The following is a 288358-nucleotide window of genomic DNA, read 5'->3' on the forward strand; positions in this document are numbered from 1 at the left end:
CTTGGTTTTTTAATGAGCTACATAAAGAAGAAAATACCTGCCCTGGCCGGTTTAGCTCAGCAGCTAGAGCATTGGCCCATGGACCCAAGAGTCCCGGGTTCTGTTCTCACTAAGAGCACATACCTCGGTTGCAGTTTGTCCCCGGCCCCAGTTGGAGTCCTGTGGGTGGCAACCAGTCGATGTGTCTCTCTCACATTGATGTTTCTCTCTCTCTCTCTCTCTCTCTCTCTTCCTCCCTCTCTCCCTCTGGCTCTATCTGAAGATAAATGCAAAAATGTCCTCAGGTGAGGATAAAAAAAAAAAAAGAAGAAGAAAGTACCTAACAAAGAGATACTTAGGCATTAGTAGTTTTTCATTCTGATAGTGGGTATACAAGTGTTCATCCTATTTTCTAAACTTACCTTTATTTAGAATTTTGTGTCAAATTAAAAAGAAATCAGTGATTATCTAAATACTATGTCTGCTGCTTCTGACATGAATCTCCTTGTGAATTTTGATCTCTCGATCATCCTCAATATAGTACCCATTGCATAGTTCTCTTAGTTTTGTCTATACATCTCCCCCCAAAAAATCATTTACCCAACTATCATCCTTAAAGTTTATAGCTCATTCTTTAAAAATCTCCTCCGGATCTTGTCTTCGTAGGTTTTATGGAAAGAAATGATTGATGCTTCTCACTCACCTTTAACATACAAACTACTAATACTTAAATTCTGAAGTCCCAGACTTCCATAATCAGACAGGCTGAGTCCCAAGCCTGTCTCTTGAGAGTGGAGGCCTATGTCAGTTCACAGCAAACAGCCCATGTGTGCCTCTTGATAAAAACAGGAACTACGGCAGTTGACATTGCTTGACTGGGCAGCCACCAACACTGTCACACAAGATTGACTTGTTTTAAAAGATTTCAGTCAGCGGTTCTAAATGTGTGGGCCATAAAAAGTCTCTAAATCATACATCGGCAGCTATTTCAGCAGCCAAAAATGTATGTTCTAGTCAAATGTATGTAGGTGATTTTGTGAATAAGAAGTATCATTAAGTGAATAGTCGCTTTGTCGTTATGGATTTTCCCGATCTCTGAGTAGTGAAAATAGAAAGGCAGTTATATGGGATTCTGCTATAGATGAACATGAATCTGGAAAGATGTATATAAACACTGAATAGTAATAATATCCAGCTGATTGAAACCAAGACTAATCTTTATTGTCCTCTTTATAGTTTTATGATGATGACATGCTGCTTCTGTAACTCCCAGACACCAAAAAACAGACACTTATGTGCACAGTGTGTATATATACACATGCATACATTATATATGTAAACTATTTTCAGGAAGCAAATGTGCATCGTGACCTGACACAGAAAACCTTGCAAACCCCCCGACGGACTTGAGAACACAGTATGAGGGCTCAGTCTCCCCATGTGTGCCAAGGATTTGAGCTTTGGTATTTGTGTGAATTTCAGACACTGTAAACATATGTGACTTAATTTTAAGACTTCTAAAACCTACTGTGTAACAGCTAGTAATTGGCTTTTGGGAGGAACAGAATGCAACGAGGCTCATGTAAATGTTTTATAACAAAACAGCACATTGAAAGCTTTGCAATATGACCACCAAGGGCTCGCTCCACAGCAGCCAAATGACATCCACAATTCCCATCAACTTCCAGAACTGCTCTTCAACTCTCAGAAACAGCGAACTCTCCCGAGAAAGACAGCTGCTTCCAGAGAGCAAGCTGTTAAATCCCCCTTAAGAAATACCACTTCTCTTTTGGATGCTCACAGTCCCATAAACTGAACCCCCGCAACATTCTCAAATATGTATCTCATCATTGCTCCAAAGGAACAAAAAGCAAATCAGTGAAGCCAGCGTATCATTTTATGAGCACTTGCCACATCACTGTTCCCTGAAAGTCTCTTACAGGCAGTCCCAGCTCTCTCCCGGGGCTGTGACCTGCTGCAGCCGTCACCAAGGCTGTGGCACTACCTGCTGTAGATTGAGTCCCAGCAGCTTTGCTCTGGAGACTCCCGCTGGGAACGTGTTCTGTGGCGTGTGCCCTGGAAGGCCAGCATATCCTTCCTTCCTTTCACCACAGAAATAACAAGCATAGCCCTCTCCCAGTTGGCAGAAGCAAAGTGTTTCATTAACCACGGAAAGTGCCTCTGCTCAGAAATTTGAAATGTTCTTACAGAAGAAGTGTTTCTTACCAAAAAGAAAAAAAATCTGTTTAAGTAATTCATTTGCTAGGACATGGAGACCCTTGGAATTCATCTGCTCATTTGGTTGAAAAATAACGAATGTCCCAGGAATAAAGTGTAGGTTGGATCCCTGGCCGGTTTGGCTCAGGGGTTAGAACGTGGGCCTGTGGTCCGGAGAGACCCGGGTTCGGTTCCTGCTAAGGGCATGTACCTTGGTTGCAGTTTGTCCCCGGCCCTGGTTGAGTCGTGCAGGTGGCAGCCACTTGATGTGTCCCTTTCACATCGATGTTTCCCTCTCTCTCTCTTCCTCTCTCTCCCTCCCACTCTATCTGAACTGAAAAAAAATGTCCTCAGGTGAGGATAAAAAAAAAAAAAAAAAAAGGTGGGATGTATTTAAATCATTTTGCATTTATGAAAGATAAAGAAAAGAAAATGTTGATTAGAAAAATCAATCGAGAAGTTATTCAAGTATGGGAAATAGGTTAAAAGTTGAACACTATTTTTAAAGTGTTCTGTTCTGTTTTATATTTGTTATCTGAGAAAAATTGGAAGACTATTATTTGTGTTTTATAACTCACTAGTTCCTTAAACAAATACAGTTTTTGGAAAATCCACTACGAGCAAGGGACCAGGACGAGCCGAAACAAAAGAAAGCACATTCCCCCCTTTCGAGCGGACAGTGTGTGGTCTATTTTCTTGAATCTAAGATTCTTATTGTTTCCCTGTTTGAATAGGTCTCAAATCAGGACCAGTCTTTTAGCTAATGTACACATTAGGGGGAAAAATGTTTTTAGTCATTTTTGCATCTAACATTTGATTCCATCGTTTTTACTGTACCCGATGGTCTAGAAGCAGGCATCAGAAGCCAGTATGTCACTTAATGCCACAGAAATGTTCCAAAGCTCATCAGGGATGAAAGAATGCACAGACAAGGGGTGAAGATAATTCTGTCCAAACCAGATTATTTGGTGTCTCTACCCAAAGAGAATCTGACATGTGTCCTTATGACTCCACCTGGTTATAGAGAAAGCCATCATTAATTTCACTGGCAAAGAAAGAAAGCTTTGAGGATGCTGTATCTGCCAGTTTATTTTTACTGAAGCATTGTTTTGCTTACATCATTTCCCTACTCAAAAATATTAAATAGCCCCTCATTCGAAGGCCCTAACATTTTACTACAGGCTCAGCTTCGACTGGACTGCTGTTGACTCCACTTGTCTCCAGCATCTGGTCTAGGGCTGTGCCATCTAACACTGCTGAGCACTTGGTATGTGGCTGGTGTGGCTGGGGACTCACTTTTTAATTGTATTTCACTGTAGTGAACTTCAGTTTAAACTCAAAAATGATATGATACAATTTTCTATGTTGATCACACATTGAAATGGTAGTATTTCTATATACTGAGCTAAAGAAAACACTTTGTTAAAATTTATTTCATCTGTTTCTCTTTAATGTAGGAATTAGAAGATTTTCAGTGATGTGTGAGGCTTGTATTATATTTCTATTGAACAGTGCTGGTCTAGGGACAATAAGGAACAATGCTCTTCTTGATATTCCACACTTCAAATCCAACCTGCCTCCTCTCCAGATTTTCCTTCCTGATATAAAAGACCCTTTTGTTTGCAAAGTGTCCGAAACCTAAGAATGTATTGGCACAATAAATGAAAAGAGCAGAGATAAGGAGTCAGAGACTGTAATGCTATCAAAATTTAGTCTTACAGATAAGTAATCCCAACAAAAGCAAAGCTTAAAATTTGCTTAGAAAAGGTCTCACTGGCTGGCTTGAATCATGTGCCCCTTTTGGACTGATCACTGTGGCCAAACGAAAGGGTTAAATTTATTGAGCAGACATTGGTCTCATGCTTACACCAACGTTAGGGTCTGGGGAAAATCAGACATGGGCTGATACCAAGGATAGGCTTGGTTTGTTCCTCAAAGAAAAATCATGAAACTTGGTACCAAGAAAAACAGTAATGGGTAAGAAAAAGAACAGATAGCCAGTTGCCCCAGAGACCTGATTGCTCACCTGAATGTATTTTTTCACTTCTTCAGGCGTCATATTTCAAGACACCATTTCTTAGCATACCCTTCGTTATCCTCTCTGGCTCCACCTGCTCCTTCAACACCCCTTCCCTAACCTTCCCAAATAGCACACCTCGTGCAAGTCCGCTAATAGGATGCTCTTTCTTCAACTTCCATGTATTTTCCAGTCCCTTCCCCTTCTAAATATCAAGTACTACTCACCCCTCGAGTCTCAGTTCCTCATCACTTCCTCTGAGTGGTGATCTTTGATTGCCCCAGCCTAAGACATGTCCTGTAATTTTCCACTTTGTGTTTCCTCTGAACAGTACACCTCCTCATATGTCACCTTCAAAGGAACATGCATAATTTGATTGCATAACAGGACTATTGTAGATGTTGAGAGTGAGGTCTTTCCCCAGCTGGTGCATTGAAAAGGATTCATTTCAGAAAATGGAATGAAGGGTTATTGAGAAGTGTTGGAATGGTTCGGAGTCAACCAGGTATAGTAAAAACCCCAAGTTGATCATGGTAAAACTGTTACCACCCCTAGACCTGAAAGGCAAGAAAGAACCATGTCATTGAACTTGGTCAGTTATGGCTGAGGAAGAGGAGCAGCCACTTCCCAAAGCTCGCCTGGCAGGATGGGGGGATGCAAATACACACCCAGGTCTCCCCCCTCTCTCTCGTGCTGATGCACCCATTGGCTAACGTTAACCAGAAGGAGGAGGGGAAGGGAGTCTGGGATGTGGTGAGTAGAGATCAGCTTCTAGGCAAAAGAGCAGAGCGGGGAGGGTGAGACAGGCGGAGAGTAACCAACGCAGCCCTGTTATTCTTTCTGTGTGTGTTCCCAGCTCCTGGCGCAACTCCTTACATATAGCAGCTAATAAACACTGAATGGTGACTGAATGCGTGACTCTCCACAAATCTCTTCATTCCTGGTCCTTTTGATTCATTTTTTTTCTTAACAAACATAATAAAAACAATGTTTTCAAATAAAGTTATAAATTAGAAGAAAAGTTTTTGTCCAATTGTGTGTTCTCAAAATTTGGGAATTATGAACATCATACTTATCAGAAACTTATTCTGCTTGGTGTTTTACTTATAACATCTAATTAACCCTCACAGAACCCTAATAAATTGGGTATACTCATTCCCTTTTACAGGTGGGAACAGAGGATCAAAACACTTGAGAATGATTAGACGATGCTTTCCTCTTAACTCTCCAACTGCGTAAAATCAAAACAGGAAACACATATGAATGCTTAACTAGTAAAGCCATTTCTTTAACAGTTTAAAAAATAAATCAGTGAAACAGAAGTACTTCTCTTACCACTGAGCTATGCAGATAGTAACTGAATTATTGCTACTTCAAGTAGTCTTTAAAGTGGTCATGAAATATGTCTGGGGGAAATGGTGGTTAAAACCATGAATATCTTTATTTTATTTTAATGAACAATGTTTTCAGGGACATATGCACAGATGCTTGCTTACTTTTGACTAAGTGCATAACAGCAAAAAAATGAAGGAAACAGAAACAGAGTCATACTGCTATACATAGATGAAATCTATGAAGGCTGTGTAATATTTTTCTAATCTAATGAATTTTGGAAATTCTGTAAAAGAGTATTTTAAAATTTTTAAATGCAAGACATGACAATGACTATGTTATTGCCTTTCTTTATCAAAGCATCCTTTCACAAGAAAATAGTGCCCAATTTTAATATATTTTCTTTCATAGGTATATTATTCTTGTAATATTTTTAATGCAAAATACAATATAACCTTAATGCACATTATGAGCTCCAAATACATGCTTACATATACCTTGCAACTATCTACTGCTTGGTGTAGATATAGAAAGAACTAACATTTTATTGACTAACTGCTAAGTTTATTCCAGTAGCAAGAGCGTCACTAAAATCTAAACTGTGGTCTCAAAACACCCTGTCCCACTAAAAGGAATCCGCATCCTTTAGAGAAATGGGTAGAGGCAGGTCTTGGGCAGGAAATATGCAAAATGAGACTGGACCATCTTGTTGTGTCAAAAAGCAAGGACATTGTCGAAGACTTTTAGAAAGATATAAAAAGGTTACAGTAGCCAATTACGAGAGCAAGGATGAAAAAGAAGAGACAGCCGGGAGACCGCGTGCCCGCAGTGAAAGCATTGCTGTGGCATCTTCAGGGGTCATGTTTCAGGCACCATTCCTTCCCCTCTGGCTTCCTGTTATGCTCCTTCTCCACCCACTTTCCTTTAAGAGGAAGAATGATGACAACACATGGAAACAAAAGGGAAATTTAACCCTGCAGATCAATAAGACGTTGACAATTATCCAATAAACAAATATCTGAAATAAATGAACAGGCAATTTAAAAACAAGTAATAGAAAGAGGGACACAAGCATTAAAATATGTTATCCAGAGTAATTAGGGAAATACAAATTTAAAATACTAAGACACCATGCATGTTCTTGCCCGTCGGATTGGCAAATCTTTAACACTTTGATTATATGAAATAGTGGCAAGGAATTGAAAAAATGAAAATGTTGGCAGTTCAAACTGGATAAAGCTTTATTTGAGTGGGCAACTAGGCAGTAACAATTAACATTTTAAAGGTATATAGCATTTGGCCCAACAAATCTACTTTCCTGTATTTACCTTCCAACAACTCTACTTTTCTGTATTTACCTTAAAGAAATGCTTGTACATTACTTTTAAAGGGTCATTTATAATACTGTAGACTGGCTACACTGGTTTTTTTTGTTTTGTTTTGTTTTTTAATCCTCACCTGAGGACATTTTTCCATTTTTTGTTCAGATAGAGTGGGAGGGAGAGAGAGAGAGAAACATCGATGTGAAAGGGACACATCGAGTGGCTGCCACCCGCACAACCCAACCAGGCCGGGGACAAACTGCAACTGAGGTACTTGCCCTTAGCAGGAACCGAACCTGGGTCTCTCTGGACCACAGGCCGATGCTCTAACCACTGAGCCAAACAGGCCAGGGCACTACACTATTTTTAATTGTGGAAAACTAATACAAATTTCATTAGTGAGGGATTTGGATATATCTGAATGAGCTAAGAAGAATATTTAGGGGTATCTTCAAGCTAAATTGTTAAATTTTTTAAAAGTCACAGTGAAAAACATGTTATGTAAATTTAAAAATCGACAAAATTACTTAATTTCATATGTGTCATATATGTATGTATGTATTTGCATAGGAAATAGGTCTGCAAAGATACACATCAAACTGATAGCACTGGTTAACTCTGAGGAGGAGAATCATTAGGAGGAAATAGAATAAGCTTTTGTTTTATCTGTATTTTTATACTATAATCAGAATAAAGTATTTCCATATCCTTTATTTCATAATTTTTGAATGTTGACAAAATAATCTTCCAATAAACCTCTAAGGCAGATGTTAAGGCCCCATTTCATAGATGAGGAAACAGGACTCAGAAACAATGGCTGACCTGCCTAAGGTCAAACAGTAGTAGAGGTGACAATTTATTCAGGATGATCTTAGAGACTCTACACAGACTCTTCCCTCTTGATCACATGTAAAAATCATATTTTGCACTGGTCCAAACTTCTCTAAGGAAATATCTGGGTTGGAGACAGGGATCAGGAATAAGAAGTATTCGCCCATAGAAACCATGGGAGGGTACTGAGGAGACGTGGGTAAGGGAGGAGCTGGCCCCGAGCAGAATCCTGAGAAATGGCAACCTTGCTCGGTGCACACGGTGAAGAAACCTGATGGGGAAGCCAGAGACGTGCTCCCTAATCAGGGAAGGTGAGTCAAGGACTCACTGGGGGGGAGGGAGTGGTCCACAGAGGTGTGTCTGTGCTGCCAGGAGGTCGAGTGAGTGGGCTCGGAGGTGTCATTTGAATTTGATAACAGGGCCATTTGGTGACTTTGGCAAGAGAATCTTGGTGAACAGAAGAGCCAGAAACCAGAATGCCAAGGGATGGACCATGTGGGAGATAAAAGGATTTAACAGTATGGAAGGTTTTATCAAATTGAAACATAGAAGTTCTGTGGTTTAGCTCTTCCCTTCCCCCCACCCCCTCTTCTGAGGGTTGTCAGTCTGTACCCTACATCCACGTCTCTGGGTCTACCCTGTTCCTCAGACGCTTATGTTCATTATATTCCACAAATAAGTGAGATCATGTGGTATTTGTCTTTCTCTGCTTGGCTTGTTTCACTTAAGATAATACTCTCCAGATCCCTCCTGTCATCTCAAAGGATAAGAGATGGTTCTTTCTTACAGCTGCATAGTACTCCATTGTGTATATGTACCACAGCTTTTGGGGGGGATGGGGAGAAGGGTGTCAATGTGGAAAAAAGGAGAAATATCTGTAACAAAAATAAATTAATAAAAAAATAAAGTAAAAAAAAAAAAAAAAACAATTTAAACATAGAATTACCATGAGATCCAGCAATTTTATTTCATTGAAAGCAGAAACACAGATATCTACACATGTTCATTCATAGCGGTGCTATTCACAATAGCCAAGAGGTGGGAAAACCCATCTGTTCATCAAAGATGAACAGATAAACAAGATGTGATACATACATATAGTGGAAAATTATTCAGCCTTAAAAAGGCAGAAAATGTTGACATATGCTACAACCTGGTTGAACCTAACTGAAACGTCAACCACAAAAGGATGACTATTCTATGATTTCACTTACATGAAGTCCCTAGAGTAGTCAAATCCATAGAGAAAGAATGTAGAATGATGGTTGCCAGGCACTGGGTAAGCGGCAAGGGGTGTGGAGTTACTGTTTAACAGGTAAAGAGTTTCCGTTTGGAAGAATGAAAACTGCCTGGAAATGAAGAGTGGTGACTTGTACAACCATGTGCATGTACGTAACACCTCTGAATGATACACTTTAAAATGGTTTAAAAAATGTTCAAGCCCTGGCCGGTTTGGCTCAGTGGTTAGAGCGTCGGCCTGCGGTCCAGAGAGACCGGGGTTCGGTTCCCGCTAAGGGCATGTACCTCGGTTGTGGTTTGTCCCCGGCCCTGGTTGGGTCATGCGGGAGGCAGCCACTCATGTGTCCCTTTCATGTCAATGTTTCTCTCTCTCTTCCTCTATTTCTCTCCCACTCTATCTGAACAAAAAAATGGAAAAATGTCCTCGGGTGAGGATAAAAAAAGATTCAATTTTGTTTTATGTATATTCTAACACACACACACACACACACACACACACACACACAAGCTATGAAGACCCGAAGGAAGTCAATGTCGACAACTTTTTCAAAAAGGGAAGGATATTGGGCGGACCAGTCAAAGGAGCATTTGTTAAGATGTAGCAACCTTCAGCAGATTCCCCAGCCTGGAAGGGGTCATCCAGAGAACAGATGTATATCCACCAGTCCACTAAAGGGGTCACAGACACTGAGGAAGCCCATTCAAATCCAGGATATTGAGCACTGTGCTTCCAAAAGTGAGCCTGTGTCTCTGGGCAGAGGCAGATGGGCCTAGAGATCTATAATAATACTCAAATACATACAAGAATATTAAAACTTTCTCAACATACATAAAATCTAAGCAATGTTATTCTTATTCATAACTGTTCCTCGAGGATTCTCCTATGAGGATCTCACTAAAGAATTCAAATCAAATTTTATATTGATGGCATACTGGTGGGTTTTTTGTTTGGAGTTTTTTGTTTTGTGTGAGGGGACAGCTTTTCTTAGTATTGTTTGTTCATTTATTTTTACTTCCTGCAAATTCACATTAAGTATGAATTTAGGTGGCGTGGAAAATGTTTCTCTTTTTAATCATCCCTACATACACTTGATTGACCCTTTGAAAATAAGGTTAACTAAAAGGCAGAGAGTATAATAATATGATAGTTTCTCAAGTCCAGAAAGTGGTTCTTGCAATGTGTGGAAGTTTGCATAATTACTCAGTTTTCCTTGCAATCCACTTTCTTCCTCTTCCCCAACCAGCAAGGGAGGCAGGGGAGGGGAGGCCACATACCAATTGCAGCTACAGATCTGCTTTTTCATGCAGTAACCAGGGAGCAGCGCCTATAAGAGTATTTCCTCGTCTTTGAAGTCACAACAGCATTTGCTTTGATCAACTGTTTTATGCCCTTTTTGACCATTGTCCCTATTGTCCCATAAAAGTTCTTTTAATGCTCCAACCTGCTAGGAATTTAACCAGTTAAATGTTCAGCATTGAAGGAGGTGCACCTGTTTTTTGTTCTTGTGGCTGAAGTTGAGAGAGACCATAGCATATGGATAAGCAACAGTTTCAGTTTTGCAGGGGCTTTATCTGTATGTAACAGGCAACTACTCATGAGAAAGGAAGTGTAAGACTTGTAGGTACCAAACCACGACCCAGATTCCAGGAAAATGCCCGTTTACTGAAGTAAATTTTTTTTTTTTCTTTTTACAAGATGTCTTTAGTCAGCTTAGCCTTTAGGTCATACTCCAAAGACTTTAAGTTAATTAAACTATAAAAGCAATTTCATTTTTTGGTGTATCAGCTTGACAGTTTCCTTCCTGATAGAGCACTCTTTTCTGGTGTTCTGTGATAGCCATTCAACCACACAGGAGATATTTTCTTATGCAAATGAGCCTTACTTAATCAAGGATGGACTTCAATAACTTTTCTAAAATTTGTTTACATATCGAAATGTGTGTGTGTGTGTGTGTGTGTGTGTGTGTTATATATGTATACCCACACAAATTGTAGCCTGTTACCGGGTCCCAAGTGTAAGCTTTGTGAATAGCTTTCCATTTCCATAACCTTCAGAGAGCATAATGATCTGGTGTTTCACCACTTCCTCTTTTGATAGACTATCCTTTTGCAGAGGAAGACACAGCAGAGGAGAGAACAGCTCTTTGAGGAGCTGGTAGATTAACTCAACTTTTTAAGCAGCTTAACAAACAACTGTAAATAAAAAAGAGGTAAGAAAAAAACAGTTCCTTGCTATTTTTTATTTTATTATTTGGATTGCTATTGATAGAACAATAATTGCAATGCTGGCTAGATTATGAAGTAGATTACATAAATTGGACACCTCTCTCTAATGAGTAGTCAATATATTAAATGAAAAAGTTTAGAAAACTTATAGTTTCAGCTTCACATACAACTTTTTAAAAAGCTGAAGATGTTTAAAGTTCTTATTGATCTCAAGTTATTTTAATTGCAATGTGAAAACATACTCTTTTTCCCCCCTTAAGTTTACAAGTAACTTAATGCTGAAATAACTTTTGGATTAATGATAAATTTTAAGAATGTTTTTCTTCTCCTAGCTTAAATTTATTCCTAACATTAGTAAATTCTCTTACATATAGCCTTTTGTTAATTTTGTATTTTACTAGTTGGACTTTAACCAGAAAAAAGACAGTCTCACATTTATTTTTACCAACTGCCAAAATATATTGCATTATTTACAATGTGACATTTCAGTATTATTTTTTATATCATCACATTATGATGATATTTAAATAGCATAGAAAAGCAATTTGTAGTATAGACTGTATGATTTTAGAATCTAAATAAGACAAGTAAATTCAATTTTAAAAATTTATCTTTTTCTTAATAAAATTAATTCACAATTATAATGCTTAAAAATGGAGCAAGAACTAAAATAAAGACCGTTTAGATTCATAATTGGAGAGCCAATTAAGCAAAAACCAATCTCATTAGTGAAATGCTAAAATAATCTAAATACAGCAGAATGTTTCCCTTGATTGTGCCAATCTAGAGCAATGCTCATACATATTTATATTTACAAATATTTACAACTATTTAATATAATTGTATTTATTATTTAGCCATTTTAAATCTTCTTTCTAAACACAGTTGGTTTCTTTATACTTTGGTGTAAACATTACAATGTTTAATACATTTTTTAAAATGCAGTAAGTGAACTCTTTTCCTCAGACATATGGAAGTTTGCATAGTTTGCCGCTAGCTACTCACTTTGAGAAGCTGATGCACATCACATGTTTGCTGTGTGAGATCTGGTAAAAGATAAATATCCCGAGTAATATAATATCTGAATGCTTACTTGTTGTTTTTTTTAATTAGAATAATCTCTTGGCTTTTAAAAAGGAAAGTTTGCATTGTTCCATCAGATAATGGATTTAACTTTTATTAATTTTAGTAAACAGTGCTATCATACTAGTTCTATCACATCTCCGGGAAAATAGTTCTTTTGACGCAAGGGGCTAAAACAGAGAGATTATAGGGAGAAGGAAAGCGGATTGTTTGTATTCTACATTCAGGAAATGAACTGTCGATTCAAGTTTGACATCCTTAACTAGATCGATATTTTTAAATTAAGGTCATAGTTGTGAGAAGCCCATAAAAATTATGCATCCACTTCTTACATATCACATACTAATTAAACACAACTCATTCGGTGGGAACTTGATTATGTTATTTTCAACAATATCATGTTTAATGCCCTCTTTAAAAAAAAAAGAATGGAAATTTGTAAATGTCCAGAATGTTACGTATGAGGTATTTCTTTTTATCATGAACTATTGAGCGCTGTGAGTGTGTTACACGTAGTGGTGTGGTGTTACACTGAATAACTGATAACAACCAAGAGAAAACATAGCCCAAGGAGATTACAGTCTCAATTGATCACCACTGTAATTAAGAGCAGCAAATAAAGGGCAAAGCGGTAGAGAAAATGCCATCCTGCTGGCAAGACAGATGTGTTGGTGCTGCTGGTGCTGCTGCGAATTATTAAAGTTTCTGAATGGATAGCCTAGTTCTAGATTACGGGAAATAAGTTGAGAATGTGTTCTGTCTTTGAGAAAATTGTGTTTACAGAAGAAGATGAGTGCCTATCTGGCTGCATTTCCATGAGACAGACAGATTGGTGAAGGCGGCATTCTTGTCATTGTGAGGAGAACGGGCATGCATTACAGGTGCTTTTTATTTCACATACTGTTGTAAGAAAAAGCATGTACAGCCTGCTCCCAAATCCAGATTTTTAAAGTGAAATGAGGGGTACTGTTCAAATATAAATTTTGATCTTTGAACTATAGATACATATTTTACTGTGTTTCATGAAGGTTACATTCATGTGACACACTAAGACACACATTTCATTGTACCTCATAAAAGTTGAAACTGAATGACTGCTGTGGAGCATTATAACATTTTATATCAATCTTAATACGGCATGTCAGGTATGGCTCACTGTGACAGGTGGGTGATCTCGCTGGCAAACTTACTGTCCGGGCTGATGCAGATAAGCTCACGGTGTAGTGACGGCCACCTCCTTCACGGTCCGAGCTGCGTATGGTGGGCTCGGTCCCACCCAGCAGATACATTCCCTTTCAATAATAATTTCACTTGGAAACAACGATGCTCTTTGTTTTTGACATAAATGACCAAACTTCCAAAAGAACTTTTGAAAGGTTTGAACATGTGTTGGTTTGTTGGTTTGTTGTCTTTCCTCTATTGGTCATTTTCTTCTTGAGAAAAATAAAGACAAGAAAATCTGTTGTCTGAAAGAAAGATTATGGTTTGGTGCAGGCTGGGAGGGATGGGACCCAGAAACAAAAATCCTCTACCTCTAGATAATGTGGGCCTTCCTGCTTTAAAAGCAAACGTGTGTCCTACATTTGTTGAACGATTTAGTTTTACTTGCTGTGAGTTTCAAATGAATGTCACATGTAGCATATTCATCTTTGTTATATTAATTAAAATGTATGTTAAATAAGTGGAAAATTATTGTTTTCACAAAAAATATGCACTGTGGCAGTCCATGTGCTCTGTAAGATAGATTGTGTAGCTCATCAGTACACGAAATAATTTCTGCCAATATAAAGGACAGATACAAGTACTTTTACATTTCTGCAGATTTCCATGTAAAGGATACATTAAATGCAGTCAATTTATACATCTGTACTTAGAAAATAAAAGTTACTTTTTAAATCTTTGAAATGTAAATTACTTGTTGTTTGAGCATTATTGTTATATTGCCAACACTCACCTGACATCATTGATATTTTTATTTTACATGAACTAAAACCAGGCACATGAATTTCCAAATTCCTTCCAGCTTTATTTTGCCATCACTCTCTACATGTGCAAGAAATAGGTTTTAATTTTTCAGTACTATTAAGGAAAATACTAAATTTGTATTTTTAAATCTAATTTTTAAAAATGGCATTAAAACCATTCATTGCTATTGGAACCATGAACAGTAGATCAGAAATTAAGTTAGCCTACTGCCATCACTCCATGAACTGGTATAAAATGGCACGCCTCATTATTTTCCTGTTTTATAGCTATTTCATCGTAAATGTTTAGTGTGCTTTACCGGTTATCACATTCTAGAAGTCTTCTTATTTGGAAACAATATAAGTAGTAATATGATCTTGAAAAACACCAGTTTGTTCTTAGTGTGCAGAAATAAATTAGTAAAATTTTTCTTTGCATATGCCTTAGTTAAATTTATTTTCACTTTCCATAAGAAAATAATTAAGCAGGTGCTTTTACTCTTTTGCTGTGTTGGTGAACAAATCTGAATTAGAACAGAGCAAAAACATTCTCCATGACATTAAGTTGTTTTCTGAGTAAAATAAAACATATCTGATGGCATTGAATTTTTTTAAGTGCTCACTAGAAACACTTGTCATACTTCATTTTAATTTCTTGACATTTAGAAATAATTTCAAGCTCAAAAATGTTGTAAAATAAAAATAACAGAATGAACTCCCATATACCTTACCAACATTTGCCTAATCTTAATATTTTCCCCCGTTTATTTTATAATTTGCTCTTATTCCTTACATCTTTCACCTCCATAATTTCTTTTCTGAACTACTTCAGGGTATATTATAAACAACATTGGTCTTTACTTCTGTATCTTACCACTAAAAATAGAGGTAACCTCTCACACTGTGGTTACAGACAATTATCTACCTCATAGATTTTCATGGATACGATGCTTTTATATAATTTGTCCATATTCTAGTTCTGCTTCTTATCAAATAATACCCTTTAGGATATTTTCTGCTCCAGAAAGGATCCAGTCTAGAGTCAAGGATCACACTGAGCTGCGATGTGTCTTTACCCTTCCTTAACCTGGAACATGTCTACATAATTGCTTTTTTGATGAAACTGAACATTTTAATGAGTGCAGTCTATGCACCAGCTCCCTGTTCTTAACAGAATGTTTCTCATTTTTGCATTCATCTGACACTGCCCTGTGACTAGAGGGCGGTTATGCATTTTCTGCTGGGATCTGCTCGGGACGGAGTTTCCTCCCAGGCTATAGTATCTGGAGCGCACGATGTTCATCTGTCCCACGCTGGTGATGTTCATGTTGGTTGCCTAGTGAGGACGTGCCTGATTTCTCGATGTTATAACGATGGTTCCTCATGAGAAACTTCCCCTTGGGTTTAGTATTAATTGATGCTCTCATGTGATACAATCTTTCCTATCACAGTTACAAAATAATGATATTTTAACGCCAGGACTCCCTGCACATTGTGCCAGTCTGTTCCCTTCTACTGTCAGCAGAGAATTCCCTTCTCTCTCGTTTATTTAATTATTCATGTAGGTGTCGATCTGTTACTGAATTTCTGTCTTCTGGGTGGTTTATAAGTCACTACTGCCTTGATTATTTTGGTACTCTCTACATTTGACAAATGGGGCCCCGTCATTTGGCTTCTACGTCTCTGTGGCCTGCCCCCGTCCTATCAGTGAGCACTTGGCTACTTTTGGTGGCGTGAAAAGATGTTCTAGGATGCTCTCGCTCTGGTGCTGATCCTCTTCTACCTCTGGACTCTCCATTTCTCATTTCTTTTAGTGGGGAATGGTGTTGGAGGCTGAGACCCGGGAGTCCGGATACTCACTGCCCCTGGAGTATGTTTGCTTCGTGACCTTATTAATGCACACACACATCTAGAGACACAAATATGCAAATGTGTATACATAAATGCATATGCATGTATCCAGACATTTATATGTATATACATATACATGCATTTTTGACATGGTAAGTTCTTCTGGGACCTCCAATTCCAATTTGTCCCCACGGGGTTCTGGTTTGCCCTCCCCGGGGCCGTGTTTGAGTGTTTCCATTTCCACAGTGAGAGCCCCACATCCGCATGCTTGCTCATTTGCTCAATTCTATAGTAGATCTACAATAACTTCTGAAATGCTTCACCCAAACCACTACAATAACAAACCTACTGGAAAAGAATGCAGGGTTTGTGTGTAATTCTTCACCCCACACCCGACCCCTCCAAATACTGTGTGTGTGAGTTATTTGGATGAATTCTTCCTTCCTTTCTCTCTCTCTTCCTCCCTCCCTCCCTACCTCCCTCCCTCCCTCCCTGACTCCTGCCTGTCTCCCTCTGTCCCTCCCTCCTACCTTGTTCTTTCTTTTGTTGAGGCTTATCATCGTATTCATTAGACATACAACTGGGTTCATTTGTTTCTGCTTGTTTACAATTTTAGAATGGGTTTTTCCCTTTGCATTCTTATTGATTTAATTTTATTTTTTGAATTGGTTTACTTGAATCCTTTTTTTTTCCCACCTAAATCATGGAGATTACGTGCTTCTTGTCCCAGCCATTTTTATTTAACAAACTTCATATATCCTTATTCAACCATTATGGCTCTGGCCGGTTTGGCTCAGCGGTTAGAGCGTCAGCCCAAGGACCAAAGAGCTGCGGGTTCGATTCTGGTCAAGGGCACGTATCTTGATTGCAGTTTGGTCCCCAGCCCTGGTCGGGGTCATGTGGGAAGCAACCAATCAATGTGTCTCTCTCACATCAATGTTTTTTTCTCTCTCTCTCTGTCTCTCTGTCTCTCTCTCTCTCTCTCTGTCTCCCACTCTGAAGATAAATGGAAAAAAAGTATCCTTGGGTGAGGATTAAAAACAAACAAACTAATTCAACTGTTATGATACAATTCAGAAATAATGGCTTGGGTTATTAGATGAACTTCAGTCTTCATATTTCAATTCTGTTCAGTCTACATTTAGTCTGAAGTCGATTACCTTCTTGGGCATTCCAAAAACTGACAATTTCAGATAAGAAAGTAGATATCTGTAGTACTTGGTCCACCTTATAAGTTTATTATTCCAGAGGTTATTTTTTAAAGTGAAATGTGACTATATCATCACATAATTAGATGAGGAAAGCAAGGAAAGAAACAACCACGAATTCCTGTAGTCCCTAAGCACTGGAAAAGTTCTCACCCTTTCAGATGAGTGATTCTAGAATGTTTCTGCCCCCAGCACACCCCCAAAGTCTACTGTAGTACTCATAGCCCTGAGCACATGTAATATTTACAGCAGCAAGAGGAAGTGAGTCCGCGTCAAAGGGTTCACTTTCAATTTCCATTCTGTCTGCAGATCTTGGGTAAATTACTTCTCTTCTCTCTCCAGATATCTAGTCCCATAACTTAAAATTTTAAAAACTCCATATTTCATTAACTTTCTGCCAAGTTCTAGACTCACACTTCGATGGGATCATTAAATTTCTTCACTCAGATATTCACAAGCGTCTCAAAGTCAACGTGTCCACAGTAGAATCCCTCATTGCCTTCCCTGCTCAGCTCCATCCTCGGTGTTTTGGGGTCAGAAAATGGCATCGTCTTACACCCAGTTATCTAGGTCAAGACATCATTGGTTTCTTTCTTTCCCTCACCTATATCCTACTTATCAGTGAGTTTGTCAATATATTTTTCCAGAACATATTCCAAGGCTGAGCAGGCTCACCCCCTCACTATCTGGAGCGCATGTCCCTCTGTTCTGGTTGTAGCCTCCTCAGAAGTCTCCCTTTTTCCACCCTTGCCAGCATGCCTTTGAACGACAGTAACATCATGAGGCTCCCTTCTCAAATTCTTTTATGGCTTCCTATTTGAATTGGGGTAAAAACCCAAGTCCCTCGCTACATGTTGTATGTCCTGACCTCCACCTCCACCTCCTGTCTCACATCCTCTCGCATCCCTTTATTCACTAAGCTCTGAGTCCACTCCTCATTTTGCCCCTCAGATACCCTAACCTCATTTCTGATTCAAGGACTTTGCACATGCTCCTTCCTCTTTCCCAGCATGCTCTTCCCATGCACACCACTGTGATATAATTCTTCTTTGTTCAGATCTCCACTCAGATGTTCCTCCAAATGGATGTCTTCCACGACCAACTACAGATTGTAGTATAATGTCCCTAACCCAGCCACTCTCTGTCCTTTTACCCCATGTTCTTTGTCATTTTTATTTCTTTACTCAATTACTTATTATCTGTTTCTCCTGCTAGAATGTAAGTCCCACGATTGGATCTGTTTAGTTCATGCAACATCCTCAGTTCCTGGAATAATGCATGGAACACCATCGGTACTCAAATACACGATGCTTAAGTAAAAGGCCTCAACACTGTTGGGCCTCGCGTACAACGAAAATAGGCATAATGTCTCAACGTTGTCTGGAGGAGGCCATGGTCACGGTCGTGCTCTGAAATGCCCTGCCACTGACAGGTGGGGACACTTCTGTTAACACTGAGTGAAGGGAACTGAAACAAAAAGTGGTCCCCAGAGCCGATGAATAGACCAAGAAGTTCTCCTTTTCTCTGCGTAGGCTCTTTCCACCGAACTAAAAGGGGTGCGTGCACAGTGGCTGCTGCTCGCCTCCTGGAATCCGGGCTGCGCTCGCCCCGCGTTGCTGCCCCCCTGCCTTTGCCCTGGTCTGCCCGGCCCTCACCCCCCAGAACACATGTGCCCACCCTTCTTTGCCAGTTAGGGTTCACTGCTTTCCTCCGGCCAGAGGGAAGAGCGGGCCCCTTTCACAATCCTCCCCTGATCAGCCATCTGCCCCGGCTGGCCTCGCGGCTGAGCACAGCGCTCACACATTGTTTTGCAATTATTTCCTGCTTCTATTTCTGGTCTTGAAGTCGATTATAAAGCTACTCTAGGAAAACTGTTTCTTTTGTGCCAACCTAAGTTTAAGGTTAGAAACATGCCTTGGGCCATGAATAATAAAGATGATCATGATGATAATAATGACAATGTTAGTAATAATAGCTTTACTGTTATATTTCTTAGCCTCAGTTCTTTATTACATTGCATAACATGTTGTAGTTGTAGTTTTCAGTATCATTTTACAATATCATGTTATGTCAGGTCTTCCCATGGTAAACTGATTTAATACCCTCACCAACCCTGTGAAATAAATGCTATTATTCCTATTTTATAGATTAAAAAAAAAGTTTGATAAAGTACAGCCTGGAGAATATGGTCAGTAATATTGTAATAACTATGTAATGGTGCCAGGTGGGTACTAGACTAATTGGGGGGAACACTTAGTAAATTCTATAATTGACTAATAACTATGCTGTACACCTGAAAGTAATACAAAGTAACATTTAATGTCAACTGTAATTGAAAAAAAAAAATTTAAGGGAAAAAGTTCAGAGAGCGAAAGATAGCTTGTTCACGGTCACAGAACCGATACGGGTGTGCACGCCTCTGAGCTGGACCTTTAGCATGTTACTCTTCAGCCCCTACTACCTATTACTGAGCAGTGAGGCAGGCAAAGCTGAGCTTTAGGTACAGCTAAGAGTCTACGGATTATATGGTGCAGCCCCTGCCGCAGATGTCTGACACTCCAGTACAAAAATATCAGAAGAAGTGGATTTTCAGCCATAATATGAAAGATATAAAGTGTCACCTGAGACATGACAATAACTGAGGGCTACACTTCCAGGGCAGAGACGACACAGGCTCCCTGGGAAAGGCAGCTTTAAAGTTGACGCATCAACATTTTCAGGAGGTGGAAACGATTTGGGGTAATAATGTTCAGAGAATTCAGAAAAATGGCAGAGAACGGAGAAGACTCTTTCATACTACAGGAAATGAACACCGAGCCCCTTTTCCTCCCTAGGAGGTCTTCGTGGACCCTGACTTTGTGGTTCTTCTCAGGAAGGGGGTTGTGTGAGAAGAGAGTTTGAATTCTCGTGAGAAGGCGTTTGTTCATGTATTTATATGTGAGGTATTAGGCAGTTAGCACTGGGCGAGAAGCTGGGGAAACGGGGATGGACAAGACCAAGTTTCTACCCTCAAGGAGCTGAACTTCAGTCTGCAAGGGAGAGACAAGGAGTAAATCAGTAAACGAGTAAATGTTTAAAAAGGAAATTTCAGATGACGATAGCAGCATGAAGAGAATTCGGCGAAGTAAAAAGATAGACAGAGGAGGGAAACTACTTTTTTACCTAGCTGGCCTTCTGAGCGTCCTCGCTAAGCCAAGCCCTGAATGACGAGAAGGCTGGAGAGCCAGCGGAGGGCTCTGGGAACAGTGGTCCAGAAAGAGAGGTGGGCAGCACGGGGCAGGATGCAGCCTGGCATATTGGAGGAGCCGAAAGCAGGGGCCCAGTCACAGAGGGCAGTGAGGTGACAACGAACCAGGTCACCTGGGTTGTAGGCCAAGGAAAGGGGTGATGCATTGTATGCAAATATTTGCAAGTACACGCACATGTGTGGACATGGGAGAGGAACGCAGTGAATGAACCAACCATTCATTATCTGTGTTGAACACAGGCCAGGAAAAACTGTTGTTTGAAGAGATGCAGGAATTGCTACATAGGTCAAAACCTTTCTTAGAAGATAAAGTATTATATTTAGAGACATTTCAGATAAGCTGAGTTTAGCTTCAAAGTTTAACTACATTTTCTTGCCTTTTCATTTCCACAATAGCTGCAGGTTGGATAAAAGTGACAACGGCTCAAATATTGTTTAAATTTGCCAAATTAAAATGTTTTAGCTATTTTACTATGGACTGATTGACCCTAATTAGGGCCATTAAAATTAGGTACACTGATGGCCCTGGCCAGTTTGGCTCAGCTGTTGAGCATAGGCCTGCGGACCAGAGAGTCCCGAGTTCGGTTCCTGCTAGGGGCACGTTCCACAAAAAAAATAAATAAATAAATAAATAAATAAATAAATAAATAAATAAATAAATAGGTACACTGATGTCTGACGATGGGGTCCTAAGGAACTTGCATTTTTGCTTAGTTAGGAAGCAGAGAAGGCCAGAGAAAGGGGACAATAGATAGATAGTCTCTTGTCTCAGTCTCCAGAGACAATAGATAGATAGTCTCTTGTCTCAGTGCCAATGACAACAGAGACCCTTACAACGTTAACCTGCTTCTCTTTTAAGTAGTAATAACTTTGCATTTTCCACAGTAATTACAAATTTCCTCTGATTTATGTTTATTATCCCAACAGATCTAAATGAACAAATTATTACCTTTTAAATCCCAGAGTTAGTTGAACACACTTTTGTGGTGGTAGGTGGAGGGGAGAGTTAGTAGTTTGAGTGTGATTAAGGGAAGGAATATAGAATAGCTTACTGAAAAAGACATTGACATTATTATTATTGTTATTATTATCGAGTAAACAGTGACAACATCTATTAGTTAGGAATCACAAGAACAAATGGTTCCCCCCTGTACTTGAGAAGTTAATGACAAAGTGGTGAAGGGATTAAGAAGTACAAATTGAGCCCTGGCTGGTTTGGCTCAGCGGTTGGAGCATCAGCCTGCGGACCAGTTCCCGCTAGGGGCATGTACCAAACAAAAAAAGTTAAGTACAAATTGATAGTTACAGAATAGTCATAAGGATGTAAACTACAGCATAGAAAATATCAATAATATAGCGATAACTATATATGTGTTAGGTGGGTGATGAAAATATCTGGGGAACACTTTATAAAGTACATGGTTATCTAACCACTATGCTATATACCTGAAACTAATACAAAACATTACTGAATGTAATTGTAATTGAAAAATAAAATGTAAAGTTCTTTAAAAAATACAAAGAAAAATAAATGAATAATGTTTATAGAAGTGAAAACAAAAGTTAATGACCACTAGTACGGCTTCTATCTCTGGTTTGGTTAAGAGCTGATGACGAGGAAACTCCCGTGGCCTCGGACTGGTGTGCTAGAAGGATGACAATGGGAGGGGCTGAGAGGGACAGAATGGCAATTTCCCCAAGGCGGCAGACACGGTATTGTAGGAGCCGGGAGCCAATTTTTGAGTGCTCCTGACAACACCCAAGTGGGAAGCCATATGCTACTGGTACTGGGAAGTGTGGAGGGGTACAGATGACTTATGTGCTCTTTAGGAGACGCGTTGTATCCTATCAGTAAATATTGGGCAAGATCACTGCGTTATTGGATTATTACCAAGTGTGAGATGCTGTGTGGTTTCCAAGGGCATGTGTGTGAGAGATGAATGCATGAAAATCTGCAATGTGTGAACACTTTTAAAACATGAAGCCACTCTCTGACCCACTGTTTACCACAGGCAGGTAGAGTAACCAAGATAGATGAACCACAGAGCATATCTATTGAAAGTATGAGAGTAGCAGGTTTTCTGTCACAAATGTCCTACAATCCTCTGGAAAGGGCACACGGCCTTGGGACATGACTGTTGAGTTAACTTGATGGTCGCCCTCCAGAATTACATGCTAAGGATGCTTCCTCCAGGCCAGTCCGCCTCTCTTCCTGCCTTATTTGGCTTTGTTCCTCTGGTTGGAAAAGAATCTCTTTCACAAGTGTAAATGTTCCTCTTTCTGTGGGTGACGTCATCATTCCTGTGGCCCAAGCGTTTGTTACTAAATTGTACTTAGCAGCATATTATCATTCTTTTCTCTCAGAGTTCTGAGCCTGTTTGTTCTGATGAAGTTGAGAGACAGATTTTTCAGGGAGGTGAAAGTAAAAGCTGAAAAAAGGAAGCTAGGCTTGGAAGGGTCTCTTGACCTGTGTTACTTTAAAGAAACAAGTAGACAAGTAAATTTTTATCCTGTGGCAACAGTTCTTACTGAGTAAAAAAAAAATATATATATATATATATCTCACATATGGCTCTAAAGGAAGTGGTTTCCATGTGTATCATGTAGTCTTCTTTAAAGTGGTAGATGCTTTTGGCTTGGCTTGGCCTCCGCGTGTTTTGCCTTGTTGGGAAAGTTGGACAAAAGAAAGCTGTGTACTGGCCAATTAAGAGGGATGTTTCTGAAGTGCTTGTTTATCATTCCAGGGAACTTCGTGGATTCCCTTTTAATTACATCCTACCTCCCTATTAAAAAAATTGTTAAGAGGATCTGCTTCATCTCTTGCAAAAAACAGCTGTACATTTCTTAAAGTTGTAATTTGATTTTAATCTTTGTATTTAGAAGAGACCTGAATTTGACATGACGTTTTTTTTAAATAGTCTAGATTTTTAAATTCATAATTACTATTTGAAATAACAAAAATAGCTATCATTTCTCAAAGGCCTGACCTATGTTAATTTCATGATGTCATTCGTCATCACAGTTTTGTGTGGTAGACGTCGTAAGTTTGCAGGAAGCCGAGGCTTAGAGACTGTCCAGAATCCTGTGCCTAATAACAGACTCCAAAGACTTTCTTTCACAGGAATCAAGGCCATGGGCAAAACAGCAGCCTTTGGAATGTCACCCTCTTGTTTTTTTAACCAGATTCTTCTAAAAAGTGTGCTGCATACACAGGCCATAGCACTACGTTGGTGGGAGCAGGTGGGTATGTCCTGTTGCCAATAGCAACCCACCGCATGGAGACTGGCCTGAGTGTCATATTTGGCATGTGTATACCTGTTGTCTATAACTCCAAAGTAGACAGTGTTTTCCCTTAGTCGCCTAGTTATTTAGTCATGAATAAAAGAGATTCACTCGAGTTGGCTGCTTCTTTCATTATGGTAAGGAAAATATCCGAAGTTGTGCCCAATATCATCCATGAACTCCTTTTTGCTAATAATTGATGTGGCTGCCTCCTATACAGTGGATATTTAGTGCCAAATCTGCCCTTTGTCCAAGTTCAAGTCTAATCTAACAAAGTTAACACCTCCCAGGGCCCATGTAGAGTTCTTGGTATTTAGGGACCCTGACAAATTATTTACAGCTTTTCCCAAGACCAATCTACCAGACTGTGTAAGAATAAACAGACTTCAAAGTCTTCAGAAGGTAGAAAAACTGTTCTCTTAGTCTGTAATTTAGACTATCTTTGGAGAAGAATGGCTTCGTGAAAAGAGAGTCTCAGAGTGGCCAGCCTCTTTTATGCAGTTAACATTTTCTTTACTTAATTGTAGAGACAAAATGACAGGTAGAAAGTGCTTTTTCAGGAATGTGGGAGTCTTGAAGCTATAGAAAGAAGTTACGCTGTGCATGGGAGCGAGCCTGTGGGCAGGAGTTACAGACTGCAGCTCTGTTGCTAGCCTGGAGTACTCAGGCATAAAGATCTTCACAATGGCAACTGAGCACAACTGATAAACTATAAAGGCACTTGATACATTATTTCAGATAATCACATATTACCTTTTATATCTGGGAACTGGAAAAAAATTACATCCAGGAACAAAGATTTTTTTTAAAAGAGCCTTTAACTTTGACAAAACAAAAGATAACACCGATGTTTTTAAAAATGTTTTATTTATTGATTTGACAGAGAGAGAGAAATCAGTTTGTTGTTCCACTTATGCATTCATTGGTTGATTCTTGTATGTGCCCTACAAGGGATTGAACCTGCAGCCTTGGTGTATTGGGATGATGCTCTAACCAACTGAGCTACCCAGCCAGGGCCCATTGGATTTTCATATGTTAACTCAAAAGCCGACCTGCTATATTCTCTGAAAGTATGAGAGACAGAGAGAAGCTGGCTTGGTTTAGTCTTTAGCTGTCCTAGCCTTAAAAGATTAAACCCATGAAATGAATGAAAGTAAGCACGCACGCGCGCGCGCGCACACACACACACACACAGAGAGAGAGAGAGAGAGAGGGAGAGAGAGAGAGAGAGAGAGAAGGGCAGTAGTAATGATGAGCCACAGATTTCTTCAAACCTTGCCCTCCAGGGCTGTGTGGTAGACACCTTGCATCTCAACAGAAATAAAGTCACTATTTCACGTCCCTGGTGACAGCATTCTATCTTACAATTGAAGAGGAAGTCGGGCCGTGTAAGTAGTACTGTGATGCCTTTCACACACATAGCTGTATTCTAGACGTTTGACTTAAATGAACAATAGAATCATAAAAATGATGATAATTGTCTATCTTTTGAGTTTAGATTCATTTCTGGATACTCATTCTTCTCTTTCTCTACACTTCGCACATTTATATTATTTACCTAATTGATTGTAAGTATGTATTATTTCATATCTATTGTCGCTGCTGGGTGGTATGTTTCAAGAGGTTAAGGCCTAGTTGTACTCACTCTACAGCCTCAGATTCTAGGAAAGGGTGGAATTATGCCCTGTCTCGGGGACTCTTTGAGAACAGGACAGAAAGTTGATAGCAAAAAGGCTTAGAGTGAAAATCCAGCAGTTCGTGGTGACCAATGGCCAGAAAAGTTTGAAAAGGGGTACAAATGAGAAATGTCCTATTAATTTATTTGTATTGTGATTTAACTATATTTATGTGTTGAATGGATTTATAAAGTATGCTAAAATTTGCAAAAAAAAAGATTTTATCTTCAAAAACCCATATGTATTATATACACACATATGTACATATATTCTACAAGATCCATATATTCTATCGCCTAATATAAATCAATCCCAAAGGAAGTGGCCCGGGACAGTTGTGACTCTCAGTGGCCCTGATGTCATTCTCAAGGGGCACTCATGATCACAGTTTCTTGTGAAGAGACAGGGTAAGGAATTTTAAGCAAACAGCAACCTAAGCATGATAGAACATGTCGGATTATTCTCTGTGTGAGCTTGATGGCTTGTCCCGCTTGTTTGAGGCCCACAGGACACTAGTGCTTACCTGCTGTAAAGGGAAACATCTCGAGTGCCTAAGAAGCACTGTGTCCAACCAGGTGTCCCCTCAGCTTTGCTCTTCAACCTGACTCTGTTTAAGACAGTGTCCTGCAGAGAAGACCTTCTATAGAGCCGATTAAACTTTACCCGACAAAGGGAGAAAATCGAGCAGGTCGGTGGATTGCCACTGATTCTGGGTGATTTCATTTCCTTGACTCCAGCTCAGTGGTGGGAAATCTTAGCTGCACATTGGAATCATCTAAGGGACTGGGGGGAAAAAAAATGTGACTCCCAGAAATTCTGATTTCATTGATCCAACATGTAGTCAAAAACATCTGTCCCAGTTTAGGTCTCCTTGTTTGTAGATGGGCTGACATGTGCCATCTCATCTTGTGAGAGTTCAAAGAGAGAATGTGTGTGATCAGAGTCCCTAACGTTTCAGAATTCACCAGTTTGCCTTCCTAGAAAGGCAGGGAGGTGGGGGTGGGGAGTTTGGGAAGGTGAGGAGGAGGGATCCTGCCACAGCCAATTAGTGGCTCATTAGGGTTAACAAGCCATCCTTTGTCAAAGCAAACACCTTTAAAGGATTAAGCCTCATTCTCCCCTTAGTGTGAATGACTTCAATCAGATAATCTCCTATCACCTCTCCAGGATTTGTTATTGAAAGTGTGGGGAGGCAAGGCCAGCCTGGGACTCACTGAGGGCAGGGGCAGGGAATCCACAGTCTGGACGCCCCAGGGTCTGGGCATTGGACTTGACACCAAGGAGGAGGCTAAAGGCAGCCTGCAACATAAGAAAAACAAACTTTCTTCTCTGGTTGCTGGGGCAACAATTTGTTTAAAGCATTCATATGATCAAGTTGTTTGTCTAATGGCCCTTCACCACCTTCCCGGTTCATTCTCTCTGCCACGAAGCCTTAGCATGTGCCAGGTAATTTTACCGTCTGCCAGCTGCTCGTGGTGTGTGCCGGGCCCAGCCCAATCCCCCTTGCCATCTGCTTGGCACATGTGAGCACGCAGTTTGCTGAATTTGACGGAATTGTTTCATTGGCTACACTCTTTCCCAAATGCATGAGGCTCTTTTTCCCACATCTGTCCCCGCCACCAAGACCAGACTGTGCGCACCTTGAAGTCTGAACGCTTTCTGTATCGCCAGTGCCAAGCACAACTCCTGGCCCGCAGTCAATAAATATGTGCTCAATAAATATGTGTTAAGTGAATTAAGGAGCAATGGCTAGCGTACTGAAGCCGATATTAGGATCAATAGTGCTGCCACACTGCCGGGCAAGGCAAAGAGGGAAAAAGAGAGAAAAGACGTGTGTGAAACTCCCATTTGTTGATGTGGCATAAGCGGTTGTTATTCAGAAGTCCCTGTAGGGCATTGCTTGAGACATGATCTGAAGGTAATTTGGGGAAACAGAGGTAAGAAGGAATAAGAGGAGCCAACAAAAGATTTAGAGAGAGAGAGGGAGAAGGAGAGAGAGAGGTGGTGTGGGGAGGGGGAGAGGCAGCTCACACAACGGAATGAACAGAGAAAGGGATGTGGAATATTACAGAAAGGAATTTCAAAAATGAAATGAGTAGATAGATACAGTACACATTTGGGGGGGGGGAATCAACCTTTCTATTTTTTTTTTTTAATACATGTTTGCATTTAGAAACAAGTAAGGCAATGGCCATATATTTCAGTTGTTTTTATTCTACATGGAACGAAATTAATATGTAGAAATGCTTGGATTATAGTAAATAAAAGTTACACTATCATGCTAATACTATCAGTCCTGTTAGATACTAATTTTTAAAGATTACAGGGATTCCGGGCTAAGCCACAACATACAATTCTATGAGATGGTAGAAAGCATTTCACACTACTGCATGTGATTACATATTATAAACATGCATAAGTGATATGTCCACTTTGACCTTCTACCTGTTTCATATTTATTTGTGTAACTATTTTAGAGCACTATCACATATTTTCTTTTCCTTAATGACAGTCCATATTAGAAAGCATGTACATATCCCAGGTGGAGTGTTTAGAAATAGGTTACACATTAGCCACATTAATTCGGGATCTGAGACACAGACTCCGAGACGCTGCACTGCGGGGCGGGAGGCTCGGCCCCGTATTAGCTGTGAGGTTTGCTTGAAGGTCAGATCTCCACCCTCCATTACCTCATGAGATAAATGAAGGTTATATGAATGACATGGGGATGTCATTTGTTTCACAAAGTTGTTGTATGAGAGGAAATGGGGGGAAAGGACAGACCACACAACTGCCTAAGTAGTACAATATCAACTACGTACAAACGTGTTGAGTAATGCCTGGAAGGGCTATAATATTACCAGTAACTATCTCTAGGGATTGGAATCACCGCTGATTTTTATAAATATATTCTATCTTCAGTAGTTTTAAATTTTCTATACTGTATTGACTTTCAGGAAAAAAATAAATTTCACACCCCCACACACACCACATTTCATGTCCTTCGAGGCAGAGTTGGTCATCTTCTGGATTCATTGCAGCCCTGAGATGGAAGGTTCTGATGTTTACTCTGTCTCACTGCTAAGGACCTCCAACCCAATGCTTTCTTCTGCCAGGTGTCCGCCATTTGCTGCCCCCGCCCTCTGTCCGAGCCCCCCTTGGCGCCCCCCCCCCCCCAGCCCTTTCTGCATTCTGTTCTGAGATTAGACCCTCCCACTCCACACAGCAGTCCAGACTAACCTAGTTACCCCCGTGAAAAGCCGATCTGGATCCTGTACCACCCCCCACCTCTAAAACAAGAAACACTTTGGAGGTCCCCACTGACTAAAAGTATCATGACTGTGGCTTCACATTTTGAATGGGGTTGATTCGATTAAGATTGTTCCTCTCTGTTGACTGTAAGCTTCCTGAAGTATCCTACCAGCTTTTCTTCACCATTGGATTTCCAGTTGTAGCCCCAGCGCGGGATTCAAGGCTCAAGACCTGCGGTTCCCACTACTTAGAAAGGTCCTTCTGTAGATATTCCTCGTGTCCTGGAGGACTCTGCCCATCTCTGACCCCCTCAATTCTTCACCATCCTGTTTAACCACAAACTCCCCTCCCCACCCCTTCAACCTGCTCTCTGAAATAATCTCCGATGTTTACCTTTTTCTTTAGGTGTATTCTTTATTTGCTTAGGGCCTGTCGCACTCCCCCTAGCAGACTGTCAGCTCCGTGAGACACGTAATTGGGCTGTGCTCATTTCTGTAACCACAGTGACCAGAAAAGGACTTAGCGCAGCGGATGCTCAGTCAACATTTGTATAATGAATAGAGGCCTTGTATGAAAAGTGTTTATTGTATGAAAAGAAGGAAGGAGGGATAGAGAAATGGAAAGAATACAACAAGAAAAAAGGAAACAAGGAAGAAATAGAGGAAGAAAAAACTATCCTAGAAATCTAATGTGTCTCCTTCTCATATTAAAGTTGGGGAACCATTATGATTATATTAGAGTTTTTGTTGCCCCAGAGTCTTTATGAAAACAGTGAAAATAAATGGCCTAAGAGAGTCGGAAGACATGAATGTTAGTTCTGCCCCGGCACAGTTCCAAACTATGTGCACGGATGTCCTCCCATCTAACAACGGAACAGGGAGGGTTAGACGGCCTCCAATGTTCCATTCCCTACTAACGTTTTGTGGTTCCAAACTTAAAACTAATTTTTTTTCTTTATTAATTTTTTGAGGAGGAGGAAGGGAGAGGGAGAGAGAGATAGAAACATCGATGAGAGAGAACATCGATTGGCCGCCGCCTGCATGCCTCCCACTGGGGATCGGGCTCACAACCAGGGCATGTGCCCTGACCGGGAACTGAACCAATGGCCACTTGATGCATGGGTTGATGCTCAACACCTGAGCCACACCGGCAAGGCTAAACTTTCAATTCTAAAATGTATTTGCTTTCTAGTACTCTATTCAGATGCCAGAATAATTAGATTCAACTGTTAGACAAAATCACTTAATTGAGAAACGTATAATCAAATTAATGTTTTAATCTTTATAAGCACTTTAAGACCACTATGTTCATTTTTACATAGTATTTTCTCATTTATGTGATTTATATATCAAGTATAGATAGAGTACACATTTAGGGAGGAAAATCAACCTTTCTATTGGTTTTTTAAAAAAATGTGTTTGCATTTAGGAACAAGTAAGGCAATGGCCATATTTTTCAGTTGTTTTTTTTCTACATGGAATATATGTATAATATATTGTATTACATAATATACTATGTATACAATCAGTTGTGTGATATAATATATAGATGCTCCTTGACTTAAGATGGGGTTCTCTCCTGATAAACCCATAGTAAGTCGAAAATATTTTAAGTCGAAAATGCATTTAATTCGCCTAACCTACCAAACACTATATAGCTTAGCCTACTTTACTTTAAATGTGCTCAGAACACTGTGACTGCCCAGCATCACGACAGTATCATACTTCATATCACTAGCTCAGGAAAAGAGCAAAATTCAAAATTCAGTGTATGTTTTCCACTGAATGTCTATCACTTTTGACCACAGTAAAGTAAATCCAAAGTCAAACCATCATAAGTCGAGGACTGTCTGTACTATATATACACACAATATATAATAAAAATCACACCCCCCCCCCCACATACACAGGGTAGAATTTTAAAAACTTTTTTGGTGTGTAAAATATATAAATATATAAGGGTCCTTGAAAGTAAACTAAATTCATGTAATTCTTTCAAGTACATTTATTCTTGGAACACATTTGAATCCAGGCTACAAAAGAGTGTGCCTCCTCCCCTGCTGTGAAATTTAACAGAAATGCACTTATTGTATCTATTTAAAATGATTCTCCATACAAGAGTGTTTGCAACTCTTCATTGCCCTGCAACAGTGTCTTTTCCTAACCATCTATATTTAACCAAGGACTAGAAAGCAAGAAACCTGAATTTGGGTTTCAGTTTTGACACTGTTTTGCAGTGGATTATTTTTTTTCTGGTGTAATAAAAACAGCATTCCTAGATCAGTGATTTACGACCCTTTCACATTTCAACGTTTGAAAAGGATAACTTCCTGGGATATTTTCATTTATATTTTGGGGAGGCAGACAAGGCAAATTCTATTTGGGAGGCAGTGAGAGCTTATTGAGCTATAAATGTGGTATGTAGGACAAGAAAGACACAATTCAGAACACCTACACTCACACTTACACAGGTGTGACTGCCATTGGAGTAAAAAAGATAAATGCTACCATTTCCTTTATCTACATTATTGGTAAACCAGGGATTTGATTTTATCTCTACAAACAACATTTCTTAACTGCATTTCTATTGGGATTAATTGGTATACTTGAGACCTGAATGGCCTGAAATATTTCAGTAACCCGCAGTGAGCATGCTTTCTTTCATCTGAAAATGTAGTTTTATTTCATCTGAAATTGTTTTCTATAATTTTCCGCTCTACACATAAATGATCTTCTTTATATTTGTGGATACACTCACTCATCAACCTGAGGACCATAACTACACAGAGATAAGAGAAACCATAATTCTCTCCTGACACTCACAGAGTATCAATGGGTATTTCAAATGAGGAACTATTTATTTTTTATTACTATAATAACTTTATAGTAATTTCCACAATTTGGTTAGAATTCCTCTGGTAGTTAAAAGCTGGCAACACGATTTAATATTTTTAACATATGATTTGGTGTTTGCTACAGTGTTTCAAAATTTAAAATGTCATTATTCATGTTATAATATTACACATGATAAACTAAACGAGTGACAGTGAAGGTTCATATCACAATTTACTTTAACTCATGTTTGAGTCCTTGGCTGATGACTGTTTTCTACGAGCTTCTTGGCCATCATCCCCTTTTCTTCCTCAGATGTAAAATAACATTTTCTTTCCTCTTCTTTGTTATTTACTGGGATGTTTATTTTGTTTCTAACATTCAGGGGTCTTTCTTGTATTCCTTTGTATTCTGTTCGGTGGAGCAGAAAATTTGTCTCAGTTTCAATTTCTCTTTTGTTCCCAGAACTTCCCCCCTCCTCCAGTGCTGAAGTGGAAAAATAATTCCCCTCTCGCACCATGCACAGATTCAAAGTCCTATTTTTCACCATGTTGTTCCAAATAGCAAATTTTCTAACCCACAAGAAAAACGAAAACAAAACACCAAAGCACTAACTTGAAACTCCACAAGTGTCTGAGAACAATGGAAAATAATGTCCTACAAGAGGGATTAGCCCTTGACTGTTTATTGGACATTCTGAGGAGAGGCACGTGGAAACCAGGGAGGGCACCAACCTGGAGCAGAAGCAGAGGTAACCTGCTCAGAAGTCAGAGTCAAGGAGGATGGGAGGCAGACGGAAGACATTAAAAGGCAAGTAGCAAACAATTCAGTAGGCTAAACCAGGGACTTGGAAGTCTCCCAGGGCTCCTCCTTTCCCCATTCCCTGCGTGAGTCACTTTTCCAGTCTGTCCACATCCATCCAGCCCTCTTCCATCGGCCGCCACCCCACACTCCAGTCACCTTCAAGCTGTTGCCACAGGATCTTTCTGAACTACAAGTCCAAACTCCACACATCTCCTTGCTGTGTCAACTCTTCTAGTTCATCACAGTTTTCAGTGTAAAGTTGAGACTCCTTGGATAAATAGACCTCCTCTTAGCTACTCCCTGACTCTGATCCTACTCATACTTCTAATAGACAGGTAGGTGTGTTGTATTTGCCATGCTCTTTTCCCCACTTGACTCAGACTCAACTCCTTTTTCATTTTGCTAATTTCTGCACACCTTTCAAGGTACCTATTACAGTAACTCCTCCAGGAAGCCCTTTCTGACTCCCTTCAGGACTCTGTTGGGTTTGTCTCTTCCCCATTAGAGGTATTATCCTTGAGGGCAGGGACTCTCTTATCCACTCTTGCATCTTTAGCATAGCAGGCATTCTAGTTTTTGAACTAAATGCTGAATTAGAAGGAAGTCCTCATAGCTCTTACTTAGCAGGTAGGGAATGTCCCTCCACGTTCTCCGAGAAAGTGCCAAGGTCTTTTAATGTGCTTCAACTGCGTGTGCACTGGGTAGTTTCTAATAATTAACACTGAGAAGGGGCACCATTTAATTAATTAATTAGTTGCAGAAGGGAGCAATATGCAATATTAAGTCAGTGTTTTGTAGATCTAGCCAAGGGTCAAGAACTCAAGTTGTTACTAATGCCTCTGGACGTATTTCTGCACTTGGGCCTATTTCATGCTGTTTTTCCCTTCCCCTTCTTAAGTTGGCCCCACCCTCTTTAACGCAAGTGAACCAAATTGTAGGAAGAACATGGAACCACATCTACCATCTTGTTCCACATTGTGTCCAAACCTGGGACAAACGTTTTCAATCGGAATCACTGAACACGTTATCAACATTCCTTAAATTCAAAGAAAATTCTACCCCACCAGTCTCCAAAACTTGATCACACCACGTTAGTCCAGGATTCTTTCTTGTCAAAGTGAAGCCAAGTTACATCTCATGATACACTCAGTGAATTATGATTTGGGGCTGTGGTTTCTTTTGTGCCAACAACACTATGACGTTTTTGCCTTGGAATATTCCAGAATTTCAGAAAATATTTTATTTTTTAAGGGGGAGGGGCCTCTTCTTTGGATAACGCAGGGTGGGAAAGAGGGGTTTTACCTTCCGAATGTTATTTACAGACTAGACGGGAACTAGCCTGTGTGGGTGCTTGTGTGACCATCCGCTTGACTAAGGAATTCCAAAACTGTGGACACCGTGTCACTCGACACAGACACACACTGGCGGTCGGTCTTGCAGATGTTTTTCCCGCCTGTGAGCCATCCAGGTTCAAAAACCGTGTGGTGCATTTTTCGGGCGGCAGCCCCAGTAGATCCTGCTGTTTCATCCACATCCGAGTCTCCCCTTCAGGCTAAGCTTGTCGGCCTCCTTCCAAAGCCCCGTCCCCGGGCCTCACGTAGAAAACGAACCGGGTCGCCCGCCCAGCTGGTCGGAAGGAGCGGAGGTCGCAGGAGCGCGTCCCGCGGGCACCCCGGGAGGTTGCATGTAGAACGCGGGAGATGGACGATACCACCGGCCGGCGGCGGGGTGCACCTCGCCAGCGCCGGCTCGGCTGGCCTTCCGCTCCCCGCGCCCACCCGCGAGGGGCGCCCACCGCCCGCCGCGGCCTGCGCGGGGCGGAGGGCGGCCGGGCGGCCCCGGGGACGGCGCGCGGCGGAAAGTTTCCGCGCGCTGTTCCGGCGCCGCGCGCGTTCCGGAGCCGGGCGAGTCCGCCCCGGGCTTCCTGGTGGGGCTGGGCGCGCGGGGGAGGGGCCGCGCAGCAGCAGCGGAAACAGAGCTCGGCGATAAGAGGCTGCACCGCGACATGCAACAGCCTTTTCACTGCAGCTGAATGAGTTGTGGCGCTCACAATGCTCCCGTGACCGGGCACTGACAAGTTCAATTTTAAATCGCGGGCCTCTCGGAATCAGGACTCCCACAATGCCTTGGGCACTCGCTCGGCAGTCGGGCTGCCTCTGAAAAAAACATGTGAGAGGTAAGTTTCCACGTTCGCAGTTTGCCTGCGCTGCTCGGCTGCTCGGCATTGTCTGGACGCTCGGGGGGCCGGACGGGCTGGAGGAGGAAGTGCGAGGAGGCTCCGGGCTGCGGCTGGCGGCGGCGGGCACCGGCTCCCCGCGGCCGCCTCCCCGATCGCAGGGCTGGGGCAGCGGGAGGCTGCAGCTGCAGCCCGGCTTCAGCAGCCCGTCCCTGGGCGCTGCGGACACTGTCAGAGCGCAGCCAGCTTCCAACTTGGCAGCCTAGAAAGAGAGAGGTGGGGTGGGGTGGGGTGGGCGATAAACAGGTGCGTGCAAGAGTACTTGCAACTTAATGACCTTCGTCGGCGTAGGTGCGAGCCTATCCGACGGGAGCCACCGTTTCTCCCGAGAGATCCCACATCCCTGTCCCCGGGGCTGCCATCCAGCCCGGTTTGCATCTGGGCCAAATATGTGCACGCAAAGGTTAATTCCCTGCCTGCTACCCATAAATTACGCATGGCATGTTTAGCTGGGCTTCCTTATATGGAGAGTGCTGTATTTCAGTCCAGTTTGCCTTTTTGCCAAGTTTACAGGGCGGAAGACGCCCTGCATGAGAGGGCTCCCCCCCCCCCCCATCGTTTTGTAGTGCGTCACTCAGAGCTGTAAGAAAAGTAAGTATAGACCCGTTCTGGGTGGAGCCGCAGTTGGTCGGCTGAATTGCTTCCATGAAAGGTTGAAAGGAATGGAAAGTAGTTAGTACTTGGGTTCAGGCTTTTAGACAAAAGCAGGACAAATATGTACAGCGTTCCCCCCTCCCCCGTTTTTTTTTTTTTTTTTTTTTTCAAATGGAGCCGGAATCTGTTATTGGTAGTAATGTGTCATGTGAGAATACTTTGATTCCAGAGCCTGTAACACGAGCAGGTATATGGTGGAGCTTCTGCGTGGCCCTCACACAGCACTTTACAACTACAGGGGGGTTGCCAGAAGAGTAATTGTGTTCTCAAGTCTCTCCCGGGCCCGGAGAATATGCGGCTGCCGCGTTTCTGGGGTGTGTTTCCGTGGAGTGGGCTTCCCTAGGATTCGGGTTGAGTGAGAAGCTGCCTGGAGGGTTACTGCCACTGCCTTTACTCTGGGTGCCCACCAGCTCCAGGCACAGCGATAGCACATGGAAGGTAAACGCTGCCGTGGTCCGAGGAATTTCTTAAACAAATTAATACGCTGAGAGAGAAGTCATAATGAATGCCTTTGGATTTGCAGGCCCTCTGCAACGTGCTTTGAAATACTACACCGGTGGACACAGTGTTCCTCCCTCCTGGGCTTGAACACAGTGTCTGTTTATACACAGGGGGTATTTAACACATAACTATTCTAAACTAGCATAAGTGATCCACGCTCCCTGTTATCGCTGTGTGGGTTCCTGAGAGCGTTGGTGTGTCTTCTTGTCTTGTTGAGATAAAATATTATCACTGCGACAAGTTAAAATGAAAGTTGAACCACCATAAAATTCATCCTGAGAATATTTCGTTCAAAACTTAGAATGTTGTTATAACCAGAGACATTGAATAAAGTTACGTTGTAGTCCGAGAAAGCACGTTGTCCCTTGTAATCTCTGCTTTATGAAAGTTGGTGGCCAGTACAGCTCAGAACTGTGTTTTGGGAACCTCCAGTGTTCTGGTTTGCATCTGTATTATGTGTTTGCATGGGAGTGAACGTTTTTTTGATTAGTGTGTTGTTCGAAGTTCGCACAAGATGTAGACATAGTTTTTAGTTTAATTTGTTTAATGGGGGGGGGGGCTCCTCACTGACGACTACAAAAGTGGCCTTTTGTGCTCTAGGGAACAGGTTGGGTCAGCACCAGAAAACCTGTTCATCCATCCATCCGTCTGTAATTACAGTGTCATCTAAGACATAATAGTCAGGTCTTATTATTACTAAGAGACTCAGAAAACTTCACATGTGCCTAGTTTAATTTTTTCCTTGTGTATCTAAGAACCCAGTTGTGTGCAGATACACAATCAAGTGTGAGCCCCTCTGCAGCCAGGCCAAGAGAGAGTCCAAAATGCTTTATGGTTTGAGATATTATGGCGTGTGTTTACATTTTCACATTTGAGGCAAACTTAGACTCCAAGTTGAATTCATTAAATTTTGATTCCAACATTCTGTTCTTCCTCTGGGCACAGAATTCCTATGAAATGAAACACTGGGTTCTGTTCCAGAAAAAGAACAGAATATCCCAAGGTATCTCCTGGGAGGAGTAGGGGTGGGGACAAAGGGTAAAACTGTGCTTCTCATTGAGAAAGGGTGGGTACTGCATTATATAAAATTTCCTATCTTCATTGTAAGCAAAAAAAAAACCGCCCTTGCATTTATCATTGTCACCATACATTAGGCCAGTATTGGATGTATCTATTTACGGAAACAGAATAGCTTTGCTGTACCTTCTGTTTTCTGCTGTTAGAAGATGCTCAGGTGAGAGTACATCTTAGGTCTTGCTTGGAAGAAGCTGAGAAGAATAGGTAACTAGGGTTTCCTATACTTGAAGGAAAAGGCATCAGAGTGGGCAGTAGATACGTGGGTCCGGGAAGGGGAAGAAGGAAATGAAATGCATTTACTTAAATGTTTGGCTCAGTGTAAAACCCTAATAGCAATACCGATCATAGAAGATGTTTCACAGGAAGATTTTGAAGTGTGTGGCCTGTTGGGCCCCAAAGCTTCATATTATTGGAAATCTCGAATGTGCCGTCCAGTATAGTAGCCACCAGCCACATGTGGCTGTGAAGCACTTGACATTTGGCTGGTCCGGATTGAGATTTACTCTAAGTGTAAAATATATACTGGATTTTGAAAACTTTGTACGAAGGGAGGAATGTAAAACATCTGATTAATATTTTCATATGGGTTATAAATATGTTGCAGTGATAATATTTTGGATGTATTGGTTTCAATAGAATATATTATTAGATCATTTCACCTGTGGTTTTTTGGTTTGTTTGTTTGCTTGTTTACATTTTAAATGTGGCTATTAGAAAACTTAAAATGACTGTTGTGCCTTGCATTGCATTTCTGTTAGACAGGACTGTTCTAGAGTAAGGCCTGAAACAGTATTCGGGGAGAAAGCCTAAAGAGTTTGTTGGGCAAAACACAATAAAATAAACTTGTGTTTTTTCAAGCCATAGAAGTTTAATATATGTAGAAATTCCTCATTGTTCTTACCCATTGTAACCAAAATTTGAGAAACATCACCTAACATCTATTTTTATTTCCTTAAAACTACTATTTAGTTTAGAGATTTAATGGTGAGGTAGTAATAACACAGAAAAGGCTTATAATTAGGGGATGAGTGTTAACACCTCTCAGAGGCCAGAATAGAGTATGATTGCTACTTAGGAACATTTTAGAGACACTATAGTTATCATTGTCCCGAAGTTACCAAACATAAAGGAGGCACTAAAATTTATTTTAGAATAGAGCTTTCAGTAAATAACAATTACCTTCAAATGCTTAATATGTATTTTCCTTTGCTATGACTTTCCTTCCTTGGGAAATAAAAATACCAAATAAATCCAAACCAACTCCTGACCAAATGTTAATGAAAGATTAATGAATTCATGACGATGAACAATTTTCATCTGTAGGCAAGAGGACATTGCTTTGAATGTTGAAAAGGGAAAAATACGTTTCTGTGGTAATGTGATGGGCTTTGAAGAGTTCCTGTACACAGAGACGTTATCTTTAAAATTTGAACACATTCTTGAAAAATCATCTGACTGGTAAACAGCACAATGGCATAGGTCTTGGAAACATTCCTTTCAGATATTTTCATAACCGAAGTACATTTTGCCATGCACAGTGAGAGTTAGGCTGAAAAAACATGCAGTTCTTTTCTATCTATATAAAGTATGCTTACTTTTATTTCCCTGAAGGATGCCAAAGATATACGGGATGTAGTGTTTTCCTTTTTTGGGGGGGGAAGCAGATTTTATAGGGAACCTCAGAAGAGTTGCCTTTTGGCTGGTTGTCATCCTGACTCTGTCGCCCACTATCTGAGACATAGCTGCCATTAGTGTCAATTCATGTTTGGAGCACGAGGGAACCAGGATCCCCATGAACATTGTATATCATTTCTGATGAGTCATGGAGCACATTCACTAATGGTGGAGAAATATTGATTGCACAGCAGAGGCTTCAAAAAGAGCTGTTGACGTGATGTTACATGTCTCTAGACATTTTGTATTTTTAGATTTGAAGTAGTGAAATTGATTTGTGTTTGGTATTTTTCATATTATAAAAAAACACATTTTTGTAAGCATTACATCTGTATCCTTGCAGGAACATTTACCAAATACATGGTCACAGTTTCTATATATTATTCTTAGTTTTTTTTTGTTTTAATGATTCTAGTACATCTCTTTGATAGAATTATTCATGTTTAAAAAATTATATTTGACCCTTGATTTTCTCTACATGGAATAATGATATATCCCATTTTATTTGTTTCTGTCTTTTCTGATTATAAGAGAGCATTACCTTTACTGTGACCTTTCACCCCTCTATGGGGATAGATAACTCTCATCCTAGTATAAAGATAGTCTCGGGTGGGTGGTGGGAGTCAAGTTAAGTGACAGAAAAAATAGGAGGGCCTACGACCTGCTGTGGGGGAAAGGTTGTGGGGAAAAGCTGTGAGCCATGAGACTGAATCTGCCACATTGAGCGTTCTCCAACCAAAGACCCCCCATTGATATTTCTGTTCACCAAATTTTAGTTTCAAAATGCTTATGAATAGCTAATCAGTTCCTATAAATACTGTACTCAACTACATTTGTGTTGCAAGTCCAGTCTTTGTTGCAATACAGGAAGAACAAAAAAAGACCACATGGAGATAACAGGTTTTGAAAAGTGCAACACTTTGTAAATGTAGGAGGTGACATATAGATATTATTATCATTTAATTAGTGTATCTTTATATATTGCACTTTTGTCTATATGGTAAAAGGAGTAATGGACTTTGGTGGGGGAAGGGGCGCAGACAGCCTCACAACGTATACATTTTGTTTCACCACGCCAGATACAGCTAGACATGTGGCCTGTGAAAAACCATTTACTCTTTCTGTTCCTTCATTTCTACATCTCTGAAATTATAAACATATAAATAATAATAATAGAAGTTTCTACTTATTATACCTTTCGTTATAAAACAGCTCATCTAATCTTTTTAGAGCTGGAAAATAGGCCTTATGACTTTTATCTTAAAGATTAAGTAGCAGGACTAGACAATACTTTTTGTCGTTTGTAGAGCTGTGAATCATTTATTTTTTCTTTATTTCAATGTCCATATTTTAAACTTTTTTTTTTGTTTTGTCTCTAATGCTATATAAAGAATAATGAAGATGATAAGAACTATGGCAGTGATTTCTAACATTTTGAACTACTTTGTGTGTGCCAGATTAAGGTTTATGAATTAATTCCTGTGTTCTTCAGAACCACATGGGTACTATTAATATCTTGGTTTCACAGATGGGGAAACAGACACAGGCAAGTTCATTGCCCAGCATTACTTAACTAAAAGTAGCACCACACAGCCCCGAATCAAGGTAGTCCAGTTCTAGAACCCATGATGGTTCGTAAAAGAACAAAAACAGATGAAAAAGAAAATACTTGGGTAGGGTGCAGACAGGAGATTGAGACTCATCCGTGTTTTGGAATACTCTAGTCATGTTTTCCACAGCATTTGAGGAGACTGGAAGAATGGGTCAAAAGTAAGAGGATGGAGAGCAAGGGCATGTGCGGGTGTGGGGGGCGGTTCATAGGTAGGAAGGAATGAGGAATCAGGTGGGAAAGGGAGACTGCTGACTGCACTGGGGAGGGGACTGAAGGGCAGGTAGGAAGTTGGATGCACGATGGGGAAGCTCAGAAGACATTTCGCTAGGCAGGCAACCGTACAGGAGTGGTGTCTGAGTGCAGGTTCTGGAGGAAAACCAGGGCGCGTATGGAGTGAGGCAGAGACTGTAGATAGAGATGAGGGACTGAATGAGGGTAAGGATGGGAATGAAAAAGGATGTGTATGCTGGCGGGAAAGGGACAGGCTTAGGATCCGTAGGATGTAACAACGGATTAGATGAAAACATTAAAAGCGATGGGACGTATTAAAAATCATTTAAAAAATATAATAAGATTTGAAAAAAAACTTTTCATTAAAAATTTCTTACTTAAAACTTTAATATTATCCCTGTCTTTCATGTTGCTACTTGTGCAATCTTTTAGCTTAAAAGTACTATATTTTAGAATATTAGCAAGAGAAAACAAACACTTAAAATTATGTTGTATCAGGAACTGTGACCTAAGTAGATGATACATGTTAAATTCTTAAAACATTTCGTGTCAAGTTCTTTTAAAGCAGAGGAGCCGATGAACTATAGATCACCAAATTCTTTATCCCAAAGTAAGCATAGTTTCATCCTTAGGGGGAATATTGTTATTTGCTAGGAAACGCCTCACTGTGGGCCAGGCAGCCCTGGTCTTCCACTCAAGTTCATGCAGAACACCCGTGTGAGCAAGTCCCACGATGACCCAGGTGGCAGATGGATCCATGATAACACCGGTTTACAATGTGCTCAATGTGGCTGACGTTTATACCTCTCAGACCTTGCTATTTTAGGGTAGGTGTCAGTATAACCGGAGTATTCTTTTTCCTGGACATAAAATCCTTTTTCCTTAAGGTCTTCACATGCTTTTACAAGTAAACAGATTAATATAGTTTAAGTAGAAAGCAAAATAACAAAGATAGATTATGTTGTATTTAATATACACAGAGAAATTCCCATGAAATCAAGACAGCTTTCAAAAAAGAAAGATTTATAAATATTTACCACTTACTGTTAATTTAAATAGTCTATATCCACAGAAGATAATTAAAAAAAACTGCACTATTTATTGATCTTTAAATATAGTATGTTTACATGGAGCAAGAGAAAATAATATTAACAGTGCTTTATTTCACCTTGTATTTCTATGCCAGTTAGTATTATGTGAAAGCCATACTTAGTATGTCTTTTTCTTTTATTAGACATTCCCCCCCTTACCTGGATTTTGCCTTGTACTATGAGGGTATGATAAAAATCTGTTTTGCTATATTGTTACGATAATATTTAGAAACTGTTCATTTTTAGGTGACTAAGATTAAATAGTATTATAATTAGAAATTCTTCTTTGCCTTCTGTTCAATGGGCAAATTTTAACTAGAAGGACTTACTTCAGATCATTTTAAGACATTATTTGAATTTAATTGCTCAGACTTTTCAAAGAAAACTGCGTTTTCAACTTTGGTGGAATTCAGGTAAGGTCTTTGGTCTTAAATGCCCGCCCAGAGGGCCCAGAGGTGTGACGGGCACAGTGAAAGTGAGCAGCTGGGGATGCAGACAGGTTTTGACACAGCTGGAGTCCCTCTGAGGTATTGCATTACCTTCCCCAAAAGAATTTGAAATGTCCAGAACAATAATGGAAACTATTGGTAAAATATAGACAAATAGAATTCTGCATAATGCTCTCCGGGGGACCACATTTACCAAAAAATGCATGTGGGGAATGTCTTTCTCAGAGAAATACAGTTTTGAGGGTTGGATTTTTAAAGTAAGCATTGTTTTGGGAGCAATGAAGATAGGAAGAAATGGTGTCTGTTTCTCAGTGATGGAGTATAAAGTTTAAGTGCTGTGGCCTTTTCACTAATTTATTTTACGATGTTAACGATAAGGCGAGGCAAATCACTTCCTCCTTTGTGTTCTGCTAAATAATTCATTAACAGACATATTTTGAGCACCTATTAGAGTTAAGGGATTGTAATAGGTGAGGAGGTCCCAAAGGAGAATTACAGAGTTTAGATTCTTCCTTGACAGGTGGTTGGCTTATAATTGGGGAGACAGATGAGAAAGTGACACGTGCTTGACATGTATTTGGGGAGAAGGACAAGAAAAGTTAACAGTACAATTGAGCATTGCTGCTATACAGTTGGGTGCCAAAGGAGGAAATTCAAAGAAGGAAGGGACTTTAAAGAAGGAAGTGTTTGTGGAACTGAAAAGTCAGGGCACGCTGTGAGCTGGAGGTGACACTTGACATAGGCCTGGAGAGTGGACAGTCTTCAGAATCTGGAGCGAGAGTACGGACAGGTGGAAGTAATGAGGCTGGGTTCCATACTTACTGGAGTGTCTTCTGTACATGAGACATTGCTGGCCTCCGTTCTTGTGGGAGACACCATCTCGTAATGGTGCCAGACACTGAGGGAACAGACCTGTGTGGCAGGAACCATCATCCTCTTGAAAGAGGTAAGGAAACCGAGACTGAGAGAAGTTAACTTACTTGTCCAAATTCTCACAGCTGGTGAGCATTCCAGTTGAGTTGTAGCCAGGCCGTTTCTCACTTAAAAAAAGAGTGCATTCTTTATTTCCCCTTTAAGAATGTGCTAGGAATGAATGTGGTATAGTTGTGACTGAGTAATTTAAAAACTTCACCCATGTGACAACTGACGTTAAGTCAAGAAGGTATAAGTTTAATAGGCGGGCAGATAAACTTTTGTCTTTTTGCTTTAACGTTGGATTATAAATGGCATGTAGTGGGACAAATGCTTATAACCATTTCTTTGATTCATAAAAAGCAAAACACAACCAACTAGGCCTCAGCAGATAGGATAAGGGCTTGCAGTAGTGCGGCATTGCCTTTGGCCACTTGGGATCCTTTACAGAGGAAGCTTTGCAAAGTTCCAGAAGATAGTGAACTTTCACACCAATCATGGAATGCCAGAAACATTTCAGCAATACATGAGGGGTAACTTTGGAGAGCATGCTAAATTCATGTGTCATCCTCATGTGGTCATGTGATGCGTCTCTCTTGCATGGTTTTCATACACCGGTCTGTGCTCTCTGCCACGGTGCAGCGTAGCTTATGACCCGAAAAGATAATCTATTCGTTGGCAACTTGCTTTGTTGGACACACGTCATTTTGCTAACAAATTCCCCTCTTCGTAGTTATTTAGAACACATACCAAGTAAAATGATATATTGTTTAGAGAAGGACAGTGGAAGAATCTTATGCCATTGCTTTTGGCCTCAAAGGAAAGCACTCTTATGGATCGAATGTTTACTGCGTGCAGTTTTCCACGTGCCCCTAATCCTGCTGTGTCCTTCAGGGGGTGAAGAGGTGAGTAGGATGTGCCCCGTGTTCAAAGCCGGTTCCGGTGTAGTGATCGAAATATTCACAAGTCATGTACGAGCAAAACAAAGTGGGCACAGAGGAGCCAAGAATAGGCTGCCCGTGGGCAGAGTGTGGAATTTTCCTAAAACCATCCAGTAGACACATGAACTCTTTATAGATTTTGTATCTCAGAGGAAAGACAATGTCAACTGATAATTTATTAAAGTTTAGTATTTAAGACATTTATTTTTCTGTTTGAGTATTTGATAAATAAGCATGATTCAAACATAGCGTCATCCCAGACGAGACAGAAGAGAGATTCATTTATTTCTGCTGTTGGTACTTTTGGAGGAACGTGGGACATATAATTCATCTGATGCTCCTTCACGCTGGCTCTCTGATTAAGAGACTGAAACACACAGTCCTGGCTGTCAAGTGTCAGAGCCTGCAACGTTCATGTTAATAGAAAAGAAAAATCCATAAGCGAGAGGTGAGCTGCATTTAACTTCAATGACAAAGGGGTTCAAATGTGCACACGATGCTCTTTTCCCTCCAGCTTTCCAGTGTGTGCAGGAAATAAAGCTGTACTTTGTAGGCTAGCTTCCAAACTTCCAAATGCTAAAAGGACAACGCTGTGCGATCTGTAAGACCCCATTCCGCCGAGCAGGGTCTGTTCCTTGTGTCCGGATTTAACCTGCATTGTGGCTTAGAAAACTCAGAATTTTTATTTCATCGCTTCCCATGATTCATTTGAACTCATCAACCTTTACATAGACCCCACTGCATGAACAACTTCAGGATCATCCTTTGACTGAAATTTTCAAGAGAAATGAAGGTTGTCCTTCTGCTTTTCTGAAGTTTATGGCCTAAAGAAAAAGGTCCATCCGTGGTGAAATAACAAAAACAAAGCAAGAGCCACTGAAGACCAGGCCATTAGCAATCGTAATAATTATAAAAATAGCTACCTACATGGTAGGAACTTATTCTTTTATGGATGTGACCTTGCGTAGGTCATACACAGCCCTGTGAGGTTCATGTGTTGCTGCCCCTATCCAGTTCACAGGTGAGGAAATGGGGCCTCAGCAAGGTTAAGGTCAGTGAGCTTGCCCCACGGTCATGCAGAAGGTCTGTGAGTGCTGAGACCGCACCCCAGCAGCTTTGCTGTCCGCTTGCCTGTTTGTTGCCATCAGTACGGCACAGGTTAAGTACGCAAATACTCGTCGTCCTACCGATTTGAGGCCTAATCCAGGTGGGTGGGAGAAAGGTAAATGAAGGAGACGAGATGTGAAAGACAGGTTTGAAGCATTTGTGGGCATAGAAAAAGCCGAAGATGGAGCGGGCTTTGAGGAGTCGCTGGCTGGGAAAGAGGCGGTGTCAGATGGCCTGATCTGCCGCGTGGTTCAGGCACCTAATCCCTCTGTCCCGGCACTCGCCAAGATCAGCGGAATCTACTTTTAGACTCAAAATCATTACCACCTGTGAGGTTTCTGATGTCACTTGTGAATGACATAGCATTCTGCCAGTTGCGCAACTGAATGGCTTTGAGTTGTACATTGTAAGAAATAGCTTGAATCTAAAAAGTGTTGCAAATGCTCTTGTAATTGATTCAACTACATTATTGAAAGCGTTAGGGTAATGCAGTTCATTTCTGTCATCGTTGAAAAAGACGAATCTGTTGCCAACATTAAAATAAACATGTCACTGACAGTTGACATTTACTTGGAGATTTCTGATTATGTTTTTTCACTTTCTCCCCAAACCCTAGCGGAGTACTTAGAGCCTGCCTGTGTATGTCATGTGTGCATATATGTGTCTTACATATGTTGTACATGTATATTCCATGGAGGATCACGATGTAGTGCATACGTTATAGCTAAAAAATGGAACAGCGTACATGTATGAAGCTAAGGGATACAGTACCAACTAATGCGAGTTTGTAAATTTGCCTTGAAATACACTTAATATCATTTTGTAGTTCTCTGATTACAAGAAGGACTTGTGAAAATATTTATGCCATAGATGCTAAGTAGAAACAAAACAAGATATTCTGATATATATGTGTAAATTGAAATATATGGTGACTGTAAAAGTTATTAAGGCTTGAGATCACTTGATAGATAGTGTTATTAAGAACCTTAATCTGTGTCTTAATGAGTTGATTTTCATTACCGTCTTCTCCCATTGATTAAATTTCAGCCTATTCACACAGCAACAGTTTTGTTTTTGAATGACTTGACATTAATGGATTTAAGAAGATAGTTTTCTGTCATGTACCAAGAATTCTTCTGCATATATTTTTTTCTCCTGAATATTTTTTAAGAGCAATATTCCATGCTGATGTACTAATTTTGGGGGAAGAAAATTAAGCACCTATATTTCAGTTCACTAGTTCTATGATAAATGAAGTATAATTAAACATGCAGATTCTGCAGCATTCACTTAAGTATTAATTGGGGTACTTTTATATTCTATGCACTATGCTAGGCATTGATTATATAATAGTTAACACAAACAGATGCAATTATAAAAGTGCAATTATAAAATGTAGACATCTCTCACATTTTAAATTGACCATGGCAGCAATAATGACATTATTATAGTTCTTATTGCCACAAAATTTAAATAATCTTTTCAGTAATTAAAGAAATGTTATTTATAGATGTCAGTAAATGTTTATCCGAAAGCCTCTACCAACGTTAGGCTTCCTGTGTATGAGCAAAGTATTTTCATGCAGAAGTGTCACTTTATGCAGAGAATGACTGCTTTACAGTTTAGCAAAAGAAAGCGTATCACAATGTAACACAGAAAGAGAAGACTCAGTTTTGAGTGGCAGCACAATATTGTGAGTTGAAAAGGTCAGGCTAGTACAGGAGGCTCCAGTTTTGCCACTCAGTATCAAGCAGAATGCTGTGACAGCCAGGGCTGATACAGCTGAAAATATCTGCAGCCTTGGAAGCCTTGTGCATTTCAGAAGGTCATTTTGGCATTCTAGTAAGAACACTGATTCACAGGGAAGGTCGAACTGGACAGCCGGGCAAGAAGATAGGTGGCTGAACCCCACAGTTATACATTTTAGAGCAATTGTTAACTGCTGTGACTGGGTATCCTAATTCTATGGGGCCATCTTTCATGGAAATTTATAGAGGAGCGAGCTTTCCTTGGTGGATACATTCTAACTTTTCTTTTCTGAAACTTGCTGTTGCATCTACTATCTTACCTGGTACCAGGACAAATGTGGTTTGATTTTATGTATGTATGATGTATGCTACAGGCAAAAAGGACCCGAGTTGGCTTTCAACAAACAGTGAAGTGCACATAAAATAGGACTGTAAAAAAGAGACGTAACGAATCAATTAGAAGGAAAAGAGATGAAACAAGCACTTGAGATGAAATTGAGCACGAAATTTAACTCTCAGCTTTCTGGCAACCAAAATGAAAGCGTTAGGAAGTAGAAAAATCCTGAGTTTATTTAATAAGGTATCTTCATATCCCATACACAGTCTTATTCTTAGCCCTTAGCGTATTTGATTAAATATTCTGGCTCTGCCCTTGGGTGAAATCTTGGAATGGAGGAATTTCAGTTAATTGGGAAGTGAAGGCAGAATTCTTGCTGACTTGGGTCCAGCCCCACGTTCCAGCTGTATCTCCTGTCTTCCCAGTGCACGTGGTGCTCTAAACAGACCAGTTCCCCAGTGCACACGGTCTTTGCTTTTCCCTGTCCTGCCTTTGCTTTCTGTATTTCTGCAGTCTGGGTTGCCATTCCTTTTTGTCTGTGACCAAATGAGACTCATCCCTCTATGCCTACCTTAGATGTATTTTCTACCATGAAACTACCCCTGATACCTCTCTCTAATTTACCAAGCTTTATTGTTATCTCTGTTGTGTACTTCTCCCCTTTAAACATTTATTTTCTTTATTGATTTTTAGAGAGGAAGGGGGAGGGAGAGAGAGAGAGACGTTGGTGAGAGAGAACATCGATGGGCCACCTCCTGTATGCCCCCCACTGGGGATCGGGCCCAAAACCTGGGCATGTGCCCTGATCGGGAATACAGCTGGTGACCTCTTGGTGCATGGGTCATTGCTCAACCACTGAGCCATCTCAGCTAGGCTCTCCTTTTTTTTTTTTTTGTATGTGCCCCTCGCGGGAACCGAACCCGGGACTCTCTGGTCCGCAGGCCAATGCTCCAACTGCTGAGCCAAACTGGCCAGGGCTCTCCCTTTTTTTTATGTACAGTTATTTGTGGGTTGGTTTTATATCCCCGATTAAGCAGTAAATTCTTCAAAGCTGTATCCATGTTCCCCTCTGTGTCTGGGCTACAAAGAGGGTCATCAGTAAACCACTAATATAATCAATGCATATTTTATTTGTTTGTTTGTTTATTTTTTATCCTCACCCAAGGACATTTTTGCATTTATCTTCAGATAGAGCAGGAGAGAGAGAGGCGGGAAGAGAGAGAGAGAAACATCGATGTGAAAGGGACACATCGACTGGCTGCCACCCACATGACCCCAACCTGGCCGGGGACAAACTGCAACTGAGGTACATGCCCTTAGTGGGAACCGAACCCAGGACTCTCTGGTCTGCAGGCTGATGCTCTAACCGCTGAGCCAAACTGGCCAGGGCTATTTTATTTATTTTTAGTGAATATATTTATTCACTTAATAAGGTTATTGTCTGTGTTGGATGTATTTGGATTTAAAGAAAACCTTTCTTTTTCTAGGATAGTAGGGAAGAAAGAAAGATAACAAAAAAAACAAGAAGCACAATTAGAACAAAACCTGGAGTTCCCCCCCCCCCCAAGGAAATCTTTTGGGGCAATGGAGCTGGAATTGCAATTTTTAAAATTGTTTTGACTTTGGACTTTTATATTAGAAAGGAACTTAATATTTACTGTTTCTTGTGTCATAGGTAACTGGTATAAAAAGAACAGGTTTGGCACATGTAAAAGAAAGATTTCATTTATTCCATTTCAAACCCTCAGTGCTTTCTTTCTAATATACTTTTCTATGGTTTTAACAGCTGTCAAAAAAAGGAACTCTACATAGCTCAGAAATGTTTCAGATAGCTACTCCGTCTCATTTACTTCTTTTCAAATACCGATCTAGTGGCTGATATAGGTCAACCTTACTATATGTGTACTTGCTGAACATATCTTCAGTTTTATACTTTTATTTTTTTTTACTTTATATTTTATTTTATTTTATCCTCACCAGAGGACATTTTCCCCTATTTTGTTCAGATAGAGTGGGAGGATGAGAGAGAGAGAGAGAGAGAGAGAGAGAGAGAGAGAGAGAGAGAAAACGATGTGAAAGGGACACATCGAGTGGCTGCCTCCTGCACAACCGACCAGGGCCGGGGACAAACTGCAACCGAGGTACATGCCCTTAGCGGGAACCGAACCCGGGTCTCTCCGGACCGCAGGCCGACCCTCTAACCGCTGAGCCAAACCGGCCAGGGCACATTTTATACCTTTAGAGCAGACTTCCATTTTACTCACGTAGGTTTCTGCTGAGCCGGCTGGAGGCCCTCTAGGGAAAGCCCCGAAGCAAAGGTAGGCTCTTCTCGCTCCGAAGGCGGACACCACTAAATCATGCGCAGAGACCTCTTCTTCAACAGTTAATCTTTAAATTACTTACTGAGTAAGGAGAACCCTCTGTTACATTAATTACTAGATTAAAACTGACTAACATTCTTGACTAAGAAGAAGCTGATAGACGCAGTGTATAATTTTCACTTCTCTAAGTGTACATTATTAGTGTCCAGTGCACACTCCATAGACATACAAGGACAACAGCGTCCACTTCTCAGCTCTGCAAAGGGACCGTCTGTCTCCTGGAGAGTCTACATGCGAGGCTTGCTCCTTCCCTTACATCTCAGAGCAGACCGCAGTGATGCCATCCTGGCCCCCACTCCACCCCCGTCTCTGCTTTATGGTTTCTATTACATTTACAGTCGTTGTCATTTCCACAAAATTTGGCATTAAATTGTTAGCATGTGTCATGAATTACATTTCAGATTTGAATCAGAGGACCTGATTTTGGGTCCTAATTCTTCCAATTACCTTAGGGGCCTTGGGTGAGTCAGTCACTTAACTACACAAGCCTGACTTGACTTGTTCACGATGGGTAAGATGATACAGCCATTGCTTAGAGCTGTAACAACTGGCAAATTTTGATGAAGGAAATTGTATCGCAAACATACAATATTATATGCTAGTGTTGAACAATCACAGAATGGATGAGTTCTGGGGGGAAAATAAATTTTTTACTTGGCTGCTCCAGTAGAAACTTTTTGCTGAAGACCCAGAGGAACACCTTGCAGATTTTATACTTAAAGAGAAATGTAGCACAAGCCAACTTCTCAAAAGTTAATCTCTTCAAGGGTTACTACTTGATGAAAGACCGTCGTTTGCAGTTTTATCTAAAATAAAGTGGTTCTTATTGTAAGAAGATTAAAGCATTATTTAAGTCTTTTTTCCCCCCTATTAAGTTTAACACAGAGGTTTTATTTGAATTTAAATAAAGAGCTAGGTTTTAGTTATATATGAGAACATTATTTGACTAATTTCTATGTTAGGGTTTTTTCCTTATTCTGTTGGTAATACACGTACACACAAACATACTTATGTATCTACACACCTATACAAGCATTAATCCTTATTTCACATTATATCTATTCTGTTAACAATTGATTTTATCATATTGTAGTGATTGTGTAGCTGCTTAATTGATTTTTATCTTTTTGAAAAATAATTTTACTATGATAAATTATTATATATAAAATAAGGAAACTAAATATCACTATCTCTAAAGTATCATTTGTATGTGTGTTTATATATAAATGGTGCATTTGACATTTAAACCATAGGAATATAATAGAAAGGTTTTCTTTTAATTGATTTTAGAGGAAGGGGGAGGGAGAGAGAAACATTGATGTGAGAGAGAAACATTGATCGGCTGCCTCCTGTACATACCCTGATTAGGGATCGAACCCACAACCTGGGTGTGTACCCTGACTGGTAATCAAACTGGTGTCCTTTTGGTGCACAGGACAGTGATTAACCAACTGAGCCACATTGGCTAGGGCAGTAGAATGTTTTAAGATTGCTTCGTGATCACTCTTTGAATTTAACCAGTGTTTGCCTTCAGATATACTGGGGGGATTCTTTTTAAAAACAAGATGAATTTTGCCTGCAACCTTGGAGTGAACTGTTGAGCAGGACTATAACATAAGTGGTTTGAGGTACCATGAGTAGTATGATATGGTGAGTCGTATCTTAGAGTGATGTGGAGGGGCATGCATGGTGCCTGATTTAAAATAATATTTAAAAAGATGAGTGTAACAGAACTCTGGATAACATTTTGCAGGTATGTCATTTTTCTGTGTAGTTGATAGAAAACAATCAAAGTGCATGTTACCAAATCTCAAACCAGCCATCTTTTCAGGGCAGAAATTGGGTATTTAGGAAGTTACTGGGTAGAAATGCAATAAATAATTGCTGGTGGGAGTAATATTTTAGCTCTAGTGTATTATGATCACCATCATTTAATGAAATTAAGAATAACCTAGGGAGTTTGGTTAAAATGTAGGTTCTTGGTCTTTATCCTCAGTAGGTCTAGGGTAGGTCCCAGGAATACATATTTTTCAGTCACTCCCAGCAACTGATTCAGATAGTCTATACTTCTTTCTGGAGCATTAGTATCTCAGAACAAAAAGTGTTGCTGTTGATAAACTATTGACAGCTCTTTGTGTTTTTAGCCAGCTACCAATGCATTGTGATTTACTATGGAAAGCTGACCATTGATTTTTTTTTTTTATCTTTACCCGAGGACATTTTTTCATTTTTTGTTCAGATAGAGGGGAGAAAGAGAGAGAGAAACATCGATGTGAAAGGGACACATGAAGCGGCTGCCACCCGCATGACCCAGCCAGGGCCAGGGACAAACTGCAACCGAAGTCCGTGCCCTTAGCGGGAACCGAACCCGGGTCTCTCTGGACCGCAGGCCGATGCTCTAACCGCTGAGCCAAACTGGCCAGGGCTGGCCATTGCTTTTTAAGCTCATACCATACTGATGGAAACACATGTAACTTTAATCACTGTCTCCTTAGAAGCTGCAGTCAGCTCTTTGGATTCTGTCATGTGTTACAGCTTTCCCAGAATGCCCAGAACCTTATGGACAGTTAAAACAAGAAAGGTGTTTTGTTTTTTTCCTATTTGGCAAAGGAGGGGAACCTTAAGCCGCCGTGTTATTTTGTTCATTGTGTGTTCAGTATGTTTACTTTTTTGGTAAGTACAATATCCTAAGAATAAACTCTTTGATCTCATCTCCTGAGACGTGGGATTTTATTTATACTCTGACAACATGCTAAAATCACATTGACAAAAAGATAATAAAAGCATTGGAAATACCCACATTTTGCCAACCAAGCACCTTAAGTCTTTTGTGGGGGGAGGGGGGGAAGAAATCCAGTTTCAGCTACTACTTTATTCTGTGAACTGTTTTAATAATCACAAAAGAGCTGTTTGAGGAGGGCAGAGTGAGGGGAGAATATTTTATTTTCTAACAGGCATACGAGAGTATCTAGCTATCTTGATTATTTTCATTGGAAGTACATGCCCTTTCAGGAGAACACTCCACTCCAGGGTCAGAAATGACTGTGAGAGGAGCCCTAGCCCCAGGGGAAGTGACCGCAGGGGAAAGTGTGTTTGGGCCCACTGGTTTTATTGTGCCTTAGCTAGTTTGATAAAGCCTTGCATTATTTATGGCGGTTGTCAGAAACCATTTCCTTTAGTCAATTAGTATCTAAAAAAGGAGGGAGTGGAGCAGGGTGCTTTCTGACAGTAGTAGAAATAATGTGTAAAAAAAGCATTCCCTTAATCATAAGATATTGTGCTGTCAGAGATTTTCCAAATATAGCATGCCCCGAAGACTGTTAACTGCACATTTTGTTTTTATTAATAAGAATAGTAAGTTATATATTGTTTGTTTTGTTACTCTGTCACCCCAAACATTTATTCAAACTTTCAACCCCTGTTCTTTGGCAGATAATTAAAAAATATAAATATTGTAATTGTTTTAGCAACGAAGTGATTTATTTAGAAAGAACAGGAGTTGAAAAACTGATTTTACAAATGTTTCCATTGATTAGCTGCAATATCAGGACTAACAACTGAAAATATTTTGCAAAATGCAATGGCAAGGCTTTAGTTCCATTTTTTCGGAAAAAAGACATATATCTTTTGCCCATTCCTACAATAGAAATTTACAGTCTGGATTTAGGGCTACTGTGGTTTTAAGCTCTAACATAGATTTAACAAATATCAAAAAGCACGTTATTCATTGTTGGTAGAACTACATTTGGTAAACCTTTTTTTGGTAAGAAGTTTGTTGTTCTAGTTCAAAGTTAATATATATGCATATATTATATGTTCTAAGTATTTCTATTATTCAAACCACTCAAATGTAAGCATAGTTTGGTACACACAATTGTAACATTGCTTAAATTAATAAAATTGACTTAACTTAAGTGACCACTATTAAAGAAATGGACATTTGGTGGAGTAATATGTAGTTGTTAAAAAGTATTTTTGTTGATCTATTTCTAGGACTAAGAAAGGTCATTAACATGTACCTTGGAAAGCAAGCCTCAGAATAATATGCTTAGTATGTTTCCATCATTTCTGTAAAATGATAAACTCTGTGCAGATAAGTATGTAAGTGAATAAAGAAAGGACTAAACACATCATATTAATAATACTCATTACTGTTGGGATGAGAGGGGTCTGATTTGGCAGTAGAGGAAGGAGAAATTCAGTTGGATTTCCAGTAAAAACCCTTCTGTACAGTTTAGATTTATTGCAGTGAAAACACATTCATTTAGCAATGACTAAAACTAAACAAACAGACAAAAACCAAGAAAGGAAGGAAAAAGATGTGGCATCAATAAATTATTTGCTAGAGATTTCTGTCCATCATTTGACCTTGTATTTTACCGTCTTCCATTATTATTTAGTAGTATCTCCATGTAAGAAATAGCTTATAATTTATACCTTTACTCAATTTATATATATATATATATAGCAGCAAAACCCTAGTTAAGAGTGCCATTTGTTAATTGTTTTACTTTGAAATAATTCAGATTAAGGTGGTCACTGGAGGTGTGAAAGTCTAGGTATGGAGGGAGAAAATAGGCTCAACATTTATTTATTTATTTATTTATTTATTTATTTATTTAAATAGGCTCAACATTTATTTATTTATGTATTTATGCATGTATGCATATATGTATGTGTGTGCCCCTAGCGGGAACAAAACCTGCCACTCTGGTCCGCAGGCCAACGCTTCAACCGCTGAGCCAAACCAGCCACGGCTAGGCTCAACATTTAAATAGACAATGTGGGGTTGAAATTTTGATTTGCTTATGAGCCTTTACATTTCTAATGTGAGATCCTTTATTTTCACACTCTTAGTCACACCCATGGTTGTTTTTTATTTTGCATGTCTTGGCATTGTTTGTTTGCTTGTCCTATATGTTTGCAAAGTTACTGTGAATGAATGACTCAGAGATTCTAGTTTTGCATTGTTGTTCATTGCATTTTCAATGAGATTTCAGTTCTTAGGTCTGTTTGATAGTCAAGGAAACAGAGTTATGGCACCAAGTATGGTAAACAATTTATGTATAGACGTAAGTTTAGTTATCATGGAGACAAGTGATCTTTTTATCCAGTTAATCTTATGTTTTCAGACTTGTAGAGCCTCTCAGTGTGCTTTTCTTTTTTATAAGTTAAGCCTTATAAGAAATATTGAGGTAGGCAAAACCAAAATATGCCTTATTGTTACTACCCTTTTAAAGAACTGTGGAGCTGCCTTTTGAAATCTTATGCTTCTGCAAAATACAATCTGAAGCTTAGAGTTATTATATAGCTGTTGCAATAATATTAGCATAATTTGTTGTTTTTCAGCATCTCACACCTAGTTAAATCTGCAGAACTTTCCCAAAATGATACGTAAGCTACTTTGAAGTGAAAATAACAGTTGTCAACGCATGTCTTTGTAACATATCTTTCTCCTTTAAACCAGGGGAAAACCAGTCTCTATTTACTGTTAGTCTGGGAAAACAATTTTTATTTTATGTGAGGATATGTGAATTTGTGACCTTTTGTTTAAATTTTTTTTAAAGTTAAAGGTAAACTGACATTCTGACATTTTGTTATTAGAATAAATTCAGTTCACATTGATATGTTATTAAGAGTATGTTTGAGAATTGCTAAAAAGGTAATGTTTAAGAACAAATATATCAATCAATAAAAATATCCATCAGATTGTAATGTTAAACTGTGTAACACCTTTGTGGCTTGAGTATTTGTAAACTTTGCAATAAGAGCTACATATGTGAAACTATAGGGACTTTTACTGATTAAATGGAAAGGAGAAAATGTTTATGCATCATGTTGTGTTATGGGAAGTCTACTCATTCATTTAATTAGGATACATTCAAGTAATACCATACTGTATTCACAAATGGTTTCATTTATTATATTCTGAAGAATAATTATTTTAGGTCTCTTTATTTAACTATAACCAGACTTTTACATACATTTCTCATAATGACTAAATAATTAAGCAACGTATTTTGAGCGTTCTTTAGTAGAAATAAGCCAGTGAAAATTCCTAGATTGAAGTTACTATATTAGGTTTTTAATCAGACATCTGGAAATTCAAGATTTATCTATTAAGGCCAAGCTTTTGAGCTTATATACAGTTGATATTATTGAGGGCTATTGCTACACTAAACTTTTAGAAAGTATGGCAACTAAAATTATAGAGATATGCTTTATATTTTGGCCTGAATTTTAAAATTTCTTCATATGCTGACTGTATAATTTGTCTCAGTTGATCATGCTCAAATGGAAACCAAGCTGAGGTTAATTTTGGAGCTCTTGACGACCATTGGTGGTGAGAATGATTCCTGCTGGGAAGGAAAGCGGATGGGGGGCAGAGAGGCGCACACGCGGCCAGTTTCAGCAAGGTCCCGGGAACAGTTCCGCAGTTCTCTGACTCATCAGCCTCACGCTTGTTGTTGAGCTGTGCACTGTGGTTATTGGGGAAGCACAGATGAATTTGCTTCCATTTCTCAAGTAGTAAAGATCAAATTTATAACTGTTTTAGGCAGTGATACCACCGATCGCAGTAGAGAAGGTAGGAGATCTTGTTCAGAAGATAGAAAGGTTGAAAAATAAGACAAAGGTTTTGGCCCTTCGTTACTGTGCCAAATAAAATATAACTAATTTAAGTGGACGCTAGAATCCAAGTCCATAATTATGACATTGCTTTGGGAATAACAATATCACAATATATTGCATTTCATTTAACGTTCACAGTTTTGTCGTGCACATAATATTATGCCAAATACTAACAAGTGCTGCGAAGAAAAATAAAGCCAGGGAAGGGGCTAGCAAGTCTGGGCTGGTATTGAGAGGAACAGGAGGTTGCATAGATATATTTTAAGTTAAATTTACTGGGGTAACATTGGTCAAAAACATACAGTTTTTTAATATATCCTCTGTATACTGCATTGTGTCCCCACTACCAAAGTCTAGTCTACTTTTGTCACCATTTGACCCTCCCCCCTCCTTCGTCATCCCCTTAATCCCTTTCTCCTTTGGTAATGACCATACCATTGTCTGTGTCTGTGGGTTTGTTTTATTTGTTTGTTGCTTTTTGTTCTGTATCTCACATATGAGTAAATTATTATTCTTGTCCTTTTCTATCTGACTTATTTCATGTAGCGTGATACTCTCAAGATTCATCCATATTGTTGCAAAAGGAAACATTTCATTTTTTATGGCAAAGTAGTATTCCTTTGTGTGTGTGTGTGTGTGTGTGTGTGTGAAGAATAGCTCTATGAATTTTTTGAGGAGCCTCTGTACTGTTTTCTATAGCGGCTCCACCAATTTATATTCCCACCAGCAGTGTACAAGGGTTCCCTTTTCTCCACATCCCCTCTGTTATTACTTGTCTTATTGATAATAGCCATTCTAACAAGTGTGAGGAGATGTCTCATTGTGGTTTTGATTTTTGTTTCCCTTGAGCATCTTTTCATATATCTGTTGGCCATCTGTATGCCTTCTTGAGAGAAGTAGACACTTCTCTGTTCAGGTCCTCTGATTGAATACTTTTGAAAGTGAGCTGACAAAGCTTCTAAGATACCTTTGCAGTGGGGACCAGATTAAAGCTTATTTAGGTACAGAGCTAGTGATCTAGTATACAAAGTGCAGTGAACTGTTGTGATAAATGTATCTTCTAATGTTCTTAAAGCCTTTTAAATTTAAAAGTTTTGCCTGATAGAGGAATCAATTCAGTGTTAACTTTTTAATCATTGTCTGAATAGAGGCTTCATGTTTTATTTTGTGTTAAATATACATACTTAAGGGACAAAAATAATTTTCTAATGTGAGTGCAGTTTGGTTAGTTGCTTTTGTAATTCTGATCTTTGGGGATAGTGCGGAACCTAACCATTGCTCCCCCCTTTTCCCCCCAATAAGAGACCACTTAATGCTTAGGGAATCAAACCTATTAGAATTTGAAAGGAATGCTTTGACAGACCTTCGATTACTTATCTGAGCTGGTAAACACCACCTTTCTTTTCTGGGCAGCAGGTTGTCACCCATAACACCTTGCAGTGTGTTGACCAGCAGGCCACATTGACAGTTGCTCTGCCCTTCCAGACGATGTGTGGTTGAAAGTTATCTTATTTTCTTAGCAGTGTTTCTAAAACCAGTCATTTGCATATCTCCATGATTTTTGCCAATATTTTACTTAGTCTTATTTTTAAAATTCTTTTTATTTAACATTAGTCTCTTTCCTAAACTATATTACCTGTGTAATCACAGGCGTGATGGGTCGTTTTAGCATTATGATGCATCTGTTAAAATGAAGTTGTTTCTGTATCACTTAAAATTGCCATGGTGCTACCAGTAGTGTGCTTACCCCTGGCTGAGAAACACTGACCTCAGCTCTTTGTTACATGGAGTTGAATACTGCTGAAGACTGCATTGACTCATCCGGACTACAGTTTTCCCCATGTAATAAATAGCAGCTTTGTTACTTTATTTAGTAACACAGTGAGCAGAGAAATGGCTATACAGCCTTCAGAAATGCTTAGTTGGTTGTATACTGAAATCTGTTAATATTTGGGACAGACCCTGGGCAAAATTGTTCCAAGAACTAACTTAGTAAATTACTAATTTTCCAAAATAAACATACTGATTTATTATCTATCTATTTACTTACTGTATTAAATAAATTACTGAAGCAATGCATTACTAATTATGGACTTGTTGGCGCTGGTGAAGGGGGTGAGAAGTTATAGTTTGGGGCAAGGGGCTCCTTCCTGTTCTCTCCAAATGTATACGGTGAAGTTGGACATCTCTTTCAGTTGATTAAAATTGTCTTAGTAAATAAGAAAGCTCCCTCAAATAATCACTCAGTTAACTTCCTCAATATGTAACCTATTTCAGAAATTGAAAGCTATGAAAAAAAAGTCCCTAAAATTCCTAGCTAACCACTCTGGGATGTAATGGGACCAATCTGCCTATATTTTGGTTCAGAAGAACTGAAATGATTCATATATATATGTGACTAAGAAATTTAACCTTGCTTCAAGAAGACATTCTTTCTCCAAAATAGAATCTTAGTCTCATACCTTGTAAGTGTCCATTTATTCTCTATTGAAGTATGTATATAACCCTTAAGTAGATATTTATATGAAGATGTCCACTGTCAGTTTAATGCTAATATATATCAATTACTATGAGTAATTATCAGTAATTTTCCACAATTTTTAAAAACTTAATCCTTGAACCTTTTTGACTTCCTTTCCTCTATTTTTACATTTCCTGTTTTCCCTCTTTATGTTCCCCTTCATATCTAAAAGTGAAAAATATATGTGATTTCTGATATCACTCAAGGAGAAATTGGTTTTTGGTCCTTGTGGCAGAATATACTTGTTTGTAGAACAGGTCGCATAGTGTGAGGAGCTCTGTAGTTGAGTGTTTGGTATTCGATCTATAGACGGCTTGTTGTTAGGCAGGTTTTAAACAGTTTGATTGTCATTGCAAAACTATTAAATTCCCTAATCATTTTTCTGGTTGTTATTAAGGGAAGTTTATTTTAATACGTTGAAATATAGGTCAGAAATTTACCTTAGAAACAATTTGTCTACTAATAAATATCTTTTCAGTAGCAATATTTCCTTTAATAACTGTTTATAAACAATACATATTTCCAGGGCAGATGTGTTTGCAAGAATTCTCACAGTCTGGACATTACCCACATGTGTTTCAATATTGTTCTGTAGAACAAAAATCCATCACTAGTGGAAATAATGTTTTGGGAATGCAGAATTAATCCAGATCCTTAAAATCTTAATTTACCAAAATATACTCAGTTATGAAGATTTTCAGTTTCCCCTGAAATTCTTATTTAAGCAAATAGAAAGATAATCTGATATTGTTAATTTAGTCAAATCAGTATGGACCCCGAAGATCATGCTGATGTTTATTATAATCAGATTGAATAATATTTATCAAACATTTAAAAAATCTATTATGGTCTGGCTGGTGTGGCTCAATGGTTGAGCATCAACCCATGCACCAAGAGGTCATGGGTTCGATTCCAAGTCCGGGCACATGCCCAGGTTGTGGGCCTGATCCCCCCGGGGGGGGGGAGGGGAGGCCTGCAGGAAGCGGCCAATGGATGTCTCTCTCATTGATGTTTCTATCTCTCCCTCTCCCTTCCTTTCTCTCTAATATCAATAAACAGAAAATCTATTATGTTCTAGGTGCTTGGTAAAACATTGTGATAAACCCTGTTGTCAGGGATTTTATAATCTGGGTAGCAAAAAAAGCAAGAGATACAAAGTACTGAGACTATTCTGAGATGAAATAATGTTTTCCATAGCTGGGCCAGCCGTATGGGGAAGGTGGTGTTTGAATAGCAGTTTAAACAAGGAGAAGGGATTTGCCGAATTGAAGGGATGAGGAAGTATGTGTCAAATCAAGCAAAAGGTTAGCAGGTAACCAGTCCCAGGAGCCCCAGCAGCTGGCCTGTGCCGAGAATACTCCCAGCTCCTTACGCTCCTCCCTACGAGGGCGGGTGCAGCCCTGGGAGAAACCAGGATAGAATGTGTCAGTTCAAGACCAGGGGAAAGGTTCCAGAAAGGGGAAGTTATCAGATAGATGAGATTAAGAAGTAGAAGTTGGTAGTTACAGATTAGTCACGGGGATATACAGTACAGCATAGGGAATATAGTCAATAATACTGTAATGCCAGGTGGTACAGGTAGGCACTTGCAATATCAGGGGGACCACTTTGTAAAGTATATGATTGTCTAACCATTATGCTATATACATGAAACTAACACACAATAATACTGAATGTAAACTGTTAACTGAAAAATAAAATTTTACAAAATGAAAGAGGGAGTTGTAAATGGTATTAGAGGTCAAGTAAAGTCTTTGGTTTTAGCTTTTACAGGATCATTGAGGGCTGTGGCTGAGGGTCACGTAAGAGGTGTGAAGGTCACACTGATACAGATTCCCAAGTGAGCGGGAGAGGAAGCAGCAGGAATAGAGCATGTAGGAATACAGAAGTACATTTGTCTGCGAGTGGCAGAATAAGAGCCTTCGGGAGAGGAGCACACAGAGCCAGCAGGGTCCCCTTGCCCTGCCGGGCCACTGTCTCCATTCTGGAGTTTCTTCCTCCCTTTGAGGGCTAAGAAAGAACTGAGGGAAAGTTCATATATAGTGGGAGTAAAAGGGAGAGAAGTCTTGAGAAGGAGGGAGTCAAGGTAGAAGCTTAACTGTGGGCAGGGGAAGGGAGCACTCCTGGGGGACTGAGAAGACTGGAAAGTTGAGCAGTGGGTGGCAAGAGGGCGAGAGAGTGCATGCCCGAGAGCCACTATTTGATCATGAAATATTTGTGACCTGTAAGATCATCCACTGAATAGCGAGAGGCGCATGGAGGAGGACAAACTGGGGAGTGACGATGTTTTGGAAAAGCTGCTGTGTGGAGTGTGAGAGGGAGCTGTGTGAAGTCCTGGACAGTGGGTGGGCCTGAGACCTGGGTGGGAGGGTCACGCATAGACTCAGTGATGGATGTGTGTGCTCAAGTGTGTGATTGTATTCGCGCGTCGTGTTCATTTATATGTTTATATGGGTGTGTTCATAGGTGTGTTGGTGCATTTTTGTGCCCTAGAGATAATTCCAGTCCAGATACAGTGATCGATCATTTGATTTACCCACATTCATGGACATCCATCTATTTTTAATCACTATGCTAGGGTTTCTGAGATGAGTAAGATTATTTCTGCCGTTGGGACACGTAGTCTAGTGGATCCGACCTATAAGGAACTCAGACACTGTGTCGGGTACAGTGTTGTAGTTCAGAGGAGGCAGTGTTAATACATGGATGCAGATGGAGAAGTGGCATCTTGGAAGCTTCTTGGCGGAAGTGACCTCTTAGCTGGCTTTACAGGAAGGGAATGGTTGCAGGTGAGGCATTTCTAGACTAGAGGGAAGGACAGAAATGATTGTTGACTCAGGTGTGGTGCATGCTCAAGGCATGAAGTAGCTGAGAGATTCTGACTCAGGCAGAGATTCAGGAAGGTGGATGACTCTTAGCGTTTATGACTGACTTGGCTTTGTTGTGATGTAAGTCGGGATTAGGACCAAAAAACTTCTGAAAACAAAACTATTTCTTGAGCATTGGTATGACTTGTTTCTTTTTAATCTTTTCTTAAGAGTTGTAGTCAAGTATCTGGTAGGATTTTTAAAAATTAATGTTAAAAATGACAGTATTCATCCTAAAATAAAATTTAAAAAAATTTGCTAGGTATTCGTGCCAATATAAATGTATGTCCATATTCTATATTCTGATTAAATTACAATTTTGTATTATAGTCCATATTCTGATGTCCAAATTATAAATGTACCATATGCCAAAGATACCGTATCTTTGGCCCTTGAAGAAGTATAATCAAACACTATTTATTATACTGTATCATTGCCTCTTTGGAGTATGAAACTTTCAGAGTTATTAAAACCTTGTTTATTTTGTTGGTAACATTCATAAGGGGAAATGCATACTTTTGTTTCTGTAACTACTAAGCATTTTCTGAAAGTTTTTCCATTTGCCTGAGAGAGAAAGTAAGTTGCTGAAAGCAAAAATGCCTTGCTATAAGGAGCAGTCTTGCATGGCTAAGGTAATAGATCATTAGGCAATAGGGGATCCCCCACCCCCAACCTCCAGCTTCACCAGCACCCCTGAAGTGCATCGTGCTGCCCAAATCAAATTGCTCACTTAATATTTAATGTTTCTGCAATGGAATCACTTTCTCCCTCGAGGTTGACTTCAGATTTGCCAGACACACTGACAACACTGCACTCCTTATTTTCCCCACATGACCTCAGCTTCTGCTTAAAAAATGTACGAATAAAGGATGCTTTTGTTCATATCTCGCCTGCCTGTGATATATTGACAAAGTGTCTGCCGGCTGAATGGAATAGTTTTACAGTATGAGGCTGCTTTCAGTGGAGGGGCAGGACTTGGGCTTCAGAAGGAAGTGAATTGGATAGGTCAGGAGAACGTACCATTTGTAAACACCCCTTTCCTTTTTTATTCACGTGTCAGGACAGCAGGAGCAGGCTGTTCAGTGCCAGTCCCTGCACAGAGCCGGAGGGAAAGCAGCTTGGAAGTCAGCTGCGATTTTTTAAACCTTGCTTTTCTCCCCGGCCCCGGTCATGATCTTCAAGTGCTCGGACTTGTCTTAGAAGCTGTTTTGAAACTAACATGGTTTAGTCCACTAACTGCATGTTGGGTAAATTCAAAACCCACATGCTCGTCCTCTTGCAGTGGAATAAGTCACATCTGATGGACATTTTCTGTGCTTATAGCATAGTAATGAACGTCTGACAGGCGCGACCTTTCATAAGACAACCCACACTATTGGCTTTCTGCCCAGAATATTGCTGCAACACTATCTGTGATTGGTTATCTCTCTATCATGCATTGCTTCACAAGGGGAAACGGCCCCTTTTTTTAATAAATCTACGATGGCTGGCTGCAATATGCCTCACTGTAAGTATTGTGAGTGTGTGCGTGTGTGTGTGCGTGCACGTGAAAGAGAGAGTGCGAGAGCAGGCTGACATGAATATGACTTAGCCTGGTAGCACATGGCAAGGTTGTGAGACTGTAGGACATCTGTGAAGTGCTACTTAGTAAATCTTAACCTATCTCTTTTTTCTACAGGTTGGTACTAAGAAGTGCCTTTCCTGACGTCTCTGCTGCTTGGAACCGCTTCTAGAGCAGTCTCTGCTTTTGCCTTGCTTGCTGCCAGCTAGACTGTGACGACAGCACATCCGCCCTCCACCTCTAGCCCAGACACCCCCATTTCTACTTATAATCAAGAGAAAAGCTCTAAGTATCTGGCATTGCCCTAGGCTGCTTTAGTTTTAAAAGAAAAGTTTGCTGAAAAAACTAAGATATCTTCTGCCAGGAAATCAAGGAGGAAAAAAAAAAAATCATTTTCTCGATTTTGCTCTAAACTGCTGCATCTGTCTATGCCAAACTAATCAATACCGATTGCACCACCAAACTCCATTGCAAATTCAGCTGTGAGGAGATTCCCTTTCAGACAACTTTGCTGAAAGCAGCTTGGAAAATCGGTGTCCAGGGGTCTGCCACGTTTTCATGCTTGCATTTTGGGCTCAAAATTGGCACTGGGACGGGGTTCCTGAGAGCACAAGGCTGATTCGAGGCCCTACTTTTAAACATTCATCTACTTAAGATCCTAGTATTTCTCTAAAAACCAAAACCTCTTTGAATTAACAGTTTCATGCTGTGAATTTCTAGTGGGAGATCTTTTCCTTGATATCGACAACACAATTTCCCATGTACTTTTAAAGCAGGGAGTGGGGGAAAAGTATTTTGGAGGGGACATTTTCATCATCATTTTACAGTTTTGTCAGTTCAGCATTTTATTTTATTTTTTGGTAGTTGCTGTTTTTTTTTGTTGTTTTTTTTTTTTTTTCGGGGGGGTTGGGTTTGTTGGTTTCACTGAAAATTTTAACTACCTGTAAAATCTAAACATGGCTGTTAGTGTCGCACCAATTCGGGACACAAAATGGCTAACACTGGAAGTATGTAGAGAGTTCCAAAGGGGGACTTGCTCACGGCCAGACACGGAATGTAAATTTGCACATCCTTCGAAAAGCTGCCAAGTTGAAAATGGACGAGTAATCGCCTGCTTTGATTCATTGAAAGTGAGTAAATATTATATTATTTTAAGGATACGCAATAATTGAATGAAGGGGGTATGGACACAGAGTTCACTGAGTTTGGAATTATGGATTGCTTTGTTAATAGTTCAGTTCCACAGTGTGTTCTTATAGATGATGCTGGGGTTGGGGGACTTGAATGAGAACCAATAGAACCAAGACTGGTCAGACTTGTTTGTTATGAATAACTTGATCAGTCCTTTAATGCTACAATTTTTTTTTCCTAGAGCAAAAAGAGTCAGCTTGTTTTTTAGCGTAGTAATAAGTCAGTGTGTGTAATAACAGAGTCAGTGTCTACCTATAGAAATAGTAAATGTACATACGTTGAGTGTAGCATAGATTCTGTACAGGGCCATGGCAGGAGCTGAATGAAGATGATTTGATTTTGCTTGTTTCTAGACGCTGCGCTGCTGTAAAAGAATAGCAGATGTTAAGTCAGCTAAACTTGGGGAGACGTTTTATATTCATATTTTGACATTATGGATTGCCTTTCGATTGTAATAGCAAATTATTTTAAGGCCAGAAGCAATGCATTTTGTTGAAAATATAATTAGAAGTAAGGTTCTGAACTGCTGCCACAGCACCCTATCTGAGCCATAAACTTTGTTGAATGTGAGTTTTATAAATAAGTAGAAACTCTAAAGTACTATTATTAACTGGATATTTTTTAGCTTCTGAAATTTGAGTGTGAAGGCACATAGCAGTTTATTTTCTGTTAGATCCCGATTGTTATTATTTTACTTGTAACAGTCTCACCTGGAAATATTAGAAGTTAGCTTTTGTAGGCACCAGAATATTAAAAGATTCACTTTAGTATATCTAGACATTCAAAAATGTCATGGTATTGCAGGTATCAGGTTTGAAAGTGGTTCTTTTAAAAGACAACCTGCATGTCTTTATTTTGACATGCAAGGTCAAGTCTAGAAATGTGGAGATTCCTGGGTACTTTGTCTGTTTGGTTTAATTGAATTGCCTTTGAATACTAATGTGCCAATATAATTCCCTCTTTGAACCTTTGAGAAGGGAATCTGTCATTTCTATATGTATAAACAAGTAAAAGTCTCGTAGTTTTATCCTTTGTTTTGCCAAAAAAAAAAATAGTGCTATAATAATAATGCTTTGTCTAATAAGGGTGAATTATTAGAAATAGGGGTGAATTAACTGAAATAGTTAACTCATAAGTCAAGACACAATTCACCCCTTAACTTTAGAGTTAACTCTTTCAGTTAATTGCATTTGGTCCAGATTGGGGTGCTCACTTTGCTTAAGTTTTCTCCAAAGACTCAAGGATATCATCTTCATAGTAGAATTAAAAAAGAAGAGGTATTAACAGCAAAGATAATTTACAATGTTAGATCATTCTTAATGTCATAGCCCTAAAGATCATGAAGCAAAAGTTATCAATTGTCACTGGGCCCCTTTTAAGCCATTTTCTCTAAAGGCATCATTGAAGGGCACAGTGGCCATACCTCTGTGAATATGTATTCCTAAATTCATGCCGACTGAGTTTAGCTGTAATTAGAAACTGAGATCCATAAAATGAGGGGCAAAGGGCTAATTGCACTTGTCGGTAAACAGCTGTGTCCATAAGTAGCCCGATTTTGACCCAATTACTAGTAAATCCAATTTTTAATCCTACGGACAGTCGATGGTGCACTGGTAGCTGCAAAATGAAGGACATTTAACTTGGCTGTGACATTGAGTGGTTTCACAGAAGACTTGCCTCCACAGCATTGGGAAACATTGTGAAACATTAAAATTCAGTTGCTATTTTACCATCTCAAAATATTTTTTTTAGTCGCTGCTCACTTGCAGAACAGTCCCCCTTTGAGTCGAGCAGCAGAATTGCTTAAAGACGTGCTGTGTGGTTAACAAGAGTCAACTGCCACATCAAGGACTTTTTTTTTTTAAAAAAAAACAACAAATAATTTGGAGATTTTAAGTTTACTTATGAAATGAACTTATTATAGCAGCTGATCAAGGCAAACTTTGTCCTTATTTTTTGTCTTTCTAAGAGAAACCGAAATTTATAGTCTAAAACTTGAAAAAATGTCTTGATTTCATAAGAGAAAGAAAAACACAAATGCATTTGTATTGAAGCTTCATTCCCAGATCAATAGCCCCTTAAATGTGAGGGAAATAATTAAAAAAATTTTGAATATGAATTATTCATGCTTCAGAAATGATTTTTTAAAAAATATTTATATTTTTGTAACACAATATGATTCTTAATACAGTATTTGAAATCCTACCTTTTATATATTAATCTTCCTGTGTTCAATTTTGTGGCTAAAAGAGATCAAAAACATATTTTAAAACAGTTAAAGTAACTCTGTGACTCATGCTTGAAGTTCTGAAATTTGGGAGCATTATGAGATTTCCATGCCAGTAACTGCTAGATCATTTGTATTGTCTCAGAGAGTAAACGGAAGGAATTTAGAAAACTTGTAATATCCTGACTTCTTTAATAAAATGTGTTCTGTGTATTGCTGCAGTCCACAGTCCAGCCTTCTCTGAGTTCTTGAGGCATGAGATGGAGGTAGCCTGTGTAATCTACTATTTTTAGCAAGTTAGGAAAGCAAACCAAATACTCTCTGAGAGGACCCTGTGAAATGGCTGTACCCTTCAGCTGTGCTGCTTAGACTTTGGCCGGGCTCCCAGGTGACTTACGTTTATAGCAGACTTTTACTTAGAAGAGGAGAATTTGTTTCATTAAAAACAGAAGTCAGACAGTTCAGAAAAGTCGTTATGTAAAAGAAATCAATTGGCATATTACTAAAGGCAATAGGAAGAAAATTAGCTGAGAGTATTTCAGTTACATATTGATGATTTTAAAGTTTAAATAATGAATTTAGATTAAGTTTACTACGTGAAAACAGAATCCTGGATCACAATAAATGTGTTGCTAAGTAAAAATGAGGCTACATGATAATGAGGAATATATATGAAGTATATTAGAAGTGGAATGATAACATTAAGAAAGAGCTAAGGCTGTAATAATGTGCACTGGTTTATAAACTAAACAATATTTTAAGCACTTAATTTTTCTCACTTAATTTCTTTTAAACTTTCAGTTTTAATGTACAACACTCTAAAAGTATATTGAAATTCAGAATTAAACTGCTTCCAAACTATAGATTTGAGTGTTGCTACATCAGAAACCCTGAATATTTGAAACATTATTTTATGCTAGAGAGGGTTTTTTTTTCTTTCTTATGGCTTCTGAAATAGATAACAGAAAACAATTTAAAGCAAAATATCAACACTGCAAGCTGCCATTAGAACATTATATGTCAGATGATTATTTAGTTAATAGTTAATGGCAAGTTACCTACTTTTTCAGTAACAATCTCTCAACGGGTATTTACGTAGTTATGTAAAGGTGCCTATAGAACATATTTTAATGTGATGCCAAGTTATTTGTATTATACAAAAGCTCTCACCACATGATTAGCAGAAATAGACTATTGCTTATTGATTCTTCTTTTTTTTCAGATGCTGGGGGGTGGGGAGATAAAACCTTTATGTTTATTTTCTGTTTTCCAAAAATTTAGCAAACTCTTTTGTATTTGAAAACTATAGTCACTTGTTCTCTGATCACATGAGGCAATTTTAAGATAATTAAGCATTTATTTCACTGCTAGACACATTTATGCATATAGAGAGCACAGCTGATCGAAGTGATCAAGAACCTCAGAGATCAGATCCCACTGCAGAGTGTCATAAAATCCAGGGCACTGAGTGTGCATGTTTAAAGTGTAATTGAAGACCTCGAAGAGTATATGAAGTACAGAAATCAGCTGTTAGAAGACACAAACAAGTGAACATCCAGGTAAATGAATAACTAGAAAATCAAAGTCAGTGAGGCAGTTCAGGTCAATGCTCACCTAGGACTAGGCTGGCATAAAGACATTATGGAGTGATCCTGTAGGTCTTTAGAGTTAAAGACCCTCCATTGTCAGCACAGTGTATCTTCACCCATTGTTCTCTCTTTCTAAATCCGCAGCATAGACTTTCTGTCCTGTCTTTTCAGCTGGCTTAACTGATAATCCTGACAAAGTGATATCTGCAAGTTTCATCCACTTTTCAGTTACAGCTTGGACTGGGCAGGCTTCTCATTGGAGTGACATTTACCAGTAGTTTTGTTGCTGTTCTTGTTTGGATATTGTTTGCTGATGGCATCTCCTATGAGATATTAAAACTTGGACATATTCTTCTATATAGGTAGATGTTCAGTATGTCTTTCAGTGACAGGTTGACACAGGACTTCCTTCTTTTCCCGTAATGACTTCAGAGGGGAGCTAACTGCAAGACATCGCTTACGTAGTAGTGTGTATCATGTCCGGGTTCCAGTCATATTCTCTAAGCAGAAAGTTCATGACTTTGTAAAGAATACCCTGTGAATGCAGTGTGATGTCATCAACTTGGACATGGACTTTTCTTTAATTACATGTTCAATGGCTATAGCTGCTTTGGTAATAAAACTTTATTCATTTACCTATTTATATTCTTATAATTAGAATTTTTTAGAAACATTTTTTCAAATGAGTATAGATTTTTAATCTTTTGGACAGATTTTAAGCCAGGTTTTGAATCTTGCTACCTAAGGCACTAATTCTAAAACTAGTTCATTTGTTTCCTTCCATACAATTTTGGTATTCTATTTTTATGTTTCCTCGTGTAAACCTTGCTTCAGTTTGTATGTGTGACAGAGTAAAAACTACAATGTAAGCCTAAAGCAATGTGCACTTACAGTGGAGTTCAAACTTTAATTGTAAAGCCGACTTACGCAAATCTCTGATTCCACAAACAGCCTCAAAACAATAAAAGACTGTTACTGGCTTAAAAGAGTCCATGCAGCATGGGGTCAGTCTTCTAGTCAGGAAGTGTGTGACACACGCCCAGTTCACATGAGAGGTGAGAAATGGAATGTCCCTCAGACCCAGAGCAGACACCTTGGGACCTAGTTTGGGAAGCTTATCCTGTTCTGTTCCTTGCCAAGGCTAAGTAGAGGATTTCAGTTATCAGCATCACTAATCCGTTACCTTTCATGCTGGGCAGTGGCTCTGCCTTCCCACAGACAGACAAAGCTGCTTATTTTCTTACAAAGAGATCCTACGGAGGAAATTTTGTGTTTTGTGTTTTTTTTTTTTTTTAAACTTTGGCAGGAACACAGTCTATGCTTTTAGATAGGGGAGCGATGTTCTGTTAGCATGCCAAAAATTATGACAGCCAATGGAAGTGGATAGCTAAACTGATGGATTTTGATTTAGCACCAACAATAGTTATCAATTAAATGTAGAAACTTCAGTCAGAGCAACTGAAAACTAGGCAAACTTAGTTGTTTGACGTAATAATAGATTATTAGACTAGTGATTTCTCGGTGGATTGCACTGTAAACGAGAGTATTTCTAGTGAGTGCTTCTTATTCTAATATTTAGTTATAATGAACAGAGTTTTGAAATTTAGTACTATATTTTTTATACAAGTAAAAGCAAATGTATATCACCTACAGTATTATTCATATTCTCTGGAACATATGTAAAAGATTTTCACTTTGAGATAGTTTTATATGTTAGAGACAAAACTTTCTATATTATAAGGACTTGCGTTTTAAAAAATTCTGATAGTCTGTAACCCCCTTATACATTATAATTTGGTTGAAAGGCTGTCTCCTGGGTACCTTTTGGCCTTGATCATCTCTGATCTATAGTCTTCTTGTGTTTTATCTCTAAGTTCTTTCCAGTTTCCTCATTGTTCAGCTTCCTAACTGTTGGTTCTGACCCCCTCTTTATATTTTTCTCTGGAGTCACACAAAAATGATTTAGGCATGTTGTCTTTAAAGAATTCCATTCCACGTTGAGTAACAGAGACATCTCCTCCCAGCATGTGGCATAAACAGTTTAAGGTTTATATTTCAGACAGTCATCCAGGCCTGTGTGATGACTGCACAGTCATTAGAACATAGGTTTCTTTTTCTTCACCCTTAGTTCTTGGGGAGCATATGCTTTCAACCTTAGGATTATTTCAGAATTGCAAGACGACCACTTCAGTCCATTCTGGGAGGCAGGAAGAAGAGACCACAGCCCAGCTCATTTCAGCTCCTTGTGCTAACGGTCCTCTAAGCGTCACTCAGTGATTATTCCTGGTCTCTCATTGGCTGATTCTGGCAGCAAGGAAAGCTGGGAACTGTGGTCTTTACATTGTTGCTTGGATTAAAATCAAGGCTTTGGCCCTGCCAGTGTCGCTCAGTGGGCTGAGCATCGTCTCATGGACTCGGAGGTCCCCATGGTTCGATTCCTGGTCAGGGCACATGCCCAGGTTGTGGGCTCAATACCCAGTAGGGAGTGTGCAGGAGGCAGCCGATCCATGTTTCTATCGCTCTCTCTAAAAAAAATCAAGAGAAACATATTAAAAAATAAATTAAAATCAGACCTTTGGTAGATAAGGTTGAAGGGAAGAAGTGATTTTCAGGAGGGCAGTCACTGGGATGGGAGAGTTGGAGAGACCCCCCCACCCTCCCGAAAACCTCCAGAATCAAGTAACTTCCCCTGGGTATAGGGGGTTGTAGAGGGGAGATTGCTGTTGAAGAGAAACATTTATCTTCTTATCTTGGCAAACTTGCCCTCAGTTTTGGTTAACCAGAGTTGTCTTTTTCTTTTCTTTCAAATTAAGATACATTTGTTAACAAAACCTGGCATATCACAAATGGATTGGTTTTTACTTACACAGAAAAATAAAATTGCTTAATTTTTATTTTTTATTGTGAATGCATAGTTCTGTACACAGTTACATATTTATAACTGGACTGTAGCAGGAATGCATGTCGTAAAAAGAGGTCTCAAGTGATTTTATTTGACAGAAAGAATCTATAGTTATCCTGATGCCTATTTCTGCTTCTTCTACATATGTATTTTTTTTTTTTCCTCTGAAATAAAATAAAATGAGGTAATGTTTATTGAAGTTGCTGTATGCTGGTCAGTGTGTTCAGTGTTCTTAATTTTTTTTTATCCTCACCCGAGGACATTTTTTGATATTTTGTTCAGATAGAGTGGGAGGGGGAGAGAGAGGGAGAAACATCCACGTGAAAGGGACACATGAGTGGTTGCCACCCACATGACCGAACCAGGGCCAGGGACAAACTGCAACCGAGGTACGTGCCCTTAGCAGGAACCGAACCCGAGTCTCTCTGGACCGCAGGCCGACGTTCTAACCACTGAGAAAACCGGCCAGGGCTGTTCTTAATTTTTTTTAATAGTATTTAAGCCTCAGCAAAACTCTCTGAGAAAGCTGCCGTTTCACAGATGACCACACTGAAGCACAGAGAACTCCAGGCCTGTGAGCCTGACATCACAGCCTCTACTTTTAACTGCTTTCCTATAAAATACTGCTTCTCAATTTACACGTCTGCATCCTAAGGATTCAACAAACAAAACATCTGAACAGTAGTGCCTAAGACTAAAATTTAACGCTTAAGGCAGATTTATGGCATCGGCACTAAAACAGTAAACACTCAAAGTAATTATATGTGAGCTCAACAAATGAATCAGTGAGTGTACACAGGACAGCAACAGAAACGCTGCCCCCAAATTGGAAAGATTACATATCTGTTCTGAGTATATGGCCGTACAGAGAAAAGGTCGTAAATTAATCATCTTCAATAAGTAGTCACTGTGTAAACTATAGAGCTGCCTCCCAATGTATGAAAAAAAGGGCATAGTCCACAGTTTTAATGGTTTAGGAAGCTTTTTCCCACAGAAGCAATGTGGTTAAGTCATCAGGCCAACCCTGGGAAGCCAAAGTAATGCATAGGATGCTTGAGTTATGGTCCTGTACAAATAGTGCCCCAGAACCCTGGTGATGGATTAAGCCCAGGAGGCTCCACAGAAGCATTATGAGTACCATCTTATCATAAATCTCAAGTACTACCAGCATCATAGACCCCAACTGCTTTTGTCCAAATGTTCCTATGGAAAAGATGTTTTTCAAGTGTCAGTGCGGGGCTCCAAGAATTCACCTTGGCCTAGTGCAGAGGAAATGGCCTTTCCCGAACTCCTGGGACACTTTCCAACAGTCATTGCAAGAGTTCTTTATGGCTCCAAGTTTGGGTTGTTCCTTATCCCTGGTGCTGTTCCCTTTGCGCAGGACAGAGGCTCAGAATCAGCGGGGATTGAAGTCAGGTAGGGGTGAGGGGCTGCAGTCCAGAGCTTTCCCACGGTGGAAAGACTTCTCTGTCAGGATGTCTTCTAAGTAACCTTTCTTTTTATTTCCCAAAAAAGCCACTTCCTTTTCGAATGTACCGCTTGTTGATCCCGAGTCTGGTCCACCGTGACACTTAGCATTGATGACCAGCTTCTCTCTTTTCTCTTTCCTTTCTGAAATGTCTGCAAGTCTAGCCGTGGTTTTGATACTGTTGCTTTCTAGTTAGTAGTAGCAATGGGTAAATAGGTGACTAGTGAAAATATCTAACTAAAAAAAAAATTTTGTGGCCATTTTATCATAAACTAGAGTCAAGGGATCAGCAATAAAGAACCAACTGTGAGAAGAAGGACATTGAGGAGGTGGTGGGGGTGGGGATTTCGCAGTTCAAGGAGTATCACTTAAACAGTTCCTGTGTCAGACTTTGAGAAGGCAGATATTCAAATGCAGTCCTTGGGACCTACTTGCTCATAGGGAGACCAGTGCATTGGGTGGTGGAAGTGGAGTTTGGAGGGGAAACTTCTCAGCAACAATCAGAGAGTCGGTGGGAGAGAAACTTAAAGGGGAGAGAAATGTTTCTGGTGGTTTATCTTTCCTTTTTCCTCTCCCTCCCCTCTCACAACTACTAATTCTGAGACCACAAGCGGGAAGAGAAGAAGGAGAGGGGATCCTCAATATGAGGGTTCTCACAGCCACAGGCCGCCAGACTGGGGCAGAGATCTCTGGATCGCCATTGGTCAGTGGGAACCACCTCTGTTTGCTCCCTAGGTCACAGCTTTAGGCTTAGCAGCTTTCTTTTTCAGCGATCTTGATGTATTGCACAATATTTATGTGGAATTGTAGTCCTGGTCATGTTAGGTTGAGACTAGTGACTGAGACTCGACACCCTTGAGAACTTAGGACTTCATTTGATGCCAAGCATCTTAAGTGAGGCTATCGCTCTACACGAAATTCAGACGTTGTGCGTAGGGTTCTGGATTTAAAATCAGTTATACTTCAGTCCAGGCTGTTCACAAACAAGGCAGGAAGCATCTGTGTAAATTACACAAAGCAAAGCATGGAAAATTGAAGTTAGAAAAGCTGGGAAGCTTTCTATCATTTTCAATTTTCTGCACAAGCATGGACATAATCAGTGTTTAGGATCTGCTTGTGATGGATAAATTACATCTGTAATTCATTCTTTCCATGTTACTGCTTTCAGACGATAATTTGCTTTCAGATATCTTTGTTCATCTAATATTCTAAAATCGTTCTTAGACTGAAAATAAGTCTAGTAAACATCTCCTAATCCCGGGAAGCTTTTATAATTAAACAGTGTTGGTTTACCGAAGGGGCCAAATTAAAAAATAAAAGATTTAAAAGAAACACAGAGCCAAATGGATTATGCCCGAAATAGGATTCCTCTTTGGTAGATGACGTTGCTCCTCATAAAACAATTTCCCTTGAAGGGAGGCCACCGAGAAATGAACCATGAAGGAAGAAAGAACTAGAGAATTCATTATTTATATAAAGAATCCTAAAGAATCCTGTTAAGAAAGATCAGTATTCTGAATGACCCAACTTTCCTCACATTATCTCATATCTATCTGTTCATGGCTAAGTGGAAACTAATGAAATCTAAATCTAGCCACAAGAAGAGATTATCATCATGATTTTATTTATTGAACTTTTTTTCACTTTTATGAACTTTTACTCTCAGACATTGCCTCCCATGAATCACAGTGGAGTAATAAATTGAAAACAAATGTCCACATAAGAAAACCCAGTGTATAAAAAAAAAACCCAAAAAACACAAAAACCTTCAAACTCAGATGAACTTAAGAGCCATTATCCATATTGAAGGAGAGTGGTTTCCATGGCAGGGTTTTGCATAGTGGAATCAATTTAAGTTGCTCTCTCAAAGTCTTCAGACTATGATGAACATACAGTAGCTTAACATGTAACTTACGAATAACGGGTTAAGTATGTATAGTGAAAAATGCAGAATTATTTGATTTTTTTTTTTTAAAGAATCTTTATTAGGCTCTTTTGTATTTTACATTAAGGATGAATAATACCAAGGAGAGATTTTCACCAGAAACACGTATTTTTATACTGAAGATTTAGGAATTTAAAGAAATTGCAGATCAAAATATATGCCACTTCTGCATCTCAATGAAAGGAAAATCATTCATTCTTCCTTCCCTTTTCATCATTTATTACCTGTTATGTACCAGGTACTGTGATGGGTAATCTTGCTGCCAGGGTGGTTAATGCAGAGCCCCCTGCCTTTTGGGGTGTTGATAGACTAGTGGTTACTATAAGCATTCAAGCTTCTGAGAAGTACAATGAAGATTATAATGATCATAGAATAATAAAACATTGTTTTAACCCTTCTGTTCTTTAATTTTAAAATGTCCCAGTAGAGCACAAATTTGCCCATGTAAAACACAAATAGGCATGAAATGTTGTCATAAGTGTCTGAGAGATTTGTTTTGAAAACCTTTGGAATCCATTACATACTGTAGGAAGAGCAAATGAATTTCAGCTATAGTAATGTGTGCTGCCAGAGAAACTGTGTTTGTATTACTTAGAATGGGCTTACCGCTAATTTTGACATGGTAAGAGATTTATACCGGAGCCATTATCCTATTCCATAATTTAGGATAAACCTGAGTCACATTAATTAAAAAAAAATTCAATTACAGTTGATATTCAATATTACATTGGTTTCAGGTATATAGCGTAGTGGTTAGACATTTATTTAACTTACAAAGTAATCCCCCAGTAAGTCTTGCAGCCACCTGACCCCATACGTAGTTACTACAATGTTATAACCTCTATTCCCTGTGCTGCACTCTACATTCCCGTGACTATGTTGTGACTGCCAATTTGCACTTCTATATCCTTTCACCTTTTTTTCCCATCCCCCACCCCCCCTCCCACTGGGTAACCACCAGTTTGTTCTCTGTATCTATGAGTTTGTTTTATTTTGTTTTTTAGATTCCACATATAAGTGAAATCATATGGTGTTTGTCTTTCTCTGTGAGTCAGGATTGATTTTTAGGTAACACATGTAGAAGTGGTTAATTTTATTCCCCTGACTAATCAACATCTATTGATTATATAAAACGATGAGGCTTAAAATGATTAAATAATCTCTTCAAGGATGCACAGTGAGGAAGTAGTTGAACTGGGATTCAGCTCAGGCAGGAGCCTCTGTTTTTAACTTTGACTCTCATTTAAGTGGTTTGACGTGGCAGTTTCACGAAGCACTGCACAGTGATACTATGGTACAGAAATAGTGTTAATTGTTCATGTGACTACATAGCAGAGTGACGGACATACTTAGGCAAGGATTTGTTGAATCACTGTAATGGCCTGAATTGAAGACCACTATAATACTATAATTTTTAAAAAATGCTCACTTATACTTTAATTCTGAAAACCGTCCCTGAATAATTACTAATAATATATTTTTTTCATTTAATTTGGGAAATTTGCATTTCATTTTAAACTAGAAGTTTGATAATCTAGAGTCTAAAACTTAGGTCAAGAAAAATTCTAAAAGTCATGCCAGATTGGAAACAGTATAGCAAATGAGAATAATAGAGTATGAGAGAGAGAGAGAGAGAGAGAGAGAGAGAGAACGTTAGTTTCAGGGTTCCAAGGCAAAGCTTGGCAGTGAAGTGAAGAGCACCAGATAAGGAGGGTTTCATTGCAGAAATATCCTTATGATTTTTGTGTGTAAAGTAGAATACCCTCTGTAATTCAAGGAAGTAGTATAATTGATGTTCTTCCAATGGATAGTACCATGAGACATTATTTTGTAAGAGGCTGAGATTTTGTTCTTTTTATTTCATGAGTTTTACTGCGTATTAATAATAATATTGGAAACAAAGATGTACTTAAAGACATTCATAAGTTGTACTGTATGAAATTAAATCTGGATGAAATCAGTCACTTACCTCTTTGACAGTGATTCATATTATGTGTTCCTATCCTATGCCACACTATGTATTTATGACAAATTTTAGTATTACATTTTAAAAATTACTTAGGAATAGGCCCGGCCAGTGTGGCTCAGTGGATTGCGTGTCATCCCATAGACTGAGAGGTCTCAGTTCGATTCCAGGTCAGGGCACATATCAGGCTTGTGGGCTCGATCCCCAGTAGGGGGCATGCAGGGGGCAGCCAATGGTTGGTTCTCTCTGGCATCATTGTTCCTCTCTCTCTCCCTTCCTCTTTCTCTCAAAAAAAAATTCAATAAAAACATATTTAAAAAAATAAAAATAAGTACTTAGGAATAAAATTTTAGAAATTAGTTTTAAGTTTTTTAGTATATTTGCTTAGTGCTTACTGCATTAATAATGCTGAAATATCTAGATTTAGTAAGATGAAATTATTTCACATGACTACCTTAATTTTAATGAGGAATTTAAAAATAGTTCACATCATTTTTTTAAAGACCTTTGCATTATATGTTATTGAAATAAAAAACAATATTTAAAAATAAGAATTACTGATTGCATTTTGTTCGCAATAAGGCAAAAGGAACATGTTTGCTGTCAGAAAAATGTGAATTTAAGATTGTTAAATTCCTGGGCTTACCGGGTATTTAGTAAATATTAGTTTAAACTGTAATTCTGGATTGTTAAGAGATGTATCTCACACATTAGTGTTCATTACATGATTTCAAATGCTCTCTGAGAAGTATATAATTATTCTCAGAGCAGTTTGCTTGGATTCGTAATAACTTGGACAAGGGAAAGGGGGATCTTGCACATCAATAGCTAGTGTTACAGATACCTTTCCTTAACTGATTAGGATCTCAGTTCTTTTTGGCCGTTTTCTGGAATGTATCAGTTTGGTCAAACAGCCAAGCAGAAACGTTTTTAACAAAGTTGATTGTCTTTGATATATAAATTCAAACTTGCTTTATAAGTCAAACTTGCATGGTGTCCAAAGCCAAACCAACCACAGGGAAATGTAAGCAGTCTTTACTGTCCTTTGATTTCATTTCTTTGGACATTTCTTCATTATTTTGCTTTAGTTTTAGCTTTACATTTTTGGGGAGCGGGGGTTTCTGAGTGTCTAGATTTGCCTCTTTTCCTTGGGAAGACATTTACAGTTAATATTATTTCATACCAAATAAATATTGGTGCCAGGAATTATGAGAACGTGACCACTGGTGGTTTTTGCTTACTCCAAAGGCTTCCTTGGAATATTTAAGTGAAGTAGGATCTAGGTTCAATTCCCTGTCACTGCCTGGTAACTTTGTGCCAGCCACGTCCCTTCCCCGAGTCTCAATCTGCCCTGTACACACGAGACACATGCTGCTGGGAAGGTGTGTGAGCATTCCGCGCGGTCAGTTGTATAATATAGGTCACTTCCTGCTGTGTCTTGCTCTGTGTGAATAGTCCATACATGGTAGCTGTTAGTGTTCTTGTCTGAATGCTGGAATTCAGTCTAAGTATCTTTCCCCTTATGCCTATGTCAGAATAAATGTCATGTTAATTTGAATATTGTACTAGAGGTGTCTGTGTTACTTTATTAAAAATAATTAAAAATGACTTTGATCTAGAAGGTGTATAAATGTGTATATCATGTACTAGGTTTTTTTTTTTTTTTTTTTTTAATGTGGAGTTTATTTATTTATCCTCACCCGAGGACATTTTTTTCCATTTTTTGTTCAGATACAGTGGGAGGGAGAGAGAGGAAGAGAGAGAGACAGAGATAGAGAGAGAGAGAGAGAGAGAGAGAGAGAGAGAGAGAAACATCGACATGAAAGGGACACATCGAGTGGCTGCCACCTGCATGACCCAACCAGGGCCGGGGACAAACTGCAACTGAGGTACACGCCCTTAGTGGGAACTGAACCCAGGTCTCTCTGGACCACAGGCTGACGCTCTAACCGCTGAGCTAAACTGGCCAGGGCTGTACTAGCTTTTTTACTTACCTGTTACCAAGAGAAAAGTACCCCTTAACCTCTTGACGTGTGCACCAGTTCACATTAAGCTCACTGGGATAGGATTAATAAAATAATACGGTATTTATATCATTGTCTATGCCTGAAAACCCATGTCACAAACGCAGTTACCCATGAATGAAAAAGTGGTGGTAACCATATGTTCCAAGTTCAGTTTTGTTTAAAACTAATGCCCTAAGCTTCTCTAAAACAATTCACATTTGATATTTCAAACACTGTATTATTGCACAATAATATTACATATAAACTTATTATTTATGTAAATTTCTTTCTAAAGGACTCACCTAAGACTTTTTTCAAAAATAAAATTGACATTTATTCAGTAAAGTACCTGTACAGAGCAAAAAGTTAAATCTGAGCCAGCTAGTTTGGCTCAGAGGTTGGAACATTGGCCCTCAGATTGAAAAGTCTTGGGTTCGATTCCTGTCAAGGGCTCGTACCTTGGTTGTGACAAGTTCAACCCCCAGCCCTGGTTGGGGTCATGTGGGAGGCAATCAGTTGATGTGTCTCTCTCACATCAGTGTTTCTCTCTCTCTCTCTCTCTCTCCCCCGCTCCCTCCCTCCCTCCCTGCCACCCACTCTATCTGAAAATCAATGGAAAAGTATCCTCAGATGAGGATAAGAAAAAAGTTAAATCTCATTTTTTTTCAACATTAGCACTATCCCTACTTTGTTCTTTTATGTTAACTTACTTGGTAAAATATCTACCACTTACTCAAGATGGAAAGAAGCATCCAAGTGCATGACTCTCTATTGATCACATCCTCATTTTTTCCCTCCCGCTGACTCTTACTATTATTAATAGGGATCCAGTTCTAGCCCAGTAAAGTGGTCTCTTTTGCTTCAAGATATATAAAGGTGCTGGCCGAATCCACAAGTTTGAGACTTTTGACTTTGCTTAGAAATAGGCAGGAATGTGCTTTTTTCAGCAAGGGGCCGGGGGGGATCCTGTTGGTTCTTCAGGAGTACTATAGCCTAGTCATTTTTGTGGCCTGCTCTGGGTTCCCCTTTGCAGTCGTATGTAAATGTAGTTATTTTCTAATTCTGAACAGGAGTCGTGCACTTAAACTGTTTGATTTACTGCACCACACCCTGCCTTCGCCTTAGGACGATTGATTATTGCCCACTCTGTTTTGCTGTGTATTGATTTAGTAGGTAGCAATGAGTTCATTGTGCTACTTGATGTTGAGGGAGGATCAAATATGTGTTCAAAGGAGATGCTTGTAGTCTGTGTAATTGAATTGGCTGTTTAGGCCTTTAACATGTTGAGAAACAATTAGGAGAAAGTACAAGACAATTTCGGAGGGCAGGAAACATAAAATTTGTTGCAGCATTTTGTGCAGTAAAGCCTTCCTGGAACTAATGGTCAACTGATACTAGTTAGCAGATGTGGGAAGCCTACCCCTCCCTGCCCTCTTCCATATTTTTCTTTTAAAACATCAGGGTGGGTAGCACCTTTAGATTCATTTGATTAAGAAAAATTCACTTCTCTTTAAGCATGGTTTCCTATAGAAACTATCTATTACTGGACAACAATTGAAATAACAAGCAGGATGTATATGTGTCAGTCGGTGCTCACATATGGGGGGCATTGAAGAGGGAGAAAATTAAGCTAAATGATTAAGCTAGGAATTAAGGAGTTCTTTTTATCTACTACAGGTTTGTTTAATATTTCATAGTGAAAACTGATTTTCTGTGCAAATTATAACATTTAAAATAATATTTACCTATTTTTCTCTGACATTAATTGTTTGAATTCCCCAAACTTTAGACAATTCATACTTGATGTAAAAACATGAACCTTCAGAATGAGATCATGGTACTGTGATCCTCTGATGAATGTTACCTTTTGTTTTAGCAGCTCAGTTGGCTCTGAGCCATGGAAAAGTTTTTATTTCCCATCAGCTCCAAGGTGGGAGCCAAACCAAAGTTAAAGAAACATTTTCCAGCAGACATGTTTCTGCAGATAATATCAACAGTCCAAGAGCATGCGCGCAAGTGCTTCGCTCTCTCCTCCCCCCCCCTCCTCCACCTCCTCCCCCCCTCCTCCTCTCTCTCCTTATGGAACTGTTAGACCAGAAAAAAAATTATTGAAATACTGAGAATGAAAGTAACTCTCATCTTAATAAAGGAGCTCCGTATTAATCCTTCCCAGTCACATTATAGCCTCAATGTTTGCTTACTTTCTCAAAACATATCTGCTTCAGGATGATGGACGGAGGATCACCCTCTCCCTATGTTCATACCGTCCAGGGCTTTCTGCCACCTCTGGTTTGTTTGGCTAGCATATGATATCTGAAGAATGAGGGAACATAAACAATTATGATTGGCTTTTTTTTTGAAATGCCTATTAAAACCCTGGCTCAAAAGCCCTGCCAGTTGAGCAATTCAGCAGTAGAGATAGAGTGTAGAAGAGGTGGTGCCAGTTGGACCACTTTGCTGTGAATACCTGCTAGACCCAAACCTTTCCCTTGCCGAGTGATCAGCCCCACTAACAGTAGGATCCACTCCATGCCAGGTGAGTCAACAGCTTATGTGGCATGCCCACCGTGTGCCAAACAGCATCTCAGGTACTTTTCCAGGCTTCTTGCGCAGAGCGAAAGAGGCTTGGAAACGTGTATTTCTCCCACCACTTTCCCCGCTTCCCAAACCTGCTCTGTTCGAATCTCTAAACCAAGAGACATGCCAAGATGTATTTTGTCAAAGCTGTATGCTCTGGACACCAGCCTCTTGTTTAATACTGCTGAGAAATGTAAGGGAACCTAGTATTTTTGCCGTGACTTCTCCATCTATGTAGGGGACATATTTTTCTCCTAAGGACAACACCATCTGGAAATCTTCACATGATCCAGACTTTCATACGGAGCTGACTTTGCTTTCTGTAGCACTGTGGATTCCTTTCAAGACATTCTTTTAAAAGCAAAATAGCCTTCTCACCTACTTAGTATTTCTTATTCACAGTTAGAAGGTGGAGTCACTTTTTCATTAAAGCCCCCCTTAGGTTTCTGATTCAAAAATAATTATTTCCTCTGAATAATATTGCCTGTGACTTCTATTCTCTAAAAAAAATTAATCCTACTTGATGTGCATTGATAGTAATGAGCGGGTTTCCATTTATTATATGTCTTCCATTTTCTTTTATCTCCTCTATTAATTCTAATAAAATAGCCGGTTGGTAAAAGAATGAGTGTTATTTTTGAAAGATTCTTATAATGTGTAGCAACAGATGTAGAGTTGCAATGGTGATCTGGTTAACCTCATAATTATTTTATTTCTTGTGAAGAATTTTATATTTTTTATGTAATTTATTTTATTTTATGATCTCCAAATAATTCCACCTAGAGTACTCTCCAAATAACTCTAGTATCTGTCTTTGAATTTCTAATTGATCATTATTTGTAGCACTGAAGTTAGAAACCATGAGTCATAATGAAGGACCTTACTTTTGTTCATTTTTTTTATTTTTAAGTGTAATGAATTTAAATGTACAAAACTTTCCTTGCATGAGTGGTAGTCTTCAGGCATAGCAAATGAATAGACTAGCCTTTGTGGGTATAGTTTTATAAACTATCAATACATGAAAGTGGTCCTAAAACCCCAAATTCTCTTACTTTGGAACTTCATGTATAAATTGTATGTGTTGTTCTAGGAAACAGAGAAAATCAGTGGCCAGCCTTAGCCTGTAGTATATTTTGACAGCATGAATGAGTCAAGCAAGCAATTTTCCAGACTGTTTAATAGTACAAAGGAAAGGGCTTCTAAGGAAGTCATTCTTATGACTAGCTGAAAAATATTTTTCTTAGTAACTGTTACACAGAAAAACAGGTCACCATTGGAAGAAAAATGAAATCTCCAGTTACATGCATTCAAAGATGATTTGATCACTAAAATGTGTTTGTCTTATGACAAAACACTTAAAAGGATACTTCTCACTACATTTCCAAATACTTAAATAAATGTCTTCAAGCTCAACAAGGAACTGTGTAGCACCATTACACGTTTCAATTCAATCACCATGGTAGAACTTGGCCATCTTATTTTTTTGAACTGTGGTTTCTTGTTTTGTTTTGTTTTGACTCCCCCCAACCCCAACCCCATTTGCACAAATAAAACTACAGCACATAACCTTAAAGATAAAGTGCTTTAGGTTTAGAAAATTACTGCAAATTTATTCCACTGTGGTGCTAAACTACATTTGATCGATGGAAAATCATTTGCTTGTGGGTTTACAGATTCTATTCTAGGTGGTTTGTCCTGCAGCAACTCTTCACCCGGTGACATAATACTCACTGTGAGCTTGATAGATTCTAACCACTGGGTTTATTATTACTGCATAGATCTTTGTAAGGACAGGCTGCAAATCTCATTTCTAAACCATGACTAGCTATTATGTCAATTGGAAGAACAGAAATAAAATCAATACACATTAAAAAAAAAAGAAAAGGACACTTTCCAGTCATTCATAGATTGCAGCCGACTTTCAAATTGTAATATTCTGGCTCAGTGGTTCTCAACTGTGGGTCCGCGACCCCTTTGGGGATCGAACAACCCTTTCACAGGGGTTGACTAAGACATAACAGTACCAAAATTACAGTTATGAAGTAGCAATGAAAATAACTTTATGGTTGGGGGTCACCACAACATGAGGAACTGTATTAAAGGGTCATTGCATTAGGAAGGTTGAGAACCACTGTTCTGGCTAGTTAAGTACCCCTAATTATTATGATTTTTCAATATCAGGTTAATTTTTAAGTTAGGAATATAACCGACTAATCTTATTATTATTATTATTTTTGCACTATTGGAAGTGTCGCTAGCATTTTTGAAGTGACTTAAAAGAAAATTGAGATTCAGCTGTGGTTCCACTCGGGTTACATTTTTACCAGAGTCACAGTTACAGAGGCAAATCACCGAATAACCAAGTCTCCACTATAATTCAGGATTTTTAAGAATGAAAAATTAAGGCGCTGGGTTTTTCCATGAACAACCTGATTTTTTCCTTCTTGCCTTTGTTTACTTTGCACTTTATTTTTTATTAAAATTTTTTTTTTCTTTATTGACTTGAGAGAGAGAGGAAAGAAGAGGGATAGAGAGATAGAAACATCGATGAGAGAGAACATCCATTAGCCGCCTCCTGCATGCCCCCCACTGGGGATTGGGCCCACAACCTGGGCATGTACCCTGACCAGGAATTGAACGGCGACCTCCTGGTACATGGGTGGACGCTCAACCACTGAGCCACACTGGCTGGGCTGTTTACTTTGCTCTTTAAATGATGCTTCATGTAATGTTCAAGGGTTTTGCTTGATTTTTTACAGATAATTTTTTTCCTTTGTCACTTTCAACAATGAACTCCGGGGATCCATAGGTTCTTGGGATTGCAATTGGAAGAGTCTTTAGAAATAATGTCCTGAAACCCATTCATTTTTCACATTAGGATACCATGAGCCACTGGTGAAGTTGGGGCTCAGTCATATTTATGAAGATCCTGCGGTCACCAGGAACCTTTATGACTAGTTAGTTGTTCACAGCAAAAACTGGAATATGTTGTCTTCATTTCATGAAAATGGCATTACTGACACATTGCTATTAAGGTTGGGCGCTGCTGTTCTTGACTATTAAGGTGAATAACTTTCTTGACTATTCTGATGGGTTGGGTTGGGTTGATTACTGGCATTACTGACTTACAGTGCTTTGTTGTTTAAAGTAGCCCCCCCCCCCAAAAAAAAAGTATGCATGTATATACCTAAGTGTATTGTAAAACTTGCTAATACAAAGGATGCGTAGGACACAATGTAAAATGATGATAAAACATACAATATTTTGTATTTTAAATTTGGTATAGACATTGATTCTTACAGAATCCTTTTCTTTTTTTGCTAAACTTTTGCCTCTTTAGCCAAACTTTGACTGCTAGTGAGAGATGAGTGTAGTTCTGTCCCTGTGTCCCTTCCTTATCAGAGATTCTCCTTATGCCGTGGTCATCAAATAAGACAGACTTCATGAAATGAATAACTTATTTTCCCTGCATGTCCCTACCATTTTATATAGCACAGAATAAATCACATTATACTTGATTTTACAGTTCATTTGTGCCCGTTTCTTTTTCCGCATTAGTTTATAAGCTCCTTCGGAAAGGGAAGCTTACTCAGTCACCTCTGTATGCGTGGTGTTTGGAATATACTTGGCATTCATTGAGTGTGTCGTGAACTGCCAGCCATGTTTCTTCCTGACCATGACCAGTAATTGTGAACAGATTTCATGTGCTCTTCAATTTAACTTTAGAGATTTTTTTTTAACATAATGGGACATTTGGTGGGTAGCCACATAAAACTATTCATAAACTATTTCTTGAAGAAATCCAATACTCTTCATTTATGGTGGGACTCATCTAGTTACGTTGACCTGGTGTTATCATGCACTATTTCTGTTCTGTTGATGTACGTTTCTGGAGCAGGCTTTTATTTGGTCTCGTGCCATATTTTGCGTGTTATCTCGTGCAGGCAGCACACGGGGACCTGGGCAGTCTTCCTGTATGATGGCTGTATATACAGCCTGTCTCAGGGGAATGAGAAACTCACCGCCCAGTGGCACAGGGCACAGTTATTTTGACTACAGTGTGAACTCCTGTTAGTAAGAGTGCTTGGTTGGAAAAGTGTCCTGGTTTTGTAGAATATTTACCTTTCAAAGGTTGCCTAGGGAGAAGTGATACTACCAGGATAGCAATGTTATGGGTGCATTGTGGGAAGCACTTTCTGGGAACCAGACTGCAACTAGAATTATTGTTTTTTTTTTTTAAAGTTATAGAACTAATAGCAGTAACAAAGAATCATACTATTTATAGGGAGATCCATGGGTCTCTGGTACATTTAAATTTCTCTGCACCCTAATTTTAGAAACAAAGATGAGTTCTTTCCTCCCAGTGTGAACACTTGACAGTGTTGCAAGTCTTCAACCTGAAGCAGAAAAGAGAGTCCAAGCTTTAGAGGAAGTATTAAAACCCTGGGCCCCTGCCACTTGTTAATTTATTAATCCCCCCCCAACAATTATTTTAGGAGCTGTATGCTCTAAGCTATTTTAAAAAGAGCGGAAAATTCTAGAAAATCCAAAATGATTCAGATTATGTGTTGATGCCAGTCGTCCTAGCAATTAAGAAATTTGCACTTTGAAGAGGATCAGTCATCAGGAGGGATTAAGAATTTAGTACTTCAGGCTCATTAAGGGTTAGAGTGGAGTAATTATGTAGCTAGTAACAAATGCTACAGTCACCACTTGAACCTGAAGCCATGTTGCTCATTGAGACTCCTTGGCTCTCTTCAAGGAGCTGCACAATTGGTCAATGCCATCTACTCAGAGAATAAGTTCTGCTGATTCATTAGTTTAGATTCTGCATGTGTTTTCCAAACAGACTGTGTTTTCAGAGAAGGTAAGGCCTTGATAATAATTGCAAAATATACAGACTCCATCGAGTATCTCTGCTTGGCATGAAGCAGTAGTTACTGTCTCGAACAGCGGTTCTTCATAGAGCCCTCGGAAGAGGTGAGTGTAGAGAACACCTTCATACTACATGAGTTTTGTCTGTTGATAATTATGAGGTAGTCAGATTTTCTCAACTTGCAAGTTGGAAAATAATTCAAGTGTTCAAGAGATACCAGATTAAGCCCAGGTTGCTCTTCTTTGTTGTCAACATTTTAAGAAGTTTTGTTGTCAGTAACTCTGCATTTCTGCATTTCAGGTCTTGCTTCCTGTTTGTATAGGCACAGTGATGTATTAGTTTTAGAAGGCCATGTAATCAGATCTACTTTTACATTAACTAGGAAGAGATTGTGATTTAAAAAAGAAAATTTTTTTTTAGCTTGAGATTTTTTTGGGGGTTGTTTTAATCTGGATATATCTGTTATCACTTAAGACTACCTCGTAATGCCTAATCTAAAATGTATTAATTACTGTTTTAGATATGATTCTAATAAGGCAGGTCATGGTACCTTAGTACAGAAATACGAAAACACACACACTACTTACTAGGTTATTTTACTGCTACAGGAGAGAAACATTAGAACTCGGCCTTTTCCTAGTATAGACGATTGTTGTTAGGTTTTTACCTTCATGTCTCCTGTCTGGAAGCTTTGGGAAAGCAGAGACTGTGCCGTAGTTGTCCATGACTCTCTAATGTCTGCCCATAGGCCTGACACATGGTAAGCTTCCAACAAATATTGATGTACTCACATTGAATTTAAAATGTGATGAAATGTGGAATACCAGCAAGAATAGTAGCTCCTGGTCCATGCCATAACTTCCTTGCTCCCACACTCAAGATTAAAAAAAAACAAAAAACGATTGTCCTGGCCAGTTTGGCTCAGCGGTTGGCGCATTGGCCTGCGGACCAGAGAGCCTTGGGTTCGGTTCCCACTAGGGGCACGTACCAGAAAAACAAAAACCAAAACCGATTAAACTAATTATAGTCATTACAGTTGAATTAAACCATACATTTCATTAAAAATTGACACAGCCACCTCTTTGAAAGGCCTCTTTCATTCAAGAAAATGAAAACTAACATTGTGTATAGAACACTAAAATTATTTGACTTGAAGTTCTACTTCTCAGCTAATTGGCATATCACAGAAATAAAAACATACACTTATTTTCTCATCTCAGTCTGATAACTGGGCTGAAGAAAATGTCAATTTAGTTAAGTAACAAAATTGGTTGCTTGAGTTATTGTCTGTACTAGCAGCAGTATTGTTGATTAAAAAAAAAAATTTAATCATGTCTTCTGTGAATTTTTCTCCCTGAAGGCAGTGGACTGAAAAAGTGACATTTTTCTGCCATTTATAAACATTATGAGTAAAAATCAATGGTTAAATTGACCCAATAAAAGATGCCTGGGACATACTGCTGAGATAAGAACAGCAGAAAGCAACATATATGATGGACTCTAACAAGGCTCAAAGCGTCTTTTGCATTTGCTTTGCATGCGCATTATGTACCTTAATGGTGCTAACGAAGTACGTGTGCCCAGCAGAGTCCATTTAAGCCAGTGTTCTCTTAGCTAATAGGTAGGCTGCAGGTTTTTGAGAGCCAAATTCAGCCGCAATTCAGCAGTGGAACAGCCGCATGCCAAAAATCAGGACATACTGGTTTCAGGTTGCTAGACCTCTAATCAGTCGATATAGAATCTATCTTTTTTGCTATGCTGATTATCAGTTGCTTTCCTTTTAACATTACATTTGCATTCTATGTAAGCAACTGATTTTTTTTTTTTTTTATCCTCACCGAGGACATTTTTCCATTTTTTATTCAGACAGAGCAGGAAGGAGACAGAGGGAGAGAGAGAGAAACATCGACGTGAAAGGGTCACATCGACTGGCTGCCACCCACACGACCCAGCCAGGGCCGGGGACAAACTGCAACCAAAGTACATGCCCTTAGTGGGAACCGAACCCGGGTCTCTCTGGACCGCAGGCCGATGCTCTAACCGCTGAGCCAAACCGGCCAGGGCAGCAACTGATTTTATATTTAAAATTTATCTAGATATATTTATTCATTGGGCACTATTGTTAAATGATAAAGGAACTTTGAAAGGAATTAGGATCAATATATTAATGTTCATAATTCTAACTCCCTTTTGTACATATATAAAATTAATCGAACTATGATGATTCATTCAATGCTTGCTATATGAAGGACCTAAAGGAATGTTTTTAAAGCAAAAATGTAAATCAACTAAAAGTAGTAATTTGAATTCTCTTATATCTGTCTGTCCATCTATCTATCTATTCTTAACATACAGATAAGATATATATATCTAGTTCTAAGATTGGCTTTTTTGCCCTTTCCTTCTGATCAGTATCTTTCAACACCTTTTATATGACAGGTAGGTTGTACAGAACAGGGTATGCAAAAATAGCCTCCCTTCCCCTTTTGGTTGTAAAGTCTGTTGCTGACCCTAATCACATCGCTTTCTTCAACTTCTCTAGATGGAAATAAATCATTTTGTGTGTTCCCTGAGGGAGGAATAGTTTAGCAGGAAATCACTTACTAATCACAGTTCATTAATAACATTAGAAGAATTCTTTTTTTAATGTCAACTCAGTTATTCATAGAAAATGTATGTTTCCTTGAAGAATCTCAATGAATTACTTGTTTATCTTCATTTCTTTTTCACACATTACATTATACTCCTTAGGAGTTCATTAATTTCAAATACAAATGAACTGTGAGTTGCATTCAGAGTCCTATAAACAACAGAGTTAGCAGGTGCACGGTTTCTTTGATTTACATGTTATCCTCCTGGTCCTATAATTAGCCTGTTCATTTCACTCTACCTTATAACTTTTTGAAGGCTGCGGGCATTGATAGGCTGGAGCTGGCTCACTTAAGATCTTTTCCGAGCTCCATGTTCAGTGACCTGGTGTTGGCAGCTTGAAACTGACCATGGTGGGAGTATTAATACCATGGAAATTGACAAATGCTAAAACTCAGGGTCCTCCCCTCCCCAGAGAGCCTCTTATTAAACACTTAGTGGTGCCCTCTCTTGCTCTCATTTGAAAAATTATTTGACCATGTACAATAGCCATGTAGAATTTTATTTCCACATATTTTCTTTCCACATTGTTTGAAACACTCAAAACGTCCCTCAATATACCACTTACCAATGGAGTGACTGGGCATCTTACTTCCCCTTTCTGTCCCTCACTGTCCTTATCTGTAAGGTAGAGGTAATAATAGTACCTATCTCAAGATTGATGTGAGGTTGAAGAAGAAATACCTTTATCTCAGTGTACTACCAAAATGCCTGGTGCACAGTGTGTACTCAGATGGTGCCATGCCTAATCTCTTTGTATCTAAATGAATAGATATTTATTGATCTCTTACTAAGTGCTTAGCATTTTGCTGAATCCAAATGGGTCATTGATTGAGACCTAATGCCTGTAACAGGGAGTATTAGCCACAGTCCTTTTTTGCTGTTCCAACCTAACATCCTTTATTCTTTCTTTCTGCTTAGAACACTTTTTCCTCCCTTTATGAGTTTTGCAAACTTTTTATATATTTAGATTTAGTTTAGACATAATCACTTCCTCTGGGAAGCTTCTCCTCACCCCAGGCCTGGCCATTGCTCTTGTCCTGCCTCTTTGTTTCTGTGATATGTACCAAATTCATACCTTTATGACTGTCTGGGCACATGAATCACAGTTTTGCATCTCCCTCCCTCTCTGGATTTGAGAGCATGACCTTTATGTTCTTACCATTTAGTGAAAGATTTGACAGATATTAGACACACCAGAAATGAATGTTGAATGGTTGTTGGTTGAAGGAATTAGCTGGACTTTGCTCATAGAGGCCTAATACTTAGCCGAAGGGATAATACATACACATGTGACATGGAGGTGTCCCCCTCTACCCCGCTTCCTATCTTTAAAAAGTTTATAATTCATTTTCACATATACATGATGTTTTGGATTAGGTAAGGCTGGTATTTCCCTGTTACAGCCAGAGACATGTATATTCACACATGTAAATGAATCGAGTTCGGTCAGCCAATCAGATTTAAGCAGCAAAACCCAGATTGTCAACCAGGATTTGTGATCCTGGGTCAGAAATACAAAGCAAGTTTGGTTGTTCTTCTAGATATTTTTGTTTTCCTTTTTTTCTCTCTCTTTGGGTAGTTTTTAAAATTAGAGAAAACATTGTAACAACCTATATGTATATATGTCAATCAGCACATTTTATGCATCAGCCCATGCATATACATCAGTCAACATTTTGCCCATCTTGCTTCATTTATTACCATCAACATGTGTTTTAAAACAAATTCCTGGTGTATTTTTAAATAAGTCTCAGACATCTTATCATTCTACCTGTAAATTCTTTAACATGTATCTCTAACAGGTAAGAAGTAATACAACTCTATTTCCAAATCTATCAAAATTGACAATTTTATTATATAACTTAATACCCACTAATATTCAGTTTTTCACAATTGACACATCTATTATTTCTATGTTATATATTTTAAGGTTCTTTTAATCTATGATAATTTCTGCCCCTTTCCAATGTCTTTATTTGTTGAAAAATTCAGGTCATTGCCCTCGAGCAGGTCTGAGATTCGGATTTTAGCTACTTGCTCCCCTCATGTGTCATTTAACTTATTGCTCTGTCACTTTTATTTTCTGCGGACTAAAACTTAAAGCTAGAATTGAGTTCATTTAATGTTACTTGTTATTATTTGGTGAAAGTACTTGCTGGACGGTGCAGTGAGCTCCGGTGACATCATATCAGCAGGGCACATTTTCATCCATCCCCACTGCTGCTTGCTTGGTTTCTTTTAATGAAAATGTTTTATTTATTTATTTTGAACATTTTTACAATGTTTTTAAAATTTTTCATTCAATTTTTTACCGTGGCATTGGTTAATAAAATTATGTTAATGATGCTGAAATCTATCAATGAGTTCAGGTGAGCCTGGGCCATCTGCAATAAAGTTTTCCATCAGAATTGGACCCAGTGGTTTTACCCCTTTGTTGATTATTTCATAGTTCCAGGGTTTTTTAAAGGGATTTTAATTATGTCATTGTTGCTGCATTTATTACCTGGAATTTTTCTATAAAAAACTTTTTCGTAGTACCTAATCGGCAACTCTGCAATACAGTTTATATCAGAAAGGTGGAGAAAATCATGATTCTGTCAGTTTTCAGAACCAGACATTATCTTTCAGTATAAGATCCAAATATGATTATATGTATGTTCAAAGTATTCTAACAATTTTTACAGTTTTTCCTTGGGGAAATTCTTTGAATTCTTTCTCCAAACGTTGTTTTTAATTAATGCATTTTGATAACATTATTTCCCAGGGTGCCAAGAAGTCCCCTTTTCTTTTGCTTTTTTTGCTATAAATATAACTCTATGTGATAGAATTTATTCACTCAGAAGATATTTATTGAGCATCTTTTTCCTTGGCAAGCACTGTGGTACCTGCTGGGGATGTGGACATGTGATCTGTTTTTTTTTTTTTCTTTTTTTCATAGAATATATAGTTTGGGTTTGTTTGCTACTCATAATGTTATGTGATTTAAAAAAATATGTTTACAAATCTGTGTTGCTTACTATAATTTTAGTGTTGTTGATGTTTTTAGCTGCTTTTAGAGCCCCTGGCCCTCGAGACTTCTGTTTTAGGGAAGTGAGAGATTTTATAGATGTCTTGATCTCCTACAATTAAAGTGTCTTTTGTTAGGATTTTTAAAGGTGTTTTAGAACTTTAGAAAATGTAGTTTCTAAAGCTCTTGGAACATCTTGTATCGGCAGCCTGTATAACTGGGAATAGTAAGACACTCCTTTCTCTAAGGAATTCTGTGACTGTATTATGAGATAATGACCATGATGTAATATTGAATTCATAAAAAAAATGTACTATGTAAATCTGAGATTATGATTTATATTGTTTTGGTGGGCATGTGATATTATGTTGTAAATTTTAGATACTGTTATTTAAGTAACCATTATAATTCTAAGACTCTTCTTAGATGTCTTCCCTGGAATAGAAGCTACTCTTTTACTCATGTTCAGCTAATATTATGTAGCTGTTATGATTATTTGAGAATAGGGCAGAGGCAAATTTTTGGCCTATAATTAAAAGTAGTTTTTTGCAATTGAAAATCATAAGGGTGGAAAAACTTTCCATTCTGCTTGTAAGTCTATGCTGACATGTTTTACGATGCTATGGACAACTGCGGGAAGCCGGTGATTTTTAGAAGTGGTATTAGGTTTGCTCTGCTAGCACCTTGTTAAGAAATTGCAAAGAGATGAAAAGCATCACCCTTTCATTTGGTATCTGGTAACTCTGAGGATTAGACTGAATTTAGCTTTGAATCAACAAATGGATATTTATATTATGTCAGTTGAGAGACCGGCTGCATCTCTGACTTGAGGGGAAGACTTGATATGCTGGCACTAACGCCCCCAAAGCTCGCTAATGCCGAAATGTTGACAGTTTTAATTTGTTGAAAACAGAAGGCTAGCATCAAGGATATAGTAGTAAAACTCTGAAAATAGTTGGTGAAAAGTAAATGTTATGCAACGTGAAAAGAATATCAGGGGAAAAACTGACAGAGTAGAATAACAGGAAGATTAGTCATTTCTGGAAGGAAAAAAAAAGGTGGAGAGTGGGGGAGAAATGCCTGCAGCCGGAAGGCAGAGCTGGACCTGGACGAGCCAGAGGACAGACAGGGGCTGATTGGGAGCGGAACAGAACTTTCCAGAAGGGAGGAGTACTGGTCACATTTAATTGCAAAGTACAAAATTTGTATTAACAAACAGAAACGAAAATGGGCAACATTTCCTTTTGGGGATTAGGAGAACCCTGTGAAAATAAAAGAATGATGTTTGCTCCTTAGCTGAGGTGACTTACCTTAGGCCAGCCAGCAATGTCAAACGTGCACAAAGAAAATGTGTTTTAAAACAAACTCATGTTCCACTATATTCAAGTGTTCGATGAAATAAAAGTATCCGGGGGCATCTTAAAATATGTATGCTATTTGGCTTGAAATAATTGTCATTTATGCATTTACTTATCTGACAACTAAAGGTGTAGCAAACTCCAAATACTTTAAGATTTATCTTTATAAATTCTTTTTTTGTTGTTTTAATCCTCACCCGAGGATATTTTCCATTGATTTTTAGATTGAGTGGAAGGGAAGGAGGGAGGGGGGAGAGAGGGCATCTGTGTGTCACATTGGTTGATTGCCTCCCGCACGACTCTGACCAGGGCTGGGGTTCGAACCCACAACCCAAGTATGTGCCCTTGACTGGGAATCAAATCCACGACCCTTCGGTCCATGGGCCCACGCTCTAACCACTGAGCCAAACTGGCGAGGGCTACTTTGTAAAGTTCTTAAAAAATATAAGTTGTAACCCTCTATACGTCATATAAAAAATATATATATATATACACACACACACACACACATATATACATTTATATATAACAGTCCCTATAAGACAAAACAAAAAAGGAAACGCGTGTGTGCGTGTGTGTGCGTGTTGGTTGAATCCCGTTAATACCTGGTTTCTGCCCAAGGTATGTGGGCATTTGTGGAACAGATCTTGATGGACACATTTTTCACCATCTCCAAGTGTTCTCATCTGTCAAATGGGAATATAATATACCTGACTCTCTGTTGTGTAATGGGAATTTACTGAACTGGTAGATGTAGGGATATACCTGACATGAGAGTGGCATTTTATTCTTTAACTTTACATCCTGTGTCCAGATACGGAAGACAGGCTTGCTTGTATCATGCATTTCCAATTAACACATGGACTATGGACAATTTCATAGAAGCTCTTACTGATGCCTTGATACCTTAAAATGTCATTTGATAGGGTATGTATGTATCCATACTTGGCAAATACAAAGAAGTGTCTCTTTGGCCATTCTGTAGTAACTTCAGGAAACAATAAATCTTATAAGATACATTTAAGTAAAGTATCTCTAGGGTTATATAAGCACAGCCTCAGAACAAAATCTACTCATTTGAAGATATCAATAAAAATACATTATTATTATTTAATTGTAGAAAATGGCTTATGTATATTGAAATAAAGAGGTCAAATTTATCTAATTTAGAGAACCAAAACTTCTATATTTTATGTAACTATGTGGAATATATCATTCTGTATCACTGAATTCAGAGAAATGTGGTAAGCATTTCCTATTGATTTTATCATAAAATTACAACATTTTCATGGCTCATGTGCACATAACTTGCTGAGATGAAATCTAACTCCAGCACAAAGTATGCAATTTACATGATCACCAGATTACTGCTAAAATATGTCTCCCTTTCTCCCTCCCTTCTTTCTCCTTCCCTCTCTCCACCCTTACCCACAAAAACAGAGTCTTTCACTCTTTCTCCACACATGCGTGCACGCACACATACACACAGGCGGACACACACAGGTCTCCCAGGAACAACTGCATAGGAAATGTTTATTTTCCAAACTACAGAAAACAGACATTATCTCAAACACTGAAAGTTCTTCCTTTTCCTGGTTTGGAAACACTAAGTCATATTGAGTTGCTGGTAGATTTCTCTAGCCAGCATTTAGGTTTATTTAAAGCATAAAGTTGTAAGAACAGAATGACTCAGGAAATTATAATGCAGAATTTGGGTTTTCACTTTTAGATCACCAGTTTATATTTGGCGGACTTAGTATTAGTTAAGGATTGGTTATCATGGGTGTGTTGTTTGGTTTCTGGGAGAAGCTGGGGAGCTCACTGCAGCCTCACCTGTTTTAACCTAACTGCCACCTAGAGTTGATATTTATTAATATGTTTCTTTCAAGATAAAGCCAAGTTAAAGGAATTAAATAAAAGACCCAGTTAGAGTTGAAGAAAAGTATGTTTATTTATCTAACGTCTGTTGATTGATCTGTCTAAAAATAATGTGTGTTAAAATGATCAGAAACATATTTCTATGTTTTTGACTACACTGTCATTAACATCAGCAAGAAATAAGAATTGTAACTGCACTAGATAAGTTTAGCAGTCAGAAAAATAAATTCAAATAAATATATTTGTATGACTGCATAAATGAGCCATGACCTTCCCAGTGTATCACTTAGCATTGCCAAGGTCATAAAAAGCATTTGTTAGGTTCTGTCTTAGGTAAAAATCTATGGGGATCACTTTGTCCTGCTCATGCAAAATATGTTAAATGTGTTTAGAATTTTTGAGTAACTTTTGTATTAATTCAGTGTTAACATTGAAGACACACAAATCTTTTTGCCAGCCAAAGAGAAAGTCAGGTTATGTGGGTACAGTGTATAAAAACACTGCTCAAGAATTCTGCAGTGAAGATAGCTGTCTAGAAATAGGTGAAGAATTGACATCTTCCTTCTATGGGAACTTTTGATTGTAAAAATAATTGAGAGTAAACAGACTCTAATGTATTGCCTTAAGCTATGGCACAGGACACCTACATTTCTTCTTGCTCAATGCCACCAAATGGCTGCATTTCTTACAGCTGTGGCTGAATTCTAACGCAGGGTAACCGCCTTCACCATAACTGTATTGTCTTCCTGACGTTTTCATGGTTTCTTGTACTAATTTATATTTGGTTAAAGCCCCAAAAGCAGAAACTAACCAGAATTAGCCCAGAGAGGTGGGCTTGCTGTCCAATGAAAGAGAGAGATGGTTTCAGTATTCTTCACTTGGTTTTTTCAGTCTTACATTTGGGACCCTGGGTTCTTGATGTGGGCTGCCTGAGAAGACCCAGATGGCTTTGTGTCCTCAAGACTAAATTCAAGGAAGGTCATTTTAGCTGCTGAATGTTCAAGGAAGTCTCTTGGACCATGATTGGTTCAGCCCCTATCCCAAGGGAAGATCTTTGGATTTCTGGAGCTCCCTCTAAGCTCACAGTTGTTGTCTTGGCCCTGCACCTAATTACATTTCTTTGCCAATGATGGAATAAACTACTGTCTGACTGCCAGGAACGGTGATCCCCCCAAACAGAATGACCAACACTGGGATGATAATAAAGTTGCTGTTGAGTGCCTCTAAAGATATGATACACTTGAAAAGAGAGGTAAAAACTGAATTTGTCCTTGACTTTTTAAAAAATATCTGAGGATCACATAAAGCATTTGTTAATTCCTTAAATTAGTAAGCATCATTAAGAGAAATGGATGTACAATTGTGTATTATATAAACTTATGTACTTAATACATATTAAGCTTTTGAAAAGAGGGATAGCGGATCCTCCTCCCACCAGGATTCTGGCCAGACCCTACTTTCCTTATTCCCTTTCTTTAAGGGGCTAACTCACTATCAGCTTTCAAGACAGTAGAGAGTAGGCGTAGGCTTAAACCACAGCTCAGAACTGCATTCCAGGATCTGAGGCTTACATTTGCTACTCAGTAGTTGTTTCTTTGTAGTTGTTTGTCCTTTGGCAGCTTAGGTAACACTGTGTGCCCTTAGATGTGCCCCCTAAATGGCAGCTTATCTACCTCGCTGGGTGGTTGTGAATCTGAAATAAATTAATACATATAAAGGACTCATAGCATTTTGGGACACACATTAAATACCATACATACATTAGCTCTCCTGAAATCTTAAATTCATGCAAACATTTTCTTAATATCTATTTAGTAAAGGTAAGCATACAATACACAAAGAAATGAAAACCAGAACTCAGGTTGCAGTTTCAGTGAAATGGTTAAGAGCTTCAGTTTTTGAACAGCACAGCCTGGTTTCAGATCCGTGGCCAGCTCTGTGACCTTAAACATGTGATGCAACCTGACTGAGCCTCAGTTTCCTTATTTGCACAGTGTGGCAGTGATGTGTCTGATCGGGAGTTGCTGTGAAGATTAAGTGGGATACTGGGTGTAAAGCACAGAGAACACTGCCTGGCCCTTTATGACTATTAAGTGGGTTAGCTATTGTTCTTATCACTGCGGTAATGAAGTGAACATTAATACACGAGAAACATATTATCCCCAGAATCTGTGTATGTAGGGTTTCAATGTTGCTAATTAAAAGCGTTATTATCTACTGTGCAGAGAACACATATCTTGGAGTTTACAACTCTTCTCTTAAAGTGAATGAATACTTATTAGGAAAATAGTCTTTTTTCCCCATTCATCCTTCGTAGAGCTATTTACATTTTTTAAAAAAATCTCTAGACACGTTTTATATCTATAGGATTTTACTCTGAATAAATTGGTTAAGTAAAGCACATGTTTTGTTGATGACGTTACCTGCTTAACTCGTGGTCCAGACATTTCCATTCACTCATTACGCTGACCTCCACGGGAAAGAAGAGCAAACCCCGCAGTAACGTCAAAATGGGAGTAAAATACAGAAGCACCGAAGGCATGGCTCCTTCTGTAACATAAGGGTCACAGGATCTGATATTTCCCCATCTGTTGGCAGCGTTGTAAAGATTATGAAAACATCAGCTTTTGCAAAAAGTGATTCTATGCCAGGAAGGCAGATAGAATCTTGGGAAAGAAATGACCAGAATTGCATGCTGCAGTCTGTTTTATATGGTAACATCCTTTCTTTCATTAACAGGAAATTTTAGGGCGATCCACTTGCTTATCGGGAGTGGGAAGGGTGAATGAAAATTTAAGAAGGATTCCGCAAGCCTTCCTAATAATAAAGCAAACCTTTAAGAACAGGTTTTCCATGGAATGAAAACCCTAGAATTTCACAGTCACTGTCTATTTATCACCTAGTATGGGAGCCGATTTTCAGCATGATCACAGGAAAACACCTGTTTTGACACCGTCGGAAAGGTGTAAACATACAGGTAAACTCTGTGTAGGTGTAGAGTGAACAGAATGCTTGGCTAGCATCCTGCAAGGAGCTGGGACTACATGGTCTGCTCCAGCTTCTGCTGCTGCTGCTGCTGCTACTATTGCTGGGAAGGAGACGTGGCTGACCTGGCATATCCTTTACTCTTGGTGCTGCAGCAGTCACACAGGAAATGTTGTTTAAGGGGAACCTTCTGGATCCTTTCCATGGCACCATGGCGAGAAGAAGCCGTATCTTATCTATTGAAGATAAAGCATGGAGTTGGCTAATGGATGCTGGTGAGTGAATAAGGCACATGGGGAGCCAGTGGACTGATATCTTTGGGGTAGGCTTGTTCCCTTGAGCATTGACCCATGCACCAAGAGGTTGCCGGTTTGATTCCTGGTCAGGACACTGGTCTCTCAAGGACTGAGATGGCATCCATGGGAAAATGGCCTCTGAAAGTCTGAACATCAGAATGTGGTCTTAGAGAGGAACATAGTTCTAACACCAGTGACCTGGTCTGTGATCTTGGATGTGTCCCATAAGTAAAGTTTATGTGTTTTCCTAGCTTCACGACTTGAAGATGCCAACCCTGAAGTTTGTTGGATACCTCAGTGCATGGAGCATGGCTCCTCACAGAATTTCTGTCACTGTTTGATCTTTACTCTTTTTTTACTTAAGCCACAGTAATTTGCAAAGTGACTTTCTAGCAATAAAAGCAATTATTCCTTTTTTTGGTTCTAAATGAACACCTCGTTTTTGCATAACAGTGTAGAATTATAAATTAAGAAATTTTTAAAACATGCATCATTTAATTCTTGCCAGGAATATTATTTTCAATTCAAGATAGTTATGGAAGCAAATTTGTAAGATATTGGTCATATTAGTCAGATAGTTGCATAGGATGGATCTGGGACTTTAGCATTACAGTTTCTTTATTGCTAATGTATTTATAGGCCAATACAAGGTACTTTCCTTGAACAAGTTTCTTTACTGAGAGAGTGAGTATTTTGAATGAGTTATTTCAGTTTTTCTCATTCTGAAATTCTTAATCTAATTTTTTCTCCCGAAACAGAGGCCATTTTTGATCAAGCCAACTGTGATATTTGAAATACATATATATTTCTTCCACCTTAAAATTTTTAATGGGCATGAATATTTGCCAGTTAATAGTTTACCTATGTTTTCCCTTAAAAGATTGGAGGATATGGAAATACTAAGTTTGCCATAGAATTTTTCAGAATAATTAATCTATGATGTATGGGTATTTCATAAAAAAAAAGAGCAGAGTTTAAGAGTTTATAGTAGCATAGAAGAGGCTGTGACAAGTCATGTAGGAATTCATCTGTTTAACTTTATTTTAATTTTTAGGAAATTTACTTGACTATAACCCCTTCCATACCCCCACGCCCAAGACAAAATCTTTTGGATGAGCGTTTTCCCATGTGGTACCACCATTCAGCCAATAAGTATTTTATTGGGCATCTCCTATGTTGCCAGACCTAGGTATAGGGATGCAACTGAGCACATTTCTCAAAAATTGATCCTCTTGTGATGCTCACCAACAGGGAGACACTGGTTTAGATGATCTGATCTTATTGCTTTAGTAAGATAATTTAGTAGCAATATAATATTTATCTTTAAAAAGTTATTGCCAACTTTTCTATTTCCAGTGATAATAATCATGACATATTATCTAATTTGAAGAGCTTTATTTATTCACTTCCTTGTCTTCTCTTGCAATTTTAAAAAATGTTTATTGTTTTTATTGTTAAAACTGATTTTCATGAGTGGGACTGAGAACATGGGTCAGAAAAACGAACCAATTTATTTTTCATATTGAAAGTCAGATTATTACATTAAAAAAATATCCACTTCCATTTGGTTTTTACCATAGGGCTTCGCTAAATATTTTCTTATCCAAACCTATCATATAGAGAAGATATGTTTTAAAAACTTAAGTTTTAGTTTAAGTCGATGTCTAAACTTAGGCATTATTTATACAATGAAAGTGTTTTTAGAGGGATATTCAGTTTCCTTACCTTCTTATAAAAATCTCAGTTCTCTCAAATTTAAAATAATAGCTGCCTAGGCAAATGGACTATTTTGTAGAAATATGGGTTATTTTATAAAAAGGTCTGAATTAGCCCTGGCTGGTTTGGCTCAGCGGTTGGAGAGTCAGCCTGCGGACCAGAGAGACCTGGGTTCGGTTCCTGCTAGGGGCACATGCCAAAAAAAAAAAAAAAAAAATTAAATAAAAAAGAAAAAATAAAAAGGTCTGACTTAGTGACTTAATGGACATAAGTGAATTTGCCCAAGCAAGAACTGCTTTTATTGTACATGTAATAATAGCATTATATATTAGAACATAACTATATATATGAGGAGAGGGGTCGAAATCAGCCTTTTCCAACACAAGATTGTTTGAGCTATTTGATACCAACCTAAATAGATTATTCATTACTATTTTAGTTAACTTGGATTAAAAAAATATAATTAGCCCTGTCCGGTTTGGCTCAGCGGTTAGAGCGTCGGCCTGCGGTCTGGAGAGACCCGGGTTTGGTTCCTGCTAGGGACACGTACCTCAGTTGCAGTTTGTCCCCGGCCCTGATTGGGTCGTGTAGGTGGCGACCACTCGATGTGTCCCTTTCACATCGATGTTTCTCTCTCTCTCTTTCCCTCCCACTCTATCTGAACAAAATATCAAAAAATGTCCTCGGGTGAGGATAAAAAAAAAAAAAATATATATATATATATATATATATAATTAAATGACTGAGGTCAAGAAGTACAACACATAACTGCTATTAGGCAGTAGAGTTTCTTCTTATTTAATTACAAAACAAGTACACAGTACTGGTTAATTTGCTTCTGGTCTTGAAAAAGTGACAGTTCCTAAATGAGTCTAACTGTTTTTATGTTGATACATATTTGGGATTATTCAAGTTTTGTCAGAGTTTATATTTAGTGTCTGACTTGATTTTATCCAGCTTACTAAAGCAAACTTGTCTTAGGCTCTGTCTCTTGTAGCTGTTTAGTATTTAATATTCAGTGGACTCCTGAAGATGAGTTCCTGAGGGCTTTTGAGCAGTCGAAAAGTTGTAAATAGCGGTTAATAAGCTCTAAGCATCTCCATGGAAAATACAACATTATGAAGCCCAGATTCAGGAGAATCTTAGTTTATTTGACAATGCACTGAAACCTACTACGTTAATCACATTTTCCTTTCTTCCTCCTCTTTTCTTTTTTCCTTCTACCTCTCCTCTTTTCATCTCTGAACACTCTTGGTCCACTTGTTTCTTTTTCTTCATATTCTTCTTCTCTTATCTCATGGAATTCCTTCAGTTTTCCTCATCTCATCATAACTGAAAGTGATGAATTGAATGAAACATTGTACTTATTTGAAAAGCAACTTTAATTCCTTCTCAGTTTAACCTTCTGTCTGTCTTTTCATTTTCTCCTTTAATAACAGACAAGTTTGCCTTTTAATCATTGTTGCCTTGTAGATTGCACCCTGTGACATTTTATATCTGTAAGTGTCCTTATCATGATGTAAGTGGTATAATGGCAGGGTTTAGGAATTTTATGAAACGTATTCGATTTCTAACCTGAACTATAGTAGGCATACTATAATGTGTCTTCCTTACTTTTCTTTCTAGAACTAGAGCTCCGTTTCCCCTGCACTGTGTTTTGGCTGTCATATGGGATGCTAGAATGGCCTCTCTCCATGTATTTTGTTGCATTTCGCCATTGCTTCTTGTGTTCTGTCGGGGAATTTTGGTGATTCTTTTCAAGCGCTACCTGAGCTCTGTGCTAGTTGTTCCCCTGGCCCAGGGTCTCCTGCTGTGTGGCCCTGTCTCCACTTCCTTGGCCCTGTCCATCCATAGAGCCTTGGGTTCCCGATGGCTGCCTCTTACCCCTTGTGAGGGCCGGAATATTCCTCCCCCTGCTGCTACAATTGAGCCCAGTGCTGGGTACCACGTTGCCTTCTACACTTGCTTTCAGTTGTTAAGGCTTCCCAAGCTTTGGCTGTGGCTCAGTGATCCCGCTGCAGAACCCTGGAGCTTCCCCAGCCTCGACACTCAGTGGTAGCAGCAGGTGTTGGGATTTCTCCCAGCCCCAGTACCCTGGGACCAAGAGAATGGCCGTTTGACATAGACCTCAGGAATTTTCAAAGCACCGAGAAACCACTTCAGAAGATATGTGAAGGTAAGATTCTCATTTCTCTAGGAAGCTGTTTAGAAGCTAAAACAGGGGTTTAATGTAGACCAGATAACATTGGAATCTGAGTCACGTGTCCTTCACCATCTGCATTGTCTGTCTAGTAAAAGGGAAACCTGATTGAGAATTAAACAGTTAAAAATAAAATGGAAATGGTGTATGTTTCCAAAGCCTGTATTCTGTTCACCTCCTCATTAATGTTTAAAACCGAAAATATTGAACGATTACATCCTCAAATTCTTAAACTCAAATTCCTAAACCCATAATTAATTCAAACGAAGTGGGAAGAGTAGCTCGGATCTTGGCAGTGCTGGGTGTTTATTGTCCAAAATGGCTGTTTAGTAGTTTCTTCTCTTTTCTTTTAGGGCTTTACTTTCAGTTTACTTATTTTTTAATGGGGATTCCCCTGCTCCTATTTCTTTGGTTTTGGAAAAAGAAATTGCTTCACATGTGTGTAAATAACCCCGGTCAAGGATACATGTGGGGGGTTTGTGTGTGTAACGAGGGTGGAAGAGAGCAGAAGCATCTGAGAGTGAACAGGAAATCATTTCTTCCGCATGTTAGGTTTTGTGGCAGTGCTTATTTATTGATAACCTTTGCTTTTTTACCCCTCCTCCATTCATAGGCAGTGATCTGGGAAGTGATATGAAAACACCTCTGCTAATGGGAGATCTTTGGCAGCCTCATTATCAAATCCTGTCTTCTTTTTCCCCCATTGTTTTCTGTGGATTTAATCTCGCCATTGATTCCCTATAGTTGGAATCAAGGCTGAGCTACTGTCACAATGAAACTCTGTCACTTCAGTAACTAAAAATGTAACTGAGGTTTTAAAGACAGAAACGAAGAACGTTTACTCACAGCTTTACAAAGTAAAACATGAGATTTATCCTTGGTAGTGCTTATTTCAGATAATTATTTTTAAAATTAAAAGGTGTTCAGCAAAGTCTTTTATGTACACTTGAAAATACCTAAGTTTTATTCCCTCCACATTTAAAAGTATAAGTAAATGGAATGTTTCTAGACAGTAAATTGGGTAGTAGATTTCATATGTAAAAACAGAAAAGGGAAATAGTAATGCTTTGATTCTTAATATTGATAATAAATTTGCAGTTTTTTATTTTGTTTTGTTTTGTTTTCTATCCTCACCCGAGGACATTTTTGCATTTATCTTCAGATAGAGCAGGAGGGAAAGAGGGAAGAAGAGAGAGAGAGAAACATCGATGTGAAAGAGACATCAACTGGTTGCCACCCACACGACCTGAACCGGGGCCGGGGACAAACCGCAAGTGAGGTACGTGTCCTTAGCGGGAACCGAACCCGGGACTCGCTGGTCCACAGGCCGACACTCTGAGCCAAACCAGCCAGGGCAAATTTGCAGTTTTTGTATGGTACAGTGTTAAGGTAGTAGTTTGTGTTATTCTAAGTTGGCATATATAGTGCATTTTCCCATTTTTACACATCTAGAATTCTTACATACACACACATACACACACACATAATTTTAAATGATTTATTTAAACATTAAGATAAAATGATAGATTAAACTTATGGATATTTATAAAATTAACTTCAGAATATTTTTTAATGGAACATAGTGAGTTAGTGATATTTATTGTATTTCATATTATATCAGTAGGGTAACTCAAAAGCAGGACACAATAGAGTAATATTTAGAGTTTAGTGATTACTTATTGGGGAATGCAGAAAAGATATATAATTTCAAAAAATAGTGCTGCCATAAAGATCTTAGATTTGGGGGACCGGTAATCCACAATTTCTGAAGCCCAGGGCCAAGGCCAGAATCCAAGTCACTTAATTCGAATCCAGTGCCCTGGCCTCTGTGTGAGGCTGGTTATTGAAGCTGCAGTACATTTGAGGGGCCCCTTGGCCAGTGTCTGCAGAGCAGCGAGTGGATCCCAGAATTGAAGAGGTTTGCTTCTGTTTCAGGTGTGCCTAAGCGTGGCTGATGAACACGGGCTTGTTGTGCATTGTAGCCTGATTGAGGCCTTTAGAATTTCCTCTTTATTTCTGTCTCTTTTAGTGTCGCTTTTATTGTAGTCAGATTTTGCAAAGTATGTGCGGCAGAACCATTAAAATATTTTTGTTTGAAGGGAGTATAGAACTTCTGGCGTGCCATCTATTTCAGTTTATGATCCTGTAAATTGGGCAATTATGTGAACTATTAAATTCTTAGAAATGAAAAATTAGACCCATGTGCAAATATAGGCAGTTTATTTTCTGTTTCTCAGCAAACATTTTTAATTGACTTCCACTGTTTCCAAACTTGAAAACTTCCTTAGCTTGCATCTTTAAAGATAAGTCTGCGTATTTGTCATAGCCTAAAAGTGGAAAGTAGATTATCTGCATGAAATTATTTGACATATTTATTGATTAAGTGCTTTCTGGTCCCTGACTTAGAAATATTCTTAAAACTCAAGTTTTTGCTGACTTTACCGAGTACCTACCATCGTTAAATAGGACCGTGCTCAGGCTCCTTTGGTGTGATTCCTTGAGAGAGAGAATTCTAAGCCAGTTCCCTTGCGTGGTGTCCAGGGTGGACTCATGATCCAAGACGGACCTGAGAAAAAAACTGTGTGCAAAACCAGGAATGTGTTCTCCTTTTAGGAAGTTTAATTTGGAAAAAAAAATTACTTTGGAATACTTTTGGTACTGGAATTTATGACATTTATTTCAGAAAAAAATATGAAGCACTTTTTCATGGAAAATCTTACAAATCTTATGCTGGTTCTCAAAATAAGGTCTTAACCTGAATCGTTACATCCCTGAGCGTTCCTGCCATCACTCAACTCATAGGGCTCAGGCCTCTGAGCTCCCGTTTGTCCTTTGTTCCTTAGAGAGAGCAAGAGCGGTCTCGGCTGGTGGGCTGTGAGCCGAGTACTTACAACAGATATTGATAAATGTCAAATGTAAGGCTTTCGTGATGTATTTCCTTTGTTGCAACAAATACACCAGAGTTCCCAGCCTTGTTAGACATGTCCATGCAGGAAAAAAATCGGACCGAACAGCTAAAAGCGTGGACAGGTCGAGGGAGGAGCCCAGACCCTGACATTTCTGATACTTCAGAGGAGTTTTACACGTCAAAAATAAAAACATTCCTCTTTATTATTCATTTTGTTATATGGAAGTAAAAGCCTGCTGAATCAGAATTACTCAAAATTAAAGTATCTCTGTAGTTAATTATAATGGATCGATTACCTGCTACCTCCATTCCCATTATAATTTTTATCTCATTCTTCACAAAAACACCCTGAGCTATGTAGTGTTACAATTTTATGCTTACCAAACGAAGAAGCAAGGCCAAGAGAAGTTAGTCTGCCCAAGATATTACAGCTGGGCACAAGGATTCGAACTCAGAATGTGTGGCTCCAGTGTTCGTCCTGAGGGGTCCTTATCACTGGTAGCCACTGGCAGTGGGCACTAGTTCCCAAATTCAGCCCTAAACCTGTTATGGCAGAGGGCCAACGAGGTGCAGCTGCTTGAACCTCTTCCCAGCTCACTGGCTGTGTGACCTTGGAAAGGTTATTACTGAGTATCCTCTCTCCGTCATCGTCCTACACCCTCTAGAATAGGAATAATATCACTTGTCTGGGTTTTTATGAAGATTTAATTTAGCGCGACTTAGCACAGTGGCTAGCATAGAGAAAACAGCCAGTACATTGTTGATGTTCTTATGTAATTTTCGCAAGGTCATACAACTGGAAAGTGATCGAGTCGGAAATCAGACCCAAGTCTGTGTGACTGGAAGACTCGAGTGGAACAAGAACATGTATCCACATACACCCTCCCCAGCAGCAGCAGCAACGGACCCACAGAGCCAAAGCTGCTGTCTCTGACCTCTGACCCTGCCTCTCCTCCCCAGCCAGACCCTTGATGGAGAATAAAGCATGATGTCGTGTATGCTGACGAGACTGCATCATGCTTTAGTGGTGCAGGGAAAACTCTGGACGTGAGGCTTCCAAGGGTGGGAAGTTCAGCCCCATCACGTATAAACTGTGTGATATTAGGCAAGTTATGTAACCCCTCTAGGGCTCTTTCTCTATGTATGCACTTAATAATGGTACCAATTATATTGGATTATTGCAGGTAGTAAATGATATACATTAAATAGCTCCTCCAAGAAATGACTTATTAATATTAATAAAGATGTGTATATTCCTTTAAAAATACGGTATGCTCTCAAATAAAATGCATAGCTCATGGAAATCAGAAACCCATCGAGTTGTAGAGATCGATAGAATCTTGGTGATTTCAGGATCTTCCGTTCTCCAAGGCCGTGCATGCTTTCCCGTTAAAGCCACTTCAGCTCGGTGGCAGGTCAGCGGAGAAGGCGGGACAGGAAAGACCAGAGTTGACCGAAATGTGGGGGGCTCATGCCATCGGGAAGGTGGGTCAGCTTATCTCGATCTGGGCTGATGTCAATGACTGACATCACTGTCACCAGACGATGGTTAAGCTCTTTTAAGGCAGGCCCTACCAGCAGCTGGGGCTCACGTCCTGGAGAGCGAGCGAGCCAGGACTGCGTTGAGTTCAGGGGTTAGACTGGAATGCTAGTCAGAGCAGGGGCTTCTTGAATTCTTGCCGCTTCACTGTCTGGCCTCCTTACTAGAGTGTCAACCCCTTGACGTCAGGGATGTTTATTTATTTGCAAAGTCTGGGAAATAGCAGGCAGTGCATGTTGGATGATTAAATACAAGAATATAAGTTCCAGAGATGGGACAGAAGCGCTCATTTAGGGATATCATGGCCCCCAAAGGGACTGGCAGCCTTGCAGGAAGAACTGGATGCCCAGGGGTCTCACAGGGTCAGGGGAAGGGTTAAGGTTCATCCCGGGGTGAGCCAGGGACCTGAATGTGCAAAAAACTTGTAATGACTGGTTTTGGGACTGGAAGAATTGAAACAGTCAGTGTAGCCTAATTAATGAATGTAGGGATAAAGTATTTCAAGTTGTCTATAAAACTTTCAAGCAGAGAACATATTTCAAGAATCAAAGGCTATTGGAGTCCATTTACATTTGCTTTTTTATACAGTTACAAATGGTATGCAGGCATTAAAAACTCGATTTTGGTGCCAGAGACCTGAGAAAATGTATCTGTAAATATGCCATTGATGTATATACTTGTCTATAAAGAAGTGATCAAAATATGGTTTTAAATACGTAATATTTTAAAATTATAATTTGTAATATGTGAACATAAAATGAAGAGCTTATGTGGTTGATGTGGGAAGTCAGAGTATAATTCTTGAAACTGGAGTATCTGTGGGGGATGGTTGGTAGAACGTTGTTTTTTCATTGTAAATTTTACTCTTTTGATTATAGTCCCCCAGAAGACAAGATGAAAGTATCTTTTAATCAAAGTCTATATTAAAAACATGAACCATGCTAAAAAGAACAAAGAAAATGAACTATGCTTAGTTTTAAACCTAACTACATTGATACTCGAGTTGCTCTAAAGGTGTTTCGGGGTACTCTAATCAGGCATTCTGAGTACTTGGCATGGTGTATTCGGACCAGACACATCAGCTCCTCACACTCAGGCCACAGATACTGTGTGTTGACACCTGAGAGACGGTCGTTTAGAAAACTTCAGCTGAGAGGTAAAATCAAACCTAATGGTTACACAAACATTTGTGTCTCCTTAATTTGAAAAAGACCATATGTTGCGGCAGAGCTTCTATAATATTAGGACAGTGTGGAACTTTCCAGAGTATCTCAAGATCAAACTCATAAATCAAGTGCTAAGTTATTACACATTTTTAAAATTTGCCTTTGAAAAACACACATTGATGTGAAGGTAAACAAAAAATTGAGTCCAAAAGTGGAAAAATCGTCACTAACACATGCACCTTATTTTATAGAAAGGTAGGGTTCTTCCATGCTTTTATTTTCAAATGTGCCTGTAAACTCTTCCTCTCTTCCCACGCAGTCTGTATACAGAGGGACATATACATGCACACACACACACGGACCTACATGTGCACACGCACATGCACACACACACACACACACACACACGGGACAGGAATAGCAAGATATGAACTCTCTGTCTCTTACTTACTTTTATGGCTCTGCGTCCCTGAACTATGTGTGGATCTAGCATACTATCTGTGCTTGTGGGTGGAAACACCCTGGCTGTGCTTTTTTCTTCTGTTTTTTAATTTCCTAATGCCTGCTTTTAGTTTATTTTGGCAAACCTTCATGTGAGTTTTAATTAGGTACTAAGTTTGAGACATTATGGGAACAGTATGTATTAACTTTCAAAAGGTAAACGCATCATAAAACCCTTTACACATGAAATAACTTGGATATCTGGGTATTGGTTTTTTTCCTCCCAGCCCTTGCCCTGGCCATGTACTTGGAGCTTAAAAATCTATTCTGTTTTACCCTTTCAAAAACATCAGAGGCAGTGCTACCAATAAAATCAGTGGGATCTCTCCCTGAGGATAATTTTGTCATCGGATATAAAACTGTTGATGCTAAGAGAGGAAAAAAAAGTTATAAATAATATGAGTGGTATCTCGATGTATGAATTTTTAGAGAGAATCTTGCAATTAAAAAAATGAAATTTGCCACATGGAACAAGCCAAACAAATATTCAAGAATACTATATTTAGATGGGTGGCTGTACCATTAAACCACAATGTATGTGTGTGTATGTGTGTGTGTTTGTAATACATTGGGCATAATTTGTAGAAACTACATAACTCACACCATTTCTAAATGGAGTTGCAAATGTGGCATAGTGTTCTAATTAGGAACATTGTCTCTGGGCCAAATAACATGGGCTCCAACCCCAGCTCCACATACATACTATTTGTGTTTCCTTGGATAAGTTATCAGACCTCTTAGATTCAGTTGTCTAGTCTTTTTTTTTTTAATCCTCACCTGAGGATATTTTTCCATTGATTTTCAGATAGAGTTGGAGGGAGGGAGTGAGAGAGAGAAACATCCATGTGAGAGAGACGCATCGACTGGTTGCCTCCCTCACGACCCCAACCAGGGCTGGGGATTGAATCACAACCCAGGTACATGCCCTTGACCAGAATCGAACCCCCCACTCTTTGGTGTGCAGGCCATGGCTCTAACCCTGAGCCAAACTGGCCAGGGCAGCTGTCTAATCTTTATAATGGAGATGATAAAAGAACTATGGGATTATTTTGTGGATTAAATGAATAAGCTTAAACCATGCAGAGCAGTGCCTGCCACGCACTCGGTGTTCAGTAAGCTGTTATGATTTATTTCCTCTCTTCCTTTTGGTTTGTGCCTGGTTTCTGACAGCAGTGTTATTTAGCCCCCTGTCTGAGGAGGTGGGGCTGATGGGAACTGACAGTCACAGAAAAGGTAAAACCGAGAGTCAGTGAGCGAGTTTCCTTCGCCAAGAAGCCAGACGCCAGCCCTGTGCAGTAGGGTGGCGACCACCACTCACAACAGCTTGTGGGTGACTGAGGGGAGGGGGCTCAGCTTCGAACCGAGGGCTCCGAAGTCCTGTTCTCAGGCGGAGTCCTTGCAGTAGCCCTTTGAAAACTTAGGGCATCAGGCTCAACCGTCTCCGTCTCAGGGACGTGGAGTCAGACCTTTCAACCAGTATCTAAACTAGCGTTTCGTTATTTTTAAACAATGTTCATTTCTGTCACATGCATAGGCTAGATTCATTATTTTAAAAAACTTCCATTGCTTTCCTTTCTTTCTTCATGATCTTCTCCCTGCTGTCCCACCCTTATGCTAGAAGACTTCTGTCTCAGGGACTGAGGCCAGTGCTTTGATGGAAGAAGCCCAGGGACCTGGGGACAGAGGGTAGTCAGGATTCCCACATTGCCCTGGGATGATTCCGGTGCCAGTTTTGTTTTAGACCTGGGAGTACTGTTTTGAAGTTAGGAAAACCTGGTTCTGCAGGGAGCGATGTTTTAGAAGTTTGCCTGGACCCTGGAAAGCCGCCAGCGCGGCAACAACAGTGTGATGCTCGCCCGAGAGGAAGGCGCAGGGTCCCCCAGTGAAAGATACAGAAACAGCGGAGGTGTCAGGAGCTGCCTCGGGGCTCCCGGCCCTGGGTTGGAAATGTCAGTGGTTGTCCTGCCATCTGCCCTCGACCCCACACCGGTTTCCCAGACAAAATCATAACCTAGATTATATTTTCGAAGTCCAGCATTGAGGGATTGAGTTTATACTTCCTTTTACGTAATTTCAGTTTGGGAACTGTGTTGACATATTTGTGAACAAACACTGAATAAATTCTCATGTAGCCAAGGGGCACCTAACCGTACTGTATGGAGTAAGATCCGCATGAAAACGGACCCCTTTGAAAAAGACATCTCAGCGCAGAGCAGAGTTTGATTTTAGGTTCATTATAGAACCCACATTATTTTTCAGTATCTCTACTGGGTTGAAAAGTAACAGGTTAAAAAATAAAGTTAGCTATTAAAAAAAAAAACGAATTCATTTGTTATTTTTTTTAAATAATAGAACCTCAATTGAATTAAAATGACCCCTTAATTATTTTTGTCATGATTTTCCATTTCAAAGACATTTTCATTTATGTTTGTCTTCAGATTTCATGGTTGAGTCTTCAGATTTTATGCTTAAGTCTTCAAAGACTGTTTTCTACTTGCAACTCAGGGCTCATAATGTTCTCTGCATTTTTGATACAAGTCAGAATCTATACAACAAAGAAGACTAAACACCATGCAAGGAGACTGTGGACACAGCACTGTACTTTGACTCTGGAATTTAGTTTCCTGTGGCAGGTCCCCATTTAATGACCATGTTACTTCCTGTGTATCACGTGTCCTTGGGAGCACAGCCACCGGTTTTTCTTACTGGACGGACTGAAATCTCGCAGGGATAACACACAGCACAGCCCCTTCTGAGCATTTTCCCTCCTCTTGCTTGTGACGTAATCCCTTTATCTGTAGAGCATTATACATGCACGTTTAAAAGTACACTGTGAAAAGTAAGTTTTTCCTGAATCCTGCCCACTAATGCACAATTGTATGTTGCTCTCATGAGCACTAAAATTGAAAGCATAATTACCGTTTTTATAATTGATAGTATAAATTTTAATCATTTAAAAGAATAGTTAGGTGGGAGGAGAAGAGTCCAAACTCTTCTTTTCCTTCAAGATGAGCCATCAACTGCGAACGTCAAGACCATCTTTACATTTTATTCCACAGTTTTGAGACTGATTTCTGCTGCCCAAAATAGTTGGACAAACACTAGAGGATATAGAATTTACTGGGTCAACAAAATATATTATTTCCTCAATAGCTGGATAAATCAATGTGTGTGTGTTGAGTAAATGAATATGCTGTGGTGAAAATCAATGAGTGAGTAGATGAATGAATGGGTAAACTTAGTGGTAACACAGTATACTTCCTGTTTATTATTTTTAGGGAACAGTACTTGTTTTAAAGTACTACAAACATTCATCGACATAAACTGGGTGACATTCCTCATTTTCTCTTGAGGTAACAGCCAGTTACAGTAGGATGGGAACTTTGTAGGTTATGAAGTATTGATTATGTAGGTTGAATTACCCTATAGTTGCAGAGCTTTTGGGACTCAGTAGATGCGAATACACAAATTATAAGCAAAAGGGCAGTTAATATTAGTGTAAAAATAAACATTGGTCCATGTAATTACATCCTAAATAAAATAAATAGAAATGGATTAAGAAAATCACCGTGGTTTAGAAGAATTGTGTTTTCTGTCCCTATCTTCATTGGGTTTGATGGTGATTGGTAGTCAAGGAATACCGTGCACTCCCCATTTCGAAACATTTAGACAGCAGCAACAGCACCCCAAAAACATATCGGGAATCTTTGCTGATGAACAAGAGCGCTGGGCTGGACACTGTCATGGCAGGGTTTAGACTGCTGGAGGAACGGCTGAGCAAACAGGTTAATATCAGTATGAACTTAAGGCTTGGGAGTCCTAGAACTCCGTGGAGAGCAGAGTAAGCCTTACGAAAGCCAGGGAACAGAAAGAGAAATAAACTGGGGTGGGAAACGGCAGCGAAGGGAAGAGTCTTTGCTGACAGAAGGAAACTCACATTAGCATAAGTAGCAGCTCTCTGGGCCTCTCCTGGGGCTCCTTCCCCAGGAATGTATCCCTGGTGCTAAACAGAGTACTTGTATAAACACACTCGGTAGACATTTGAAAATACTCCAATAACAGTTCTTCAGGGGTTACTATATAATTATTTCTAGCTGTTGCATTTATTTATCTTGGTACCAATTTATAGAGCTAGTTTCTGACTTGCGTTACCTCCAGTGTCTTATTTCATAGTTTGAAAAGTGCATAAACAATATTTACGAAAAATGCAACCATCAGTGACTTTATTCAGTGAATAGAACAACTGGAAACGTATTTGATATTATTTTGTAAATGACTAGCTGAATGTAACGTTATATCCATGGCATGTTAAAAAAGAAAAAGAATGGGAACTTGGACTTCTGAATAAACATCTTATCAAAACACTAGCCTTTGATTTTATCTGAACTGTACTAGAGACATTTTTCACTATTTCTGCAAAGCCTAGAGGAAATTACTGAACTAGAAAAGCTGAATGTCATTTCTGACTAATCTTTTAGTCATCCTAATAATAGGAAATTATTGTGTTCTCATTTCTCATAGTAGTCCATCTTGAACAGTGAAAATCGCATAGCCCACTCCAACATATTTCAGGAAAACTGATGTGATGCTTTTAAGAAATAGTACTTACAAAGTGGGCACATGAAAGTTTTGTATTATGCTACTGTTTGATCACTCATGTTTTAACAGGTATCTAGGGAAAGTTGGCGGAAAATGACCTTGAGGTTTATAGTTTGGATGATTAGGGCTGGGGTATTGTCAACAAAATATAGGTGTGTTCTCTTTTTTATATTGATTCTATATTAAATGTCTGAATAAATATACAATGCATAATATTGATAAAATACATAATATTGATGTCTTCTTACTCTTTAGGGAGACTAAGCAGGGAGCAGATAGCTGCTTTGGGCGGGATGGTTGAGTGGAAAGAAAACACACCTGAAAATCATTCACATAGAATTGGTAGGGCTGTTACGGCACAGGGCTGGGTTATAGTCAGAGGGAACGGAGAGTCAGAAGAAGGGACAGAAAGACAGATCTTAGTGATCTCCATGTAATGAGCAGTCAAAATGGAGAAAAAAGAAAGTGACAGAGAACATGAGGATTAATAAATAGTAGGAAAGCAAGAGGGTGAATTATCAAGAAAGACAACACAGAAATGAAGAAGTAGTGTCTGGTGCAGGACAAGAAATGAGAAAAGGACACCCGAGTCTGCCAGGTCAAAGTAACCTTTGAGAAAGCAGTTTGAGTGGAATTGGGAACGGGAGGTAGACTCCCTATGGCAAACCAGATTCCAAGATGAGTCACTAGTGAGTTGGAAGGTAGGAATGAGGACTCAACAAGTTTAGACAGCTTTGTAAAAAAATTCAGTGATAGAACGGAGAGAAGACATGGATGGCAGCTGGAGAATTCAGCAGGAAAAGGTTGTCATAGAAAAGTGGAGGTTTGGTCCACCAATGGAAGCATATTTCTTCCAGCAAAGGAAGGAACAGGGGTCCCTGGAGAAGGGAACAATGAAGGTTCATGACAGTAGGAATAAGGGAGGGTACAGTGTTTCAGAGAAGTTGAGTGAGGATCAAAAAGTGGTTAGAGAGGTTGACCTTCAAATGAAGAAGAACCAGACACTTCCTGGGAGGCAGGGTGCTGACCTCCCCAACATCACCTCCTCTGTGCCTTCAGCTGGTCCTGATTGTTGTCTGGGGGGCTCACTGTTTCGTGTTCCCACTCCTTTGTGTATCGCTTTTTAAATCCTTTAGTTTAACCTTGCTTTCCTTATAGTCCCCTCTTGACTGGAAATTTTTTGTGGGCAGAGGCCATGTTTCACCCATGTATGCGTTGCTTAATAAGCTCCCTTTTCACGTGACCCCCTAATGGTTTTCACCGACATCAAAGCCAGTGCTGTTAAGGGAAAGATTTTGCAGTTGGGCCTGTTCATTGCAGTCCAGTGCTGGAGGCTAATTAGCTACCTGTGCGAACCTCAGAAGGTGTTTCTAAAACAAACCCTTAATTTCAAATGAGTGGGAAAGGTTATTAGATCAGACCCCCCTCTCCCCCATTAAAAATATTACAACGTAGCAAAACATAACTTAGAACTTAGAAGTGGATACTTCCAAAGCCAATTAAACATTTTAACCAGAAGTCACTGTAGAAAGTGGAAGCATTTCACTGCAAAGAGAATAATTATAAAGAGACAAAAGTTTGCAAGGCAAATGTTTGCTAAATGCCATGGTTTGCACCACTGTTTACATCAACCAAATAAGATTAGGTGATGTTCTTAACTTTTGGTCTGATCTACAGTCTAGGAACACATCCCTTGGTTAGAACAGTTAAAATATGTTTTCTGATTCTTTCCTAGCAAAAATAATTCTAAGTGAAAGTTAAAAATGAAAGGTTGTCTTTGCCTCCCATTTGGAAAACATAGAGTAAATATGTTTCTGTTTGTTTATCATAAGTCTGTTGCTATTTGTTTTATGGTTGCTACTAATCTACTTTCTTCACTTTTTACATAAATGATCAATGATCCATCTTTAAAAAAATAGAGCTCCATAAACAAAAAGATTATAGCTACTGTTTTCATGGGTTTGGACCCAATGTACTGAAAGTGAAATATTGTACCTATTTAAATTTCTAAATTATGTGAGGCTATAAACTTTATAATGTATGCTACTTGATTTTATTCCTCCTCCTAAAAATATTTTGTTTTATTTCTATTTCCAAGCAAGTAGGGAAGGAAAAATCGAAGGGTGAGACAGTATACGTAAATAAGTAATATGTGGCAAATGACAACTTTCATGCATTCATTTTTCAAGGTCTTATGATTATCCAGAAGTCATTTAAAACACTCACTGGTCATGACTATTATGCAGTTGCACAGGGATCTTCGGTTCTTCTGAAAGTTCCCAGGGAAGCATGGATTTGCACGGAATTTTCAACCGAAGCACACTCTTGCCCTGCCCACGTCTCCGAGGCCACCTCGGCCCCTCTTCAATCTAGACTCTTCTCCTCAGCCTCCCTGGAGTGTTGTACATACGTCTCACAGCTACTTACCACTCTGTCTTCTCATCAAAACCTCCCACTCGTGTTTTCTTAATCAACAGCTACCTGTCCTCCCAGGCTCGGCCAGTGCCAGTTCCTCTGGGGAGTGAGCCTTCCTCGGTCTTTCCATTCCCCACACGGTGGGAGATGTCCCCCAGCACCTACATTGGTTCCTATGGTAATTGCTTCCCTAGGGAGTCTGGCCCTCTGGGATGCAGCAGGGACTGGCCCTTAGCTCTGTAGCGCTGTGCAAATGCTCGTTTAGCACTGGTGAATGACAGCGAGCACCGAGAGCTGTTTGGACATTAAGCTAGGTTTTATCTCTATTTGTTGGGGGGGGGGGGTGCATGGACATAAACTTTTGGGATTATGTACTATGTTATTAAATCAGTTTAAGTCTAGTTTATAATGATTAACTTATAGAAATATAGATAGCACTTATAGGAATCCCTCCCTTTTAAACATTAATACGTAGAGAAATTTAAACTATTTCTGACATATTTTTAATCTTTAATATGAGGATATTAGTATATAGTATAGGCTGTGGTCATTAACAAAAATAAGAACAAAACAATGCCCTGGCAGGCAACCAATCAATGTTTCTCTCTCACATTGATGTTTCTCTCTCACTTGCTCCTCCCTCCCTCCCTTCCCCCCTTCCTTCCTCTTGCCAGTTTACTATATGAGGCTTTAATGGAAATGGGCTAAACTTTTCATGTTTTTAATGGTTACATTGCAGAGAATTCTGTGCTTTGCTATTGAAATGCATACTTGAGTTTGAGGATCGTACAGATTAATGAAAGGACTATAAGAGGTTCCATAGCTTCTTTCTACGCTCAAGGTCCCTTCATTCTTTAAAATTATAAAGCAAGTCTCTTAAATTGGAGTTTTATAGTCTCAACTACTTCACTTTAATTTTACATTTTTAATCACATGGAAAATAAATGCCCCGAAGCCTTTCATTTATTTATTCTCTTACATATGTAAGAGAAGTTAATTTCAAGTGGACATGTATTTAATCATGATTTTAGAATTATTTCTTTTCAGAAATAAATACTTGTTATTTATGCCCATTTGACAGAGGGTGAAATTGAGGTTCTGGGCATTTAAATGATTCTCCCTGTTTTTGCTCCTGTAGAAATTAGTATCTGTCTTTCAGCAGTTTTCTCAGTAGATTTTACTTATGTCATCAAAGGACACACTGAAAGACATGCATTCCATATGATTTATCATAATTCCTGCAGAACCTGGGACTTACTTGGGTGCTCAAGACATGTTTATTAAGTGAAGAAATGAGCAAATAGCTAAATGAAGAGGTATTTTAAAAGAATGATTGACAGCAACATCGGAGAAGAAAAGGAGCTTCGTGATTGGGTAGTGGGGCCTGGGAGCCAGACGTCCTCTGTTCACAGCAGGTGGGCCTCGTACTGCAGCAGGGGGCTCAGCAGTCAGCTTACCTGTCCTACAGCGGTGACACGAGCTTTCAGGGAGTCTGGGGATCCAAATGCATGCACAGTGCCTCTGTCCAGCTTAGTTTTGCTGTGCACATTCGAATGCCAAGGTTATGTAATCAGGATATGAATATTTAAGTTTTTGACTAAAATAAAAATTAGTGAATATCATTTGACATTGAATAAAAGGAAGCAAAACATTTAAAACTTTGGCTGATTACTATGCATTTACTAATGCTGGAAATCGAGACTAAATTCGCATTTTAGTTCTAGCATAAAATATTTACGTGCATGTTATTTAAGATATCACGATGTTGAACAATACTTTTATAAGATTATAGAATTGACCTTTGCTTCCAGATTTTATTTTCTTTCATCATCAAGTAAGCAGTCAGTCATTCACTGCTGAGCGGATGACCTGATACTGCTTGGCTAGCCGTGTTACTAGATAGAGTCCACAACTTAGACTAATACCCTGAGTGTGAGTATCCACCTATAGTTCTCTTAAAGAATATGTATTGCAAAACCAACCTAATGTGAGCATTATCCACTAAGTGTGACTTTGTTTTCATGAATTATGCATTCTGCTCCCAGCCAGTTCGGGTGTACACATCGATTTAACCAAAAGCACGGAGTGAAAAAGCAGCACCAGATAGAGTGTGTTTTTGCCACATGATTCCTCCCAGGAAACGAGGGGTCACTGCGGAGCCTGTTCTTTAGCACGGCACCTGTTGCCCAGGCGAATTGATGAGCAGAGCGTAGTAACTGGAGGGCCAGCATGGCCCGCAGCCTACTGAAGCACAAGGAAGAGCCTGCTTTATTATGATTATGATTATGATTATGATTAGCACATATGAAATTGCTCCTGACCTCATTTCATGGCACTCTGTTCCTCATGGGAAGAAGCGAGGATCGCAGAGTGAAGCGGGGAGCTTCCGTTTGAACCGTGTGCCCTGTGATGTGGTGCAGCAGAATGGCATAGGCTGGTGGTCACAGGGGGCAAGCATCCGTTTTCACGGTCTTTCGAAATTGTTCTCCGATTCATTGAAAAGTGTCTCCCTGGCTTATGTTTTATTGTGCTTGGATGCAATTTTTATAGTCTCAAACAAAAGTAAGCAAATATCCCAGTACACGTTTTATGGATAAAGACTGCCCGCTGAATTTATTACTGCATTCTGTCCTGAGACTGATTGCAACCTCAGAATCTTTCTCAGTTTTTATGTGCCACCAACAGCATTAAACTGTTGTGAGTTAAGCTTGTACCTTTTATAAAATATCTTGAGCAGTATCTGCTCCCTAAGAGAAACAGCTGACTCCTAGATGGTATCTGGGGGTAAGAAGGCTACTTAGTGATCCAGGTTTGCCTGACGAAGGACCCCCTTGCAAGGTGTCCTGGTTTTAGATAGTATACAGATACCGCTTCCCTTTTTATCTGTAATTCTTAAAGGATCAGAATTTCAGCTGTTCATGAGATCTGTTCTAGCAGTAGAGTCCTCTAATGGCATATACCTGCCTTGAAAGTGGAAATTATGTGGACTAAAATAATGTCACATTATTTCTCAAGACATTAATTTTATTTTAGTAATGATTTTTTTTTTCATTTTTAAAATTATATCAGTACAATTATTTTTGTTCCCTGTCCCAAAGGAGGAGTATGTATGTTGTCTGTGTGTATTGTAGGTGTGTGTCTGAGCATGTGTGTGCTCTTACAGTGCTCCAAATAGATTTTAATTCAGTCATACATGTCCCCTGTGACATAACCTGCTTATGATCCCAAAGGTAGTAAGTCTTACAGTGGGGGGACAGTCCGGGAATGAGAAGACTTGATTCCATCCCCAAATTCTCCATTTACTATTGTGAGTTCTGGACTCCACTTTGCACATTTTCGAAGCAGAGGTCACCCATCCTGAATCACAAAGATGCCTTGTCTGTCTCTGAGCTGCTGGGAGAACATGGCTGGAGAGAGCCCAGCACAGCTCTCACCCTGCAGGCCCTCAGGAGTCGAAGCTGTGGGCAGTGGTCTTACCCACCCTGCTTAGAAGGGACACCGCGAAGGAGGCTGGCCAGTTTTCAGGGAGTCCTGACTAGTCAAGACCACTGCTACTCACCAATTATATATCTTTGGCCAGACAGTTCACATGTCAAAGCTGGTTTCCTTACCTGTAAATTAAGGTGGTGGTCATCTCCCTGATGGCTTCCAATGACTGTGTGAGGCTTTTAGAACATCGTGATGTGTTACGTAAACCAAAGCAGTGGCAGTTTCCGTGCCGTCTCTGGTCGCGGTCCCCACCCCGGAGAGGGAGAGGCCGTCTTGCAGGGCAGGACAGTGGCCCAGACGCAGGTGGAGGAATGCTGAGAGGGGACTTTTGTTCAGCAATGTGATAACTAGGGTTCTGAGATTATGTGGGTTCTTTTTTGGGGGGGGCAGGAGAAAGAACATGTAGAAAAGTGTCACAGAAATTAAATTTCAAACAGTGTTTTCATTTTCCCACTTGATTTTTGATTCTTTATGTCACGCCTGCCCCAGTAGCTCCTGGTTATGGACTGATAAGAATGAGTGACAAAAATGATCAGGGAAATTGAAGGTTTTATGAGAAAACATAACATGGTCAAAGCAATGAGATGCAAAGAGCAAGAAATGAGGTAGCCCGTGGCATGTCAGGATGTGGATGGTGGCAGAGAAACAAGAACTTACTGAAATTAGAAATATGTGGCTCCATAGGGCCTATGGGGCACAAAACACTTGAGAAATTAAAAATGGAGATAGAGCCCGGCTGGTGTGGCTCAGCATCGACACATGCACCAAGAGGTCGCCGGTTTGATTCCCGGTCAAGGCACATGCCCAGGTTGTGGGCCTGATCCCCAGTGAGGGGCATGCAGGAGGTGGCGATCAATGTTCTCTCTCCTCGATGTTTCCATTTCTCCCTCTCCCTTCCTCTATCTATAACATCAATAAAGAAAAAAATATTCAAAAAAAAAAAAAAAATGAGGATAGAGCCCTGGCTGGTTTCTCAGTGGTTAGAGCGTCAGCCCTCAGACCAGAGTCGTGGGTTAGATTCCAGTCAAGGGCATATACCTTGGTTGCAGTTTGTCCCTGGACCTGGTCCATGTCCTGTGGGAGGCAGCCAGTCAATGTATCCCTCTCACACCATGTCTCTCTCTCTGTCCCCCTCCCACTCTATCTGAAGATAAATAGAAAAATACCCTTGGGTAAGGATTAAAAAAAACACAATGAAGATACAGGTGTGTGTGTGTGTGTGTGTGTGTGTGTGTAAATTAAGGAATGAGTACTTTGGTAGGTGGTATTTAAGAAAAAAAGGATTTATTAACTTTAGATGATTAAATTTTATACCACATCAGTGGGGATAGCTTGCATCATCCCATGAAGAGTCAAAATGTGTATAAATGAAAGATTATTAAACTTAAAAAACCAATTGTGATTCAAGGAGCTTTAAAGTCACATACAAGTTTATCCACTGCTTATAAATGTAATTATATTTGATTACTGATATTTTGTTAGGTACTTTTTATTTATTCATATTTAAACATAGATGTATTGATAGTAAGTGTAATGTTTAATCACTGGCTTAAGAATTTTACAGCCAGATTAAAAGACAAATGAATAAAGAGGAAAAAAGTAAAGTTGAAAATTACGTTTTGGGATTTAAGTGATTTGTGAGAATAAAGAATAGAAAAGGACAAAAGCTGTGGGGCAAAATATATCATTCACTTTTAAATATCCACGTTGAATTACTTTTCTTCCTAAATAGGTGTCTTTCCTTTGCTCTTGGGAATGAAGAGAATGAATTGAGATGTCTTAAGTGATGGCATCACATTGTTTTCTTTCATTCACACCCGTAGAACATACGTTGCATCTTTTCTGATTATGGATCGCATAAGAAAGCATTGTTCAGCTATCCCTTCCTTCAGAGCATACAGCCACCCATGTGGGTTAACTTCTGAGTTATAAAGACACCATTTGACTTTTATACTAATGCATACATATGCTACAGAAAGATAACTGTTGCTTAAAACTACTTTAACAAGTATCTTGGATTTGTTAATTTCCCCTAAAGGGAAAACAGCTTGACTCTTTGAAAACTACATTTAGTATTTATGAACAAAGACCAATTATTCCCCTGGAGAGTAAATTATATCCCCAGAATAACATAATTTACATATGTCCACCTGTTCTATCATTTGACATCAGCTGCATGTATAGCAAGAAATGGTTCTTTGCTTCCTTCTTAGTTGACATGGGCAAGAACTAGCCAGCCATATTTTGACCCAGTCACATGGGCAGGACAAATGATATTGCAAGTTCCAAATCCTTGATTTATAAGAGGAGTCCAAACTGATTGCTGAACTAAATTTCAAAAATTTTCTTCATGTCTCATGTAATTTTTATTTATAATATCCAGTTAAAATTTTTAGTTAATATTTACCAGGAGATGTTTTCTGACTGTGTGGCTGGTTAATGCTGAACCAACAGCTCTCTGAGAAGGGAAGAATCACCTTGATTTATTAGGTTGGCTGGTTTCTCTGGTAGAAATGCTAGCACCGTGACTGATTTCAAGCAACCAATAGGAGGTCACTGCAGGTGGAGTTGAGAGGAGATACATATGTAGCAGCTAATGCCAGTTAGGGTCAGCTGGCTTCAGCACAGCTCTGGGGCGTCTGCATCCAGGACCTCACCTTTCCATTCTAGGATTTAATGGGGGCATGAAGTGAACCATGCAGGAGGGCTCTGGATAGCTCTACCAGTTTTAGTTACATGTGACTGCTACATTTGAGCACAGCTGTGGGCTCCTGGCCCCTTCTTCCATTCAAACAGCAATTCCTCAGTGATTCCTGGTGAATTAAAAAGCTGGTAGAGGGTTCAGACATTAAGTAAATCATCCCTGTTTTACAGCCCCCACCTTGGTTTCATCTGTAGTCATACCAGACTCATGCCAGAAAACTCAAAGCAGAACAATACTGAGAGCATATTCCCCAGAGAGATTTAGAAAATTATAATCTTACTGCCTCTTGAAAACATTGGCCTTTTCCCTCCTTGTCTGGCTTCTCCCAGGATACCTGCTTGTCAAGTTCTCAGTGGGTTCTTTGGGCTTTGTCATGGCAACCAAGTACTTTGGCCAGGGTCCTAATGATTTCTAAATGTTTAATTATCTTTTGTTTTCAGTATGCTTATTTGTCACTTTTTTAGTATGTTCACCTTAACACTTGTTGAATAGGTCCTTGTCCTGCACTTATAATCAGATTAGTATTCCATTATTTCTCCCCTCCTCCAATATTTTCCACATTCATTTGAAGCAAAAGCAACATCCATATTAAAGCGTAATATAGCAAAACCCACATCCCGATCCCTGGTAGTGAAGATAAGTGAAAGCTAAAAAGAGCGCACCCATCCAGTAATTATCTGTGGTATTGTTAATACAAATTTTTAACTTCTTTTGTTTTTTAATGGATAGAATCCAATACAAACAAATCTTTCCTTGATTATGCCATTTAGCTCCTTCATTTATCCTGGGGTCTCCTTTCTTTCCTGATCCCTCTCTCTCCTGCAAAACTCCTCGCCCTCTCTGTGCTCTTCTGTTCATCAGCCTCTGCTCCCAGACCTCATTGCAGGTTCCACCCTTGTCTGCTGGGGGCTCCCGGAGCTCACTGACCCTGCTGTCAGTACTGTGCATTTATCACGATCGCCGGTGTTTTCCTCCCAACATTTTATTAAGACATTTCAAACCCAGCAAAATTGCAATACCGGTGTCATAAATACCCATATGCCATGTAAGTAGGTTCACCAAGTAGATTTATGCATTCATACACATTTTTTTTCCCCTGAATTCAGAAAGACATAAGTTGCACACATCCACTGCTTTTATTTGACAGCCCTTCCTGACTAACAGAAGAGTTTCCTGTCTTTGGATTAAATATACTCAATAATTTTCGGAGGTTTATTTCTTGATTGGATCATTCATCAAATATTTATTAAACTAGCGACTGTGTAACAGACATTGAAGCTGAACCTTGAAGGTTTCGATGAGTAGCTGGTATGACTGTAGAATATGTATGTAACTGAGGGTGGTTAGATCATAAGGAGAGGATAAAATGTTACCATTGTTAAGTGACGAGAGGAACCAGCGAAAGTACCCTCATTCATCCATTAATTGGCTCAGTCATTCAGTCACCGACATTTGTTGTCTGTTCTATACCAGGCACTGCCAGGGGCTCTCAGTGTTCCCAGAAGAGGCTCCTTACCTTTAAGATTTCAGTTGCACACAGGAGAGAGATCTTTAGGGAATGCAGTGAATATGCTCATTAACGGAGGTCCCCAGGGTGCTATGGAAACAGAGGAGAGGAGAGGTGCTGGGGTAGTCATTTGAAGGATAAGGATACGGAGTAAATTGGGCAGATAAAAAGACAGAAAGCACATTTGAGACTGAGGCATCAGCATATTTCAAGTCAAAGAAGCATGAAAAAAGGATGGGATGTTCCCGGAACCACTAGCCGCTTGGTGGAACTGGAGTGGCAGTTGCCAAGGGGCATTTGTGAGAAAAGGGAACAACAGGGCTGGAGGCTAAGGCGCAAGTGATGCGGGACTTTCTGAGTTCAAGTGAAGAGTTGATGCTTTCCCTGAAGGCTGTGGGAAACCATTGAATGATTCAGCTGGGACAGTGAAAGCTAACAGATTTGTGTTTTAGTAAACTGATTCTGAAAAAGATGTGAAAGGGACCGATCTCAATATTTTTCATGTGGGCAGACTAAATATTGCTCTAATAGGGGCTGACTCGGGAAATAAAAGGGATTCAGTGGCAGGGTTAGGTAATTATGGTGCATTTAAAAAAAATTAGGCAGATTATTGTTACCTCAACCAGTGTCTCTTATCCAAGATCCAATTTTGTTTTCTTTCAGACATTTTCTCCTAAGATAACTGACATATAAAATTCAAAAAAAAAAAAAAAAGTGTTGCTTGCAGCAAGGAGTTAGTAGTCCCTGCAGCTAATGTTGCTGGGGGAAAAGAGAGAGACAAAAACGGGAAAGGAGGAGTAGCTATAATTAGACACCTGGTTCTGCAGGGTACTGGGTGTCATTTAAAGTGTTTTATTTCTTGCTGCAAAACTCTTTCTGTTGAGTAAATGAACAGGAATTAATCAATGAAAACATGACAGTGATTCTGGAGATTTTATAATTGATGCAGTGTTTTCGTTTATTGGACCAATTAGGCCTGATTGATGCAGATTGCAGCAGCCCTGACAAAGCACCCCCTGCTCACAGATGAGTTCTGTGCCTGCTGCAGGCTGAGTGGTGGCCGGTCATAGGGCTCCAGGATGAGTCTGAGGCAATAGCACTGATAGGGGTCACAGATGCAGGTGTGTCAAGTCTGTGCTCGAGATTCCAAAAGCTCACCTAACTGTAAAGCACGTTGTATTTATTTTCAAATCCTAGTGACAAGCAGATCCTTTACATAGTGCTCACTTCAAGGTTAATGCCACAAGTGAGGGTATCAGATTGATTTCTGAAGGGCGTGTTATTAAATAGACTTTCATGTAGACCAGGGTTTCTCCTTTGCACTACTGATATTTTCGACCTGATAAATGTTTGTTGTGGGGGACTGCATGGGGATTGTAGGATGTTTAGCAGCACCCTTTGCCTCTGCCCACTGACAGTTTCCCCTCAACCTTTAGTTCTGACCACCAAACACATCTCCAAATATTTTCAGATGTCCCCTGGTGGGTAAAATGGCCCCTGCATCAGAGCCATAGATGTAAAATAAAACAAACAAAAAAAGTAGTTTAGTTAACCTGCTCATGGGCTAATTGCATTTATTTATTTCTTAAATATATGTATATATATATAGACAGAGATGTAGATATAATGTGTTGGTACTTTGCTGAGTGCTCAAATTTGGAGAATATTTCATAGGATGAATACTTCTGAAATATCTGTGGAACTGTTTAATATATATGTGAGATTTTCATATTTTTAGAATTAGTGTACATAGAAAGAAAACCGAATTGCAGAAATGTGTGTCAAATAAAATAGATGAAGTTCCATAACAAATTGTATATTTTTATATACTAATAGCAGAATTAGGATTAAGGCTGTAAGAACATAACCCAAAGATAGTCCTTTGTAGTCATGGCTTAAAATATTGGATTTATACATTGTTTTAGAATTTTATTTTTATCTAAAAATTTAATATTTTTCCACTTTTTAAATGTTACTAGTATCTGAAACTAGCACCGTGAGATATACATTTAAATTGTTATGGGATTATATATGTACCATACACACCAAGAGCCTAATCTTTATTTTAAAATATTAACCACTCAATGTTAAGTTTATAGACTGAACCACAAGATACCATGGTAAAGGGTATTCAAGCATTTAGAAAGGATATGCTACTATCATTAAGTTGAATAGAGGTGTTAGAATTTTTCTAGCTAAATTCATAGAAGATCAGTAAGTTTCCTACAGGTAGAAGATAAAGATGGTAGATAAAGAAATAACCCTCCTGGCCCGTGTGGCTCCGTGGTTAAGCATCGACCCCCTAAACCAAGAAGTCTCTGGTTCAATTCCCAGTCAGGGTACGTGCCCAGGTTGTGGGCCTGATCCTCAGTGGGGGGCATGCAGGAGGTGGCCAATCAATGTTCTCTCTTATTGATGTTTCTATCTCTCTTTCTCTAAAAATCAATAAAGGAAAAAATTTTTTTAAAAAAGAAATAACCCAATGAAATTAATTAGTCTTAGCCCAGTATTAAACCATTTCTAGCATTTTTTTTCAGTGAGCTTTTTACTGAGTACTGGCTAGGTGCTTACACTTCCAGGATTTCATTCATTCTGTAAAACAGCCCATTGAGGCAAATATTGATAGTTCTGTTTTATAGATGAGAAAACTAAGAATTAAGTGCTTAAATATAGTTGGTCAGGGTCAGAACCAGAGACTGAGCCCAAATGCTCTAGTTCTTTCTTTACTAGATATATTCAGTAAGTACCTACCATGTACCAGGACTTTGTAATGAAGAAAACATGCTATGTCAGTTCCTGCCCTGTTGTCGATAATAGCCTTCATCAGATCACCCTCACATCCATTTTTTAAAAAATACGTTTTTATTGATTTTTAGAGAGAGAGGAAGAGAGTAACATCGATGAGAGAGAACATCGATTGGCCGCCTCCTGCATGCCCCCCACTGGGGATCAGGCCCACAACCTGGGCATTTGCCCTGATTAGGAATTAAACCAGTGACCTGGTGCGTGGGACGATGCTGAACCAATTGAGCCACACCCACCAGGGCTCACATCTCATTCTCTTTCATACTTTTTCTCAATCAGAATGAAGAATAAGACTTATCCATCACATAGCTGATGGCCCAGGGAACATAACAGTGAGTTAATATAGTAGCTATGCTCTATCAAAACCTCTCCATAAAGAGAGTATCTGCCAGGTGAATTTTTTGTTCCCACAATATATTATAAATTCAAGATGTCCTTACTTTTCATGCCCAACTCCCAAAATAGAATTTCTTCTTTCTCCAGTTTAATCACTTACGTGTGTCATTGATAGAGCTGATAATATCATCTTTGCTTAGCAGTGCGGGCATCTTTATATTTAAAATTCCTGAAGATGAGTGACATCTGTGTACAATGTAGCTGTAGTGTGACTTACATTAACTTTGTCTTTTTGTTATCTCTGCAAGACATCACTTGCAAGGAGGCAGTGTGCCCTTTGTGAATTAGTTCAACACTGCATGCTTTGTACATGTCCAGCATATGTGCAGCATGGCGGGGGTCAGGAAGGATAAGTCCGTCACACGCCTGCCATCACTCCAGAAATCCTCCTCCCGTCAGAACTGGTGTGGAAGTGGATACCTGCCTGACACCCTAAATGATACAGTAATCAGATGTGTTCTCTGAAATGTAAAACAAAAGCTTTAGCTGCACTATATATTAATGGCCCAAATGGACCCATTAGTGAACAGATTTAATTTGGAAGTAAAACTCGAAGTGTCTTCAAAAACATTTTATTTGGAACACACTTATAACTTTACACTATTTTCCAAACCCAGCCCTGCCAACGGAACTTCGGTTCTCCTGAAATGTTTTAGACTAGTAAGCCTCCAGCCTGGAAAAAAAGTCAGACGTGATGCACGGATTACAACAGAGTAGAGAGAAGATCTGTTATTACAATGGTGAAAAGGAATCCAATTTATTTTGTGACTTGTCCTGCCAGTTTCTTGGCACAGCCACGTTGGAAGCTGCACGTGACGATCCAGGGCGGTCCACGTGAGGACCCTGGTTGCAAAGGAGCTGGGAGCTCCGTGGATGTGCACTGCTTTGCCCGAGCGCCGGGCGGCTTCCATGTAAGGTCGGCCTTACATAACTGACCTCTCTTTGGGGAAGCTCTTCCGATGATCTAAGTGGCTAAATCTGTGTACCACCAAACTTAGGATGGTTGCAGGTGGCTTATTTCGAAAGCATTTGGACTATGCTAGAGTTTGAAATCTGCACATGTAAATTTACTACCTGTAAATATATATTGAGATGGATTTCCGAAAGAGTAGTTCAAAACTGTCTTGTTTGTCAATTTTGCAAGGAAAATGGATATGCAGCTTAAATCAATTTTCTGGTGATTTTTATAATTGTTTAGTCCCTCGTGTTACTTAGTTAGCAAAGAGAAAAGTTACTGTGTGGCGTTCGTCTTTAGGTTCCAGCAAACAGAGCACCTCACCTATTGACATTGTCATCATTCATTCTCTGCCTCAAATCTCACAGCTTTGCATTTGCAAATTTTTATATCTCCAAGTGGGTGAATGTGATTGAACCTGTAAGCACAGTTGATCTTCCCTAACTAATAGAGCAGTTGCTGAAAAGATGCAATGGAGGTTAAGTTGCAGTTATTATCCGCCCCCCCCCCCAACTCTGCCTTCTAATATAGAGTTAAGAGTTAAGGAGTGTTTGCTTAATACTACTTTGTCTTAATAACAGTTTGGGAACAACTGATATAGCCTGGAGGTTGCTATGAAAGAACTGCATTATTTTAATTCCACAATTCTGTTAACCATCTGTCAAAAGGCTGAAAGTTTATGTGCCCCCCGCCCCCCAATTCCAAGATAGTTTCCAGGGACCTTGTTTCTTCTGAGATTTTCTGTTAGCTTAAAAGAGGAAGAGGAAGATATCTCTGTGAGATATATATGATTATGATTTATGTGTGTGTATATATGGGGGGCATGAGGAAGGGAGATATATTTTTGGACTCAGATATACAAACTAATCTTTCAAAAGCATACACAAGGCAGCCTGTGTCAAAGGATGCAGGACTGACAGTCTGTGAACCCTCATTCCTTTATCTGCGAAATTAGGTGGCTGACTTAACACTATTTCTAAATTCTATTCCAACGCTAAGATTCCACAATTTATTAACTGCACAATTAAAATGGAAACAAAAGAAGAATAGTCTCAGTGATTCTAGTGGAGCTAAAAAGCTGTTAACTAGGCTTGCAATCCAAGCCAGAGGGTTTGTTGCTATTTGAATATTGAGTAACAGCTCTCCAAACTTGAATTTAATTACCATTAGAAATGTCTTATTTTGATCTTAAAGACCAAGATGTATCTTATTTCAAGACACAATTTTTAGAGAAAGTACACATCTTTTGTCACATGTTATTTTTACCACTTGGTTTTTTTTTAATTTTTTTATAGTACTTCATTTTATTCCATTTCAATCTATTTTTCTTTTTATTTTGCTGTATGAGTCATCCTGCTGCACTCTGCAGAGTATAATGTAATATCCTCAGCACCTAATAAGCTAGCAGATACGTTTCCATTTGAATGTAGATGTTATGGAAAATTTAACTGAATTAAGCTATAATGCTTCACTTACTTTTAAGTGGTCCGTGTTGGAAGATTAATGAAGGGATCTTTCAGTGTATTGTTATATTTTGGAAATGTAGCAGTCAGATGCTTTGAGAGGATAGATTATGAGAGATGCAAGACTGAAATTTAAATACATAGGTAGAATGAAGAAATAAATATCACGGCCAATTAAGAAGATGAGCAAGTTTTTGAATGTCATAGTCATCCTTGGTTGTTTCACTATTCGTTATGAAAATGAGGGACATCAAATCCTTGCTTGCTCATCAGCTCTTTGGGCTGTTGAATTAAGACAGATTCTCTTTGGATACCACCTCGTTTGCCCTTAATTAACAGTCAAGTAATAGTTTGCAGGATATTAGGCATTACTTGATAGACTAAAATGATAGTGTTCATATTTTTATAGTAAAATTGAGGATGTTATATATTTAAAGCAATTAACGTTTTCATTTTAAAGGGAAAATATATTAGACATAGTTTATATTTGACTCTCTTAGTGATTTGGTTAATTTAGGGAAAGTGGTGATGTAATGCAAAACTCCATGTTTATATATTTCTAAAAGAACTTTCAAGGGGAGATTTTTAAACATATACAAAGGTTACAGAGAATAGCATAATATAGCATAATCCAATGTCAAAATCTTTAGTATTTGTTAATCATGTTGCTTCTGTCTTCCCACTTTTATCTTGATGGGGTGGGGGGGCGGCAGTTGTTTTGTATTTCAAAGCAAATCCTAAATGGCATGTACTTTCTTTTTGCTGTGCATCTTTTATACATAGAGACTTCTTAAAAAAAATGAAGATATCCTTTTTCTTTCCTTCTTTAGAACATTTAAGTTAAAGAAAACAACAAAAACAAACTATAAATCAGAAGAGAAGAATAAGCCCAGCTATAGAAAGAACACTTATAAAATCACTTCTTATTTTCAGATTTACTTCGAACAGTGATTTCTTCTTTGAAAATTATCCAGTGTTTAAAATTATAACAAAAGACATGTCTGCATTTATTTTCTGTATTTTTCAGGAGGAGGGGACTGGCTAGTGGGCATGTGCAGTGACCGGGTGAAAACAAAGTTCTCGGAGGCGTCTATGGCCAGACATCATCTGTCCACTTTGTGTAACGGGTGTCAGTCACCAACGTCTCCCGGCAGCACTGCACGTGGCCACTTTCCAGCTTAACATACATGATTAAGTAGCTACGTTGCAGTGGCTGGAACCCGCAGAGCTGACAGATACGCCTTGGCATTTCCCTTACATGCCACGACCATTCCAGCAGGGTGTGAGCTTGGAGTCAGAGGAAGCAGGCTGAGAATGGGCAGGATGTGATTGCCAGGAAAGTGAAATCGATGTGTTCCTTGTGGGAAAATCTAGATGACCTTGGCCAAATAAGGGAAGTGTGTTCAGTGTGTACCTGGATGTGGAAACATAATTGGAAAAGTGGAGGAGGGCCTCACGATGTTGGAACCGTGAACACTGCAGGTTGCCGCTATGGTGTGCTCACCGCCCACAACTTCTTCGTGTTCTTACAGGTCAAAAGAGGACTTGTAAAATGGGAGTGATTATTTTTCTCAAGGACAGAGAAGAACTGACTCTTCATGCTATTTCTTAGAATGTGTCTAATATTCTTATATCTCATTTATACGACAAAGAAGAAATCTTTTTATGCATGTGCATTATAAGGAGTTGAGGTTATTAGCTCCTGTTGAGAATAGTTGTATTTTGCAGTGAATAGAGATGGGTTCGCTCAAAAATAATCCTTTTCCCTCAAATAATTCACCGATGCTGAAAGGCTCCTCTTGGCAACTTGTTTATACCTCTTTTCACAATGAAGTGTAGAGAATTGAAGATTAATTTCATTGAAATCATAAATGTGCTGTAGACTGTGCATTATCAGTTAGTCAAGATAAACACCACTGATTATGGAATTATACATACACATATTCACTGCACCGTGGGTAATGAATGAATAAAAATAAACCATAATTATAATAATAGAGACCTATTACTTAAATTTCCATACATTTCTCGAATCCTGAAAGGATTGTTTTCCAACTGGTTAATACTGTTGTGTAATTTAAGTATTTGCAGTGCAAAGTAAGCCACATTTATTTCCCTTTAGGACACACCAGTATACTCATAAATTAATAGTTTGAAGTATAATATGGGATCCTACTTTTAAAAGGAAAATTTTAAAATTTCAGAAACAATTTGCAAATGAATGGCTGAAATATTTTAAATAAAAACTGTAGGTTTTTTTTTTTTTTACTTATGACTATATTCTGTTAAATTCTGCAGATATATACAAATATTTGACTCAGATGTCTTAGAAAACATTCTCATATATTGTCATGAAGGAATATAAATATTAATTGTTTTTCTCTACCGTGTTAGTCTTTGTTTAATACTGTGAAATAGTTCTGACTTCATAGTTACAACCTCTTAAATTAGAGACTCTTTGAATGTGCCATGGTTACCTGTGGTTCACACCTGAAGCATGAGGCTGTTTCAGAGGCAGAATGAAATGTCGAAGGTGGAGAAGACTTGCTGACTAATCGTCGTTGGAAATTTTCCATTTGCCAGATTGTTACGTCGATGATCGTGTATTAGATCTAGCGGAGGGATCTAAAATAACACTTGGTTGGCAAACAGTGTGTTTTTAGGAACAAGAGCTTGTTGTGAAAGATGCAGAAGAATCATATCATTTATCCCAAGTCCGTCTCTTATCTTAGCAGCTGCTCCGAGGGCTGGCTGCAGCCCTGTCTTCTTGGGGAAGCAGGACTCTGCTGCTGCACCTGGGGGTCCCCAAGCTGATTCGGTGCCCCATCTTCTCCCGGTCTGTTTCCCTTTCCCTCACTTCCTTTTCCCCCTTATCTTCCCTTTTCCTCTTTTTCCCTCGACTCAGAATGTGATACGGAGTAGGGGCTGTGGTTGATGACTCACAGGCCAACTTCCTGTTCCTTTAGTTACAAACCCCCAAACGTTGGCAGTGAAGAAAGTGCAGCCACCGCAGTGAGGCTGTTCCAAGCACTGGAACGGTTTTCCTTGTGAGTAAGGAGCTATTATCATCATGGTCGTAGTTGTGCCTTTCTTCAAAGGCGTCTTCCTGTTGGATGAGATGGCATGTCACTGTTTTTAATAGAATCCTGTTTCGGGTGTGATGCTTTTCTCATTAAGTTGGCTGGGTCTTCGTTCTGGTCTGGGCCTTTGAATCTGGGTGGATTCGAAACTGTGACCCTGCTGCTTTCCTGCTAGGCCGTCCCCGGAGACCTGACCCACCAGATCCGTGACGGTCAACCTTCTGCACCTCACGGCACGCACAAAATATATCTTGGTGAAATTCTGCGGCACACGAAAAAAAATATTTTTGGCCGACCTGACAAATAGGTCTAATTTTGATCCATTCACACCAGACAGTTATTGTGTTGGCTGTTATTTATTTATTTATTTGGCACTCTAAGGGAAGAGAGGTCAGTTTCCCTGGCTAAAGAGTCAGGTAGTGCATGTTTTATTGCATGTTAGCACACCGGTTGAAAATTGCTGCTCTTGCCCAGCTGGTGTGGCTCAGTGGTTGAGCCTTGACACACGCACCAAGAGGTCACTGATTCATTCCCGGTCAGCACACATGCCCAGGTTGTGGGCCAAATCCCCAGTGCATGGCGTGCAGGAGGTGGCCGATCGATGTTCTTCTCTCTCATTGATGTTTCTATCTCTCTCTCCCTCTCCTTCCTCTCTAAAATCAATAAAGAAAAAAAATTTTTTTAAACACATATATATTTGGAGGTCACATTCATGACTCAGAATCTTTGGCACTTATTTGTTAGGAATTCTTTAACATTGAGTAAATTAATATCTCCTGCAGGGCACTAATTCCGGGTACAATGAGAACTATTATTACATTGCTTAATTTATTGTTTGATAAAATATACAACTGTCAAATTCTGGGCACAAGGACAGGAATTAAGAATATTTCATCTGTTTTTGCGATGCAAATGAGATGTAATAGTACACTTGTTTGTATAATATTTATCAGTTTTGTTTTATGATAGCTAAACTCACATTTTACTGTCATGAAGTAGGTATATAATGCAAACATGTTTTTAATGCTATTACCGCTCTGAATTTGTTTAAATGTGTAATAGTGTATTCCTACTTGCTATTTATTTAATAGCTAAACAACTTTTTGTAAAACCATTTAAAAATGTACCTGTGCCATTGCTTTTTCCTATAAAAGATTTCCTCTTTGAAAAGTTTCAAAACTTTTTACAGTGACATTGCTGATGTAAGTTTGTAGTAGGCCTAACACTTTATCAGCTCTGTTTTGATTTATAGTTTGGTTATCCTGAATATTTAACATATACTGAATAACTTAAAACAAGATTGGAAACAATGGCAATTAAACGTGAAGACTTGTTTTATAAGAGGTTACCCACTGACATTTCTGATAGTGAACCCTGCGTTTTCTATTGAAGACCATATAGTAAATTAACAGAATGTACGCTGAAGTAAGAATTATTATACATGTAGCTCTCTGCTAAACTTCGAGTGGGGTTATTTCTGAGAAATTTTATCAAAGTCTGTGATCTTCTGCCAGTCAATGGTCATTGGTACTGGGTAAAGACAGTATTCTCCCAGCACGAGAAACCGCCTGTAGATGCATAGTTAGGTTTCTTGGAGGCTTAAATATTAAAATTATTTCAGATTTTCTTTTAAACCATTGTTTTGACTTTACTTCATATTTTTTGGCAAGATGTAGTTCGCTTTCCTGGGACCATTCCAAATTGCTCAGAATTGTCTTCATTACGTTTATTGGAACAGCTTTTCTAAATGACACTTTAATAATTGCTACGGATAAGCGGTGAAGAAACAGGAGGTTGTAGTAGGGTTATTTTTGATTGTTTCGTGTTTCTAGTTTGCCTCTTTTCTTTTGGTGAAAGATGTAGTTGAAGATGGTCTCCTTCTGGATTGGTGAAGGACTCCGATTCCTTGTGGCCGACTGAGGCCAACAACATAGGGCACTGACCCTGTAAGGCCATTGAAGACCTTCGAAATAGGTATAATTTCTAACAGAAAGCAGAGCTGAAAACCACAGACTACTGTTCTCAGAGATGAGTTAATATTAATGCTAACCCACAAAGGTCTCTTCTTGAAGAGTTCTAGGTATAAAGATTTTTATACCACTGTTCAATAGTACATTTCAGGTTGCATAACCTTGAGAGAAAAACATTTTTCTTCACTGTTCATCACTTACTATGTTCTCTGAGAAGTCTCCTCTTGTTACAGATCGGAAGTTTCAGAGATGTGTCATGAAGTATAAAAATAGGAGGTGCCCACAAAACCCAACATCAGCAGCTGTAGAACGTACCGGCTCCCGCGCCTGAAACACAGCCGGGAATGATAGGAGGAAGAGGGAAGTGGGCTCATTTGAGAACCGGTCGTTAGCTTCTGATCGCTCAAATTGGACCCTCTCTTTGCGTCCGAACTCAGAGTTTATCTTCAGGTCTAACCGACATTGAACCCCCAACAGAAAGGAGAGAATGAAAAGATGAGGGGAATGGACAGGCAACAGGAGCAGGGGCGGAAGAGCTTTCGGATGATGATGATGATGATTTGTTAATCCTCACCTGAGGATATTTTCCCATTGATTTTTTTTTTTTTTTATTAGAGTGGATGTGAGGGAGGGAGAGAGAGAGAGAGAAACATCTCTGTGAGAGAGACGCATTGACTGGTTCCCTCCCTGACCAGGACCGGGGAGCAAACCTGCAACCCAGCTATGTGCCCCTGACGGGGAATGGAACCCTTGACCCTTCGGGCCTCGGACCAGCGCTCTCACCATTGGGCCAAACCGCCTAGGGCGCTAACATACCATTTTTGAAGTACACAGTAAAGAAAACAGGGGTGGGGCGGAAGGGGGGTGAACAAATCAGCTTTGGGTCCGAAAAGACTTCCTTGTTTTTAGACAGATCCAAAATGCAAAAATCATACATACCTCTTTTCCCAAACTAAGATGTTATCATAGATGTTTGCATTATCACAAGTTTTATTTTTACATTACATTTACATAAAAGGCAGCTCTAAACTCTGCCTGTATTCAGACTTATTTGTAACAAAGCCTGAACTGAAAGAACACATCAGGATTGGGGGATGTCTGCACATAGGGGAGTATTTGAAGGTAGCAGAAATTTATAGGTTTTCTTGATAGACTCTGTCTGTATTCTTTAGGCAGGGCGTAGTGAGTTACTCTATATTCTTACATGCTAGAAAATACAAATAAAAACAAACTCTACTAATAAATGCACACTAATTTTTTCCAAAAAATTTTTTCTGTTTACAGTTTGAATATTTTAGATGTTCATACATTAAAAAGATGAATAGTTATAATTGGTTACTTATTGAATTATTATAATAGGGAAATATGCTCTGTGCTGTTTATTGAAAAGTCTATCACAAATTCATTTGGGTGATTATATTCTATAGTTAGCAAAATTTAACTTTATTTTACTTTTCCACAATCATATTTCTATGAAAGTTGGACTTAATATGTAAATAATTATGCTGTTCATTCACATGTTTTCATTCACACGTGTGTTTCTATGGAATGCATGTTTTTATGTTGCTGATTTAAAAATGCTGTCTAGGTTGCCTTTGCAACAAGAGGGTGAGAGAAACTTAGACTTTGTCTTTCTCTAAAACGCTTAACTTCGTTTCAAAATAATCAACCCCAAGAGTTTGAAGGTTTTAGTTACTTGATGACAAATACTTGTTGACTTCTTACGTTGTTTTTCAACGGCTCTTTAGTGCAGGGGTCATATTTTGTGAGGCTAGGGACATATTAGATGCTTTCTCAATTGATTTACAAACAGCCCTCGGTGTAACCAAGTAGTCATAACACACTCCTTAGTTACCCGCAGGATGGTATATTTAGACTTGTTTAGTAAGCAAAGGTGGTAATGTTTAAGCAAGTAAACAAATATAAGTATGAAATAGTTTGCCTTTAAACCCACTTGGCAGCAGAAAGAGCCAAATGGAAAACGAGCTGACCACTCTTACCCTGTATGTCTTACGCAGTAATTAAGCTGAATGCCGCTCAGACAATGATTTATTAAGGAAAGGAAACCTTTCTTTTCCCCAATATTATAATGTAAGATAATAAATACAAGAGTACATTATGAGTCTGTAATGGAATCCTTGTCCCTTACCATGACACATGGGCCACATAACATTCTTTACAAAGGACATAAGCTGGAGAAGCCGTACTCTGTGTTGCAAGAACTAGAGACAATGTAAGTAGGACTATCCTGCCCTTCCCTACAGCTCCAGGGCATTTGAAGTGTGAAAGACAAAATGAAACTTAGAAAATTCAAAATAAAAGGGAAGGCTGTTTTTTTCAAGACTCTTTTCATTTTTATAGTACTTCTTTTGTAGTATTTCTTTTATATAGTCTGCCTGTCCCTGAATCCCGGACTGTTATGCAGAGTGCAGAACATCTTTAATATTTTCACTTTGAAGATGTGTGTCCTCAATGGCAGAATGTAAGAAGGAATCGGATAGGTGTTCCATCTCCTATCACACTGAGCAGAGGCTGTCTCGTTCTTGTTTTTCTTACCTTGTAAATTCAGTTTTTCTTATTCTGACATTTTCTACAACGTTTTTTTGTTTTATCATTCTTAACTCTATAATGCAAGTGTATTTTATATGTCATTCCGTACTTCTCAGGGTGTTTCTGCATATTATTGAGTCTCCCGGTAACATCTCTTTGAAGGAGTGGTTCTCACCCGAGAGGCAGTGGGTCTTCCTCTGGTCTCGCAGCCAGGAGCAGGGGCAGCCTGTCTGATCCCCTGTTGGGACTCCAGGGCCCACGAGGCAGGGCTCCCCGGAAGGCTGTATCAGTTTTGTTTTGATACATGTTTCTACCAACATTTCTCTGAAGTATCTTTGCCACCCACCGAGAGCCTCGCTGTCAGACTGCTTGCAGAGAACGAGTCTGCGCAGGGTGACTTGCTTTTGGGGCCGAGATGAACCCCACTGTCTGTGGTCTGTAACAGCTGCTCCCACGGCTGGAGTTTAAAATTCCAGCTTACTCCGGGGTTGCTCCCCAAGTTGACGGAGCTCCAGAAGGAGTTCAGGGTTTCACTGGGGGACTTCAAAGGCCCCCACGTCTTGTTAGTTCCACGCGGGTGGTTTCTGGAGAGGGGTCTCTGCCGCAAAGGTGTCCGCGACCCGCCACCACTTAGGAGCTGTTTACACGCCCAGGCTGAGCCAGAAATATTCTGCAAATAGCCAAGATCTGGAAACTTTTGTTATAGAGACATACTGTTTCATGAATAGAGAATACGTTAATCAGATGAGCTGGTGTAAAGGGCCCATTGTCAGGAGACCAACAAAGGTCCGTTATCCCTGTGGAATGGCAGCCAGGGAGCTCTTTTGGAGGGACCCTCTGGGCGGTGCTGCATGGTACTGATGCTGAGGCCGAGAGAGCCACACTTCTCAGGATGTGGGTGTGTAGGGACAGGTTTCAGGGTCCTTTCACTTAACGACATGGGTCATGTTGAAAAAACAACCATCTAACAAAAATGATGATTTGGAGCGTGTACCTTTAATCTGCAGCTGAGAGAATCAGTGATTTTCCGTTCACTCCCCACAGAGTCCCTTTGTGTGTTCTGGACATTTGAGGAGATCAGTAGCACCTCCGCAAATCCATGCCAGTCAAAGGAGTTTTAGATGGACTATTGATTAAATTTACTATTTATTTAGATTAAATGAGGATTTGACTTAGCAACCTGGGGTAGTTATTTGGCTAACCAAGTAACAAACGTTTTCATGTTACTTTTCAAAATGTAAAATTGAAAGAATTTAAATGTGAATTATTACAGACCTCCATATGCTTATTGGGCAACAGAAATTTATGATGTTTTATTTTAAGAAAAGTTGTGCTTGGAGGGGTGGTGATGGGTGAAGGTAGCCATGGAGAACTCTGCCTAGAGGACATACTTCTTAGGAGAGTAGCTACCAGTCATTATACTTTTATCCATATACCAGGGTGCATTGAAAACTTTTTAAAAGTCCTTTTCATACATTAAATAATCCTGTATCCCCCAAAAGTGTTGCTCCTGGGTTTTTGCCTGGCCAGAGAGTCATGGAAAAATAATTGAAAATAAAATATATACAGTCTGAAAAGAATCCAAACTGAATTCAAATGGATTTTTTTTATCCTCACCCAAGGACATTTTTTTCCATTTTTTTGTTCAGATAGAGTGGGAGGGAGGGAGAGAGAGAGAAACATCAATGTGAAAGGGACACATCGAGTGGCTGCCACCCGCACGACCAACCAGGACCGGGGACAAACTGCAACTGAGGTACGTGCCCTTAGCGGGAACCGAACCCGGGTCTCTCTGGTCCGCAGGCTGACGCGCTAACCACTGAGCCAAACAAGCCAGGGCAAATTCAAATGGATTTTTAAAAGTTACCTTTAAAAAAAAAGTCACATTTTGTTGTCAGTTTAGAAACCATAAAACGTCATGACAGTATGTGAACAACATATCATAGGAAAAGAAACCAAACAACAAGTGGAGGGCAGCCCGGTGTTTCACATCCTGTTCGGGCGGCCTGACGCGGAGCTGAGCAAATCCCTGGGCACTGACGCAGCTCCCTGCCAATGCCCACTGGCAGGCGTGGCGTTAGAACAAGGTTTCCTTTCCAACCTTTGATTTTAAAACCGGAAATCGAAATCTGCAGAGGACGTTCCTGCTTGATAAAACAGACTTTCTTTTGTGTTGCTTTGGAAATGTCCAGTTTTGTACATCAGCGCTGTCAGGGGTTTAGAATCCCAAAGTGTGTGCCAGGGCCGGCCGTGGGCCTGAGCTGGCCAGGGGCGTGTCTGAGTAGTGCCTGCAGACTGGAGTCTTTGGTGGGCACGTTCTCACAGAACTTATTTGAGTAATTGTTACTCACTCTTTAGGCCTGAAGAGGTGATCAAGTAGTCCTGGTCCAGTTTTCAGAATCACTTGTACTTTTATGTCATGGGAGAGAGTTTCCACATCTCTAGTAGAAATCTCAGAAAGGGAATTCCTCCTCTGTGCTGGCAAAACTGATTCTGAGGTACGATTTGCATCTTTGTTTCAACTTGCAAGACAAATAGGGTAAGGGATTTTAAAAAATGAAAGTGTAAGGTATTTTTTAAAATATACTTTTTTCAAGAATATTTCTTCTTGTTTTTAGGTCTTTCGTAGGTTAAATCTTTCAAGAGTCATTGTTACCTTAAGTAAATAAGGTATGCCCTAATCCTTTTTGAGGGCAGAAAAGGGAAATTTATAGGACTGTTTCTTTTACATATTATTTAATGTTTTAATTGAGATGATCTCCCGTGATTAAAAACAAAAAACAAAAACTTCTAACAACTATTTTCTTTCATCTAAATTATAATAGATTAAAATCTTTATAGATTTCAATTATATCAAATTATATTATTTCTGGAAAAACAATAGTATACATATTAGTGTGTTACTTAAATATTCAGCACCCTTTCCACATGATTGATAACTCCATCCTCAACTGACGAAGGAGTAAATAATTTTTAAATTTTCATCAGTCACAGGATGACATATACATATATATATACATATATACATATATATATAAAATGAATTAAGTCACATCATAGTAGATCAGTCCTTTCAAAAAACGAATCTAAAATGCGTCACTTGCTTTTGAGAGTGATGTTAAAATGAGTACAATTTGGGAACTACATGACAGAATTTCTACAAAACATTAATATTTATATTGTGGGTCACTGCCTGAAGACTAATAGCACTGTGCCCAGAATTCTTGTCATGGACTATGTTAGTAAAACAGTAATAAAAGTGATAAAGTAGTGCACTATTTTACATCCTGTGGCTGGTTATGGTCATCTGGCTAGAGTCTAACCCATATTAATCCCTTGAGTCAACAGTCAGGAACATTCAATGATGTACTTAAAATACTTTTTAACATGTGGTATTTAGAGTGTTTAGAATGTCAAAGGATCCTTTGTAATGATCTTCCCCTTGAGTGGTTCAAAATATATTTTTAAAGTTATTTTTCAAAGAGCACAGTGTTTGAAGACTGAGAAAATATAAATCTCGTAGAGTACTTCTGGGGGAAAAAAAAGTTTAGTTTTAGAAAAAGAAATCACACCATACCCTGACGTGATATATTAGTCAAATAATCTATGAAAAATTCAAGAAAACAGTGTGTGTTCATTTTTGGTTGAGAAAGGAGCTCATTTTTTTCACGAACAAGAGAATGTGATCGATGTTCCCTTAGGGGGCTACGCCCTTCTCTGTAATTGTGTTTTTCACATTTTATGCTGAAATGTAAATGACTGAAGAGAAAGCATAATGTGTTCATATTTTTCTTAGAACATATTAAAGCCTGTTTCTATGGTAACAACTTTTAATTGGCAAATCCCATTCTGTCAGTACTCTCCAGCTTATTTTACTTGGGTACATTGAATTGTTAGAAATGCTTCACAAGGTACAACTTAGATTTGGCATTGTTCTTTGGCATAAAAGATGTTCACGGTCAAGGGTTTCTTATTTATTTTTTATTGAATAATTTAGCTATAATGTGTTTGTGTAGTTGGTTCCTGCAGAGATGATACATGTATCCCAACCCTGGTGTGTGGGGGAACCTGCTGAGGATTAGTTCAGACATTCAGACTTGCAAAGTGAGAATAGCAACTGTGTTATTTCCTATAGGTATAGTAGACAACTGTTTTACCTGGCAGAGCAAACAGAGTTGGAAAAAAATCAAAATGCTTGTGGCCTATGTTTCAGTGGTTTCTTATGGCCTTGACTTTAATAGTATAGAGTGGATTGACTTACAAGAAATAAACAGAGTTGCAGCCTGCTTCTCATGACTTTTCTCTCTTGAATCAGTGCGGTGCAGAATGTTCAAGCAGGTATTTGGTAAGTTGGATCTGGCTACTGCAGTGTTATAAAAATAGATTGTGTAAACAGACGCAGCCTGCAGGCCAATGCAGCTTGGATTTTGAACTCTTCTGAGACCCAGTGTAACTTGAACGGTTTATAGGTCTAAGGAGAAAGAAATACGAGTCTCTGAGATCATTTGAATATTATATAATGAAGGAAGAACTATTTTACAGCAAAGAATCAGGTGTTGTATCTATTATAATTATTTCAGAGAGCTTTATCTGAAAGCTTCAATTTTTAAGCTATTCTAGTCTGCTGTGAATTTTTTTTTGCCTCTGCTATTTTTATATCACTGCAGTAGCATAACCCTGCTCCGAGCACACGGCGGCTCTGCAGTTGGTGTTGAATGCAAAACTGTTATTAAACGAAAGCTAACAAAGTAAATCCTTGGAAAGAAAGAAATAGTCTGCATTGAAGACTGGCAATATTAAAACTAAATCTGTCTTCAAAAAATTAAACTGTGAAAGGGGTAAATGATGCTGTATAGGTCCTCCTTCAAAAGCCACGATTTCATAGTCAAGAACTAAAATATGTTTAGTCACTCCTTTTCATTTTCTACTGTTGCAGATCTTTTTTGGAAAAAGTGTTCCTTTCTCATATATCATCTTTGTCTCTCAAAATTGTACTCATTGCATTTTTGGTTAACAGATGGCTTTGTCCCTCTCATCTCATGTCACAGAAACCATTCTGTCTGACTAGTTCATCCTTACCTTGGTAAAGTGCCATTGTACCCTTCTCATAATTTTATAATTATTTATAAATGCAGAGAACAATATGTGTGTGTGTGTGTGTGTGTGCATTTGCTATCTATTTATACGAGTAGTGTACACACACACACACACGCTTTGTGGGTATATGTGACTGTATCACATATATCTCCAGTAGTCTCAGAAAAGTGATAAAAAGGGTATTAGTAACTTACATAAAAAGTAGTAAGCCAGTTCACCAAGGCTGTTTACAAATCAAAGAGAAGAGCAAAATTAAACATCGAGAGGAGGTAGCCTGCAGCTCTCTGGTTCAGTGTTTTATGGGCCGACAGGATTCTGCTAGGCCCTATCCATTCTTGTGCTTGAATATTCAGGAGTAGTCCCAAAGATCTGTGACATGCAATCGATTGTGTTGGTGCTTGGGAGGAGATTTAAGTCACACGCCCCGAGTCAGCTCGATGACTCAGCTAGACCGGGCACCTAGTTGGCTGCCCACCTCCCTGTGCCCTTGCTGGCGGTTCCCGTGACCAGAGACTGCGCCGAAGGGAGCGTTCCTACATTTGGGAACTTACAAAGGTCTGGGGGACATAAAGCTTTAAAATATCAAGGCTCTTTTCAAAGCAGTACTGTGCAAACAGGGTTTGAATAATGAAAAAAAAAGAAAAATCTAACGAAGATGCGTCGTAGTTTTTAGATCTTCAGCTTTTCTCAGCCTAGACGTGCCAGTGTCATAACTGAGTGGCGCTGTCTTCCCTCTCTACTCTCCACCCCGGGTCTGTTCTAAGAGCATCGTCACGAGGCCTTCGGACTTCTAGTCCAGTTCTTACATCTGCCAGCCTAACCTCCAGCCCGGGCTTTATGGCTCCGAGCATGGGTGACTAGGTACCTACGAGAAGAGGGCAGGGCAGAGGGAGACACGGCATGTTCTGGGGAATGGCCCCCAAGTTTGGTTCAGTTGAAACTTCGAGCTGGAAATGTGGAAACTTCATGGATGGAGTTTAGTAGTTTCTACCGAGCACACATGCTGGTCTACATGTACAGGAATACAAGTGCATGAACTGACGAACTGAAGAAAGAAATGTCTTCATGAACCATGCTCTAAAATAAGGGCAAAGAAGGAAAGTGAGATGTTGGTGTAGCGGTTGAGGAATTGGAAAATATGAATGTGGTTATTATTAATAAAAATTAGTAATAAACCTTTTCTGGTTTACAGCCTAATTCACTTTTATTTAATCTTGCCAAGTTCACATAAAGTATTTCATAGAATTCGAATGGGGATTAATCTCCACATGTGCCCTTTGTATATGTGTATATATTGATTTCTCTGTTTACATACACACACATAACTGTTTTCATCTCTCTCTCTTCTACTTACCTCCCTCTTCCTCTTCTTCCCCCTCTCCCTCTCACACTCTTCCTCTCTCTTTCTCTTCCCCCACCTCTTTTACCCCCCTCTGCGCGCGCACACACACACACACACACACACACACACATCAAATGGGTATAAATGGGCGACAGACCTCTGGTGACTTAGCCTAAGATAAAGCTGTTGGAAATATGACACAGCTCCTCATTCCCATGAACCGTCGTCTTCTTGACCTTGTCATTTTCATTTGAAAACTTGGTTCGTGCTACTTGCCTGAGAGTCACATGGGGAACACGAATGCTTCTTACAGCTCTAGAAGACTTTGGGAAGAAGGCTGACTGTTTGGGGCCGGCGTTTTGCATGCTTCCTTATTCTCTACGCATTTAGCTCCTGCCTGGCATTGTTGTATTTGTGTATCATTCAGCTAAACCTTTGCCAGGCATCATTGTGGCGATATTTCTTATACAAAACACCTTGGCATAATTTAAGATGAGAAACAGAGTATGCATGAGAGATGAAACTCAGGTTGGATCAGCAAAGAGCTGACATCCTAGTAGGAAGCTGGGAGAGGTAGATACCAGTGCCCCAGGCATGCTGAAGCTGTTTGCCTGCCCCCTTCCCACCCCCAACTCACAGGGAAGCACATTTTAAAAATTCCCATGAATGCTTTCCAATTCTATTTTGGTGGCAAAGGCTGAGTTTGCAGGGAACTGGTAAAGTATTGGCACTCTGTTAGCTCCTATCATCTGAATGAATTGCAAACTGCTTTTAAGCATCTATTTACTGAGCATGGGTTACAAGTTTAGGGAGCATCATTCAGTCCTGCCATTTTGAAAAAAAAGAAAAGAAAAGAAAAGCATGTTTACATGATGGAGAGGCCATTGAGATTTAAAACTAGCAAGCAGTAGTTGCATAAAGACTTCTTTTTTATATATATAAAATGCAACATAAACAGAAATATCAGTAAGAGGTCCCCAAAGATGGGCCTTATTTGTGAAACTATAATCTGTCCGTAGGGAATATTGTAGCCATATTACCACGTGGTTCACTTCTTGTTACATGTTGCTTCTGTGAAAAATGTCAGAACCTCTTTCTGAGACAGAAATTGAGAACTAAAATTGACAGGAGACCAAGGCAGTGGGGTTAATGGGGGCAGAGCTCAACAAACTGAGCCTTTTATACATATTTACATTTCCTGTGCTGTTTCAAAACTCCAAAAATGCCCGGAATGCTTTTGAACATCAGCATACTCAACCCTACTTCTGCCTCTTTGAATAAACAACTGCCCAGAATTTCTACTTTTCTTAAAGCAGCTACGAGAGGTATAAAATCTTCCAAGTATTCATTTTTGATTTTTGAACAATGTGTCTCCTTTAACATTTCTTCTTCACTAACCCTTTCTATTTTGGGCAGCATTATGTAATCGCTGTCATTGGCTGAGCCCCGATCTCAGGGCGGGGCCTCAGGAAGAAGGCGCAGACCCCTAGCGCAGGGTCTCGGTGCCCCCCAGGCCCACACGCCCTCTGCAAGGTAGCTGCGCCCTCTCTGCACAGTCCTGTAGGGGAAACTTCATCCGACCGGCAGAAATATCCCGGAGAACTCTGAGGAGAGCATATCCAAGCCTCTTCGTCTGTTTTTAACGTGCAGATGGCCTGTTGAATTTTTTAGCGTTTTAGTGACATGTACAATTTGCCTTACTTAACTTTGCAGTCTCTAGAGTGGTGTCATCGTCTGTCTCTGAGTTACCTCCTAGGAGGAGTCAGAATCTCTTACCTAGATCTAGATGCCACTGGAAGGTAACAGAGCTGTACATAAGCATCTCAGTCCCTCCCACCCAGCCCTGGGTGGTCTGTCTCCCCGTCTCAGGTCGCTCCTCTCGGTTCCCTCGTGTGCGCACCTGTTTAGCTCCAAGGTCCTGGAAAGCAGCGACATTGTGTTCCCAACAGAGTTTGTGTAGAAGGGCTCATGGCCATCAGATGGCTCTTAAGTCTTGTAACGAAGATTAAAAGCACAGATTATCTCGCAGCTAGAATCGAGCCTAGAGGTTTTTTTGATATCCAAAACTGATGTCAGGTTCCAGAGTGCTTTCAGTGGGCAGATCATTCCAGCCCTTTACTTTCTGAGGTGTGAACTCCCACAGACTGACTGTGAAGAGCTAATGGTCTCCAGAAACATATTGAATGCATAGGTAAGAAAGCCGATGACTTACCTTCTCAAGAGAATGAATGATAAGGTAGGAGAGGACTCCTCTCAGGCCTGAGAGAATAGCCTTAGCCCATTAGCCAGCGTTCTGCATATCTCCCTGAAGCTGTTCCTCACCAGTCAGCTTCCGTGGGTGTCTCCCACATCTGTCTTTACCAATAGGATTTGCGTTTTGTACTTCTTTTGCTGTCCTGTGTCACCAACGTAATGATAAGCTAGTAGACATCCTCTATATTTATTAGTAGATTGATGTAAATAAGTTTATTAGAAAATTGAAGCCCTATGTTCCTCTTTCCTATGTATACACAATAGTTGGCACAGAGAGTTCACATATTATATTTAATTCACCAGTTCTTTATAGGACTTGTTTTCTTAAAAGAGTCCTTTGTTTCTCAGAGTCCTCATAGATATGATCACTTTTAGTAGGAGGCAGAAAACATTTAATATAATTTTTTTCCTAAGAACCTCACTGAAAAATGTTGTCTAAGTTATAGAGCTTTTCTAACAGTTATTGTGAGCAACCAGTTAGTGACGGTCTGCTGATCCTGCATGGTTTTCCAAGAGGAACACACATCTTTTAGAACCAAGATCATCAGATACGTTTTCTTTACAGTTTCCTCCAACGTGAGAACCACGGAGACCTGCTGTCATCCTTGCAGTGTCAACACTAACAACTTTTGGGGCAAAACTTGGTTTTTCCCAAGGGGTAACATAGACAACTTTGTGATTTGCAAAATGTCAGAGTCAGTTCGCGTGAAATCCATAGTATAACTACATGTGGACTGTGGTGATCAGAAAAAGTCTTAACAGCTATAAGAAGTCTGTTTGACTGTACTTATATGTGCACAACGAAGAGTCCTCTAGAGAGTTTCTTAATTGCTGCATTGTAAACACCACTGGCTAATTGAATTTCAACTTGATATTGTTTTCATTCTACATAGAGCCTGACAAATATGTTTATACAGTCCACGTGAATCAGGCGGATGAGGCCCATCTCTTTGGTTGTTCTGTGACTTTGTGCACATTACTTAATTCCACAGGATCTCTGAATCTTCATCAGCAAAGTGGGGTTGGGGTAATGGTACCCATCATAGAACTGTGGGGAGGCCTGTGTGACACCTGCTCTTCCCTTTATTCCACACTGGCTCCCTCTGAGCTGGAGGAGACAAGGCCCTGCTTTCGGGGTCTTGCATGTGCGGTAGCCTCGGTCAGTCAGTCAGTCAGTCAGTCAGTCAGTAAACATAAACGAGCAACATAGCTGAGGTCTGACCAATGCTGTGAAGAAAATGAGCAGGGCAGGGGCAGGTGTAGCCTGGCTCTGGGAGGGCTGGAGTTGACCCAGTGGGTATGTCCACTGCTCTCTGGAAAAGCACAGACAGTAAACGGTAATGTGTTCCTCCCTCATCATTCACAGTTCATTTTCTTTTCTTTATCTTTTTTTTGGGTGCTTGTTGTTTCACTTATTTATGCATTTATTGGTTGATTGTTGTATGTGCCCTGACTGGGATTGAACCCACAACCTTGGCATATCGGGACGACACTCCGACTAACTGAGCTACCAGGCCAGGGCTGCATAGTACCTTTTCTTACCTTGTATTTAACTGTGTTCATAATTTGTAAAACAAAAATAGATAGACAGTTTTTATTTTGTAAGAAATGTTTTTGTTTTTATAGATTTAAGGTTTCAAAGCAGATATTTTATTGCTTCAGGGTTTTTTAGACTGACTAGGTTCTTTTTCATTTCCTCACAGGGTAATACATTTATTTCAAACTCAGTCAAATCATAGTCCTGATTATCACTTGACTATTTTTCTTTGCCATTTTGGAGTTGAGTAAATTTCACGGAGGATGTTTGTGACTAGTTTACCGCAGTAACCCACTTGACTAGTTAGCACACCTGTTTCGTCTGGGATTGTGAGGTACCCCACAACGGGGTGAAGGGTTTGTTTAATGAATGCCATCTTTCTGTAGCCTTATGACTCAGGCCCTCTGCCTTACGGGTGTCTCCCTGAAATTCAGGTGGCTCAAATGGATTATATTTGCTTGTACATTTCTTGACCAGGCATTTAAGTGACTTCCACTTACTTTGCCTTCACTCTCTGAGCTTAGCTTCCCTGAGCAAAGTTTTCATCCCAGTTAGGTTGGTGTAGCCACTGACTGTTGAGTGGCCCCATCATTCCCATCAGTGTGGTTTTGCTTACTGCCCCTTTGTCTGTCGGGACCACCTAGCTCCGGGGCTTCCTGGAAAGCGGTGTCCTAGAGGACATGGTCCTCAGACTGACGTCAGACCTGGAGTAGAGACAGAAACGGAATTTGCCACTCTGTGACCCTGGGCAAGTCACGGAGCCTCTGTGAGCCGTCACCTCCCACCAGCACCATGGAGTTGATTCCACTTGCTCCTCTGGTGGCCGTGGGCTCATGCAGAGGGCTGTGCAGGTCTCGTGCCAGGCCGTTCCCTCTGCACTCTGTCCACCCTGCTGCGTGGGACACACTGCGTCGTGTTGATGAGCCGTCGTCTCAAATGTGCCCTGTGTTATGCTTTATGGTCTGCCTCACCCCACTTTTTTGGGGAGGGGGTAGGTCATTAGATCTCCCAAAAGAGAGAGGTGGATTAAAATTTTAAAAAAGAAACTTTGGGGATTGCCTCTTTATTTCAATGAAACATCTGTGCATTTGTGTGAGCATAGTGCTTACTTTATGAGAAGTAAGATATGAGAAATGGTCTGTGGTGAGTTAAATATTTTTACATAGTGGACACATAGAAATATGTTGAAGAAAAACACATGGAGGAAAAGTATATTTTTAAATGTGTCATTGGGAAGACAGCGAAAAGAGAATGACAGAAAATATACTCACAACAAGCAGCGAACCGGCAAAACAAAGAAAATGTGACAAGGCTTTGAGGGCCATGGAATAGTATGTGATGCGCTGTTAGAAATGGATGATCTCATTTGAACGTTTACCCGACTTAGAGAATCTGGGATATGAGAACATTCCAGGACCTGCTTATTCTCAGATGATTGATAATATGTCCTATGCATCAAAAATAAGGTTATTGACAATTTGTAAATTTTGCTTGACTCTGTTTAAGGTATTTATTGGTCCTTTCATGCCACTTTGTTTACTCTTTCCCTAAAATAACAGTGTTGACTAACACATTATAAATCTTTTCCTGCTGTGTGTTTCATGGGCTCCAATAATTTCACCAACTTGTTCTTGTAGGAGGAGGGACCTGTCCCCTGCCTCATGTAAACCAGTCTCCTTCAGTAAAACCCTGGAAGTTTATAATGTAGTATAAATCACTCCATTTGATTATCAGCCTATTTTCTTCTCTTCTTGATTAATATTGAAAACAAACCCCCTTACTAAATAGTCCTTTTCACACCACAATTTATTTAAAAAGTCGAAACAGACAAACAAACAAAAACAATTGTCTCAATTATGGTACAAGAAAATGTGTTGTAAATCAGGAGCTACAACATTTTAAATGAAATTTGAAAGTATTTTGACTCATAGGTGAGTGCTAACAATGAAACAAACAACACACACAAAAGCATAATTTCAGAAATAGCTAAAAGTAGTTGTACACAGAGACTTAACACTATTTTGGATAATTTGGAACTTAACCACATAATTATGGTTCACTGAAATAGTTTTGGAAAAATGGTTTAGAAGGTAAGCAGTTACATATTAGTGCATTTTCTACACCAATTTAGCACAGTTCTATTTAATTTAAGAAAAGGTCTTCAATGTTTGATTTTATGATATGATAGGATTCTCTTAGGGTGAGTAATAAACTTGTTATTTTCAAATATTATAGATGAATATGTCACAGTCAGAAAATACATATTAAAATGATTAATATTAACTACCAGTAGAATAAAATAAGGCAAACCAGAGCTTTGTTTTTTATTGTCTTTGGTTTTTATGAAGTCAGGAAACATGTAATGTGGTTATTCTAACAAGAAATACTACAACAGGAAAAAACAACATTATTAGTTTTGTTTTGTTTTATTGGTACCTCCCTTGATCAATGCATCAGAATTATTGCTAAGCTATCTATCATTTCGATACTTGTCAGTTACATTTCCAGTCTGAGTAATCTAGATTACAGTTACTATTTCTTTCTTACGTGCATGTAGTATGGAGTCCAGTTTTTATCTTGTTATGAAGGAAACAAACATAGAATCATGGACTGATGATTGAACCATACATTTACTATTAAATTGCAAGGAATTGGAAAATAATAAAGCTTAATTTGGCAGTTAATAAGTGCATTTTCAAAACATTACTAGGTTTTGCAAAAGCACTGTTCTGGATGTGTGTTTGGAAGTGAGACATATAGTTAATATATGTTATCTATATGTATATTATATAGTGTACATTATGGCTTTTTAAGTCTCCTTTATTTACTCATTCAATGAGTTAACACCTGTTAGGAGCCTAACAGTAATCTAGGTGTGCTGTTTGGGGAACACAACTGGAAAATAAAATATCGGGATTCTTGCCATCATTGAGCCTGGTCTAATGAAGGAAACTGACAACTGATAAGCCATGTGATAAATGTAATGAATGCTCTGTAACCAGCTAGAAGAACATTAAACAAAGACTTGAAGTTTAAAGAAAACTTTCTGAGGGAGATGACACTGAATTCTGACTAGAAGTCAGCTAGACGCCCCCCCACCCCCAAATGAAGGGTGTAGTATCATCATAGGTGGATCTGTGTGGACAAAGTAATGTCTAGTGCAAAGGATGGAACGTAGGGTGGCAGGGAGAGGGAGGAAGTGGGAGAGAGAAGCATTTGTCTTTGCGTGCATTGGGGGTGGGGTAGGAGACTGTGGAAAAGATGGGTCTGGGAAGGTTTTCTGGAGAATGGTCAGGTCTATGTTAGCTCTTGCCTGGACTATTAAAATAATGACCCTACTTATCTCCCCTCCTGAGGCGCTCTGCCCCTTAGGCCCTCTCGCGCTCCTCGCTGGTGATCCAGGAACTGCAGCTTTGCTGATGTCGTCCCGGGACCCACGCAGTGGCTCTCCCTGGCCTGCAGAAGAAGTAGACAATCTTTAGCTCGGTGTTTTACGTGAGACTAAGTTAGACTCAGCCTACTTTTCCAACTGATTTCCCACTGCTCTTACTACAGATGGATTACTTGTCATCAGTGCCTCACATTATGCTGTTTTCTGTACCTGGAGATATTTTATAACTCCTCATGTATACATACCACCTCTTCTTGAAAGCTATTATTTGGTTTTTCTAAATTGGAAACATTCTCTTTTTCCTTCCAAGTGTAAGAACTCATCATCTGAATGCCCCTTAGACACTCTTGCCTTCTAGCTCTCTGCTCTTGCTATGCACACGCTTTATTTCCTTTCGGAGACGATGTGTCTGATCCCATCCGTGTCTCCACTGCCCCGTGGCGTGAGTACATAGGGTCTCACCAGGTAGTTGGGGAATAAATTATAAGTGAGTTATTCTGGACGACAGTGAGATTTAGTATAATGTATATTCAAGGCGAGACCACTTCTGCATTCATTTTATTCTACTCCGTGGCCTCATCCATTCATTTCCTATCTTTTAACTTAACTTGTTGGGCTGTATGAGGAGACAAGGAATTATTTGCTCTGTTCTGCTTTCTCTTCCCCCTGCGTGTGTGCATGCGTGTGAGCACATACACACTGTATTTCCGACCTAAGCATAACGCTGGCTCTTCTAGAACAAGTTCATAGACTCATTGCAAGAAACACACAAAAAACGTTCTGCTTGATTTTTGATGATTTCTAACGGGGGCAGCCCATATGATCAGTTTTCAGTTCCTGTCCCTGGAGTGTAGTGAAACCATTTGTTGTATCTGAAAACAAAGCGCGACACCAAATTAAAGCTGCCCTCAGTGCCCGGATGGTTTAGGCCACCTTTTCCCTGCCTGCCCATTGGCTCCACATGACTGCTGCTTGTGCACCACCGAACGCTGGTGGGCCTTCCTGGGACAGCAAGCCGCCCGAAGTCTCCTCCCCCTCAGCTGTGACAGGAGGCCAGCGCGAACTTCTTCTTGGGATTGCCCTGAGAGGAAAGGAGAGATATTGTTGTGGTATTTAATGACAGACATCGTAATTGCATCTGCCCAGGACACCGAGGAGGTCACCATTAGAGAAAGGATTCTGCCCATCCTTATGGCCTTCTAAAGCAAGTGCAATAAATCTGTGAACTCTTTTATTCTTGTATTAAACGTTTATGATTTGCCAGTTTACTGCAGCTATGAACATTTTAACTTGAGCACAGGCAACTTATCTTTGAGTTGTAAAGGCAATATTGTCAGGTTAACATGGGAACCCCCTAAGGCCTCTAATCCACAAGGATGAAAATGAAGCTAAATTGTATAAGATCTGTGATTACTTACCTGAAATAAATGTCACTGATATGCTCTTCCTTTGCTGTCATGGATGTTGAGTATATAGAAAAAGAATACTTACGGGCTCTCATGGCCACGTTGGTGACATGGATTCCTTGGTCCTCCTTTCCCTGTGAGATCTTGTGCTGCTTATACCAGCTATTTAGAAATAGAAGCATCTAGTTTGACCAGAGATTCTTGCCGGTCTGGAGGCTTCGTTCTAGGGTAATGTGCCTAAGGGAGCAAAAGGCAGTAGCTCTTTTTGTACAACCCCTTGCCCAGGAGTGCCCTTCTCCCATGGTGGGGGAAGGAGCTATGAAGAGAACAGACGGCTCAGGAACAGAAGTATCGGGTAACTGCCAGGTAGCACTAGTGGTTATCTTGAAGTCGCCGGCAAACACACCGGGTTTAAGAGAACTGTGGAAAAGGGACGGTGATGGTGGTGGTGATTGATGTGTGAATGAGAGTATGTGCTGGTCTATATAGATTAACCAGTGGTCTTTGAGTAGCAGTCATTAGAGTCATTTGAGTGCTGGCCTGGGACCCAGCCAAGATCAGTTAAATCAGAATGTCTGGGGTGGAGGCGTTTTCTCATTGTGCAGTCATGACTGAGGACCAACGGCTTCGGCATCAGAGTTGTGTCTCGGTGACGAGACGGGTGGAACACTGAAGTGCCCTCCACTATCCTAAATGGCTTTTTCATTCTACAAACAGCCACTGAAAATGCTTAGGTTGCTAAATGAAATTTCGTCCTGTCTTTAACAAGTTCTTAATCTGGAGGGGTGGACGGATTTGTAGAAATTATCTGCAATGCAATTTGACAGGTGCTGAAGTCACTTGGGAGTTGATTCTTTCTGGCAAGAAAGGAGAGCACAGGAAGGGAGGGGACGTGGAAGACAAAGTGTCCACAGAAAGTGATATCTGAAATAGGTCACCTCTCCTGCGATCCGATGTGACCTCTGCAAACGATTCCCTTGTGTTACCAATCCCTTTTGAAACACACATGCCAGGTTTCTTTGTTCTTACTTTGGGCACCAGCAAAGCTATCTGCAGCCCCCAGGAGTTGTATTAGTTGGATACAGTTGCACAAAGGAGCGCGCTGCACTGTTTGGGGTACAGTTGAGACCTGTGTGAGGTCACATAGCTGGTGAGTGAGACAGGTAGAGGGACTCCAGGCTCCTGGGTGGGTGTTTGCCATCCACACTAGAGGCCTCGTGTGGGCTCATTCATTAAAAGAGGTTCCAACTGGATGGTGGGCTGAGGGACTCTGCCAAAGGGGAGGCTAAAGGGAGAGGAGAAGGATGTTCTGGAGCATATCTAGAGAAGGGGGGCTGAGAGACAGGCTGCAAGGTTCCAGGTGCAAGGAACTGCGAGGCAGGTGCGAGGGGCCCAGTGGTTTCCATGTGCTGAGAACCAGACTGTAACTGAGGCTCCTGCATTCATTCCTTCATTTGCTGTGTCATCCCTAGGACGGTCTGCTTCTCTTCCATTTTATGAAAGAGGAAGTCACAGTTCAGTGAGATCGATTAATTAACCTAACATTTCACTGCTAATAAATATCAAAGTTGGCATTAGAGGCACTCTCTGATTGCAGTCCAGGTGACCTTCAGCTGGGCTGTGCGGCTCACTCGTGTGGAGGCCTCAGGCAGTTCTTTTATTTATTTATTTATTTATTTATTTATTTATTTATTTATTTGTTTATTTATTTGTTTATTTATTTATTTTCTCTGTTGATTTTAGAAAGAGAGAGAACATCTATTGGCTGCTTCCTGCATGCTCCTCACTGTGGATTGGGCCCACATCCCGGGCATTGTCCCTGACCTGGAATCGAACTAGTGACCTCATGTTGCATGGGTTGACGCTCAACCAGTGAGCCGCACCGGCCAGGCAGTCGGGCAGTTCTTAATGTGTAGGTCTCTGAGCGTGTGTCTCTGAAAACCCTACGTGCTACAGACACAGCCCAGTGCAACAAGTGACCCTATTTCTTCTCTCGGTGGGAGCAGAAGACAGAGTTTTGGTCTGAAAACAGTCCTAAGAAGTTCCCTGTGAAAGTAGCCCATGGGAAGAGGCTAGGAAAAAAGGAAAATAGAAATAAGTGAAGACAAAAATAGTACTGTGTGTGCAGGTCCTGAGGAAGTCCTAGAGAAGGTGCAGAGGCATGTTCAAGAAGTACTTTATTGGACAGAATATCTTCTACTCTGAACTATAGTCAGGACTCATTCACATGGCAAACAGTTTATGGGTGTATTGGCCTGGCCTGGACTATGGGCACAGGGTTGAGGCTCAGTCCATGTGTGTATTGGCCTGGCCTGGACTATGGGCACAGGGTTGAGGCTCAGTCCATGGGTATATTAGCTCGGCCTGGACTATGGGCACAGGGTTGAGGCTCAGTCCATGGCTGTATTGGCCTGGCCTGGACTATGGGCACAGGGTTGAGGCTCAGTCCATGGGTGTATTGGCTCGGCCTGGACTATGGGCACAGGGTTGAGGCTCAGTTCATGGGTGTATTGGCCCGGCCTGGACTATGGGCACAGGGTTGAGGCTCAGTCCATGGGTGTATTGGCCCGGTCTGGACTGTGGGCACAGGGTGGAGGCTCAGTCCATGGGTGTATTAGCTCGGCCTGGACTATGGGCACAGGGTTGAGGCTCAGTCCATGGCTGTATTGGCCTGGCCTGGACTATGGGCACAGGGTTGAGGCTCAGTCCATGGGTGTATTGGCCCGGCCTGGACTATGGGCACAGGGTTGAGGCTCAGTCCATGGCTGTATTGGCCTGGCCTGGACTATGGGCACAGGGTTGAGGCTCAGTCCATGGGTGTATTGGCCCGGCCTGGACTATGGGCACAGGGTTGAGGCTCAGTCCATGGGTGTATTGGCCCGGTCTGGACTGTGGGCACAGGGTGGAGGCTCAGTCCATGGGTGTATTGGCCCCACCTGGACTATGGGCACAGGGTGGAGGCTCAGTCCATGGGTGTATTGGCCCCACCTGGACTATGGGCACAGGGTGGAGGCTCAGTCCATGGGTGTATTGGCCCGGCCTGGACTATGGGCACAGGGTTGAGGCTCAGTCCATGGGTGTATTGGCCCGGTCTGGACTGTGGGCACAGGGTGGAGGCTCAGTCCATGGGTGTATTGGCCCCACCTGGACTATGGGCACAGGGTGGAGGCTCAGTCCATGGGTGTATTGGCCCCACCTGGACTATGGGCACAGGGTGGAGGCTCAGTCCATGGGTGTATTGGCCCCGCCTGGACTATGGGCACAGGGTGGAGGCTCAGTTCATGGGTGTAGTGGCCCCTCCTGGACTGTGGGCACAAGGTTGAGGCTCGAGACCCTTGTGGAGACATTTGCCAGAGGTGAAGATATGTAAACAATGCACAGTGAAGCCAAGTGACCCTCTTAGGACTAAGTGCCTAGGAAGGTAAAACCACTGTTTTCCCTTGCTGCCACCTACTTCAGCCAGAGGCAGAGTGTAAAATTCACAGAAACGTTGCTTGACTCAGTGCACCCAAGCCGGGTGCTGAGCAGATCTGGGCTTTCAGCCTAAACGTTGTTGATACGATAGCGAGAGAAAAACATCATGTGACCGCCGTCTGTGCTTGTCCCTATTACATTCGCATTCTGGCTTATTACAAATCAGTGTTGCCATGGCTGACGTTCCTGCGAGGCCCAACATCTCCACCCTCCATATCCTGAATCAGCACTTGGGTACCCTCTGCAGCTCCGGAGCACAGGGCGCCTTGCGGTGACCGCGCTCGCTCCAGTGCCCAGGCTGAGTGCGGACTGCAGTACCTCTGCCTGGGGAGCTCGCCTCGTAGAGGTTTTGTAAGAGTTCCATAGCTTATAGGCATCTATTTATTTATTTGTCTGTTTATTGTTAGTCCAGATCCTTCCCCCAAATCTATTCAAGGCTATTAGAAATACACGAATTCTTTCTAAAAATCCCGAGACTTGACTGTTTCAGTCCCAGTGACAAATTTTAAGTAACTATCATTGAGTATTACTCCTTTGATGTTTGCGTGCCTGCCCTAGAAAGCCACTGGAAGTCTCTGGGGTGGGGGTGGGGTGGGGGTGGAGGAGGAGACAGGCTCAGATAACCTGTATTATGATACTGGTTTTTGACATCGGGAGATTTTTTTTTTTCCACCCTTCCTGCCTGCGCTGCTGCAGTCAGCATCCAACAGAGACGTGTTCTGGGCTCACAAGCCAATTGTCCTCCTCCTCGCTGCAGCCCGAAGTCTGAGAGTGAGCTGATGGGTGTGCACAATTTTAGCAAATTGTCATGGGGCTGGGGGGAGGGGCGTGCGTTCCCCACAGGGACAGAGCCAGTGTCATTGAGCACATTGTGTCCAAGTACAAAGTTGATCTGTCTGAAGGAGACGTGGTCAGCCGCGGTGAGGGCCTCAGTCGCCTGGTCGGCCCTCCGTGCTCTGTCACTGTTGTTTGTGTGAAGCAGTAGCACTTTCACGGCTGGGCTGGAGGCAGAATCCGTGAGGTCAGAAGGCGACACTTGTTTTCGATTAGGGAATCCAAGAGGTTTGTGGAGGAGTTCGAGTGAAAAACTGGGGAAAAGAATTGATATTTGGCAAAGAGCAATAATGTCTCTCAAAGATTGGAGAGCAGCGTGATGCAATGAAGTCTGTATAAAACTGACAGCCAAAATCGTGGACGTCTGTTACAGTTTACAGAATTATTTAAGCACTAATCACATACATGATATCCATGATCCCATCTAGCAGACTCTGAAGGAAAATTTACAGTGGAAATATTGACATGGGACTTTGAAAACACTGCATAATATTATACTTTAAAGTTTACCATAACTCATATTGTGGTATCCTTTCAGATGGGTAAGAACAGGGCCTCTTTTCCTATATTTGTAGGCATATGTAGGATCTGGGAGGTACAAATATGTCAGCTGACTTTCCCAAAACGTTTGCCCCTTTGATTTTCTTTTAGTTTCTTTTCTATTGCCAAATAAAATATTTGCCCCTTAAAACTTACCATCCTCTCTATATTACTAACTTTATAGTTTTCATTTACATATTTTTCTGTATTTGTACTATATTCAAATCACAAAGGCCAGGCCAGTGGAATCCACAGATAACCCAAGAAACCAGTCTCTTGGCGAAATGGATGATGTGAAGCAAAATTTTACCTTGTTTGCTATTCAAATTATTTTCCTCTCAGTTGAAAAGATCTGTTGATCCTATTATACTGGTGTTGCTGAGGGGTAAATAAAAGAATGACAGATAAACTGGCATTTATAAGAGAATCTATTTTTTCCGTTATGTTTTGGAAATGCCTTATGGATTAGTCTTCTCCAAAATCAGTAGCTTATATTGCAAAACATTTTTTTTTTTTTTAAATTTGCAGAACTCGATGGGAGTTGGAGCATCCATTTAGGTAGTACCTATTCTGGTTTTAGTGCGAGCAATGGCTAGGAAAACATGCCCACTGAAAGACAATCGAATGCTCATCAGTATAAATGCAGACCTTCGCTGTGTGGTGAAGAGCACCAACCCCGTAGGTAGGCTGCCTGGGTTCAGCCTCGTGCCCTTGGGCAAGGACGCCACACACTCTCCGGAGGCGTATTTAAAGATGGAGAGTTTTCACTTTGTCACTGCACTAGCAGCTGGAATAGGTCTGTGAAGCACTGATCAAAAAAGTCTTCCAAAAGATTTTTAAGGAAAAAGTTATATGCATTTAAGTTTACCGTAAACCACTTAATAATGGCATGATGATGAATTGGGAACGATTTGTAAAACATTTTGTATTTCCCAATTCAGAGGCATGCTCCTCAAACAGAGCTTGACACTTTATTATGTAAACGTTAGGGCTCTTAAATATTAGCCAAGATTGAAAAGTGTCTGATTTGGTTGCCATAAAACTTCACAAGTGTTTCTGCTACAAACAGTTTAGCAGCCTGACAGTTGCTGTACCGGGAAAAAAAAAAAAATGAAGCAATTGAAAAAAATAATAGACACATAGTGCTCTGGTATTTCCAATTTCATGATGCTATAAAAAAGCAGCCAGTAAATGTTGGACTGTTTAATGATGCTGGCACCTACGAAATGTCACTGGGCTTTCACAAGGTCATGGAGACTCTGGTTTGGCTCAGAGTTGCTGGCCAGACTCATCTCTGGAGCCCAGAAGACTGTGGAACAGGGGGAGACAGTAGGTGCCAGTTAAACCTTTCAAGTCTTCCTAGAGGCTGCAGCCTTTCGTTCGTTCTGTGGGGTGGGGTTGGCCATGGGCATAAGGAAAAAGCGAGAGTGTTTCTTCTCCAGCATCTCAAACAAGCAGCTCTAAATATATGATTCTTGTGAGCCCTCTCTGAGGAGGCTAAGATTTCTTCGGATGACTATCAGCTAAAATCATATGCTGCTATGACTGTTGCTGTCACAGTTGTGTGTATATCTGATCTGCCCCAGACAAAAGCAACTGGGGACGGGGTGGTATTTTTGTGACCAGAATGTGTTTGTGATTTGTTGCCTTTTTCTCTTTTTCCGCCTCCTTCAGCAGCAGCTAACCCGACTCTCATGTATTATGTGATACTTACCTAGATGTGTCGAGTTTCAGTTATGCCGTTTTCGAGAGGACTAATGGGAGTTGTGCAATGCAAGCTCCCGAGTTCTCTGGGAAGAAAGTCATAGTAGCCTGATGTTCGAGCTCGAGCACATGGCTGTAGTGTCAGCATTGAGCTTATTTTAGGTTATGGTAAATGTCACGGTTGGTTTTAATGGCCAAGAATCTTCATCAAACTTAGGGATGTTCTTTAAAAGAGTGCGCAGAACACTCACTGAATACTAGAGAGGATTCTTTGAATAGGTAGAAAAGTCTAACCTAAACGCACCTGCTAGAGATCAGACTGGATGTTGATGAGAAAATGTTCAATGTGCGTGAAACAGTCTGTTCCACTTTTTTACATCCTTTCAGGCTACGGTCAAGTCACAAATTTCAACTCGGTTGTGGTATGTGTATGTGTGTTTGTACTTTCTTACTTTTACTGACACTCTTAGTTAATTATTACTTCAGAGGATAAATGTGATTATGAACTTTTTCTGCGATCAGGAAAGGAAAAAGATCTAAATTTGTCTTTTATTTTGTTTCGTTTGAAAACATATTTAGCCCTGGCTGGTTTGGCTCAGCGGTTAGAGCGTCAGCCCGCGGTCCCGAGAGACCTGGGTTCGGTTCCCACTAAGGGCATGTACCTCGGTTGCAGTTTGTCCCCAGCCCTGGTTGGGTTGTGCGGGTGGCAGCCACTCAATGTGTCCCTTTAAAAAAAAAAAAAGAAAACATATTTAATGTGTTTCATAAAGTAATTAAAAGACATTGGAACTCTTTCAATTAAAATACATTAAAAAATGTCTGCTTTTTCTCTCACTGGTAGGAGGAAATTCTCCCAGATCTTGTGTTGAACTGAGGTCCAGGTATTGGCCTTAAGGTGATTGAAGAAATAGAAGTGTATACCTGGAGAGTTAAGCTTTAAATACTGGTCTGTGTTGCTATACTTACTTCGTGTTAAGTTTAGAAGACTACTGGCTCTTTTATTCACGTTCTGTGGTGATGCTAAGCTTTTGTTCCTGGTGTTACTGGCAATCCAATGAGGAAGTTCAATCAGAAGTTGTGTTCGATTTAAAGAAGATTTAAAGATGATCATAAAAATTTTCTTGCCTTTCCAAATGCTAAAACTCTCAAATAAGTACAAAGGTGCCATGATATTAAAAATAGGAAATTATTCAAGAGGAAATAAAAACTCCCATTTACTTCTCTGAGTTAAAAGGTCATAACACTTGGGAATAAAAAAATGAATAGAAAAATTACTGCTAAAATGCCAATATAATATAGTATACCATACTATTTAAATATAGTAAATATATAATGTTGATCTATTAACAGTATCTATACTATATTATATCTATATATAATATTGTATAGTATATTGTTTGTAAAACAAAACAAAACAAACAATAGCATCAAATCAGTGAACTCTCCATGGAGACTTCCTAAAAAAAAAGAAGATACATGTTTTGACTACTTCAGAAATGTCTACCAAATGATGATAGTTCATTGTTCCTTTAGGTTTTATTTTATAGCTCTCTAAGAGTCATTATATGTTTCTCCAAATAAAACATGAAATATAAATGTTAGGTCATGTCTCTTAGGTTTCTTAAATTTGTAACAGAAACAAAATCTAAGTTTGTAATGCACATGTTGCTCTTAGAAATAGGTACATATTGGGATGAATATATATGAATGTGTCTATGTATAATTACATACATACATACGTATACATTTCCAGTTTATTAAAAATAACATTATACAGTCCACTAAAATTCCAGTTGATGGTCAGAAATCTTTAATTATTTTTCAGAGTTCTCTGGCCACTTAACTTTCTTTCTCAGTGGCTTCTCTTTCAAAGGAATGCTATATCATCATCATCATTATTATTGTTATTATTCTGAAAAGACTTTCTGTGGGGAAGTAAAGCCAGGAAAATGTTGCTTGCTCTTAAAAAAAAAGTCAACATCTCCAGTATTCTAGTTAACAAGTGTATGGAGCTATTGGTATGATTTTTGGGATTTAATTATTTACTCTTTGATATATCACCGTCTTTATTTGTTTTAATTTTAAACGAAAGAAAGATGAACAAACACTGAAACTCACATGCTCATGCCTTGAAAGATTTTAGAAGCTGCAAGCTATAAAAATGTGTCAAAATTAAAAGAAATAAGTTGTCAACCACCATGCCTTTTGAGTCAAGTTTCATCGAGTAAATCTATTATCTTATGTTTGAGGGAATTCCCAGAATAAAGGATCTTACTATTTAAATGTATATGTGAAAGTATTTAAAGCTATTTACAAATAACTTTGAATTAGCTGTTTTTAATTTTGTGTGCCCCGTTTATAGACTGAATGTTTGTGTCCCCCTAAAATTCTTATGTTGAATGAAGCCCCATCAGCAGAGTGGCGATATTTGGAGATGGGGCCCTAAGGAAGGAATTAAGGTTAAAGTCAAGTGTGGGGCCCTCATCTGATAGGACTAGTGTCCTTGTAGGAGATGACAGAGAACTCGCACTCTTTGTGGGCATATGCTACAGAAGTAGCGAGAAGGTGTCTGTGTGGAAGGCAGAAAGAGAGTCTTCCCAGAAACCAAGTTGGCCAGAACCATAATCTTGGACTTCTAGCTTCCAGAACTGCGAGGAGAGTAACTTCTGTTTAAATCACGGAGTCGAAGGTATTTTATTATGGCAGCCTTAGCAGACTAAGACAGCCCCCATTAAATTCCACGAGGTATAAAGCAGTGGTGGACTCAGCTGGAGATGATTTTGCCTCACCCTCCTCCCCAAGGACATTTAGCAGTGTCTCGAGACAGTTTGCGTTGTCATAACGGAGGACAGGAGAGCTGCTAACATCTTCCAGTGCACCACACGGCCCTCAAACCGAGATGCAGCTGGCCCGAAATGTCAGTGCGAAGCCTTGAACTTCTTTTTAGGGTGCATGTGCTCTTATAAGCAGACACAAGTCTCTTATGGAAACAAGTGGATTTTAGTAAATGCACATTTAAGAGCTGCAGTCTATTAGCTGCAATTAATTTATTTTCAATATTTTCTTTTTTTTTCAATCCTCACCCGAGGACATTTTTTCATTTTTTGTTCAGATAGAGCGGGAGGGAGAGAGAGGAAGAGAGAGAGAGAAACATCGACGTGAAGGGACACATCGAGTGGCTGCCACCCGCACGACCAACCAGGGCCGGGGACAAACTGCAACCGAGGTACGTGCCCTTAGCGGGAACCGAACCCAGGTCTCTCCGGACCGCAGGCTGACGCTCTAACTGCTGAGCCAAACTGGCCAGGGCTATTTTCAATATTTTCAAAAGCCAATAAACTGCAATTCCTAGGTAATGAAAGTTTTATTTACCTGAATGAAAACAAAACACTGAGTGTGTATTCCTGTGTGCATAGTTGTATATTTATAAAGTATGTTTTATGATTTTAAAATGAATATTTAGTATGTAAATTTATTTACCTTTTTATTAGAATTGATGCTAGAATTGATTTAAAAGCGTGGCAGAACCATAAAACATTTTTGGAAACTCATGGAACACTATTTCTTGACAACTAATGTTTTTCGCTTTGTTTTCTTTGCCTTTGGCAAGTTTTTCTGTGATATTTGTATCCTCTTACCTGAAAAGAAGAAGAAGAAAAAAAAAACAGTAAAAATTTTTCATAAGAAGCTACAAAATACCATTGCCAGAGTTTTGGGCTCATATCTGAGGAATGAATATCTCCAGAATGTGCTTCCAAAACTCTTATACATTTTAGCTGTCCCCTAGAAAATATTTGTTTTGTTTTAACAATTTAAATAAATGGTTGCAGTTTGAATAGTCTTAGCAGAAAACCAGTGTGTTTCCAGTGCCAGTTGGAAAAGACTTGAGTGTCAGCTTGTACCTCTGCAGTGTTTCATGGCCCCTTATTCCCAGAGTCTACTCAGATCTGACTTCGTGATTATAATCCTACCAGGTAGTTACCCTTTGGCAGCTTAATAAGATGTTTTCTCACATTCTGACCTCATATATCACGATATTCCTTTTATTTTAGGTGGAGAAAATATAATTAAAAATGGAAAATTAGTCCTTTCAATTTTAAAATAGAATTTTAATTTTTTTGTTTGATTAAGGAAGCTTGGCTAACTTTTAAGATGTTTTATTTTATTTTATTTATTTTATTTTTCCCTTTATTCATTTTACAGAGAGAGGAAGGGAGAGGGAGAGAGAGATAGGAACATCAATGAGAGAGAACATCGATTGCCCACCTCCAGGATGCCCCCCACTGGGGATCAGGCCCACAACCTGGGAATGTGCCCTTACCTGGAATCGAACCGGCGACCTCTTGGTACATGGGCTGTCGCTAAACCACTGAGCCACACCAACCAGACTAAGATGTTTTATTTTTTATTGTTAACTAGTTCCTAAGTAAATATTAAAAATAGCTAAGAAATCTTTTTTATTTTTATTATTATTATTTTTTTATCCTCACCCGAGGATATTTTTCCATTTATTGTACAGATAGAGTGGGAGGCAGAGAGAGGAAGAGAGAGAGAGAGAGAAACATCGACGTGAAGGGACACATAGAGTGGCTGCCACCCGCACGACCAACCAGGGCCGGGGACAAACTGCAACCGAGGTACGTGCCCTTAGCGGGAACCGAACCCAGGTCTCTCCGGACCGCAGGCCAATGCTCTAACCACTGAGCCAAACTGGCCAGGGCGAAATCTTTTTTATTTTAATCTCTAAATTGCCATCTTTAGTTTCATTCAGTTTTAGGTTTATTCTACAATTTATATCTCACAATATATCACATACACGCTATTTTTAGATATATGCTGTACAAATAAGTTCAGATGTAATTATTTAAAAATATACTTTTATTACTCTGGCTGGTTTGGCTCAGCGGTAGAACGTTTGCCCGTGGACCAGTGAGTCACGGGTTCGATTCCAGCCAAAAGTATGTATCTCAGTTGTGGTTTGTCCTTGACCCTGTTCGGGGTTGTGCAGGAGGCAACCAGTCGATGTGTCTCTCTCACATCGATGTGTCTCTCTCACATTGCTATGTCTCTCTCTCTCTCTCTCCCTCTCACTCTATCTGAAGATGAATAGAAAAATATCCTCGGGTGAGGATTAAAAAATAGATCTATACATATATATACTTTATTAAAATATAATGCTTAAGAATTAACAAGGCACTTCTTTTTTGAGCTCAAACAATTCATTGAAACATACATTTTCCCTTGTTATACTCCAAGCTTTGTGCCAGTTTCAAAGGCTAATGAAAAGAAAATCCTTACATTCACAGTCGAGCAGTTTGTAACTTCAGAAATTGGGGACTTGATTAATTGATCTCTCAAATGACCATTACCAGTCATATACAGGCCTTTAAGACTACAGGGGGAAATGTTGACTTTTCTGGACAGGGTACTTCTAATTTATAGATGTAGAAAAATTATTGGAGGAAAAATGGACTCGGTCTGGATCAATATTATTGAACTTCCTCCATTCCCTTAAAATATATAGTTAATGCATTACAGTGATGTCTTTGGAATCTGTGTTGAGTTAACCTATAAAAAGCCTCCTTGAATGGAGCCTGAGGTATTGATGGCTTAGGCTCTTTAGAGTGGCCTGCTGGTCAGCTGGACATCTCACCGAAAATAAGGTTTCAGTGCAATCAACAAAAATAAACCACAGAAACCTAACACTGAGAAATGCATTAGCCTTTTTCCTTCCTGGGTGCAGAAGTACAGAATGATCATTAGGGGCCACGCATATATGATATTACTGATGATTGTCATGCACTGTCTTGGTGTTTTGCTACTTGTATTATTTTTTGGCACTTTTAACAGATAATAGTGCTAAATGAAACAGCTGCTGCTTATGATTAGCTTGAGACTTAAGGAAAGAAAGAAATATAATATTTATTGATAGCCTGTTACCAGGAACCATGTACGAGGTTGGCCCACTATCTTTCTCAATTCTCATACATCACCAGTGCGATCAATAGTATTGTTACTATTCTACAGAAGAGGTTTGGCCATTCGGAGAATTTAAGTAATTTCCACAGGGTCACCTAGCAAGTTAGTTACAAAGCTGCTGCTTGAACTGAGCTGCGTTTGACAAAATGTACAATTAAATGACACTTGTTGGAACTAGACTGAATAGCAGTCCAAACTGAATAAAAACTTTATATTTTTGCATTAATCCTAATAAGCCAACTTAATACATCTTGAGGTGGAGGCTCTGGATGATTTAGAGTAGTAACTCCTCTCCAGAAGTCTGTAAGCAAGTGCTAAATACTGATTGAATTTCTGCTGTTAGATTTTTAGAATGTTTTACTGTATAGATTTTTAGGATGTCAATCTCAGCGCAAATCTTCTTTCTTCCCCAGTGAAACTTGCAAACCTGTTACTTTTTGCCCTTTTGTCCTGGCAAGCTTTATTGTGTGATCAAATTACTGGTCTCTGAATAAATGCACCATTAGGTTAGTGCAACTCTAAATCAAAGTTTGGTATTAGATTTCGTTTTTTCTTCTTCTCTTTATTGTCTCCAGAAGAAAGTTAGAATCGAATTGATCTGTAATTACTTTGTAAGACATGTTCATTGGTTCATTCTACAAATGACTATTGCAGTGCAGGTGCCGGGAACTCAATGGGATAAACCTGGAGAGGTACCAATGTCATATTTACCTTAATTCTCCACAGAAGGTATGCTGCTTGTGGTTTTCCCCGGGGCTTTAGGCAATCCTCTAGAAAAGGATGTTTATTCTGAGTTATTCTTGACCTTTTTATTTGGCAAACCACAATTATTCGGCAGCACACTCAGCATTAAACAAGTTTTGAACTTCCTAAGGAGCTAGTTTATCTGATATTAATTGCAGAGGCTACTCTGTTATTTTCTCCACACACGTCAATGAGAAATTCATGTGGCTTTACGGAGCTGTGCTTGCGGTGTTTTATGCTCTATCAGAATAGCCTGGGCCCCCAGACCTATGGCCACAAACTCTCTGTGGAAGAGCCTCTGTCGTCTGTGTGCTTTTCCAAGCGTAGCTTGTTGAAAGCGACGCCCCAGAGCAGTCAGATCAAGCTGGGCACAGAAGGGGAGCCTGTGTACGAAGTGCGGAGGAATGGCATTTGTTCCGGAGCAGAGGGAGCTAACTCAGAAAGGACACCGAAGGCCTGAGCTTCTATTCCGAACCTTGCGAGGCACTGACACAGGATGTGTGGTGCGCCAGTGTGGCCTGTGTCCTTCATTATTTCAGTCTGCTCAGAGGCTGGTGGTTTGTGTTCAAGAAGGCACTCCAATAAAGACCACTGTCACCTTGGCAAGGCCTGGTTCCCGGCCCAGGGCGACCTCTCTGCTGTTTTTGGAACTATGGAAACTCAGCTGAGTGCATTGACAGTACCTGAGTCCTCAGGGTGAATGTAACCCTGCTTATCTGCCTAATTCCAATGTTAGCAAGAATAATGACGTCGGGGTACTGAGAACCGGAATTTCTCTTAGGGCCAGGTTGTTCTTTGTATAGAAAGAACAGGTTGTCTCTAGGAGACTTCAACTAAATGACCCTGGAATCAGACTATCCATCATCCACGAGCTTATTTTTCTTGGCCAGCCATTCTCCGTGACTCCAAATGCTGTTTGTGTAAAAGGTGTTTTGCATCCAGCTGCTTTTAAGCTAATAACAGGCTCATGATCTCAGTAGACAGCAAGCATGGTGATTTCATATGGATAGGTTATCGATCTCTAAATCTTACTTTATCTATGAACATATCAACAAACCTGAAAATTACCTCCATGCCAAAATGTTCTCATTTGTTGACCGTACAGTTGATAGAGTGTCTGAGGTGGTACTAACAGCTCTGGGCCTTTTCATCACTTACAGCACATGCATTACGTTCTTAATCTTGTTAGTAAACTTCTGCCGAGGGCTATGTAGCAGGTTTGAAATAGGTCAAAAGCTGGAAGCTTAAAGAAGTTAGTTTTTCTTTTTTTTTTTTTTTAATGCAGTTCAAACAGCTGATGAGTGAGAGAGCGAGGCCTGTACCCCAGGTCTCAAGACCCGTGAGGTCCTTCTGTCAGTGATGGCCCTCCACTGCCTCCTGATTGGAAGTATTACTAGTCATGCTTTGTCACGTGAAGCTTGTTAAAGTGACAGGCAGTATCCTGAGATGTTAGCTCTGTATAGAAACTTGCTCGTAAAGTCTAAGTCAAAATGAGCTAGAAATTGATCATTCAAGTTAGAATTGACAGATTTTATCAGAAACAGAAGCATCAGTTTTCTGCATCAATTTAAGTATAAGGTCAAATTATGGGGACAAAAACTTAGAAAAATCAAAGATAGCTCAAAAAGGTAGTTGATGCCTTCAAATAAATATTTTACCCTCACAAACAGTTCTAATTAGAATTGTTGGTAAAAGAAGTTATCAGGCTAGCAGTTGAGGAGATCTGTTACTATCAATGTGACTTGACAGGATATCGAAGCACTGTGGGTACAATCCCTCATACAGTATGACAGACTTTATTTAGTATGTATTTTTGATGAAAAGAATCATCCCAAAAGGAAAGTATATTCACATTTCTTATTTTATAGTAACTTACTTTGTTTCTGCATTTTATTTTATTTTTTATTTATTTATTTTTTTTATCCTCACCCAAGGACATTTTTCCATTTTTTGTTCAGGTAGAGTCAGGGAGAGAGAGAGGAACAGAGAGAGAGAGAGAAACATCGATGTGAAAGGGACACATCGAGTGGCTGCCACCCGCACAACCGACCAGGGCCGGGGACAAACTGCAACCAAGGTACGCGCCCTTAGCGGGAACCAAACCCGGGTCTCTCAGGACCGCAGGCCGACGCTCTAACCGCTGAGCCAAACCGGCCAGGGCTGTTTGTGCATTTTACATTGTAAAGTTTTTTGGTGGGTAAATATGTTTATTTCTGATTGATTTATGGTGCTTGGGCAATGGAGAGTACATTTATCTTTGAAAGGTTAAAGGCTACATTTTTTTCACCAATATTTCATTGTACTTGCTAATGTCTGTACACACTGGGAACATGTGGGACTTTTCTTCTTTTCATCTGTAAATATCTTAGTACATGGGCCTTTAAAGCTTAGTAGTAATTTAAATTTTATTTGTTATGAGATACTTGTAAAGGTGTTTTACTGAAAATATGGTGTGCCTTGAGTTCTCTAAGTTCATTTCCTTAGAATTCAATTCAAGTAAAAATAAGATGGTAAAACTTCATGATTCTTTTGGGTTCATTAAAGTTAACCAGAGATATTATGGAAGGAGCCTAATGTTCTTTTTTTGGTGTTCTGTATTTTAATATTACCCTGGCAATTTGTAGAGTTTTAAACTTGGATCTTGATATAATAGAGCTAATATTAAAATTTTTTAAAAAAACATTTAAGTTTTAAAACCTTTTCAAATGTCTTAATTCCTCATTTTCGTGCATTTGGGTGAATTCATTGCTTATTCTAAACGTATTATAAAATGATTTGGGCAATACATTGTGTGCAAAACCCATGGTAGATTCAAGTGGTGGGTTCACATTATTACCATTTTTAAAGATTTGCTTATTTTATTTTTTTTAAAGATAGTTTCTACTTTTGTCTTATAGGGTCGTTGCTCCAGGGAGAACTGCAAATATCTTCATCCACCCCCACACTTAAAAACACAGTTGGAGATAAATGGGCGCAATAACTTGATTCAGCAGAAGAACATGGCCATGTTGGCCCAGCAAATGCAACTAGCCAATGCCATGATGCCCGGTGCCCCATTACAACCCGTGGTGAGCATGTTCTCAGTACTCGTTTATTACATTTATAATTTCAAGTGCTCAGCTTCAATGTTAAAGTAATGATTGCACTAGATCAAGTAGCACAGGTAACAGGATCAGTGCCTCGCACTCGCTACCCCAGTTACAGGCAAACCCCGGAACGGTTTTCACACCGTGAGGTTACTCATCTTCTGGCTAAATCATGTGGAAGTTTGCATTATAGCATGTTTTTCCCCTAAAATTTTTTTCAAATGAAATTCTGTGACTTTCAAGTATAAAATGTTATATTTTGTTTTGTTTAAAAGGGTCATCAGACTTATCAATCTAGTCAGTGTGCATTTTCAGACTACTTTAATGGTAATAGTAATTGTAAAACTTGGCATATGTCATCTGTAATTTTGAGAAACTTTTTCCCTTTCTTCCCTCCTTGAAGAGACCCCATAGTTGTTTTTCTTAAAAAAGGAGTCTTTGTTATTCTTTTAAACATAAATTGAAATTATTTCGTAGTTACAAATGCTAAAAGAATCTGACAGTGATGAATCAATAGCATGGACTTGGAAGACTCATAAAAAGAGAAATAATCAAGAGAGGCAGAAACTCCAAGGCCTTTTAAGAAAAGTCCTAAATATTAGAAGCTGTAGGTGGCTATAGGGATTTAATGTTTACTGAGCAGTGAATGTAGATAACATTTGAGTCTGAGCACATATATTTATTTATTTATTTCGATTTTGGGAGGGTGTATATGATAAATGACTTTAATAACCTTTACTCACATTTTTTTCCTAGAAATGTAAGAAATTAATGTCATAATTTTAGGTGGCAAAAGGTATTCTGATGTTAGTTGTGATGTGGTAATTCTGTATTTAAATGCATGTTGAAATCTGCAACGATAAGATTATATCTGTCAGTTAATATATGTTACTAACTTATATGTAGTATTTTGGGGTCCTGGGAATGTGAAAACCCACATTTTTCTGATACACTAACTGTAGCATGTGGGATAACAAATTTTTTTTCTAATACATTTTAACATCTGAACTCAATGTAATTGTTATTCTCTCTTAGAACTTAATGCACCAATCATTCCAAAAAAGAGGGGGGGATTGCATTTCGAGGTGGGAGGGATCTCCATATCACATCGGCAGTGATACCAATTATCAATACTGTACAGTGGAGGTGAGAGAACGTTGTAATTCTGTGTCTGTTTTAACTTGATATATATATATATATTTTTCCATTATTGGGGGCTCAATTTAAAATACGATATCTTAAATTTATTTTTGTGATATCTGCTAATTTCACTTGTCTATATTGGGATAGCATGAATTCTGCATTTGGTTAAAAAATGTTTAGTTGTCATTCTAACATAAAATATTGGATAAGAATTCTCTGTTACACTTGGCCCTCCCATATATAGTTTCAAAGATTCGATGAATTGTTGGGGTATCTACTACTTTAGTTGATAGAAGATCTCTCCTTGATGGGAGACACTTTGTTCCACTTAAACATTTAAAGCTTATTCTACCCACTCAGGGACCACGAGCACCTCTGGGATCAGCAGGTGTGGTTCCCAGACCGCAGAGAACAGCGTTGGTCACGGCAGTTCCTCTGCTGAGATAGTCCTTGAGTTTTACTCAAGGCCATTTCCAGGGTCAGCCCGTGCGTAATCCTGGCACAAACGCTAAGCGCCATTTATGCTCATGGCTTTGAAATACTACTAGTAACAGATATGCATTGTTTAGGAAATCACTAAGTCACAGGTCCCTGAAACCATTAGAAAAATCACCACATTTTCTGGTGTTTTTGTTGGGAAATTCTCAGCTTAGACAAAGCATTCATTTTCTTTTTTTTATATTTTTCTTTCTTTTTTTTCTCTTTTCCATCACCGTTTATCCCCTCTATGCCCTCTGCACCCCCTCCCCTGCAATCACCATACTGTTGTCCATGTCCATGAGTTTTCTCTCTATTCATTTTTTTTTATTTGTTGTGAGCACATTCAGGCTTTATGTTAATTTTCCCTGATATGACTAGGTTTGAAAGTGCAATTACTCTTTAGCTAGAGGCACCAAGAGATCAGTTTAGAAATACGCTCTATGTAGAGTGACATTTTTATAGTAAGTATAAAAGTCCTTTTAAATATTCAATTTTAAAGCATTTGAGGTTTTAATGGCTATAGAGAACGCTTTAATCCAGGAAATTTGCCTTTGAAACCTCACCTGGGACTTTTGATCCTAGTCGTGAGTGAGCCCTGTTTGGAGGAGGACAGTGGTGTGGCGATTCGGAAATAACCGAGATGGTCATAACCAGCTGCCTGCTGGAACGTTCATGCTGGGCCCACAAATAGGGAAGATAAGAGGCTGGAAGCAGCCGGGTGACTCACAGGGAGAGGACTTGCCACTCAAAGAGGGTGGCCTGTAGTACCCATGACAGTGTTTGAAGACGTGGCACAAACTTGGACCCAACACAACGTATTGGGGATAGAAAAGGACAAAATACTGAGCACATCCATAATACCAGGAGTACCAGCAGTCCGAGTGGCTGCAGGACTTGTCGTCATATAGGGGGAGCATCTTCGTTTTTCTCAGGGCAACCAGTGTGGCCCCCAAACTATAGCTGGAGGAATGCAAATTGGGCAAGGGCTTAGCAGGCAGGGTCCAATCAGATTCAGAAGTATCTAGTACTGTGCCTGGCATGTCGCAGAGATCAAACATTGCTTGGTATGGGAAAGAAAAAATGAGGAGAAAGGAGTTTTCCAAACACGAAAAACAGGCAGAGGTTTATGGTAGTTTACCTTCCCCAGTGTCCAAAGGTACCAGACTGCAGCATGGACCAGGGGCTGGAGGAGGATACATTTTAGCAGGCCATTAGCAGAGGCAGCCAGGGGCTTCACGAGGGTACTTTGGGACCAGGAAATTGCTGTTATGTCACTCAATTTGGGTTCTTGTTTTCTCATAAATTTTGAGAGACCTGGTCTATAAATTTAAGATCTTTGGAACATGACACTGGGCTGACTTGGGAATTGCAGAGATTTATAGGGGAGTTTTCTGTTTTTATGGACTTGATTAAATTGTAATGAAAGGCACCCAGCCAAGAATCAGAAAGAGGATTTAACATTTTTGGGGCAAATATAATACTGTATGGGCATTTACTGAACTCAGTACTTTTTGTATCATAAATCCTTACAACCATCCTCTAAAGTAGGTAATATTATCCCAAATTTACAGTTAAAGACTCAGAGGTTCGGAGAGATTAATTAATATGACTGGCCCTGCAACCGACTAGCTATGTAATGTGAAGATAAATGGAAGACCTATAGTATTTAATTATCCAAATTTTTTAAAATAAAACTTTTGGGTTTATTTTCTAAGTGCTACTTAAATTTTTTTTTTTTTTTTTTTTTTAACTTTGCTACGCACTCTCTGACCCAGAACTAATCTAATGAGATCTGATGAAATAGCCTAACCGAAGGTAGATTGCACCTTGCAGCTTACAACTTGGAGGCATCTGGTATATTTCTTGGGTCCATTGCTGAAAAATATCTTTCAGAAATTCTGTTGATTTCAGGCTCTTGTCGTTGCCCTTGGAGAGCCAGCGGTGGCCTCTGGTGCCTTTCCCTTGCTCCCAAAGGTTAGCCTTGGCCATCCATCCATGCCTTCCGATGACTGCTGCCCCTAGGGTGCACACACCTGGCTGTGTGCAGGTCCCTACCCCGTGTCAAATTCCCCGTGCATTTCATGCATTTGGAGTCGTTAGGGACAGAGGAATACAGAGTTAACTGCATTCAGCTGAAGTCTTGGGTGCTCTCGGCTGTTGGTCCTCTCGTTCTAGCTCTCGCCCCGTGTTCCGAGCCTGTGTTGACAGCTGGATGCGGAAAGCTTTGAAGTCATCGTTTGCCGCACTTCCAGGAACACCTAGGATTCTTAAATTAGCTTTTAGTGCTTTTTCCCCCCAGTTTATCCAACTAGTGGTTGAGATAAGGCCACTTCATCCCAAGTGTTTCTGGTAAAACGTTTCCAGTCAGTCACCCTGAATCATGTTTCATCCATTGGCCTTTCTCACGCCTGTTCCCATGAGGAGCTTGAGGGTGGCCCCGACCTTAGGGACCAGCACGCTTGCTGCTGCTTTTCCACCTGGAGAGCCGGAAGCGAGCCTTCTTTCAGTGTTCAAACTGCATTGAAAGAGAAAGTGAAATTAAGGACCATGTCAATGGCCACTTGATTTGCCCAGTCTGCAAGGCAGTCTGGAAACAGAGGTTACAGTGGCATGTCTTTGATTGGGGTTGTCCGTTACCTTCTTAGAAAAAAATACATTGTAATGTGAATTTGTGGATAACTTCCATTAGCTTTTGGCTCTATGTTTATATTCAAAATAATTATTTACAGAGGCTGTTTATAGCTCTTGTACAGGGTTGTTCAAGAAATCTGGTTTCATACACCTTGATCATGCTGTTAATTTTTAATTAAAACTTTATATGTCATCGCTTGCTAATTTGACCTTCACAAATACACAGACACACGATCTAGACAGATCTGACTTAAAATGTGTGTTCTGTAAATCCCAGCATATACCAGTTATGTATTATTTATTTATCCCTCTATTTTATTAAAACTTGCCAACATTGTTTGCAAAACAAACACTGTTTCCCATAGTGCTTTAAAATAAATTAGGGGCTCTATGATACCTGCAACATTACAGGGTGGTAACATGATAACTAGAAAATTCAGTATTAAAATTACAAAACCGAAAGAAAAGAAATGAAACTTTTCTAACAATCTTATGAGAGAAATTGATGGTTAAATTTTGAGGTAAAGAGGAAATAACATTAAATCTCTTTATCCAGTGTTTAAATATCGATTTCTAGAAAACATGTAGTGCACTTGCTAGTTTCTGTGACAGGAAAATCGCAAATCCGTTGATGCATGTGTTAAGCGAATGTTTGTCGAGGACCAGCGCGGGTGCCGGTTGCAGGATATAAACAACATGAACAAAACACAGGGCACGAGCCTGCCCTCTGAGGGCCTGCAGGCCGCTTGCAGCAGAAGAGACAGACAGATGATCACACACGTGGTGATTAATGCTGGACTTGAGTGATGAGGAATTCTAGAACACAGGGCAGGAAAAGTCTGTTTATAGTTGGGGGTGTGGGTGGATCGGGGGGAACTTCCATAGGAAGAATCCTGCTTCTTGAAGCACGATTAGGAATTAAATAGGTGGGCTGAGCCCTAGCCGGTTTGGCTTAGAGGTTAGAGCATCGGCCGTGGACAGAAGGGTCCTGGGTTCGATTTCGGTCAGTTATATTCAAAATAATTGTTTACAAAGGCTGTTTATAGCTCTTGTACAGGGTTGTACACGAAATCCAGTTTTATACACCTTGATTATGCTGTACCTGGGTTGCAGGTTCAATCCCTGGCCCCGGTTGGGGTCATGCAGGAGGCAACCAATTGATGTGTCTCACATCTTTGTTTTTTTTCCTCTCTCTCTCCCTCTCCCTCCCTCCCTTTCACTCTATCTAAAAATCAATGGAAAAATATCCTCAGGTGAAGATAAATAAAACAAACAAACAAACAGATGATTAGTCCACAAAAGCACCAGCATTTGTAAAAATTGTTTTTCTCTGTTCAAGGTGGTCACTGGCAAAGGACAATACTAAGGCAACCTTCTTTATGCCTTCCTGGAAGCGAGGTCTCTGTAAATCATCATTACAAGGGTGCAGTTAGTATCCAATGCATTATCCTGTGGATACTTCAGAGAAAATAGGATGCCACTTGATAATACCACCGGGTTAATATCCGTCCTTGTGATTCCGCTGAACCCTCTGCAGGGTAGCTTTTGGATGGAGATTTGGCAGGGCAGCAGTTCAAGCTCCTTCCTAATCCTGTTAGGGCGCTGATGGGCCCAGCAGTGACCTACCTCCAGCAAGGTGCTCTTTGAAAAAGGGATGTAACAGATTTACAAAAATGCAAAAGAAATGATGGAATGTTGTACTTTAAAAAAAAATTTTTTTTTAGCAGCTTTTGGAATCAAGTTTCAAAGCGTAGAGCTATTATTATTGACTGATCACCTGTTTAGCAAATAGCTCTACTTATCTGGAGAGGGAACAATTTTGAGATAATGCTTGTTGAATAGTTGATGTTTCAGACTTTTAAAAGCCGCTGCAGATTTTACTTGGGGAGCGTGCCCTAAAACTCATCAGATGTGAATTTGTTCTGCTGAATTAATCCGGAAATCAATTCATGTGACAATTCTGTAGAAAGACTACAGTGGGAAAATTGTTGCCAGCTAGTAATATCCATATTCGTATCTAATAGAAGTATTCTTTTCCCTGTAATATGCAACTTCTGGTATTATAGGCATTGCAGAGTATACTTTGGTTTTATTCAGTGAGCTTTAACAAAGCTGAATTTTATTGGCTACTGGTCTTACTTTCTTAAAACAGGAATCCTTTTCTTCCCTCCAAATAAGTTTATAAATTTTACCTCTATCTCCTTCTAAATAATTATAGTAGATTATGTACAGTGATGTGAACATCTCAGTAACTTTCTTTAGTATACCTCAGAAAATGCACTATCTGGAAACAGAAATTAACTCACAGCAGTAGACTACAAAGAGGAATGGTACTGCCTGGGTCTGTTCTCCATATTCTAGTCTTTTCGTCCTCAGTGTTCAATTTCCTATAATTCTTAAATATCTAATAGGAAAAATCGATCACTGGCCTGGCTGACATTTTGCATATTGTATCTGAGAGTTTGTAACAGTGTAATTTTACCTGAATATTTCAGAGTAGACGTCCAACTTCAATATGTATCCACTGCACAGGCCAACCCTTGTCCTGCCGCTGCCTTGGCAGCCAGTAGACAGTGGAGCATAATAAATCAGCTGTCCAGGTAGCTGTTGGTGGGCAGAGACTGCCCCGGCCCCAGCTGCTGACAGGTTATGGATTGTTCCATCTGGAAGGCAGGAGGCGCTGTCCGGGTGCAGCGGCTTCGGGCAGGCATGGATCTGGGGATGGGCGCTAGGACTTTAGGCCACTTCATCAGGCAAGAGCCACCGACCTGCCTGGCAGCAAACCATGGCATTTAAACCAGCACGTTCTGAGGCATAATTATTTTACCTTGAAAATACCAAAGGAATCTACGGTGTATCGTTCCTTCTCCCAAGTGAATCAAATTAAGTATCACAGTTTCTGTTTTTCACGGTCTTCTTAGTAAGAGTGTGTATGCTAGCTGCATACACAGAGATTTTGCCCTAAACCTATGTGTGAGGTCAAGAGAAGAAGTGCATTCCTAGGACAGGGATTTTCAGCTTCAGCTCTATTGACGTTTGGGCTGGGATAGATCTCGGCTGTAAGGAGCTGTCCCATATATTGTAGGACATTTAGCAGCATCCTTGGGTTTTACCATTAGATGCAATAGCACCCCCCAGCTGGGACGACCAAAAATGTCTTTAGACATTGCCAGGTCTGCTGCGAGGCAAAATCACCCATAGTTGAGAACTACTCTCCTAGGAAAAAGGGAATACTTGAAATCTGTAAGTCAGGGCCAGACTACATCAAGGAAATGTCTTTTTTAACATGTTTCTTGTGAGCTATGAGAAATACATCTTAATTGCATTAGAACTTTACTTCAAATTTCTCTTGATTGTTATATAAACTCAGGATCATCGAACTTCTTATTTCTGAGAGAAGAATTAGCTACATTGTAATGTCCCTTTTATTCTACAAAAATGTCTATGATTCTGTTCTTTAACCACAAGGTAAAAGAAAACGAATTGTTAGAAATGACATTCAGGAACTTTTGTCCATTCGTTTTTGTGTTTTGGAGACTATCATTACTATTACATAAAGTGTTAAACTTTAAGAATTGAAAATACATTGATTTAGCAAGTTGAAAATGTATCAATAAGATGAAAAAGTGTTGTGCTAGGTTATGCCTCTAAAACTGGAAAAGAAAATTGCTAGATAGATTTTAGATGAATTGTTAAAGTCTATCAAGAACAGATATGTTTTCTGCCCTGGCCGGTTTGGCTAAGTTGTTGGAGCGTTGGCCCACGGACCAAAGAGTCGTGGGTTCAATTCCGGTCAAGGGCATGTACCTCCATTGTGGTTCTGGCCCTGGTCAGGATTGTGTGGGAGGCAGCCATTCGATGTGTGTCTTTCACGTCGATGTTTCTCTCTCTCTCTCTCTCTCTCTCTCTCTCTCTCTCTCTCTCTCCCTCCCCCTTCCTCCCTCCCCTCTCTCTCTCCCTCTCTCTCTCTCCCTCCACTATCTGAAGATAAATGGAAAAATATCCTCGGGTAAGGATTAACAAAAAAATAAAAATAATAAAAAAAAGAACAGATATGTTTCCTGATATGCACATTTTTATATCAACAAATAGAAACCATTCTCATATATCCATGAAAGTACTTCTGGCAGAATTTTAATTTTGTACATTTTCTTCAGTACTACCATAGGTATGCCCTTGAAGAATCCTGTAGCATATAGTTAGAAGTGTTCTCTTTCAGACTTCACATTTTTGAATGATTCCCCCCTAGTAGGATGAATTTGTTGTTAAATATCTCACAAGGGTGTGATAGGTTGTTGTAATATTTATCATTTCCCCAGAAAAACCTTTGACAAGTGAATATGCCAAACACTTTATCTTGCGTGCCCAAAAGAAATGGTGTCATCATGAGATTTATTCACAGTTTACATTGATGGTGAAACTCAGTTCTCCATGGAGAGTTCTGCTTTATTTAGTCTAGATAATAGGACACTTGCAATCTATTAACAGTTGTAAACAGATCTTTCAAGAACATCTGACATAGCAATTATGAAATACATTTCTTAGACCAGTTTCTAGGGCTAAGTCAGGACAAAGGTGGAAATTAGGTAACCAAAAGTTTCCCTACTGAGTAGTTGGTTGATCTATTGTTCATAAAGAAATTGCATGTATTACAGACCCCAGGGTTTAACATTCCAGTGGAAAATTTAATGGTATGTTACCTGTTACATTTTAGAAAAATATTGATTTGACCAATGCTTATTTAAGAAGCATCCTTATCCTGAATGAGAGTAAATAAACACAACATTAAGTGGAGTGAGGTAAGGCGGGAGGAAGGAAGAATAGATTGGGGATGGATGGACGGACGGACGGATGGATGGATGGATGGATGGATGGATGGATGGATGATGGGTGGATAGAACATATATATTAGGACACCAACTTTCAATCAAGACCTTCATATTAAATTTTTCTTTTCACTTTATTTTTCAGCCAATGTTTTCAGTTGCGCCAAGCTTAGCCACCAATGCATCAGCAGCCTTTAATCCCTACCTGGGACCTGTCTCCCCAAGCCTGGTTCCAGCGGAGATCTTGCCGACTGCACCAATGTTGGTGGCAGGGAATCCTGGGGTCCCTGTACCTGCAGCCGCAGCAGCTGCTGCACAGAAACTAATGCGGACAGACAGACTTGAGGTAGGGATGATGAGCGGGTTTCTTTCTGTACTCTGTTGTCATTTGCAAAGGGCACTATTGCTTTGTTTATTTCCTTCATTGCCATAGAAGTTAAAACAAATTAAAAGCAGAGGTTTTGGTTTAATGTTTAGAGCATTTTACTGGAATATGGGTATGCTATATTTGATGAATATAATGTAAATAAAGCCACAACATCTATGGGTGGAATAATGGATAAGAACTTGGACTCTGGGTTCAGACTGCCTGTTACTTTGCTGTGCCTCAGTTTCTTCATTTTTGAAATGGAGCTAATAATGGCACTTACCTCAGAGAGTAAGAAGAATGTCTGGCGCCCAGCAAATGATTCTTAAGTATTTATTGCTGTTGTTATTAAGAACAACAAATTTTATTAATCCCCTGATACTTGTTCTCGTAAAGGTGTTATTTAGTTGCTATCTATAAAGCATTTTTAAATTTAATATTGCAAATTGCCTCATAAGCTTTACTGTGTTTTGGTTGGAATAACAAGGCGACTTTGCTATGAACTGTGCTCTTAAAACATTTTTAATTGGAAATTGTGTGATGCTCTAAGTCCTAGAGTCAAGGACGATCAGATGTATGGGCTTTGCTCTTGCTACATGAAAAAGAATTAAAGATATAAATCATACTGACGTCGTTCAGCGTTTCAGCATGGCTGTAAATGAATGAATTTGGTAAACTACAGATCGAGGGGGAAAATGGCAACATCACTGTACAATGAAGCTCTAAAACCTGTCAGCAGTGTCCAGCTAAAGAACCAAGTGACCTTTTCCTCTTTTCCCTGGCTCAGATGAGGTAGTACTGAATGATGAGAAGTTCTGCATGTATTAATTATGGAGGAAGCAGCAAAATAAGGCTTTTGTGGGAACATAACTGACACTAATAATTTATCAGTTTAGCAGGAGTTTCTTTAATAAGCACCAGTTTCCTGTTTATTGCGTTTCATTGTATGCTTTACAGTCTCAGATTTCAGCATAGTTCTAACTGCCATCACCTTTTTGATGGTAATAATAATAGTTGATATATATTGGATGTTTATTGTCTACCAAATACCAAATCCTTTACGTGCATCACACATTTAACCCTCAAAACAATCTTATGCGGAAGATACTGTAATTAGCTCCACTTACTAGGGCAGTGACTTCAGGGGGAGAGATGCGACATAATGTTTTCAAGGTCACAAAGGTTCCAGGGGTGTGAAGTCAGAATGTCGTTTTTTAAACACTGTATCTGCCCCTATTTCCATACAGGTGATAATACACAGAAGAGGCAGCAGATTCTGGCCCCTGCACACTCTTTAAAGTTTTGTTTGTTTTAAGCTTATTTCTTACCTTTCATTAAACACTTTGGAAAAGGCTGCGAATTAAGAGACTACTGGGAGCAGAACCCAGAAAGGACTTGGAGACCTGGTCGTGTGCCCTCTGTGGAAGGGGGGTTCTGCTGTCAGCAAGGAGATAGAGAGACCTTGACCTGTGTGCGGCTTGTCATTGCACCCGGCGCTTGTTCACTAATTAACCAATGCCATTTGCTGTAAGTCAGGAGGAAATTGGAGAAATTTTCAGTGTTTAAAAATGATCAGGTGTGCAACATGTGAACCCCACCCCGCAATCTTTCTGAAGCGAACCCTGGGTTCATAATGCATAATTGATTGATTGATTGATGGGAACCAAATAGGCAGTCTGAGATGAACTTTAGTGAATTATTTTATTTTATTTTTTTTATCCTCACCCGAGGACATTTTTCCATTTTTTGTTCAGGTAAAGTGGGAGGGAGAGAGAGGAACAGAGAGAGAGAGAGAAACAGCGACGTGAAAGGGACACATCGAGTGGCTGCCACCCACACGACCAGGGCCGGGGACAAACTGCAACTGAGGTACGTGCCCTTAGCGGGAACCGAACCCGGGTCTCTCAGGACCGCAGGCCGACGCTCCAACCGCTGAGCCAAACCGGCCAGGGCAGTGAATTATTAATAGGAGATGACATTTAGAAAGCTGAGAAAAATCTCTTAAAATCTTGTTAAAAGAATATCTTTAAAAGGCTGAGCTATGTGGTCAGAACTCTTCTAAACTAACCCTCTCACAATATTCGGTAGTCTGTGATTGATTGTATTCTGCATAGTGTTTAATCAAAGTGAAAATGTTTGTCCGTTGGTATTGTTTTTCTTTTGGGCGGAGCTTCTCCGTGTATGTTGTCTGTCTTAATTTGCTAGAGTCGCAACAAGTGACTACTGCTGCATTGATAGTCATTTCCTTTTAACCTGAATGCTACTTATCTAAAGGCCCGGTGGTGGAGCAGCTTCCTGTCTCGTTCTTGTTAATCCATCCGATCCAGTGTCACAGTTCCAGCCTGTTGGGATGTTGCCCTGTGAACAAAGGGGCATGTCTTCCTGCCCGGCACTTGTGATTTTAGACACTCTTATCTTCAGGTTGTTTTCTCTCGTGCTAATTGCACTGCAGACCGGAGTCTAAAAGACATTGCATTAAGTGCACATACTTGTTTGCTAATTAGCCACCTGTTTAGTTATTTGGCATTTAAATCTATACTTTATATTTTCCTCAAGGAACTCTAATGTACATTTTCGAATTTTGAGTCCTTTGGAGCTGAAAACATTTAACTCGATTAAAATACTGGCCGATTTTTCTTGTCACTTCCTTCTTTTTGCTACAACTCGTTAGACAATAAAGAAATGAAAAATACCATAGATTTATCAGCCTTCTGGTTCTTATATAATTGCTTGGAAGAACTAGCAAGTATTTACAGCACCCAATGTGATTCAGCAACAACAAAAAACATGTTAAATTAGAAAACAGGACTCCAGGGATTAGTGCTAGTGCTGTTGCTAATTAGTTAGGTGAGTAAGCTTGGCTTAAGTTTCTCATTTCTCTGTGCTTCATCTTCCACACACATAAAATTAGGGGAGTGGACTAGGTGATCTCTGAGATAGTCGGAACATTCTGGGGACATTCAGGTAATTTTCGTGACGTTAATGTCAGCTACAGACTTTTGAAATGTATGTGTAAAACATATGCATAAGCTTTATATCAATATTCATATTGCCCATTCTTTGATAGGTATCTTTTAAAAGACTTTCTGTTACTGTAAAAGTCAGTTTTCACAGTTTTTTCTAAGGAGGAGCAAATGTCTTAAATATCAGTCATAGTGGCTTTTAAAATTCCATTTTGTGACCTTGGGATGCCTTTCTGTAATTTCTAAGCAGCAGTTTATTTTGAATGATTATTTTAAGAAACTGTTAAAATCTGTAGGTACTGGAAAAGACTGAGGTTTTTATTCACAGTCCTGCTTCATGATGAAGCATAATTAAAATCATTGTTTGACTTAGTTTCAAGAAACAGAGAAACATAGTATTTTTATGGTGCAAAAGGACCCCTGAATGCACTCCTCCCATTAATTCAACAATATCAAGTGAAAAACTATTGAACATCTTTCAAGGAAAAAGTATTGTGAGGGATATCTCTCAAATCTCTTATCAACAAGAAAAAGTTCACATCAGAGGAGTGCCAAGCTCACGGATGATGCCCGATAGCTTGTTGAATGAATGAATGAATGAATGAATGAATGAATGAATGAATGAGTCAATGAAACAATCAACCAGTTAACCAATTAATCACAGAAAAAAAAGTGCTCTTATTTCGAGTTTGGGATAATCCAGTAGTGCAGTTAAAACATAACAACTTTTTAGCTTTTATTAGCATTCTTCTTGGGAACATGTTTAAATTTTGAACATTCCAAGTACAAAATAGGCACCTTATTTATGCCCCAAGTCTTTGGGATGATTGTCAAAAAATGGAGAGCCTCCTCCCTAGAGATTGATTCGGAAGGTCTTCGGTGGGGCTCCGGGGTCTTTTTCACAGAGTCCATAGAACACTTCCTCCAGTGGATTATTTTTTAGTCCATAGATTTTTTTTGGAAATGAAATGTAGTACTTAAGCGTTTTCAGTGACTATCTTCATTGAAATGATGGTTTTTTACTGTGAAAGCAACCCCTTGTTCATTTTGTATGAAAATATATAAAACTCACCTGATTTACATAACAAACCCTGTCTTAAGACATATAGAGTAAAAGACTCAACCAACCTTCTTCTTGATTGAAGCATAGTATGTGTCTAGCTAAATGCTTGGAATTATTTTAAGCTAGATTTGAAAAACCACTTACTGAACTATGAAAAGTACTTATATTCGTTGATCCTCCAATGCCATTTCTGCACATTTATCCTTAGAAAATGATTTTAAAATGCTTATTGTCATAAGAATATATTCCTTGCACTATGTATGGTATTTGGGAATATTGGAAATGATTCAAATGTTCTCTGAAAGAGTTACCTATATTATACACATCTATTTGATGGAATTCGATGCAGCCATGAAAAATGATTATTCTGGACACTTAGTAAAATGAAAATGCTTAGCAAAAACATATCAGAGCAGTAGCTGCACTATAATTACACCTATTTGAAAAATGTGTACATGCAGATGACTGGATGAGACTAGAAAAAGAGCCATAATATTGTTAGGATTTTCAAATTTAATTTTACCTTCTGTGTTCCAAATTTTCTGTATGGTAAATTGTACAATTTCTTATCCTGATTTGAATTATGAGATCAAATTTGTTGAAGTGTTTTCTGTCGATTATAATTTGTTAATAGAATTCTCCCTCTAAGAGATTTCTTTTGGGGATCGGCATATTCTAAAGTTGTCTTGAATTTATCAGAGAAATCAGGCCAAACCAGCCCCTCTGGCCTGTAGCTCTCACAAGGAGAGCTTTTCACAAGGGATTTTTTATTTCTTCTTTATTTTTCCAAAGACAAGATTAATGGGAGAACTGCCATTTCAGTATATTTCTTCTGTTTCATTTCCCATGTCATCAGAAACCCTAAGCTGGAAAAAAAGAAAGAAACAGACAAAAACACGTATCATGCAGAAGCATTTGACTAAACCCTTTGAAGTTCAGAAGGGGCTGGCATTAGAACAAGGTCTAAGCCGGCTGCTGGTGGTCAAGTGTAGTTTTAAAATTCTCCCAAAATGCATCCTGCACGTACAACATTGTAATAAATCATTATAATAAACCTATATAATGAGTAATCCAGTCCCATAAATAAATAAAGCTATACAAATGGCCCACACATGAGTAAAGCAAATGGAGAGGTATGAGAAAGTATCCTAGAATGACTGATTTTTAAAAAAAAATTTTTCTTTATTGACTTTAGAGAGAAGAAGGGAGAGGGAGGGAGAGAGAGATAGAAATATCAGTGAGAAATAAAAAGTCAAATTCAGCCCAGCAAAATAGCAAATCTTTGATTTTAATAGTTATTAAAGATCCTACAAATAGATTACTTTCATTTATTCCTTTTAGAGAGAGAGCATGGGAGAGGGAGAGAGAGAGAGAAAGAGAGAAACATCGATGAGAGAGAGCATCGATTGGCTGCCTCCTGCATACCCCCCACGGGGGATAGGGCGCACAAGCTGGGCATGTGCCCTGACCAGGAATTGAACCAGGGACCTCTTGGTGCATGCCATGGGTCAGTGCTCAACCACTGAGCCACATCCGCCAGGCCAAATCGATTACCTTTAGATCTTCTTTCTTGTCAAAGATCTTCTTTCTCTTTCTTGGCAAAGAGGTAAGCTCAGTTGAGAAACCTCCTTAGTTCACCTGCTGTTTCTTTGCGAGCCTATTCAAGAAACAGGATACTGAAGAGCCAGCAGCGGTTCTGTGAGATCACGTGTAGGTTCCTGTCGGATAGGGCTGTACTGACAAAAAAAGTAGCCTTTTTGTTTATTGTAGTATCAGTTTAGTATAAATTTTATCTATATGCATGAAAAGTTTTTATTCTCTTTTAAGTATGTCTGTCTTCCCATCCCTGTTGATGAGTCTGATGCAGTAAATGTTGGTTAGGGCCTGGGGAGTGTGTGTGTGGCTTAGAAAGCTCCCCAGCTGGTTCTGATCTTTGGCCCGAGTGGAGGACAGTAGTTCTGGAGGACAGCGTCATCATTTTTGCTTTTCGAGCTGTAATCTCCCGGTTATCTTTGTTTTCTTCTGTTCAATGAAATGCAATAAAATAGGGTTGTCTGTAATCTCCTAAGTCATTTTTGTATTTTTATTATCCCTCAGAGGGTCTGGCACAGAGTAGTTATTCAGTGAATTTTTAGAATTAAATAAATTGAATGAGGGGGCGAATCAAGTTAGCTCATGTGGAATACAAAGCTGTAGCTGGTTTGAGGTTTCCAAATAGTGCAAGAGGTCGTTTATAATGTTCTGTTCAAGGTGTAGCACGATACAGATTGTGCCATCCTTTTTCAAGGAAGAGCTTCTTCAATCATGGGCATGAGTATAATGGGGAAAAGAGCTAGAATTCAGTGTGATCGTTTTAGGTACACAAAGCCAGGAAAACCTTTGCTTTTTAAATAGTAACAGGGTTCCCGTTTCTCTTTGTTGCTGAACTCCAAAATAAAGTGCTCAGAGTCTTTATTTGCTCAGTTTGTGAAAAAAGGAAAAATAAAAACCGTTTCCTTGAAGCTTGAACTGGGAACATGAAAATATTAAAAGAACATTCCATGTTTTAGAAGGCCCTCTTGTGGTAAAAAGGTCCAACTATCCCAAATGAAAGTCTGGGAAACCTGATAGGAGAGATCAGCACAACAGACTTTATTTAATAGTAATAATAGTAGGAGTCAAAATTGAGCAAATGAATGCTAAATAATCCATTTTCACCTTTCCTCCATGGTCCCCATTGCAAAATTAAAAGACATAAAACAAATAGGCAGTAACAAAAACAATCTTTTCCCATCTGCTTTATATAACTACCAAGGAAATCTCTAAGGAGCTAAAAAAAATTGCTCCTGGAAACATTTTACTAAAAAGCTAGCAAATTTTACTCTTTATATTTTTGACTTAGAAATAATTGTAGTTGAGCACAAAAGTTGCAAAAATAGAATGAAGTGTTCCTGCCTATTCTTCACCCTTACCTAAATAGTAACATCTTACATAACCATCGAGTCATTTACAAAACCAGAAGATCAGCATCAATATGCTGCTGTCCTCCAATGTACAGAGCTTAGTCAAGTTTCATCATTTGTCTTATCAGCACCCTCCCTCTGACTCCAGGGCTCTCAAATCTGTGACAGTGCCCCGCCTTTCTTTGTCTTTCATGACCTTGACTTTGGAAGAGGACCCATCAGTTATTTTGTAAACCATCCTTTCATTTCAGTTTGTCTGGTGTTTCCTCATGATTAAATTCAGGTTATGCATTCTCAGCTGTCGTACAACTAAAGGGATGTTGCGCACTTGTTTTTTTCAGAGCTTATAAAAGTAGGTGCGTGAATGTCTTGTTACTGGTGATGTTAACTTTGATCACTTGGTTAAAGTGGTGTCTGCCAGATTTCTTCACTGTGATGTTACTATTCTCCCCTTCGTCATTAATAAATATAGCCACCTATTTTATATTAGATGTGTAACATAATTAATGTCAGAAATACATTTTCTCGCTCATGCACATTTTACCGGAACGGCGCTATAATTTGTACACCTCAGTAGGGATTTTTCAAGATACTTTGTCGTTTGTGGGCACGTTATCTTTTCCCTTTTCATCTGTGGCCTTTCACCGGTCCTGCACTTCCAGGGCAGACCCTCAGGAAGATCCTGCCTGTCCGTGTTGACTGACCCCATGCCCCTCGTGACCTTGCAGGTGTGTCGAGAGTACCAGCGCGGCAATTGCAACAGAGGAGAAAACGATTGTCGGTTTGCTCATCCTGCTGACAGCACAATGATCGACACCAACGACAACACGGTCACCGTGTGTATGGATTACATCAAAGGGAGATGCTCTCGGGAAAAGTGCAAATACTTTCATCCTCCTGCACATCTGCAAGCCAAGATCAAGGCTGCCCAATACCAGGTCAACCAGGCTGCAGCAGCACAGGCTGCAGCCACCGCCGCTGCCATGGTGAGTGGACACGCCAGCTTGCTCCTCCCTAGCACAGCGAACGAGTTGTTCTGACTACAGGCTCTTCATTTATTAACTTTTTTTTTTTTTTTTTTTTTGCTGAAAATATGTTTGTTCAGGTATCCCAGATAATACATAATGTAGTTACCGTTCACAAAAGTGAGGGTAACTCCTCAAATGGTTCACATTGCTTCTACCTTTGGCCTAACTCTTAATACTCTGTCATATTCTGGATGTAGGGTTCCTGAAATTTCTGCTTTGTAAGGAACACCTGTCTCTTTTTCAATTTAATGATACTGTCATTTCCGGTGCTCTTAGTTCTGCGTGCGATCTAATCAGCCGTTGTCCCCCTTTGGCGTGCCCTTCTGCACACCAAGGCCCGCCTCGCTTTTAACAGTAGTGTAATCTGGAACTGTTTAGGAGAATTGCTTGGACAAAATCGTTTTCAGAACTACCTACAAGATTTTGAACAGTATGCCATCTAGATTGTCCTAAGTAATATCGTGGCATAAACGTAATTGTAAAATGAAGGAAGCTCGACTATGCCATTATCTAGAAAGGAGAGAGCAGTACTCAAGGAGTTAGACATCGGATCACTTAGAATAGATACTAAACTCTAGTCTGAAGGTAAATTTTAATGTGATCGAATAGCTGATTTGAATGAGTCTGTTCTTTGTTCTTTGCTTAGCTGTTTTAACATTGCCCCCTTTTTTTACATAAATATATGACCTGACCATTAAAATAGTCATAAAGCACAATAATCACGAGAGAGGTCTTTTCTGTGTTTGTTTATGGATACTTGAGCAAAAATACAGAAGGCTGACTCTCTCTTCCTCTCTTCCTTTCACTCTTTTTTTTTTCTGTTAGAGGATCTTGTTTGTAATTAACTACAAAGAGGAGTTATCCTCCCAATAACAACTCAGTAGTGCCCTTATTGTGCATGCTTAGTCTTGTTATTCGTTGTATATGGCATTCCGATGATTTGTTTTTTTATTTGTTTTTTCTCACCTACCCAAAAATGCACTGCTGCCCCCATGATGCACCTCTGCTTGCTGTTTATGTTAATGCGCTTGAACCCCACTGGCCCATTGCCATCATGTGCTCGCTGCCTGCTAATTAAGACTCAGTCGGCTGTCAAATCACTGAAGCGACCCCTCGAGGCAACCTTTGACCTGGTACTATGACCTTTCACCTTTTAGCTTGGCATGTAGCTTTGTTGTAGATACAAGTTTTTTTTTTTTTTTAAATCAACTTTAATATATATATATATATTTTTCTGTTATAAAGTTGCAAAGTACAATGAAAAAACTGAGTGTGGTTTCCTGACAAAATTAGTGGAAAGACTATAATATAAGTGCCTGGATGGATATCATACAATGAAAGCTTCTGAAAGCCCAGCAGCCCACATTCAGTTTAACTACATTGTAGAACGTTCTAATGAAATACTTCAAGGACATTAAAAATGTATATTTTGACTGTATGTTTATGTACCTATTTGATTAGCATGGCTTTAGCGATAGAATTATACTTTTTAAGATTTATAGTTCAGTGTTCAAGAAAAAAAAAACTTGCATGCTCCGGGGCATTTGCATGTCTAGGTAGAGCTGGGGGGAGGGGCAGAGTGGGGTCAGTTGTTATTTTACCTGTTTCGTTCACTCTGTACAATTAACGATTAACATTGCTTACACTTGTCGACCCTCACGGAGCTCCCAGTGCAACTTTTCTCCTCCTCCTAAATCAGTGGCTTCTCAGAAAGCCCGAAGCATTATGGGACTTAAAACACTTTAACGCAGTGTAACATGTGCTCGTGTACTAGCGGGTTTTCTTTTTATTTTTGGACCGAAAATAATGCTTCCTTTAAAGCTTTTATCTCGTGTTTGTTTTAGAAAGTGTTTGTTGATTGGATCCCCCCTCCCCCTTGGGTAGTTAAGGCTCTGCTGCTTGCTTGCTCATGCTTCCTAACAATTTTACCCTTCAACTGATTTTTCTTTTTTCTTTTTCTCTTTTTACTGGTATTTGTTTTTTATACTCATTCACTAAACAGGGAATTCCTCAAGCTGTACTTCCCCCATTACCAAAGAGGCCTGCTCTTGAAAAAACCAACGGTGCCACCGCAGTCTTTAACACTGGTATTTTCCAATACCAACAGGCTCTAGCCAACATGCAGTTACAGCAGCATACAGCGTTCCTCCCACCAGGTAAGGGGTTGGGCTGCTCCAGGGCTGTGGGGTCCTGTAGCGCAGGCGAGCCAGCCAGGCCCCCAGGTGGTGGTTAGTCAGAAATGAGGTGGAAGAAGGTAAGGTGGGACGGGGACAACTTATCTGAGGTTTCTCCGGTGGTTTTCCTTAGAAACTGGGAATTGTAGCTTTATGAAACGTGGAGTCAAGCTCAGTGATGTTTTGTGTTCTTGTTTTTGTTTGTGCAATTTGGAATTGAAATGTACTTTTTTTTTCCTTTCCTCAAAACTGTTTGTTGTATGTGTGTCAAGCTACTTTATGACACTTTCCTGCTGTAAGACCCCTTTGCCTCCGAGTCCATTGAGTTCATTCGAATGATTTGAAATGACACCTTCAGTTTTGATTTTGATTTTTCAGCCTTTTTGTTGCCAAGGTGGAGAGTAAAACACTGACTCTGTTCTAGAGAGCTCTTAAAAGTGCTGTTGTCAGTACCTGCCAGTGCATTGCTTCAAATCAGGCTGGCTCCTCAGCTAGCATTTAAACAGCCCTAGGATCCCAGGGAAGTTAACATGCATTATTGAGTTATACACTTGTAGTTTCAGTTGACTTCAGTGTGGTCACATAAACATACTCTAGAACTCTCTATAAGGATATGAAATGTAAAAACATAAACAAGTCTGTCATTTAATTACCTGGAAATTCATTTACTTCTGAAAATACATATTAACCTCCTTGTGATCTGAAATTCAACTAACCAGAGACAAAGACCATTTTCCTCTTTACTTCTTCACCTTAGCTAAAATAAGTTACTGTGGATTATGAGACTTTTAAAATAAAATAATTTGTATTTTTTTAGTTAATAAGTTAGAAAAAGAAATAAATAAATACATTTTTGATGAAGTGTGTCAGAGATCCGGGCCCATTAGTCTGTTGAGTGTGGACAGTGCGTTAGGTTCGTATGCCATGAAGGAATGTGATCATTTATTTTCGGAGTATAAAAATAATAATAAATTATATTCACATTAATTTTCACGTCTAAACCCAACTTTTTATACTATGCCTCTTTGGAAACTGATCATCTATATATAGAATATGTAGTACCACTCAATGATCTAGAATATGCCACTAGTTGAAATAGCTTATGCTCTAGACACCTCTGATAAATGATATTTGTACTCATGAACTAGTATCTATCAAATTTGTCATTTATCAAATTAAAGCAAAATTATATCTGTAGGGTAATTTTTTTATATTCCGAGTGAAAAATCACATTTCTCTTATGTTATATAATTTTCAAACTTTTTCCTCAACATATATATTTTCCAGAGATTTACAGAAATTAACCTTATGGTCTTGTAGTAATTGCCATGCCACTAAATGGATGCTGTCTCCAACAAATAACCCATCAATTTTTCTATAGTCAAATCACTGGACACAATTTTAAATAATTACCCATAACTACCATAATCCCTTTGAAGAAATTTAAAATTATTCTGTCATTTTATTTCATTGAATAAAATATTCCCATTAGAAATGAAGTTTCCCCATTTAAAAATAAAAACAAATATAAATTATTCTATATAATTTAAAGAAACCTAAAATAATCTTCATTATTAATTGGGTTTTGCATTAGGTTCTCTAACATTCAGATGGCTAAATACTTTTCTAAATAAGTACAACCGTTAATTTCATGACCCTTCTTTATGACAATAGTCTTTCCCTAGAATGGCTTTTTGTCTGTGGACAGGCTAGAGCAAAAGGTGCTAGGTAAGGATCAAGTCAGGAGAAAACAATAAATGTTCATAAATCAGAATCATGTTTATCCCTCTGTTCTAGAAACTAAGCATTGTTAATTTAATAAAATCTGCCATAAGATATTTAAAAATGCTGAAAAATTCAAGCTGTATTTGCATTTTTATGATAAATTTTGTATCAGAGATGTTCTTGTCATTTGTAACCAGTATGATATGAAATGATTATAATAGTAATAATATAATAATCACAGTTATTTGTAACCCCGTTTTAAAGGGCTTAAGCTACTGGCTCACCCTTATTAGCAACAGAATCAGAAATAGGTACTTCATTCTTTAAAAATATTTTTGTTGTTAGTCTTTGTGCCTGTGTGCACAAAAATTGGCCCCGTGGCATTAAAAGGTTAAAATGGATGGCCCATCTCGACTTCTGTCAAACCCTTTGGTCAGGTAGCCAGAAAGCAAAGAAGTCTGATGCAGAGGATATAAACTGAAATGCCTCGGGGGCCAGGCAGGAAACAAACAAGTGAAGCAAGAGATAAGTAGGGAGCTGCCAGGCCTGGGGGGCGCTGGGGAGCACAGGCCCAATCTAAAGGGGAGGTCAGTGTTCAGATTTAGGTTTTTATGGCCCAGGGGAATATGTGCCTGTTGTGCACTGCACACCTGTGACTCCATTTACATCATAGTCTGTGTGAACAAGGGCTGCCTGCACAACTTAATGTGGTGGCCCTGACGTCCTGTGTTGCCACATCTTATGATTTTTTTTCTTTTGTAGTCTGGACAGTTGGATATTTGTATGTGAAAGCTCTCAATTTTTAAAGTTTTTTTCAATTCAGTTTTTAAATAAGCTTTGAGAAATACAGAAAATCTATCCCACCACAAATGTATATGTAATCTCATATATAATACCTGGAAGAAAAGGAAATGTGTTTTTCCAAAGTCTAGGTTATTCTGTAGGCACACAGAAGAATTATGTGATCAGAGCATCCCATCTGACCACAGTATAGTAGTTCGGGAGGTATACTCTGAAGTCTTTATTGGAACCGAGAAGAAACGGAAGTCATTTATTGTTTTAGCAGCTAGAGTTTTAGGTCTCTGTCTTCTGTTGCTTCACTAGTAACAGGGATTTGTAGGTCTGTTACAATGAAGGTATAGTGAAGATGGTTGCTAAACCCTTAGAGTAGGTGTCTATGTATACAGACTAGGTTACTGGCACAAGATCATGGTTCAGTGGCAAGCCAGCCAGCTAGTGTAAGAAAACCTATTACATACCACACTTTTAAGAACAAAATTGGAGTTATGTGGCATTTACCCATCTAGCCATCATTCATTCATGCATCCATCCATTCATTGAACCATTCATCTTTCCAACTACTTACCTACCCTTCACTCCCTCCCATCTTTTCCTCCTCCCACTATTCTTTCCTATTTTTCATCCACCCACCTATCCAAAAACCTATCCATCCATCCATCCACCCACCCACCCTGCCATCCATCCATCCATCCATCCACCCACCCACCCTGCCATCCATCCATCCATCCATCCATCCATGCACCCACCCACCCACCCACCCACCCAGCCACCCAGCCACCCATCCATCCACCCACCCACCCTGCCATCCATCCATCCATCCATCCACCCACCCACCCTGCCATCCATCCATCCACCCACCCACCCTGCCATCCATCCATCCATCCATCCATCCATCCATCCATCCATCCATCCATGCACCCACCCACCCACCCAGCCACCCAGCCACCCATCCACCCATCCATCCATCCACCCATCCATCCATCCATCCATCCATCCATCCATCCATCCATCCATCCATCTTTCCATTCATTCAGTCAACAAACATCTATTTATGGCACATTGTGTACCAGTATTTATAGTAGGGATTCCTAACTGAAGGCTAAATTTAGAATTCAGAAATACTTGTCTAAGCATGTATAAATAAAAACATAATGTAAATCCTTTAGAAAGTTTACATACTCTCTCAGCCTGGGCCAAGTCGTTCGCACATTTTCTTCAAAAGACCTACCTCTTACTGAATGCTCACTCTGCCATGCTGTGGTAGGTGCTTTATATACAATGTCTCATTTTTTCTCACAACAGCCCTAAAAGGTTGGCATTAGTATTCCCATTTCACCAATGAGAAATTTGGGCCCAGAGAGGTCTAGTGATTTGCCCCAAATTACACGGCTTGTAAGGTTTAGATAGAACTTGAACTCGGATCAGGTGAACTTGGGACAGTCTCTCAGTATGTGTGAGCTCTTTACATAAAGACCTAAAAAAGAATCTAGGAGGATGGAATTATAGAACTAGCCCTTACTGATCACCTGACTCCATTGCATTTAGAGATACATTAAGTTCACATTGAAGATTTTTTTTAACTTTTAGGTTATACTATTTCTTTTTTACCTTCACTCTTCAAGACTAAACTTAGTGTTTGCACAGATTGTGCATAATCCATGGTCTACTTATATTGTAGTTACAAGTTTCACCCCCAAAAGTAGAGTGTATAAGAAATACCACTTTTACTTATTATATCCTATTATATCCAGTTCTTATCCTAATTTATATCACATCCCACTCTAAATGCTAATCTCATTGTGTTGGATAGAAATATTAGGTGTTCTTGAGATTCTAGGACCCTGTCCACACGTCCCCTCCTCCCTCCCATCCCACCCTCAAAGAGAGGTCCTGTGCATTCCCGTGGGCTCAGGGGACCTATTCTTTTCTCTTCCAGTCACCACTGGTCACAGCTAATGTAATCATTGTCCATACTTACAAGATTTATTGAAGGCAGGTACTCCAGGGATCTGTGTTTGCCTTATGTCCAAGCATCCTTAGCTCAGCACCCCAGACTCACATGCAACCCATTCCATTCCCTTGAAAGCGCCACCTACTGAGCTATTGTAAAGGAACAGACTACATGCCTAACTGCTCTCAGACCCTGCAGAGTCCTGAGAAACTTTTCTTCTGCTCTCCCTAACCATTGTTGCCTACCTGCCATACTCAGAAGCCCACCTCTGTTCTCTTCCCTAAGCATATCACCCTCCATCAATGTAGACTTATTTATAAAAGATCTAAAAATAAGTTTGCTTCAAGCAACTTAAGCTTTGGGTTGCATTGCAACTCTACCAGAAATAGGGAAACAAAAAGCCAGGACACTTTCTCAGGGGTGGGATGGGGTAGAAGGGGAGACTCAGTGGCTCAGGGTTCTTTTTAAAGAAAGAAAATAAAACAAAGGTTTTCAGCTTTTCACTTTTGTTATAAGTAATGACTTGTTATAAGTTTACTTGAAACTTAGCATAGCAATTGTAAACCAGGCTTAGAAGTTTAAATTCAGCTCTGCCACAAAGTATGATCTCACCATACATTTTTGTTTTCCCGTCTGTAAAATGAAGATAATAATGTCAATTATTGTGTAAGGTTATCTTTAAATGGGATTTAAACATAATATGATAGCACATTCTCTTCAAGCAGTTTTACAGGAGACCTAAGAGTTTAGAATAATGACAGAAACAAAGTAAGCACTAAGTTTTATTTGTTATTTCTTGAATTTAATAGTGCAACAGAGTAGCATTCAACAGATTGAATAGGAACAGGAATAAATTATATGACATTGTGGCTTTTTGGATATTAATTTTGAGATAAGTCGATTGATTATGAACTTTTAGTCCTGGATGATAAAAATTATTTTTAGAAGACCTTAAATCAGCTTTATATTTCTTACCAAAATACACCTAGATAAGCTAGAATTATCACATCTAAATTGAACCTCCAAACCAATCTCCATTATAACTCTTTTTCTCTCTTCTATTTCTTTCCCTTCTCTTTGAAATATTTTTAACTCTCTATACATCTCACTTGTAAAATTGTTTTCCTAGTTTTTCCTTCATAGAGATTGATTAGAAACTTTAAATTTAAAAGCCGTGTAATTAAAGTAATGCATTCCTCAGAAATACACCATTCTGCTATGCAAATATCTTCATAGGGGACATTTGAAATTGACGAATACACTCGCTTAAATTTGGCCTTCTGAAAATTGAGGAAAAAAAATTCAATTGGCTATTTGTGCATCGTTATTAGTAAAGTTCAAACCTATTGATATTAAGATGGATATGACGGTCATTTCAAAAGTGGTTTTGTTTTTGGTAAGTGGGTCCTACAGCATTCTGTCTCCATATGTGTCAGTTACGTACCCTAGCTAGTATTGTCATTGCTGCCTTATGTTTATTTGCTGCAAATCCCTCTCAAAACTGTGTGCACTGGTTATAATGGTAATGAGGACGATAGCTCACACTAACATTCAAATAATAAAAGCTTCAGGATTTTAGAGAGATGGGGTAAGGTTAACTCATTTTCAGCATGTGCAGGCTTAATTATGCATGGGATGAAATATAATAGGCAAATTGCAGCGTAATAATAAATAATACATTTAAAGCATATAACCTGTACGATGTGGAAACTGGCTGTAATATTCCTGAAATGCCACGTTATTCTTTTCCACTCATCTCATCCTCTGGCCCTCCCATTAGAGGATAGCGATTTCGTAGGTTCTCGACCCCATATTACTATTAAATTTTGCTTGCTCCTACTTTCTCAAATTGACGTCTTTGTCTTTGCTGGTTTGTTTGTGTTGTCTTTCATGAGTCTTTGACCCAGTAGTTGTAGCAAATGACAGAGCTTTTCAAGTGGCTTAAATGATGCCTACCGCTGTAACAGTACTCCACCTGAGAGGGTGCCTCCTTAGCTCGCTTACCGAGTTTAACCACTGATCGTTGTGCCCACAGTCTAATGGTGATAACAGACTCTTTGCAGCTGTCCTAGGGATGCCGGTTGAGTAATCCGTGGTTGTCAATGGCAGCTTTGTTTTGCAGTGCTATCTCTAACAAGACTCAATTGGCAGATATTTTTCTCACAAGTGTTCATCCCAGATGCTGCTAGTATGTAAATAGGATGTGCCAAGCTTTAGAGAGAAGCACAGAATCATTGGAATTTTTAAAATCTAGAAGTCTCAAATAATCTCGTAGAGAGAACAGTGGTTCTGTATGTGGGAAAGTGCCCTGTACTTGGTCAAATACATTAGCTTTTTCAATGTTTATGTGTCACAGAGAAAAGGGAATACTATGTAATACTGATTTAACATCGTGGTCAAACAGTTGTGAACGTCAGTGGTAATACCGCATATGTAATGTATGTATCTTCATTATCTCCCATTCAGGGTTTTTACTGAAGTCTGATTACCAATTTTGTGTGTGTGAAATTTAGTAGAATATTTGCTATACCAGGAAGTCCTTAGAGTCTAAACCAGCAAAGAAAACTAGTCTGTTTTCCCGGATACCAAGTATATCCCCTCAAAATATTCTTCCTACATTTAAATTCAAGCTCAAGCAGTGTGGAAGTTTCACTTTCTCTTTACGCATAATTTAGGGCTTGGTATCCCTCCAAGTAAAATTCCCTGTGGGTGATCACAGCCTCTTCCATGTCTGTGTGGCTGCTGCTACCGTGAACAGGAAAACAAAGCCAAGGGAACGAAAATGAATGTTTTGGTTTCATTACATTGTTAAGTCAGTTTGGTGCATTGAACTATTTAGCATTTTAATAATAAATAATAATTTTGATTATTTAACATGTGCTCAATATTTTTTTAAAAAGTTAATGTGTTTATATGTTAAAGTCAGAAATGGCAAAGCTGCAAGATGGCTAGTAACCAGGGTAAAACAAACCAGATTACAGGATTATTTTTAAAAGAACTAAGCAGTTAAAACCCTTTTCCAAAATACTTGTATTTCTAGGCAGCACTTAGGAGAAACAAAGTGTACCAGCACACAGTTGAACTGGCTTTTATTCTTCACTCGAGACTAGTTCTAATTGATCACTGTGCTATTGTATGATTTGATTGTGCTGACAATTACATGCCACTGTTCCCATAATAACAATTTTTCTTCTTTGTTCAAATGAATTTCCTAATTACACGTGTGATGGGATGTTTTAATTCTTTTCCCTTTCAAATCCACCTTCCTGTTGCAATGCATGATGGGCAGGCTCAATATTGTGCATGACACCCGCTACAAGTGTTGGTAGGTGCCAGCTTTGTTTCTTGATTATCTTAAACCTATGGTGCACCTCACAGCCCCTCAAAATCCACTGCTAAGTTTAACTTGTATCTATTGGGCAAGTCCATTTCCCTTTTACTAACACCTGTCAATTAAATGTCATTTCCTATTTAATTGACATGGACTCACATAAACGTTTTCTTTACACACAACTTTCCTTTAGTCACCTTTGGTGGATTTTGATTGGACTATGAGTTCTAGTGTGTAAAAAAAAAAAAAATCTATCTCATAAAAGTAATATATTGTATATTTTTATAATAGTAAATAAGAAAAATTACTTTCATTCAAACTGTTAACTATATATATGAAGTAAATACCTGTACTTTGACTTAGATTTCTAATGTCTGACTATGAACACTATATAAAATCCTTGTTTTTGACTTAGCAAATTTAGCCTGTTTGTGTCAATTTTCTTGATTTGATGGTAACAAGCTTTTTTTTCCCCTTTTTTTTTCTCTTTCATCCCCCTACCCCTTCTCTCCTTGGAATGTTGTCCTGCTTTGCGCTGTGATTGCATGTCACTCGCTGGTGATGATGTCCCGTCACATGGCTTACTGCTGTGATAAATGCCATGCCCAATTATCTCCTCCATGTTGCCATGGTTTCCATATTGCTACACTCTTCTGTATGTTTGCTTATATGATTTTCCCTCCGAAAGTTCCCATGGTGCACGGTGCTACGCCAGCCACTGTGTCCGCAGCAACAACATCTGCCACAAGTGTTCCCTTCGCTGCAACAGCCACAGCCAACCAGGTTTGCTAATTTACAGCTTTGTTTCTTAAAAACCAACTCTGGTAGGGCTCAGTGCAACAGCCCTGACGCACGTGGATCCCCGTGAGGTCGGCGGGGTCGAGTGTACGTGAGGGCTGGGTGGGTGCTTTACGAGCATGGGGTTTCAAAGACTCCTCTTGTTGGCCTACACATCCTCTGTGACGAGCAGCAGAATGCTTTGTTGCCGTTGATAAGTGCTCCGAAGTTGTCGCAGCTCCATTTCTAAAGCTACTAAAATGATATTTACACAAGCAATTCTCACTTGGTCTCAACCAATCATGCAGGTATTTTGACCCATCAAAAAATGTACATAATTTTTAGTTTTTTTAAATGATAAATATCTGGTATGTACAATTTTCTTAGTTCTCGCCTAAATTCTGAATGAAAAGCACAATATTTAAATGTGTGACATATGCCACAAATGACCACTCTTGTAAATAGAGTTTGTTATGAATTTGTTGTAGTTTGGTTTGATAAGCAGATTGCATATCCAAAGTAGATTAAATTCATGTTCAAGTTTTGATTCTTAGTGCTTTAAGTGAAAATATAAAATTCATTTCTATAATTGCCCAGCACAAATGTTGGGGAGTTATGAAGGAAGAAAGACATAAATTCTGTGCTTCATACAAGTTTATAGAGTAACGATTACACAGGTTACTTTTAAGTAAAAGGGATCTGTTCCAGAAATTCAAATGTTATGATGTACGAAAATGCCTATTTAAAAGAAAATGATTATTGAAATATTCAAAATTTAAAAATCGACATGAATTCTCAATGAGTATTTTCTGATCCTATTAAAAACTATGTTCTAAAAAATACTGGTTGGATTAAAAAATCAAATATATATAAAGTAGATTTTGGCTTGAATACACAGATATATTTGTTATGAAAGCCAAGTTCGGTAGGGGTAATAGGATATGAACAAATTTAGAGCCAAATAAAATTTTACATAACCCACACACTAAGATTAGATGCAGCCAAGTGAATCTCAAAAGAACCCGTATCAGGCAGGAATCAACATGTTGCCCCTTTGGGAAGAGAAGACCAATTAAGTACCATTTGAATTTCTAGTTGCTGCTCTGAGCAATGGCCACCTTGTTTCTACCACACACTGTGTACTGTTGAAGAACAACTCTAAGCTATTAGTATAGCCATTAAAAACTTTCGCAAGCAGTGTACCAAAATGGATGTATCTTAAAGATTCATACAAGCTTTAAACATTTCTTGGCAAAGATCATTCATTAGTTTTTCTGAAGCTTGTCAAGATAGCCCTGGATTTATGTTCACACATCAGACTCATTTACAAGAATGCTAGATTCTGCATATGTAGCACATTAGTAAGTAATCTACGGCAGAAATTTCTTAATGGATGTAATGCAATCCATTTATGGTGTGAATCAATGATGCCTAATTCTCCTGTGTGTACCATGTATGACTATAGAATTGCTGGTGTAAGCAGAACTATAGCAAAGCAAATTTCAACATGCCCTTGGCCACCTGGGTTGTAGGGGACACTTTACTTTTTGCATTGTGCTGTGACCATTTCATGCATAATCTTGGATCTTCATACTGTTTTACAACCAAAAGAAAGAAAAGGGAATGGATATATATATACACACATATATTATATCTACATATACATACATATGTATATGCCTGCAGTACATTAGCGATGCTGGAAATAGCTGATGCCACAAAATGCAGCCTGCATGCATGCAGAAGTTTATAGCTGGCCCTTCATCTGCATCGATTGGTGTTGAAGGTCCTTGGTATGTTTCGACAGCCCCATCCTTGATGCTTCTACACTGTTGGGTGCAACATCCTGTCCTGCAGCAGCAGGAAAAATGGTATGAGAAGCTTCATTATGCTTGGAGCACATTTTCGTGCCATTTGCCAATGCTGTAAAATTGTGTAAAGATGTCAGCTGAGAAATGGAAATAAAATAGAGACATATTAATTTACACTCCAAACGGTGGATTGTAATATGTTGAACTAGTCTAGGACATCTAAATTGAAACAACAACAAAAATGCCTTCATGTATGTGACTTCACTGTTCTCCCACCAACCTTGCTGAAGTGGGATGAGTGCCATGTTTTAGATGCAGAAACTGAGGCAGGCGGTAGTGAAGTGCTTTGGTCAAGATGACACAGTAGGAAACGGATCAGACAGAGTGTGAGAAGCCGTGCTTCCTGTCCCCTGACAGTCTTAATCTGTCACGTGGCCTCTCTGAGGTTAGCAGCCACGATTCTGGGTTGGAGGAGACTCATGTGACATATTGGAAGTTCTTGGCTTCTTTGGGGACTATTGAAATAAGTCACTTCTGTATTGGTTTCTTATTGTCTTTTCTCTCAAGTTTTTAAATTCTCTTGCCCATCTAAAATACCAAAAAATAAATAATAATAATTATAATGTGCAATCAGGATTCAGAAATCGGTTGTGATGTAAATTTATGTTCTTATCCATTTCTTTTGAAATACTCCTTTTAATTCTGACCTGGTATTTTAAATTGGAAAAATAAAAGTTAGACACCATAAGTTGAACAGCAACAAAAAAAAGTTAGGAATTGGTTGCACAAAAGTAAGCAAGACATTTTCTACTTTGCTGTTTGGATTACGGAATAACCGAACCACAGGGGTGGGCGTGTGTGTAGGCCAACAAAGAGGGCTTCTTTCGATTACCGCTCTGCATGAATTTTTGATAGTTTTACTTTTCTTACTTCTTAAAATCCGATAACATTTATAGAATGGTGTTTAACAGAGATTTAAAAAATTAGTTGCTACTTTGGCATTTTGTTTATATTAACTTACTGTTATGTTGACCAGATAAGGACTATCACCTCACAGCTGAATTTCACTTTTCTTAAAAAAAAATTTAATATGGAAATGTTTTCATCTCTTGGTCGTTGGCTTGCTTGCATGGGTCATTCATTAAATAATTTTTTATTTGCTAGATACCCATAATATCTGCCGAACATCTGACTAGCCACAAGTATGTTACCCAGATGTAGAACTTTCATCACTAAACAGTAAGTTTATTATGTAATATATAATGTATATTTGTGGTGGTGGTTTTTTTTAAGATAATAACTGTGTAATGCATTTAAGAAATTTTTTGCAAAACTTCAGAAAAATATTTTCATATTTTTATCTTAGGTGGATTGTGAGGAATTTTATAAACCACATTTGTAATAAATATGTTAATATCACTTAAATATACATAATACTTAGGGAAAATAAACATTGCCTTTTTTAAATATTAGAAATAAACCCAAGCATGAAGAAAAAATAGGACTTAAATTTAAATAGAAGGCGTAGACCAGGGGGTGGCAAACAGTTTTCTTAAAAGACTGTATAATAAATATTTCTGGCCGTGTGTTTTCTGTCACAGCTACTCAACTCTGCCAGAAACAATATGGAAGCGAAAGGGTGTGGCTGTGTTCCAATAAAACTTTATTTGCAAAATAGGCAGCAGGCTGGATTTGGCTCATAGACAGTAGTTTCCTGACCCCTCTGTTGTAGAGCCTCATTAATTTTTTAAAAAAAGTTTTTGGTAAAAATCTTAAATGACAACATGCTTCACCACACAGGGTCATTAATTAGCATGGAATGAGTCTGACTTTAAATAAATTATATACACACATTCACATGTATGCATACACATATCTACATAGCCAAATGAACGCGGGGTACTTTGAAATAGTCACCTTGGAGGAGCATATAATTTCTGAAAATATTGCCATTGCTCAAACATGGTTTGAACCCTGTGGTTTGCCTTCAGACACATCGACTTAGACACTTGCACAGGTGGTCATTTTTCATGCTCAGAGGATGTGTTTCTTTCAGTCTGCGTGCATCCAAGGTTTCATACGTGCTCCAGAAGTATATTACGTAATTATTTTTATAGTTAGAAAGAGCCAGAATATTTAAAACTGCGTCTCCGTTGCTTTCGTTCGTTCATTTCTCTTCATTAACACATTTACAAATCACTTAATGGTGCTACTGTATGCTAGTTACCATGCCAGTGAGAGAGAGGCAGGTCGGCAAAGAGATCAAGTTGGAATTTCAGCACACTCTATTAGATAGGAGAGGTCTGCATACATTTTCCTTGGAACTCTCCCAACAGAGTTAGAAAGTGAGTGAGCTTGGACAAAGGAGGTCGTTCCAGAGAGGAGGAGGAGGGTGGGACTTGCAGGAGAAGGGCCGGTGTGCGGAGTCAGGAGGTGGAGGCAGAGAACTCGGTCAGCGGCCCAGGGACGACAGTGACATGAGGGCTGGACAGAGGTTGAGCCCGTGCAGGAAAGGGGAGAAAATATTTGAAAGCCATTCAGGAAAGAAACGAGAGATGCTGGGAAGTACTACCAAAGACATGCTTCAGTTATGAATTAAATGACTGAAAATGATGTTCATCTCGTTCATAAGCTGTCTCTATGCAGTTCGGATAATAAGTCTTACTTTTCTGAACAATAGCCACAGTTTTGAATAAGCACATTACTTAGTAGGATGTAGGTTTGAAAGAAGAGTTCTTTTGACATGATACAAAACCTGTTTCAAGCTTTTCTAGTCAATTAGGTATGCTTGGCACATATATATGTAACTGTGTTCTATTTCTTAGCACTAATCCAGGTTGAAAAATACGATATCCAATGGCCATAAGTCCAGCGGGTAGCGGACAGGTGGATTTGTCTGTGTTGAAGCTTAGTCTCTTAACAGTCTGTTTATATAACAAACGATTGGGCATTTTCATGAGTTGCAATATTTAAACTGGTTTTGAGTGCAGCAAAATGGTGATGTCTTTCCTTCCCAAGGCTGTGTTCTAAAGTATACTTTTAATGTGTAAAGATTCTCTGATGAGAACAAATTTCATGTAAAAACCAGAAATACTTGCAGGTACAGTGTGACATCTGTTTAACCTTAATTCATTAGGCGCATAAGGAATAATATTTATTTTTCTTAGCTTTAGGAAAAAATTGCCCCAAACTTTAAATTACCCAGAACAGTTAAAATATTATTCTGTTCCCCCCTAAACACTTACTGTGCTAATCAAGCACCCACATGCAGATGCTCCTCGACGTAAGATGAGGTTTGGTCCTCATAAGCCCGTTATAAGTTGAAAGCATCGAAAGTTGAAAAGCATTTAGTACACTTCACCTACCGGACATCATAGCGTGGCGTGGCTGGTTTCCACTACGCACTTAGCGTTTCTGCACCATCGCAAAGCCAAAGAAGTATTAAGTCGAGCCACCCTAAGTCAGGGACCATCTGTATAGTGCACCGTGTTCAATAGGGCTTGTTGCATGGATCTTAATTTTGTAAGCAAAACCATTACTCTTGAAACCTATTAACTTTAAAAGAGGAGTAAAGTGAATTTAAATTCAGCCCGACAACGACAGTGCTAACAAAGAGCTCGGCTATGTTATGCCTCTTGATTCTGCAAATTCGTTTTACACTCTCTGCTTAGTATTTGAGCAGAGTCTACAGTTTTATTAAACTGTGCATGCCATTTTATTCTCATACAGGGGATAAACAAATTTAGATCCATGTGTACTTGTTCTTTTGTTTTTATGTGAAGATAGACATTGAATGTGTCTGTGTTCACACTTGAAATCAACAAATGAAAATTTCCTGTTAAGTAGATATTGGAAACTGCTTTGAGACGTTGTCTGTTGTAACAAAGACTCTCTCTTTTCCCTTCCAGATCATACCACAGCGGAAAGGACAGTGTGCTTGGTTAGAGTAAAGGACGAGATCATTAGCCATACTGTATATACTGTCAAGCAACCCACACAAAAACCCCTCAGCCACAAGACATCCACATATTGCATGTTAACCAGAAGAGAAGACAACACGGAAATCCACTGCACACTGTTGCCTATACACTTTGTACATTTAATTGATATTTGTGCTGAGGTGACATACCTGTCTAGAAGAACAACATCGTCTTTCTTTTCTAGCACAGAGTTATGCATTCACACGTGCATACCTGATTAGTTTCCTATCTATTCATGCCATCTTGAAAAGACAGACTATGGTGTAACCATGATTCTATTATGTATTGGTACGTCTGTAGACCAAGATATAATTTTTTTAAAAAAATAAGTTTATTTCTTTCAAGGTTTACAAATAACAAAGGTGCACCTTGTATTTAAAATTGCCATTATAGACGAGAGCATGCATGCACAGTCATTTTTGTTTAAGAGTAATATTTTTAATGTAATAGATTGTAAGGTGTGGTGAGGGAGGGATCTGACAGAGATGAATGTGCCAAGCAAAACCACAACTGTGTATCTTTTAAAGCACATCATGGCTTTAAGTACCATGTTGTTAAGGATTCTCATGAAGTGCCATAGACTGTACATCAAATTAGAGTATTATTTCTTCAGTGTTATTATTTTCAGAGCCACATTTTGTTGCTTATTTGCTATTACTAATCAGTCAAAGGGCACCATTCTTATTCTTTTTTTTTTTTTTCCTTCTTTTTTTGGAAACCAAAGCTGTCTCAGAAATGGCCAATTTAACCACAGTAACAATAGACAGCACAACACAACTCTCTCGATACAGATAAACTCACACATACTGGAGAGATATATAATAGAGATATATATATATAAAATTATTTTAATGCATTGTAGTGTAATATTTATGCATACTATACTGTATAACAAGTTATTCAAAAGGGATATGCCATTTCTGAGACACGATAACAAAAAAGAAATGTTTGAGGAAATTATTTTGCTTCTATTTATAGCTCTGTCAAAGTCAAACGACTATAAATGCTTTGCAAAAATGGTTCCACATTTGCTTAAATGCTTCATCACAGTCACGTTGAAAATAGTGACTCTAAACAAAGAAGAAAGCAGCACTGTCTTCAGATGCATGATAAACCAAAATATGAAAATGGGAGATGTTCACTTACCTAGCAATTGGGTGGGCTACGTACATGGGTGAATTTTATATGTGATTTTGTTTTGTTTTGTTCAGATTAACTGCTTATAGCCTTAGAAAGCCTTTTACAAAATTAAAAAAAAAAAAATAGATGTGCGTTCAGTTTTTAAGAATGGATTCATCCAAAGGAATTCCCTTTCTGTGGTTTGGGTGTTGCAGCTAGTAAAGGGTGTTTTCGCTCTGTTCAGCAGTTCTGCAAACCGCTGAACTAGGGGCCAGGTCACTGGTAGCTAGAGTATGGAATGGGAGAAGTGAAAGTTCAGTTCTAGAACTTTCCATACTTCCAAGTTTACTGCGAGTTTTTATGCTTGAGAGAGATGCTTTCTAATATAAGACTGATGTGTTGATTTTACTGATTGTACTGTACATCTATTAAAGCCTTAGATTATTACATTACGGGTTGGAACCCATACCAATGTAATTTCAATCGTGTTAAGAGAGTGATGGTGACTTCACATGTTATTGTAGTTAGTTACATTATAGAATATTACTTATTTTTCTTGTTAAAATGTAGTTTTTCATTTCCTACACTTATTAGATTTCATTTTGTATTAACAATTGAATACCATTTCAGTTTATAGACTATTGTTTTATTAGATTTTACCGATGAATTTTTCAAAATATTAAAAAAAAACAATTAAAGTAGTTTTTCCTTCATAACATACTCAGTTTTGAATTACATGTAGTATCATATGAATATTCGTATTATTGTTAACTAAATGATTTATATTTTACTGATTTAATATTAAAGTGTAAGAATGTCAGTCATTGTTAGTTCTTGTCTAGTTTTCATTAAAAGAACAAAGATCTTTTATATGGATATCTTATAAATATATAATCATTGCTAAGTAAGAAGTTAAGTTGTTGCTATCGCAACAATCCTGGCAGACAATTGAGTAATATTTTGATGATTTATTTTGTTTGTAATTAGTTATTATAAGAAGATTTAGATCCTAGATATTAGAATAAAATTTATTTTCTACTGTATCCATTTCAAATGTTAAAGTATTGTTTAATATTTTTGAAATCCCTGAATATCAGGCCTTGTTATAAATAAGCTGCATAATCAATAAATAGAACAAGGGACTTTTTGTTGATAATCCAAATACTCAAAGTTTACGTAATGAGAATTCTAGCGTGTGTGCAAACTCTTGAGGGTTGATTATGCTGCAATTTAGCATGTTGGGACGTCCAGAGAGAAGGTTGACTTTTTGCACTTCTGTATATAGTCAAAAGAGAGAAACCTGTATAATAGTAAGATCTTATTTTGAATAAAAACGTCTATAATTACAAGGAGTTTTGTTAAGGCTAATAAAATGACAGACTGAGCAAAATTGCTTGCAAAAGTGGCACCGAGTTAGCACTCCGTACCCCTTCAAACATGTTGCTTTGCTTTTTGTGGACAGCTTGTAGTTTGCCAGGATTTTTTCAGCTGGAAAGATATGCCATCCTTCCGAGATCTCATGACTGACAAAAACTCCATTGGGCCAAATCTGCCTGAAGACCATTACCAAAAATAGCAGGTACTTCAACCATTAAGGTGAAATCATGGATCAAATATACCTTACATTTCTCAAAACTACTGCATGTTTAAAACTTCAACAACAACAACAACAACAAGGAGAGAGAACTATACTAAGGACATATATTCAAATCAGTTTCTGCCAATTTCAGTGGTTTATTGTTCACACACATACACACACAAATCTTCAAAACAAGTATTGACTTTCACAAAATTGAAACCATAAACAGGCAAACCAAACAGCACACGGTAGCTATAGTTGTTATGTGATTGTTTTTTAATTGCCGTAGGAGACTGTTCTTTCAGCAGGTGAAAAGAAAACACAGTTCAAATTTCACGGTTCTAATTTTCAACTCAGAAGCACTCAAAAAAAGCAAATGTGATCATGGGCACTTGTTTAATGAATTAGTGTAGCCAACCCTCACTCCGGCTGGTTACAGTGTTGCACTTATCAGCAACCACTTTCATCTGCTGACAGGACAGAAGTGCTAGGTTTTACTCTTATGTAATCACAACTTACTTTCTGCTTGTAGTTGCTTAAAATTATGTATTTTTGTCTTGGGCTGCAATTTGTTTTATGCTTATTTTATTATTACCGCAGTAGTTGACTTTGCTGTATGGAAAAATAAAGTGAAATTGCCCTAATAAAACTTCTCTTTCTTAAGTATATTTGTGTATCTGAGATTGAAGAGTAAATTATTTTTGCGCCTTTCGAGTATGTATGTGTGGGTGTCTGTCATTACGAACATACTGATTCGAACATTCTTCATCTGGTTTTACCTCACTGGAGTTAAGGTCACCGCTGTCTTTCCTACCGATTGTCCTGATACCAAAAGTGAGAATCTGCATCCAGGGACATTGCCGTCGACGCCACAATTTTCTGAAAAATCTTGCCCTCGCCTCCTGACATGTTAAGTGATATCTGATAGGATTTTAGGCGTAGGGGGGAAACTATAAGGGAAAAAAAGAAATTGTCTTATTAATTCTAGATCACCTTCTTTCTATTAAAGACATTTTATTTGCCTGACCGCCCCAGGAGACTACTAACACTGGAAATCAGGCAATTTAAGAGTATATTTCAATGAAGGTAGTGGTGATACTTGATTCAGAGTGATAAAAGAGTACACACACACACACACACGCACAGCTGGCATCACTGTGTGTGTGTGAGTTTTTTAAACAATGAATTAAAAATTTGGTGTAACAGGCCACGCTTCCCATATGGCTTTGCATTTCGCAGTTTCCTCCGATAGCCAGTGAGAGCCAGAGTTCCAATGTGAAGAAAAGTGCCAGTTTGATCATTTAGTGCACTTGCTGTGACTGTACCACTAGGTACTTGGTCAAAGCTGCAAACCTCCTTTGCAGGTCAATGCTTTTTTCCTAAACTTCTTGCAATAAATGTGTGATATTTATAATTAATACAGTTCTGTTATCGGTTGAGTTCTATAGAACATGCCTGTTATTCTGAGTAGACCCAACTATTCTAGGTGATGCTTAATCAAAGAGAGAGTGGCTGCCCTAGTGATGATTATCTAAAGCTGGGGTTACGACGTTTTTGAGTAACGTCGAAACATCTGGCTCTCTCCAATTGGTGGTAGTACTTTGGACATCTTTATTTAATTGAAAAGAATAGTTACAATAACGGTGGCATTGTATTATTTCATCGCTTTAAGTGAATAATATTTTATGTATCACAGCATATACATGCATCTGAAAAATAGTGTCTTGAGATATTCTCTAGATGCTGATTGTTCAAAAGGAGTTATTACTAATGTGACCACTAGAGGTCCTCAATTCACAGGATGGGGCTGTGTTTTAGAAGTCATTAGTTTCTTATTTCGGCAATGACATCATTCCCAAGAGCTATTATTTCATTATAGGTCTTTGACACTCACGGAGGTCACATTTTGGAATGACCCTGAAGGTCAGTGACATGTAGCCATCTATAAATCCTGAGGCACACTTGAACAGTACCTTCCTTCATACAGGAAAGTCACTTAACATGTAACTGTTAGGTGGGACGCTCAGCAATAAGATTTTGCTGTTTTTCTACTTGTTATCACTCCATTCCCTGATGAGTCTGAGGCAGTCACTTTAATATCGGAGGTGCTCTGTATGTTCTGGAGAAAATATAATATTGTTCAAGAACCTCTTGAAAGCCTAGAACATAGCCACTTAATCATTTCTTCATTTTTTAGAGCATACCCACTTTAAATGTTCAAAGTCTACTGTATTAATATCAGGACGAGGTCCGAAAATGTGCAATAGAGAGAGTCCAATGTCAAAGGATTGTTTTGAGTTCTGTGGATCTGGGCCTCATTGAAATGACTTGAAAGTGGTCCATCCCCGCCTGGGCCCAGCCTCCGGCACATCCTTCTTGCCATGGTGGGTCCTTGCAGGGGGCCAGCCCTAGAAGGGGCCTCGGCATCAGCAGCACTTAGGGTGGGTGCTGAATCTGAAGCTTCCCTTGGATTGTGGCTGTGTGCATCCACGCAGACCACCGCCTCCCCCTCCAGACTTCTTGGGGGTTGGGCTTCAGCTGGACTCATTGGGTCCTGCGTGGTCTGACCCCAGAAGAGCAAACGCCGTGTGTGTGCTGGGGCTGACCAAGGCTGGGCCTCAGGAACTCTCCTCCTTTCTCGCCCTCTGCCAAGTCCCTCAGTGTTGTGTGCATGAGCCCTGGACACCTGTCATCCTCAGCTGCCCTGTCCTACCCCAGCCCAGCAGCCCAGGCAACCAAAGGGACAGTGCTTCCTCCTTATTGTCCTCTGAGGAATCTGCCCCTGTTAGTTCTCTCCCCCTTTGCTACATGAGCTTTTTCTTTGTTTGGGTCATATTTTTTTTTTCCTAATTAAATGTGGGGAAGTTGGTGGGAAGGGAGAGCCTGCCCTTGAATTTACCATTTTAAGAAAAAAACAGCTGTGGCTGTTGGGACACAGATACAATCTTTTCTAGTAGTGGGCCTGTGCAGGTCTTTCGGAAGCAATTTATTGAAGCAAGAACGATCCGTTTCTTTCTCCCTGGTTGGGTTTCATAATGACAAAACAGACTTCCTTTTTTGACAGATAAAGAGTCAACTGCAAGGTTTATTCGTGGTGGTTGGGAGCTACCCGTTGCTATGTAAATTCCAACCGCCATTCTCCTCGCTGGTCTCGGGTGCAGCCTGGGTGATGGACACCTGAACTTGAGACGAGGAGAGCTGGGTGGCCTGGTTAGAAATGGCAGCTTTTGGTGGGCTCGTGTGATTTCACTGCACTGAGCACAGTTTTGCTGGAGAGAAATTTCAGTTATTGTACAAATACCTGGGCCATGGTTGTGACTACATCTCAAAAATAAAAGCAGCCATGAATAAAACATGCTCCAGAGGAGGGTCTCACATCTGTGTGACTCCTCAGGCCCAATGCCCCGCTTATTAAATGTGCTCCCATACTGGATAAACAGCTGCTCTGGGGATGGAGTGAGGAGGTCTACCCCCCACACGAGGTATAACTAAAGGGTAATTGCTTGGGGCAGGATAAGGAGGACCATGATTGCCCATTGCAGACAGGATACCAAGTTCACAATGGACTTAGAGACCAGTGGTTGTGGTGGAAGGTCTGGAAACCAGTGAGCAGCCCACGAAGGAAGTACATGTTGAACTTAAGTTTAGAGCAATAAGGTGCTACAGAACTGAACATTTACCCAACAGATCTCCAAGTACATTTACAGTGGCACACAGTACATGAGTTTAAGAGATGATCGGCTTACTCTTGCCAAAAGTCATATAGTAAGAGTGGCAAAACTAAAGAAAAAACCACGAAGTTACATAATATTTCATAACTTTAGGTTTAAGATGAAGCTAGAAAGACACACGAGGAGGTAGACTCCTGAGTAGGGGCTGAACAGAAGAAGTCTTAGTAGTTGACATCTAGCTGTGAAAACCTGGACACTGTGGATGGGGCCTCAGAACGGGAAGGACCTCTCGGCTTGCCCTGCTTTGCTTTGCCACTGACCCCTCCCTCTTTCACAAGTACACCACGTGTGTGGGCTTGGGTGGGCTCGAAGACACGTCAAACTGGCAGCATCTGAGAGGGGGGCTAAGGAAAGGGGCAGAGAGAAGGCCGCTTTTGAAAACCATGTGCATGATAAAGTAGGTACTGCCCAGGAAGACCAACACCACAGATAGAGGTAGGAACCAAAATGCATAGGACTAGGTTATAACTTCCTAAAATGATTATTTTAAAGACATGCGTTGAAAATTTTCTTAAACTCATAAATATCAAGGCTATTCATTAGAAAAGGCTCTGACACACTGGGGGAGGCACCGGAGTGGTCAGATCAAGGGCTCTGGAATCAGACCACCTGGATTCACAGCTCAACTTTTTAGCTCTTTGACGTTGGCAAGTTACTTGACCCCTCTGACTCAGTGTCACCCTAAGCAGATGGAAATAGTCACAAAGGTATGTACCTTGCTGGGTCATTGACTAGTTCCCAGATTTTCCTGCAGATTGAAATTACCTGAAGGATCTTCAAAAAAATTATTGCTATTTGGTCCCTAACCCCAGACATTCTGATTTAATCACTATGGAGACAACCACTGGGTTAATATATATATTGCTTAGAACAGTGCCTAGCATATAGCAAGCAACCGATACATGTTAACTGTGATTACTATTTTGTTATTATCCATTTTGCTAATTAATGCACTTAATCTTCAATTTTTCATCTTAGTTCTTGGGTTACACTTTCTTTTCAGAGCACCGTGGACACGCTACCTCTGTCTTTCCTGTTCAGTAGTGAAACTCTATCTTCCGGTAATCTGCCACCACAACAGGTTCTGCTCATTGCTGCACATACGGCGAACATTTCAAAACCAGAATCAAGTTCGCCTGACTCACTCTGAACATCTGTATTTCATGTTCCTGCATGATGTGATCACAGACCACGACCCACATCAAACTGAAAGTGACTGTTTAGATGTAGTTAAGCTGAACTAGTTGAATTCCCCTTTTATTTAAAGTGTGCTCAGAAACAAATAATAGAATGAATTAATTCATCATCATGAAAATTGTGCCGCTAAACAGAGTATTTAATGTGCTTTATTATATTTATTGAAATAATATTTTAATTACATTTGAGCAGCATATCATCTTTTATAATAGAATTTTATATGCTTTTATTAGCACTGACTCAGTTCCATAAACACAATTAAAAATCTAGTTTTATGCCAAGCATCATGCTAAACTCTGAGAAGGTTGAATGCAAGAACCACTCAGAGTAATGACTTAAAAAAGATATATAGAATACTGAACACACACTGATCTAGCATTTCCAATCTCCCACACTAGTCCCAAGCCCTTTAAATATTCCACAAAACAATTTGGAATAAGATTAAATGAAAACTACTCTCTCTTCTTGAATACAACAATATGACTACCCCAGTCATTATCCAACTCATCCTCAAAAAATAATCTGAATATTGAAAAACTATTTATGAATACATATGATTATTGCAGCATTTTTAATAATAGCAAAACCAAGAACAGTCTTCGTTTCAATCATTAATACCTTAGCAAAGTATTATAGTGTTATGTATTTTAAAAGCATTTTTTTAAAAATGATTTAATTACATGGGAAAGTAATTTGAGTGGTAGGATTATAGGATACTTTTTAAATACTCTTAAGTTTTCAAAGTTTCTATTTGTTTTAGTAAATATTTTTTGCTTTTCATTTAAATGACTTCATATTATTTTTCTTTATTTTTTACTTTGAATTCATTTACATTGTCTCTTAGACCATTCACCATAAGAAAGTTTGCAAAACTGAGAATATTAAAATGTGTTGTAAAACATGATATCTTGCCAAGTTATGTGAATATATGTTGTTTCATGGAAGACTAGTAAAAGAATATTAATACAACTCTTGGAATAATCTTTGCCCTAAATTCTCTAAAATTATAATTAGTTTATGTGTGATTATATCATCCCTATTACATTTTATTTATAATACACATTTATTTTTTTAATATTTTTTTATTTATTGATTTTAGGAAGAGAGGATAGAAACATCGATGAGAGACACTGATTGGCCACCTCCTGCATGCCCCCCGCAGGGGATCGGGCCCACAAGCTGGGCATGTACCCTGACCGGGAATCAAACCAGAGACCTCTTCATGCATGGGTCAATGCTCAACCACGGAGCCACACCGGTAGGGCACACATTTCTATTTTAAATTAATTAATTTGTTAATCTATTTAGGTGGTTATCCCTTCACCCTCCCCTCTCTCCAAAAGATACCCTAATTCATCACAATTGGTTAATATATATTTATTATAATTGCATTGAGAAAGATAACCAAGTGTGTGAACATACCTTCGGAAAGATTTGCCCCCAGGGTCACTATATGAATCGGGGAGTTGAGAGCAAGGTGCTGCTCTCCAAGGAGGTGACATTTGAGGGGAAACCTGAATGAAGTAAAGAAGACACAACATCCCCATGGTGGCATGCCCTTTGCAGCCATCTTTCCTGTTAAATGTCAACTCATCCTCTCTGCTAAGTTAAATGCCACTGCAATGACACCATAAATGTGACCGTAATTAATTCTTGCTCTCTTTCTCAGGGCTTATAGCTTTCACCACTATTCTAGTACTTACTTTATTCTTCCTGACATTACGGGCTTGCTGTTGATGAATCTGAGTCTCCCCAAAGAAAAGGTACTTTCTTAGCAGGAGGAAGCAGTCTTACACATGCACCTCTGCGCGGCGCTTGCTGCCTGGCACCCAGTTTCAGATTTACAGGCACTGACTGAATGCTTGTTGAATTGAATTGTAACTCAAGCTATGTCTTAGCCTCAAGAGGAAACACAGAGCAGGAACATTCTACTGGACTCTGCTTTCCAGGCTGTCAGAACAATGGGACCTCTGCTTATCTAGGAAGATTGATAGACTCTCAATATTTTCCATTTTTTGAAAAATAGTCTGGAGAAATGAGCTGATGTTTTTCAGCCCACAACCCACTCCAAACTCCCTTAACTGTATCACTAGATAGAGTCATTTAGAAATGTTTAATTACAACTCCCCTCCCTTCTTGAATACAAAAATATAAAATAAAAAATGCGATTACCTAACTCATTATCTATACAGAAGAGAACGTAGAAACAAATATTCCGGTTGGTGTGGTATACTTTACGAATGTATTTTTAAGGAGTCTGTGGCGGACGAAAAAGCATAACTTCAAAATCTTTCTATATACTTTAAAAGATTTCTAGGTTGGAAATTCAGAAATTATTGCCTTACATGCAAATGCCTTTTGCTATCATCTGCTGAAATGTGTTTATTTATGTATTTGTTCCCTTTCCCAGGCACCTGACACCTATGTGTTCATTAGCATCAACAGTGGAGCAGAGGAGGAACATAAACCAATTACTTGTGAATGAATTATAAGAATTGCAGTGGAAATTGATTTTTACAGAATATACACCTACAGTCTGAATGCTTTTTAATGTCCCTATCTTGTTTTAATTAGGTGGTTTCTTTTTCTGTCTCCCTGCTCCCTTTACATTATTTCACAGGGCTCTGATAATGATTTTGGCTTTCTTGGCTCCCAGCAGACCCCTCTGTATGGGAGAAGTACATGAAAAGATGTATTGAACAATTATTCCATCTGATGTGACTTAAAAGCGTCTGGGAAGCCACTCCATCCCCCTAAATACAGTTTCCCCACTGTCCTCTGCTAATTAACAACCCCTGAATAAGAGATGGGACTTTTCATTCTAGAGTTAATGAGATTTAAATACTTTAAGAGACTTTATGGAAAAATGACTTAAATTCATATTACTTTATTTCTGTCTTTTCTCTGCCTTTCTCTCTTTTTTTTTAATCCTCACCTGAGGACATTTTTCCTTTTTTTTGTTCAGATAGAGTAGGAGGGGGAGAAAGGAAGAGAGAGAGAGAAACATCCACGTGAAAGGGACACATCCAGTGGCTGCCACCCACACAACCCAACCAGGGCCAGGGACAAACTGCAACCGTGATACGTGCCCTTAGCGGGAACCGAACCCGGGTCTCTCTGGACCACAGGCTGATGCTCTAACTGCTGAACCAAACCGACAAGGGCTCTCTGCCTTTCTTTCCATCCCTCTCTCTCCACCCTTTCTGTACCCCCCCACTTTTTTTTCTGTTCTTTTCTTCTGTGAGACTTCAGAGAATGCTAACCTGTGTCCGGCGCCGTGGTGGACACTGAGGACAGCCAGAGTGACCCGAATCAGTCTCCATGCTCAAAGAGCCCCGAGAAGAGGGGAAGACACACGCATCAACGAATAGCTGCGGAGAGTCTGACAGTCGCTACAGGAGGAAACGACGCAGACTGCTGCGGGCCGGGAAGCAAGGTCGTTCTAAGGGACAACGGAGGACAAGGAGCCCAGAAGAGGAGTCAACAGGACACAAATGTTCTCTCTTGAACTTTCCCCACTGGTTTCAGTGTCATGTACCTTTCTAAAAGCTTCATCATGCTCACAAGAATACAGGAAAATATTACTATTTGCCTTCTGTAACTGCGCAATACCTAAACTTTAAGGTTTTTTTGTTGTTGTTTTTTTAAGTAAAAAATATGATAACCACCTACATTTTTGACCCACAAAACCTGATGATAATGTTTTTTGTTTGTTTGTTTGTTTGTTTTTAACTTGAATTGACTGAGGAGCTGGCAAAATGGGGATATCCACATTCTCTGATCTGCCAACATCAAGAGCTTACCCACCACATGCATGGAAAATGGTTATAATATTGCAGGATAGAGATCAGAGAAATTGTTAAAACTTCTCATCACCATTTTTCCAACATTCCAAAAGGCTTAGCTTCTTCATTAGTTTTATCTCAAATATGAATAGAAAAGAGTGAATGAGTCAACTAGATCTTTGCAAAATTCAAACCTCAGTTTCATCATTAGTATTAACATTTTCTTGATTTTCCTCCAGCATTGTTGTCCACAGAAAATGGGTTGATTCTAAGTGGATCTCATGTTCCTTCTCTGGCTCACACGATGGTGGAGGTTCCATAACCCTCATCAGGAGAACATGGGGCAGCTGCTGCTTGGCCTGTTCCAATCCCGAGGTACAAATGACCTTTCATTAATTGCAAAACACTTGAAAAAACTAATCGATAGTGAGTTTCTAACAATAGTACATTAATGAATTACTGGAGGTGAACACTTTCAACTTAACAAGAAATATTTCTTGAATGCTTACTTTGGAGTAAGCATGTGTTAGCAGTGGGCACAGGGAGACGCAGCAAATAAGACCCTGTTCCTGCCGGATGAGGTCGCAGACGCCAAGGAAGTAACAGAGAAGGTCTAGAAGCATTTAGGGCACAGGTCATTGGTGGGGTCAGGCACTAAAACTAGCTTGGGGTGATCTGGGAAGTTCTTGGGGTGAGACTTGGGTCTGGAGGAACGAGGTCCCCTCCCTCTGGGCTAGGCATAAGGCCCTGGCTTGCTGTCCCCAAAGCCGAGGAAGGGGCTCTGCCAGAGAGGGCAGTGGACCGGCAGCTGAGGGAGTCAGGGGGCCGGGTTGGGGTCAGGCGCAGGGATGGAGATGGCAGGCACCTACGTGGTCAGCTCCCGGCAGTGAGGACAACGGCCAGGCCCGCAAGGCAAAAACGGTGGCCCCAGACAGCCATTCCCATGGGCTGCAGCAGTCCCTCCTGCCCGGACCCTGGGTCGGTTGCCTGGCGGTCTCCGGCGCCACGCAGCCTGGGCCCTGCGGCCGCTGGGCGGGGCGTCTCGGCCGCCGGACCGCCCTGCATGCGCCGTCTTGTCGGAGCGGCTGGGTGCGTCGCGGCCGGAGCTGGCAGGGCTGCCGCAGCGCAGTGCGGTCGCTCGTGGTCCCTCTGCAGCTGTGAGAACCAGAACCCAGGTTGTTCAGACACGTCACCCTCAGCTGCAGGAGTTGTTCCGCCTGCAGTGTCGCGAACACTGGGGCTGGAGGTGATGGCCTTGGTGTGAGGTCCTCGAGTTGGCAGAAAGCACCGAGTCAGCCCCCTGGTAGTGGGCACTGCCACAGTCCTGCTTCCCATGGGCGGGGCCGCCGGCTCCGCTCCCTTACGCCTCTCCAGGTCAGGCTCATCCACTGTCGTTCTCGGGGTCACCCCAGGCCGGGCCGTGTGGGGTGGGAGGGGCCAGTGTGTATGGGCACCTGTCCTGGGGGTCATAGCGGTACTTGGAGTCAGCAATGTTGTCCCCAGGTCCGCGAGCCAGATGCAGGGATCCAAGGTCTGGATGAGGTGGCAATCGCGGTCGTCACCCAGGGTGAACACCAGCTGTGACTCCTGCACCTGCATGCCATCCTCCAGGACATCTGTAGCTGAGTGGTTACCTGGCCCTTCGCCAGAAAATTCCAGAAGGATGGGCCTGGGACCAGTGTCTTCTTCCTCAATCCATTTCCCAGGGTGTCTAGTCACTCCTGCAGCAGCCAGGCTCCATGGCTGCAGGAACTCTTAGGCAAAGTCCTGGGCTGCTGTGCCTCCTCCAGGGGCCTGCCCCAAGTCCTTCATCCTCCTCCTTGCCATCCACAGCCCTCCCCCCTGAGGTCCTCACACAGTGGGACCTCATCTAATAAGGGGTTAATATCCAGAGAACTCATACAACCCAACAGCCAAAAACACACACACACACACAACTAAACAAACAAACAATTTAACTTAAAAGTGGACAGAGGATCTAAATAGAAATGTTTCCAAAGACAAACAGATGGCCAACAGATATAGTGAAAATATGCTCAGCATCGCTATTCATCAAATCCACAATGAGATATCACCTCATACATCTTAGAACAGCTATTATCAAAAAGTCAAGAAATAACAAGTGTCGGTGAGGATGTGGAGAAAAGGGAACCACCCTGCTCTGTCGGTGGGAATGTAACTTGGTGCAGCCACTGTGGTAACAGTGTGGAGGTTCCTCAAAAATAAAACTACCATATGATTCAGCACCTCCACTTTTGAGTATTTATTTGAAAGACATGAAAACACTAACTTGAAAAGACATCTGCACTCCCATGTTCATTGTGGCATTATTTACAATAGCCAAGGCATGGAAGCAATTCATTGGTAGCTGAATGGATAAAGACAATGTGATGTATGTAGGTTTACTGATGTAACACAAATAAATAATGCAATAATTCATAAATAATAATACAAGAATAAACTCTGTTTTAAATACTCACAACTGTAAACCTATTTTTGCCCACTCCTGCATATACAGTGAAATATTATTCAGCCATAGAAAATAAAATCTTACCATGGTGACAACATGGATAGATTGTGAGGGCGTTATGCTAAGTGAAATAAGTCAGACAGCGATAAATGTCATATGCCTTCACTTATATGTGGACTCTAAAAACAAAATAAAACAAAATCTAACTCACAGATACAGAGAACACATTGCAATTGGCAGAGGTTGGGGTAGAGGGTGGACAAAAGTTAAAGTGATGAGAAGGTACAAACTTCCAGTTAAAAACAAGTAAATCCTGGGGATCTAATACACAGCATGGTAACTGTATTGCTAATACTTTATTGCATGTTTGAAAGTTAAGAGAGTAGATTTTAAAATTTCTCATCACAAGAAGAAAAAATTGTAACTGTGTGTGGTGATGAATATTTACTAGACTTACTGTGGTGATCATTTTGCAACATATACAAATACTGAATCTTTATGTTGTATACCTGAAACTATTATCATGATATATGTCAATTATATCTCAATTAAAAATGTATTGGTAAAAAATAGTAAAAGTTGTAAAAGACCTTCATTTTCTCACTACGCTATAATGCAAGAAAAAAAAAAAGTGGCTCACGAGAACTACGGCCTTGGTATGACACGTGTGCATTCAGGGTGAAAGAAGCTAGGACTGTCAGTCAGCCACACTTCCGGCACAACTGGAGATCCAAGAGATGCATATACGTGGCTGCTCAAGGGATAGGAAGAAACATAAAATATAGAAGTTTCAAGGAGTGTGATTTGTAATTGATTGCATATGGAGGGGAAATAGAAACAGGAAGGAGACAGGGTGACACCGAACTTCTTGTGTGACCTGGTGGAGAGCCATAGGATTGATGGAAAGAGAATGAGAGAATTCAGTAGGGACATAGATAAACGCCTCTTTCTCAGATAGAATCTTAAGTGTTTTATAACATCTATGAGGACAGGATCAGCTCACAATGGAAAACATATCTGAAGACACATGGTTTCCCAACGGGCCTTATCTTTTTCTGCATCCTTACTATATGTATTTATATACCCATAAGGATGAGGTGACTTGCTTGCCAGAACCTCAGATATAAGAAACATTCAAGCTAAAGTCATTTACGTGGTGCAACTTGATAAATTTTACTGTGTTCAAATGAAGTAATTCTGTTCAACAGAACATTAAGAAACTGAATAGGAGGGCCAACAGAGGTCAAATAAACAAGAGTATTTAAAAAACTTCTAGAGCCCTGGCCAGTTTGGCTCAGTGGTTAGAGCATTGGCCTGCGGTCCAGAGAGACCCAGGTTCAGTTCCTGCTAAGGGCACGTACCTCGGTTGCAGTTTGTCCCTGGCTCCCGTTGGGGTCGTGTGGGTGGCAGTCACTTAATGTGTCTCTCTCATATAGATGTTTCTCTCTCTCTCTCCCTCTTGCTCTATCTAAAGATAAATGCAAAAATGTCCTCAGGTGAGGGGAAAAAAAGATTTTGTGTTACTGAAGTTGAAGACCCCTATAACCTATAACCCAGCAAATCCACTCTTGGGTTTATAACTAACAAAAATGCTTGCAAATGCACCATGAGACATGCATAGAAATGTGTATAAAAGAATTGGAAACTGTTCCAAATGAGAAATGACCCAAGTATACATAAACAATAGATTGGATGAACAAATAGTAATATAGTCATAAAATGAAAAATAGTGAGCAATGAAGATAAAAAAAAAATCACAGCTACATGCAGTGACCTGGATGGAGCTTACAGAATGTTGACTGAATAAAGCCAAATGTAAAAGAAAACGTTCACTATGAGCCCATTATATAAAGATTAAATCCTAGCAACACTATAGTATTCAGAGACGTATACTTAGGGGTTAAATGTAAAAAACAGCTAGAGTTGGATTGTAACTGAGAAGAGACAACTTGGATTCTTGTACGCCTGATTGCCAATGTTTGTCTTTATCTGAATGATGGTTACATTAGTGCTCATTTTATTATAATGCATTAAGCTGTACATTTGTGTCTTATGTACTTTTTTGTCTACTTGTTATATTTTATAATAAAAATATTTATAAAAAAGCAAAAAGCAAAAGGAACAAAATAAATACCTGTTTTTCCAAAAGAAATAAATTTAGAAGAAAATATGAACATCTCTTCACATGAAAGACTCATGCTAGGAAGCTAGGAGTTAATTTTTATAGGTAACAATTATGAGTATACTGGGTTTTTTTTTTTAAATAAAATGAAATATATTCCTCAAGTCACAGATTTTTTTCCTTACCAAAGAATTTCAATATATAAGAAAAATAAGTATAAAAAGAAATATTTTACATTGAATTATACTTAAAATTTATAAAAAAAACAAACAAGTGGAGTAAAGTATATTCTTCTTCAGTTTGACTATTTCCCAAACACGTCATTACTATCAAGGGTGAGACTGCAGAAAGGACACTTAGGAGAATGAGCAAGGTGACACACGCCACAGCAACAAGCCCCGCACCAAACCCGTGTTCTCCATCTCCATGACCACCGAAGCCTCAAAATGGTTTGGCGTTTCTCTGATCCAGAGAGCACAACCATGCTATTTATGAAACGTGAAGTGCAAAGCAATTGAATCCTTCACATACAGAGATATTTATCCTATTTTGTTTAAAAAAAAAAAATCAAATACATTTTTGAGGCCAATTCAGTCATAGATCTAGGTCTGTTTATCTTCAAAATTTGTTTGCCAAGATTATATTCTCATTAAAACATTGTGCATGCTCACATTTTCTTCATATATTAGTTCTTTGTTTGGGTTCTGCAGTCCTTTTTCAGTAGTTTCTGATCATCTTTTTTCTGTGCACTCTTTTCTTTTCTTTAACCAACTGCAGAGAATGCGGGCAGTGTGCATTTCCAGCAGATGTCAGTGTTGACGTTTGATGTGATCTGGGAAGGCCTCCAAACCTAGGGCTTCGCCATGAAGATGAGCAGAGGGCTGTGCAGCTCCTTCGTCCTTGTGACGTGTGGAAAGGTATTCTGGACGAATTCTGTTCTTCTGTGGGATATTATCTTTAGGAGCATATTGCTGTAGGTTAGGAAATAGACATGGCTTCAACAGTATTCTTCCATCTCTTTGAGATTTCACTTGTTCTAGTTATACATAAATTATATGCACTTATTCTTCCTCTTGCTCCAAAAAGTATATTCATATCTGTTCTTGAATTTCATCCCAGAATAATTATTGGGCAGGCGGGAGGGACTTGAGGAATTCTTATATGTTTATCTCAGAAAAATATATTTAGCACCTACCAGGTGTCAAAGAAATAGAACAGCCAGCTGCCTTAAAGAAAGTCTTACAGTTATAGGGTTAAGTTCTATCACAAGGTATGAACAAGGTGCTAAGTAAGCATGGAAGACGAAGCAACAACTACTATCTGGAGGAGGAGAGGGAGAGGTAGGCTCCACCGAGGAAGGGATTTGGAGCCTTGAAGGATAAATATAAGCTTTCTAGGGAAGAATTTTCAGAGAACAAGAAATGACATGCAAACGCTTAATGAATGTTGGTCATGCATATAAATTCAATACAAGTGATTTTAAATCCTAGTGTTTTGGGGAGACTGTAGTATATTCAAGTAGTTAAAAATAGTTTGGAATGAGATGGAGGCCATCAAAGAAGTGATTAAGAATACAGTCTTAGGAGGTTAGAGTCTACCTAGATTCAAATTCTTGTTTTTCAGTTATTAGACTATGATCTAGGGGGAAAAGTTTAATATTCTTCTGCATCAGTTTCTTCATCTAAAAAGGAGAGAAAATGACATCAACATTTCATAAGAGTGTTAAGAAGATTATGTGAAATAAATATAAAATTATTTAAGACTGTGTGGGGTACATAATAAGTGCTCAAAATGTTAACTAATAAGTTAACTACTTTATCTCATTAGAAATAATGGAGAAGCATGTATGAAAGTTGAAATTGGGTAGAGGTACTCATATTTTAATTGATAAAATAAGTAAAACCATTTTTAATGCCAGTAGCTCACCAATATTTGTTATTAGCAAAGAATTTGCTCTATTTTTGAAAGAGAATATGTTGAAACAGACATTTAAAGCAGTTGTCTACTCTGCATATCTTGCTGGGTCATTTTGGATCATATTCTGTGTGTTATCAGTAAAGAACCAACTCAGGTTTCTGCACGACGAAAGAAGGCAGAGGAATCTCTTCAATGCAACAGTATTCAAATCAGAGGAAATCAGGGTTATTGAGGACTTTGTTAATAGGAGCTTGTAAGCCCATAACCCACTTGAAAAGGCTGATCACCCAGAAGTCTGATTTCCCTCTTGTCTTGTGAAGAATAGTGACTCCCTTCCTAAGTCACAAAAACCAAGAATGAAATGCATTAGTTGAAGGTGAAAATGGTAATCGTATTGCTAGCTCCCAAGTTTATTGACTAGAAGGTCTCCATCACCGCAAGGCAGGTGAACCATGGAAAATATAAAGACCGGGTTGACTGTGTCATCCATTTTTATATTTATTGCATTGCAGTAATATGATTCAAAAAATAAAATTAAATAAAAGAATAAAAACAAGAATTAGAGAAGAAAATCAAATTTTCCAACCATAAGGATAAACATAATTTCAGTGACTGCGCAGATATGCCTCACACTGATGTTCCAGGCAACCAAAGTGGAAAGATTGACTGAGATGAATTACTCAGATGAAAAGACAAATGTATATCAGTAACCTGATTTTAAAGATTATACAGAGAGGCAAAAGACTCAGCGTAGCCAATATGATATTGAAGGAGCAGAAGATAGTGGGAGGACAGATGCTATCTGACTTCAAGACTCACTATAAAGTTACAGTAATCAGAACAGTGTTATATTGGCAAAAGAACCAACAAATAGATCAATGGAACAGAATAGAAAGCCCAGAAATGTACTCACGTAAATATAGTCACGTAATTTTTGACAAAGAAACAAAAGCTGTACAAAGGTGCAATGACAGTCTCTTCATGTGGTGCTGAAGCAACTGGACACCCACGTGCCAAAATGAGTCTAGACACAGACTGTACACCTTTCACAAAATTAACTTAAAATGAATCATAGACAAATACAGATTGCAAAACTACAAAACTCCTAGAAGATAACATAGGAGAAAACATAAATGACTTTGGCCATGGTAATGCCTTTTTAATTTTTTTTAATCCTCACCCAAGGCTATTGCTTTTTCAATAGAGTGGGAAGGGGAGGGAGAAAGAGAGAGAGAGAGAGAAACATCGATGTGAGAGAGACACATTGATTGGTTGCCTCCTGCACAACTCCCACCAGGGTGGGGGAATCAAACCTGCAACCCAGGTGCATGCCCTTGACAGGAAATCAAATCCACGACCCTTTGGTCCCCAGGCCGATGCTCTAACCACTGAGAAAAATTGGCTAGGGCCATGATGATGCCTTTTAGGTATAGAACTGAAGATATAATCTATGAAAGAAATAATTAATAAACTGGACTTCACTAAAATTAAAAACTTTTGTTTGATGAAAGACAATGCCAAGAGATAGAAGACAAACCACAAACTGGGAGAAAATATTGGCAAAAGACATGTCTGATAAAAGACTGTTATCCAAAATATGCAAAGAACTTAAAACTCCACAATAAGAAAACAAAAAATCTAATTTAAAAATGGAGCAAAGACTCTAACGGACACATCACTAAAGAATATATACAGATAGCAAATAAGCATCTGGGAAGATGCTCCACATCACATGCTATCAGGAAAATTCAAATTACAGCAACAACCCGATAGCACTAACACCTACCAGAATGTCCCAAATTGAAAACAGTGACCATGCCAAGTGCTGGGGAGGATGTGGAGCAGTAGGGACCCTCATTCATTGCTGATGGGAATGCAAAGTGGGTAGCCACTTTGGAAGATAGTTTGATGGCTTCTTACACAACTGACCACAACTGTGCTGCTTGATATTTACTCAAATGAAGTGAAAACTTGTGTCCACACAACAGTCTGCACAATGATGTTTATAGCAGCCTTAATACATAATTTCCCCAACTCAGAGGCAATGCAATGCCCTTCAGTAGACGATTGGGTGAACAAATTGTGATACATCAGACAATGGGATATTTTCCACACTAAAAGGAAATAAACTATCACGCCATGAAAAGACAAGGAAGAAACTTAAATGCCTATTACTAAGTAAAAGAAACCGATCTGGAAAGGCTGCATGCTGTCTGATTCCAACTATAAGGCCTTATGGAAAAGGCAGAAGAAGAGACAATGAAAAGTTCAGTGTTTGCCAGGGTTGGAGGTTAAGGGATGGTTGGATAGGCAGAGAACAGAGGATTTTTAGGGCAGTGAAAATAGTCTATATGATTTTATAATGATGAATACATGTAATTATACATTTGTTCAAACCCAAAGATTTTACAACATTAAAAGCAAACCCTCAAATAAACCATGGACTTTGGGTGATTACGATATGTCAATGTAGATTCATCCCTGGTAACACATGGACCACTCTGGTGGGGGATGTTAATAATGGTAGAGGCTATGCATGTATGAGGGATGAGGGCATATGGGAAATCGCTGTACCTTCCTCTCAATTTTGCTTTAACATGAAAGTTCTCTAAAAAAAAATCAAGTCTGAAAAAAAGAAAAATAAATATATTAGTCTCTCATTGACCTGGAGTGACTCAATCAATTCAAGCTGATGAGAAACACTGAAAATTAGCTGTATATCCCTTGGTTTAAAATGTGAAAATATGGATTGATTATTCCTCAACACATAACTTATTTGCTAGATGAAATCCTTCAACATGGAGAATATAAAATAATAAATAAAGGAGTTAAATTATTTAACTCAGTTCTGAAAATTGGTATAATTTGGAGGTAGGAAATAGGGGATTTCCCTTGACTTTCCTGCCCTTGGCATCTGGGACATAAGATCTCGGTAAGAATCCGGGCTTCTCTCCCTTGGGCACCAACAACCTCTTTGGAAAAGCGTGTGTGCAAAAATGTACCGTTATTTTTTCCTACAAATGAATTAAAAATTGTTTTTTCTTTATTGATTTTAGAGAGAGAGGAAGGGAGAAGAAGAGAGAAAGAAACATCGATGAGAGAGAACATCGATTGGCTGCCTCCTTTATGCCCCCACTGGGGATGGGCCCACAACCTGGGCCTGGGCCCTGACGGGGAATCGAACCGGCGACCTCTTGGTGTATGGGTCACTGTTCTTCCGGAGCCACGCTGGCCGAACTGAATTTTCTTTATACAAAAAGTCCTCATTATGCTTGGTGTAAAAAACAGAACCCAAAACAGAACCACCTGATTCTAACCATGCCCAGGTTAGCAGAGTCAGTTCGCTGGGCTTTCGCCGTCCAGTCCACGCGGGCGTTCTCCGTGGCGGCCACATCCTCAGCCAGTCCCTGGCGAAGGCGGCTGGGACACGGGCACCGCAGAGGAAGCCCTCGTCTTGGCTGAGGGAACCAACTCTCGTCCAACTCTGTGCTTTTCCTCCTGGGCCCAAGGAAAGAGCCTTGGCTGCCCTCCCGGCCCACACTCCTCTCTGACTTCTCGGTTCCACCTTCCACACCCCCTGGTGGGACGCCCAGCGGGGTCCGGGAGGGACTGGTGATTCACGGGGCTTCTCTGCTCCTGATCATCCTCAAGCGCTTGTGAGAAATTCTATGGCTGCTCCGAAGTCCATCCAGATACATCCCGGGGGGAAGGGTGGGAACAAGGCATAGAGAACACCCTGTGCCAAAGTAATCTCATTTCTCCTCCTCGCTTTCTAGGACTTTCATCTGTTCTAGAGTGGATGCAAGTAGGAAAAACTAGGCCAGGCTGATAATTGGTCGCTTCCTCAATTGTTGCTTAGACTCTGATGGTAGTTGAATCAAAAAGCTGAAGTTCCTGATCGATCTCTCCATGCTTTCTGATGACTCAGCGCTGAGCAATGTGCTCCTAGGTCTTCGCCACTACTCCGAAAACTCTCAAACTCCTTCCCCACCACGTGACTTCATTCAAGTTAGCCTGGTGCGGTTGAAAGACTAAGCTTGGTCCCATCCGCAAGTGAAACATTTGCAGGGGGTTTTGTAAGAGGAAAACTTTTCGTAAACTCAATTGGACTGCCGCATACCTTAGGGTACAAGTTCTGTAACTTATATGGGAACATAAGTTCCCCATAAACTATTGCATTTCCTGACAGAGAGACATTCTCAGAACAGGAAGAAGAAACATTATTTTTGCTTATTTATTTATTTATTTATTTATTTATTTGTTTATTTATTTATTTATTTATTTACTTTGTGGCAGTTTCTTTGTCTCATGTGCACCTGAGCATTGAGAGAGAGAGAGAGAATAATGAATATTTAAAGGATACACTTGAGACACATACAAACCAAACAGCCTTAAAAGTCATCTTTCTATGGTGATGACATCTTAATTCAGAAGAATATGTATTTTTAGAAGTGGAGAAAAAAAGTGTCCTGTAGTTTTAGTGTCACCCAGAAAATGCAACTGTACTATAGTAACTATAGTTGCTAGGGACTGAGTGCCCCTGTGAGGGGGGCAGGGTGCTCTGCTTTTTTCTGGAAGTTATTCTATTTAAATTAGTTCTCACAACTAACCTATTGAGGTAGTATTTTTTTTTATCTCCAGTTGGAAGATAAGAAGACTAAGGCACAGAGAGGACAAGTGACTTGCCAAATATAACATTAATAATTAACCCAGAATTCAAATGAGATCTTTCTGACCCCAGAGATCTTGAGAAACCCTTGGGATTCTCAAGATAAATGCCACTGGCTTTTTCCATTTCAAATTCTGGTTAGCCTGATCTATGACTGTATTATTACTTTTAATATAAATTTATTCACAATTATTTAAACCCACAAACACACTTATAGAAACTATGCTGCATTAGTGTGGGTTAAAGGCTAGAGTACGTCAAGGTGTATTATCTATTTTAATATTAATTTTTTTTCTTTTTTTTTAGAGAGAGAGGTGAAATGCTTAATTACAAAGATTAATTGATTCCTTTGGATCCTTGAACATATTTTGCAAGAAACCACTTCTGGTGATTTGAATTGAATGAGATGAAAAAATTACTTATAAAGAATAATTCATGAAAGAGAAAATAGGTCCATTATTAATCATAGATATATGATACTTTAAGCTCAAGGTAATATTTTTTATTTTTATGTTTAACATGTAAAACTGACATTCATATCTCTGTTCCTATAAAGTCACCTGCTAATATTTTAACAAATTTGGGTGAGGCAGGTTTGTCTTCATCTTGAATACGTTCTAGATGTGTAGCCCTATGGCCCTCCTTTGTTGGGAAAAACGCTTATGTGCTTCCATATAAGATGGATAAGCTGTTTGTAAAACCATGTGTACTAACATTTGGGAACAATAAACCTTGAAATTCATATCTGAGTCATCCAAATTATTTATATTCTAAGACCAAGCCAAGCAAGTGCATTCATCAGATTGTCCTCCGCAGTGGGATCTTGTCAGGAGGTAGATCAGGGAAGGGAGAGGCACCGTCTGTGGCTTCCAGAGCTGTCGCCCTTGGTCAGTGCTCAGCAGTGACATCATCGCAAGAGGGCATCCACAGAGGCTTACTGTTTGCAAATAAACTCAGCTCACGGTGCCAAGTTAACACTGTAGTTAAAGCAGTTTGCCTCTCAGCCCCACATGTCACTAGGGAATATATATTATATATTCACACACACATATATACATACATATTATATATATATGTTAGGATTAACAAAAATGTTCTAGATGTTTTCTGAGATATATTTTCGGTGGAAAAAAACGTTAGAGGGAAACAGAATTTGGATTCTTTCTGTAAGAGCTCCCCTTTATGGACTTTATGTGAATAACAGAATTTAATTTAGAGAGAGCTTCTGTGGCCTTCAGTTTCACTTTCCAGGGGGACCCTAGAATTTCTGTCTCCTGAGTCTAAAACAAGTTTCCTCATTTAGCATCAAAGAAACCAATAAGATCAGCCAGCTCTGTGTCAGCATTTGTCTGCATGTAATCTCATGTAATCAAGGGGTCAGCTTCTTTTTTATGTCATAATGAAAAAAACCCACTACTAGTTATTTAAAGCCCAAACTTATGTAGGTTCTTCTGCCTTCCAAGAAGTATGGCAAATCCCTCTCAGTGGGACTAGCAATCTCCTTATTGCTCTCTTCCCTTGAGTTGTCAGACTTGTAGGACAGTATGCGACAAATGCAGATGTCTGTGTATGTGGGACATTTTTGCCGTAGTTGTTTCTGTCATGTAAAAGAACTCAATTCTGCATTTTGGTCAACCCAAGGACAAAAACACAAACAGCCTTGGAGGATGAGACGCATGTCAGTATCACAGGGAGCAGGAATTATGAGCCCGGGATGATCACAGGGATCGAAACCCTGCAGTGCATGGGAATCTATGGAAGACAAGGTCAAGGAGGCAGCACGTGTGCAGTAGGTGTATTCAAATCTATGCAGTACGTTCATGCAGGTGTAACATTGTGATAGAAATCTGACTCTATTTTCTGATGTTTGCCTACTGACAACTTTTAAATCTTTTCCTTCCTTTCCTCCCCTCTGCCCCACAATTGAGAAAACTGGTAAGAAAGCCTGGCACTCTCTCTTTTGGCTTCTGCAGGAAGCTCAAGCCACACACAGAAATTCTCCCTGCACCCCTTCACCCCCACACCCACTCCCAACCACCATATCAGCCACACGCCGGTCTCCTCCCCTACACTCTCAAATCACTTTGGATCTGCTTGGGGGCACGCTGCCCCCTGCAAAAACCTCAATATGTAATAACCCTCTTCCTCCTCTCTTGGTGTGTGTGCCAACACCAGTCTTAACATTCAAACCAAATATTGGGTGTAGGTCCTAGAAAAGTCTCTGAGATTGAGGTCCTTGGGTAGACTGTCCAATTTATATCTTGGACTCTCAGAAAATTGTTGTTCCTTCTAAAGGATAATAAAACCCAGCCAATTCTCTTAGGAGTTATTAACATTTCATTGCTATGTAAATGTTCAGCAGAAGGAAGAACTGTATTCAAGGAATAACTCTGACAGATTACAGTTTGAGGTCTTGGTAAAGGTTATTAAAGGCTATGTCCTCCAAATGATTTATCCAGTATGGTAGGAATAGAAATACCAACAGCCTGAATAAGAATTAGCACTGCCCGTTTTATTAGGTAAGCATTGGGTTATTAAAATCCAGACAATAATTATGATATAAGAGGCATTGCAAAGCATTTGTGAATAAAGTTGTTGTGTTGTTCATAAATAATCAGCCTTAAATATATCTAGTTAAGCGCCTTATTCTCTATGTACCCCATATATTCTCTCTGTCCTCTCTCAGATAGACACTCTAGCTCTTACGTATGGGAATTATACTGTTCTTGACAGTAACAACTGCAGAAACTTTAGTTTGAGAGACAGAAAGGTTGTGATTATGTGAGAAAAACCAAATGGCTTATAATCCACCTGCAGATACAATAGAATATTAGCAAACAGGAGAGTAATGTAGAAATAGATTTCATTGGGCATCTCCTTATAATAAATCATGAAACTATGAACAATTAGATTACAAAGAACTCTATTAAAAAATTGCTTCCAAAGCAGTATTGATATTATATAATTGTACCTATGCCGTGTTGAATTGAAAATAATAATTTACTGTTCATACCTACTTTGAAGATAGAACATATAGGTAAGAAGCAGAAACAAAAATCAAGGCTGCAGCTAATTGTTTTAAGAGACAGCTGCCAAAGAGTTACAGAAGAGTACTTTTCAGGGAGGTAATTAGGCTTGTGGGAGTCAGAATGCAATCTTGTTATCGTATGAGGTTCTCTATTCTTTTCCTCAATCAATTATTTAAGTCTATTTCAGGAATGTACACAATGAATACGGTCAAGGTACAGAGATTTTGGAGGACATGTAATTGTCCAGAGATGCACTAAAAGTAATTTGGTCTACACTGGAAAGTTTCCAATGTATAAGTACTTGTTAGAAGTTCTAAAATGGATTATTTCCTTCCAATTAAAGTCTAGGGCAGAATTAAGTAGTTTAGCAACTCTCAGGAATAATAGAGCCTGAGCAAATTATTTGGATGCATTTGACACAATACATGTCAAATTAAGCCTTGGAAACCAAACCCCCAAATAATAACTCTCCATTGAGCACCTATTATGTTCCAAGCACCCTGTCAGGTCCATTCCATAGATAATCTCATTTAATCCAAGGAAAGCTTTATAAAAATTGTTATTAAGATGAGGACACTGTCACTCTGAGAATTTAAATAACTGGTGGTCACTCAGTGGATTAATGGGAGACTGAGGGTTAATGGAAGGTCTAGCTCCTACTCTAACACAGTCCCTTTATCTATTCACACAGACAATGATAGAAAATATAATTCCAGCTCCTCGATCATGTTGAGAGGTAATCTTTACACCATTCTCTGGGGACTTTTTGGTCACAGGCTAAAGCTCCAACTCAGAAATGAAACAGTATGAATCAGGCCCTCCTCTGACAGCTTCCGAAACTGCCTTTTCCCTCCCCTTACATAACGGTGTTAAAGCTGGAAGTCTAAGTAATCAGATTTAAAGGATTCTACTGTCAAGTCAATGTCAGAAAGACCATCTCACATGATGTCCGTAGATATGGGTACTGGTTTTACTTAATTTGGGACAATCACTCCCCTGCTGTGTACCATAGCTTTCTTATTTGAAACCTAAAGAATAGCTTCCGCCATAAAAGTTCTATATTCCTCTATGTTCAAGTCAGTAAACAGGACCTCCACTAATTTATAAGCATAGTGATTGTTTATGCTAAAATGTCTGCTTTCATTTGCCCAGAAGAGAAGCAACTTGTCATTTGAGATGTTTTCAGGAATTAAATGAAACATTTTGACATCCTATTTTCAATTTAAATGCCCAAATGGTCAAGAGGCACTTTACTCTCAAGGTGAATTTTGTAATATTCTCTAATTTCCCAACCAGAATATCAGTTTTCTTTCCTCAATTTGCTGTGAGTTTTCTGCCTTTCTTAGCATCTGTGCTTGTCACACAGCTGAACTTTCCAATTCCTTCCTAAGATTTTTATATCAGGTTGCATTGTTCCTAAATAAAAGAAAAAAAAAATAGCATTGTTTGTCTTGGCCCAAAGTATTCTTACTCTCTACACAATTCAAAAGATGGATGCTGAGCTGTATTTTCTCTGCTGAATGACAAAGTCAACAGAATAAGAAGCATGTTGAGAAAATGTCAGGTTCTAGCAAGAGATGGAAAATAGCAAGGTGACAAAATGTAGAAGAATTCTGCCACAAATGGGCTCCTCATAAACTATGAATAATAATTTGTGTTATCTTTATTTTTATGTCATGTATTTGGATAAAGTAATATTAATCTTATTAAGTCAAGTGTGCCTACTTGCTACATCCATTGTCTTTTTATTTAACTACTACATTTTTTGAATTATTAGCAAATGTGATAGAATAGTGAACAAAGTCTTTCTTTGTACTGTACTGACTGTACTTAGAATTGGCAATGACCTTTGAACTTAGAAAGCTACAGCACAAGAGAACAGAGGTAAGTAATTCCAGGATAAACATCTTTTGAAGATGATATTATGAGAAATGAGAGGAGGAAAGATTAGAGAATGTTGAATAATTTGTTTTACTATTTTACCACTAAATTACCTAACTTATTTCTAATTAAATTTGTTAAAATTCTATTACACTACAAAAGAAATATCTGTTCATTTTGATAGTTCAAAAAGAGTTAAGTCTGAGGTCACCGTTCACACTTATATTAAAAAATTAATTGCTTTGATACTGTGTTACCAGGAAGTCAACACCTTGATACATTTTTCTTTCTTTCTTTTCTTGAAATACACAACAAGAATATATTAATATAATTAATATAAAATTGATGTGTCAAATCTTTTAAAACTTGCTCACCTGAATTTATTTGTAATAAACATTTAGTTAATAGGTGCTAATTTTTACATATCACAGTTACATTGTACTATAAACCTACATCAATTTGTTAAAAAATTAACATTTATTTAGAAATGCTACTCTGTGTTTTATAAAGTAAATGATGTCTTTCACGTTGGCTTGTTGCAAAATTTTTTAAGTTGAACTTGGTAGCACTTGTTCTATGACATTGATTTGGGGGATACCATATTTCTGAAACTGGATTAAAAATACACCAAGTCTATCTATCATATAAAATTTTGTAGATATGACTTGAGTCTTTAGGTATTATAAATATTATACTTTGATTTAACATGAGATATGAGAATGCTAGAATATTTTTAAGGGATGGATTGCCTATTTGATAGTTGTAAATATTAAACTGGAGATAAGTAGAATCCAAGACCATCTTTCAAAATTCCTTATCATCCAGTTCTTTCTTTCTGGTGGTGGGGATGAAAGAAGAGATAAAAATTTCTACATAGCAGATTAAAGTGGAATATTAGAAAAACAGATATATTTTTGAGTAAGAAAGTGTAGCCATTTTTAAACATCCTTTGTATGTTGTCTACATTTACATAAATGTGCATGTTTCAGTTAAGAAGGGTTTTATACTTTTAATCTTTACTATTAACATCAATGTTGTACAGTAGGCTAAAGTATATTGATATTGGTTATATTGACATTAAATAGGTACAATGACTATGTTCCACAGTTTGAAGAGATGGCACTGCTAGATTCATACATACACAATTCAAAGTACTTATCTCAGTAAAATGCTTAAAGGAAATTGTTAGTTTAAAACATATATGCTGTACTTATTTTTCGTCCCAACATCTTCTGAACAAAAATAAAACATTCTTCTTGCTAAAGTGCAGACCAAGCACATGCATTTGCCCCTACAGCTGTTAAGAGTTGGCAAAAAAGAAAAAAAAAAGTGAGATGTGTTAATAAGAATAAACTCAGAGTAGAAAAAGAAGGAGCTATGGAGAATTGTGGATGTTAGCCTGGAGAGGAATTTCACCATATTTCTCTAAAACAGAAAGAGACACCACAGAGTGAGGAACACGCCAAACAATGGAATCCTGAGGTGCGCAGTGAGGTTTAGTCTAATAAAATAATGACATTTCGCTAAAGAAGGTGAGCAGACCTCGGAGGGAAGCCTGCAGGTGTCCTTGTCATTTGGCAGTGTGTGAGTCAGAAGACCAAGGCACGAGAGTTCAGCTTCCTGCCCCACACGTCTTGTAGAGTCACTAGTCAAAATGCCCACTCCAAGGAAATCATTTACACGGGATGTAAGACAATGGTTGTACTTAGCTATGACTTCAACTGTCATTTTTCTAATTCATGAATTTCTGTCATTTTTCTTATTTCCTTACTATTTTTCTTATGTTGAATTTGGCATTTTTTCTGTTTTTTTTTTTTTTTTTTTAATTTTTATTTCTAAGCTTGTTTATTTGATTCTTTCCTCTTGATTTACACATGTATTTAGATCTACAACATTTCCTCTGGGTGCAACTTTAGGCAGTGTCCCACAGTAATGCAAATATTCTAGGTATTCTGAAATTAAAGCCTTGATTAAAGGTTTCATATTACGAGAATTTTCAAGAGATGAAAAAAAATTTACTTATTTTTCATCCCTTTGATATTTCATGGTTAAAAGAGATAAATCAAAACCTTTCTACCATGTTCAGTTTTTCTATATATTTTTCTTTACAAATGTTGATACTAGATCATTCATTGATTTATGGAAAAGAAGCAAAAAGAGTAATATATAAAATATTTTCTTATTATTATTAAGACAATTATTGTTAATTTTAATAATTGCATACATTTATAGCATATCAGTTCCACATGCAAGATACTATTCTAAACTCAGCATATATACTAATTCATTCAATCGTTCCCATTTTGCAGATGAGAAGTGAGAAAACTGAGTCTCAGAGAGATTACATAAATTAGGCTGAGTCATACAGCTAGTAAATAAGAAAATGCCGATTCTAACTTAGGTCTCTGACTGCAGAGCTAAAGCTCATATGTCACAATTATGGATAGGGGAAAGAACATAGAAACTAGAGTCAGGTGACATATTCTAGTCCCATCTCTGCTACAGTAAGACCTGGTACAGGTCATTCGAGCTCTGTGGTGCTAAGTTGGGGTGGTGGTAAATGTGTTCAAAAGTCTACTGAGTTAGCATCAATGTTATAGGATCCTCGATTTGCTGTTTTCAGGAGTGAGGATAAATTTATGAACTCCAAATGCTGCTGCTGGTGATAAGTAGCCTCATCTGTGATATGGCCAACTTTGACTAAGGGAACATTCTAGAGTCATAAAACAGAGAAACACTACCTAGACTCATTACCATTGATTTCATTAGAGCTATAGTATAACTAACTGCTCTAAGTAATAGTGAATTAAGATTCCTTGCAGACATGGAACCATTGCTAGAATCTCTGAAGTCCTGGGGGTCAGCTGACATCAGAACAGTCAATCCATGTGATAATTGAATGGACATGCACCTCAGATTTAGTCATTACTGAGTATGCTGGGTTTGACTGACCCACTGTTGGACCAACTTTGGTCATCTGTTAAGATAACTTGGAATATAAAAACCATTTCTGTTTACTTAAGAAAAAATACAAGATGATGCTAGAAGAAGGAACTCTAAAGACTTCTCAGGGTTCATGATTAGAACCTATGGAGTCCAATCGGTCAAGGTTCATTAACAGGCCCACCTCTGGCTCATGGACGAGGGCATCCTGTGTCATAGTCTCACCAAAAGAACCTCCAGTGGTGGAGAGATGCTTCACAAAAGCTGAGGCAATGTTACAGGAGAAGAGGAATGGATGCTGGGTTGGAAATTATAAAAAATAACAGATAACCACTATGTGCACTACATTTTCTTCTTTGTGGTGCTCCAGAGAGTAAGTTGACTGGACTTAGCACATCATGCATCAGAGTATTATCATATTCAGTTTGGCTCTATGCATCTGAAAACTCAAAACAGTGGCTTACGTAAGATTTAAGTTTATTTTCCTCTCACATAAAAAAAATAGTTCCCAGGGCATTTCACAGGTAACTGCCCACCTTCTCTAGGGTCACCTTCAAGATGGCTTCTGGAATTTCACCCATCACCTCTGATCTTTAGGCACTGCAAAGGAAGCAGGAGAAGGCAAAAGAACATACCTCCTAGCTCTGGACTGAGTCAGCCCCAGATGAAGCAGCCTCCTCAGAAGTCCCCCTCCCTGCCCCAACACTTTATTTATTTATTTTTTTTATCCTCACCCGAGGACATTTTTCCATTTTTTGTTCAGGTAGAGCGGGAGAAAGAGAGAGGAACAGAGAGAGAGAGAAACATCGACGTGAAGGGACACATCGAGTGGCTGCCACCCGCACAACCGACCAGGGCCGGGGACAAACTGCAACCGAGGTACATGCCCTTAGCGGGAACCAAACCCGGGTCTCTCAGGACCGCAGGCCGAGGCTCTAACCGCTGAGCCAAACCGGCCAGGGCCCCAACACTTTAGATTATATCCCATTATCCAAAATGTTGTCATCTGACCATACAGGTGACTGTCTGGGAATATAGTCCATTACCTGAATGCACTATAGCAGTCAATATTAATTGGAATTCCAAACTAAGAAAGGAGAAAGTGAATACTGTCTTTACTATACTTAGAAATTACTTCCTTAATCTACACAGTGAAGGATTAATTCAGGGCAGCTAAAACAATCTGGGAATTTTAAACAACTAAATTTTTAATAATCAATGGAGTCATCGTGTCTAAGATTTAAAGTTCTCTTTTCCTTCTTGCCAATCATTTGTACTTTTTGTCTTAATTGCTTGCTATTTCCAATCAAGTACAATTGCCCTAAAGTAAAGTTAGAGTCACATTCCACTGATTAGACTTGTCTTCTAATGATTAACGAGCCAGTCTGAAATTCACACTGTGCTTATTTAGAACGTGATAGCATCCGTCAGTAATGAACTTCCAAGAGGTTGTTTCCCATTGCCATATTTCTAATCAAGTTCTCATATGCATAATGAATGATGCAAGACAAATCTGTTTTTTGCCTTGTTTACTAGAAGACGCATCTTAATGGCAAGCCATGAGCATGTTCAGATGGATTGTCTAGTCAGATCTGAACTTGAATTAAAATATCTCAAGGATTCATGAAATAGTAAAACACAATGGTCCTTAAAATTCTAGTAAAGTCATGTGAACTCAGATCTGTAAGAAACCTTGACATTCATTTAGTCAACTCCTAATCTGTTTCCATAAATATAACCACTAGGAGGTGATAGTCTAGCACCTTGTGGATGGACCGTGAATCTTATCACCTCTAATATCAGTCCCTTTAGATGACACTAATTGTTAGAACATTTCTTTATTGAACAGAGCCACAAAATTTACTTTCTCCATCATCATCTTTAACTTTTTCTCTTTTTCTGCTGTGGTAGCTGTTTATGTGTTGGATACTTATTTTAGACAAAGTAAACTGCCATCAATATTGACTGTCAAATTAGAAGAACATTTAATTGCAGAACAGATAGCAAAAGTGGTGAAAAGGTCACCAAAGAATTACAGAAGTCAGGGAAAGAGAGAAAGGGTGATAGATCAGAGGGGCATTGAAATGTACTTTGATAAGTGACATTTGAGCAGAGATCTGGGGTTTCTATTTCTCTGCCCAGGGTTCAAGGCAGAGGAAACAGGGAGTGAAAAGGCTATTGGGGTAGAGCCTAACTTTGGTGAGTGTGTTCAGGAAATAGCAAGGCTGGTGTGGCCAGAGCAGAGTGAGTGAGGGGAAACTGGTAGGTAGTTAAGATAGACAGTGAGTGAGATATGAAGTCTTTGCAAGAATTTGAGCAAAGGAGTGATATGATCTTTCATAGTTTTCAATGATTCACTCTCTTATGTGTGGACAACATATTATAAGGCAAGGAGGAAGCAGAGACTCCTTAAGAGGCTGCTCCAATAGTCAAGCAGAGAGACTGATTTATGCCAAGATAATAATAGAGTATGTGGTCTGGTTCTAGTTATGCTTTGTAGGAAGAGCCTACCTGATGTATTCATGTATTAGACGTGCAAGAGGGAACAACATATAATGAATCAGATCATTTTAACTTGAACACCTGCATGAATGTCTGTACCACTTACTAAAGTGGGGAATCTTGAGAGAGGAGTACACTGAGGCAGAAGAAAATCAAATGCTTGGTTTTTATTGTTATATTCCGTGTAGGTGTCCAAATGGGGTTACTGAGGAGGCAGGTAGATATATGAGTTAGAATTCAGTTGAACAGTATTAATCCAATGTCTTTTTTAAATTGTTTGATTTGTAACATATCATCTATATTGCTTTCTCCTTAGTGTTTCAAAGGGTTAGGTTTGACCATGACGATTTTTTTCTCAGGTCTAAATATCAGTATTAATGATATCATGGTCATAATGCCAGTGGTGCACTGGAAGGTACATCGTAGGGAAGATGATAAGGCCTGGGCCCTTTGCCCCAGCTTGGGAATACTCTTACAAAAATGCATCACAGTTAAACTCCTGCTCAATTTTCTTCTCTTACTCTTTAGACGTATTCCTGAGAGCATTCCTTGATAAACATTTGACACCCAAATCTCCATCTCAGAATCTGTTTTTCAGGGAGCCTGACTTAGGCCACAGTCTCATAAAAGTAAATATTCATAAATAAAGTTCTAAAGTTTCTAAAAAAGTAATAGATATACATGGTGCAATTGGATTTGGTATGATTTATATTATTTATTATAACTATCCAAAAATACTGGGTAAAGAAGAGCATTCAATAAAACCACACCCTGTTTGGAATTATTTCAGTTTATATAGATTCATCCAGGCAGAATCAGTCTAATGGCAAATATGGATTTTGTTTGCCTTACATTCTGTTTTAAAGTATAACTTTAAATCAAAGATCATCGCATTTAAAGGACATTTTAGCAGCGGTTGTATTTAACTAAAACAGAAGACATTTCAAAGCAAATAAAGCTTCAATTGCAAAAATACCTCAGAGTGGCATAGTATGTTCATTATTTTTATCATTCAAAAATTTCACAAAGGCACCAGGATTAAACTCTCAAAGCTTTTGTGTAGATTCTAATCAGTCAATCAAACGCTTTCTTTCTGAACATATTGTTTCTCATCATTTCAAAAGTTGACATTTCTATGGGTAAGGTTAGCCCTCATTTAAAAATCTATTCCCTTGGCCTGGCCGGTTTTGCTCAGCGGTTAGAGCCTTGGCCGGTGGACCAGAGAGTTTGGGTTCGGTTCCCGCTAGGGGCACGTACCTCAGTTGCAGTTTGTCCCCGGCCCCATGGGGTTGTGTGGGAGGCAGCCAGTCGATGTGTCGCTCTCACATTGATGTTTCTCTTTCTCTTTCTCCCTCTCTCCTTCCCGCTCTATCTGAAGATAAATGCAAAAATGTCCTCGGGTGAGGATAATAAATAAATAAATAAATAAGTAAATATCTCTTCCCTTAACTTCCTGTATCTTTCGGTATTTTAAAAAAAAGTAATAAATAATCTTTTGATGGACTTGACTGTTTACTTGACTGTTTATGAACCAGCAAACGTTCTGAGTCAGAAAGAATGTTTATTCTTCTTAAATTTTAAGCAGCAAAACAAGTATGACATTTAAATTTGTTGAGTCAAAGTCTTAGCTTCTGTTATGTATTTACTAATATTGATTAAAAATCTTTTTTTTTTAGAAATATAGGAAGAAAGGTATGACCAAAAAATCACAGATGTACAAGAAAACTCATTACTTAATTGCTTTTCAAGAATAATACCTCAATACAGAAACATCTGTTTAACATCTGCCTAAAATTGCTGACCTTTATTTACTCTGTTCCTTTAGTATTTCAGTTTTCAAATTCTTTCTTTTTGTTGATAGAGTAAAACTATATCTTAAGAGTGAACATGGGTAATGTATTTAAATGATGTTTAAGTGAAATAGTATAATTTCAAATTATATTTCATAAGTGAAAGATTGCTTTACCAATCTTAGTATTAATGACTAAAATCCATTAATGTGGAATTTTTTTCCTTGTAATAAATCTGAATAAGAAGATTATAACTTGGGTTAAATAAAATTTAGATTAAATAATGTTTAGAAAGAATTAAATTAAATTAAATTTAGCTCTACTATGTCATGCATCTCTTAACTATTCTTTTATTTTATTTCATTTTTCTTTATTGATTTTAGAGAGAGAGGAAGGGAGAGAAAGAGAGAGAGAGAGAAACATCAGTGAGAGAGACCATCGATTGGCTGCCTCCTGCACGTCCCCCACTAGGGATCTGGCCCACAACCTGGGCATGTGCCCTGGTTGGAAACTGAACTGGTGACATTTTGTTGCATGGGTCGATGCTCAACCCCTGAGCCACACCGGCCGGGCTTAACTATTCTTGCAAGTGATTCCTTGTTGCATAAACTAAATTTTGCTTTGTTTTGTTTTCTTGACTCAAATTGTAAAATAGGAAAACTTTATCAGTTTCTTTACTCAAATCTATAGTGGACTGGAATGGCTTCATGTGCCCCTTCCAAAACTAGTTAGCAATGAGCTGAATTCGACTTTTGCTGTGTGCTTTCAAAAGAGAGAACTGGTATGCATAGGTGAACACAAGAGATGGGCGTCTTTCAGCATAGGGGTAGAAAGAACCTTCAAACAGTTACAACTATACAAAATCCGGCTGAGCAGTGAGTCACCATCCCCTGTCTTGCTCAGGTCTCATCAACTGATCAGAAACACTGGAGAAGGTACCGCAGCACTAGAAGTGAAGGAGTTGTTTCATTCCAATTCTGGATTCTCTGGTTGAAAATGATGGTTTATTTGAATCTACCCCCCTTCAAATCAGGAAGCCTTTATATTTATGTTGACAAATGTTAATGTTGAAGCAGAGAAGCCAGTCCGTCCTACTTTATTCCTCCCCCTGGAGAACAATTTGCTTACAGTTAGAGTCTATTGGCAGGTTTCAATTGTTTTTAAACTTTGAGTTACTTGGGATGAGGCCCTGCCAGGCTGTCTCCACAGTGCCTTTCCTGGTTGTCCAAGGAGAATGACCACTGAAGTGCCCATCACCGTATCTCCAGTGAAGCCATCTGTGGTAGGCATAATAATGACTCTGAAAAATGTCCATGTTCAAATCTGTGGAACCTGTGACAATGTTACCTTTCATGGCAAAGAGAGACTTTCGCCTTGAGACGCAGAGATTGTCCAAGTGTGCCCAATCGAATCATGTGCATTTTTAAAAGCTGACAGTATTTCTCAACTGTTGTCAGTGATAAGAGGACAGAAGAAAGGCGGGGACATGCAATTTGTCACCTTTGAAGACAGTGGCAGGGGCCATGAGCCGAGGAACGCAGTCCCCTCTGTCCTCTGGAAAAGGTAAGGAAATGGATTCTCCTCTAGAACCTCCAGCCAAGAAAGAGTAGCCTTGTCAACATCTTGATTTCAGTTCCCTGAGACCTGTGTCAGACTTCTGACTTACAGAACTGTATGATGGTAACTCGGTGTTGTTTTCAACCACTGTACTCGTGGTAATTTGTTATGGAGGCAGGAGGACACCAATACTGCATCCAGGAAGCCACACGACTGTCCCTCGGCCACCCGGGTTGTGAGACAGGCTGCCGGTGCACACCTGCCCGAGTCCAGAGTAGCATTATTCCGCAGAAAACATGTGGTTGGACTGCGTCACTGTCCTTCTCTCGGGTAGATTGGAGTATCTCCAAACAACCAAAGGCATATCCAAGGATATGTATCATAAATTTCAGAATGGTTACTCTGGGATACAGCAAGATCCAAAAGGGTTTTTTGAATCATCAACTTAAAAATAAGATCTTCAACATTGTTTTGATTTAGCATATACAGTTTTGTTATTACATTTTCATTATTTTAAAACTTTCAATCCATCAAGGCCCAGAGCAAATGTTAGTGATCTATTGCTGCGGAGCCAGCCGTGACAGTGCCCCAGGGGTCCGGTTCAGCCAAAGGCCGTAGGTACTTACAACGTAAAACAGAGACACTCTTGGTGGCTTCCCACGTCTCTTCCCCCGGGCTGGTCACAGCTTAACTCAGGGCCTGCCTTTGCGTAAAGTTGACCTCACTCTAAAATGAGTCCACTCTTCACTCACTTTCTTTCCCTAAAATCAAATCAGCTAGTTCCTCCAAGTGCTTATCTTTCGTAGGTAGCAAAACATCAGATGAAAGAAATTCACTCTAATGCTAAAGGCCTTCGCCATGCGGTACAAGGTCTGGTGAAGCAAGTACAACTGCAGTGAAGGGACCAAGCAGAACACTTTGAAAGGGGTGTATTTACTGCAAGACCCTTAGTTCCAGTATGCAATGTTTTCAAAATATTTTTCATTGTGAGTTCTGTATTTATTTATATGATAGTTTACATTCAATATTATTTTGTACCAGTTTCTTGCCTACAGCTTGGTGGTCAGACAATCACACACACCCCTAAGTGCTCCGCCTGTTTTCCCAGCACCTGCCTGGCACCATACATAGTCACCACGACATCACTGACTATGTCCCTCATGCTATACTTTACATCCACGTGTCTATTATGTAGCTATCTATTTGTACTTCTTAATCCCTTCACCTTTCTCACCCAGTCCCCCAACCTCCCTCCTCTCGCTGTCATTGGTTGTTCTCTCTATCTATGAGACTGTTTCTGCCTTGTTTGTTTGTTTATTCTGTTCTTTAGATCCCACATGTAAGTGAAATCATATAGTCTGCGTATTTTTCTGGCTGACATTTCACTTATCATAAAACCCTCTAGGTTCATTCATGCTGTCACAAATGGTAAGATGTCATCTTTTTTATGGCTGAATAATATTCCGCTATATATATATGTACCACAGACATTTTATCCACTGGCCTATTGATGGCCACTTGGGTTGCTTCCATATCTTAGCCATTGTAAATAACATTTCAGTGAACAGAGGGGTGTATATATTCTTTGAATTATTGTTTTGGGTTTCTTCAGATAAATACTCAGAACTAGAATAGCTGGGTCATATAAGGCATTTCCATTTTTAATTTTTTGAGGGGCCTATGTTTTTTAATTTTTTGAGTGACTATGTTTTTCATAGTCACAGGGCAATCCTGAAGCATTGAGTATCTTCTAATGTTCACAATATGGCACCGAAGTTTAAAGTCAAAGACCCCGGAGACAGACAAAGCTTACTGAGTTCAGGTTTTGTCATTTAGTAGCTGTGGCTGAGCTTCTGTTTCCACATCTGCGAAACAAAGAGAATAACAATGATATCTCTTAGGTTTATTGTGAGGTCTAAGTGAAATAACACATGCCAACTGCTTAACACAGTGCCTGGCACAAAGGAAAGACTAACTGTACCAACCCTCCAACCTGCCCTGCCTGTGAACAGACACCAGGAAAACAACAGCTCACTTTGCAAATTAGTTCACTCACATGTACCTAGAATTCCCAAACGCACTTCATCATCCACAACAATAAAACTCATCTAAATTCTTGTGTAAGTATGAGTATTAACTTAATTCTTTAGAATTCTCACAGTTCACTGGGGAAGAAATGCAAAGAAGAAAACGTAAAACTAATTTGTGGAAGTTTTTCTCTTTAATCTTAATACACTAAAGAAATAAATGGAGATAACTGAGGAAAGATTATCTTTAAAAAACATTCCACGGTAGTCCAAAAAAGGAGTATAAATCTTGGACTATATCTCTACATCTTCTGCAGGAATTCGGACTTTGCTCAGGATACGTTTGTTACTGCTATAAAGCAGAGCCATGGGGCTAAGTGGAGGCGAGGATGTTGAGATTGATTGGTGAAAGTTATTAGGTGCCAGTAACTATTAATGGTCACATTCTGAGGACTTAAAAATAGAAACCAAGGTTTATTTTAGAATTAAAGAAAATATAAGACTATAACCTCAACTTAAGATAAAGTAAAATAATCCCCAAACAGCTCCCTTAGTATTTGGGGAAAGAAGAATTGAGATATTTTTTATATAAATCCAGCAGGTGTGGCTCAGTGGTTGAGCATCAACCCATGCACCAAGAGGTCCCCAGTTCCATTCCTGGTCAGGACACGTGCCCGGTATGTGGGCCCGATCCCCAGTGGGGGGCATGCAGGATGAGGCCAATGGATGGTCTCGCTCATTGATGTTTCTCTCTCTCTCTCCTTCTCCCTTTTCTCCCTCTAAAATCAATAAAGGAAAAAAAAATTTTTTTTTTTAAAGTTAAACTTAAGAGAAAAGCCTTCTTATAATAAAAGCATGTTTCCTCTTAAGAGATACTGTTCAGAACTGATTACCCTCCTTCACAGGATGCAACAATAGGTATGACTGACAAGCACTCCGAAAGCTTCATTCTTCTAGATGATGAGCAACTGTTCCTTCCGGGACCTGATTTCAATGAGTTACTGTATTTTAAAGTGCTGTCATGCTGATTGGAAAGAAGTAGAAATGTTAGCTCCTTGTGTCTGAAATTCCAGCAGGGATTCCATGTCTGAATATTAGGTATAACTTAACAATACAATTTTCAGAAATTTTTGGAACTATGGAGAAATGGATTCAAGTCACCTCAATTAAATATTTATGAGAAAGTTATAGAACATCAGAACAGGGCTTTCTATATTCATGCTTACTTTACCTTCTTGTCAACGTGAATAGATATTTACTATTGTAAATAGTGAATTGAGTATTTGACTAGCATGTAAAATTTAAATGCAATACAATTATTTTTATTGTTAATACTTGGAGCAGAAATTGAGTAAATACCCCTGGTGGCATAACAAGATCAACCTAACTCTTTGATATACTAAAGGGAAGATGTGAACATGTATAAATTTAAAGTGAATCAATCCTTCCTAGGATAAAGAAGTCTACAAATATCACAAATTAGGCAAGTCTAGTCTGAACAGAAAGGTGTTTTCTTTCTTTCTAGGCGTAACACAAATTACTTAGCATAGTGTTTAGCTCATGACAGGTGCTCAATAAATCTCAACTATATTATCAATTAGAAAGGATATTTGATTTTGAGTTACAAAGATCTAAAAATAAGTAGCTTAACAATACATGAACTTTTCTCTCATGTACAATGGAGTTCAGAGGTAGGTTGTTCATGGTTGGCATATTGACTTTTTTATATTACCAATATCTTAGAATACTTCGATTTTCTGCTTTGCTATTCTTAGCAGAAGCTTATATCCTTGGAACCAACTCATGCTCACAACATGGCTGCCATGATCCTACCTACTATGTATAGGTACAAGAAGGGAAAATACTAGATGTGCAAAATGGTGAAGGCCAGCTGAATCCATGCCATTAAAGAAAAAACAGAAAAGCAAAAAACAACAACAAAACCCTTCCAGAGTCCAAACCAACAACTTACGCTCATATATCATTGTCCTGAATGCAGTCCCATGCCTTCCCTTTTCTTTAAAGTAAGATAAAAAAAAAATGTATTTTCATTGAATGCATTACCAAACATAACAAAAATGAAATTACGAAATAAGTAAAATTGGATTTGGATAGGCAACTAGCAGTCTTTTCCACTGTTATTATTATGATTATAATGATTGGGAGGCCCACAAATAAATGAGTCCTTATTTTGTGGTTTGTTTCTCTGTGACTATAATATTTTCCTTTCAGCGATGTGCTGGAGCGAGCTTATACTGGTTTTCAAGAGCCAGCTGATAAAATGTCAAGAATTTTGCATGCTGGTAATTAAGTCAGCTATTATTAAATTAATCATTTTACTATAACTTACAATTATGTATTTTCCTGAGTCTATGCACATCCACTGATCCATGTGCTGGAAGTGGTATGCACTGGAGACCTGTGTACAGGTGCCCTGCCATGCACTGGAGACCTGTGTACAGGTGTGCTGCCATGCACTGGAGACCTATGTACAGGTGTGCTGCCATGCACTGGAGACCTGTGTACAGGTGCCCTGCCATGCACTGGAGACCTGTGTACAGGTGCCCTGCCATGCACTGGAGACCTGTGTACAGGTGCGCTGCCATGCACTGGAGACCTGTGTACAGGTGCCCTGCCATCCACTGGAGACCTGTGTACAGGTGCACTGCCATGCACTGGAGACCTATGTACAGGTGTGCTGCCATGCACTGGAGACCTGTGTACAGGTGCCCTGCCATCCACTGGAGACCTGTGTACAGGTGCACTGCCATGCACTGGAGACCTGTGTACAGGTGCCCTGCCATGCACTGGAGACCTGTGTACAGGTGCCCTGCCATGCACTGGAGACCTGTGTACAGGTGCCCTGCCATGCACTGGAGACCTGTGTACAGGTGCGCTGCCATGCACTGGAGACCTGTGTACAGGTGCCCTGCCATCCACTGGAGACCTGTGTACAGGTGCACTGCCATGCACTGGAGACCTGTGTACAGGTGCCCTGCCATCCACTGGAGACCTGTGTACAGGTGCACTGCCATGCACTGGAGACCTATGTACAGGTGCACTGCCATGCATCTTCCCATTTAGAATTTAGTGACATCACATCCGTAGCATAAACCCAGTCATGGAGGAGAATATTTTACATCATGAAAGTTGACAAATACTAAAATGTGGCCCCTTTTCCTGGAAAGTAGGTTATAAATATTGATTAGCACACTTCTGTCTTATATGAACAAAAATCATTTTAATAGTTGCTCACCAGTATAGAGATCAGGGTAGGGACAAATTTAATGTTTCACTATAATCACATCCAGAAGGTTAACCAGTGAACACATTACAAGAGGGAGGGAATCCTTCTTCTGAACCCTCATGAAACCACCAGCAAGGCCAGACAGATACTTCAGCTCTGAACTAGAGAAAACAACTTTTTTTGTAACTAATCTCTAGGAGAGATAGGCAAGAAAAGGAATGGCTACATGTTTTCCCCAAGGACTAATACATTCATTGATGTCCCTTTGAGCTTGGAACGCTCATCAGAAAAGCAAAGAGGCCCTTAAAAAAATTCTGCCTCACTCATTGTCACTCTAAAAGGTCAGAAAGTGAGACATTTTGGGTAAATAAAGATGCACTGTGAAACAGAAAATCAATGAGAAAATGCAGTGGGAACCAATTGAAAGGGCAATGTACAACTCTTTTTCTCTACCTAGTATTTAAATCGACCTTATTAAACTTAAGCTAATTTTGTTTTTCCACATTGAGTGCTTTTTCTTTTGCTCTCTACAGTTCTGTGTACACCTTCTGCCCCGTTGTCTGGAGTATGAGGCGGTGCCCGAGAGAATACAGGAGAAAGCAGTGTGGCAGCTGGTCCTCTGGCAGGCCTGCGGGAAGCGAGCGCTCTTCATTCAGGGGGGTGTGATTTAGCACAACCTTCATCAAAGTCGTCATGTTTTAGCTTTCTGAGTTTCAGCAAGTTATTTGCTCTCTCTGTGCCTTGGATCCTCCTCCTCCTCCCCCCCCCCCGCCTTTTTTTTTTTTTTTTTATCCTCACCCGAGGACATTTTTCCATTTTTTTGTACAGACAGAGTGGGAGGGAGAGAGAGGAAGAGAGAGAGAGAGAAACATCGATGTGAAAGGGACACATCGAGTGGCTGCCACCCGCATGACCAACCAGGGCCGGGGACAAACTGCAACCGAGGTACGCGCCCTTAGGGGGAACCGAACCCGGGTCTCTCCGGACTGCAGGCCGACGCTCTAACCGCTGAGCAAAACTGGCCAGGGCCCCCCTGCCTATTTAATGGCCAAAATAAGAAGGTCATTTTGAGAAAGAACTAAAGAAGATCAACTATATAAGATAGTTTACACAGTACCCGGCACATGGAAAAGATAGTAAATGATAGCTATGTTAAGATTTCAACCTTGCTGATGGTTTTTCAGTTTCTGTATTTTAAACACATTTATGTACTTGCATTCTAAAAACTAATCATTAATGAAAGAGGGCAGGAAGTTTTAATATATTATCATAAGACACTGCTATTTGATAATTACTGTACATTGCTCTCAAAATATTTGTTTCTCAGACATAGCTTGAAAGTAGCGTCAAAACCATGCTGAAATATCAGAACAAGGAGATCCATACTGTTGCTCTATCTCTGGGAATGTTTGGCCCGCAGACTACATACTATCTGATGAACACCTGAATGGAAAAAATCACATTTCACAGTTTGCCAAATATTTTATATGAGTATTGGGGAGTGTATCCTCTAGACAAAAAAGAAAAGAAAAAAAAAAGAAATAGGCAGTGTGTTTATGAAATCATATTGTCATTTAATTTAAAATTAAAAGTTAGTGAAATCCTTTAGTAATATGGAGAGAAGGCTTGGCTTCTAGAGCATTCTAATTTATTCTTTTACAATGAGAAATATGACTAATTACAAATAGACCAAAACAACAGACTTCACTGATCACTGTATTTCTTTCTGGAAGAAAGATTTATATTTGAAGTCTAATTCTAACAAAATGTTCAGCTTGCAAACTGTATCTTATGAACCCAAGAATTTGGGTGGTTTTTAGCCACATGTCAACCTTCTTTGTAAAGCATATATGCTGCCTTTCCGTGACTATCCATAGAGCTGAGACCCACAGATCAATTTTAACTGTTGGATTTTTTTTTTTTTGCTGTTTTACTATTGGACTTTAGTTAAAAATTGTTTCTTTTGTACATGTTAATGATATTTACTTTGTCACAGGTCAGACATGTTAATATCCTCAGATATTTCTCATCATTACTCTGAGATCTAAATGGATTTTTTAAACTCATCTTTATTGTTGAATGTATTATACAAGCCCCCCCCCCTTTTCCTCACTGACTCCCTCCTCCCTAATCTTGCCCCCCTCCTGCCTTCCCCACACTATTGTCAGTGTCCATTAGTTATGCATACATGCAAAGAAGCTCTTTGGTTTATCTTATCACGACCTACCTCTCCCCTTCCCTTTGAGGTTCATCAGTCTAACAACCAATTTATACTTCATAATTCCTTCATCTTTTCCACCCATCCCCCCAGCTCCCACCCATCTGGCAAGCAACAAAAAGTTATCTGTATCTATGAGTCTGTTTCTGTTCTGCTTGCTCATTTTGTTTGTAGATTCAATTGTTGATGGATATGTATTTATTGCCATGTTATTGCTCATATTTTTGTCCTTCTTCTTCAAGAAGACCTGTCAACATTTCATATAATACTGTTTTGGTGGTGATAAACTCTTTTAGCTTTTTCTTGTCTAAGAAACTCTTGATATGTCCATCAATTCTAAATGATAGCTTTGCAGGATAGAGTAATCTGAATTGTAGGTCATTGCTTTTCATCACCTTGGATATCTCTTGTCACTCCTTTCTAGCCTGCAAAGTTTCTTTTGAGAAATCAGCAGACAGTCTTTTGGGAGCTTCTTTGTAGGTAAAGAACTACTTTTCTCTTGCTGCTTTTAAGATTCTTTTTGTCTTTAGCCTTTGGCATTTTGATGATGATGTGTCTTGGTGTGGATTTCTTTGGGTTCAACTTCTTTGGGACTCTTTGTGCTTCCTGGACTTGTATGTCTGTTTCCTTCACCAAGTTAGGGAAGTTTTCTGTCATTATTGTTTCAAATAGGTTTTCAATTTTTTGTTCTCTCTCTTTTCCTTCTGGCACTCCTATGATGCAAATGTTGGCATGCTTGAAATTGTCCGAGGCTCCTTACACTATCCTCATTTTTTGGATTCTTTTTTTCTCTTTGCTCTTCTGATTAGGTGTTTTTTGCTTCTTCATATTCCAAATCGAAGGTTTGCTTCTTGGCTTTACCTTCTCTACTATTGATTGCCTGTAAATTATTCTTTATTTCAGTTAGTGCATCCTTTATTTCTGACTGGTCCTTTTTTATGTTGTTGATGTTCTCACTAAGTTCCTTGGAGGTCTCCTTAAGTTCCTTGAAGGTCTCACCAAGTTCCTTGAATGTCTAACCAAGTTCTTTGAGCAACCATATAATTAGTGTTTTGAACTCTGCATGTGATTCACTGCATATCTTCATTTTGTTTAATTCTTTTCCTGGAGTTTTGTTCTTTTCCTTCATTTGGGACATGTTTCTTTGTGCCCTCATTTTGGCTGCTTCCTTGTGATTGTTTCTATGTATTACATAGAGTTGCTATGTCTCCTGGGCTTCGTAGGGTGGCCTATTGTTGTAGGTGTCCTGTAGGATCCAGTAGCCCAGCCTCCCTGATCACCCCAGCTGGACCTCAAGGTGCACCCTTAGTGTGGGCTGTACACTCTTCTGTTGTAATTGAGTCTTGACTGCTGTTGGCACATCAATGAGAGGTATTTACTCGGGCTGATCAGCTGCAAGGACTGGCTGTGCCCACTGACCCCTGGCCTCTGATACCCTTGAAGGATCAACTGTGTAGGGGCCCATCACACAGAGCAAGACTTACTTCATCAGGGCTCTGTTACCCACTGAGTCTGCTCATTGAGTGTGTCACTTGTGGAGGTGGTTGGGTGGTGGTGTTTTGAAGTGGTCTGAAGTTGTCCTCTGAGTGTGTTGGCTCTGGGGCAAGGGCAGCCACTGCCTGTGTTCTATCTGGGGCCACTGGCATAAGCTACAAAGTGATCAGCAGATGGCTGCTTCTTGTGCTGGGCTTGGAAGTGCCCAAGAAAAGCCAAGCTGTGAACCAAGGCTGGCTGCTTCTAGTGCCAGGCCTGGGGCCACTTAATGAGAGGTACGGGGCTCACTAAGACTAGATGCTTGTTTGAGAGATTTGAGGAAACTCTGAAGCAGGATCCAAGACAGGCCAATCTTATGGTAAAGACTTTGGAAACAGCTTGAGTGGGCCTGAAAGTTGAGTGGGCAGGGCCTCAGGGAATCACCAGGGTGGGGCCAATAGTGTGAGCCAGGTTGCTGGAGTCCCAGATATGTTGGTCATCTGCTGTCCGGGGAAGGGCTCACCAAAGGAACATCAGCCTCCACCAGCACATCTGTCCAGGAGAAAGCTGCCCCTCCTGCCCTTGTTCCAAGGCCAAACAGCTCAGTGCTTCCCTGTATGTCTCTCGCGCCCCTCAAGCAGCCTCCCCTCTGAGCTTAGAGGGAGCGAGTCTGAGTAAGTCCGTGTGCGGGCCCTTTAAGGAGCTGCCTGGGGCTCCCGCAGCCTCAGCCTCCCTGAGCCTCAGTTCTCACTGGTTTTATAGCCAGAAGTGATGGGGATTCTCTTCCTGGCACTGGAACCCTGAGCGGGGCGCCTGGTGTGGGATGGGGACCCCTCAGTCCTCAGGGAGGACCTTCCCAGCCGAGGTGTCCTCCTGATTTTTATCTGCCACACGTGGGTGTGGGACCAGCCCGTCCCCTCCGCCCTCCTCCCAGTCTCGGTGTGGCTGCTGCTTTAATCCCGTAGCTGTAGGACTGCCATTCAGCTGATGTTAGGGGGTCTGAAGGATGGTTTTCTGTAGTTTAGTTTTAATTTTGATGTGGTGGTGGGATGAGGTGATACCGTGGTTACCTACACACCACCCTGACTAGAAATCTAAATGGATCTTTAATAATCTAAACATTTCTTAGGTATCTGTACTAGGTTACTATTGCTGCATAACAGATGCATACAACTTAAATGGCTTAATACAACCCAAATGTATTATCTCACAGTTTCTGAGCTGTAGAAGCCCAGGTGCACACGGACTTCTGCTCAGATGATGTCTGTTGAAATCAAGGTGTCCGATGGAGCTGTGATCTCCTCTGAGGCTCAGGAGGCTCCTTTTCCAAGCTCACTGGTTGTTGGCAAAATCCAGGTCTTTATGATGGTAGGACTGAGGCCCTCAGATCCTAAAGACGGTACGCCGTCCCCTGCCATGTGGCTCTCTCCTCGAGCCAGCGGTTTGTTTCTCCAAGGTCAGCAGGGGAGCATCTGCTGCTGTGTGGAGGAGCTCTCTGTTCCTCACAATAGTTCTGTACACCTCGGTTTAAATGGCTATCTTTCATAGTCATCGGTCCTGCCCACACACAAAGGGCGGGATCATACAAAGAGTGTGTGGTATTGTATATACTATACACCAAGGGGTGGAAATCTCGGGACCATGTTAGAATTCTGCCTGCCACACTGTCTATTTATTAGTTATCGTTAGGGTAAGAGGGGCAGAGGGATGTATTTTGCTTGAGCTATGAAGGCAGTAATGCATAATGTTAGTCTAGATTCTGGTATGTCCACCTGTTATTGACCCCAAGTTTTTCCTACTACAATTTGATCTTTCCAGAGCCGAAAAAGATGACTTTAAACTTGGATCTGAATTTTGGCACCAAAACTCAAAACAAAAACAAACAACAAAAAACCCCACAAAATACTTGGATTTGAAAAATTAGATTTGAGGGATGCAATAAATTTATATGGGGGATAAAATGATGCTAAAGGATTTTAGTATGTTGTTTTTTGGGGTGAAATAGCTTGTTGTCTACATACTTTTTAAAATCAGTATTCATAATAACAAATTATGATAATTGTAAGAAATAGTAACAGTCACTAGCTGAATGCGTATTACATCAGGAGCTCTACATACATTATTTCTCCCAATCTTCCCTATGACAAAATTGAAGCTCAGTTAATATTAATGATGAATAAGTGTTGAAATGGTAAAGTTAATGTCAATTTATTGTTCAATACCCACAGGCAGTAGGATTAGAGCTAGGGTTTCAAATCGAGCTCCATTAGAGTTTGGAGATTGTATTCTCTAAATTCTACATAGTGATTAATACTGTGACCCTGATAAATTCCCTTTCAGCTTGTCCACAAACATTTATTGAGGTTCCACTATATGGTGGCACTGTGAGTGTGATGGAGAACAAAATAGAGTCTCTGTCCTCTACAGCTCAAGTTTACACCAGAGTCTGTGATCACAAATGTTCCTTATATCAAATAATTTATCCATGTTATTAGTATTATTAATGCTAATTAGTAATATTAGTAATACTGGTTTATATTAAAATAATACGTATGTTTGGGTTTCTAATATAGTCACAGTGAGTAAACTTTTAAAACCTATAATAAAATAGTATAAAATTTTTATTTACAGTTGCTATTAGAAAAATAGTAAGAAAATGTGTGTGTGTGTGTGCGTGCACACCTGCTTTAATTGAAGAAAAATAACTTATTTGGTTAAAACTTATTATTAATCATCAAAGAATTAAAAATTAATAAGCTTTGAGTTATAAACTTGGAGTGTCCTTATGAAGAGTATGTTTGTGGGTTGGAGCAGGGTTACCCAGTTGCTAGACTGAGCATGTGCTCTGGGCATGAACAAAGAAGGGCACAAAACACACAAACAAATCAACAGATAAATAAATAGAAGAGAGAGGGAGAACAAGAGCAGGATGGAGAGAGAGAGAGAGAGAGAGAGACAGAGAGACAGAGAGACAGAGAGACAGAGAGAGAGAATGAGATTGATTTGGCTTCAAAGAATTTATCCAGAATTTTGAAAAGAGAAACCTAGATAAAACCTTTACCTCTCTATCTTTATCTCTATCATCTATATCATCTATGTGTGTGTGTGTGTGTGTGTGTGTGTGTGTGTGTGTGTTGTACATGTAAGTTTTATTTAACTGTTTTTACTTTGTAAGGAGAGAAAATCAAGTGTACCATAGTGTTTTCAGTGTCTTGGGCTTCTAAAAATCCTAATACAGCCAGTCTTATTTGGCGTCAGCTACTTGGCACTTTGTTTCTCCTTTGGTAGGTGCCGCTAAAACAGAGGAGCTGTTGAAATGAACTGATGTCCCTTTCTACACTACAGAAATCAAAACGCTCAAGTAAACCTAAATGTTCTTGTCAATTACAAAGAAACAACTATTGCCACCTAACGGTGGTAATGTAAATTGCAGTGGATTCTTATTTAATAAGCATCTGTAACTTTTAGAGCACAGTGGACTCTATAAAAATGGTGTCACTTCAATATGCAAATAACATTAAAATAAAAATATGGCAATGATAAATATGGAAATATCTATTAATATCACTAATGCAGTATTATATAATTATAGGGCTTGGGAAAACATTATGCCTCATATTCACACCTGACATTAATAACAGTTTTGATTAATGTTTTTGTGTTGTTACTTCTATTATATAAAAAAACTAATATAACATGAAAAAATTATTTTTTATGACTTCAGCTAAGTTTTTCAATTACATTGGAGAAAGTTACTAAATACATAAGGTTAATTGCTTTGAGTTTACCATGAAATAAAATCTAAGTATTTGATAGTGGTTTTTAAATTAATTTTGTTCACTTTTTAAAATTTTTAATGAATTTTCTTTTCTTTTGCGAAATACATTGAAATGTTTAGTTAAAAACTAATGTTTATTGTATAATTTAAGATGAATTTCCATAATGTCAAATAGGTAATCAGTCAGTACAGTGATTTAATGGGGTTGTGATAGTCATTAGTATTCAAGGATATGCCCTCTAAAAAGACAGACATAGAGTTGCCTACTTAGTGGGATTTGTAGGTTGCTCAAATTATTACACTGTCATATTGTCAAGTCACTGCTGAGTTACAGTGAAAGTTGCTGGTTAAGATGGCTGACTGACTATATTATGCTTTTGTTCATGTGTTTGTGTTTGTTGTGTCTTGTTGACATTCGTACTCTTTGGAAGAAGAACATGGGACAGAAGACTTTGATGACTGCTCAGGAAAGAAAACCAGTCCTGACTGTGGGGTTCTGAAGGGTAGGGCAAGTGTGGAAGGAAGTGCTCAGAGTAAGAACCCTTCCTCCCTGGCACTGAACTCCGAAGGGAACCCAAGTGAAGGGGAAAAATCTAAGGGCAATGTCAAGAGCACAGAGTGACCATTTACCAATGATGCTATGTTGATGGTAAATGGTTTGTATTTGGAGTCAAAGAACCTCCATATTGTGAATGAAAAAGGGGCTCTGTAACAAATCTAACAAGTCAAGCGATCAAAAATAACCCCATGGAGTGATCTGAGCATAAATTCCTAACTGAGCAGGTCATGGTGGTAGTCACACCCCAGGTCAATAATTCTTTAGTAAAAAGTTTGCCTTTGCCTGTTCATTGTTCTTGTGCGTGTAGGTTAACACAACTTGAAATGCCAGAGTAATTCTCTTTTTCAGACCCCGTGGAGGTGTAACCATTCTCAAAGGAGCACACAGTCTTGTTAACTATCCTGTAAACTGGTGCTTTTCAACCAGTGTGCTAGGTAAGCACACAGATATGCAACAAGAACTTTGAAAACAGGCAATACCTGACTATATAGCCAGGGGTAATGACCTGTTTTTCTTACATTGTCAAATTAAAAAATGATAACAATAACCATCTGGTGTGAATGAATCAAAATTATACTTTTTTTAGGTCAGATCATCAAAAATATATGTTTTTGGCATGCCACAGAATTTCAGGAATTAGTTTATGCGTGCCATGAGATGAAAAACGTTGACCCAATCATAGAAATATCCCTGCCTTGCTTTCTCCCACTTCCATGTAGTCTTCTTGACATTTCTTGCTCAATTCCAAATGTGTAAAAGGAACTGCAAAACTGTTATTTGCCAAAGCATTTAAGGTCTTGCTTCCTGGCTTGTCATCAGTTTGGCTCAAATAAACTCTTTAAAAAAATCTCTACACGTTCAGATGTTCTTATGTTGACAGTGTGTTGGCTCTATAAACCTTAACGAAGTTATTAATCTAATAAGCCTTGGTTTATTTATTAATAAAATGGATATAAAAATATTTCTTTAAAGCATGTACAATTGATAGCTCATATATAGCCAATACTTTTCCTTAGTTGCTATGGGTTAATCTCTAATTAGACTACATGTTGCTATAATTAGCCTTTGTTGATTATATTCCACTGGTTTAAGTGGGGCAATAACAGGAAATTATGTTGTGTGAGAGAGATATTTTAATTTTTTTAAAGGTAGAAATTTGAGTGCGTTAAAATGCTGATGACAAGAATGCTCAGGAGAAGAAGATACTGCCATTAACCTCATATAAGTCAACACTGATTTCTGGGGATATTTAATCTGATATATAGCAAGTTGGGAAGACAGTCAAATTTATAACTTTATCTTTTAAACCAAGAGTATATTTGTAGGAGAGATCATTAGACCATTAGTGTTCCCTACATACCCATTATGTCCTCAACATTTGCTCTTTCAGTTGAGGCGGATGCATGTATCAGTTCCTTAGCAAATGGATTGGAAGGAGTGACATACATTCTTCCAGACACAAGAAATTAAGAGCCGGTGTGGTTGCAGCACTTTTCTCCTCCCTGTCTAGGGACTTTGTGTTCCCAATGGTATAAGGCTAATACATCATAATGTAATTTATATAATATGTACTTATATTTTTTATATAATTTATAGTAATACCTCATCCTTGAACAATGAGGGTTTGAATTGTTTGGGTCTAATTATATGCATATTTTTTTCAGCTGAGCTGTGCAGTTCAATTGACCCACTTATTTCATACCTGCGTTTTTTTAAGGGTCAGCTGGTGCTTAGGAATCCACTTATGTGGAGCGCTGATTTAAATTATACCCACATTGCCCTGGCCGGTTTGGCTCAGCGGTTAGAGCGTCGTCCTGCGGTCCGGAGAGACCCGGGTTCGGTTCCCGCTAAGGGCGCGTACCTCGGTTGCAGTTTGTCCCCGGCTCTGGTTAGTCGTGCGGGTGGCAGCCACTCGATGTGTTCCTTTCACATCGATGTTTCTCTCTCTCTCTCTGTTCCTCTCTCTCCCTCCCACTCTACCTGAACAAAAAAATAAAAATAAATAAATAAATAAATTATACCCACATTTTCCACTGTGGAGTCAGGGAGTGATCAGGGCCCCTAACCCCCATGTTGTTCAAGGGTCAACTGTATATCCAATATAGATATATAAATTAAAAATGGAACTTCCATTTGACCCAGTGATCCCACTTCTTTGAATATATCTTAAGAAGCCTGAAACACATATCAGGAAGGATACATGCCCTCCTATGTTTATAGCAGCACTATTTACAATTGCTAAGATCTGAAAACAGCCCAAGTGCCCATCAGTAGATGAGAGGATAAAAAAGCTGTGGTACATATATATACAATGGAATATTATGCAGCTGTAAGAAAGAAAGATCTCTTATCCTTTGAGATGACATGGAGGGACCTGGAGAATATTATGCTAAATTAAATAAGCCAATCAGAGAAAGACAAGTACCACATGATCTCACTTATTTGTGGAATATAATGAACAAAATAAGCTGTTGACCAAGAGACCTAGAATCATGGAAGTAGGGATGGGGGGTAGGAGAGGTGGGAAGAGATAAATCAAAGAACTTATATGCATATATACACAACCAATTGACAAGGACATCAGATGAGGGAAGGCAGGAGGGGGTGGGAGCAGGAAGGGGGATTAATGGGGGAGAAAAGGAGGATGTTTGTAATACTTTTAACAATAAAAAACAAAACCAAAAAACAAAATAAATAAAACCACATTTGTTTTAAGCTAAAAAAATAATTTATATATAATAATGTAATTCCATAATAAGGAGAAAGACTACCTAATTCACATTGGATGGTGACTGTGACATGAGAAATTAATCTTTACTACAAATTCTTGAGATGTTGGATTTTTTGGCACTTGGTATTACTTGCTCTGATAGTGCAATGTTTTAGGGTCAGAAATAATTCAGCAACTGTTTTATAATCTCTGGTCTACAACCTGATGACTAAAAGACATTTTAAAATGGGAAAATAATTTTTATTAGGATAAATAAATAGGTAGTAGAGATCTTATCCTTGATTAGAGAAAATGAAAACCTAATAGGGCCAATGATCAAAATGTGTTTGGAGCATTTGTTCAAGAAGTCATGAGCTTTCCCCATCTGAAAGACCTCTGGGTTTAACAACATATTCTTCATTGATAATAGTTTATAATTTGTTTCCTCTCCAAGGTCTATAGGCTAACATCTGGCAAGTATAAAGGTGGGCGGGTGGACCAGCCATCCAGAAGTCTGCCACCTGGGGTCGGGCATCTAGTTTACTTAGTAAAGGGGATGCTGTCATCAGGATTTTGAGTTGTCTGACACCTGTAGTCAGAATCTTTTACTTCACTTCTGATTTGGTTCCCTATCATGTTGTCTTGGTCTGCCTGGGCTGTGTATTCAAACAAGTATGTATTATCATAGGCTGGGTGACTTAACCAAAGCATTATTTCTCACAGTTCTGGAGGCTAGGGAGTTCAGGATCAAGATACCTGCAGATGTGGCTCTTGATGAGGACCCTCTTCCTGGCTCTCAGACTGCTGTGCTCTCACTGTACCCACACATGGTAGAGAGAAAGCTATGGTGTCTCTTCCTCTTTTAATAAAGGTAGTGATTCCATCATGGGGTCTCCACCCTTAGGACCTCATCTAAATTTCATTACCTTCCTGGACTCCACCTCCTCGTGTCATTACACCAGGGCTTAGATTTCCATGTGTGAATTGTTTGGGGACACAAATATTCAGTCTGTAGCACAAGTTAGAATGGATTTGTTTATGCATTTATATTCTCTCTGCCGGGTTCATAGTACCTCTTTGGATCTACTTACATTTTGGTAACTTCTATAATTTTTACTTGATATGCCTATGTTGCTGACTATGCTTGAGCACTTGAGCACCACAATTTCCCATTGCAGACTGAGAGGTCTTTGCCTTTCTTTTCACAATTGTGTACACATGGGAAAGTGATGGGTATGTTCATTTCTCTAGCTGAGGAAATTCATATGTATATATGTATACTTGTATGAATACATTGATAGGAGATACCTATTTCTCCATATTCTATATTTTTCTTCAAAACACATTAAATTTGCCAATTTTTAATATCTTAGATATTGTTATTTTTCTCTTTTTATCTAGTGTTTTTATTGGTGGGACGTCCTCTGTCTTCTAACCTGCTGCTGGAAGTGGGCTTCTTGGGATGCTGCAGGAACAATAATTTCCTGAGGCCACCACAAGAGGGTGAGGTGTCATGGAAAGCTTTATTGATGATGTAACATTAAGGGAGTTCCTGTCTTCCTTTGTCCTTCCATAGAAAAAGTCTCATTTAGTCTTCAGCGGAGCTAGAATTAAAGCAATTGTCCAGAGTTTCCACTCCATGTCAAAGCACAGCCCAGTCCAGCATCTGGCCAGCTTAGCTTGTGCTCCCAGCTGCAGCCCATTGTACGTGGGGTCCACATGGTCATGGGCCCTGTGGCTTCTAGGACCACATGGCAGGCTAGCATGGATCATGGAGCAAGTGAGTGCAAGGAAGCAGGGGTAAAGAAAGAGGAATAAGAGAGAGAATTTTTTGTTTGGGGATTTTAACTAGGAGCTTAACCAATGAATCCTTCAGGATTTAGCATGCTTACAGTGGCTCCACCCCTCTGGCCAATCACCTTTCTCCCAGGTTAGACTGACTGGCTAGCACCTTCCTCAGGGCACCCTGACTTCACCGCACATGCGCCCGCCTTCCCCTTTGTTTGACCACTTTCCCCAGTGATCAGCAGGAAATGGTTTGGTGGTTCCAAACCATTTGAGAGTGTAAAGTGCCCAGATGATCATGCCCATAGTGTCTGGCCTCCCATTTGATTTCTTCCTATTATTTTTTTTATCCTCACCTGAGGACATTTTTTTTTTTTTTTAATTTATCTTTAGAAAGAGCAGGAGGAAGAGAGGGAGGAAGAGAGAGAGAGAAACACTGGTGTGAGAGAGATACATCGACTGGCTGCCACCTATACAACCCTAACTGGGGCCAGGGACAAACTGCAACCGTGATACATGCCCTTAGTGGAAACTGAACCCGGGACTCTCTGGTCTGCGGGCCAACGCTCTAACCGCTGAGCCAAACCAGCCAGGGCTCTTCCTATTGTTAATATTAATAAACTAGCTAGTTATGATGGTAACAGTATAAAGTATAATAGATTTACAAATGAATCATTTTTATACTCGGAATAAACTTCATGTATGTCATGTATATTATTTAAAATAAACTAACACATTATTTGATATATTTAATTTAGTATTTGCAATTTGTCTGTACTTTTCCATTTTAGTACTATTCTTGTTAGGAGTTGAAATAAATGTTCCAATGGCTTTTAGTAAAGAATCTAAAATATTTTACTCCTTTTCTGTGCTTGAAAACAATTTTAGTAATATTAATGTAACTAAATTGTTTTTATTCTTTTCTCATATATACATATTATTTAAGGCTATAAACATTTCTCCTAACATTTTTTTTAGACTTTTCACACAGATTGTCATATTTTTATTAGAATTTTATATTCTTTTTAATTTTTAATTATTTCCCTATTTTTTCTCTATATAGTTTGCTGCCATAAACAGATGAATGATAGATATATAAATAGATATGTTACAGAGAGATTTCTATGTTTTCATATGCTGTGAAACAGTGTTCATTGGAAGAGAAGGTAGAACCCTAACCCCACATTTTCTCGGCTTTCTTTTATTGAGGAGTGTGTCCTGATTAAGTATTTATTGAATACTTCAATTTTTATTGAAATATTTATTGAACTAACTTAAACTTTCCATTGCTGTTTGTTTATCAACCTCAAAAATACACGTTTAAAGTTTTTAGAATTAGAACCTTGAATTCCTCCATTCAAATTTAGCAGACTCTACTATGAGAACAACTGACCTGTTCCTCTAAATCCTAACTTCATCTCGGTTCACATCACATTAACACGTGCACCGCGTTATCATCACACAGGATCGGGAAAGCGGTAACCCAGAGATTTTTACAGGGACATGTGGATTGTAAAGTTTACCACATCACATGGCAGTGACTTTGTGATTAGCTATAGGAAAATTTCAGGTATTAGTAACTGAAAAACTACAATTTTTTTTCTGAGCAACTAATATGTTTTTGTATATGGACATTGACATATATTTAAAATAATCTTACTTTCCTCTTTAGCCCCTAGAAACATTAGAGCTAAACTTTGAAATATCTCCAGGAATTGCATGTCATCCAAGGGTTAATTTTGTATAGATGTCTTATCTCTGATATTATCTTATTCTTGTTTTTACTTAGTTTTTTACTCTCTGTTTTAGGTCATAAGTGAGAGAAACCTTATTTGGTTCCAAGTGTCATACATTCCACTCAGGCTAGTTTAATTGAAGAATAGAATTTATTATAAAGTACTAGCTTCTTTAATAGCCAAAAAAAGAGAATTCCAGTGGACCTCAGGAATTAACTAGTACTGTAGACTGGAAGACCATCAGGATTTTGTCTCCATTTTTATCTCTACTCTTCTTTGCATAACTACTTCACTTTTTTTTTTTAAACTTAGTGCATTGATTATTGACTCACAGTTCTCATGATGGTACATGGTCAATATGAACAACAGGAAAGGGTATAACCTGAATTAAAGTAATTAAAAGTAGATACATTATTATTCAGTAGATTTGTGGAACTATTGATTTAATTTAGAGCTTGTCAAGTATGCATATTTTTTAAAATGTAAAGAATAAAAATTAAATTAAGGACACTCATGAATCTAATAGAATTAAGGAAAAAATAAGTAGAGAAGAACAACATTGTTGACAACGCACAATAATATAATATTAATACATTTACCATGAGGAATCACAATAAATACAAACAGGTAAATCACAAGGTAAAAACAGTTTCTCAGTTTGTTTAAACTAAACCAGTCAGCTATATCTTGTTTATAATAAGAGTGTTACAAAAAATGATTATCAAACTAAACAGATTTTAAGTTTAATATATTATTATGGAAAAGAAGGAGTTACATGATAAAAGGAAGATATCATGATTTTGATAATACATAACCCTAAGAACACATCTTTAACATACATGAAGCAAGAATTAGAAATAGAAATTTATAGATATGCAATCATAAAGATTTGTAATTTTACTTAATATGATTTTTAAGTTAGTTGCTTGAGTAAACAAAAATTTAGTACGAATATAGAAGATTTGAGTAATATGATTTACAAGCTTGACATAATTGCCATACATGGCATGTGCATAAAACAATCAGTGAATTCATTCTTTTCAAGCATATAATATCTCTTTCAAAATGAATGTGCATTGACCACAAAGAAACTTTCAACAAAATTAGAAGTAAATAACAATAAAGTTAGAAATCAATAGCAAAAACAGGCATTTGTAAATTTCAAAATGCTTCTTAATGTAATTTATTAGTTAAAGGAATAATCAATTATCCATATATCAAATTAGATGTCTGATAGATATATTAATTTTTAAAAGGCAGTTACAGATTGATAAAATGATAGCACTAACATAAATTTAAACACATAAAACATTACTCTGTGTAAAGATGTAGGTACTGGCTACCATAACATGCACAAGAATGATAGAAAACATCATCAGAGCAGGGGATACTTCCAGGAAATCAGGAAGAAGAAAGACTAGAGTTAGAGTCATAGCTGAAGTGTTATCTTAAATCTGGTTGTGGATGCTGAGCTTTAAAAAAAATTTAAATCTATAAAATATGTACAATTAAAAGAAAAGAATCTCTCTTAAGAAATAAATGATCAGTAGAAAACAGTGTCCTTATGTCTGGGGAAACTATTTCCATCTGGCTCCTCCACGTGGGAGGGTGGGACTGGATCAATCACATAATTACATTGGTTCCCAGTGTCCCAAGTCATAGAATTACTCTGAGCATTATATAGGACTTCTATATTTTGTTTACCTAATTAATAAATGCCACATGATAGATGCTCAACAAATATTTATTCCCATATTTGTTGCATAAATGAATGAAGGAAGGAGTAATCATGATCTGGAGGTCTAGAATAATAGTGAGTAAGCAATGCATACCCTTCCTCAATTTAGAATCCAGAAACCTGTCTGCCAGAGTAAACAAAAGATAATCATTTCTGTTTGCCCAGAGTGGTGCAGCAGTCTTGTCATGTTCTGACCTTTATCTTTTGCTTGCAGCAAATAAAACATTAATCTCTGCCACATGAGAAAGCTGTACCTTTCGTCATTATGTCTATTATTTGTCCTGATTTAAGATGTTTTTCAGTGTGTAGTTCAATGAGGAGTTTTTAGGTGGCCTTTTCAGCAACATCTATTTCCTTCAGAAATAAAGCGGTGCTCGGATTTCGGATATAATTTTGCTTGTGAAAATGATGAACACCTTGATTTGGCAATATTTAACCTGATAGTCCTTAAAAGCAAGCCTCCTTTCTACTCCCCCCACCCCCCACCTCTGCAAAGGCATTCTTCTGTTAACTCTCTCTGTGCTAACTATTAAACTCCCATCACAGAACATACAGTTTCTGAACTACCTGGTGCCAACAAGCCAGTTGAAAGGTGAATAATTCAGTCAAGACGACTTCGTGGAATTCTTTAGAAGAAAATATGCTTAGTTTAAAAAAAATAATTAGCTATTTCCCTGAACTCAGCTTCTTTTTCAAATGGACTTATCAAAACCATCTGTATGTCTAGACATGGCCCAAGATAAAGTATTCCCAACAGTATATTAAGTAATGAAAATGAACAAGTTAGAAAATGAATAGTACTTTAGGGGATATAAGTAATCCTGGTAAAAGAATTTAAGGGATGGTTTAAGTTTGAAATCTACTTAACGTCTACATGCGTAGTACTCCAAGGTGAGTAATTTATTTAAATATTAATTTCAAAAACAGAGTTATTTTACCATCTGGAGGCAATATTTTGCAAGGTATAACTTAATCACCTAAGACCTATTTAATGCAGCTCTGAGAAATACACTGTAGATATATATATATATATATATATATATATATATATATATATATATTTTTTTTTTTTTTTTGTGGAACTAAAAGGTGAGACTGTTGATTTTTAAAATCTGAGATATTTTACTATGTATATTTTTACATATATTTGCTGAAAATCTTATGGCATCATTAAACAGTAACCCTGTAGGTAATTTCGGTTTGTATAATAAGCAGGTTATCTATGCTCAGGCTTTTACTTCAGGCCTAATAACATTCCAAGTTAGAGTTTTTTTAATTTTTCACAAGACCTTGACACATATTCCTAGTTAAAGTTTCACTAGAAAAACTACATTCTTTCTGTCTCCTGCTTTAGCATTTCTCTCTCACTCTACTAAAGGAGAGAGGTGAAGTAAAAGGAAAAAAAAATCAATGAGGAAAGAAAGACATCACAACGCTAATGCAGGATCTGTGATCTGCGAAACGTACTGTAGCCCCTGGATCATGATTCTAGTCTCCAATTTACTTTCTCTTTCTAAACCGTTTCATTGTGATGTAATTCATCTTCTTCTATTTTGTAGGTTATCTTCACTTCCTTGATGCTGTCATTTGAAAGACAAATAGTTTTAATCTTGATGACCTACATTTGTTTTTCCTTTGGTTGCTTACGTTTTTGTAGGCATATCTAAGAGGGCTTTGCCTAGTGAGAGCATGAAAATTAATCCTGTATTTTCTCCTATGAGTTATATAGTTTTAGAGCTTATATTTATTTTTATCTTCTGGGGATTACTTTTTGTGAATGGCATAAGAAAAACGGTGCAGCTGAACTCTGGCCGTGGCTGCCCAGTGTCCGGGCACCGTGAGTGGAAAGTCTACTCTGTCTCCATCGAATTGTCTTAGATGTTTGTTGGAAATCAGTGGATCCCAAATGTGAGGCTGTGCTCTTTGGACCCCCAGTTCTATCCGTTGATGTCTATGTCTGTCGTCATGCCAGTACAACTCCCTCTTGGTGACTGTACTGTTCCGAAAGTGGGCAGTGTGAGTCCTGCAGCTTTGTTCTTTTATTTAAGAATGTTCTGGCTATTGTGTGTCTCTTTCATTTCTATCTATAATTTCAGGATGAGTTTATCAATTTCTGCAAAAGCAGAATATAGTATTTGATAGATACTGTGTTGAATGTGCCCATCACTTTGGGGAGTATTACCATCTTGACATATTAAAGCTAAATCCATAAACATGAAATAGCTTTTCATTTATTTAGATACTCTTTACCTTCTTTCAATCATTTTTGTAGTTTTCAGTGTACACGTATTATACCCTTTTCTTCTGTTGCACCCGTGTTTTATTGGTTTTGGTTGTACGGAAAGATGAATTCTCCGTACACGGTTTGGAGGTGACTGCAGCCGACGCAGGCTCTGTGCGACCCCCTCCCTCACGGCTGTGTGGTCCTGGCGCTGGGGGCACAGGGAACAGACACGTGGAGTCTCTGCAAGGCTCCAACAGGACAGCGCAGTGGGGCCAGGCCGCTGGGGTTCCCGCGCTAATCTCCACTCGAACACAGCTCCTTGGAAACTCGATAGAGATTGAGAGTCCAGTCGGGGGTAAAATGTGACAATGAGTATGCTAAATTAAACGTCATCAGCCCTGGCCGGTTTGGCTCAGCGGTTGGAGCGTTGGCCTGCGGTACAGAGAGACTCGGGTTCGGTTCCCGCTAAGGGCATGTACCTCGGTTGTGGTTTGTCCCCGGCCCTGGTTGGTCGTGTGGGTGGCAGCCACTCGACGTATCTCTTCACATCGATGTTTCTCTCTCTCTCTCTCTCTCTCTCTCTCTCGCTCTCTCTCTCTCTCTCGCTCTCTCTCTCTCTCTCCCTCCCTCCCGCTCTATCTGAACAAAAAATGGAAAAATGTCCTCGGGTGAGGATAAAAAAAAAACAAAAAACAAAAACGTCATCAAATACGCAGTCGTGGGTGGCACAGGAGAATCATGAATCTATTTATCGTATTTTGGAAATAGTACATCTGCTATTTTCAAAACAGGCACCGAAGTTACAGGTAGATTACAAAGAGGTGGCCCGCCCTACCCTGTCAGCTACCTCCACAGCGATGAAGGCAGGTTGCCACAGTGGTCAGCGCTACAAGCATAACCACTTGTTCACTTGAAATGGAGAGAGAGGTCACCTGGTACGTGCAAATACACAGAATTTTTTGAGATGCTGGAAATGTTCTGTATCTGTGATGTCCAGTATGGCAGTCGCCAGCACATGTGGTTATCAAGGGCTTGAAATGTGACTAGTGCAACTGAGGAACTATGTTTTTAATTTTAGTTCATTTTAATTAATTTAAATTTAAGTAACGACATCAGATTAATTAGTACATATTGGACATCACAGGTCTAGATTATATATATTAAACAAACAAAATTCGTTGATGAATTATTCTTATAATTTCCAACTGTCGTTAGCTGTGGCTCTGGTTAGCTAAATAATGCTGCTGTCTGAGCTGTGTTTGACTGTCTCTCTCCCAGCGTTTTCTTCATTGAATTTGGAGTCATTAGTTGCTGGGAATCCTGCCAGGCACCTAAGGGGATGAATTTGCCTGCTACCCTCCTTCTTTCTACTTTTCTCATTGTCCTCCTGGCTGTGAACCACCCTGATGCTGCCCACACCGCCCAGACCTGTGCACACGCCAAGGCAGGTGCCCGGAGCGCTTGAACCAGAGGACAGTGAGCTGGGAGGACGGGGTGGCATAAGGAGGGGGCCTGAGGGGAGCTGGGTTCGTCTCATCCTGACCGCCAGCACCTAGCCTGGACCTGGTTCCACCCACACAGAGGCAAGGGCACAGTGGATCCCAGTTCAGTTACTACATGGGACAAACACAGACATGGGAAAGAATAGAAGGGAGACAATAAAGACAAAATTCAAAGTATGAAAGGTGAACCAGGGTGGACAAAGGCTCAGTCAGGGTGACCCATAAGGCTCAGTTGGCCCCGGGGAGCAGGAGAACAGGAACAGGAGGATAGGCAGCCTCTGCCCAGGGACCAGTCGTGAGGATGAGTCCAAGGGGTCCGACAAGACGCTCACTTGCTGCAGTCTGCCCTCGGGATGTCAACTGGAGTCTCCGGGACATGCTTACCTACAGACCGGCCCCTCCACAGAGGGGTCCACGCTCCACCAGGGAGCATCGTCTGGTGAAACAGAGCTCCCCAAACCCACCTGAAGGAAAGGTAAGCACTGTGTGGAAATGTATCTCATTCAATCCTCTCTTTAGGTCCTTGGTCTCGGGCTGCCATTCCAGCTAATATCTGGGCTGGAAGCAGCCTGGATTGCCCCTTGGGCAGCGGGACAAGTTTCAGGAGTAGAAAGAATAAGCCCTCCTCAGTTTAGCTGTGATGCCCACCAGTGTTTGAAATAAAGAAATTTACATCTGGCCACATTCCTCAACCTCAGCTTTAGTACCTGAAGGGGACGAATGTCTCTGGATCACAGGGCATGCTGCTATGGATTGGTTGATGGACTGCTTACTCTGCTTCTCACTACCAGGGGCTCCTGGACGATTATCAGCCAGTGCAGCAGTACTGCAGTTATTTTAACACCCCATAAATGCGTTAAAATTGATTCCCCCTGAGAATGTCTGTCCTGAAGGCATGTGATGGTTTTTCCCCATGATTAGTTTCCCATAACTTTGTCTTTTCTCTCCCTGGGGCACAATTTTCTTTCTCTCCCAGGAACCACGAATTGCTTGGAAGTCTCCTTATTGTGCTTCTGTGTCAGTTGTATTCAAATGAGAATAATGATATGTGTTTATCATTATCATTCATTATTTTTGAAGTTCAAGCTTGATTAAGTAATTACTATTTGAGTGACTTGTAGTCATCATCATGTGTTTTCAGTAAGGAAGCCAGTCGCAGAAAGCGATTTGACTAAGGACTGAGTGAAGGTTGGCATTGCTCTCCCGAGCTGTGCGTCTAGCCTGCGGAGGGCCGGCACTGAACTGCCCGGCCAGGGCAGGGTTCAAGAGGGTTGTGCTAACTTTCAGAACGAGAATAGTGCTTTTTCCTTTTCCATTTTACTGAATTTATTGGGATGACACTGGTTGACAGAATTATACAGGTTTCAGGGGCACAATTCCACAACACATCATCTGTACACTGTATTGTGTGTTCACCACCCCAAGTCAAGTCTCCATCCATCACTATTTATCCCCCTCTGCATCCTCCTCCACCTCCCCCCACTTCCCACCCCCTGCAAGGCAATCACCACACTTTTGTGCATGTCCATGTGTTTTGGGTTTTTTTTTTACCCTTTTTTTTAATTTAATCCCTCCATCCCTATCCCCCATCCCTCCACCCACACTAACAGCTATCTATCTGCTCTCTATCTGTGAGTCTGTGTCTATTTTGCATGCTAGTTCATTAAATTCTGCATATGAATGAAATCATATGGTACTTGTCTTTCTCTGGCTTTTTTCACTTAGCATAATGCCCTTCCAGGTCCATCCATGCTGTCACAAAGGGTAAGATTTCCTTCTATTTTATGGCCGAGTAGTATTCCATTGTGTAAATGTACCACAGCATTTTTATCCACTCATGTACTGATGGACAGTTAGGCTGCTTCCAAATCTTCAATATTGTGAAAAATGCTGCAGTGAACATAGGGGTGCATATGTTCTTTCGAATTAGTATTTTGGGTTTCTTTGGATATATTCCCCGAAGTGGAATCACTGGGTCATAAAGCAGTTCCATTTTTAAGTTTTTGAGGTAGCTCCCCAGTGGCTGCACCAGTCTGCATCCCTCATCGGGGACATTAGAAGCCTCACTCCAGGTAGCTGGGGCAGGTGTTTGTTTATGTACCTATGTGCGCATGCTTGAACGTGTATGTCAGTGAAACTTACCAAAGAGGCTCCTGAGAATCGCTGGAGCCAAACTTTGGAGTAAGTGCCATCAGCAACACGCAATGAGCTTTAGATAACACATTCCCGCGCCTGGCCGCCCACGATCTGGTTATCAGCCCAGTCGGTGACAAAGTGCTTGTGTCCACCCTGTCTGGAACCTTCGTTTGCACTCTCCCGGGCCAGCGGATTCCTCTTCTGGGGGCCTGATGACGTTTGGCGCTGGGATACAGCATCTTTGCCTGGAGCCATCATGACTGTTTATACAGAGCCCTCAGCCTTCCCATCTGTAAATACTCAAAGTTCACTCCAAGTGCAATCTACGGATTCCTCTCTCCCCTCCAGTGCGCTTGGCCAACTGCCCACAGACCAGCTGCCTTTTCGGGGTTGACCCCAGGACCTGCGTTTCCTTCCTGGCCGTGAAGTTCTCTTTGACCTGAGCACTCAGTGGGTGTGGCCCTTCCCCCCGGGTCCCCACCTTCTCTGCCTGCTGTGTGCTCTCAGGGTGCTGGGGACCAGAGCAGGTACCCAGGGACTGGCTTATTCAGGTAGGGGGAGCTACTTCCTGGCCAAGGTCTGAGCTGAAGCACCCATTGAGGGAGGAGGCCCTGGCTTCTAGTCAGTCAGCACACATTTCTCTCCATTAGCAGCCCAGCAATGTTACTGCTGCAAGGACAGGGAACAATAACTCACTGAACAGATCACATTCTGACTCCAGATCAAAGATGGAATGTGTAAGTGACAGCTGACTTATTTGACTCAATGAGTATGTCCCTTAATTAGATACCTGACAACAAAGTTACTCCTGTGGTCTAATATTTTGCAGTGTTAATCTATGCTCTCTCTCTCTCCATAATGTTTTCTCTTCCTTCTTTCAAGTAGGAATTTTGGAGTTGGCTCGCATTATCGCAAGAGAGGCCCATGGAAGGGCAAAGGCCCATTCTGTCCGGCAAAGAGACATTTCCTTGTTTGGGTGTTTAAAAGGCTCAACTAAACCCCAGAGGCTAAAAATGAGTTGACTAGTCAAAGTAAAATGTTGTTTTAAAAATGGAGGGAGAAGGCTCTTCACAGACTAGCAAGAGATTAGCACCAATGGGAGTGTGTGTGTGGGGGGGGACACCAGAGACTCTGTCCAGTCTACTGGGTGGGCCTGGGCAGGCAGGAGTGGGAGGCTGTGTGCCCCAGTGCCCCAGGCATCTCCAACACCTACTGTGCCGAAGGCAGGTCACGTAAATGGTTGCAAAGAGCCTGGTACAAAACAAAACAAAACAAAAATTTTGCAACTATTATAAAAATCCACTGGCACTCGGCCTCGGCGGCTGGGGGACGACCGAGGTTCGATGGGTCTGTAGCAAACAGGACCGATGAAAGGACAGCCCCATTTCAGCTCCTGTGAGTGCTGCCAGGTGAAGAGGTCACCTATTATTGCTAGATCTTCCCATTTTTCAGAGAAGCCAGACGTTATTTGGTGAACTCCTCTGACTTTAAAAAGTTGACTAAAGTGTTTTTAAAACACAGCACAAGCCAAACAAAGCACATCTGCAGGACAGATGTATCCTGATGTCACTGATTTGCAACCTGTGGTCTAGGCGTGACCGAAGTCCATCTCAGCAAAGATTCCTATGCCTGAGGCTAGGACTGAAATAGCAGAAGCTGCTGTTCTGATGGAGACATGAAGATAGGGGCCCTGGTCGCATGCACTCTGATGACCAAGGACCAGAAGGCATCTCTACCACCAATGTTTTAGCCCCGTGGCCTAATTTAAGTGTGAGCAAGCAGTGGGAATTCTGATGAGCAATGAGGTTGAAAATAGAAATGGACTTAAGTTATGGAGAAAACGTACATCTTGATATTTGCACACAGAATCTGTGGACTGAGATTTATACTGCTGAGCTGAAGGACTTGCCAGGTATAGCTAACAGTTCCCTGGTGAGCACAAAATGATCCCAGCATTGGACCCATTAGACATTCTCTTAATCATCAGGCCATCTGGTGACCTGGTCCTGTGTTGCAAACTCTGTTATGGAGGAGGGGGATCCTGTACCATAGATAATCTAGAGAGAGCTCTGTAATCTTTTTTTATTTTTAATACCGAGGGGTCGTGGGTTCGATTCCCGGTCAAGGGCATGTACCTGGGTTGCAAATTCGATCCCCAGCCCCCGTCAGGGTCTTGCAGGAATCAACCAATAGATGTGTCTCTGTGTCTCTCTCACATCGATGTTTCTCTCTCTCTCTCCCCCCTTCCACTCTCTAAAATTCAGTGGAAAAATAACCTCGGGTGAGGATTAACAAAACAAAACAAAAAAGTTTCTAATGCTTTTTTATTTTTAGAAGCTTTTTTTTTTTTTAGGTATAACTTACATAACATAAAACTTACCCACTGTCATTATATAATTCAATGATTCTAGTAAATTTATAGAGTTCTGCAACCATCATCACAATCCAGTTTAGAAAATGTATATTGCTGCAGGAAGTTCACTTATGCTCCTTTCCGATTGGTCCTCATTCCCACTCCTGGCCCTGGGCAACCAGTGATCTGTTTCCTGTCTATAAATGTTCTTGTCTGTATATTTCATATAAATAAAATAGAAAAATAGATACTTTTCTGTATCTGACGTCTTTCACTTAACATAATGCCTTTGAGGTTCACTCATTTTGAAACACAAATCAGTAAGTTTTTTATAACAATCTATCACAGAGTAGCATTTCACTATATGGATATGCCATATTTAAAAAAAATACATTTGCCAGTTGATGGATATTTGGATTGCTTCCTGTTTGGGTCTTTAATGAAGAATGCTGCCACGAACATTCATGCACATGTGCCCTGCTTTTGAGGGAAAATGTTTCAACACCAGCCACTAAGAGTAGAAACTAAGGTTCGCTTGGGGAACCAGGGAAGGGAATCTGAGAGGTTCACCAAGCACCTGCTCTCCATTGACATCTGCTGGGTCTTCTGCGGAAAGTAAGTCCTGGTCAGAAACATTGTGCTGCGGTTGGGGGAGAGATGAGGTGAGCGGTCTGGGCTTTATGTGAGCAAATAAAAACAGGCAGCCACTTCCCAGGGAGGATGTTGGCGCTCGGGTGGAGGGGGAGATGCCGTTAAATCAAAGCCCCACGTACGTGCAACCATCCGAGGCTGTCAGGACCCGAAGGGAAGTGGCTGGGTGACCTCTGAGCTATGGATCAGGGCTGGAAGAAGGTTCACTTTTTGGTACTTCCCTGAGCCACTTTTTGGGTCACGTATTTGGGAATACTGGCATGATTTACAGATGGCCATAGATTATATTTCTGTCAATACATCTTTGTAGAAATTCCTCAAGAATTTGGTTTCATGCAGTAATGGCTTTGCTAATATATTCCACTCACAGAAGTCCTAGATGTATACGACATATATTGGTATTATTAATACAAATTTACAAGAATAGAATTAAGTTCTCTTTAGTTTAACATTATCTTTTTTTTTTAATCCTCACCTGAGGATATTTTTTCATTTATCTTCAGATAGAGTAAGGGTGAGGAGGAGGAGGAGAGACAGCAAAACATTGATGTGAGAAGACATATCGATTGGTTGCCTTCCACACAACCCTGACCAGGGCCCTTGACCAGAATCAAACTTGAGACTCTTTGGTCTGCGGGCTGGCGCTCTAACCACTGAGCTAGACCGGCCAGGTGTTATTTATTTATTTATTTATTTATTATTTTTAAAAATTGATTTTAGAGAGATAAAGGAAGGAAGAAGAAGAGAGAGAGAAGCATCAATGAGCGAGAGCCATTGATTGGCTGCGTCCTGCATGCCCCTGACTGGGGATCAAACCCACAACCTGGGCATGTGCCCTGACCGGGAATCAAAGCTGTGACATCTCAGTGCATGGTACAACCAACTGATCCACACTGGTCAGGGTTCACATTCTCTTTTTACCTCTATTATACATAAAACGTATTTGTATATTTTTTAAAAAGTAAATGACACCCAGTTTAGCTACCATTTCAAAGAATATCTTCCCAGAAGAGATACACGTGCACACACAGTCTTAAATATCCCAAACATCCTTAAGTCTTCTGACCTCCTGAGATCACTGTTTTCTTAACTATCTCATGGTCTGGGTTTTTTTTTTTAGCTTGATACATCTTGGCATTCCTGGGGAGTGCATGCCCTCTCCTGGCTGTTGCCTATCACTCCACTCTGAACAGCTCTTCTGGGTTCTCTTGTTGGGTTGACCACTTGTAACAGTGAGAAACCGGAAAAGATTAAAACTCATTCATGGGAAACCAGACCCCTACTCACAAACAATGTGATGTTTTCTCCTAGTTCTGGCCCTAAATGCCCCGCCTTGCTCTAGCCACCTGGTCCATGCACTCCAGCTGAGTCCTGAGTATGGGTGGACACGATCATATAATGAGTCATCAGCGGCTGGAAGTTTATGACCATTCAAAAGTCAGGCCAGAGGAAACTCTTTCATCACTAGATGTAAAAACAGGAGAAAGATTTTCGAATGCCATAATTTGTGACTCTCAAACCATGTATCACTGGTCTTTTCCTGCAAATTAAAACACCTTTAAGACATCTCTCTGGAATAGATGTATGAAGACTGGCCCCAGGTTGTCATGTCCCAAATTGCTTAACACTCTGCCACAGACGGTGACGTCGTACAGAGCCAGGAGCCCTGTGCTCTCTGGACTTGTCCATTCCGCACCTCAGGTTGTCCCACTGATGTCTGCCACTGGCCTTCTCTGAGAATCCAGACTGGTCCTGGGTGGTCAGCAGTAAGCCTGTTTTCAGGAAGAGTCCTGATAGTCCCCATTTTCCTATGTGCATCGGAAATCTTGTTGCAGTGAAGGGAGCATATGGCTCTCGCAACCTTAGTTCAAGTAATGTCTTCTATTCCCAGTCCAGTCTTTTTATTCTGTTTGATTCAACCTCTTTTTTTATTCTTTATTGATTTTTTTTTTTGGAGAGAGAGGAAGGGAGAGAGAGATAGAAACATCAATGAGAGAGAACATCAATTGGCCGCATCCTGCATGCCCCCCACTGGGGATCGGGCCCACAACCTGAGCATGTGTTCCAACTGGGAATCAAACTGGCGACCTCCTGGTGTATAGGTCGATGCTCAACCACTGAGCCACACCAGCTGGGCTGATTCAGCCTCTTAATGTAAACCCCTTCTTTACTTCCTTCATTAGACTCACACTGGCACTATGCCATAGGGTTAAGTAACATTACTAAAAATTAGAGTGTAAAAGCAAGGTTATAGCTATGATACAAGATTGTCATGAGGATTAAACAAATTAATATATAGGAGAACTCAGAATAGTGGCTGGCCCATGGTAGATACTCAACCAGTGTAAGTGATGATGGTAAAGATGATTATTACAATGCAAAGAAAAATTCTACTGAACTTTTTATTTGCTCTATTCATCTATCTGTTCTGACACCCACACCACATGTTTTCATTATTATGCTTTTAAAATACAAGTGAATATCTGGTAGAGCAGCATTTCATTATTTTTAAAAAAACTTATTTTTCCTGTATATTTGTACAGTTTTTTCTTCCAGATGAATTCAGAACCATTTATCTCAAACACCAAGGAAGGCCCTGTTCAGAAGTAAAATGATATATAGTATACAAAGGTGGAGGGAATTAGCAGGGATACAGTATTAACTCGACCACATCTGTGTCTCCACACATTGTACTATCCTTCAATAGAGATGCATTGTCATATGTCTCGCACTTTTCCAGTCACATTTATTCATAAGAGTTTTATATGGTTTATTGCTATTGTGAATTATCCATAATGTTCTAAATGGTTGCTATTTGTTTTAAAAATGCTATTGAATGTATGCATTTATTCATTATTTTAACCATCTTACTGAGTTCTCTTATAGTTTCTCAGTTAAATTGTTAACCTGCAAAAATGAAATAAGAGAAAATGTGAGTCAGATACTTTTTCTAGAAAGAGATACCATTCTAAAATATGTGCATATTCTTTGATTTACTAAATATACACAGAAATGACATTTTTATTATTATCATTAACCTTTTGTATTTTTATAAAAATTTAAACATTATCCTTCTAACCTCAGTTTTGGCAAGAGTTACCCCTCGCTGACATGCTATTTCAGTTAATTTTTTCATAAAGAATAGAATCTGGGATAATTTGTCCTTATTTAATCCACAGTGGCTTCATTAGTGGTCATTTCCTTTGCAAAGTACATATGTAATTCACTCTGAAACTTTCCATAGGATTGTTCTCAGACTCACTGGGTATATTTTGTGGCTTACATGTTTTTTATGTCTTTGAAACTTGGAATACAAATTTCCTGATTTTTGTTCATTTATTCAATAACTTGGTCTTGCTTCCTGGTGGTTTGCAGTCATTGAACAATTTCTTCTGTAGGTTCCCTCAGCCCCTGGGATGTAACAAACCTGAGACAGGAGACCTGAACTAATGATGGGTTGGTAGGTGATATTTGAAGGTGTATTCGTCTGCTTTGACCTTCAGTGCCTCATGTTAATGTTTCCTTTTTCCTGGATTTCTAGTCTAAGAATGACTTTATTTGACAGAATGAATTTTAAAAGTTAGGGATTGAACAGTTCATCATCCTCATGGATTCATTCTCAAACTTTCTTACCCCCAAGCGGCGTTTCCTTGTTCATCTGATCATGCCTGATGCTATTTATTACATGTACTTTACAATTTTTTTTTTATCCTCACCCGAGGCATTTTTTGATATTTTGTTCAGATAGAGTGGGAGGGAGAGAAAGAGAGAGAAACATCGACGTGAAAGGAACACATTGAGTGGTTGCCACCCACACGACCCAACCAGGGCTGGGGACAAACTGCAACCGAGGTATGTGCCCTTAGCGAGAACCGAACCCGGGTCTCCCTGGACCGAAGGCCGGGCTATTTTACAATTTTTTAAAGCTAAGCTTTCTCTGTCCCATCTTCCATATCTATCGCTGTCTTCTATATTTATTCTAGGTTGTATGCCCTTTCTTCCTTCTAACAAATATGCTTATTTAATGGCTGAACTCTTTATATGACTTCCAATGCTGTCATTTCAGACTCATTATGAATCTTGCCTTTCCTCTGGATTGGGGAGAATTTGAGTCTATGTAAATAAATTTAATTTTTTTGTGTGGCTATCAACCTTCTTAAATTACCACTTTTTTTCAGGGTTTCAGGCTATGTTATTATACCTAGATATATTCTGAACTTGTGAAGTCCACTCCCCAAAATCTAAAGATTAGATTTTACTTTTGGATTTAAATAGCATCTTAGTAATATATCCTGTCGCTACCTTTTCCAATGACAACTGAAACACTAAGGAAATCAGAGAAAAAAGGAAAACATGCGTTTGCCTGCACACACACTTGGAGTGACACCAAATTGATCCAGTGATTCCAGTAGAAACTAAATATTCACTAACTATGATGTTGAGTGAGTCTACCGAAACATGCTTTTGGTGAACTACCTGTGCTACTTGGCCTGACACAATGTTAGTCTAGTCACAAGAAAGTGGGTTGAAAAGAATAATCTGTCTATACCTGCCTCCATTCATAAGCTCAATGGCTGGGACAACCTGTGAACAGGGCAACTAGCCCTGAGCTGTTTCATGGATGATTCTCTTTTAGTAAATTATAATGCTGTGATTACTCCAATCCTAAGATCCCATCTCGTTTTTTCATATGTCCCTTTACTATCACTACATCTTAGAGATAAAATTGCCAGAAAGCAGCTGGACAGGAACTAGTGCTGGTGGGAGAGGCTGCGGGAGAATTAGGCAGGAGGGTGACCACGGCATGCCCCACTCTGAAAGGTAAAAGTTCCCCCTGTGGAGCTCTGAGGGTGGTGACGAGCATGGCCCTGGTGGCATATAGTGACAAGTTTGAGTGTTTTTAAAAACTTACTCATTATGGGATATATTGATCTCCTCACTACCTTTTAAATCTCTCCCATCTTACCTCCAACTTCTCTCCCCTTCACTCTGTTCCAGTTTCATTGGGCCCCTTAACATTCTGTAAACCCACCAATCACGCTTCTAACTCGAGAACTTGATACTTGCCCCATCCTTAGGCTATAAGAGCCTCCCCAGAGGCAGCTGCATGACTCACTCATTGCTTCCTGTCTCCACACGTGTCCCCTCTCCCCAAGGCTTCACTAATGGTCCACGCAAAGGGCCATATTATTCCTCTCACTCTGCTTCCGTTCTCTCCTCAGCATTTATCATCATCTGACATTCTAAGCAATTACCTGCTCATTTTGTTTTCAATTTCCCATGATGAGAATTTAAGCTCCAGGGTGTCAAGGAGTTTGTATCATTTACTGTTGTTTTGTCAGAGCCCAGAGTGGTGCCTGGCTCATAGCTGATGTTTGAGTAGGAATGAATGAATCACGCTGTAGGCTGGAGAACCAGCAGTGGACAAGAAAGTAGATTACACTCCAGTCTAGAAGAATTGTACTGGGTGCAGCTTTCTAAGAACATGGAGATTAGAGTAAGTGCTGTGCGCACCAACATGATATCCAGCGGTATATCTGAGAAGGAATTTAAACAGAATGCAAACGGAGTTAACCCAGGGTCATTTCACACATCTCATAGGTTGACAAATACTAAGTATAGAGAAATCTTTCTTTCTTGTAGTTAGTCATTATGGCAAAATCTCATAACAAAGAGAAGTAAACATGATTTTAGAGCGCAGAAAGGAAAATTTCTGAAATTAATTTACTTTGGGAACCAGAAGAATATATATTATATATACTTATCATATATATACATATACACACACACATATGTATACATGTATATGTATATGTACATATACACACACACACACAAAACACAATGGAAGAGGAGCATAAATATAGTATAAGTATAGCATAAGTTGAGATAAAAATATTATGATAGCATAAAAATAGAGATTAATAAAATAAAATATAAGGAAGGAAACAAAAATGCACACTGAGTAAATGGAGCCTTGACATTGAGAAATACCAATTCAGTGATAAGAAAATGTAAGGGCATCCACTATAGTACACCAGGAAAGGACAAAGGGAATGAAGTAATGAAGAAGATGGTTGATGTGAAGCAGAAAAAATATAAAAGTTCCCCAGAAGAATAATTTGTTTACTTAGAGTGGTGCTGGGACATACAAAGCAGTCGATAAAAGGCAGAAGACAATGAAATCATCTATACAACTCTGATGGAAATATATTGTGATCACCAAAATTACTACTCACTTCCTACAAGTTGCAGTTGAAGACAAAAGTAACCAGAAAGATATTTTCAGAAATCCAAGAGAAAAAAGTTAAACATTTTTATTTCTAGTTACAAAGTTTAGCAAGGTAGCAAGATATATAATGAATATGGAAGTGTCAATAACAAGTCTTTGGTATTATTACTGTGAAAACTTCAAATTGAATGATACGGTGACAGAAGTCATGTCCTAAATGAGGTCATGCATAATGAGAATGTAAAGAAATTTGGACTTGATCTTATAGGTCACAGTACCACCCTCTCTCCTGGGGGCTTTAGATGACAGTTGCAGGTCCAGGTTGCACCTATATTTCTGACCAAGTAGCTATAGATTGGAAGTTCCAATGACTCCCTCCTTCTTGGGTTCCACCAGCTTGCTAGAGTGACTCACAGAACTCAGAGAAACATTTTACTTGCTAGATTACCAGTTTGTTACATTACCAGTTTGATATAACTGCGGAACAGCCAGATGGACTAGACACATAGGACAAGCTGTGAGGACAGGGTGCAGAACTTCCACGCCCTCTAGTTCATGAATCTTCATGTGTTCACCATCCCTTATACTATTTTATATCTAGTTCAGTTTTCTTCTGCTTTCTCTATTACATCTAGGAATTTCAGAACGGAGAAAGTGTCTTTCAAGCTCCAAGTTCCCCACCCCATCTTTTCCACAGAGGAGACATCAAGCTTTCACTGAACAATAGTAGAGTGAGTGATCCCATCAGTAGAAAAACAAATATAGCAAGTTCCTTGCACATTGTTGGGATAAGACACCTGAACTGGTGTCTGATGGTTACGGCTTATGGTGTCTCCTTTCCATTGGCCTTGGTACTCTCCCTCTTTTCTTAACAGTTCTCACCTCTCGGAATTAGCTCACGGCGGCTTAGGCAGGTTGAAACAATCCATAACACTGTAATAGCCAGCCATTAACATCATTGGCTAGTCTAACTCAGCAACTATAATGATGTTCAAGATGTTTAAAATAGAAGAAATAAAGACCAGATTATTTCACAACAAACCTAACTAAGTTCAAAGATAAAACACAATTTTAAAAGTTGTTCCCATTTTTGAAGTAAATAAATTTAACTGGTTTATCAAAGAAAGGAAAGCTTAAGTAGATATAGAAAAACATGAATATTTTAACTAAAATTGTTCTTATTTTAATATGCATATGTGGGTATCAGGGATAATAGATAATAAATATATATATTAGTCTCCGCACCTGGGTCTTGTAACAGAGCCCTAAAACCCTTGTGATTTCCTAAGTGATAAGAACACTAGCATTTCTTTTCTTTTCTTTTTTTTCTGGGTTACTTTTTTTTTTAACTCATCTTTATTGTTGAATGTATTGCAGATGTTCTCCCCTCTTTGTCCCCAGTTGACCCCCTCCCCCCCAATCCCGCCCCCCTCCTTCCTTCCCCACACTGTTGTCAGTGTTCATTGGTTATGCATAGCCCCTCTACCACCAAGATTACTTTATCCTGCAAAGCTATCATTTAGAATCAATAGACAAATCAAGGGTTTCCCAGACAAGAAAAAGCTAAGGGAGTTCATCACCACCAAACCAGTATTATGCAAAACGTTGAAGGGTCTTCTTGGAGGAGAAGAAGAACAAAAATATGAACAATAAAATGGCAATGAATACATGTGTATCAACAATTGAATCCACAAACAAAATGAGCAAGCAGAACAGAAACAGACTCAGATACAAATAACATTTTGTTGTTTGCCAGTTGGAGCATTTCTCGTTTTAATGTTTGTCTTCGCCCTCGTCCCTGACATAGGGTTCCTAACCCTTGTAAATTCCTCATCAATAAGACCTCTAGTAACATATTTTATTTCACTGAGGTGACTGTGGCTGGGTTCCCGGATTAGCCATGATTAGCAGTTGGGTATTCTCAGCCCCCCACCCTCTGTAGAGAAGGCAGAGGGACCGGAAATGGAGTTAATAGTTGATCACACTCCTTGAGGAAGCCTCCACAAAATTCCAGTGGCGTGAGGTTGGGAGAGCTTCCAGGTTCATGAACACGTCCACACCTGGAGGGCGGTGCACCCGAACTCCATGGCACAGAAGCTCCTGTGCTCCAGACCCTCCTGGCCCCACACTCCCCCTTTCATCTGCTGTTCATCTGTGTCCTTTATCATATCCTTTAATAAACTTCATCATTTCCTTTAGTAAAACATTTGTTTTCTTGAGATGCGTAAGCATCGCCAGCAAATTAATTAAACCTCAGGAGGAGGTTGTAGGAACCTCTGATTTGTAGCCAAATGAACAGTAGTTGTAAGTAGGAACCTTCCTACATTTGATCTGAAGTAGGGCAGGAATAGTCTTATGGGACTGAGCCCATAACTTGTGGGATCAGACACTACCTCCAGGTAGACAGTGTTAGAATTAAATGAAATCATAGCACACCAGCTGGTATTGTGGAGAACTGGTTGGTGTGGGGAAATCCTCCACGAATATGGCAATCAGAAGTGTCAGAAGTAAGGTGTTCTGTGAGAGTAGTCAAGGAGACGCCCAGTAAAGAAACACATAGCAGATAAAGAAAACTGGGCTGTTTTTCCACGCAAGGTGATTTGTGCTTTCTTTCTACACTTTAAAACAATAAAAAAAAAAAACAAAAAAAAAAAAACCATTTATTTATTTTTTAAAACTTTTTTCTTCTTTATCAATTTTAGAGAGATAGAAGGGGGATAGAAATATCGACGAGGAAGAACATCAACTGACCGCCTCCTGCATGCCCCCCACTGGGGATCAGGCCCACAACCTGGGCATGTGCCCTGACCAGGAATCGAACCAGCGACTTCTTGGTGCATGGGTCAACACTCAACCACTGAGCCACACCAGCCAGGCCCTTTCTACACTTTCATATGAGAACATTAACCAGGACCTCAGGGCCACTCTTAGAAACAGATGAAAGCAGTAGTATTTATTGACTGCCTATATTAATTAATGATTAAATTTATATATATATACACAAATACATATATGTTATTGTTTGTGTAGTTTGGAAGAAGAAATGAAAGTTCAAAGGTGATTAGAAATTTATTCATGATCACAGAATTATTAAGCAGCAAAGGAAAGATTCATTCTCAGGTCTCTTCAACAGATTTCTATCACAGTCCTATTCTATATCCCCATGTCTCATTGTGAAAACACTTACACTAAAAGAACTCCTGGGTTTAGGCTAAAAAGTAACCAAGTGTAGTAAATGTGGCTTTTAGTTCTAAATACATTCTTTATACAAATTTATAATTGGAAGAAGTTGAAGAAAGGTGTGATTCATAGTCAGTGACGTGTGTGTTTACTCTCAGAAGCATTAATAAGTTAGCTCTCAGAGTGACTCAGTAGTCAACCCACGTACAGCAAGTATATAATGGCATGATGGGTACACATACAGTGTTTCTTTGGAGAATCACTCATTTCACTGTTTTGAGGGAAAGACATAGATTTCAATTATTTTACTCCTTTTTAAAGGCATACTTCCACAACTAAATTTTTTTTTATTTCCCCAAATCATCGTGTTATAATTTTAACAGTGTCTCACTGACTTTTGCTCTCAGTGAAACAAAAGATTCTTTCAAGGAACTGAGCAACAAAACAAAGAATTACTGGTAATAACATTTTAGTTCGTTTTGTTATAACAAAGATTTCCTTTATGCGTATTGTTGCTGGCTTCCTCAAAATCCATCCAAAAAGAAGTCAAATGATCCTGTTTATTTTGGTGAAAATGTATCCATAATTGTACAAAGTGAGCTGTTTGAATAGTTGTGTTTGATCAGATTTGGGTCTTGGAATGCAAAGAAACACACCAGTCATAAAATTGGGAAATGTTGTAGAAAACTTTTGACGGCAAAGGAAAGGCCATAGCCCGGCTCCTCTACCCGTAGGCCAAGCTGAAGACTCTCGGAGCCCGCCGCCCGCCCGGTGATGCTTCCCTCACACCTGCAGGGCAAAGACGCAGAGCGGGGTGCAAAGGCCAGAACCAAGGCCACTCCGACTGATGCTTGTGAGGACCGGTCAAGGCTTAATTATTCTCCCTTTTAAAATGTAAGCGTCGCTCACAACATGTTAGAAAACTTATTCATAAAGATGTAAGTACTCCTATGTTCATTCATGGTAGTCAAGACATGGATAAAAGCTAAGTGTTCCTTGATGGATGATTGGATAAAGAAGATGTGATACCTGTATATAATGGAATACTACTCAGCCATGAAAATGGTGAAATAGCACCATTTGTGACAACATGGTCGAATCTTGAGAATATCGTGTTAAGTGAAATAAGTCAAATGAAAAGGACAAGAACCATATGATTTCACTCATATGTAAAACATAAAACAGAAAGCAACAAACGAACGAACAAAACAAATAAAATCATAGATACTGACAACAGAATAGTGGTTACCAGAGAGGTAATGGGAGTGGGGGTAGGGTAAAGACACTAAAGGAGGTCAAATACATGGTGATAGAAGGAGACTGGACTTTGGGTGGTGAGCACACAATGCAATATACAGATGATGCATTATGGAATTGTACACCGAAACCTATATAATGTTATTAACCAATGTTACCCCAATAAATGAAAAAAAAATGTCAGAATGCTAATGCCAACCCTCTTACCTTATTAAAATACAAACCCAAGTGCCCCAGGCCTTGGCCCTGGTTACCTCTCAGACCTCGTCTCCTTCTCCTCTCCCACCTCTCATCAGCTCCCACGACTCTGACACACCAGGCACGCGCCTGTCTCAATGCCTTTGCAATTGCTAATTCTGCATCCAAAACTTTTTCCTCGGACACGGCCACATAGTTTGCTCCTTGAGTTCCCTTAGTTCTCTGTTGACGTCATCTTGCTAGAGAGGTCTTTTCCAAATATGCAGTTTAAAATAGGGTCTTCTTTCCTCCCATGGCTTTGTTCCCTTACATTATTTTCCTTCATGCCTCTTTATTACCACTTTGCATGCAATGTGTTATTTGTTTATTGTCTCTCTGCCTCTACAGAATTGTTTTCCACGGAGCTAGTAGATCGCAAAAGACTGATTAAACAAGTTGTTAAATAAAATTAACATGACATTCTTTTTTCACTTCAAGCATCCAAAGTGATTAATAGAATGGCTTTATTGTTTAATGACCAGAAAATGGAGGTGAAGGATAGAGAGTTCAGTGAGTGGAAAATTTAGGAAAACGTTTTAGAAAGAAGAGACTTAAGGCATACCCAGGACTTGGAGGATCCCAAGGAGAGAGAGAATTCTGAAGTTACACTGTGATCATTAAGTTAGATTTCAAGTTTCCATCCAGAGTTTTTGACTTACTTTTATCAGTCCCATTTCCTCTTTTATAAAGATTTAAGCTGTATAATTACGAAGTTAAACTGATATCATTTCCTTCTAAAAGGAAACAGAAACACCACCAACATGCTCGGATTAACTCCAGAAACACCTATTTAGAAAATTATCTTTGCGTGCGGTTTTTTTAATATAGCTTTTGTATAATGGCTTTTAACTTCTCAATGCAGAAAGTGCTTACTGGGATACATTTAGAACAATCTGATCTGATTCTTGGCGCTTCATGGTTTTGTTCAGGAAAAAGGAATAATGAGCTAGCTAAGAATAATAATGCGAAAGATAGAATGTGGTGATAGCATACTATTATTCACTTAAACATCTCTGAAAATCATACTTGCTTTATTATTTCTATGAAGACAAAAATATGCCTACCATTATAAGAAACGTCTTATCTGTATCTTGTACGTTTTTATGAACAAGATAGCTGTGTTCTGACTGCTGTTCTATTTCATTGGGCTGAACTTAAAGTTTTCAATCTTCCTTTATAGAAACAGAGAGTGCTAGAATAGTTCATGCTTTTAGAGCCTTTACCCTTAAAGGCCAAGTATGTATATATACAAAATAAATTAATTTCCTCATAAAACATAATGTGTATTTCATATTCAAGCATGTTCCTTGCTCTTTGATATATTATATATGATCTTAAATGGGTAAGTTGTCAGAAGCTTAGCAAAGAAGTGATAAAAAATTACATTATTTTCTCCACAGCTAAACTAATGCCAAAGACATATACATCAATTCCCATAATTAAAAAAATAGGTGTCTGCTCAATAAGACCCCCTCAGTTTTTTTCACAGGATTGTATTTGGAGGTGCTGTGGTTGAAAAGAGTTTTTATTTCCATAGTGATTCACCACCATGCAGGTAGCTATAGGCAGTGTTTTATTGCTAAATTTCCTAGAAGGTGTGATAACAATAAAGTATATTATAACTGGGTTCTGGACATGAGCAAACATGGAAAAAAGATAACTTCGTTGATAGAGTGCACAAATACGTATGGTTAGAGTGTAATGCCATTTAATTTTTTTTTTTCCTAAGTGAGAAAATTGCATTATTTTAATTTTTTAAGACTCGTATGTTGGTAATGCTCTGGCCACTTCTGTCCCCAAATCAATTTCTATTACTTAACTTGTCATTACTGCAAGGAAATTATTTATCTTTACAACCCAAATATTTAAGCTACAGACTGAACACAGATGGATATTTGGTGATACGACTAGGGTACTGCTTTGCTAATTGAATATTTTCCTTATTACCACAAAACTCAATATTTTTTTTTATACAGGGTGGGACAAAAGTAGGTTTACAGTAGTTTGTATGGAAAATAATACAGTAATTAACAAATAATAATACAACAATAAACTCTGTACTTTGTGACCTCACAACTATAAACCTACTTTTGCCCACACCTAGATATGTAAACTTGTGAAACACACATGACCCCTTCAAGAATCAACTTTTTAGATAAATAAGGATTTGGCTCATAATTCTCTAACTAGTAATATAATCTCTGCCCATGAAACTGAAAATATCTGAGAGGTTCCCCAGCAATTACTGGCATCGCACACAATTGTCTCCTCCATAGTCCAGTGCCTATGTCTGTGCAGATTCCCGCTGGGAAGGAAACATGATTGACAGCTATACCTCTTCCCCCGCCCCAATGTCAGACTGATTCTGGTAAAGCCCTCCCGCTTAAACCATATGCTCTGGAGACTGTAGATGTGGATCCTTTTTTCTAAAAAGGTTTTAGATGTTTGTCCAGGACAAATTCCAAGTTAACCTCCAGCTTTATTTTCAGTTTTATAATCAGTTTTCTGTAGAGGCCCAGTTGCCTTAACTGAGGCAGTTTATGTTTGAAGTGGATGCTGCCAGGAACAGTCTCGTTAAAGAAGTCTCCTTGTGTATGGGCTTCATTTACTTCCAGCTGAAGAAACAAAAAGAAGAAACAGGATGAAGAAATTCTCAAAGCTCAACATCCCCACAGGCAAATTTGTAGAAATGTCTGTTAAGAGAAGACAAAATCACAAGGGGTGTTCGCTCAACAGCTTTGCTTTCTTTTCCTGCTGCTGTGAGGCAGAGGAGAGACTTTAGCAAAGCCAGGCACAGGGAACTAAAAGTAAATGGTACACCTTGCTCTTCTCAGAGAGAGTCTCCTGTTGTGTAAGAGGAAGGATGAGATGGGGAGGAAAACCAAGAGAAACATCCAAGACGGAGCTTAACGCCCAGCTGGGTGAAATGCTAGGGATATTTCTAGAATGCTTGCAAACATTTCTGTGCGTGATTGCAGATACAAGTGAGAAGATAAGAGGGAAGAAAGAAGCTTGAAATGCAATGAAAGGTGGAAAAAAATGAAACGATGAAGAAAAGTCTTAGAAATTGTAGACAGCGTACAGAGCCTAAAAAGTTTCAAGTTGGTCAAGTAGGAGTTACGTTTTCTTCTTAGAAGAGAAGGATGAAAACGAGTGAAGTTATAAATGGGACTTCCGATTCCACTAGCAATGGTTATCAATGCAAACAAGTGCCGTTTATACACATGGAGGTGAGGTGGTGAAGAAAGGCAAATTGGGCTTCTTGTGCAAGAAATGTTACTGAGACATCGGTGCCACCTGGTGGCCAGCATCGACGTGAATTCTAGCTGCTTCCTGTTGGAGGGCGAGGGAACCGACACTTTCTTAAAAAGGAAGAAGAAGAAATCAAGTCACTGCCCATGGTTCCCTGGCCACCTCTAGTTTGTGTTCTCTCCCAAAGCTCCCTATAGGCACAAGCAGTAGGTACTTCTCTGAGAAGATAAGTGGGAAAATCCCTTCCTTAGGATAGCATTTTGCACTTTTAGTACCACATCAGTCTTTTTTAGAAAAATGAATGTCATTCCTAAGTTCATGTTGATGTTTTTACCAATTCAAATAAAAGATTCCAGTATGTTTACTTAAATACCTTGGTTTTATATTTGTATCTCGTTTCCTTTCCTTTAAAAACATCTTGGCTGCCCTGGCCGGTTTGGCTCAGTGGTTAGAGCGTCGGCCTGTGGTCCGGAGAGACCCAGGTTCGGTTCCCGCTAAGGGCATGTACCTCGATTGCGGTTTGTCCCCGGCCCTGGTTGTGCGGGTGGCAGCCACTCGATGTGTCCCTTTCACGTTGATGTTTCTCTCTCTCTGTCTTCTTCCCTCTCTCCCTCCCACTATATCTAAACAGAAAAAAAAAGATGGAAAAATGTCATTGGGTGAGGATTAAAAAAAAACAACAAAAAACATCTTGGCTCCTGAAACCATGAGCCAATACTATTTCATTGTATTTTTCCCATTTTAAGCTGCATATTTAATTGGGGACCCTGTATAGAAAGTTAAGCACTGTTTTTCTTTTGAGGCATTCACCAACCACTCGACAGGATTTCACCTCCTCGCCCCACACAACATGATTTGACGAGGTGTTTTGTTACAACTACTCTGTACTGAGAGTCAGCCAAGTGACTCCCAGACTCATGTGCTGAAGAAATTGCACGTTGTGAGGAACGGAAAGAATGTAGAGAAAAAGAATAAAAGGGAACTTCTTGCAACCTGGATTTTTATTGCCTTGGTCTCAAAACCTTGGCACTAGACAAAACTGCCAATAGAGCGACTGATCATATTTATAACAGGTTGTCTCTCTAGGTTTTTCCGTTGTTGTTAATCAGTTTGCAGGAAATCTGCCTTCACGATGTTAATGGGTAAAATCACCATGTTTAGTGGAAACGTTTCAGAAAACCAAGTAACCTCAAAATTACCATCTCTTCTGCCATAAAGCCCTGGGAGACAGATGTACAGACCTACACTTGGACTGAAGTAGTCACAGGTTCTGAATTCCCAGTCATTTCTTTTCTTCCCCGACAACTGGCTCTTCCAATACATTGACAGTGACAGTGTCTGCTTCCTGAACTCTGACCATCCAAAACAATCACAGCATCAGCAAATGTAAAATAGATACACATTTTCAATTTAACCTCTATTTTATTCTGTCAGAAATGTTTGCATTTATCTTACACCTTTTTATATTTTAACAGCTATCCTTGAAGAGTTTTCATGGGCCTTTTTTCCCCACCTTAATAAATGGAAGATGTGTAATTGTCAAGAGGAAGGAAAAGTGTAGGTGAAGAAGAGATGGGGGCAGGAGGGTTTTATCAGTATGTTCCTGATTGACGAGGATGCTGCCAGCAACATCACATTACTGATCTCTAGATACTGTAAGTGTCTTCCACGAGCCAATTCAAATATAAAAGGACTCTAGAAGGGGCAATAATGTGAATATATCTTTGGGAGACAGGATTTCCAAAGAGAAGCAGTGCTGGATCAGATGCAAAAAGTCTGAGTGTTTGACTCCTCTGTTTTCTCACTGTCTCTGGTCCTTCTGCAGGGACAGGGAGGCCCATAAATCAGTCAGCCATAGAATATTCGCCTTCACAAACGTTACATTATTTGTTTTTTTATGTCTACGACAATTTACTTAATATTTTTCTTTAAATTCACTTTCTATTTCACTATATTCTAGGTAATACAATGCATGAAATGACATTTGATGTTAATTTTTATGATTCCTATGAAAATAAACCAATTACTCTTAAAGAAAAAATAGTCTATCCTTCAAAAACCAAAATCTAAATGTTGAATGGAAGAAAATTAAAATAGTAGTTTTCCGAAACACCGAGCTTGTGTGAGTGTGAGTGTGTGTGAGTGTGTGAGTATGTGTGAGTGTGTGAGAGTGTGTGTGAGTGTGTGTGAGTGTGTGAGTGTGTGTGAGTGAGAGTGAGAGTGTGTGAGAGTGTGTGTATGTGTGAGTGTGTGTGAGTGTGTGTGAGAGTGTGTGAGAGTGTGTGTGAGTATGTGTGTGTGTGAGAGTGTGTGTGTGTGAGTGTGTGTGAGTGTGTGTGAGAGTGTGTGTGAGTATGTGTGAGTGTGTGTGAGAGTGTGTGTGTGAGTGTGTGTGAGTGTGTGTGTGAGAGTGTGTGTGAGTGTGTGAGTGGGTGAGAGTGTGTGAGTGTGTGTGTGAGTGTGTGTGAGTGTGTGAGTGTGTGTGAGTGTGTGTGAGTGAGATTGTGTGTGAGAGTGTGTGTATGTGTGAGTGTGTGTGAGAGTGTGTGTGAGTGTGTGTGTGAGTGTGTGTGTGAGAGTGTGAGTGTGTGTGTGTGAGTGTGTGTGAGTGAGAGTGTGAGAGTGTGTGTGAGTATGTGAGAGTGTGTGAGAGTGTGTGTGAGAGTGTGTGAGTGTGTGAGTGTGTGAGTGAGAGTGTGTGTGTGAGTGTGTGTGTGTGTGTGTGAGTGTGTATCTCTTGCTCTCGCTCTCACTGTCCCTCTCACACATGCACACAAAATGGCAATCTACCTGTGAGAGTGTATTACTCTAAATGTTTAGGAAAGAAATAGTTTAAAGAAGGAGAAATGTAAAAAAACATAATACTTTAAAGAACTTAAAGCACCTTCATATACAAATTTTCACATCTGGCCATAATGGAATAATAAAGAGCAGACTCAACCACATGCTATAGACACATAAAACTGCATAAAATAACAATGTTTAGACTTTAGGCAACAGCAACCCAGGACTGAGATCTTGAAGAGGAGAGAATAAATAGACATGAGCCTTACAATGTCCCTAGCTTCCTATCTACAAGCAATTTCTGTACAGTCAGAGGGAGGGAACCCACACAGAATCCAGTGATCGTCAGGAGACGGAGAGGCAGAAGTTGAAGTTCAGGGAGGCTGAGGTATCTGGGAATTGCAGGGCAGAGTTACATATAGAAAGAGAGAGCTATTAACAAATAAAACAGAACAGCTATATTTGAATCTCTGTTGAGTAATGAGCAGTGCATGGGAGGTGAGAGTAAAGCTCCATAATGTCAGACAAAGAACAGTTTGGGACTTATAAGTAGAATAATTCCTAGAGCTCATAAAAGCTGGTGTGTCATTTGAGAATCAACCAGTCAGGGTAAAGAGTCTTCAGTAATGCCGTGGGAGCATTCAGTGGAGACCCCAAAAGATTATGCTTTAGTAGTAGGGCTAAATTATCTCTGGATGGAAAAACCTCAAAACCTTTCTTAACATGGCTTAAAAACAAGACTCAAAGCAATCAAACGTATCTGCAACTTAACTGTCTGCCAAAATGCTTTTTAAAGCAAGATAAGAAAACTCAACATTCAACAATGTAACAATCACAATGCCTAACATTTAGTCATAAATCATTAGACATGACAAGCAGGAAAAAGTGACTCATAACCTGGAGAAACAGTATTTAAAAGAAAATATAAGCATAATGAGGAGAGAAGTTAAAAATATAAAAAATTGAACCCAAGCAACTTTGCATGCATATTTTACTTTGTTCCTGGCAGCAATTAATTAAATCATAGCATAGTATTATTAACCCCATTTTATGGATAAGAAAACTGAGTTTCAGATGTAGATGGAGAATTGGCACAATGACAAACGCCCAGTAGTTTTTACAGTCAAACGAGAACCTAAGTCTCCTAAATCTTTAATGTTCTTCAGTAGATGGTGGCATGAATATCAGTTTAAAAAGACTGCTCTAGATGGTAGAGGACCATAATAATTCTTCCTACATCAGTCATTGGGCAAAAATATCAAGGAAAACTCAAAGTGTAAATGCATGCCCCTGTGTAGAGTGTGTTTGTGTGTATAAATATACTTGTGTATACACGCATTGTGATTGTGCTGTGTAAATTATATAACTCGACACAATAATTACTCTTATTATCATAAAGCATATTTAGTAATGCTATGCTCAAACCTTAGAATTGTCACCTTATAAAGATGACTTTTCTAATGAAACTAAAACTAACTCCCAATTCTAATGGCAGGATTCTGAAACATTGCTCTGAAAACAAACCTGGAGAAAAAAGAGGCAGGGAATTAGATTTATAACTAACAGCCACTTTTATGTGCCAAGGTCAACAGAACTCAGGAAAAAGTTTAAAAATTAAACCTACATAATTTTTGTTACTGGGAATTTTAGAAAAATCAACAACGTGTCTTGAAAATTTCTGTATAACTCTTAGAGAAAGAGGGCTAACTAGAAGATGTGTCTTATAAGAGCTATTGTAATTCTAATGCTTCAGAATAGGTAACTGTTATTGGTCAATATTCATTAATATCTTTGAGTGTTATATCCTTTGAAAGGAATGTAAACTTTGAAATCACAAAATGCTTTCTTTTTATGTTATACTTTAAAATATTTAGGAGTTTTCACTCTTAAGTTGCATTTAGAAGAATATCAAAATGCTCTTTTTAAGCTGTACTCTATGAAGTTTAGGATGTACTATTTGTTGTTGAGTTATATATCACACTTAGAGCACAGGAAAGAAAATGATTAGATGTACAAGAGTCAATATATTACCTCACTAATTTGAATACTTGTTAACTGTAAATCTGTGTTTCCTTGTAAGTATATTTTAAAAGACATATATGGAATCCTGGCTGGTTTGGCTCAGCGGTAGAGCAACAGCCTGTGGACCAAAGAGTCATGGATTTGACTCCAGTCAAGGACACATACTTCGGTTGTAGTTCGATCCCCGGCCCTGGTCTGGGTTGTGTGGGAGGGAGCCAGTCAGTGTGTCTCTCTCACATTGATGTTTCTCTCTCTCTCTCTTTCTCCCCCCTACTCTAGCTGAAGATAAAAATGGAAAGAAGTATCCTCGAGTGAGCATTTAAACATAAATAAAATAAAATAAAATAAAAGACATACATGGATATAATTATTTATATATTATCTATGTAATAATTACATAAATAAGATTACATATGCATTCATTCGGGTATATAAAATATATTTGTGACACACTTTATATAGCATTCTTTCTTGAAGATTCCATTACCATATCAAAGGTTCTGTAAAATTGTGTGATGTTTTCATGCATTGACAAACTTCTCAAATCCTAGGATCAGATTTTGAACAATAACCAGTAATATCCTGCCGAGTTACTATTCCCTAGAACCCTTTCTAAAAAACAGTTAAAGATGCTTGCTTCAACGCTTTGGTGCAGAAATAAGACTTCTGGTACAACATAAATGTATAGCTTATTAATCATTTAATCTTGTTGTGAATCAGTTTCTTATTACAAAAACAGGGAGACGAAGAACAGTACCTCAAATATTGGTGTGAGAGTTTAAATGACAGCTTTCGTTCCAAGCACTGTCTAGCAAAGATAAAATACTCAATCAATACACATTAGCAATATTGGCTAAGATACAGCAAAGTGACAAGATTATGAAGAAAAACTCTCTAGTGAAAAACAATGGGTTGTTAATACAAGAGAATTTTGAAAAAAGCTCAGAGTGAAATGTCACATCATTCACATGTCCCCCCAAAAAAGATTATACGGGTTATTTTATTTTATTTTATTTTTTTCATCCTCACCCAAGGACATTTTTCCATTTTTTGTTCAGATAGAGAGGGAGGGAGAGAGAGAGAAACATCGATGTGAAGGGACACATTGAGTGGCTGCCACCCACACGACCAACCAGGGCCGGGGACAAACTGCAACCGAGGTACGCGCCCTTAGCAGGAACCGAACCCGGGTCTCTCTGGACCGCAGGCTGACGCTCCAACCGCTGAGCCAAACCGGCCAGGGCTATACGGGTTATTTTAATTCACTCGACTCCTGTCACATCTAAACTGAGATCACAACGTAGCTCAGAGAGGTGGCCCTCGCTCCGTGGCAAGAGGACCTCTGCTCGCCCTTTGAGGCAAGTAGAGGACATTTCTCCTTTAAACGAAGCCAGAAAATCAATCACTTTCAATATAAATAATAACTGACTCAAAAGCAGTAATCAAACAGAATGCTGCAGTTTAAAATGGTTGTTTAATTTAAATTTAGATGTTTCACAATACTTATATTTTAAACCTTAAAACCCTGCATTTAATTTCCCTCAAAATCCTTCGGTATGAATGGAGGGTGAATCTAATGGCTGAGGATACCCTTCATTCAACTCTCTGACTTTACTTGACATTGGTAGTACCCGAGAAATAATCGCTTGAATATTTGAAGCCATAACTTAGAAAATGGCACTAATTCCTACAGAGGAACATTTTAAGACATTTCTCTTTTAATAATAGAAAAACAAAAAATTTCAGAGAGGGTTGCTGCATCCTTCCCTGGGAACAGCATTCAGACGTGGGCTACTGGAGTGCCTTTT

At 39.4% G+C, this 288358-nt stretch overlaps 2 protein-coding genes and 1 long non-coding RNA gene across 37 annotated transcripts; all 3 read left to right on the top strand.

Annotated features, from left to right (window-relative positions):
• Positions 1–11049: 11049 nt before the first annotated feature.
• Positions 11050–204522, top strand: MBNL1 (muscleblind like splicing regulator 1). Of its 35 annotated transcripts, none has more exons than XM_036242640.1 (13): positions 63931–64021; positions 97437–97510; positions 97674–97793; positions 166977–167147; positions 168201–168311; positions 176391–176591; positions 184309–184566; positions 185688–185741; positions 186611–186764; positions 194549–194584; positions 195279–195373; positions 198343–198417; positions 201087–204522. In XM_036242640.1, exons 3-12 carry the CDS (start codon positions 97788–97790, stop codon positions 198397–198399), a joined length of 1143 nt encoding a protein of 380 aa, XP_036098533.1. In that variant the 5' UTR covers positions 63931–64021; positions 97437–97510; positions 97674–97787; the 3' UTR covers positions 198400–198417; positions 201087–204522. The 35 variants fall into 35 exon arrangements, with proteins under 35 accessions (XP_036098512.1, XP_036098527.1, XP_036098541.1 ...); XM_036242639.1 differs by lacking the exon at positions 63931–64021 and adding an exon at positions 93567–93582; XM_036242638.1 differs by lacking the exon at positions 63931–64021 and adding an exon at positions 94818–95785 and having other exon boundaries at positions 97273–97510.
• A 5499-nt stretch (positions 204523–210021) lies between these two features.
• Positions 210022–218071, top strand: LOC118617082. Its single transcript, XR_004956791.1, has 3 exons — positions 210022–210042; positions 212809–212944; positions 217939–218071. It is a non-coding gene; the product is annotated as an uncharacterized LOC118617082 (long non-coding RNA).
• Positions 218072–241866: 23795 nt separating this feature from the next.
• On the top strand, positions 241867–242589 carry LOC118617663 (keratin-associated protein 9-1-like). The gene has a single exon (XM_036243652.1). The coding sequence runs from the start codon at positions 241867–241869 to the stop codon at positions 242587–242589; it is 723 nt and encodes a 240-aa protein (XP_036099545.1).
• Positions 242590–288358: the final 45769 nt, after the last annotated feature.

This window comes from Molossus molossus, unplaced genomic scaffold (genome assembly GCF_014108415.1).
Source record: "Molossus molossus isolate mMolMol1 unplaced genomic scaffold, mMolMol1.p scaffold_m16_p_5, whole genome shotgun sequence".
NCBI classification, from domain to species: Eukaryota; Metazoa; Chordata; class Mammalia; order Chiroptera; family Molossidae; genus Molossus; species Molossus molossus.

Excerpts from the sequence above, each read along its gene's own strand:
- MBNL1 (XM_036242619.1), top strand. The coding sequence starts at position 63,848 with ATGGCTGTTAGTGTCGCACCAATTCGGGACACAAAATGGCTAACACTG. Across the intron at positions 194,585-195,278 it reads GACACCCGCTACAAGTGTTG|TTCCCATGGTGCACGGTGCT; the intron begins GTAGGTGCCAGC and ends TCCCTCCGAAAG. Across the intron at positions 195,374-198,342 it reads CAACAGCCACAGCCAACCAG|ATACCCATAATATCTGCCGA; the intron begins GTTTGCTAATTT and ends TTTATTTGCTAG.
- LOC118617663 (XM_036243652.1), top strand. The coding sequence starts at position 241,867 with ATGTGCTGGAAGTGGTATGCACTGGAGACCTGTGTACAGGTGCCCTGC.